General features: G+C 44.8%; 1 protein-coding gene across 2 annotated transcripts; it reads left to right on the top strand.

The window, feature by feature from the left end:
- The first annotated feature begins 5,011 nt into the window (after positions 1–5,011).
- On the top strand, positions 5,012–168,905 carry F12 (coagulation factor XII). Of its 2 annotated transcripts, none has more exons than XM_073566912.1 (14): positions 5,012–5,124; positions 55,542–55,578; positions 55,908–56,007; positions 97,696–97,766; positions 103,390–103,497; positions 110,692–110,823; positions 111,087–111,191; positions 111,266–111,440; positions 112,304–112,398; positions 122,898–123,195; positions 134,154–134,290; positions 147,452–147,592; positions 147,676–147,824; positions 168,581–168,905. In XM_073566912.1, the coding sequence occupies exons 1-14, from the start codon at positions 5,065–5,067 to the stop codon at positions 168,734–168,736; spliced, it is 1,764 nt and encodes a 587-aa protein (XP_073423013.1). In that variant the 5' UTR covers positions 5,012–5,064; the 3' UTR covers positions 168,737–168,905. The 2 variants fall into 2 exon arrangements, with proteins under 2 accessions (XP_073423013.1, XP_073423096.1); XM_073566995.1 differs by lacking the exon at positions 5,012–5,124 and adding an exon at positions 5,254–5,302.
- Positions 168,906–247,977: the final 79,072 nt, after the last annotated feature.

Genomic DNA, 247,977 nt, shown 5'->3' with positions numbered 1-247,977 from the left:
TGAGTTGCAGAGTCTTTCTCTGACTGGCGTGACCAGCCAACTTGGAGGAGTGACCCCACCGAAGGACACGAGTATGTTCAGAAGCTGACACAAAAGTTTTCCCTGGGGAAGCCGGGTAAGATCAGCAGAAGCGACAGGGACTAACCTTGAGGGTTCAATGATGTGCTGCGGTTCTTCTTGATCCGGAGGTAGAAAGGCTCTCGAAAGTGAGTCTGCTTTGACATTTTTGTCAGCTGGGCGAAAATGGAGAACAAAATTCTAGAGAGCAAAAAACACAGCCCAGTGGTCTTGATGAGGATTCAGCCTTTGCGCAGTTTGGAGGTAAGCAAGGTTTTTGTGATCGGTATATATATGACTACCTGATGAAGAGCTCCTTCTAGAAGATGCCTCCACTCCTGCAGAGCCAATTTAATAGCCAACAATTCCCAATCTCCAACGGAATAATTCCTCTCTGCGGAAGAAAAAACCTTGGAAAAAAACCCACAGGAGTTCACTCGCCCGGTGGACGATACCTGGGTAAGTACGGCTCCCGCACCTACTGAGGAGGCATCGACCTCAAGAAAAAATTTTTCATTGGAGTTAGAGCGATGAAGAACAGGTGCGACAGCGAAGGCCTTTTTGAGAGAAACAAAAGCCTCCTCAGCATCAGGAGGCCAATCCTTGGGATTTGTACCTTTCCTGGTCAGAGCTGAGATGGGCGCCACTCGGGTGGAAAAGTTAGGAATGAATTACCTGTAGTAGTTGGCGAAGCCCAGAAATCGCTGTATGGCCTTCAGCCAAGACGGACGAGGCCACTTGAGTACAGCCGATAACTTCTCTGGATCCATTTTCAATCCTGTGGAGGAAACAATGTAACCGAGGAAAGGTAAAGAGGATTGTTCAAAGAGGCACTTTTCAAACTTGGCATGCAGTTTGTTCTCCCTGAGCCTCTGTAAGACTAGGCGTACTTGCCTCTGGTGCGTGACCAAGTCAGAGGAAAAAATCAGAATGTCGTCCAGATAGACAACAACACAGGTGTAAAGCAGATCCCTGAAAATGTCATTGACAAACTCCTTGAAAACAGTGGGTGCATTGCTTAGACCAAACAGCATTACCAGGTACTCGTAGTGCCCATCACGGGTGTTGAAGGATGTTTTCCATTCGTCTCTATCCCTGATTCGGATGAAGTTGTAGGCACCTCTGAGATCCAACTTGGTGAAGATCTTTGCCCCTCGGAGACAGTCAAACAGTTCTGAAATTAGAGGCAAAGGGTACCTGTTTTTTACCGTGATCTGGTTCAGTCCCCAGTAGTCGATACAGGGCCGCAGTGATCCGTCCTTTTTCTTCACGAAGAAGCCTGCTCCTGTCGGTGATGATGATTTTCGGATAAACCCTCTGGCCAAATTCTTCTGGATGTAGTCCGACATAGGCTGGGAAAGAGGGTAAACTCTCCCACGGGGAGGAGATGTTCCAGGAAGATCTATTGGACAGTCATATGACCTGTGGGGGGAAGTTTTTCAGCCTCCTTTTCCCGAAGACATCCGAGAAGGACCAGTAAGCGGATGGCAATCCAGGCAGGGTAGCAGGTTGGACCGGGGGGTGAAACTGGTTCACTCTGGTTTAAGCAACGGTCCGAGCAGGAATCTCCCCAATGCACAATTTCGCCTGTTCTCCAATTAAGGACTGGTTCGTGTTTCTGGAACCAAGGCAAACCTAAAAGCAAGGGGTGAGACAAACCAGGGTACACATAAAAATGGATTCTTTCAGAATGCGTAAGACCTACCCGGAGTTCCACTGGCTCAGTCTGGAACTGGATGGGTTCGGTCAGTGGCTGGCCATTGACAGCGGTCACCCGCAAAGGACTGGGAAGAGCCTGAACTGGTAAGTGGTAACGATCCACAAGCGTCTGCTGGATAAAACTCCCGGCGGATCCGGAATCCAACAGATAGCGTCCAGAAAATTTTATTTCTCCGCAGGTCATGGAGACAGAGATCTGCAACGAAGGAGAGGAGCATTCTCTACCTAGGGTGGCCTCTCCTACCGAACCTAGGCACTGGAGTTTCCCGACTTCTTTGGACAGGAGCGGATCAGGTGTTTGGAACTACCACAATATGGACAGTCTCCGTCTTTGCGTCGCGCCTCCTGGCAGCGGCTGGCCAGACTTACTTGATCTACCTCCATAGCTTCAGGAGAAGAAGATGAGGTAGCCATCTTAGAAGAACTAGAGTCCAGGTGGTAGGACCTTGTGTCTCGCTTAATCTCCATGGAACGCTCCTGAAAATGCAGGTCAATCCGGGTCGCCAAAGAAATCAGATCATGCAAGATAATAGGCCTGTCCGGTCCTGCCAGCTCATCCTTAATTTTTCCAGATAGGCCGTCCCAGAAGGTATCCAGCAAGGCCTCATTGTTCCAGGATAACTCAGATGAGAGAGTGCGGAACTGAACAGCATACTGAGCCACCGTGAGGGATCCTTGGCGTAAGCGAAGCAGGGCAGAAACGGTCGACGTGACCCGGCCAGGTTCATTGAAGGTCCTGCGAAAAGTCTCTAGGAAAGATTGAAGATCATTAACCAGCGGGTCTCCTCTCTCCCTTAACTGTTTTAGTCAGGCAAGAGCCTCTCCTGCTAGATGTGATATAATGAAGCCCACTTTGGCACAGTCAGAAGCAAACATGTGCCCCAAGATTTCGAAGTGTTAAGTACACGGATTGAGAAAACCCCGACACTGAGTGGAATCACCATGGAAGCGGGGAGGAGCCGCCAGGTGAGGGCTCTTACTTGCCATGATAGCAGGTACCTGGGCGTTGCTAGGTGAATCAGGAGCAGCCAGGTTCAGCAGAGAATCCATGCGGGTGGACAGGTTACGTAGACAAGACGTGATCTTGTCCTGTTAATCTTTTAAGCGGGTCACCTCTTGGCACAGTTCCAGAGTTGGAGGCCTCTGGGGTCCAGCGGATTCCATGGCCGGAGCAATCTGTAAGGAATGGAAGCGGAGGCAGAGATGGTGAAGTTCACATTCGTTTTTTATTTTTAAAGTGGAACCTCAGGACCACGGTACGGGGGGCTCTGAAGGGGGTGTGACTAGTGAGCCCCGGGTACCCGTAGTAAAGCCCCTCAGACAGGACCAGAATGGAATACCCAGAGGACACAGGTGCTATCTCCAGTTAGACCCCAGACACGTGGCAGCTGTCCCAGCGGGACCAAAAGGGATAACAGAAGTTACAGCAGAGTCCGTAATAAGACGAGTCCTGGATCCGGGTAGTTGGTAAGTAGTTGGTTCCAGTGACCTTCACTCAGTCCTCGGACTCGGATGGCTGTTGGCGGAACGGGATGGCTTTCGCCCAGATGATTGCAGATATAACAGGAAGATCAGAATACTGATACTCTGTGGAGACAGATAGCATTAGAGAATGCACAGAGACTGCAGACGCAGTGTAGACAGGTTAGCAAGAGAATCGGATGTAGCAATGATTGATACTCGTTGCTCCGGCGCTCTCTCTATGGAGGAGCGGCCAGAAATAACAGCCAGTGTGCTGCCATTGGTTAATTGTTCTTTTTGAAAGGGGACACAGTCCCTTTAAGAAGGCAGGAGAGCCCGTGGGCGTGCCCTAATAGCTTTAGTTACAGATCTGCCGACAGGACGCCAGGAGGTGGAGGCAGGGGAGAGACCTGAATGCTGAGCAGCCGCATGAGACACAGAGGAGGCCGGCTGCTGCCTAAGGACAGCGTGCGAGGCACGAGGTGAGTGTTAGGAACGGCAGAACGCACTAAATAAAATTAATAATAAAGTGCGTTCGCCGCTCGGGGTCCACCGTGCAGTAGGTGATATAACCGCTGCTAAGTGGTGGCAGGAGCAATATGGCGGTAATGCGCACAGTGTTAAACTTCACCCAGTTGCACAGAGCAATCTCAGTTAATTCATAGAGATTACAAATAAACACAAATACAAAGACGGAGCCTGTTGAGGTCACAGTACTCAGTATAAATACACACACGGTATCCGGTCACAGGAGTAGCCCAAGACGGCAGCACTACATCCATCTAGACCTACCGTGTGTGGCGTCGCAGCTGCGGACGCTAAGGAGAGCTGCTACTGCAGCGCGGCGTGGACACTGCCGCTAAACGACAAAGCTATGACGCAAACGCAATGTCGGACGCCTACAACTGTGGATGTTGCAGCAGAGGAGCGTTGGCGCTGATTCTAACTCAGTTCCTAACCACATACGTAATATCAGAGGGAAGGGGTTTTATAATGAGTTATTCACCAGAGTCATACATCCGTCCTCATACACACAGCAGCAAGTAAGTCTATACTAGCGCATGGCGGAACAGCCATGCGCGCCTTTTATAGCAGCCGGGACCTTCTGCAAACCTCCAGATCTCTGAGATGGACCAATGAGATCTGGAGCAGTACCTGAGCACATGACTCCCGATCTCCAATGGGAGATCGTCCCATGAGCATGCTCAGTAGGAGGGCAGAAGGACTTAGCCTCAGGAGAGATTTGCTGCAAGGCAATCTCCTCTGCAATCTCCTCTGCAGTAGGTAAACAGCAGGAGACTGCAGAATGTGAGGGTCTGGATCCCTGCGGAGTAAACGCAGAAATCCGACGCCTAACAATGAGTTCCCAGAACGGGGGGCAGCGGCAGACCTGGACGCAGAACCAGGACGGGGACCAGGTGTAACAGTGGCAGACATGGGCACCGCACCAGAAAAGGGACCGGGTGTAACACGTTCATTCTTAGATCTCCTGTCAGAAGTATCTCACTTAGCCAAATCAGATCTGCTTTGCACTGAAGAGTGGCAACACCCCGAAACATGCCTGCAAATGGAGTTTCTGGTTTGACTTGTTATCCTAATTTATGTGGCAAGGCTTAGTAAAGGGTCAATATTGACTTTTATTATTGCTACATCCAATAGATGGCACCAGAGATAAAGTCCTCTTCCTTCTGAACAGGCTATTTGCATTAAAGGCAAGCAAACATGCTCTGCAGGGCAGAGATGAAAGGGCAATGCCCTTTTTTAGCAGAGCAATCTCCTAAACTGTTCTTTCTCTCTTTAAGTTTAGTAAGATTTTGGGTAGACAACATGAAGCTTTGCTCTCCGCTCTTCTTTCTGGTTTTTCTAGGAACTGTCCAGGCCAAACCAGTAAGTACCATCTATGGGTTGTGCCACCTGAATTGTGAACTTATTCCTGTGACGTTTGCCTGAAACATATATTCTGAAGGTGACTACAGAATGAAAAGTCACTTAGCTATTTCTGATTTTGTTTCCCAGCATGTGCTCACTGACATTTACAGGAGGACTGCTGAAAGGTCGGAAACATGTAAGCTATGCTGAAGCATGGAGGTCACATTTAGTGTAAATGTACGTCTTCTTTCCCTAGGTATAGGAACCTGGACAAGCAGGTTTGTTGAGTTCCTAGTCTACTAGAAATGTTAGACTTATAACCAACAGTGTGGATAGTGGCACAATTTTATCTCATGTTTCCTAGTATTTTACACAATGGCACCTATTTTTAGAGCAGATAGGTTTACATACATACGCCATGTTAGATTTGTTGGAAAAATATACATAAACATCAATGTATTGTTCAATGTCACAGTTGGCTTGATGTCAATATGAGGTTAACCAACCACTTAAATAAGAAACACAGTAGCAAAAGGGAAGATGTGTATGGATTTTGCACTGGAACACTTCTTTTTATTAAACCCTTATACAATGTGCAGCCGGAACTGTAGTACAGGTCGACAGACTGTTCTCCGGTATAGAGACTATTCCACTACATGCACTTTAGAAATTTGGAACATGTTTATGACGCAATAGACCACACATCATTCTGAAAACTGTTAACCACAAGGAACATATCCAAAAAATGGCAAACTTGAACCACTTGGGGATTCTCGTTATCAGCAAACAAGATTTTAGGGTGTATAAAAAGAGAGATAAAATCACTTGATCCCAATGTATTATTACCCCTCTATAAATTACTTGTAAGAACATATATAAGGCCACATTTTAAAAAGGATATTCAGAAGTTAGAGTCAGTTCAAAGGCGGGCAACCAGATTATTATAAGAGATGGAAGGACTGTCTTATGATGAGAGCTTGGAAAAGTTGACGACATCTCATTTAACTGAATAAATTCAATCATGACCTAAAGTGTTGGCACCCTTGAAATTGTTCCAGAAAATGAAGTATTTCTCCCAGAAAATTATTGCAATTACACATGTTTCGTTTTACGATATGATACACTTTATTAATTCTGAGGGAAATTGTAGTATCACAGCAGCACAACATAAACAAGAACATAAATTACTTAATTAATGAAAAACAAAACCGTAGTAGATAAAAAAAACAAAGCCATGGTAGAACATACACACGTTTATTTCCTTTGTGTGTATTGGAAAAACACAAAAGAAAACAGGAGAAAAAGGCAAATTGGACATCATTTCACACAAATGCCCCAAAATGGGCAGATGAAATTTTTATCACTTTTTCGAAATAGTGGGTAAACAACTTTGTTTCAAGCATGTGATTTAGAAACGAGGAGGTGGCACTCAGTATTCCTTTAAAAAAAGATTTCAAAGTTTTATTCAAACAACACCATAGAAACTTATTGCAAGAGTAAATGTGGTACAAATAATGGGCGGCTGATGGACGTTTTCCACCTCTCTGTGCTTCAAGGGGTCCTAGAATGAAGATAGGAGGGCACATCCCACTTTAACCCCTTTACCCCCAAGGGTGGTTTGCACTGTCATGACCGGGCCAATTTTTACAATTCTGACCACTGTCCCTTTATAAGGTAATAACTCTGAAACGCTTCCATGGATCCTGGTGATTCTGACATTGTTTTCTCGTGACATATTGTACTTCATGTTAGTGGTAAAATTTCATTCAAATAACTTGCGTTTATTTGTGAAAAAAATTTAAATTTGGCGAAAATGTTGAAAATTTTGCAATTTTCCAAATTTGAATTTTTATGCCCTTAAATCACAGAGATATAGCACACAAAAAACTTAATAAGTAACATTTCCCACATGTTTACTTTACATCAGCACAATTTTGGAACCAAAATATTTTTGTTGTTAGGAAGTTATAAGGGTTAAAAGTTAACCAGCGATTTCTCATTTTTGCAACACCATTTTATTTTTACGGACCACATCACATTTGAAGTCACTTTGAGGGGTCTATATGATAGAAAATCTCCCAAAATGACACCATTCTAAAAACTGCACCCCTCAATGTGCTCAAAACCACATTCAAGAAGTTAATTAACCCTTCAGGTGCTTCACAGGAATTTTTTGAATGTTTAAAAAAAAATGAACATTTAACTTTCTTTCACAAAAAGAATTACTTCAGATCCAATTTTATTTATTTTACCAAGGTTAAAAGGAGAAATTAGACTGCAAAACTTATTGTGCAATTTGTCCTGAGTACGCTGATACTTGATATGTGGGGGGAACCACTGTTTCGGCGCATGGCAGCGCTCAGAAGGGAAGGAGCGCCGTTTGACTTTTTCAATGCAAAATTGGCTGGAATTCAGATCGGACGCCATGTCACGTTTGGAGAGCCCCTGATGTACCTAAACAGCGGAAACCCCCCACAAGTGACCCCATTTTGGAAACTAGACCCCCCAAGGAACTTATCTAGATATGTGATGAGAACTTTGAACTCACAAGGGCTTCACAGAAGTTTATAACAAACAGCCGTACAATTAAAAAAAATCACATTTTTTCCACAAAAATGATCTTTTCACCCTCAATTTTTATTTTTCCAAGGGTAACAGACCCCCAAAAGTTATTGTGCAATTTGTCCTGAGTACGCTGATACCCCATATGTGGGGGTAAACCACTATTTGGGTGCATGGCAGAGCTCGTAAGGGAAGCAGCGCCATTTGACTTTTTTGGCTGGAATTGGGATTGGACGCCATGCCGCGTTTGGAAAGCCCCTGATGTGCCTAAACAGTGGAAACCCCCCACAAATGACACCATTTTGGAAACTAGACCCCCTAAGGAACTTATCTAGATGTGTGGTGAGCACTTTGAACCCCCCCAGTGCTTCATAGAAGCTTATAACGCCCAGGTATGAAAATAAAAAAATCATATTTTTTCCACAAACTTGATCGTTTAATCCCCAATTTTTTTATTTTCCCAAGGGTAACAGGATAAATTGGACCCCAAAGGTTGTTGTCCAATTTGTCCTGAGTACCCTGATACCCCATATGTAGGAGAAAACTACTGCATGGGCACACGTCGGGGCTCTGAAGGGATGTAATGACGTTTTGGAATGCAGACTTGGATGGAATGGTCTACTGGTGTCATGTTGCCTTTGGAGAGCCCCTGATGTACCTAAACAGTGGAAACCCCCTACAAGTGACCCCATTTTGGAAACTAGACCACCTAAGGAACTTATCTTGATGTGTGTTGAGCACTTTGAACCCCCCAGTACTTCACAGAAGTTTATAACGCCCGGGTGTGAAAATAAAAAAATCATATTTTTTCCACAAACATGATCTTTTAGTCCCCAATTTTTTTATTTTCCCAAGAGTAACAGGAGAAATTGGACCCCAAAAGTTGTTGTCCAATTTGTCCTGAGTCCGCTGATACCCCATATGTGGGAGAAAACTACTGTATGGGCACACGTCGGGGCTCAAAAGGGAAGTAGTGACGTTTTGGAATGCAGACTTTGATGGAATGGTTTGCGGGTGTTATGTCGCGTTTGGAGAGCCTTTGATGTGCCTAAACTGTTGAAACTCCCCACAAGTGACCCCATTTTGGAAACTAGACCCCCCCATGGAACTTACCTAGATGTGTGTTGAGCACTTTGAACCCCCCAGTGCTTCACAGAACTTTATAACGCCCAGGCGTGAAAAAAAAAATCATGTTTTTTCCACAAACATGATCTTTTGGTCCCCAATTTTTTTATTTTCCCAAGGGTAACAGGAGAAATTGGACCCCAACAGCTGTTGTACAATTTCTCCTGAGTCTGCTGATACCCCATATGTGGGAGAAAACTACTGTATGGGCACAAGTCGGGGCTCGGAAGGGAAGTAGTGACGTTTTGGAATGCAGACTTTGATGGAATGGTTTGCGGATGTCATGTCGCGTTTGGAGAGCCTCTGATGTGCCTAAACTGTTGAAACTGCCCACAAGTGACCCCATTTTGGAAACTAGACCCCCCCCACAGAACTTATGTAGATGTGTGGTGAGCACGTTGAACCCCCAAGTGCTTCACAGAAGTTTCTAACATCCGGGCGTGAAAATAAAAAAATCATATTTTTTTCCACAAAAATGATATTTTTGCCCCCAATTTTTATTTTCCTAAGGGTAACAGGAGAAATTGGACCCCAAAAGTTGTTTTGCAATTTGTCCTGAGTAGGCTGATAGCCTATATGTGGGGGTAAACCACTGTTTGAGCACATGGCAGAGGTTGGAAGGGAATGAGCACCATTTGACTTTTTCAACACAGAATTGGCTGGAATTGAGATCAGACTCCATGTTGCGTTTGGAGAGCACCTGATGTGCCCAAACAGTGGAAACCCCCCAATTCTAACTCCAACCCTAACTCCAACACACCCCTAACCCTAATCTCAGCCCTAGCTCTAGCCCTAAAGGGAAAATGGAAATAAATACATTTTTTTTTAAATGTTATTATTTTTCCCTAACTAAGGGGGTGATAATGGGGGGTTTAATTTACTATTTATGGCGGGTTTTTATTTTTGGTAGCTGTCGCACGCTAAAAGACGCTTTTTTTTTGTAAAAATAGTTTTTGCATCACCACATTTTGAAACCTATAATTTTTCCTTATTTTGACCCACAGAGTCATGTAAGGTCTTATTTGTTGCGGGATGAGTTGACGTTTTTATTGGTACCATTTTCGGGCGCGTGACATTTTTTGATCGCTTTTTATTCAGATTTTTGGGACGCAGAATGAACAAAAACCAGTATTTCAAGAATTTCTTTTGGGGGGTGCGTTTACACCGTTCCGCGTGCAGTAAAATTGATAAGGCGGTTTTATTCTTCGGGTCAGTACGGTTACAGCAATACCTCAATTATGTTGTTTTTTTCTGTTTTGTCGGTTTTATGCAATGAAAACAATTTTATATAAAAAATAATTATTTTGCATCGCTTTATTCTGCGAGCTATAACTTTTTATTTTTTGCTGATGATGCTGTATGATGGCTTGTTTTTTGCGGGACCAGATGACGTTTTCAGCGGTACCATGGATATTTATATGCATCTTTTTGATCGTGCGTTATTGCACTTTTTGTTTGGCGGTATGATAATAAATCATTATTTTTGCTTAGTTTTTTATTTTTATTTTATAGGGGTTCGCTAAAGGGGTTAACTAATGGTACAGTTTTATAGGGCGGGTCGTTACGGACGCGGCGATACCAAATATGTGTACTTTTATTGTTTTTTTTTTTATTTCCAAAAAATGAATTTATTAGGGAATATTTTTTTTCTCAACTTATTTAGCGATTTTTAAAAAATTATTTTTACACTTTTTTTTATTTTTTAACTTTATTACATTGTCCCAAGGGGGACATAGCTGTCATGTGACAGATCGCTGATCTGTCACATCACAGATCACTGTGACAGATGAGCGATCTGTCACAGGCATAGAATCAGACTTCCTCATGCCTGTCTTTGCAGGTATGGCGCCCCTGAGGCTCAGTCGCCACAGAGGTACTGCACCTCCTCCTGAGGTGTGATACCCCACCATCCAGGTAAGGTGGAGACTCCTGACCACACTCCAACACCTGCACACCACACCACAAAGTAGTGTAGCAAAGCACCTTCGGCTGCTCCCTGCTTGGAGTATAGCAAAGCACCCATTAGTGGCTCCCTGCTTGGAACACGAAACATGCTGGGAAGTGGGTGGAGTTGAGTTTACATTAAAAGAGCGGTAAGAGTTTAGGTTTTGGTTCAGTCAGTCAGTCAGTGAGGAGAGAGAGAAGAAGATCCCCAGAGAGAGGGATACATGGATGGAAGTGCTGCAGCAGAGCAACAGTGACCTGGGTCTGCTGGCACAGGAAAGGAAGAGAGAGAGAGCTACATAGACTGAAAGCCTGATTTTCCATAGAAAGAAAGGATTAGTACAGAACGTGAGGAGTAAAAGAGAACAGAGGACGTGGGTTAGAAGAGAACCCTTCCTAGAAGTTCTAAGCGCAAAGCCGGGGCCCGGTCCCCGAGGTTGAATGGATACTAATGGTCCTGCAGCAGATACCGGAGGAATAGAAGTTGTTACCACTTTATTCCCACACAAGACTTGGGGGCACAACAGCATCAGAGAAGTGAGCCGGGACTTAGTAGCAAGGAGTCCCCGAAGCAGGCTACAGCTGTCTGCCGTACAAGTAGAGTTCATAAGTACATCGGACAGGAGGAACTCCAGTGTAACTCAGTACTAGGAGTACTTCATTTAAAGGCACTATAAGAGGAGACGTTCAGAAAGGTACATGTTGGCGGAGTGTTGGAAAGGAGTATTCCATCTGGCTTGGAGGTTGACTGAGTCCCTGACCCGGAAAACACGGCACGGATGCGGGCCCCTGTTTGCACAACAGACTGTGAGTAAAGCTTTGGAACTACATGCCCTGGTGTTCTCCATTCTTTCCTGCGCCAATGAACCTGGCACCGCTACATCTCTGTGCCTACACTGCACCATCCCTGCAACGTTCATCTACACTGCACAGGTGGACCCGTAGAAGCGAGTAATCGCGAAACGTCCGTTGTCCGGCACCTCCCTCCCCTAGCATTCCTCTATGTCCTGCATGTCCACACATTTGATGGAAACTATGTGAAATAAAGACTCACAGTTTTTCAGTTACATCGGTGAGTGCTGCATAGCACTACACCATCAGCCCCAGAGGATCTGCATGCAGCGTCGGCTTAACATCTCCCTTGCCGAACACCACAGGTGGCGTCACGAATCACTTATAAACTTTATTCCCAACTCAACCCCTTTTACATGGATGCCCAGGGCCACGGACCGGGTCACCTCTGCTGTGACATTCCCCTCTGAAGGACCTGCCTGGTACCGAGTACCCCACAGCCCTGGGAGGGTGAACCATTTTTGGCGTCACGAACAGGATGACAAGACCCGATGCCATCGGGTTCTGTGTGCCTAAGACTCAAATCTTTTGAAAATGTGCAGAAGACCCAATTTAATAGACTGTAAAATGAACGCTAAAAATGGCCGTCCGCGCGGTGAAGAAGGGCGTGACAACATGGGTGGTCCTAAGAAAAGACAGCGAACTGTCCTGGGCCTCCCCTGCCTGAACTTCTATGCGACAGCAACATGGCCCACCCCCCCGAGGGGTTCGTATACTGGCCTGGTATGGAGGAGTTGGAAGAAGACGCCGCCCCCAGAAGGAGGAGCGGAAACCATTGGTGGGAAAAGAGCCCAGGCAGGAAGAACGCCAGAGCGCCATATTGGAAGGAGAAGGGAGGAGGCCTGCGGAGCGCGAGGAGGTTGAGCTGAATCTCCCCGGTGCCATGGCTGAAGGCTCCGATCCCGCTTCCAGAATGAACCGCTGGCAGCTAGAGGAAGAGATTACCCGGCTAACACACAGTCTGCAGCTGAGGCAGGAGGCATTATGGAGAATGAACTGGCAGTGCGCCCAGGAGGGGCCTACACCGGTGGTACCCTTGTCACCGGTACCTGCCGCTGCTGCGCAAGATCTACCCCAGGCAGCGCCTTTGGAACCGGAGGCCGCTGCCGTACCATCGGCAGCATGTATCACCACCTCCGTGCTGCCACCGCCGCTGGGCCCAGTTCGTTCGGAGGAGATACCGGAGGCCCTGAGAGCAGGAGAGAAAGCAACTGTGCTCCCGTCTGGACCTGACGTGGCTGCGCAGTTCCCACTGGAGGCCTCCGCGGACCGGGAGCCACCATCTGTTCCACCGCCATCACCGATACCTAACCAGACCACATCAACCACCCCCAGGAACCGTGCCTGCACCAGAGCCGAGACCACGCCACCAGGAGGCACCAGGTACGCCCCTGAAGTTGGGGAAGCCACTGGGTGCCCGCCGGCTACAGCGGCCGGACAGATGGTGCTGGTCTTGGTCTGGGACCGGGATGCTAGTCCCCGGGGGGAAACACCTGAACCCCTGACAGTGGTGCCGTGGTCCATGGAGGGCCGGGGTAGGTCCAGAGAAGAGGAAGAAGGGACAAGGGACTACTGTCAAGAAACCATCCTCCAGCTGGCAGCCGAGCAGCGGGAGAGAGAGCAACGGAGGTTGGCTGTGCTGGGCCCTGATCTGGACCGCAAGGAAAAAGCCCGTGCTGGTCACTATGGTCCCGGTACTCGGCAGGATGGGGCCAGGTTCTCAATGTGAACCATGAGCGGGGGTTCGGTTTCATCTCGGACCCCAATTGAATCTCCGACCTCTTTTTCAACCGGAGGGACATGGAGTCACACCTGAAGAAGGGGCATCCTGCTAGAGACCTGCAACCAGGGGATTACGTGACTTTCACCCAGCATGAGGGGCTAAGGGGATGGTACGCTCTAAACATACACCGTATCCCGGAGGATTTCATCGCGGCCTACAGGCAGGAGAAGCCTGCTGTTCATCCACCCACAGTAATTACAAAGACTGTGTTTGTGTCTACCCCACTGAGCCAAGCTACGTCTGTACCAATCCAGCATCCCTTGGTACAAGTCACTACCCCTGCTGTACTTCAGGCAGCATCTCCCCTGGAAGCAGCCCAAGCAACCAGCTTCCAGAACCCCAGGAGGGGATAACTAGCCATAATATTGATTTACACTAACTTTTGTTACCCAGGAGGGTATTTGCACCTTTGTGCCTGTTTTTCTATTTTGGTTATCATGTTTTTGTGTTTTTTCTTGTTTTTCCCCATTTGATCCAGTTGTTGCCTAGTTTGATTGGCAGCCTCCTTTAAACTTGAACTGTGGAAATCATGGACGCTGAGTGATCCAGAACTGCTAATGTACATAGTTTGCACCTCTTTAGGTGCTTTCTCTTGGTTTTACATAGGAACCTCCCCTTGGAACAAGGACTACCTCTTTATAGGGCCATTTCCAGACATGATGGCCGGTCCAGTGTCTACTCTTTGCACTTATTAATAATGCTTAGTATTTTTGAACAAGAAGCTAGAAAGTGATAGTGTGTAGTGAAAGTATTAATGACAGATTTTATAGGGTTTAATTGAGAAAGAGATACCGTGAATGTTTTACAATGTTTGAATAAAGATGTGAGAATTGAATAAAACTACGCAGATGACGAACCAAGCAATAGCGGTTGTCACTCTTAAGACAAAAGAAAAAGAAGAGAGTAGAAAATGTGAGAGATAGCAGAAAAGAAATGTGGTGCTAGAAAATGTGTTACTCAAGCTGATAGAGAATTTGCAACCCATAGCACTTTGAATTAGTTAGCATAACTTTAAGTATAGATAGACAGTTAAATTGCTTGTAGCGTCCAAGAAACAGTGCCTCCCACATTGGGAAGTTTAGTATAAGACATGTTCGTTATGTAATATAAAAATTTTGTATGTTCCTGCATTGTCAACTTTGTTTTCCTTGCAGCCCGCGGATGTGCTGTGTTTAACGGAGGGGTATGTGGCACCCCTGAGGCTCAGTTGCCACAGAGGTACTGCACCTCCTCCTCAGGTGTGATACCCCACCATCCAGGTAAGGTGGAGACTCCTGACCACACTCCAACACCTACACCCCACACCACAAAGTAGTGTAGCAAAGCACCTTCCGCGGCTCCCTGATTGGAGTATAGCAAAGCACCCATTAGTGGCTCCCTGCTTGGAATACGAAACGTGCTGGGAAGTGGGTGGAGTTGAGTTTACATTAAAAGAGCGGGAAGAGTTTAGGTTTTGGTTCAGTCAGTTAGTCAGTGAGGAGAGAGAGAAGAAGATCACCAGAGAGAGGGATAGATGGATGGAAGTGCTGCAGCAGAGCAGCAGTGACCAGGGTCTGCTGTCACAGGAAAGGAAGAGAGAGAGAGCGACATAGACTGAAAGCCTGATTTTCCATAGAAAGAAAGGATTAGTATGGAACGTGAGGAGTAAAAGAGAACAGAGGATGTGGGCTAGAAGAGAACCCTTCCTAGAAGTCCTAAGCGCAAGGCCGGGGCCCGGTCCCCGAGGTTGTATGGATACTATTGGTCCTGCAGCAGACACCGGAGGAATAGAAGTGAGCCGGGACTTAGTAGCAAGGAGTCCCCGAAGCAGGCTACAGCTGTCTGCCGTACAAGTAGAGTTCATAAGAACATCGGACAGGAGGAACTCCAGTGTAACTCAGTACTAGGAGTACTTCATTTAAAGGCACTATAAGAGGAGACGTTCAGAAAGGTACATGTTGGCGGAGTGTTGGAAAGGAGTATTCCATCTGGCTTGGAGGTTGACTGAGTCCCTGACCCAGAGGACACGGCACGGATGCGGGCCCCTGTTTGCACAACAGACTGAGTAAAGCTTTGGAACTACATGCCCTGGTGTCCTCCATTCATTCCTGTGCCAATGCACCTGGCACCGCTACATCCCTGTGCCTACACTGCACCATTCCTGCAACGTTCATCTACACTGCCCTGGGACTACAGCTTCACCTGTGGGGAGCTATAACATCTTAGCTGCACTACACCATCAGCCCCAGAGGATCTGCATGCAGTGTCGGCTTAACATCTCCCATGCCGAACATCACAGGTGGCGTCACGATTCACTTATAAACTTTATTCCCAACTCAACTCCTTTTACATGGGCGCCCAGAGACACGGACCGGGTCTCCGCTGCTGTGACATTCCCCTCTGAAGGATCGGCACCGAGTACCCCACAGCCCTGGGAAGGCGACCCACAGGCACTGAGGAAGCCAGCTCCCTGCAGGCTCCCGAAGGTCCCCGTCGCTATCTTGGATCCGGGAACCTGCAGGGAAGGAGCCCCCCGCAGCAGCGCTGCACATTGCGCTGCTGTGGGGGGCTCAGGGAAGCACGGAGGGAGCCCCCTCTGTTATGACTGAGTCACCGTAGGAGGCAAAGACAGAAATACTAGCTAAGTCCAGAAAACCAGAGAAGTTGGCAGCTATCGGATTGCAGGCCCCTGAACCTAACAACAGCAACTAGCAGTAGCCGTGGGGGGTTCCTACGGTGCCCTAGACCCCTCGATCACAGCCGGAGAACTACATAGCCTAAAGACAGAAAGGGAAATCTAAACTGCCCCAGAGCAGACCCCAAAGCAATAGGCAGCCCCCAACATATAATGATGGTGAAGAAAGATGAAAAAACACTCACACAGATAGAAAGATAGGCTGAGCAAATGATGGGGCCCAACCTAACTGAATAGGACAGGATAGAAAAGCTGCTGTCTGCAATCTGCCAAAACTCTCTCAAAACAAGAGCCAACAGACTGATAGGGAAAAAAGCCCTGAAGACGCTAGGCTTCAAAAAGACTATATCAGTACTCAGGTATTTTCTGAAGACAGAGCAAAAAGGAATTCAGTTCACCCAGCAGGGAAAGGCAGAAATCCAGAAAAACAAGGCAAAACAAAGCCAAAACACAAATGCAAAAAGCAGAGCAGAAAACTTAGCTTTTGAGGAGCAGGAATCAGACTGGTCTCCAAGAATCCCTCAGAGAAATCACCCGCAAGGCAGAAGGGCGTTGGCTGCCTTATATCCAGTCAGCAATTCCAGTCACCCTGTCATAGGGTTTATCACAGTGATCAAATTGTACCTGGAATGAATGGAATCTGTAGGTGCTGGCCAGCAGATATCGACGGGCACACTGCGCATGCGTCCTTCATTTTCTTTACAGGAAGGAGATGTCGGGAGCTCTGAGAGCGGTGGGAGGACGGGGGGGGGGGAACACCGGGAGGTATGGGGGACAGATCGGGGCACCCGGGGACCCTATTTCTCTCCCCTCTGAAGTTCGGTCAGATCAGAGGAGAGAGAAATTAAATGCAAAATCGCTGCTTTTTTTTTGCTGTTTTCACCGTTATACGGTTAATAACGGCGATTGCAACACCAGGGTCGGTAAATACTGACCCAAATTATATTCCCTGGGGTCTCGGCTACTCCCGGCAGCTGAGACCCCAGAGAAATTCCGACTTGGGGGGGCGCTATTTACTTTTTCCACAGTGTCGTTAATTAACAGCGCTGTGGTTTAAGTACCCTTAACTACCGCCGTTAAAAGGCGTATCGGCGGTCTTTAATGGGGTAATCCCCTTAATGCTGTGATCGAACCCACCAGAGCTGGGAAAGTTGCTAGATCATGCTCAGAGCATGATCAACAACTTACCCTGTCAGTGCAGCGCTGACAGTTTGCATAGCATAGGGATGCTGCTGTATCCCCATTCTATATAAGCAATCAGCCTGCAAAAAATGAAAGTCACATAGTGTGACAAAGTAAAAAAGTTTAAAATTGTTAAAAAGTTAAAAAAATTGTTAAAATATTGTATCCATGAATTAATATTTTTATGAAAAAACAAAACAAAACAGTAAACATACACGTTTTTGGCATTGCCTCGTCCGGAACAGCCTGACATATGAAACTGTTCCACTAGTTAATCCCCTTTAGTGAACACCATAAAAAATATATAAATAAAAACAAGGAAAAAAACAATGCTTTATCATCATATCGCCGAATAAAAATGGTATAAAATATGATCAAAAAGACAAGTGTAAATAAAAATGGTACCGCTGAAAATATCACCTTGTCTCACAAAAAACAAGTCATCATATAGCTCTATCAGTAGAAAAATAAAAAAGTTATAGTTTTCAGAATAAAGCAATGCAAAATTAATTACTTTTTCTAAAAAATATTTTTTATTGGGTAAAAGCGCTATATTAATGGTGTATTGCTGTAATTGTACTGAACCGAAGAATAAAGCTGCCTTATCATTGTTACCACAAGCGGAACGACATAACCCCCCCAGATATTCTGAATTGCTGTTTTTTGTTCGTTCTGCGTCCCAAAAATTGGAATAGAAAGCAATCAAACAATGTAATGTAGAAAACAGCAAAAGAGCAAAAAGGTTTACCCGTCCAGGCCTCCAGACAAATGCACTATCAGGGTGCAGTGGACCCATATAATTAAGATGGTAACACAGGTGCAAGAATACAGATGAAACAACCGCTCACAGCCTACCAATACATGGAGGGGGCGGTTGCCTGGTATGTTAATGCACAATAAAAAACTTGTATGCGGCGCTGTTCACACTATGGCCATGCACAGCATCCAGGCAAGCCTAGTAGTGACACCGTTCTATTAGCTCAGGCGGGCTGTCCAGCGCCATCAAAATGCATGCCATGTGAACAAACACCGCAGTTTGCAAGACCAAATGGACCCAACTGCCCCTGAATAAAAAATGAAAAAAACACATTAAAAAATGTGGAGTATTAGCTGCCGAGGAAGCGAGGTGCGAAACGCGCGTCGGGGTGTTCCTGTGTGACGTGGTAACAGTCTCTTAATATGGGTGAGGAAACTCCCGTGGTTCACTTATGTATATGACCGCCAATGTTAAAGCTGCTTGTAGGATTATATTGGGACTGTCCCTTTTTACATAATGAATCGCTACTTGCATTTTTACTGCTACTTATGTTTACTTAAACGCTTTAGAGATGATATTTATTGGCGATTACAATGTGGCCATTGTTATAGGTATGGGAGTTTCTAGCACCCAGGCATTTACCTATGTTTCCTTGTCATAGCTACGGTTGCATCACTGTCTTTTATATGTGTAATTTTTGCAATTACGTGTTTTGTCTTTTAAGAAATTTGTTTGTACTTAATAAATTAAAATCTTCTATATAGGTGACAAAACGTTGTATATTCTTTTCTTAAAACAATTCAAAGAATAAAGTTGTCTAATCACTTATGGCGTAAAAGTAATATAGCATCAATTCTTCTCCTGCTATTTTGTTCATTCTGCCTCCCAAAGATTGCAGTAAGGCTCGACACACATTTATCCTATGCTCTACACTGGGGTTTCCTTGTAAATCTTTGAAATACGAACTTCAGATGGAACCCCCGGCAGAAGACTCCCTATAATGAGGCAGATGGAGGTACTGTGGACACCATAGGACCTGTGATCCGGCGGAGTCTGTCTTTTTAGGACTGCATAAAAGTGCAGTCGGCCACAGTTTTGTCCACTTCTGAAAAGAAGGACTCCGCTGGACAGAGGCCAGAGTAACTCTGCTGCCTCGTTATAGTGAATGGATCCTTCTGGGGTTTCATCTGAGTTATGTCACTTGGAGATTTAGATGGAAATCCCAGAGTAAGTTCTCAATGTAGAGCGCCAGATAAATGTGATCCCCAAACTTTATGTAAAATGTTCCAAATTAAAGCTTCAAATCAATCCACAAAAAAGCAAGTCCCCACACAGGTATGTCATCTGTTAACGGAAATGTAGGGGGCTTCCACATTACTGGTATACAGTGGCTCTGGAAAAGGGAAATGGCTCCTCACCCACCAAAAGAAATTCAGCAAAATCTGTGCTCCCAAATCCAAATGCCCCCTCCCTTCTGATCCTCACAGTGTGCCTAAACCACATACAGCGTCCAGATGTTTGGAATTTCTGAAGAGATGAGAGCCTGCCCAGCTTACGAATGCATGTCTCCAGAAACATGACCTGGACATAACTAACTGGTGACTGCAACGAACTGGTCACTACAACGTACTATGGCAGTTTGCAATTTTCACTCAGCAACATTCATTGCTGCTTGTTTCTGGAAAACTCCCATGGAGTCAAAATCATCACTACAACTGTAGATACATTCCCAAAGGGGTATAATTTACAAAATGGAGTCACTTGAGGGGGAATTCTGCTCTCCTAGCATTTAGGGGCTCTGAATATGGAGTCCATAAACTATTCAAGGAAAATCTGCGCACCAGGAGGCAAATAATGCTTTGTCCCGCCCGAGTCTCTCCATATGGCTAAGCAGTACTGTATAGCCACATATAGGGTATTGCTACATTCAGGAGAAATTGTGGGACAAATTATGGTGCAATTTTTACCCACTTCTTGTGTGAAAATGTAAAATCTGTGGTTAAAACAAAATTTTGGTGGTAAAAATGTAGTTATTTTTTCTTCACTGCCCAATAGTATAACATTTTGTGACAAACTCATGGTGTCAATGTAAGGGGGTGAAGAGAAGAAGGAACTTAAAAGCGGTTACCTCTCCTGCTCTGTGTCTGGAACCATCTGGCCAGGCAGCAGCGTTTCCTGGGGGAAGGTTATTGGACCTGGACCGACCTTTCCATGTGACAGTGGGGGGGGCGTGACCTGTTAGAAGGGGCTGCGTGCAGTAAGCAAAGCAGAGTCACGGCAGGAAAGTACAGCGCGCAGGAGAAAGAGCTGTTAGACAGACAGGCAGTATGCTGTGAGCACCCTTTGTGTGAACGTGGAGCCGCCAGCCTCCATGACTGGAGGAGACTCACCTGATAAGGTCAGAGACAGTCGCTAGTATGTGCAGGCCCGGCATGCGCAGTGACAGACCTGAGCCCCTGAGAGAAGTAGCTGGACTGACCGAGGAGCGTGGCATCGTTCCTGCGGTGACACGTTCTGAGTGTGAGAGCAGGACCCCCTCTCACTGCCCAGCATCCTGTTGTTTTCCCCGGAGGCCATTTCTTCATTGTTGACAGAGACTTGAGAGTCTGCACATGCCGCTGTTGACAGTGCCAACGTTGGAGAATTAGACCCTTCAATCAAGCCTTCTACAGACTGATAAGTTTATTCCTGCCTTTGTTTATTTCCTTAAATACCATATTACCATTAACTTGTTGCAATTATCCCCCTTGTTGCCTCTCCCTGCATGGAGTGAGTATCCCTGTAAATAAACCTTTAACTCTTGGTCTGCCTCAAATCCGTGGCAACATCCTCCGTACTGTTACGCTGCAGATGACGGTGGTGAGACTGGACCCTCTGGGCCGTGACGCCGAGCCCTCCCCGAGCGAGCGCACCAAGTGGACCGACCCCTATACAGGGACCGTTAGGGAACAGACTCGGGAAGTTCATGCGCCACGGCAGCCAGGACCAGGGGTCGGCTCAGGAGAGTGAGCAGGTGATGAGGAGCAGAGGAAGATCCGGAGAGAAACCAGGGAGACCAGGGTCCAGAAGCTGAGGGAGAAGGACGGAAGAAGATGGTGGGAACCAGGTAGAGGCAAACTAAAAAGGGAAGGAGACACAGAGGTTACCAGGAGGCACAGGCAGGAGTCTCAGAGGGAACACAGGAGACACAGGCGGGAGACACAGGGATTATCAAGCAGAAGGGATACAAGATACAAGGGGTTAACCAGCGCGCAAGCTTGCAGGAAACTAGCAGAGAGTGCGGCCTAGACATAAGAGAGGTAACTCAATAGTCAGGCGCCTCCACTGAGGGAGGGCGGCCTGAAATACCTGGTGGTGAGCTCTGATAGGTCAGGAGGCTGGTCCGGGTCAGGTCACACCAGGCGGGTAGCTGACGGCAGAGGCGCGCGGCTTAACCCCCCGGCTCGTGCGCAGAGGCATAGTGCGCGCGGCCGAGGGAAGTGGAGGAGAGCGTCGGGACGCCGGCCGCCTAAAAGCAAGGAGAGCGGGGGCGCGCGTCCAGGACGCGTCAGAGGAGCAAGTCGGACCGGAAGCGGAGGTGGTGAGTATGGCAGCGGGAGCGGGAGCGGCGGAACGGGGAGCGGTGCTGACACGTACCTGCTGGTTATTACATCAATATGATCACTGCACCCCTAGATGAATTTATTGAGAAGTGTAGTTTGTAAAATGGGGTCACTTACGGGGTACTCTGCTGTTCTTGCAAATCAGAGGCTCTCCCAGTGGGTCATGGCACCTGCAAACCCAGTAAAATCTGCGCTATAGTATGGCTCTCCTTCCCTTCTGAGCTTTGCACTGTGCCTGAAAAATATTTCCAAATTATCACATGTAGGGTATTGGTACATTCAGGAAAAAATGGACCTGAATTTGTTGTAAACAAAAATCCTATTAGCCCTTAGAAAAATAAAAAACTTGAGGCTAAAGCAGCATTTTAGTGGTAAAAAATGTAATTTATTCTTTCTTCACCGCTAAATGGTATAAAATTCTGCGAGGCACATGTGGTGTCAATATGATCACTGCACCCCTAGATGAATTCATTGGGGAACGTAGTCTGCAAAATGAGTTCACATATGAGGGTTTCTGTTGCTCTGGCACTTCAGGGACTTTGCAAATGTGACATGGCACCCTCAAACCATTCCAGAATAATCTGAACTCTGTTTGGAGAGACCCTGATGTGCCTAAACAGTAGAAACCCGCCACAAATGACCCCATTTTGGAAAGTAGACCCTTGAAAATCTGAACTCCGATATGGCACCTCTTCCCTTATGAGCTTTGTCCTGTGCCTCAAAAGTAGTATTCCGTCATATATGGGGTATTAGCATACTTAGGAGAAATTGCACATAAGTTTATGGTGCAAGTTCTTACCCTTGTGAAAATAAAACAATTGGGGCTAAAATAACATTTTTATAAGGAAAACGTGATTTTTTTTTTTTTTTTATTTTATTTTCACACTCAACGTTATAAACTTCTGTGAAGCACCTGGAGATTCAAGGTGCTCACCACACATCTAAATATATTCCTTGAGGGGTCTAGTTTCCAAAATGGGGTCACTTGTGGGGGTTTCTATTGATTAGGAACATCAGGGGCTCTCCAAATGGGACATGGCGTCCGCTAATGAAAATTTTACATTCAAAAAGTCAAATGATGCTCCATCCCTTCCATGCCATGCCATGCACCTAAACAGTAGTTTTCTCTCTCATATCGACGTACTCAGGAGAAATTGCACTATAAATTGTATGGTGCAATTTCTCCTGTTACCGTTATTAAAATGCTAAATTTTGGCTAAAAATATATTTGTGAGGAAAATTTGATTTTTTTTCTATTTTCACAGCTCAACGTTATAAACTGCTGTGAAGCACCACACATCTAGATCAGTTCTCTGAGAGGTCTAGTTACCAAAATGGTGTCACTTGTGGGGGATTTTCACTGTTTAGGCATATCAGGGGCTCTCCAAATGTACCATGGCATCTGTTAATTGTTCCAGCAAATTTTGCATTCAAAAAGTCAAATGATGCTCCTTCCCTTCCGAGATCTGCCATGCGCCCAAACAGTGGTTTTCCCCCACATATGGGATATTTTGGCATGTGGATCACCCCCAGGGCAAGTGGGGTTCTTACTCGGTACCGGGACGGTGTCTTAAAGGGATGTGTCGCGGTGGCAGTGAACTGGTCCGTGGCCCTGGGTGTCCATGTAGAATAAGAGGATTGATGCTGAATAAAGTTTATGTGTAGATAAGTTTGTGATGCCACCTGTGGTATCTGGTCAGAAGGGGACCAGCGCTGCAGTGCAGATCCTCTGGGACAGATGGTGTGATGTAGCAGAGGTGTAATAGCTCTCCACAGGTAGAGCTGTAGTCCCAGGACAGTGGTAGTAGATGTTGTGGTAGATGGTGTAGTGTTAGGCACGGAGATGTAGCAGTGCTGAGTAGGTGACGCAGGAAGAAGGCAGAGACACAGCTGAATGCAGTTCCAAAACTTTACTCACGTTTCTGGCATACACAGGTGCCCGCTTCAGTGCAGTGTTCTTCAGGTGAGAGGCTTAGCCAACTCCCAGGCGGATGGAGCACACCCTTCCAGTACTCCCTTCCAAATGTGCCTTTTCTGAACGTCTCCTTACTAGCGCTAATCTGAAGTACTTGCAGTTATGAATTACACTCAAGTTCCTCTTCCTTGCTGTTACTTAGAACTCCACTCGCATGACAGGCAGCTGTAGCCTTCTTCAGGGCAACCTTACAATCATGTCCCAGCTCACACACGTTGCTACTGTGTCGCCAAGTCTTAGGTGGGAATAAAGTGGTCACAACTTCTATTCCTCTGGTTTCTGCTGTAGAACCATTAGCATTCACACAGCCTCGTATACCGGTGCCCGGCCTTTGGAGCATAAACTTAGGAAAGGGCTCTGCTCTAGCCCCAGCTCCCAGTTCTCCTCCACACGTTCCGTCCTTTCCTTTCTATCCTTCTGGAGAACTGATCTTTCTATTCCTTTTCTTGCCAGCAGCTCCACCTCACAGGAGGCTGCTGCACAAACATCCGCTCTCTGCTTCCCCCTCTGGGGAACTGATCCAAACTTCCTGTCAGTTTTCCCCCTCTCTAGTGCAAATTAAGCTCCACCCAACTCCCAGCACCCTTCATGAACCAAGCAGGAGTCATAGAGGGTGCCCTGCTGTTCTATGGTGCACAGAAGAAATTGCTAAACAAATTTTGGTGTCAATTTTTCCGGTTACCCTTGTGAAAATATAAAAAAATTGTCTCTAAAGTAATTTTTTTGTGAAAAAAAGTTAAATGTTCAATTTTTTTCCACATTACAGAAATTCCTGTGAAGCACCTGAATGTGGTTTTGAGCACCTTGAGACGTGCAGTTTTTACAATGGTGTCACTTTTTAGTATTTTCTATCATATAGACCCCTCAAAGTGACTTTAAAAGTAAGGTGGTCCTTAACCGCTTCCCGACCGCCAAGGGTAGATAAACGTCGGCACTTGCTGGGCTTTGTGCAGTGCCGACGTTTATGTCCTGTCGGCAGTTTTGTGCCCCCTGGGACCCCCACATACCTTTATAATGCAGGGATCCCGGCGCACAATGCTTGCTGCAACCCCCGACCTCATCGAGACCTGATTGGTTCAGGTCCTGATGACGTAGGCATCACAGCAGCCGATGAGAGAGCTCGCTGGGAAAGCTGCTTGTTTCCTGGTGATCTGACTCATTGTAACGTGACTTCTCCTCTGATCTAGCACTGACAGGAGATCAGAGGAGAAGCAGCATTACTGTGTCTGACTCATTGTAACGCGACTTATCCTATGATCTCGCACTGACAGGAGATCAGAGGAGAAGCAGCGTTACTGTGTGACAAGATCGCTGCCTGACACAGCGATCTTGTCACACAGTAATGCTGCTTCTCCTCTGATCTCCAGTCAGTGCGAGATCAGAGAAGTGGCGTTACAATGTGCCAGGCAGCGATCTTGTCACACAGTAATGCTGCTTCTCCTCTGATCTCCTGTCAGTTCGAGATCAGAGGAGAAGTGGCGTTACTATGAGTCAGATCGCATTGCAGCGATCTTGTCACAAAAAAAGTAAAGAAAAAAAAAGCAGGTACGCAGGTTAGGGCTAGGGTTAGGGTTAGGGCTAGAGTTAGGGCTAGGGCTAGGGTTAGGGCTAGAGTTAGGGCTAGGGTAAGGGCTAGTGTTAGGGTTGGGATTAGGGTTAGGGGTGTGTTCTGGTTAGGGTTGTGGTTAGGGTTAGGGGTGTGTTGGTGTTAGATTTATGGTTAGGGTTATGGTTAGGGTTGGGATTAGGGTTAGGGGTGTGTTGGGGTTAGGGTTGGAATTAGAATTGGGGGTTTCCACTGTTTAGGCACATCAAATGCATCAAAATCTGCATTCCAGAGCGTCACTACTTCCCTTCTGAGCCCCCACCGTGTGCCCAAACAGTAGTTTTCTACCACATATGGGGTACCAGCGGACTCAGGACAAATTGGACAACAACTTTTGGACATTTTTGTGGAAAAAAAATTATTTTTTTATTTTCATGGCTCTACGTTATAAACTTCTGTGAAGCACTTGGGGGTTCAAAGTGCTCACCACACATCTGGATAAGTTTCCTAAGGGGTCTAGTTTCCAAAATGGGGTCACTTGTGGGGGGGTTTCCACTGTTTAGGTACATCAGGGGCTCTCCAAATGCGACATTGCGTCCGATCTCAATTCCAGCCAATTCTGCATTGAAAAAGTCAAACGGCACTCCTTCCTTTCTGAGCTCTGCCGTGTGCCCAAACAGTGGTTTAGCCCCACATATGGAGTATCGGCATATTCTGGAGAAATTGCACAAAAAATTGTGGTTCATTGTCTCTTATTACTCTTGAAAAAAGTTAAATGTTTATTTTTTCCTTCCACATTCCATTCATTCATGTGAAGCACCTGAAGGGTTAATAAACTTCTTCAATATGGTTTTGAGTACATTGAGGGGTGCAGTTTTTATAATGGTGTTACTTTTGGGTATTTTCTGTCATATTGACCCCCCAAACTCACTTCAAATGTGAGGTAGTCCCTAAAAAAAAAGGTTTTGTAAATTTTGTTGTAAAAATGAGAAATCGCTGGTCAACTTTTAACCCTTATAACTTCCTAACAAAAAAAAAATTATGTTTACATAATTGTGCAGATATAAAGTAGACATGTGGGAAATGTTATTTACTAACTATTTTGTCAAGTGTGGCAACACTTTCAGCCATGACTGTACATGTATTATGAGGGTGTCACATTCCTTTGGATGACCTGGAGTTAGAAGATCACGTCAGGTAATGAATTGCAGTCCTCTTTAGAGATGGTGTGATTCATGTCCTATTTTAAATGGATTTCATTTCCTTCAGTGCTCTTTCCATGCTGGCTGAGACCATGCAGCCTGGTTGTCCTTGCTGGAGAAAGATTCGTCTTCCTGTGCTATTTCCTAAAGCTGATTATTTGGAGTGGTAGTCATAGTAGTAGTGATCTGTTGTTTGCTGTAGTACGTGATAGTTTATCTCCTTGTCCCTATTTCAGTTTAGTTAATTCCTCCCTGTGTCAATCCTACTCCGTATTTTTGCTGAGTGCTATTGAGAGTAGTTTTCTGTTATCCCTGTTATGTCTTTGCGTCTTTTTTACCTTACATTTCTGTCCCATGCCCCATGGAGTAGATGAGGGGACACTGGTTTTAACAGGAGCATAGTAAGGTTGGAGACCCAGGCCTCTCTACCTTCAAGAGTACCCCTGGGACAGGTATAGTTAGGGTCCCAGTTGCATGGACAGTTTGAGGCCCCTCTCTCTTAAGACCATCACAGTGTGACAACATGTGTGGTCAATACAAAGGACTGGCACATCATTTATTCAATCCAAAGACTATACAAAAGACCAGAATGAATTCACTACAAGTGGTATAAAGGCAATTCTGGCAGCTAAATAGGAAAGGGTTCTTTATAGTCAGAGCAGTCAGACTGTGGAATGCCCCACCACAAGAGGTAGTAATGGCAGGCAATTCAACAGCTTTTAAAAAAAAGCGCTGGAAGATTTTGACACTACATATAACATTGTGGGTTATAGATAATTTATTGACAAAGAATGTATAATTGGTGGTGAAAGGTTGAACATGATGGACCTAGGTCTTTCATTGAACTTATTTCACTATCAGCTCAGTAATTCCTTTATGTTCTATTTGGTAGTTGGGGGGGCTTGGTCTGATTTGTTTCACCAGATTGGTTAAGTGCAATCATTGTTTACATTAAAACAACGGTCAAGCAGACCAGTCATGCAATGTAGGTTTGTGTACAAGGGCAGAAGTTAATGGGAAATTGACATACGTTCTTTACAATTGCATAAACTGACTTTAGGTCAAAAGTGTTATCAGGTCAAAAGTGATTAGTTTTTTGCTCTTATTCTATTCCAGCTGCTCCCGTGAGTATGCTGTGCTTTTTTTCTTTTTAACCCCTTCATGACCCAGCCTATTTTGACCTTAATGACCTGGCCATTTTTTGCATTTCTGACCAGTGTCCCTTTATGAGGTAATAACTCAGGAACGCTTCAACGCATCCAAGCGATTCTGAGATTGTTTTTTAGTGACATATTGGGCTTCATGTTAGTGGTAAATTGAGGTCGATAATTTTTGCGTTTATTTGTGAAAAAAATGGAAATTTGGCGAAAATTTTGAAAATGTCACAATTTTCAAATTTTGAATTTTTATTCTGTTAAATCAGAGAGTTATGTGACACAAAATAGTTAATAAATAATATTTCCCACATGTCTACTTTACATTAGCACAATTGTGGAAACAAAATTTTTTTTTGTTAGGAAGTTATAAGGGTTAAAAGTTGACCAGCGATTTCTCATTTTTACAACAAAATTTACAAAACCATTTTTTTTTAGGGACCACCTCACATTTGAAGTCACTTTGAGGGGTCTATATGGCAGAAAATACCCAAAAGTGACACCATTCTAAAAACTGCACCCCACAAGCTACTCAAAACTACATTCAAGAAGATTATTAACCCTTCAGGTACTTCACAGGGACTAAAGCAACATGTAAGGAAAAAATGGACATTTTAATTTTTCCAACAAAAATTTTCTTTTAGCATCATTTTTTTCATTTTCACATGGGTAATAGGATAAAATGGATCCTAAAATTTGTTGGGCAATTTCTTCTGAGTAAACCGTTACCTCATATGTGGTCATAAACCACTGTTTAGGCACACGGCAGGGCTCAGAAGGGAAGGAGCGCCATTTGACTTTTTGAATGGAAAATAAGCTGGACTATTTATCGGTTGCCATGTCGCGTTTGGAAAGTCCCTGTGTGCCTAAACATTGGAGCTCCCCCACAAGTGACCCAATTTTGGAAACTAGACCCTCCAAGGAACTTATCTAGATGCATAATGAGCACTTTGAACCCCCAGGTGCTTCACAAATTGATCCGTAGAAAAAAAAAAAAAAATTTCACAAAAATGTTGTTTTAGCCTCAGGTTTTTCATTTTCACATGGGCAACAGGGTAAAATGGATCCTAAAATTTGTTCGGAAATTTCTCCTGAGTACAGCGATACCTCATATGTGGTCATAAACCACTGTTTGGGCGCACGGCAGGGCTCAGAAGGGAAGGAGCGCCATTTGACTTTTTTAATGGAAAATATGCTGGAATATTTAGCGTTGCCATGTCGCGTTTGGAGAGTCCCTGTGTGCCTAAACATTGGAGCTCCACCACAAGTGACCCCATTTTGGAAACTAGACCCTCCAGGGAACTTATCTAGATGCATAGTGAGTACTTTGAACCCCCAGGTGCTTCAAAAATTGATCCTTAAAAAAAAAAGTACTTTTTTTTCACAAAAATTTTATTTTAGACTCAGTTTTTTCATTTTCACATGGGCAACAAGGTAAAATGGATCATAAAATTTGTTGGGCAATTTCTCCTGAGTACACCGATACTTCATATGTGATCATAAACCACTGTTTGGACGCACGGCAGGGCCCAGAAGAGAAGGAGCGCCATTTGACTTTTTGAATGGAAAATTAGCTCCAATCGTTAGCGGACACCATGTTGCGTTTGGAAAGCCCCTGTGTGCCTAAACATTGGAGCTCCCCCACAAGTGACCCCATTTTGGAAACTAGACCCCCGAAGGAACTTATCTAGATGTGTGGTTAGCATTTTGAACCCCCGAGTGCTTCACAGAAGATTATAACGCAGAGCAGATAAAATAAAAAATATTTTTTTTCCTCAAAAATGATTTTTTAGCCCGCTAATTTTTATTTTCACAAGGCTAACAGGAGAAATTGGACCCCAAAAGTTGTTGTCCAGTTTGTCCTGAGTATGCTGGTACCCCATATATGGGGGTAAACCACTGCTTGGGCACACGGCAGGGCTCAGAAGGAAAGGAGCGCCATTTGACTTTTGAATGAAAAATTAGCTCCAATCGTTAGCGGACACCATGTCGTGTTTGGAGAGCCCCTGTGTGCCTAAACTTTGGAGCTCCCCCACAAATGCCCCCATTTTGGAAACCAAACCCCCCAAGGAACTTATCTAGATGCATAGTGAGCACTTTGAACCCTCAGGTGCTTCACAGAAGTTTATAACACAGAGCCGTGAAAATAAAAATATTATTTTTCCTCAAAAATGATTTTTTAGCCAGCTAATTTTTATTTTCACAATGGTAACAGGAGAAATTGGACTCCTAAAGTTGTTGTCCAGTTTCTCTTGAGTACGCTGGTACCCCATATGTGGGGGAGGACCACTGTTTGGGCACACGTGGGGGCTCGGAAGGGAAGTAGTGACGTTTTGAAATGTCGACTTGATGGAATGGTCTGTGGGAGTCATGTTACATTTTCAGAGCCCCTGATGCACCTAAACAGTGGAAACCCCCCACAAGTGACCCCATTTTGGAAACTAGACCACCCAAGGAACTAATCTAGGTGTGTGGTGAGCAATTTGAACCCCCAAGTGCTTCACAGAAGTTTATAACGCAGAGCCATGAAAATAAAAAATCATTTTTTTTCCACAAAAATAATTATTTTAGCCCCAATTTTTTATTTTCCCAAGGGTAACAGGAGAAATTAAACCCCAAAAGTTGTTGTGCAATTTTTCCTGAGTACGCTGATACCCCATATGTGCGGGTAAACCACTGTTTGGGCACGTCGGGGCTCGGAATGGAGGGAGCACTGTTTGACTTTTTAAACGCAAAATTGGCTGGAATAAATGGTGGTGCCATGTCACGTTTGGAGACCCCCTGATGTGCCTAAACAGTGGAAACCCCTCAATTCTAACTCCAACCCTAACCCCAACACACCCCTAACCCTAATCCCAACCCTAATCATAACCCTAACCACAACCCTAACCCCAACACACCCCTAACCCTATTCCCAACTCTAACCCTAACTACAAGCCTAACCCTAATCCCAACCCCAACCCACCCCTAACCCTAATCTTAAACCTAATTCCAACCCTAACCCTAATCACAACCCTAACCCCAACCCTAATTCCAACCCTAACCCTAATTCCAACTCTAACCCTAATTCCAACCCTAACCCTAATTCCAACCCTAACCCTAATTCCAGCCCTAACCCTAATTCCAGCCCTAACCCTAATTCCAACCGTAACCCTCATTCCAACCCTAACCCTAATGGAAAAATAAAAATATTTTCTTTATTTTATTATATGTCCCTTCCTATGGGGGTAATAAAGGGGGGTTTATTTACTTTCTTTTAATAAATGAATGAATCTGCAGCCGGCGCACTGCGCATGCACCCGCCATTTTCCAAGATGGCTGCGCCCATGACGCAGGACACCGGGATGGCCAGAGGGACAGGAGGTACCGGGGTCGGTGGGGGGGATCGGAAGGCTGGGGGGAGCAGAGGAAAGGGGGAGGGGACCTGATGATGACTGCGGCATCCGATCGCTGCCGTCAGTCGGTGGCGGCAGCCGATCGGCGCCATTGGTCGGTGGGTGAGGGGTCTGATTGCTGTCTCCAGCCATGGCCGATGCTATTGCAGCATCGGCCATGGACTGATTGTAATATTTCACCAAATTTAATTGGTGAAATATTACAATCGTACTGCGCATGCGCCCGCCATTTTCAAAGATGGTGGCACCCATGCAGGAGGGACGGCGGGACACCGGTAGCCGGAGCGGTACGTGACAGGTACCGGGGAGAGTGAGGGGGGATTGGACTGCGGGGGGATTGGAAGGAAGGGGAGGGGGGGCAGATCGTGACAGCAGCGGCCCATTGCTGCTGTCAGTCCGTGGCGGGGGCCGATCGCCCCCGCCAGCCAGTGTGGGGGGTTAAATTAGTGTCTCCAGCCATCTCCAATGCTACTGCAGCATCGGCCATGGCTGGATTGTAATATTTCATCAAATTTCATTGATGAAATATTATCGCTCTGATTGGCTGTTTCACTTTCAACAGCCAATAGAGCGATCGTAACCACGTGGGGCTAAGCCACCCCCCTGTGGTGAAGCATAAAGTGTCCTTTGTGTGCGGGTCGGGTGACCTTTCATTGACCCTGGTCACCCGACCCACAGGAGCGTTATTTATAGCATGATGTCTACGGGGGCGTTATGGGTCGTTTGGGCACGACTTTTCATGACGCCTACGTAGGCGTCATGGGTCCGGAAGGGGTTAAAGTCTACCAATCAGTTCCATAGATATGGGCTTTTTCATTAAGTGCTGATTTCTATAGTGTTAACTAAAGATGAGCAAGCGTGCTCAGCACTGCTCGATACTCAATCAATCATTGGGATGCTCAAGCACATTCTTTACTCAATTGAAAATCGCGGGTGCTTGAGCACCATGCTCGAATCCCCGTCCTGCATGTTTCACGGCTGTTAGACAGCCATTAAACATTAGGGGATTGCCCTTACAGTAATGCTGTACTGACATTACTGTGACTGGCAGAATTGCATCGTGTCATTGAGTCTCATAGAAGACCGGGTGATGGGATGCTATGCACACTCTCCTCCCACCCACCTCTCGGGGCCTGGGTAGATTTTTATAATCACTGACGTGGCATCGAGAGGTGGGCATGAGAAGCAGTGAATATTAATTTTGGATTTACATTTGCTTAACTGGTCAGCGTGCAGCTCTCACTTCTCCAATGCTTACAACACGAATACCGTAGAAGTGAGAGCAATAAGAGTTACATATTCTGAAAGGGCTGCCCATATGGAAAAAATCACCTGAAAGATTCCCTTTAATATATTAAATATATAAAGAAAAAAAGGCTTTGAATCGCCCCCACATTTTTAATAACCAGCTAAGGGATAGCAGACAGCTGTGAGCTGGTATATTTAGACTGGGAAGGGCCAGATAACCATGGACCTTCCCAGCCTGATAATATCAGCAGACAGCTGTCTATTTTGCCTTTGCTGTTATAAAAAATGGGCAGTACCCGAAATAAAATGACATGGGGTCCCCCCATTTTTGATAGCCAGTCAAGATAAAGCAGACATCTGGGGGCTGATATTATCAGGATGGAAGGTCCATGGTTATTTTTGTCCTTCACAGCCTAAAAATACCAGCATACAGCTGCACCAGAAGTGGTGCATTGCCGTGGTTCTTCCCAATTGCCCTGGTGTGGTGGCAATGTTTTTGGGGTTGATGTCAGCAGATGGTGATTACATCAAGCCTTGGTGCTAGTAAAGGAGATGTACCCCCATTAGTAACCTAGTAGCAAAAAGAAATAAATATTTTGTGTGTGTGTTTATTTCAAACAAAAAATCTCCCCGACTCTTTCCCTGGTTCACCAATTTATTAATGAAAAATAAAACAACTCCCATGCTGGTCCGCCATAGTCCATAGATTCCCATGAGGTCCCACGTCATCCAAAACCTATGGAGCCTCTTTCTGAGAATGAAGCTTAATAGGTTTAGCAGCAGCCACTGCTGGTTCTCAGGCTGCACTCCATAAATGTGATGAGCAGTGACCTCAGTAAGGTTATCGCAGTTCACAGCCACTAGCCCACAGAGAGGGCAGCATGAGAGTCAGAGTGATAAGCAGTGACGTAATGTTACATCACCGCTCATCATTCCAGCTCTTGCACTGTCCTCTTTGTGAACTGCAGTAACCTTACTTACATCACCACTCCTCACAGCCACCAGGTCTCACGGAGTGGAGCGTGAGACCCAGCTGAGACTGCTGTGACAATCTATGAAGCTTTAATCTTTGAATGAAGCTTCATAGATTTCGGACGACAGAGGTGGGGATCGTTGTGGGACCTCTATGAGGTCTACAGTGGACCAGTGGATCTTAATATATTGGTGAATAAGTAAAATTGTTGGGAAGTAATTTATAAAAATATTTGTGTCTGTATTTTTCTTTTTACTACAGGATTAGTAATAGGGGTGTCTGACCGACGCTGCTCCATTACTAATACTAGGGCTTAATGTTTGTGCCTGCTGACATCCACCCCAAAGTCATTTCCCCAATTGCCACCAGGGCAGTCGGGAAGAGCTAAGGCAAATTATCAGAATTGGCACATCTAATGTGATACGCTACTTCTGGGCAGCTGCACACTGTTATTTTTAGGCTGAGAAAGATCAAATAACCAGGGACCTTTCCAGCCTTTTAATATCCCCTCAAAACTGTCTGCTTTGCCTTTGTTGTTTATCAAAAATATGTCATTTTTTTAGGGTACCCCATTTTTGATAACCAGCAAAGGCAAAGCAGACAGATGGAGCTGATATTATGAGACTCGGAAGGTACATGGTTATCTGGCTTCTCTCAGCCTAAAAATCCCATCTCACCTTTGTCTGCTTTCCCTTAGCTGGTTATTAAAAATGGGGGACCCCATATTATTTTTATTCATTTATTCAAAATGTTAAAGAGAATTTATCAGGTGATCTTTTTGTACTAAGCTAATGATATCCTGAAATAGGTCTTGACCAGCCTTTTCAGGACATGTAACTATAATTGCTCTCCCTTCTCCGGTTTTCTTGCTGTCAGCACTGGAGAAGTGAAAGCCCTGTGCTGCTCATTTAAGCAGGTGTACCTCTCTGCACTGGGTCAGTGTTAGTAAAAATCTTCACAGGCTCTGAGAGGTGGACGTGGAGAGCAGTGAACATTCTTGTTGAATTTACATCTGCTTAAGTGGCCAGCGTGGCTGAGCGCTGTTTCCATCCATTTCAGAAATTTTCTGACCCTCCTAGCCCCCATGCTAGGATGTGCTGGAACAATGCTGGCATTTCCCCTTGACTTCCATTATACTTAAGACGGGCGAGTCCAAACATCTGACCTGCTCAATTCAAGTACTGAGCATTTTAGTGCTCGATCATCACTGATCTTAACCAAAGGAGTGTAGCTCATATGGTACTAATGAAAAATAGCCAAAAGACACCTCCCCAGAAAATCGTATGAGCACTGCCCCCTTAATAAGGACCACACTAAATAATTATATTATCTGGAACCGTATGGCTTATATGAAAAAAAAACAACGAAAAAACAAATAACTGAATACTTTAATAATAAAATAAGCACAAAATCTGGTCACCTTTGACCTGGTTACAAGTCTTCTTTAAAACATCAGATAAAATTTTGTTTCATAATATATCCGACATTGTCATTTGGAACGGTCGCTGAATGTATACCCCAGACATATACAATCGAATTCCTATATTGTCAGATATATGTGTCATTCACTCCAATTTTAAAAAAAATAAACGTAATATAGACTTATGTTTGGCTGTTGAAACACACACATATCAGTATATAACAAATACTTACATCAATATATCACATACAGTGGGGAAAAAAAGTATTTAGATAGCCACCAATTGTGCAAGTTCTTCCACTTAAAAAGATGAGAGGCTTGCATTTGAGATCATAGGTAGACCACAATTATGAGAGTCAAAATGAGAAAACAAATCCAGAAAATCACCTTGTCTGATTTGGCAAGATTTATTTTGCACATTATGGTGGAAAATAAGTATCTGGTTGCCTAAAAACATGCAAGAATTCTGGCTCTCACAGACCTGTAACTTCTTCTTTAAGAGGCTCCTCTGTCCTCCACACATTTCCTGAATGGCACCTGTTTGAACTTGTTATCAGTACAAAAGACACCTGCCACAACCTCAAACAGTCACACTCCAAATTCCACTATGATGAAGACCAAAGAGCTGTCGAAGGACACCAGAAACAAAATTGTAGCCCTGCACCAAGCTAAGATGACTGAATCTGCAGTAAGCAAGCAGCTTGGTGTGATGAAATCCACTGTGGGAGCAATAATAAGAAAATGGAAGACATACAAGACCACTGACAATCTCCCTCGATCTGGGGCTCCACGCAAGGTCTCACCCCATGGGGTCAAAATGATCACAAGAACGGTGAGCAAAAATCTCAGAGCCACACGAGGGGACCTAGTGAATGACTTGCTTAGAGCTAGGGCCACCGTAACAAAAGCTACAATCAGTAACACACTACACTGCCAGGGACTCAGATGCTGCAGTTCCAGACGTGTCCCCCTGCTTAAGCCAGTACATGTCCGGGCCAATCTGAAGTTTGCTAGAGAGCATTTGGATTATCCAAAAGAGTAATGGGAGAATGTTATATGGTCTGATGAAACCAAAGTAGAACTGCTTGGTAGAAACAAAACTCATTGTGTTTGGAGGAGACAGAATAATGAGTTGCATCCAAAGAACATCATTCCTATTGTGAGGCATGAGGGTGGCAACATCATGCTTTGGGGCTGTTTCTCCACAAAGGGACCAGGACCACTGATTCGTGTACATGAAAGAATGAATGGGGCTGTGTATCATGAGATTTAGAGTGCAAACCCCCTTCCATCAGCAAAGGCATTGAAGATGAAACGTTGATGGGTCTTTCAGCATGATAATGATCGAAAGCACACCACCATGGCAACAAAGGAGTGGCTTCGTAAGAAGCATATGAAGGTCCTGGAGTAGCCTAGCCAGTCTTCAGATCTCAACCCCATAGAAAACCTTTGGAGGGATTTGAAAGTTCGTGTTGCCCAGCGACAGGCCCAAAACATCACTTCTCTAGAGGAAAACTGCATGGACAAATGGGCCAACATACCACCAACAGTGTGTGCCAACCTTGTGAAGACTTACAGAATACGTTTGACCTCTGTCATTGCCAACAAAGGATATATAACAAAATATTGAGATGAACTTTTGTTAGTGACCAAATACTTATTTTCCACCATAATTTGCAAAATAAATCTTACCAAATCAGACAAGGTGATTTTCTGGATTTAATAATAATAATAATAATAAATTTTATTTTTATAGCACCGACATATTCCGCAGCACTTTACATTTGTACAGACAATAGACATTACAGCATAACAATAATCACATACAGTAGATTATAACAAATACCAAGAGGAAAGAGGGCCCTGCTCGCAAGCTTACAGTCTATGAATTTAACTCATAATGTTAGTGTGCGCTTGGAACACTCATAAAGAAGAGGGAAATCTAAATTAGGTGGTTATAGAAAGAAGAAAAAAAACCTCTTATAAGTGCTCTTTATGTAGCTGGATAATAGCGAGAAATTAGAAATAGACAATTGTAAGACCTTAGAAGAAGTGATTAAGGGGAAAAAAAAAATATATATATATAGATGCTGGTGGCAATCTTAGTTCCATGGGATCCCTGAGGAAGAAGACAGTTAGGCCGGGGTCACACTGGCGAGGAATACGGATGAGTGAGAGGCGTTTAAAGCACGCATTACACACGGACAAATGATTCTCTATGGGTTTGCTCCCAACAGCCGTATATTTCTCGGCCGTATTCTACGGTCCGTGCCAATCGCAGCATGCTGCGATTGTCAGCGTACTACGCCCGTAATACGCCAATGCAAGTCTATGGGTGCGCAAAAAATACGGATTACACATGGACCACACATGTGACTTGCGAGAAATACGCACTCGGTGTCTTTTAGCAAAGCCGGCAATTCAGTGCGCTATACAGTAAACTCACACTGACAGGTTTAATAAAGAAACGAAAGAATAGATATAGACACATAGAATATATATATATATATTAGATTATGGCCCGATGCTATCGCATCGTGAGGATGCGATAGCATCACAACTCTTGCCATGTTAACTCTCAACACACACACTCCTCAACACACACTCCTCTCACGTCCACTCACTCTTTCACTCCACATACGACCCCTTCTCTCACTCCGTCTCTCATACTCACGCCGTTATCGCCGCTGCTCCACGATCCCCGACATCTTCTTCCGCCGGCGCCATCCTGGATCCAGACGTTGTCTACGCCGGCGACATGTTCTTGCGGCGACGCCATTTTGGATCGGCGAAATCCCGCGATAGTCAAGATGGCGTCGCTGCAAGAACATGTCGCCGGCATGGACGACGTCGGGATCCAAAATGGCGTCGGCGAAATCGCGAGTTTTCGCCGACGCCATTTTGGATCCCGACGTCGTCCTTGCCGGCGACATGTTCTTGTGGCGACGCCATCTTGAGTATCGCGGGATTTCGCTGATCCAAAATGGCGTCGCCGCAAGAACATGTCGCCGGCGTGGACAACGTCTGGATCCAGGATGGCGCCGGCGGAAGAAGATGTCGGGGATCGTGGAGCAGCGGCGATGACGGCGTGAGTATGAGAGATGGAGTGAGAGAAAGGGTCGTATGTGGAGTGAAAGAGTGAGTGGAGATGGTGAAAGGTGAGAGGAGTGTGTGTGTTGAGGGTTAACATGGAAAGAGGTGTGCGGTGACGTCACCGGTTACAACTGGACGGAAGTTGTTACAACCGGAAGCTGCTTAGGGCATTTATTATTATAGATATATACACTCACTGGCCACTTTATTAGGTACACCTGTCCAACTGTGTGTTAAGACTTAATTTCTAATCAGCCAATCACATGGCGGCAACTCAGTGCATTTAGGCATGTAGACATGGTCAAGACAATCTCCTGCAGTTCAAACCGAGCATCAGTATGGGGAAGAAAGGTGATTTGAGTGCCTTTGAACGTGGCATGATTGTTGGTGCCAGAAGGGCTGGTCTGAGTAGTTCAGAAACTGCTGATCTACTGGGATTTTCACGCACAACCATCTCTAGGGTTTACAGAGAATGGTCCGAAAAAGAAAAAAAATCCAGTGAGCGGCAGTTCTGTGGCCGGAAATGCCTTGTTGATGCCAGAGGTCAGAGGAGAATGGGCAGACTGGTTCGAGCTGATAGAAAGGCAACAGTGACTCAAATTGCCACCCGTTACAACCAAGGTAGGCAGAAGAGCATCTCTGAACGCACAGTGCGTCGAACTTTGAGGCAGATGGGCTACAGCAGCAGAAGACCACACTGGGTACCACTCCTCTCAGCTAAGAACAGGAAACTGAGGCTACAATTTGCACAAGCTCATCGAAATTGGACAGTAGAAGATTGGAAAAACGTTGCCTGGTCTGATGAGTCTCGATTTCTGCTGCGACATTCGGATGGTAGGGTCAGAATTTGGCGTAAACAACATGAAAGCATGGATCCATCCTGCCTTGTATCAACGGTTCAGGCTGGTGGTGGTGGTGTCATGGTGTGGGGAATTTTTTCTTGGCACTCTTTGGGCCCCTTGGTACCAATTGAGCATCGTTGCAACGCCACAGCCTACCTGAGTATTGTTGCTGACCATGTCCATCCCTTTATGACCACAATGTACCCAACATCTGATGGCTACTTTCAGCAGGATAATGCGCCATGTCATAAAGCTCGAATCATCTCAGATTGGTTTCTTGAACATGACAATGAGTTCACTGTACTCAAATGGCCTCCTCAGTCACCAGATCTCAATCCAATAGAGCATCTTTGGGATGTGGTGGAACGGGAGATTCGCATCAGGGATGTGCAGCCGACAAATCTGCGCCAACTGTGTGATGCCATCATGTCAATATGGTCCAAAATCTCTGAGGAATGCTTCCAGCACCTTGTTGAATCTCTGCCACGAAGAATTGAGGCAGTTCTGAAGGCAAAAGGGGGTCCAACCCCTTACTAGCATGGTGTACCTAATAAAGTGGCCAGTGAGTGTATATATGCATTCTATGTGTCTATATCTATTCTTTGGTTTCTGTTAGAAACCCTTTCATAGGGCTCCATTATATGTCCATTTTGCAAGCCTGCGAGAAAATCTTGCCATACGGATGCCATACGGATTACATACGGATGCTGATATGCGCAAAATACGCGACCACACCTTGCTTACGGATGACATACGGAGCACTATTTAGGGGTCATTCATCCGTATTATGCCTGTAAACTACGGAGCGTATTTTGCGTCTGTTAGTGTGACCCCGGCCTTAGTCTTTGAAATATGTTGGAAAGTCCATTGGTCCCCGCTGCAACCACCAGCAAATGAAACTGAAGTGGTCATGTGCTGACTCACATCACGAAGGTCCTGTATACCTGGAGCAGCTCACAGACGACGGGAGAGCGAGAGGCCGCTCACGTCTGCTCCACAGCTGGAGGTACACTGACAGGAGGCTGCCACCGGCCGGGGCAGCCCCTGTAACTCGTCTATACCCCTGTGTACAAAACCCCCCCTCTTTTTCCAAGCGCTGGAGCAAAAAGTGCTATTTTAACCTGCACCTTGCGTCTACTCTGCACAGCTGTTCACAGGCTGCAATTTGACTTTGACTTTTTTTTTTTTAAGCTGCTATCAGGGAGAAGTACCCTGCAGTATATAACCTGCTCAGTGATTTCAGGTTTTTACCCTCACTCAGCCTTTTTAGTTTTTAATAATTGTTCAGGTTGGAACTAAGATTGCCACCAGCATCTATATATATATTTTTTCCCTTAAGCACTTCTTCTGAGGTCTTACAATTGTCTATTTCTAATTGCTATTTTCTCGCTATTATCCAGCTACATAAGGAGCACTTATAAGAGGTTTTTTTTTCTTTCTATAACCACCTAATTTAGATTTCCCTCTTCTTTATGAGTGTTCCAAGCGCACACTAACATTATGAGTTATTTTACCTTATTTCTTTGACACCCTTGTGACAGGTGTCTTAGTGTTTGCTGCTGGAATTACACTCATACACACGCGCCACTGACTCTCCATTTGATTTTCGGGATTTGTTTTCTCATTTTAAGACTCTCATAGTTGTGGTCTACCTTTGATGTCAATTGCAGGCCTCTCATCTTTTTAAGTGGGAGAACTTGCACAATTGATTGCTGACAAAATCCTTTTTTTCCCCACTGTACATACACACACACACACACACACAATCTGTAGATAACTTATCACACTCATTCATCTGCACACGTTCCATGCTTCCGCTGCGTAAAAGACCATTGGTCATGTAATATCACCAAAGGTCTTTTTGTTTGTCTAATCTGGACACTACACGCAAAATGCAGGGCTGGCATTATCTCTGCAATTAATGACTTTTAAAGGTTGGGGGCCAGAGATATAGCTAGGGGTTCAGGACAGGGGATGAGGTGGGTTGGGGAAATCACATTTGAATGGGCCCCTCCGCAGTGGAACCTAAGCAGATGACTTTTTCTTTTACTGAAAAAAAATCAATGTACAAAAATCAAGACAAATGTTGCCGCCATACATTGACCATATAATGGTAGATACCAGCTCTACTGAACAACCTAAAAGATTATATAGTTTGTTGACGTTATTTCTGACGGATTTGTTCAGTTTTCCCATCTTTTCAATTATGATGACTCCACTGCCCCCACAATTAGCGTGATGCCTCCACCTCACACAGTATGATGGTTCCACAGTAGTTTACCCCACACACACAATAATGATCCCACATTAGTCTTCTCACACACACATACAGTATGAGCACCCCACAGTAGTTCTTCCATGCACAGTACAATGGACTTGCAGTAGTTCCCCAAACACAGTCTTATAACCCTGCAGTAGCCCCTCACACACACATTATAATGGCTTCTGTTGAACCTCCAAACACAGTATGGTGGACAGTGTCGGACTAGGGTGCTAAGGGCCCACCAGTAACACTGACTTTGGGGGCCCACATGCATACAAATATTACATTACCCTCGTTCACAAATTTACCTATATCTCTATGTAATAAGAAACTGGGTAGTTTGATTAATGAATGATGAGATAGCCTTTTTCTATACAGAATCAATTGAATTATGCCAAGTAGAATCATAGAATCGTAGAGTTGGAAGGGACCTCCTGGGCCATCTGGTCCAACCCCCTGCTCAAAGCAGGATTCGCTAAATCATCCCAGTCAGATATCTGTCCAGCCTCTGTTTGAAGACTTCCATTGAAGGAGACCTCACCACTTCTCGTGGCAGCTTGTTCCACTCATTGATCACTCTAACTGTCAAAAAGTTTTTCTAATATCTAATCTGTGTCTCCTCCCATTCAGTTTCATCCCGTTGCTTCTAGTCTTTCCTTGTGCAAATGAGAATAAAGTTGATCCTTCTACAATGTCACAGCCCTTTAGATATTTGTAGACAGCTATTAAGTCTCCTCTCAGTCTTCTCTTTTGCAAACTAAACATTCCCAAATCCTGCAACCTTTCCTCATAAGACAGGGTTTGCAGACCGGTCACCATTCTGGTCGCTCTTTTCTGAACTTGGTCCAGTTTGTTGATGTCTTTTTTAAAATGTGGTGCCCAAAACTTCTCATACAGTGGGGTTGGGGGCTCAGATCTGCACAGGGGCCCATCGGGGGATTCCTCTGTTACCCTATGGGCCAGTCCGAGCCTGATGGTGGCCAACGCAGCACTCCCCACACACTATGATTGCCTTTACAGCAGACACCACACATCAGTACCCCTGCAGCATCCCACACACAGCATCGGCCAAACCGTATAATGGCCCTCGGTATTCCCCCCACACAAAAAGATGGTCCCACAGTAGGTCCTCACACACAGTATGATGACTCCATCAGTAGTCTTCCCACGTAGAATAATGGCATCAGAGTAGTCCCCCCACACGAGCTGAGGCTAAATAATAAAAATAAATAGACACACAGTAGTTCTTCCACACAGGATGAAGGCCACACAATAGTCTCCAACACTGTATCATGGCTTCACAGTAGTCTCCCCTTACAGTATGATAGTTCCCAAAGTAGTCCCCCTATACATTATAATGGCCCCCCACAGTAGTCCTTCTACACAGGATGATGGACCCACAATAGTCCCACCACTCAGGATTAAATCCCTCACAGTAGTCTTCCTATACAGTATAATGGCCACCACAGTAGTCCACACACACAATATAATAGACTCTACAGTACTCCACACACGTGATCATGGAACCAACAGTAGTCCCCACATAGAATGATTAGTCCACACACAGAATGATGGCCCCTCATTTACCACAAGTAGCACAAGAAAAACTAACACTATATACTCACCAAGCCCTGATCCCGGAGACCCCGCTGCACAGTCAGCATCCCAGCATGGGAGAGATGTGGTAATGTTATTGCGTCACCTCATCGAGGATCTGGCTTTATGTGCTTACTCCTGTCATTTATTGTGCTTTGTGAAAAATGATGTGATTGTAGGAATAACCTTTTAAGCTGAATTAATTATTACATAGTAATTAGATAACAAACAGGCAATCCCCACATATATTCAGGTTGTCTAGCATCCGCAAATCATGCAGCTGCGGCGACTCAAACTAAATCTCCGAGCACGCTCGAACTACTAGGAGGACACACATGCAAGCTCGGAATTCTTGAGTAACGAGCATACTCGCTCATCACTAGTCCTGAAATTTCTGTTTTAGCAAATGTTTGTATTCCCAATGAAATAACAACTCTAAAGAAAGTTTTCTGGTAACTATAAGTTGCTATTATTCCTCTATAATTAATTTTGGAAATATAAATCAAAATAAAGATATTGCACAATGTTTAAAAAAAATGGGTCACAGCTAGAGTTGAGCGACTTTGGTCGGATCGGATCATCCGCTCAATGCCGACTTTTATTTTCCATTGACTTGCATTGGGGTCGGGTTTCGGACGAAACTCCGACTTTTTTTGCCCTAATCGGACCAGTTTCATCTGAGACAAATTTTGTTTCATGAAACCCGATCCGACCAAAGTCACTCAACTCTAGTCACAGCCTGACATTATCCATGCATTATTGCTAAAGATAATGTAACACCCAGTTGATAATTTGTTTATGAATTTCCAGGCAGAATATCAGAGGTGCAACACAATGCAGACTTTTAAGAAAGAAATTCCAGCATTGTTGGTTAATAGGACATATAAGTACTTACTTAGGCTAGTTTCACACTTGCTTTTTTTTGCAGCGCGTTTTTCCCGCAAAAAAACGCATTGAAAAAACGTATACAAAAGCATACAACTGCTGCGTTTTTTTCAAGCATTTTTATGAGCATGCATGAAAAAAACGCAGCGTTTTTATGCGTTTGTATGCGTTTTTAGTGCGTTTTTACCGCGTTTGCGTTTTTTTCCAACATTAGGTGGCCCCTCACACTAACCCAAACCATGACTTTACTAACCCTAACCCTGACCGTAACCCTAACCCTAACCCTGACCCTAACCCTAACCCTAACCCTGACCCTAACCCTTAACCAAACCATACTTAACCCTAACCCAAACCCTAAACCCTAACTAACCCTAACCCTAACCCTAACCCTGACCCTAACCCTAACCCTAACCCTGACCCTAACCCTTAACCAAACCATACTTAACCCAAACCCTAAACCCTAACTAACCCTAACCCTAACCCTAACCCTGACCCTAACCCTAACCCTAACCCTAACCCTGACCCTAACCCTTAACCAAACCATACTTAACCCTAACCCAAACCCTAACTAACCTTAACCCTAACCCTAACCCTAACCCTGACCCTAACCCTTAACCAAACCATACTTAACCCTAACCCAAACCCTAAACCCTAACTAACCCTAACCCTAACCCTAACCCTGACCCTAACCCTAACCCTAACCCTAACCCTTAACCAAACCATACTTAACCCTAACCCTGACCCTAACCCTAACCCTGACCCTAACCCTAACCCTAACCCTGACCCTAACCCTTAACCAAACCATACTTAACCCTAACCCTGACCCTAACCCTAACCCTGACCCTAACCCTTAACCAAACCATACTTAACCCTAACCCTGACCCTAACCCTAACCCTGACCCTAACCCTTAACCAAACCATACTTAACCCTAACCCTGACCCTAACCCCAACCCTAACCCTGACCCTGACCCTAACCCTAACCCTAAACCCCCTTAACTAACCCTAACTCTAACCCAAACCCCTAAATTCCATGGTTAACAAAAAAAAACGCATGTGCAAAAAAACGCATACATGAGCATGCCAGTGCGCATGTATGCGCATCCATAGGCTATAATGGCCATTTTTAGCGCAAAACGTGCGCATACGTGCGCATGCGCTTTTTTGCAGGGCCAAAAAATGCAACATGCTGCGTCTGGAAAATACAAACGCACACCCCAAAAAAACGCAGCGCATGAAAATCGCATACATGCGCTTACCAGCGCGCAGGTATGCGCACCCATGTTAAATATAGGGGAAAAAACGCATGCGCACGTATGCATTTTTTTCCAGCGCTAAAAAACGCAAATGTGAAACCAGCCTTAAGCAGACATATTATGAGATATGACAAGTCCTTATTTCTACATATTTTCTAATTCATTTATTTAATTTAGAAATTTTTATATATTTTATGCTGATTGTAACATTTGTTTTAAAGCGGTAGTCTTATGTTATGAAGCTGGTATAGTTAGTTAGACTGCATTAAAATATCAACTTTGCCATTGACTTCCTCTTTTTATCCACTGTCATTCTCCTGCTATGAGAGCTTTTGTCTTACATTGTTCACAGCTTGTTTCCAAGGAGGCTAACAAGCAAAGCTGGGCCAAGTATCCTCAGTAGCTACATTCCAGGCTGAGGAGTTAACTTATGACGCTTTCCTCCAGCAGTTATCTTTCTCCAGATTTCAATACCACAGTTAGCTGTTCATCTCCATACTTTCCCCTTTCAGTTACTGACCTGCTATCAGTCCTGCAACATCACAAACCCCTGCGCTCACACCATTGGCAGTTTGTTTTCACTAGTGCTTGTTCGAAGGCACTGTTGTTTCTATGTGCAAACATAGTGATATCAGTGTAGATTTCAGAACAAGCACTAACAGACTGTTAATGTGTGACTCTAGCGCAAGCTCAACACTAGGTGGAAACTACTGAACCATAACTGTTACTCACTTAAGAGTGTCCACTCCCAGCATCAAGAAGACTGGAGAACTGTGTGCCGCTCAATACAACACAGCACAAATTGAGTATAACCTTTTAGTGACTTAATAATTAAAATCATTAATAATTATTAAAGGGAATTTGTCATCAGGTTAGAGACCCTAATTACAGTGATGTGTCACTTACTGGTCTGTTTGCTTACAAATAAGTGTTTTATTGTAAGGGGACCAGGGTGGTAGCCCTGACAACAGAATTTAGCATTCCCTCACCCTGGCACCTTACAGGTGAAATATAAAGTTCCTTCAGCTGCACATGCAGCATAACACAGTTTCTGCCACTCTGGCTTCAGGGCTGCAAGTTCCAAGAATTACTGCAGAGTCACAGTCCTTTGCAAACATTTAACCTTTACTGGAAAACACAGGCACATAACACTTTGGCAGCACATTCAAAACAAGATGAGCTCTCTTTCCTTTCTCTCCATCATCCTGTCTGATCTTTCTGCGTCACCAGGTCTATGGAATCCCCTTGTCTGGCTCCCATGGGACAAAGCACCGGGAACACTATTATAGCTGCTCCCGTCCTGGTCATAGACCCTGGATCCTTCCTGGAGATAGTTCCACTAAACTGGTGCCCAACCACTCTGTCCCAAGGCCTGAGGCCCCTCTCCTCCACAGCAGCTCTATCTTCACAGCCTGAAGCTGTCCCATAAACCGTATGCTCACTGCCCTTGGGCAGGATTCCCGGGCTTCTGATTTCAACCAGGAAGCAGCCTCACTAAGGTGCCTTCAGCTCTATATTGTCCCTCCCATTTTCTTAACCTCTGTGCTGCCTGTCTCTATTAACCCTCTTTGCCTGTTCCTTATGCTAATATACCTGTCATGCTACTGCAGTGCAGCGTAGCACAACCTCCACCAGGGGGTGCTGGTGAGGAAAGAGAGGCTGCACATACAGCGTAGCAACACTGAGCAGCAGCACAAGCGCCACCAGGTGGCGAAAGAGTGGTTAGACGAGCCGAGTCAGAAACAGCCAGGAGCAGAAGAACCAGAGGTTACAGCAGTACACGTGGTCAGAAACAAGCCAGAGGATTGGCAACGGTCGGAAGCGGATACGACCAAGACAAAAGATAGAAGCAGGTCCAAAAGCAAGCCAAGTCAAAACCAGGGAGTCAACAAACTTACAGGGAAACACTGAGTCAGAACAGACAGAGGGAATAAACAGACATGGGGCATGTCAGGGATCACAGCAGGGCAAATCAGGATATACCAGCGTTATATACATACGCCAATGGCAGAAGTATAGCTGACACCGCCTGCAGGATGCAGTGGAGCTAAATAGCAAACCTGAAACCAGACTGAGGCTGAGAATAGTTAACCCCTGATATGACCAGACCGGGAAAATTGAAAGACAGGACTCAAAACCCGGTCTGGAACATGACAGTACCCTCCCCTCAAGGGGGCCACCGAACCCCCAGGCTTCCCAGGATATTGTGTATGAAATGTCCGAACTAATCGATCAGCATGGACAGATCGCACCAGGACCCAAGATTGATCCTCAAGACCGTAATCCCTCCAATGGACCAAATACTGAAGTGAACTGCGGACCAACCCTCAACTGGTACTGAACTGGAACAAAAAGCTTATTATCAGGCAAAGGTGGAGGAGCAAGAGACTGAGCCTCCCGAATCTCATGCTCCAATTCAGAGGATACCCCAGCAAAAACCATCCCGTGCTGAAGAATGGAGGAAGGAGGTTCAAGAGGTGATTTTGGATCAAAACTGCGAGATAAGGCATCTGCCTTGACATTCTTGGAACCAGGCTGAAAAGTGATAGAAAAATAAAAACGAGAAAAAAAAAGAGACCACGTAGCCTATCTAGGAGTTAACCACTTGGCAGAGTCAATGTAAGACAAGTTCTTGTGATCTCTAACAACCGTGATCAGATGAACCGCCCCCTCCAAAAAATGCCTTTATTCTTCAAAAGCCAATTTTATGTCCAATAACTCCCAGTTACCAACATCACAGCTCCTCTCTGCAGAAGAAAACTTCCTGGAGAAAAAAGCACATGGTCTTAAATTGGTCCCTGAGACAACAACACCCCCACTCCCACCTCTGATGCATCCACCTCTACAATGAACGATTCTGATGGATCGGGCTGAACCAATGCAGGAGCAAACAAAAAACACTTCATTAATGTAGTAAAGGCTTCAACCGCCAAGGGTTACCAGACTTTGAGATCAGCCCCCTTGCGAGTGAGATCGGTGAGTGGCTTGACCAACTGAGAAAACCTCTTGAAGAATTTTCGATAATAATTGGTGAAACCCAGAAAATGCTGCAGACCCTTGAAGTCTCTGGGTTGCACCCAATTAACAATGGCCTGAACCTTTCCGGGATCCATCCAAAACCCATTGGCAGTAAGGATGATTCCCAGAAAGGAAAGTTCCTGGACACAAAACAAACATTTCTTGAGTTTAGCGAACAGAGAATTTCCCCGTAACCTATGAAGAACAGCATGTAAATGACCAATGTGCGATTCCTTATCAGGTGAGAACAAAAAGGATATCATCCAGAAATACAACCATAAATGCCCGATAAAATTAGAAAAAACATCATTCATTAAGTTCTGAAGCACCGTGGGAATGTTCGTGAGACCGAAGGGCATGACCAAATTTTCAAACAGACCCTCGAAAGTGAGAAATGCCATTTTCCACTCACCCCCTTCCCGAATAGGGATAAGATTATATGCTCCCCTGAGATCAAGTTTGGAAAGCCACTTAGCCCCTGGCAATTGGTTATAGAGATCAGGAATGAGTGGGAGAGGGTAGGTATTTCTTACTGTAATTTTATTTTGTTCCCAAAAATCGAGGCACGGGTGTAAACCACCATCTTTTTTCTTGACAAAAAAGAATCCAGTGGCCACAGGTGAGATAGAGGGACGGATGTGATCTTTGTGTACACTATCAGAGATATAGATTTTCATAGCAGTACGTTCCGGGCCAGGAAAATTGTACAAACGGGCTTTGGGCAATTTAGAATCTGGAATAAGATCAATGGTACAATCATAAGGACGATGTGGTGGCAAGACCTCAGCCTCTTTTTCGGAGAACACGTCCCCAAAGTCCTTCAGGTACTCCGGAATACCTGCTGGACTAATGGCAGGCACAAAAACAGCAGAAAGACAACCTTTGGAACAATTAGGACCCCATTTAACAATATCACAAGATCCCCAGTCTATAATAGGATTATGCCTCTGTAACCAGGAGAACCCCAACACCAGTCCCGTAGGAAAATTATTCATAACATAACATGAAATTTGTTCCTTGTGCAAGGAACCCACCTTGAGGAGGAACTCCTCAGAGACATATTTAATAACATTTTGAGTCAACGGTGTCTTATCAATGGCAATGATATGGATGGGAGTCTCAAGCCCAACTATCCCTAACTTTAACTTGGACACCAGCCTAGAGTCAATGAAGTTCACAGTCCACAAAAGCTGAAGTGGATGCAAAACCACATCCATAGCACTTATTATAATTATTATTACCTTTATGCATTATTTGCAGTTTATTTTTTTACATTTTAGTTCAGGATATTTGTGTTTTTTGCTTTCTGTTTTCTCTGGTTAATGGTCATGTGATAATATGCACTCTCATTGTGCATACACATTAACTTACTTTTCTCAGTTCAGATTTGTTTTTTATTCATTTCATTGGGCATTCAATGCATATATGGGTGTGACCGCCCTCTTTCTGAACTGGGAAAACCATCCTGTCTGGCCTAAGCTTTTATTAGTGGTTCAGCCGCTCGATCCTTGTTCACATTCACGTCACTTGGCAAGTGAAAAGGTTTTAAATACTAGAGTAGGGACTGTCCCACAAGGGTTGCCGTGACGTGGCGGGATGGCTTGTACATTATTTTAATCAAAATTATGTTTACTAAATACCCTTATTATTATTATTATTATTATTACCTTTATGCATTATTTGCAGTTTATTTTTTTACTTTTCAGTTCAGGATATTTGTGTTTTTTGCTTTCTGTCCCTAACTTTAACTTGGATACCAGCCTAGAGTCAATGAAGTTCACAGTCCACAAAAGCTGAAGTGGATGCAAAACCACATCCATAACACAGTTCCACCTCTAACAAAAGTTTTTGAAATTATGAAAATGGTACCTAAGAGTCTGGGTGACCTCCTCGACAATCACCCAGACTCGGCAGTTTGTTACTCGATGGACAAGAGAGGCAGTCCTTCTTCCAATGTCCTGGATCTCCACAATAAAAATATAATTTCCCTTCATGTTGTCGCTTCCTCTCTTTCTCCTTGAATCTGGTGTCACCAACCTCCATAGTCTCCGTGAATGGCAACACCTCAGACTTGGCAGGCAATACAGGAATCTCACGCTGGATAATTCCTCTTTCCTGTAACCTCGGGTCCATATGAATGGCCTTGGTCATGGCCTCTTCCAGGGAACTGGGTGGTGGATGGAGGGCCAGCGCATCCTTGAAATGATCAGAAAGTCCTCTCCTTAACTTGCATCTCAAAGCAAAGTCATCCCAAGACACTTCAGCAGACCACAGTCTAAACTCAGAACAATACCGTTCAGCAGTGAGTTTACTTAGGGAGAGACCCATAATCATGTTCTCTGCTACCCTGAACCTGTCTGGTTAGTCATAAATCAGTCCTAAAGCCTCAAAGAACCTTTCCACAGATGTACGTTCAGGGGCAGAGGCAGGTAAAGGAAAAGCCCAGGTTAGAGGCCCCTCCCAGAGTAATGAAATAATTATCCCCACCCCTTGACTCTCATCTCCAGAGGATCTGAGTCTAAGGGAAAAAAATAGCTTACAACTTTCTCTGAATGCAAGAAACCTCTCCTCTCCAATGCAAGAAACCTCTCCTCTCCAGAGAATATATCAGGGAGCCTGCCTGTAGGTTCAGGAGAAGTGTAAGGACACATCAGTGGGGTTTGATTGCCTAAGAACTGATTTAGTTATGGAACCCTGAAAGATTTAACAGTGAGTACGTACGTTCCCGCTGGAGTTGGTTGTGAGAGGATTCAAGAGGCCTATGTTCCACTGACAAATCCTGCATCATTTGGGACAGATTGGACACCTGATCCGCCAAGTTACAAAGCGGATCCATGATCAGAGCAAAAAAATGCAAAATTCCCTTTAAATGTATTGGTCAGCTATAATGTTATGCTACTGCAGTGCAGTGTAGCACAACCTCCACCAAGGGGTGCTGGTGAGGGAAGAGAGGCTGCACACACAGCGTAGCAACACTGAGCAGCAGCACAAGTGCCACCAGGTGGCGAAAGAGTGGTCAGACGAGCCGGGTCAGAAACAGCCCGGAGCAGAAGTACCAGAGGTCACAGCATCAGAAACAAGCCAGAGGATCGGCAACAGTTGGAAGCGGATACGACAAAGACCAAACAGAGAAGCAGGTCTGAAGTCAGAACAGACAGAGGGAAAAAACAGACACAGGGCAAGTGAGGGATCACAGCAGGACAAATTAGGATATACCAGAGTCATATACACAGGCCAAAGGCAGAACTATAGCTAACACCACCTGCAGGATGCAACGAAGCTAAATAGCAAATCTGAAACCAGACTGAGGCTGAGAAAAGTTAACCCCTGAAATGACCAGACCGGGAACATGAAAAGACAGGACTCAAAACCCCGTCTGGATCATGACAATACCGCCCTTTAATCTAACACACTATTGCTCTATGCTAATTTCTATCCTATCTTATCCTGTTATGAATGGGTCACCGAGGAGAAAAAGCAAAACAAACTAAGTCACAGAAAACCAGAGAGGTTGGTAACTATGCAGATTCCTGATCTTACCACACAACTAGCAGTAGCCGTGGAGCGTGCCTACGATGAACCTAGACGCCTCATCACGGCCGGAGAACTAGATAAGCCTAAAGCAAGAGAAGGGAAGACTAACTGCTCCAGAGCAGACCCCAAAGGAATAGACAGCCCCCACACATGTATTGACGGTGAAACAAGATGAAGGCACAAACACAGGCAGGAAAATAGGCTGAGCAAATGATGGAGCCCAAACTAACTAGACAGGAAAGGAAACGAAAGACACTGTCTGCAACCTGCAAAAAACCCTACAAAAATAATGTCCAACACTTCTGATAGCAAAATTAACCCTAAAGTCACAAGACTTCTCCCACTATATCAGCACTCTGAAATATTCTGAGACAGAGCAAAAAGAGACTGAACTAGTAAGGGACAAAAAGCCAATTGGCAAAATACTGATTAATAAGAGTGGAAATTCAGCACAGACCCTAGCCGGGGGCTGGCTGACCATACAAACAACTGAATAGACCAACAAAATCAAGTGTGAACATTAGCAAAAAAACTTAGCTTTAGATGACTGGAACAGAGCTGAAAACCAAGAGCTGGCAAGCCAGAAGGAATCACCAGCAACTGAATAGGGCGTCGGCTGTCTTAAATCCAATCTGAGAATCCTGAGATCCAATCGTCATCCTCATTCTCAGGTGGCAGATCTCCACCGATCAAATCAGCCTCACCACCTCCCGTCACCACCAGAGGGGGTCTGGAAGGGGAACTCACAACTGGTGAACCAGAGAATGAGCTCACAACATTATCCCTATTCCTGGACATATTGAATACATCACATCACAATACATAACACACATTAAATAACAGTATGGAACCACACATTGTACCAAGGACTGTGACAAGAACAAGGGAGCATTCTCTTCGTTTGGAGGAAAGACAATTTCTGCACCAGCATAGAAGAGGGTTCTTTACGGTAAGAGCAGTGAGGCTCTGGAATTCTCTTGCTGAGGAAGTGGTGATGGCCAGCTCACTGAATGAATTTAAGAAAGGAATGGATGCTTTTCTTTTGAGTAACAGTATAGAAGGGTACGAATAACATAATATTATAGGCAGATGGTTGACCCTGCTTAGGGGAAGGAATTTTTTCCCTATGGAGAAAATTGGCTTCTACTCTGTGGGTTTTTTGCCTTCCCCAGGATCAACAATGCAGAACAGCTGCACTAAAAATAGGCTGAACTAGATGGACATAAGGTCTTCCTTCAGCCTTCAAAACTATGTATATTACATTAATATTGCTAAAACTTCAGTGTGCCACACGTGACACATGTGTAAGTGTTCAAAGGAGGGGAGGCACTTGATGGACTGGGTCACCCAGTACATTATCAGCAGGAAATTATTGCTAGAGGACTAGTAAACCTACTGCCATGTAGTCCTTGTCACACACGAAACCCGCACACCTTCTCAGCGCCGTACTACTCACTGAGTTGGCTGCTCTGCTCCTCCCTGTGAAAGGCCATCTTGCTGAGCTGCTGCTTTCAGTACTCCCAGCACTGCTGCTTCCTTCTACTATATCCACCTGGCTATAAGGAGCCACGAATAGAGTCTGCAGACATGTAAACCTGCTGTATCTTGCAGAGTTTTGCTTTCCTGGCCTATCCCCTTCCAGCAAGGGTTATATTAGGCAGCTCCTCCCTCCACACCTTGCCTGAACTTAGGCTTCTAGTTTCAGTTGTCTCTAATGTTCCGCCAAGGTGTTTGTTTGTTCTTTTTCTCTAGTTTTGTCTGACTTTTCCCCTCCTGATCTCAGTTTCGCATTTATTTATCCTGTGCTGGCTGTCCCAACCTCAGACTGTCTGACCACCTCTCTTTCTGTGCTTAGTGTTTTGCATCTAACAATTAGGTCTACTGCTGCAGGTCCAGGTACTGCTTTGGTGGGGCACCTGGTGGCTACCCTAACAGCTCAAACCTTTTCTTACTATCAGGGACTCTAGTGAAAACCAAATAGCCACTTAGTTATGCCCCTCCAGAGTAAGTCCGGCCAGTGGCACAATGGATCCACACCCATCATCACCACAGTCCTCCATATTCATGAGCTCTCCTCTTTATAACCCTGCTCCCACCACTGATTGGCAACTCTGCCTATGCACAGTGTCGAGACACAGCATTGTATCTTAATCAGATGACTATTTTTAGCAATCCAGAAAGAATAGACTGTTATCTATATTTTGAGTTTTCAATTTATGTGTTTCTTTCTGGTTGGTCAACAAAAAAAGAATTTTGCTTGTGTAAGCCTATAATATTGACTTGTAAGTTGACATTTGATATAACATATTGTACCTTTATCTTTGATGATTAGTGATGTTTACCCATATGCTAATGATACATTGTCCATGCCAGCCAGTTTTTGGTATTACAAACATAGGAAAAAAATCTAACCTATGCAATTAGATTACATAATTAAACTGTAACAACTATAAGGGTACTACGGAATCTAATTGCGTGAGATAATATGAGACTGAGACCAAAGTAGATGCAAATAGGTATATTTAACAAGGGTAACACAACTAACAGAGTTCTTCCTGCAATGGTAACGAAAACAGCACAATATAGAATGATGCAGAATAACTGAAGAGCGGGACGCAAGCACTAATATGAACCAGTCCAACAGTAATATGACGCAGGTGTGCACAAGGCACTAAATGTAGGAGTCCAGCAGTAAGTATGAAAGTAAGCACACCGCATTTAATGAGGCAGTCCTGCAATGTTAAGAATGAGCCCACACACAACACTAAAGTGTAGAAGTCCAGCAATCATAAGGGTGGAAATGTACATGGCTTAAACGTAGAAGTCCAGCATGATACAAGAGCGGCATAAACAAGAGAAGGTCACTATATGTACCTTTAGGGCTGAAAGTCCCGCACAAGTCCAGCAACGTAGCCCAAACAAACACAGACCTAGAGGAAATGGAGATGTCAGGATTCCTTTCTAGCCACAGCAGTTCCAGGGGCGAATAGCTACACACTAGAAGTCCAGACCGTAGTTAAGCACAGAGAGCTTCAGGGAGAAGCACAGAGGACTATAGATGGCAGAACGTGGAAAGGCAGAGCACCGAGTAATGAGCAGCAGCAGCAGGGAGTCCACCAGCAGACAGGCAGGATCTCTGGAGCCAACAGCAACAAAATACTCAGGCACAGAGGAGCACATGACATGGACTTAAATAATCAGGACAGACAGGAAGTTCCATGACAGGGCGAGATATGAGACTCCATCTTGGATCAGGGCAAACAGGCACAAAGGAAAATCCGGAATCTTTATGCAAACAATGTGATTTAGTCATCACCATTCTTCCCCTTATCTGTAATGCTGGATTGAAGGACTTGTTAATTATAAAAAGAGGTTACATGCCTGTATATAGTTAGACAGAAAGAGAGACAGTGATTCAGCCAAGACATCCAGACATCCAGAGAGTCTCTACAGGACTGCAGCCAAGACATCATGGCTCCATCACGAGGGACACATTTATCATTCTACATGATGACGGATTAGGGGACCTCGGCCCTGGCTGTAAAAATACAGATCTGCTCCATTGACCATCGCTGAACCATGGATACATTTGGACAAAGCCAGGATTGGGACCTGCCTGTTGCCTGGCTCCATTGAGATGTTCGGATAAACCAGGTTGTGACCCTCAGGTCAACTGGCCTTGTATTTCAATGGACTGTCAACTTCTTAAGCCATTTGTTACCTCCTCTCTGTGCGCGTGCCACAGGTGGAATAATCGACCCTGGAAGATGAAGCCAGGTAGTGATCCTCCGGTCAACTGGCCTTGTACCTGAATGGACTGTCATCTTCCTACACTTGTTGCCTCCTCTGTGTGCATGCCACAGGTGGGTTAGTCGACCCTGGAAACTCTGAAGTAACAGCTGCCATTATCCCGGGGGGTCAATGGAAGGAAGGGTGAGACTCTGTTATGTGCACAATCTTGGGTATTGTGCTGGGACTGTTCTATGTGTTATCTGCCTGTTTTGTGTTTCAATAAAGTATTACCACACCGTTTTACCTTCACCCTGTGTTGCCTGAGTAAGCTTTATGCCCAAGTTAAAAGAAGAGCGGGCATTCGGTGTGATGATCCCTGGTCCATGCAGTTTCATCTAGCGTACCAGGGTGCCCGCCGACCCCCCTGTGTCTCCACACACAGTGTATACAGAAAGCTGTCAATCAGTGCTGGAGTGTGGTTATACAGAGCTCAGCATACAGAGAATAAGTAAATCTGCAGCAGATAAAACAGGTATCTTATCAAAACTACAGCAAGCAACATGGTGACACATTGCTGGAATCAGGGTCACTACCCCTTCATTATGCTGCTCTCAGATGAGGTACCACAAACCCGGTGACAGATTTTCTTTAAGGCAGAATAACAGACATTTCAGGAGTCCAACCTATAGAGATTAACTGACCCCTGTTAAATTGTGAAGTTGCTTGCAATATATTAAGCAATGGTTTTCTAATACTGAAACTCTAACCTTTTTTATTCCATCACTTAATTATGGTAAATAATATGAAAACAATTTTTGTTTCAGAAACACAAAGAAAAGCAAAAGCAAATATCTGGAATAGGTAACTTTTTTAAAAAAATCTTTAACCTGTTTAATCTTAATCCAATCTTTTAAAACAGTTTATCTTTAGGATAAACTATTAAAAGAGTATGTTCATACAGTATATCTTCTGAAGCACACAATGCCTCTGTCTTTTGACCTATCCTAAGGATACAGTAGGCATCAATGAAAAAGTAGTGGACAACTTATTTAATGCCTTGTGGTAAGGTTATACCATCAATTCTAAAAGTCTGGAAAATACCTTTAAATGATTATATTGCTTTTTATGATGATGTACTGTGTGTGTATTGTTGTCTTGTAACAATGACAACAATCTTATGTAACCTTTAGTTCTGACAGAGAGCGGTCAGCTGTGCCATTTCCCTTTTCACCATGCCCGCATGCTTCATCACACTTGTATCAAGGAAGGAAAGCATGGACCCAGGCCATGGTAGGGCAATGATCATATTTCAATGTGCTATATTGCCTTTTTGCCTTATTTTTTTTAAGATCCTTGCAAAAATATGTTTAGACTTTGCTATGTGGTGATTTATTGTCAGTAGGGTGAAAGCAAAAATCAGGGTTGGGGCAAGAGGTAGGCAGAAAAGTCAATCGCCTAGGGCCCTCTAAATGAGAACTCAATATATAAATCATGAATGCTCTGCTTTTACATGTTCAAGTGGGATGCTGTAGATGCCAATTGGTTCCCTTACAAGGCCGATCCTAGCTTTCCTGCTGCCTTAGGGCTCATACTTACTTGAGAGAAAAATGGACTGCACTTTGACCAATGTAATTCAATGGGTTACATCTCATCAGCGATTTCTTTTCTTAGCTGAAATCGGAGTGAGAAAAAAATCGCAGCATGCTGCGATTTGCTGTGTATCTCGGACGAGACGCGCCAATGCAAGTCAATAGATGCGAGAAAAAAAGCGCACCATGCGAGTGCTGTCCGATTTGTACGCACCGTTGTTCATACGGTCGCCACAGTGGCATTACCTTCCTCCTAGGGAGTGTGATGTCATGCTTGGAAGCAATGAAGGGTCTCTCTATCAGGTAAATCAGCACACAACACAGTTCCCACTCCAGGCCAGAAGAGGAAGCTCTGAACCAAACTGCTGAGGAGCTGCTCTCTGTGGCCAGGAACGGGAAGTTAGTCAGATCGTGTGGAGAAGGGGAAGAGTGTGGACGTGAAGAGAGGAGCTGGGAAGGATTGAGCTGAAGTCGAGCTCACTCCCAGCTGAAGCGCATAGACCGGACCCCGGCATCCGAGGTTGTATGGATACTGATGGTCCTGAAGCAGAAACAGGAGGAACAAGAGGCTGTAAATGCTCTGTTCCCATCTAAGACTCAGAGTCACAGCAGCAATGTGTGTGAGCCAGAGAGAGAGAAGGCTATGGCTGCCTGCCATACGAGTGGAGTTCTAAGCAAGAGCAAGCAAGAGGAACTTGAGTGTAATTCAGAACTACAAGTACTTTAGATTAGCACTAGAAAGGAGACTACACAACCCATCTGCATAGAGAGATTCCTAAGTTGCTTCCAGGCCGACCAATTCCTGTACCATCTGTAATCTGGATTCTGGATTGTACCTTCAGTAAAGGTAAAAGAAACTACACTCTGTTGTGATCTTTGAATTCTTCCTGCAACCCACTCAGCACTGCTACATCTCTGTGCCTAACACTACACCATCTACCTCAACACCTACTACTACTGCCCTGGGACTACAGCTCTGCCTGTGAAGAGCTGCTACATCTTTGCTGCGCCCCAGGATCTGCACCGCAGCATTGGCTTAACACCTTCATTGCCGAACACCACAGGTGGCATCACGAATCATCTACCTATAAACTTTATTCATCTACTATTTCACCCATTTTACTTTGGACGCCCAGGGCCATGGACCGGATCACCGCCACGTGACCCATCCCTCTGAGACACCGGCCTGGTACCGAGTATCCCACAGCCCTGGGTGTGATCCAATTATGGCATCATGAACAGGATTACAAAGCCCGGTGCCACCGTGTCCTGTGTGCCAGAAACTGTACTGTGTACGATAGACTGTGATTGTGCAATTGCTGCCACTACCCCGCCACTTGGCATGCGTGGGAAGCCGAAGGGGCATGCCATCGTGGGCGGAGCTTGTTATAGCGCGAAAAGTGAAGTGCTGCATGCGTAGAGATCAGCGGGCGGGAAGTGAGAAGCTGAGGCCTGCAGTTCCGGCGTGCTCCGATCATCCAGCCTGCGGAGCTGCAACCGGGTAAGCCAGCGGAACACGGAGCCTGGCCAACGTTAACTAGGGGGGAGAAGAGAATGTCTGAGGCAAGAGAAGATGCAGCTGTGGATGCCACCATACCCCCCACAACGCCGCAAGGTGCAGGGGCAAGCGCAGCTGCGGCTCCAATAGCGCCGCAGAATCCAGCGGCCAGCGCCGCCTCCAGAGCGCAGCAAGATCAAGCGACCGTCTCAGGAATCCCCATAATGCCGCTATCCATGCCATATATACCGGGAGTGGCTTGGCTACCGCAGTACTCAGGGGAGTCACATACCCTGAGCGATTTTAAAGGGAGACTGTGCAGTTTGTTTGAAGTGTAAATGTCAGTCGTCCAGCGCCCCCTAGGCGCCCAGCAATTACCTACCACCAGGAGGCAGCATCTTTCCCTCAGAGCCCTGTGGAGGCTGACGCACAGACTCTAGATAGTGATCCATCTGCAGAACTACGCCTTCAGGGCCAAGAGCTGACCAAAAAATGGCTGCACTTACCAAAACTGTGCAGTCCATGCAGATGTCCTCAAAGGAGAAGATCCAGCTGGCCTCCAGTCCAGAGGCTGACCCGTGGCTATGGAAGAAGAGGATCCCGCCACTTCGAGGGAGAGACAATGATCGCTATGACCAGAATGGACATCCCATCTGTCTTCACTGCCGCAAGGCAGGCCACATCGCAAGATTCTGTTATTTAAGCGAGCAACCCCTGGGGCAGAGGGCCAACCCCCAGGAGTAGGACCACAAGGCCCAAAGAACTGGCGAAACAAGTATGTTGGAGGGCGACCGGTCCTCCCAGTGGTGATTGACGGCATCCCCATGAACGCTTTGCTGCACACTGGCTCTCAGGTGACAACTATGCCATTTATTCTTTACAAAAGGTATTGGGCTGACTGTGAACTTACTCGCGGCCCAAGTGATGAACTGACAATAGTTGCCAGCAATGGTCAGTCTTTGCCGCAAGTGGGATGTAAGGAAATTACCATTAAGGTGGGGCGAGTAGAGTTAAAATCTCAAGGTCTGATAGTTGTAGACATTGATCGACGAGAATGTAACCCAATGATGACCTTAGGTACTAATGTGATTGAAAATTGTCTTTCCGAGGTTATTGTTTTGTTGCAACAGGTAGCTGAGATAGCTGGTTCCAGTGAGCAACGGGTCCTGCAAAAGGAGATCAAGGTCCTGATGCAAAGACAGCAGGTAGAACTATGTGGCGGAGAAATTGGCAGCGTCAGAGTGAGTGATTCATTCCCCATTGCAATACCCCCCAGAGGTGAAATGTTAATTTGGTGTCAGGCAGCCATAGGCCTCAGAGGAAAAGATTACCAAGCCTTGGTAGAGCCAGTGTACTCTGATAGCCGGCCCACTGTCCTGACAGCCAGAGGGGTAGTTGATGTCCCCAAAGGGAGAGTACCTGTACGCCTCTTGAATTGTGGGGAGGAGGAGGCCACAATACCTCGGTATGCCACAGTTGCTAAGCTGTTTACTGTCAGTTTCAACACCATACTGGCAGCAGAGTCCTTGGTCTCATCCGACCAGGTGGAAGACAATGGCTCTGCAAAACAGCTGGAGGAGTGGTGCCAGCAGCTGCATGTGGGCACTGACTACACCCCTTCACACCAAAAGAATGGGGTTTACCGAGTGGCTCAGGAGTATGAACGCGTATTCAGCAAACACCCTCTAGATTTGGGAAGGCAAAAGGGGTTCAACACCATATCCCCACTGGAGATCATCCACCCATTAACCCCTTAAGCCCCAATGGTGGTTTGCACGTTAATGACCAGGCCAATTTTTACAATTCTGACCACTGTCCCTTTATGAGGTAATAACTCTGAAACGCTTCCATGGATCCCGGTGATTCTGACACTGTTTTCTCGTGACATATTGTACTTCATGCTAGTGGTAAAATTTCATTCAAATAACTTGCGTTTATTTGTGAAAAAAGCGGAAACTTGGCGAAAATTTTGAAAATTTCGCAATTTTCCAACTTTGAATTTTTATGCCCTTAAATCACAGAGATACGGCACACAAAAAACTTGATAAGTAACATTTCCCACATGTTTACTTTACATCAGCACAATTTTGAAACCAAATTTTTTTTTTGTTAGGAAGTTATAAGGGTTAAAAATTGACCAGCGATTTCTCATTTTTGCAACACCATTTTATTTTTATGGACCACATCACATTTGAAGCCACTTTGAGGGGTCTATATGATAGAAAATACCCAAAAGTGACACCATTCTAAAAACTGCACCCCTTAAGGTGCTCAAAACCACATTCAAGAAGTTTATTAACCCTTTAGATGCGTCACAGGAATTTTTTGAATTTTTTTAAAAAAATGAACATTTAACTTTTTTTCACTAAAAAAATACTTCAGGTTCAATTTTTTTTATTTTACCAAGGGTAACAGGAGAAATTGGACTGCAAAAGTTATTGTGCAATTTGTCCTGAGTACGCTGATACCTGATATGTGGGGGGGAACCACTGTTTCGGCACATGGCAGACCTCAGCAGGAAAGGTGCGCCGTTTGACTTTTTCAATGCAAAATTGGCTGGAATTCAGATCGGACGCCATGTCGCGTTTGGAGATCCCATGATGTACCTAAACAGTGGAAACCCCCCCAAGTGACCCCATTTTGGAAACTAGACCCCCAAGGAACTTATCTAGATATGTGGTGAGAACTTTGAACCCACAAGGGCTTCACAGAAGTTTATAACGTACAGCGGTACAATTAAAAAATCATATTTTTTCCACAAAAATGATCTTTTCACCCCCAATTTTATTTTTCCAAGGGTAACAGGTCCCTAAAAGTTATTGTGCAATTTGTCCTGAGTACGCTGATACCCCATATGTGGGTGTAAATGACTATTTGGGCGCATTGGCAGAGCTCGGAAGGGAAGCAGCGCCATTTGACGTTTTTGGCTGGAATTGAGATAGGACACCATGTTGCGATTGGAAAACCCCTGATGTACCAAAAAAGTGGAAACCCCCACAGTGACACCATTTTCCCCCAAGGAACTAATCTAGATGTGTGGTGAGCAATTTGAACCCCCCAGTGCTTCACAGAAGTTTATAACGCCCGGGCGTGAAAATAAAAAAATCATATTTTTTCCACAAACAAGATCTTTTAGTCACCAGTTTTTTCATTTTCCCAAGGATACAAGGAGAAATTGGACCCCAAAAGTTGTTGTCCAATTTGTCCTGAGTACGCTGATACCTCATATGTGGGAGAAAACTCCTGTATGGGCACACGTCGGGGCTCGGAAGGGAAGTAGTGACGTTTTGGAATGCAGACTTTGATGGAATGGTCTGCGGGTGTCATGTTGCCTTTAGAAGGCCCCTAATGTACCTAAACAGTGGAAACCCCCCACAAATGACCCCATTTTGGAAACTAGACCCCCTAAGGAACTTATCTAGATGTGTGGTGAGCACTTTGAACCCCCAAGGGCTTCACAGAAGTTTATAATACCCAGGCATGAAAATAAAAAAATCGTATTTTTTCCACAAACATGATCAATTAGTCTCCAATTTTTTTATTTTCCCAAGGGTAACAGGAGAAATTGGACCCCAAAAGTTGTTGTCCAATTTGTCCTGAGTATGCTGATACCTCATATGTGGGAGAAAACTTATGTATGGGCACACGTCGGGTCTCGGAAGGGAAGTAGTGACGTTTTGGAATGCAGACTTTGATGGATTGGTCTGCGGGTGCCCTGATGTACCTAAACTATTGAAACTCCCCACATGTGACTCCATTTTGGAAACTAGACCCCCCCACGGAACTTATCTAGATGTGTGGTGAGCACTTTGAACCCCCAAGTGCTTCACAAAAGTTTATAACGCCTGGGCGTGAAAATAAAAAAATCATTTTTTTTCCACAAAAATGATATTTTTACCCCCAATTTTTTATTTTCCTAAGCGTAACAGGAGAAATTGGACCCCAAAAGTTGTTTTGCAATTTGTCCTGAGTATGCTGATACCCTATATGTGGGGGTAAAACACTGTTTGGGTGCATGGCAGAGCTTGGAAGGGAAGGAGCACCATTTGACTTTTTCAACGCAGAATTGGCTGGAATTGAGATCAGACGCAATGTTGCATTTGGAGAGCACCTGATGTGCCCAAACAGTGGAAACCCCCCAATTATAACTCCAACACTAACCCCAACACACCCCTTACCCTAATCTGAGCCCTAACCCTAGCCCTAACCCTAGCCCTAACTCTAGCCCTAGCCCTAACCCTAACCCTAACCCTAGCCCTAACCCTAACCCTAATGGGAAAATGGAAATAAATACTTTTTTTTAATTTTATTATTTTTCCCTAACTAAGGGGGTGATAACGGGGGGTTTGATTTACTATTTATGGCGGTTTTTATGTTTGGCGGCTGTCGCACGCTAAAAGACGCTTTTTATTGTAAAAATAGTTTTTGCATCACCACATATTGAGAGCTATAATTTTTCCGTATTTTGACCCACCGAGTCATGTGAGGTTTTATTCTTTGCAGGACGAGTTGACATTTTTATTGATACCATTTTCGGACACGTGACTTTTTTTATCGCTTTTTATTCAGATTTTTGAGACGCAGAATGAACAAAAACCAGCGTTTCATGAATTTCTTTTGGGGGGGTGCGTTTACACCGTTTTGCGTGCGGTAAAATTGATAAAGCGGTTTTATTCTTCGGGTCAGTACGGTTACAGCGATACCTCATTTAGGTCGTTTTTTATGTTTTGTCGGTTTTTTGCAATGAAAACAATTTTATATAAAAAAATAATTATTTTTGGATCGCTTTATTCTGCGAGCTATAACTTTTTTATTTTTTTGCAGATGATGCTGTATGGCAGCTCGTTTTTTGCGGGACAAGATTACGTTTTTAGCAGGACCATGGATAGTTACAGTATATGCGTCTTTTTGATCGCACGTTATTGCACTTTTTGTTCGGTGGTATGATAATAAATCATTATTTTTTGCTTCGTTTTTTATTTTTATTTTCTAAGGGGTTCGCTAAAGGGGTTAACTAATGGGACAGTTTTATAGGATGGGTCACTACGGACGCGGCGATACCAAATATGTGTACTTTTATTGTTTTGTTTTTTTTATTTTCAAAAAATGAATTTATTGGGGAATATTTTTTTTTTTTTACTAATTTATTTAGCGATTTTTTTTTAAAATTATTTTTACACTTTTTTTTTTTTTACTTTATTACATAGTCCCAGGTGGGACATCACTGTCCTGTGACAGATCGCTGATCTGTCACATCACAGATCACTGTGACAGATCAGCAATCTGTCACAGGCAGTTCTGCAGACTTCCTCATGCCTGCGCTTTGTAGGGAAGGAGTCCCCCGCAGCAGAGCTGCACATTGCGCTGCCGTGGGGGGCTCAGGGAAGCACGGAGGGAGCCCCCTCCCTGCCGATGCTTCCCTTTAACCCCCGGTACACCGCGATCGTGTTTGATCGCGGTGTACAAGAGGTTAATGTGTCGGGGCGGTCCGTGACCGCCCCTGACACATTGTTCCGGGTGTCAGCTGTGATAATCAGCTGACACCCGGCCACGATCAGCGGCGCTCACCACGTGGGCGCCGCTGATCGCATTAGACGTACTATCCCGTCCTTGGGAATTAAGTCCCAGGGCACATGGACGGGATAGTACGTCTAATGGCAGAAAGGGGTTAAAGAGAGGTACCGACCTATACCCCCAACATAATATCAATGTGCCAAAAGTATGTTGCGGGAAATGAAGGAAGCTGGGGTAATCAGAGATAGTTGTAGCCCCTGGGCAGCTCCAATAGTCTTTGTTTAAAAGAAAGATGGTACCATGAGAATGTGTGTTGATTACAGAAAAATTAACAGCATTACACATAAGGATGCCTACCCATTACCCAGAATTGAAGAGTCATTAGCTGCACTGAAAACTGCTATTTTTCCACCTTAGATCTCACTAGTGGGTATTGGCAGGTTCCTGTGGCAGAGGCAGACAAGGAGAAAACAGCGTTTACTACACCAATGGGTCTCTGTGAGTTTAACTACATGTTATTTGGGCTCAGTACAGCCCCGGGACATTTCAACGGCTAATGGAGTGCTGTCTTGGACACAAGAACTTTGAGACAGTTCTGTTATACCTTGATGATGTCATTGTGTTCTCCAAGACTTATGAAAATTATTTGGAGCACCTGGCTGAGGTGTTTGAAGCGCTGTCCAACTTTGGCCTGAAAGTGAAGCCATCCAAATGCCACCTCCTGAAGCCCAAGGTACAGAACCTCGGTCATGTAGTGAGCGCAGAAGGTGTAGCACCGGATCCTGACAAAGTCACTGTCATCCGGGACTGGCAGAAGCCCAGGAACCTCCATGAAGTACGTCGGTTCTTCGGGTTAGTAGGCTACTACCGAAGGTTCATCAAAGGCTTCACTGAGATAGCCACACCTATGCAAAATCTTCTAGTGGGCCAGCCCAAGAAAGCCAGAAAGAAGAGTCCAAAAATGGTGGGGGGAACAAGAGGCGCAATAGTGCCCTATCACTAGTGACACTTGAAGTATGAGCGGTATAATACAGTTCCACTCACCTATTCCAGTTGTGTAACCCACAACTGGCTTGAGAGCATATCACAGAATCAGCTGCTGCAGGACCTCCACCAACCACTCACACATGGAAAAACCTTCAGAAAGTTGTGGGAAGCAGGGTGTGTTGCAGTCTGCGCTGCCGAGATTCACATATCACCTGGGATGCAAGATGTTGTAGCAGTATACCCTTTATTTCCTCCTACGCGTTTCGGCGCCCTTCCTGGCACCTTCCTCAGGATATCCCTGAGGAAGGTGCCAGGAAGGGCGCCGAAACGCGTAGGAGGAAATAAAGGAGTACACTGCTACAACATCTTGCATCCCAGGTGATTTGTGAATCTCGGCAGCGCGGACTGCAACACACCCTGCTTCCCACAACTTTCTGAAGAAAGAAGAGTCCGACATTTGAATGGAATGAGGAACTGGAAAGGTCCTTCACTCGACTGAAAATGGCTCTCACAGGAGATGAAGTTCTGGCCTACCCAGATTATGACCGACCATTTGTTCTTTATACTGATGCCAGCAACGTGGGACTGGGAGCAGTACTGTTACAGGTACAGAATGGCAAAGAAACAGTGATCTCCTATGCCAGCAGTAAGCTTCGTCCCATTGAAAGGAACCCTGACAACTACAGTTCCTTCTAACTGGAATTCCTCGCCATAGTCTGGGCTGTGACTGGATGATTCAAACATTACCTAGCTGCAGCCAAGTTTACCATCTTCACAGACAACAACCCGCTGACTCACCAGGAAACTGCAAAACTAGGTGCACTGGAGCAGCGATGGATGGCCCGGCTGTCTAACTATAAATTTACTATCAAGTACCGAGCGGGGCACAAGAATGCCAATGCTGATGTGCTGTCCAGAATGCCCAATCTGCCATATGGAGGAGAAGACCCTGAGGCACTCGAAGAAATTGAGCTACCTTCCTTTCACCGGCCAATCGCGGCCCAATGAGCCCAAGGAGTGAGAAAGAAACGCCATATCGTGAAAGAGGCCACCCTCAAATCCATTGCCTCATCATGACTGGGCAGAAACGCAGGATAGCGACCCTGCGGTTTGCCTGGTAACGGAGCTACTGTCACAAGCTGACTCATGCCCAGGTCCAGATGCTCCTGAAGAAACCCAGCAGTTGTAGAAGGAAAGAGGCAAGCTGTTCATCTATGAGGGAAAGCTGTGTCGGAGGAATATCAAAGCCAGCACTCACGAGCTGGTCTGGCAGGTGGTAGTCCCAAAGAGGGAGGCATCAATGGTCATGGAAGTGTACGACAATGGAGCAGGACACTTTGGGTGGAAGAAGTTGGAGGCCTTGCTCCGGGAGAGATTCTACTGGGCTGGTATGAGGAAGGCCATAGAAAATTGGTGCCAGGAGTGTGGACAATGTAACCTACGCAGAAAGGACCGTAACATCCAGCGAACTCCCTTGCAGCCAATAATAACCAAACAGCCACTTGAGTTGGTCGCCCTAGACCATGTGAAGCTGGTCCCAAGCCATTTAGGCTATGTTTATGCTCTTACCATCGTTGACCACTATTCAAGATTCCTGGTAGTCGTGCCTGTCAAGGATCAAACAGCCAGGACAGCAGCCACAGCATTCCAACAGCACTTTTGTCGACCACACGGATATCCCGAGCGAGTGCTTACAGACCAAGGCCCAGCCTTTGAGGCAGAAGTGTTCCAGGAATTCTGTAACTTGTACGGTTGCAAGAAGATCAGGACAACACCGTATCATCTACAGACCAATGGCATGTGTGAAAAGATGAATCAAGTAGTAATCGATCTACTAAAGACCTTGCCTTTGGAAGAGAGGAATCTGTGGCCAGAGAAGTTGCCAGATCTGGTAGACCTCTACAATCACATTCCTGTGAATTCCACCAACTTCACTCCAGCCTACCTAATGAGAGCAAGGCCTGGCAAGTTGCCTATTGATTTGGATATGGGAGTCCTGACGCCTGAGGTAACATCACCAGGTGCTGACTGGGATACAGAGAGGCAGCAGCAATACCGAAGAGTGCAAGAGTGCGTAGAAAAGAGTCTGGCTCAAGCAAGACAAAAGCAAGAAAAGAACTACAATCAACATGCACCTGCAGTTCCCTTGTCACCAGGAGAACAGGCCCTAAAGAGGAAAAGGAGGATGCATAAATTGGATGACCAATGGGAAGCTGAACCCTACACCGTCCTACCATCAAATTTTGACAACACCAAAGCGTGCCTTATCAGTAAGGATGGAGAAGAAACCTCATCAGCAGTGTTGAGGGATCATCTGAAGCTGTGCCCTGACCAACTAGATGAAAGAATGGAAGAGTAAAATAACCTTCAGCCCATAGAGGAAGAAGAGAAAAAGGTCAGCACTGTACTCGGAGAATTCCCTGCAAACTGGACTAGAGCAAATCAGGCTATAGTGGTGCCAATTTTGACCTTTCCCCAACTGGTAGTGCCAGAAGAAGAAGTGAGTCAAGACCACCCTGAAAATCTACAAGTACAGGCAGCGGATGCCACACCAGCAGTGGAGCAAGAGAATCCTCGCCTTGCCAATGGTGAATTTGTCTTGCCCACAGTGAGTAGAAGTGGTCCTAGGAAATCAAGTATCCCTGTGCTTTGTAGAGTCACCAGTAGTGTAGCCAGTACAGCACGCACTACACCAGTAGTAGTTAACACAAGGCGTCCAGTAAGTTCCCCAACAACACCAGTGCTATGCAGGTCTACCTGTAGTACCCAAGGTATACCACCCATAAGGTTCCGTATATAAATAAGTTATGTAAATGGTAAATGTAAATATGAAATTTAAATATGCAACTTTTCAAGTATATGTGCCTACAGAGACTCTGTAAGAACTTCTGAACATCTTATTCTGTTTTTTGATGGACAATTGGGCCACAGGACTATGTGTGGCCAGGACTCAACTTGTATATAGTTACGAACTGCTCAGGAATGGACCATGGACAATGACGCATGGACTAATCGTCACTAGGACTATTTTTGATCTAGGGTTTTTTGTAATTTTACAATTTTGAAATCTTGCAACAGTTATAATTGTTCATTTGTTCATATGTTTACTAATGTTTCTTCAGTCCGGGAGTACTGAATTGCACTAGGGGGGAGTGTGGCGCCCTCAGGAGTACGGTCACCACAGTGGCATTACCTTCCTCCTAGGGAGTGTGATGTCATGCTTGGAAGCAATGAAGGGTCTCTCTATCTGGTAAATCCAGCACACAGCACAGTTCCCACCACAGGTCAGCAGATGGAGCTCTGAACCAAACTGCTGAGGAGCTGCTCTCTGTGGCCAGGAAAGGGAAGTTAGTCAGATCGTGTGGAAAAGGGGAAGAGTGTGGACGTGGAGAGAGGTGCTGGGAAGGATTGAGCTGAAGTCGAGCTCAATCCCAGCTGAAACGCATAGACGGGACCCCGGCGTCCGAGGGAGGTTATATGGATACTGATGGTCCTGCAGCAGAAACAGGAGGAGCAAGAGGCTGTAAATGCTCTGTTCCCATCTAAGACTCGGAGTCACAGCAGCAACGTGTGTGAGCCAGAGAGAGATAAAGCTACGGCTGCCTGCCATACGAGTGGAGTTCTAAGCAAGAGCAAGCAAGAGGAACTTGAGTGTAATTCAGAACTACAAGTACTTCAGATTAGCACTAGAAAGGAGACTACACAACCAATCTGCATAGAGAGATTCCTAAGTTGCTTCCAGGCTGACCAATTCCTGTACCATCTGTAATCTGGATCCTGGATTGTACCTTCAGTAAAGGTAAAAGAAACTACACTCTGTTGTGCTCTTTGAATTCTTCCTGCAACCCACTCAGCACTGCTACATCTCTGTGCCTAAGGCTACACCATCTATCTCAACACCTACTACTACTTCCCTGGGACTACAGCTCTGCCTGTGGAGAGCTACTACATATTTGCTGTGCCCCACCATCTGTCCCAGAGGATCTGCACCACAGTGTCGGCTTAACACCTTCATTGCCGAACACCACAGGTGGCATCACGAATCATCTACATATAAACTTTATTCATCTACTATTTCACCCATTTTACATTGGACATCCCAGGGCCACGGACCGGGTCACCGCCACCGTGACACATCCCTCTGAGACACTGGCCCGGTACCGAGTATCCCACAGCCCTGGGGGTTATCCAGGTGTCCTTTGATAATGCAGCAATTCATGTGCTGCATACAGTAAAATCACACTGACAGGTTAGAATAGTATAGATGTATACACATAGAATACAATAATATATAGATGTCAGTCACAAACACACATATACAGTATATTTATTTATATTACATAGATAGATCGATAAAAGAAAAGCCAGTAATTCAGCAGCCGCGGTAGTGTAAAATCACAGCAGGAGCTAACAGGATATAAGAGATGGATTACATACAGTAAATACAAATAGAATAGGTGGATATATAGATGTCAGTGACAAATACAATTATTACAGTGTGTGTGCAAATTACTGGACAGGTATTTAATTAATAAAAGATTATTTTTTGGAAAAAAATGGCGTGGGCTCCCGCGCAATTTTCATAACCAGCAGAGGGAAAGTCGATGACTGGGGGCAGATGATTATAGCCTGGGAAGGGGGTAATACCCATGGATCTTCTCAGGCTATTATCATCAACTTAAAGCTGTATACTTAGTCTTTTCTGGCTATTAAAATAGGGGAGACCCCAATAAAATGACATGGGGTCCCCCTATAATTAATAACCAGCAAAAGCTATGCAGACAGCTGCGAGATGATATTTATAGCCTAGGAAGGGGTCATGGATATTGGCCCCCTGGCTAAAAACATCAGCTCTCATCTCCCCCAGAAAAGGCGCATCTCTAAGATACGGCAATTCTAGCACTTAGCCTCGCTGATCCTACTTGCCCTGTAGCGGTGGCAAGTGGGGTAATACTTGGTGGGTATTATCCCCTTCCCAGGCTATAAATATCTGCCCCCAGTCATCGGCTTTCCCTCTGCTGGTTACAAAAATTGTGCGGGTGCCCACGCAATTTTTTTCAGCAAAATAATCTTTTAATAATTAAATGCATGTCCAGTAATGTGCGCACACACTCTGCTAATTGTATTTGTCACTGACATCTACATACTGGATCGGCCTAGTTTATTTGTATTTACTGTATGTAATCCATCTCTTCTATCCTGTCAGCTCCTGCTGTGATTTTACAGAACCCGGTAGATTACTTACTAGTAGAGTTGAGCGACTTTTGTTTTTTTAGGGTCGAGTTTCGTTTCGTGAAACCCGACTTTTCCAAAAGTCGGGTCGAGCAAGATCGTCCGATTATAGGGAAAAGTCGGGGTCGTCCCGAAACACGAAACCCAATGTAAGTCAATGGGGAATAAAAGTCGGCAGTGAGAGGAGGACAGGAAACACACCTACAGTGCCCATTTGAATGCCAAAAGCATCAATTCTTCTTACTTAAGCTTGTCAACCTTAATTAACTTCATAATACAAGTTACGCACTGAAAAATGGGGGTTATTTGGCTAAAGTTGTGGGGGGGGGGGGCTGGCTCCAGGTTTTCATGTGCCCTGGGCGAAAGAGCGCCCCTTTAACACATACTACAACTCATCATGCTCCGATACGGCAGAGAAATAGTGGTATAGTACAATGAAAAATACTTCACTTTTTACATCTCATGACGAGGCCCATCTATTTCTCCATACAGAATCATTGGTCCCATATAATGTTTGAAACAGTATATGATGAGATCCACATAATGCTACAGTATATGTTGGTCCCCATGGATGAAGCTCCACTGTCTTATGGGCCCAAATAATGCTCCAAACATAATGGGCCCCATTTCTAATGCTCTAGTGTATAATGGGCCCTGTAAATGCTGCTCCAGTGTCTGATGTCCACCTTTGGAATGTTCCAGTGTATGGTGGGCCCCATCTATCATTCTCCAGAGTATAGTGCTCCCCAAAAATTGCTGTCCCAACATTGAAAACAATCAAATAAGTCTCCTTGCTAGGGAATCCCTGTACTAGTCTGGACTCCTCGTCGTCCCCATCTTCCATCTCACTGCACAGTATTTCAACCTTGCAAGTGCTGTGATCCTGAGCAAGCAGGGGGGGCCCACTCGTTGGCGACGGCACTGGCACAGGGCCCCTGATAGTACGGTGGTGTGTCTGATGGCGGGTGGGCCGAACCTGCACTTTCATCTGCAGCTTCCTCTTTGTCACCGTGTAAGATGGAACTGTATATGGGAAGGGTAACCTGAGTTTCATCAGGGTCAGATTCAGGCCGTGTAGCGTGCGAGGGGAATGTAGTGGTCTAGGTCAATGTACCAGCAGATTCATCGAGCAGTGGCTGGGCATCAGTGCACTTGTGTCGCCCCCAGGAGTACGGTCGCCACAGTGGCATTACCTTCCTCCTAGGGAGTGTGATGTCATGCTTGGGAGCAACGAAGGATCTCTCTAGCAGGTTAACTGATTGGGCGGCGTTATTCCCACGAGTCATGACCCTCCAAACAGCGTTCATGAAGGCAAAGTGTTTGTTTTACGTGGGCAGTATGGTTGCAAAGCTGAACCTTAAAGGAATGTCCAGAAGGGCACCACCAGGAATGGAGCCTACGGTTAAATTCGACTCCACCTGGGAAACCTCAACCATGCCAGCTACAGAACAGATGCACACATTGCAAGCTTAATTCCGTTAACGAACGAGACTCCGTCATGCCCCGCGGTCCGAGTCCGGCTTACTAGAGGGACACGTGAGGCTCTGGCACATGAGATTGGCCAATAACTGGTGTGTCATGCCCTTACATGTCCGTTGCTGCATGTGCGCTACACTGAAAAGGCCAGTGTTTGTCGCTTACAGGTGCAGATAACCCGCTGAACAACGTTAGTGATGGGGATCACTGATTACAATTATTACCCGCGAACGATGATTTCCCAGTAAGTGCAGGTCAACCGCAGTTCCGGAATTAGGCCTAACCGTCATTCCTGAAAAAATTAAAAACTTACGTGTGCAAACCACAGGTGCTGTAGCTTGCTTAACAGCTCGCCAGCCGTTCTCACGCCCAGTATGGATTACACGTGATTGCACAAAGGTGAGAAAGGGTACCGTATCCCTAGATAACATGTATGGATAGCGTACACATTCAAAATATATGTCTATACATCAGGAGGCAGGCTCAGACGGTGTTAGGCCCAGTATGGATTGCACGTGATTGCACAAAGGTTAGAAAGGGTACCGTATCCCCAGATAACATGTATGGATTGCATAGTGTACACATTCAAAAGATATGTCTATTCATCAGGAGGCAGGCTCAGACGGTGTTAGGCCCAGTATGGATTGCACGTGATTGCACAAAGTTGAGAAAGGGTACCGTATCCCCAGATAACATGTATGGATAGCGTACACATTCAAAATATATGTCTCAGGAGGCAGGCTCAGACGGTGTTAGGCCCAGTATGGATTGCACGTGATTGCACAAAGGTGAGAAAGGGTACCGTATCCCCAGATAACATGTATGGATAGCGTACACATTCAAAATATATGTCTCAGGAGGCAGGCTCAGACGGTGTTAGGCCCAGTATGGATTGCACGTGATTGCGCAAAGGTGAGAAAGGGTACCGTATCCCCAGATAACATGTATGGATAGCGTACACATTCAAAATATATGTCTCAGGAGGCAGGCTCAGACGGTGTTAGGCCCAGTATGGATTGCACGTGATTGCACAAAGGTTAGAAAGGGTACCGTTTCCCCGGATAACATGTATGGATAGCGTACACATTCAAAATATATGTCTATACATCAGGAGGCAGGCTCAGACGGTGTTAGGCCCAGTATGGATTGCACGTGATTGCACAAAGGTTAGAAAGGGTACCGTATCCCCGGATAACATGTATGGATAGCGTACACATTCAAAATATATGTCTATACATCAGGAGGCAGGCTCAGACGGTGTCAGGCACAGTATGGATTTGACGGCCCAGATTACACAGCGGAGGAGCAGGGAGAGGTAAAGATTGCAAATGCTGGGGCCCTGCCCAAGCAAGGGGGGCCCACTCGTGGGCGTCGGTACTGGCACTGGGCCCCTCATAGTACAGCGGTGTGTCTGACGGCGGGTGTGCACCACCACCGTCAGAGACACTTGATTGCACTATGAGGGACCCTGTGCTAGTGCCCGCGCCCAAGAGTCGGCCTACCCACCTGTCCAGGGCAACGGCACTCGCACGGTGTCGTGCGCTAGGTGGTGACCCCGGCCATGGGGGGGGGGGGGCAGCACAGTTAGGGAGTTTTAGAAAGTGGCATATGTTGATGTTGGACATTCAGCTGATGCAAAAGGCGAAATAGGTGAAGTCCCAGGAAGAGGTGGACCAAAGCAGTTTTCTCCAGTCCCGGCTCGCTGCACGACTTTACTAATTCACCTCTCCCGCTCTCGGACCACAACCTTCTTTCCTTCTCTGTCAAGAATTGTCTCCTCACCCGGGACTCCCCCACTTACCACACTTATCGGAATACACGTACCATTAATACCCAACAGCTTAGGGACAATCTCCACACATCTTTAGCCCCCATCTCCACCCTCTCCTGTCCAGACATAGCATTGTCACACTTCAATAATACACTGAAGAATGCCCTAGGTGAAGCAGCACCTTCTATACGCAGAAAGACCCGACACAGACAACGGCAGCCCTGGCACACAATGCAAACACGCTTTCTTCAGCGCTGCTCGAGGTGTGCAGAGCGGCAGTGGAGAAAATCTCTCTTAGCAGAAGACTTCATCCACTATAAGTTCATGCTCAAAACCTATAACTCTGCCCTTCATCTGGCCAAACAATCCTACTTCACCACCCTCATCACCTCACTATCCAACAACCCAAGACGACTTTTTGAAACCTTAAACTCCCTCCTGAAACCTAAAGTACAGGCCCCCATCACCAACCTCAGCGGTGAGGATCTGGCCACTTATTTCCTAGAAAAAATCAACCACATCCATCAGGATATCTCAGCCCTATCTCCTCAGTGCCTGGATCCCCTTCCCTGCTGCACCTCAAGCTCACTAGACATCTTTGAGCCTGTTTCAGAAGAAGAAGTTTCCAAGCTCCTCGCTTCTGCTCGGCCTACAACCTGCAACAGTGACCCTATTCCTTCACAGCTCCTGCAGTCTCTCTCACCAGTGGTCACCACTCACCTGACTAAAATATTTAACCTTTCTCTTTCTTCAGGTATATTTCCCTCCTCATTTAAACATACCATCATAACCCCTTTACTTAAAAAGCCATCCCTGGACCAGAACTGCACTGCTAACTACAGACCTGTCTCTAACCTTCCCTTCATCTCTAAACTCCTGGAACGCCTGGTCCACTCCCGTCTAATCCGCTATCTCTCGGATAACTCTCTTCTAACCCCTTACAATCTGGTTTCCGCTCTTTACACTCTACTGAAACTGCCCTCACTAAAGTCTCTAATGATTTAATAACAGCTAAATTGAAAGGTCATTGCTCCCTGCTGATTCTCCTGGATCTCTCTGCCGCATTTGACACTGTGGATCACCAGCTCCTCCTCACTATGCTCCGCTCTATAGGCCTCAAGGACACAGCCCTCTCCTGGTTCTCCTCCTACCTCTCTGACCGCTCCTTCACTGTATCTTTTTCCGGCTCCTCTTCCTCTTCTCATCCCCTTACTATCGGGGTCCTGCAGGGCTCAGTCCTAGGCCCCCTCCTCTTCTCTTTATACACTGCCCCTATTGGACAAACAATCAGCAGATTTGGGTTCCAGTATCATCTCTATGCTGATGACACCCAATTATACACTTCTTCCCCTGACATCACCCCTACCCTAATTCAAAATACCAAGGATTGTCTGTCTGCTGTCTCTAGCATCATGTCCTCCCTCTATCTGAAACTAAATCTCTCTAAAACTGAACTTCTTGTGTTTCTCCCCTCTACTAACCTCACTCTACCTAACATCGAAATAACCCTGGAGGGTTCAACCATAACTCCCAAGCAGCATGCCCGCTGTCTTGGGGTCATATTCGACACTGAACTTTCCTTTACTCCGTACATCCGATCACTCAGTCGCTCTTGTCACCTGCATCTTAAAAACATCTCCAGAATCTGACCTTTTCTCACCTTTGAAACTGCTAAGACTCTTACTGTCGCTCTTATTCATTCTCGTCTGGACTACTGCAACTCTCTTCTGATCGGTCTTCCTCTTACCAAACTTTCTCCTCTCCAATCCATCTTGAATGCGGCAGCCAGGGTCATATTTCTGTCCAGCCGCTTCACCGATGCCTCCATCTTGTGCCAGTCATTACACTGGCTACCTATTCGCTACAGGGTCCAGTATAAACTCATCTCTCTCACCCACAAAGCTCTCCACTGTTCTGCACCGCCTTATATCTCCTCTCTCATCTCTGTCTATCGCCCTACACGTGCCCTCCGTTCTACAAATGACCTAAGACTGACATCCCCCGTAATCCGAACCTCGCACCTCCGTCTCCAAGACTTCTCTCGTGCTGCTCCAGTTCTCTGGAATGCACTTCCCCAGACGATCAGACTGATACCTAGCCCTGACCTATTGAAGCGCGCTTTGAAAACCCATCTCTTCAAACAAGCCTACCACATCAACTACTCAGCAAGCTAACTTTGCCCTGTTCCCTCCTTCCAAATATTATTCTGAATCTGCACCCTACTATTCATCTGTCTCCACACCCTTCATGCACATGATAACTGCACTTGATACTTGTCTATTGCACTTAAACACACGGGCTGATGACCGGATCATGCAGCTTTATATGAAAATCCCTATTATAATTGCCAGACCTGAATTAACAAGCATTTCTCACCTACTGCGTCCCCCCATTTCCTTGTAGATTGTAAGCTTGCGAGCAGGGACCTCACTCCTAATGTCACTGTTTGAATTGTCTTAACTTGTATTGAATTTATTGTCTGTACATGTCCCCGCTTAATTGTAAAGTGCTGCGGAATATGTTGGCGCTATATAAATAAAAATTATTATTATTATTATAAAGCAAGCCATTTTTCTGTCACCCTATGTGTCATCAGGGGAAGGTGGGACAAAATCCTTGGAAACCCATGCATGGTTCATTTTAATGAAGGTTAGATCATCCACATTTTGGGTTGACAGACGGGTCCTTTTTTCTGTCAGGATTGATCCAGCTGCACTGAAGACTCTTTCCGATAGCACACTTGCAGCTGGGCAATCGAGCTCCTGTAAGGCATATTTGGCCAATTCAGGCCAGGTGTCCAGTTTAGCGGCCCAATAGTCAAAGGGGAATGACCTGTGTGGGAGAACATCGATATGGGAGGAAAAGTAGTTTGTAACCATAGTTGACAACTGCTGTCTCCTGTCACTTTCCATCGATGCAGTATTACCAGTTGTGTGAGCGGTATTTGAAAAATCAGTCCACAACATTGTCATGAAACCCCTGTCTCCAACGCCACTTCTGCTGTGTGCACCACGAACACCTCTGCCAAGCTGCCCCTGGCCCGTACGGCTCGTGAGAGAACCATCACCGCTGCTGTGTGCTGGGAATGCCTCAAGCAACCGATTTACCAGAGTTGCTTGTTTATTAGCCAATATTAGGTCAAGGTTCTCCTGTGGCATGATGTTTTGTAATTTGCCTTTATAGCGTGGATCCAGGATGCTGGCCAACCAGTAGTCGTCATCGTTCATCATTTTGGCAATGCGGGGGTCCCTTTTTAGGATCCGCAAGGCATAATCTGACATGTGGGCCAATGTTCCCGGTGTCAATGATGCACTGCGAGTGCTGGTTGGAGGAGCACTTTCTGGCAAATCCACATCCCTCCAGTCACGCACAAACCCTGTACCAGACCTTGCCACGCCAACATTTTCACTTGCCCCACGAGATGCATCCTCCTCCCCTAAGTAATCATCCCCATCATCATCCTCCTCCTCCTCTTCTTCCTCCACCTCGTCCAGGAGAGGTCCCTGAGCAGACAATGGCTGAATGTCATCAAGGATTCCCTCCTCCTCTTCCTCCTCATCAACATTGGCTGCAGACGCCTGCTCCTTAAGGTGCGTCAAAGTTTGCATGAGCAGACGCATAAGTGGGATGCTCATGCTTAGGATGGCATCGTCTGCGCTTACCAGCCGTGTGCATTCCTCAAAACACTGAAGGACTTTACAGAGGTCTTTCAGCTTCGACCACTGCACACCTGTCAACTCCATGTCTGCTCTCAAAGCGCCTGGCCGTGTATCCTCCCACAAATACATTATGGCCTGCTCTGCTCGCACAGCCGCTCCACCATGTGCAGGATGGAGTTCCACCTTGTTGCAATGTCGATAATGAGGCGGTGGTTGGGAAGGTGGAGCAATCGCTGCAGCTTCTGCATACGAACGGAGTGTACAGGCGACCAGCGGATGTGCGCGCACAGTCTTTGCACCTTATGGAGCAGGGCTGTTAACTCCGGATAATTTTTGAGGAAGCACTGCACCACCAGGTTCAAGGTGTGAGCCAAGCAAGGTATGTGGCTGAGTTTTGAAAGGGCTATGGCTGCCACAAAATTACGGCCGTTATCACTAACTACCTTGCCTGCCTCAAGATGTACACTGCCCAGCCATGACTCAGTTTGTCGCTTCAAGTACTCGGCCAGTACCTCGGCGGTGTGTCTGTCGCCCAAACACATCATCTGCAACACAGCCTGCTGACGCTTTCCACTAGCTGCTCGATAGGGGGACACATCGTGTGCAACAGTGGCAGCTGCAGATGGAGTGCTCGTACGACTGCGCTCTGTGGACGAGCTTTCGCTTCTGGAGGAGGAGGAGGAGGAGGAGGGTCGAACGCCTACAGCCAACTGTTTCCTATACCGTGGGCTAGGCAGCACTGTCCCACCACCGCTGTCCCCTGTGGACCCTGCATCCACCACATTAACCCAGTGCGCAGTGATGGACACGTAACGGCCCTGGCCATGCCGACTGGACCATGCATCAGTTGTGAGGTGCACCTTTCCGCTCACTGACTGCTTGAGTGCATGGACAATGCGGTCTTTCACATGATGGTGGAGGGCTGGGATGGCTTTGCGAGAGAAGAAGTGGCGACTGGGTAGGTCATAGCGTGGTACTGCATAGGCCATGAGTTCGCGGAAAGCTGCGCTTTCCACCAACCGAAAGGGCATCATCTCAAACGAGATTAGGTTGGCAATGTGGGCGTTCAAACCCAGTGTACGCGGATGAGAGACTGAGTACTTTCTTGACCTACTCATAGTGTCTGGGAGGGTGAGCTGGACTTGAGAGCTGCATATGGTGGAAGTAGCGGTGGACAGGGCGGACTGAGAGAGGGTTGATGATGGTGATGGAGTTGTTGTTCTTTCTGATGGCCTAGAATCAGTCTTTCGTTGATATAACAGTGGGATTCCCTGACTGCTGTGGCATTGCACCGACACCTCAACATTTGCTGCTGTGCTAACCGGTGGGCTTACAGTGGGGGAAACAATGTAGCGTTGCTGACTACCTTCGTTGTGATCAGTTGCACATGTGGCACTTGAGGTTTGGTGTTGTGTCCACGCTTGCAAGTGCATGCTGGTTAAATGTCTAAGCATGCAACTGGTATTCAAATTTTTCAGATTTTTCCCTCGGCTAAAGGTCTTTGCGCACTTCTTACAGATAACCTTGGCCTGATCATGAGGATTTTGTTCAAAAAAGTGCCACACTGCACTCTTCCTACTTTGGCAGACATTTTGCGGCCTAGCACGCTGTGATCTTTTGACCCTCTGGACAAGCTGTCCAGCAACTCTTTTGATGTTTGGAACCTGTCTTTGGAGTGCTCCGGGCCTGCCAGATAACAGCTGTTGCGATGTCGATGTCTGCTGTGGATGCTCCTCATCTGAGCTATTGGAAGCAGCACCCTCTTCCCCCAATGGATGCCAATCTGGGTCAACAACTGGGTCATCCATCACCTCCTCTTCTATGTCATGTGCACCTTCCTCTGTGTCACCGTGTATGGTGGTATAGTGTGCGGGAAGGGGCACCTGAGTCTCATCAGGGTCAGAATCTGGCTCTGTACACTGCAAGGACAATGTAGTGCTCTGAGTGAATGTACCAGCAGAATCATCCATCAGCGGCTGTGCATCAGTGCACTCCATGTCAGATTCATCTTGGTCTGGGTAATTCACCATTTCACTTGATAATCCAGGCATGGTATGTGAAAACAGCTCCATGGAGTAATCAGTAGTATGGCCTGCGTCATCCTTCAATCTTGGTTGGGGTGATGGAAACAAGGAAAGGTGTGGTTCATGAACATGAGCCTCCAATGACGACTCAGTGCTTTTACTTTTTACAACTGAAGAAGAGGAGGCGATAGAGCTGGAGGCTGAGTCAGCAATGTAAGACAAAACTTTTTCCTGATGCTCTGGCTTTAAAAGCGGTTTACCAACTCCTAGAAAACGAAGCGTTCGAGGCCATATGTAGCCAGACGATGACGCAGGCTCAACACCTCCTGCATTCGGTCCTATTTTGCTCTTACCACTACCATCAGATCCACCACCAACACCATCATTACCAGCTGCCAACCCCCGCCCAATTCCACGGCCTCTTCCACCAGCCTTCCTCATTTTTGGTAGAAATGTAGACAAAATCCAACAAACTATATAGTAATGTAAAACAAGGTACAAGGTGTCTATAGGACAGGGGAGATTTTGAACTTCTGCACACACTTGTGGACACTGGACACTTTTGGATTGTGTGAGGCCCACTGAGTATCTGAGCGCTCTGTCACAGGCTCAATGGCAGAGCTGTGACCAAAGTGACTAGAGGATAAGGGAGATTTTTAATTTCTGCATACACTTGTGGACACTGGACACTTATGGATTGTGTGAGGCCCACTGAGTATCTGAGCGCTCTGTCACAGGCTCGATGGCAGAGCTGTGATCAAAGTCACTAGAGGATAAGGGAGATTTTTAATTTCTGCACACACTTGTGGACACTGGACACTTATGGATTGTGTGAGGCCCACTGAGTATCTGTGCGCTCTGTCACAGGCTCGATGGCAGAGCTGTGACCAAAGTGACTAGAGGATAAGGGAGATTTTTAATTTCTGCACACACTTGTGGACACTGGACACTTATGGATTGTGTGAGGCCCACTGAGTATCTGAGCGCTCTGTCACAGGCTCGATGGCAGAGCTGTGACCAAAGTGACTAGAGGATAAGGGAGATTTTTAATTTCTGCACACACTTGTGGACACTGGACACTTATGGATTGTGTGAGGCCCACTGAGTATCTGAGCGCTCTGTCACAGGCTCGATGGCAGAGCTGTGACCAAAGTGACTAGAGGATAAGGGAGATTTTTAATTTCTGCACACACTTGTGGACACTGGACACTTATGGATTGTGTGAGGCCCAATGAGTATCTGAGCGCCCTGTCACAGGCTCGATGGCAGAGCTGTGACCAAAATCACTAGAGGATAAGGGAGATTTTTAATTTCTGCACACACTTGTGGACACTGGACACTTATGGATTGTGTGAGGCCCACTGAGTATCTGAGCGCTCTGTCACAGGCTCGATGGCAGAGCTGTGACCAAAGTGACTAGAGGATAAGGGAGATTTTTAATTTCTGCACACACTTGTGGACACTGGACACTTATGGATTGTGTGAGGCCCACTGAGTATCTGAGCGCTCTGTCACAGGCTCGATGGCAGAGCTGTGACCAAAGTGACTAGAGGATAAGGGAGATTTTTAATTTCTGCACACACTTGTGGACACTGGACACTTATGGATTGTGTGAGGCCCACTGAGTATCTGAGCGCTCTGTCACAGGCTCGATGGCAGAGCTGTGACCAAAGTGACTAGAGGATAAGGGAGATTTTTAATTTCTGCACACACTTGTGGACACTGGACACTTATGGATTGTGTGAGGCCCACTGAGTATCTGAGCGCTCTGTCACAGGCTCGATGGCAGAGCTGTGACCAAAGTGACTAGAGGATAAGGGAGATTTTTAATTTCTGCACACACTTGTGGACACTGGACACTTATGGATTGTGTGAGGCCCACTGAGAAACTGAGCGCTCTGTCACAGGCTCGATGGCAGAGCTGTGACCAAAGTGACTAGAGGATAAGGGAGATTTTTAATTTCTGCACACACTTGTGGACACTGGACACTTATGGATTGTGTGAGGCCCACTGAGTATCTGAGCGCTCTGTCACAGGCTCGATGGCAGAGCTGTGACCAAAGTCACTAGAGGATAAGGGAGATTTTTAATTTCTGCACACACTTGTGGACACTGGACACTTATGGATTGTGTGAGGCCCACTGAGTATCTGAGCGCTCTGTAACAGGCTCGATGGCAGAGCTGTGACCAAAGTCACTAGAGGATAAGGGAGATTTTTAATTTCTGCACACACTTGTGGACACTGGACACTTATGGATTGTGTGAGGCCCACTGAGTATCTGAGCGCTCTGTCACAGGCTCGATGGCAGAGCTGTGACCAAAGTCACTAGAGGATAAGGGAGATTTTTAATTTCTGCACACACTTGTGGACACTGGACACTTATGGATTGTGTGAGGCCCACTGAGTATCTGAGCGCTCTGTCACAGGCTCGATGGCAGAGCTGTGACCAAAATCACTAGAGGATAAGGGAGATTTTTAATTTCTGCACACACTTGTGGACACTGGACACTTATGGATTGTGTGAGGCCCACTGAGTATCTGAGCGCTCTGTCACAGGCTCGATGGCAGAGCTGTGACCAAAGTGACTAGAGGATAAGGGAGATTTTTAATTTCTGCACACACTTGTGGACACTGGACACTTATGGATTGTGTGAGGCCCACTGAGTATCTGAGCGCTCTGTCACAGGCTCGATGGCAGAGCTGTGACCAAAGTGACTAGAGGATAAGGGAGATTTTTAATTTCTGCACACACTTGTGGACACTGGACACTTATGGATTGTGTGAGGCCCACTGAGTATCTGAGCGCTCTGTCACAGGCTCGATGGCAGAGCTGTGACCAAAGTGACTAGAGGATAAGGGAGATTTTTAATTTCTGCACACACTTGTGGACACTGGACACTTATGGATTGTGTGAGGCCCACTGAGTATCTGAGCGCTCTGTCACAGGCTCGATGGCAGAGCTGTGACCAAAATCACTAGAGGATAAGGGAGATTTTTAATTTCTGCACACACTTGTGGACACTGGACACTTATGGATTGTGTGAGGCCCACTGAGTATCTGAGCGCTCTGTCACAGGCTCGATGGCAGAGCTGTGACCAAAGTGACTAGAGGATAAGGGAGATTTTTAATTTCTGCACACACTTGTGGACACTGGACACTTATGGATTGTGTGAGGCCCACTGAGTATCTGAGCGCTCTGTCACAGGCTCGATAGCAGAGCTGTGACCAAAGTGACTAGAGGATAAGGGAGATTTTTAATTTCTGCACACACTTGTGGACACTGGACACTTATGGATTGTGTGAGGCCCACTGAGTATCTGAGCGCTATGTCACAGGCTCGATGGCAGAGCTGAGACCAAAGTCACTAGAGGATAAGGGAGATTTTTAATTTCTGCACACACTTGTGGACACTGGACACTTATGGATTGTGTGAGGCCCACTGAGTATCTGAGCGCTCTGTCACAGGCTCGATGGCAGAGCTGTGACCAAAGTGACTAGAGGATAAGGGAGATTTTTAATTTCTGCACACACTTGTGGACACTGGACACTTATGGATTGTGTGAGGCCCACTGAGTATCTGAGCGCTCTGTCACAGGCTCGATGGCAGAGCTGTGACCAAAGTGACTAGAGGATAAGGGAGATTTTTAATTTCTGCACACACTTGTGGACACTGGACACTTATGGATTGTGTGAGGCCCACTGAGTATCTGAGCACTCTGTCACAGGCTCGATGGCAGAGCTGTGACCAAAGTCACTAGAGGATAAGGGAGATTTTTAATTTCTGCACACACTTGTGGACACTGGACACTTATGGATTGTGTGAGGCCCACTGAGTATCTGAGCGCTCTGTCACAGGCTCGATGGCAGAGCTGTGACCAAAGTCACTAGAGGATAAGGGAGATTTTTAATTTCTGCACACACTTGTGGACACTGGACACTTATGGATTGTGTGAGGCCCACTGAGTATCTGAGCGCTCTGTCACAGGCTCGATGGCAGAGCTGTGACCAAAGTGACTAGAGGATAAGGGAGATTTTTAATTTCTGCACACACTTGTGGACACTGGACACTTATGGATTGTGTGAGGCCCACTGAGTATCTGAGCGCTCTGTCACAGGCTCGATGGCAGAGCTGTGACCAAAGTAACTAGAGGATAAGGGAGATTTTTAATTTCTGCACACAATTGTGGACACTGGACACTTATGGATTGTGTGAGGCCCACTGAGTATCTGAGCGCTCTGTCACAGGCTCGATGGCAGAGCTGTGACCAAAGTGACTAGAGGATAAGGGAGATTTTTAATTTCTGCACACACTTGTGGACACTGGACACTTATGGATTGTGTGAGGCCCACTGAGTATCTGAGCGCTCTGTCACAGGCTCGATGGCAGAGCTGTGACCAAAATCACTAGAGGATAAGGGAGATTTTTAATTTCTGCACACACTTGTGGACACTGGACACTTATGGATTGTGTGAGGCCCACTGAGTATCTGAGCGCTCTGTCACAGGCTCGATGGCAGAGCTGTGACCAAAGTCACTAGAGGATAAGGGAGATTTTTTAATTTCTGCACACACTTGTGGACACTGGACACTTATGGATTGTGTGAGGCCCACTGAGTATCTGAGCGCTCTGTCACAGGCTCGATGGCAGAGCTGTGACCAAAGTGACTAGAGGATAAGGGAGATTTTTAATTTCTGCACACACTTGTGGACACTGGACACTTATGGATTGTGTGAGGCCCACTGAGTATCTGAGCGCTCTGTCACAGGCTCGATGGCAGAGCTGTGACCAAAGTGACTAGAGGATAAGGGAGATTTTTAATTTCTGCACACACTTGTGGACACTGGACACTTATGGATTGTGTGAGGCCCACTGAGTATCTGAGCGCTCTGTCACAGGCTCGATGGCAGAGCTGTGACCAAAGTGACTAGAGGATAAGGGAGATTTTTAATTTCTGCACACACTTGTGGACACTGGACACTTATGGATTGTGTGAGGCCCACTGAATATCTGAGCGCTATGTCACAGGCAGAAATTGGCTAGTGTATCACAAACTACAAGGTGTATGTAGAATTGGGCAGAATTGGAATCTCCCTAGAGTGCAGGTCTGTAAGAACGGAACATGTCCTCGACTTATTCTCACAGAGTGACTCACTGATAGCTTCACTGTGGCTGTGATAACAGCCGTTACACGGTACTGTGTGAGGAGCGTACACCGCTGTATGGTGTGAAAAAATGCACGCTCAGTACCTCAGCAGGACAAAAAAAAAAAATTGTGATTGCTTTTAAAAAAGCAGTTTGCGGAGCAGTGGGTAAACAGCAACGCAGGAATGTCAGGAAGCCTTAGAAGGCAGCCCAACAACCAACACCACTGATACAACACTATATAGCCTCCCCTTGCACTGCACAGTGACTGGTGTGTTGTACAGGCAAAATCGCTAGCAGCAGAAGCAGTTTTTTTTTCTTCTTCTCAGCAGGACAAAAAAAAAAATTGTGATTGCTTTTAAAAAAGCAGTTTGCGGAGCAGTGGGTAAACAGCAATGCAGGAATGTCAGGAAGCCTTAGAAGGCAGCCCAACAACCAACACCACTGATACACCACTATATAGCCTCCCCTTGCACTGCACAGTGACTGGTGTGTTGTACAGGCAAAATCGCTAGCAGCAGAAGCAGTTTTTGGTGTCTTCTTCCCTGCCTAACGCTCTCCCTACAGAATCAGCAACCTCTCCCTATGCTAAGATCAGCAGAAGTAAGATGGCGGTCGGCGTGCATGCCCTTTTATAACCCCTGTGACGCCCACCAAAGCAAGCCAATCACTTGCATGCCCTTCTGAAAGATGGTGGTGACCCCTGCCTATGTCATCACGTTGCCCACAGTGTCCGTGGATCCTGATTGGCTGAAAAAGAGCGCAAAACAAACTTTTGAAACGCGACTTTGGCGCATAAGTCGCCGACCTCGTGGCCGACCTCATCCTAGGGTCGGGTTTCGTTTCATGAAACCCGACTTTGCCAAAAGTCGGGGACTTTTGAATTTTTTCGACCCGTTTCGCTCAATTCTACTTACTAGTATTTCTTCTATCTATCTCTCTATACAATATACAGTGGGGCAAAAAAGTATTTAGTCAGTCAGCAATAGTGCAAGTTCCACCACTTAAAAAGATGAGAGGCGTCTGTAATTTACATCATAGGTAGACCTCAACTATGGGAGACAAACTGAGAAAAAAAAATCCAGAAAATCACATTGTCTGATTTCTTTTCATTTTATTTGCATATTATGGTGGAAAATAAGTATTTGGTCAGAAACAAAATTTCATCTCAATACTTTGTGATATATCCTTTGTTGGCAATGACAGAGGTCAAACGTTTTCTGTAAGTCTTCACAAGGTTGCCACACACTGTTGTTGGTATGTTGGCCCATTCCTCCATGCAGATCTCCTCTAGAGCAGTGATGTTTTTGGCTTTTCGCTTGGCAACACGGACTTTCAACTCCCTCCAAAGGTTTTCTATAGGGTTGAAATCTGGAGACTGGCTAGGCCACTCCAGGACCTTGAAATGCTTCTTACGAAGCCACTCCTTCGTTGCCCTGGTGGTGTGCTTTGGATCATTGTCATGTTGAAAGACCCAGCCACGTTTCATCATCAATGCCCTTGCTGATGGAAGGAGGTTTGCACTCAAAATCTCACGATACATGGCCCCATTCATTCTTTCATGTACCCGGATCAGTCGTCCTGGCCCCTTTGCAGAGAAACAGCCCCAAAGCATGATGTTTCCACCACCATGCTCTACAGTAGGTATGGTGTTTGATGGATGCAACTCAGTATTCTTTTTCCTCCAAACACGACAAGTTGTGTTTCTACCAAACAGTTCCAGTTTGGTTTCATCAGACCATAGGACATTCTCCCAAAACTCCTCTGGATCATCCAAATGCTCTCTAGCAAACTTCAGACGGGCCCGGACATGTACAGGCTTAAGCAGTGGGACACGTCTGGCACTGCAGGATCTGAGTCCATGGTGGCGTAGTGTGTTACTTATGGTAGGCCTTGTTACATTGGTCCCAGCTCTCTGCAGTTCATTCACTAGGTCCCCCCGCGTGGTTCTGGGATTTTTGCTCACCGTTTTTGTGATCATTCTGACCCCACGGAGAGGGATTTTGCGTGGAGCACCAGATCGAGGGAGATTATCAGTGGTCTTGTATGTCTTCCATTTTCTAATTATTGCTCCCACAGTTGATTTCTTCACTCCAAGCTGGTTGGCTATTGCAGATTCAGTCTTCCCAGCCTGGTGCAGGGCTACAATTTTGTTTCAGGTGTCCTTTGACAGCTCTTTGGTCTTCACCATAGTGGAGTTTGGAGTCAGACTGTTTGAGGGTGTGCACAGGTGTCTTTTTATACTGATAACAAGTTTAAACAGGTGCCATTACTACAGGTAATAAGTGGAGGAAAGAGGAGACTCTTAAAGAAGAAGTTACAGGTCTGTGAGAGCCAGAAATCTTGATTGCTTGTTTCTGACCAAATACTTATTTTCCACCATAATATGCAAATAAAATGAAAAAAAAACAGACAATGTGATTTTCTGGATTTTTTTTTCTCAGTTTGTCTCCCATAGTTGAGGTCTCCCTATGATGTAAATTACAGACGCCTCTCATCTTTTTAAGTGGTGGAACTTGCACTATTGCTGACTGACTAAATACTTTTTTGCCCCACTGTTAATACCAATATATATATATATATATATATATATATATATATATATACATATATTCATATATATATACAGTATATATATATATATGTGTGTGTGTCACTGACATATACAGTATATATACATCTATTCTATGTGTGAATATCTATTCTATTCCAGCCTGTCATTCTGTGATTATATACTGTACGCGATAGATGATTTGACGGATTTTAATCTATCGCTCTATCTATCTAATGTATCTGTGTGTTTTGAAGAATATTTTGTTTTAAAAGTAAAAGCTCATGGTAAAATCGCATTGCATACGGATTGCATACACATGTTCCATTTAAAAATCGCACAGCACTCGATTGACACTTGTTCCTTTTTTCGCTCCTGATATCGGAACTTTTTTTTTTCACACATATGGGTATGAGCCCTTAGGCAAAAATTGAAATGGTGACCCTCCCCGCAGTGACAACACAAACCTGTAATGAAAAAAGAAATTCCGTCATGGTATTTGGATTTTGCTTTTACAGCATTGATTGTATTGTAAATATGACCTGTGGAAATAATTCTCCAGGTCAATGCCGTAATATCAATCTTTCATAGATTTAACCCTTTAACCCCAAAGCTTTTTTCGGTTTCGCATATTTGTTTTTTGCTCCCCTCCTTCCCAGAGCCATAACTTTTTTATTTTTCTGTCAATATGGCCATGTGAGGGCTTATTTTTTGCAGGATGAGTTGTACTTTTGAAAAACACCATTGGTTTTACCATGTCTTGTACTAGAAAGCGAGAAAAAAATTCCAAGTGCGGTGAAAAAAGTCCAATCCCACACTGTTTTTATGTTTGGCTTTTTTGCTAGGTTCACTAAATGGTAAAACTTACCTGCGATTATGATTCTCCAGTTCATTACAAGACACCAAACATGTCTAGGTTTTTTTTTATCTAAGCGATGAAAAAAAATTCCAAACTTTACTAAAAAAAAAAAAAATTGCGCCATTTCCGATACCCGTAGTGTCTCCATTTTTCGTGATCTGGGGTCAGATGAGGGCTTATTTTTTGCGCCCCAGGCTGACATTTTTAATGATACCTTTTTGGTGCAGATATGATCTTTTGATCGCCCGTTATTGCATTTTAATGCAATGTCGCGGCAACCAAAAAAGCGTAATTCTGCCGTTTTGACTTTTTTTTATCACTACGCCGTTCAACGTTCAGGTTAATCTTTCTTTTTATTGATAGATCGGGCGATTCTGAACATGGAGATACCAAATGTGTGCATGTTTGATTTGATTTTTTATTGTTTTATTTTGAATAAGGCAAAAGGGGGAGGTGATTTGAACTTTTACATTTTTTTATTTTTTTATATTTTTAAACACATTTGTTTTTACTTTTGGCATGGTTCTACAGTCTCAATGGGAGACTAGAAGCTGCCATAGCCCGATCTGCTCTGCTACATAGAGGCGATGGTCAGATCACCTCTATGTAGTAGAATTGCTGACTTGCTATGAGCGCCGACCACTTGATGGTGCTCACAGCAATCCGGAACTGACAACCATACAGGTCTCCAGTAGACCTCGGGTTGTCATGCTGACACACCGGTGACCCGCGATCATGTGACGCGGGTCACTGGTGTGCATATTTCTGACACGATTGCCGTAAGCACTATTTAAATGCCGCTGTCAGCGTTTGACTGCTGCATTTAACTAGTTAATAGCCATGGGTGGATCGCGACCACCTGCGGCTATTGCGGGCACTTGTCAGCTGTTTAAAACAGCTAAATGTCCCGGGAAAGATGTGGGCTCACTGCCAGAGCCAACATCAAAGGGAGGGAGTCCGACATTGGCGTAAATATACACCCGATGTCGGAAAGGGGTTTAAAAATGGTTTGTGGTGCAATTTTTTGAGATCCATCTAATTTTTATTTTTACATTCATGGAGCTGTGTAACGACTTGTTATTTTGTGTGCTGAGCTAATGTTTTTATTTATATGCATTTGGGGAATATGCAATGTTTTGATCACTTTCATTGTGTTTTCTGGTGTTTGATTTTTATTCTCTTTAAGGTGCGAGTTAATTAATTTGAATAATTTTCAGGCAAGAATTTTACAGATGTGGCAATTCCAAATATACGTTTTTAATTTCTTTATTTTTATTTAGGTAAAAGAGAGTAATTTAAATATTCACATTTTTATATATTTTGAAAAACTTTTTTCAATTTCTTATTTTATTTTTAGCTTCCTCGGGACATGAATCTGCGATTGTCTGATCGCTTCTACTATATACAGTACCACAATACACTCCCTGACAGAAGTTATGTCGCTTATCCATGTTATGTAAATAAAAGCTTATAACCTGACATTAAATTCATCCATTGGTTGTATAAATTATTCTTTTAAAAGCTGAAACCCTCCGAACTGTGGTTTAGATTAAGAAAATAAATTGGCCTCAATGCAGAAATATTGATCATTTAATGGACACAGAATGGTCAGATTTTGGCAAGACAAAAGTTTTGTCACCTGGTCATATAATTCACTCAATCCTAGTTTACATCCTCACCTGTGCTCAGTAAATGATCGGTTAATTAGTGGGTGTGTATAAAAAGAAATCCAGCACCCCAGACCTTCACTTGCGCTGCAACTTGAGCTCTGACATCATGCCAAAAATCCACCCTGCGACCAAAGCCTGGATTATCAAGAGGCTGAAGACCAGATCCACTGCAGAGGTGGCTGGCACCTTTGATGTGTCTCAGCATCAAGTAAAAAGAATTTAAAAAAGATTCGAAGAGATAGGAAATGTGTTTGACAAGCCCAGGTCCGGAAGACCCCGCAAGACAACTGCTCAGGAGGAACGTTTGTTGGTTAGAAAATCCAAAGCAAGCCCCTCTTCCACTGCAGCAGAGCTCCAACAGGCCTGGTCAACTCAAGTCCCTGTGTCAACTAGAACAGTTTGTAGGATTCTGTCTCGAAGTGACCTCCATGGTCGAATCAGTGACCAGAAGCCAGCACTAAACAAAAGGCAAATAAAAAACCATGTGGCATTTGCAAAGTCTCACAGCCTGCTAAACAGATGGACACTGGAAAAGTGGCAGAAGGTGGATTTCTCTGATGAATCTTCAGTAGAATTACACCACAGCCGCTGCAAATACTGCAGGAGACCTACTGGAGCCCGTATGGATCCAAAATACACCCAGAAAATAGTTAAATTTGGTGGTGGAAATACTATGGTCTGGGGTTACATTCATTATGGGGGTGTGCGAAACATTTGCAAGGTGGAAGGCATTATCAATAGCCTAAAATATCAAGAAGTATTAGCTACCTCTTATATTCCAAATCATAAAAGGAGACAAAACCAAAGAATCTAGATGAACTCTGGGAGGCATGTAAGACTGCATTCTTTGCTATTCCTGATGACTTTATTAATAAATTGTATAAATCATTGTTGAACCTCATGGATGCAGTCCTTCAAGCTCATGAAAGTCACACAAAATATTAATTATGACTCTAATAGCACCACAACTTCATTCACCAATGTTATGCAACATATATTTGTATTTTAAGTTAATCATTTGTTTGAATATCATATAACTTTCTGTGGCCGACCAAACTTTTGTCTTGCAAAAATCTGACCATTCTGTGTCCATTAAATGATAAATGTTTCTGTATTGATGGCAATTTATTTTCTTAACCTAAACCACATTTCGGAGGGTTTCAACTTTCAAAAGAGGTCTAAGGGGTAAGGTTTATCCTTGTGGAGAGTGACATACCAGCTCTGGGTTGTCAAGGTAAGGAGGCTTATTCGCTGTGCAATGCTCCTCTAGGAAAATAATATGCAAATTGCCTCTTCAGAGAAAGAGGACTTGAACTCTATAGCGCCACCTGTTGCTAGTAGTGATCCTACAAGTCACAATCAACCCTTTAAAGAGTCTTGTAATATGACTTAGGATAAAAGCCAAATCAGAATCTCAATTTGCAGACACGGTGTTTCGGGCTATTGGCCCTCATCAGTGCAAATTATGAGAACTGATTTGGCTAGGTGAGAGGCTCTGGACTGAGGTCTAAGGGGTAAGGTTTCTCCTTGTGGAGAGTGACATACCAGCTCTGGCTTGTCAAGGTAAGGAGGCTTATTCGCCGTGCAATGCTCCTCTGGGAAAATAATATGCAAATTGCCTCTTCAGAGAAAGAGGACTTGAAGAGGCAATTTGCTACTTTCAAAAGAATAATTTATACAACCAATGGATGAATTTAACGTCAGGTTATAAGCTTTTATTTACATAACATGGATAAGCGACATAACTTCTGTCAGGGAGTGTACTACAATATTGCAATACATAGGACAAAATATGGTCCACAGCCTATAGCTCAGCTTTCCAAAATACCAAAATTACAGCAATATGGGCTTTTAAATACAAATGTTTAATATTCTTAACATAAATACAGGAGTAGTAATCCTTATCTTGTCAGACAGCAGACTACTTCAGTAACAAAGTCATTTAGCACATCATCTGATAAGATTGCTTCATAAATACATTATCCGTATCATTAACCGTACAGCACCAGAAGCAACATCAGTACTGAAGCACAGCACCAGAACTGTCATCAGTACATAAATAAATAAACAGAACCACTACCAGTACATGAATATAGCATCAGAACCATCATCATTAAAAGTTTGCAATTCATAAATCTGGATAAAACATCATTGGCAATCACTGCCACTTATGAAACTTTCCAGAAGCATTGTAAAATTTAAAAAAATGTCAATGTTTTGCACAAAAAGAGGTAAAGCAATATTTGTGACTTTTTGATGCCAACAGTTCAAATGATCAGCATTCATGATAAGTACCCAATTTGCTAATGGCTAACAGCGAGTTTCTTGCCTCCCACTATGTACAGTTGTGCTCAAAAGTTTATATACCCTGGCAGAATTTTTGCTTTCTTGGCCTTTTTTCAGAGAATATGAATGATAACATCAAAACTTTTTCTCCACTCATGGTTAGTGGTTGGGTGAGCCATTCTCTTTTTAAATCATAATGACAACTCACAATATCCGAATGACCCTGATCAAAAGTTCACATACCACATTTCTTAATACCGTGTATTGCCCCCTCTAACATCAATGACAGCTTGAAGTCTTTTGTGGTAGTTGTGGATGAGGTTCTTTATTTTCTCAGATGTAAAGCTGCCCACTCTTCTTGACAAAAAGCCTCCAGTTCCTGTAAATTCCTGGGCTGTCTAGCATGAACTGCGTGCTTGAGATCTCCCTAGAATGGCTCAATGATATTGAGGTCAGGAGACTGAGATGGCCACTCCAGGACCTTAACTTTGTTCTCCTATAGCCAATGATAGGTCAACTTGACCTTGTGTTTCGGAACATTGTCATGTTGGAACGTCCAAGTACGTCCCATGCGCAGCATCCGGACTGATTATTGCAAATTTGCCTCCAGTATTTGTTGATAACATGCTGCATTTATCTTTCCTTCAACTTTGACCAAGCTTCCTGTGCCTTTGTAGCTCACATATCCCCAAAACATCAGCGATCCACCTCCGTGCTTTACTGTAGGAATGGTGTTCCTTTCATCATAGGCCTTGTTGACCTCTCTCCAAATATAACCTTTATAGTTTTGGCCAAAAAGTTCAATTTTGGTCTCATCACTCCAAATTATCTTGTTCCAGAAGTTTTGTGGCTTGTCTCTGTGCTGTTTTGTGTATTGTAGGCGAGATACTTTGTGGCATTTGCACAGTAATGGCTTTCTTTTGGCGACTCGACCATGCAGCCCAATTTTATTCAAGTGCCTTCTTATTGTCCATATTGTAACAGCGACACCACTAGTTTTCAGAGAATTGAATACAAGATATCATGCCTATAATTGATCATTTATCAGACTTAAGTCCAAAGGGGGGGCAACTCAGTATTAAAGCACACAACAGAGGTATAATTGAGTTAGAAAATGCCCAAAGGATAATTATTACATGGTCAAAATATGAAATCCACACAAAAAAGTATTTTGTGCAAAAAAGTATGAATATTTTATTAAACCATTAAATAGTTAAAAATATCAGTGAGTACAAAATATGAGTCAGTACATGGTGGAAGACAACATGGTCAGAACACCCGGTAAAAAACATACATGTATTGTCATGATCAGGTGAATATTGGCAAACAGGAGCAGGTTAAAGGAGAGAAAATATCCCCAAGTTCCATCTTAACATATACATATAGTCTCTTTTCTAATGGAAATCCCTATATGCACCATTACAAAACCCAATGGCAAATCAATTAACCCTATATACTAATCCTGAGCACTTGTTATTCAGCCGTCAGCATTATCATAGAAAGTTTTTCTTACCCATAGTGGTAATACCGGGAGTCCCACCAATGTCCCTATGCGTTTCGCACACAAAGGGTTTCCTCGGGGGGCCGTGTAGCTCATTGTAAGGCTGAGCGGTCTTTTATAGGGGTCCGGGTATCAATACAAATTCATAGAACGTGCGCGCGGCCATTATACACCCGCGCATGCGCAGTGGGTCTGGCAGTCCCGCCGCGTCACTTCCGGCCTTCCCGGAAGTCGGCGCACGTCAGAGCCCCCATGGTTGTCATGGGAACCCGACGCTACGCCGCGACCGTGTGGATGCCTTTCACAACGCTGCGGGCGCATCCACCGCGCAGGCGCAGAGTGATGCCTGTCATTATTATTCACATCTCTGGACATGTAACATAAATATAACCATAGATGTTCAAGGTATGGTCACAGGAGACGACAGGCAAGAACAGGCCATATTATACAATAGATTATATCTAGGCAGTAAAGAGTTTTTTACATATAAACATGTATATATGATACAGACATGCAGGATTTTGTGCAAAAACAAAAACCAATGAAATTTAAAGTGATGTCTTCTTTTTCCAATGTGATCGGTCCCAGGCTCCAGCACTTGATGGTACAAGCATAGGTTCAAACATCAAGGTATTAGATTCATATTTACTAAAAACTGATAAAAATAAAAGAGAAAGAATTAAAAACCACCCAAAAACCAAAAATAAAACAAAGAAACCGAGGGACCAATACTGATTATAGGAAGGGTGAAAACGTTAACTTTTCATTAAGGCCATGTGGGGTCATTGTATCAAGCAGAACGATCCATCGACATTCTAGCTGCGCAAGTTTCTTCTTTAAATCCTCACCTCTGATACCACTATGGATCTTATCTATTCCCCGTACTTTCAGACCAACTGGGTTTGAATTATGATATAATTTAAAATGCTTGGGGATGGTTTTAAGGATGGACGGATCAGTGATTTCTCTAGAAGCCAGAATGTCCCTGACGTGCTCTCGAGTCCTAACACGCAATTCCCGTGACGTCAGGCCCACATATACCAAATTGCAAGGGCATGTCGCATAATATACGACATACCGTGTATTGCAAGAGATATAGGTTAGGATACGATACTCCCTTTTTCCATCAGAGGATGAGAAGGACATAGCCCGTACGATATTACTACAGGCGCGGCATGAACCGCAGGGATAGCATCCTAAACGCTGACCCTGCGTACCGAGAAGTTTTGGAATGGGTGCCACATAGTGGCTTTTAACCAAAAGGTCCCGCAAATTTCTCCCCCTTCTTGCTGTCATGAGCGGATAGTCAGGCAGAATCTGACTCAAAATCGCATCTGTTTTGAGTACCGGCCAATGTTTCTGAAGAATCCGGCGCATCTCAGACCATTGATTGTTGAAAGTTGCGATATAACGCAATGGCTGGTCACCACAATTGTCACGTTTAGAACCACATAAAAGCTGGCTACGTGGAGTACCCCAGGCACGGCGATATCCTCTTTTTATGCATCTATTGCTATACCCACGCTCACGGAACCTGGAGCTTAGGTCCCGGGACTGGCCCTCAATGGCCCCATCCGTGGAGCAAACCCGTCTCATACGTAAAAACTGACCTATTGGTATGGCTCTTATGGTCGATGGGGTATGGGCCGAGGTGGCATGTAACAAAGAATTAACTGCAGTTTCCTTACGGAAAATGTCAGTTTGAATTTTTCCATCCCCATCGACCATAATCTTCACATCCAAAAAGTCAATAACTTTTGCATCGATCTTATAGGTCAGCTTAATATGGTATGGATTCTGGTTCAGCTCCCAGATGAAGCCCCGAAAGCCAGCTTCGGTACCCTGCCAAACCAAAAAAAAGTCATCAATGAACCTGTACCAGCACTGCGCCTGGGATGAGGCCGGCGCGCCGCCACCGAAAACCTCACGCTCCCAGTACCCCAAGAAGAGATTAGCGTAGGACAGCGCACAGGCTGCACCCATCGCAGTGCCTCGTTGCTGTAAATAAAACCTATCTTTAAAAGTAAAGAAATTGTGTGTCAAAATGAAGTCTAAAAGCTCCAGGATCAGTGAACGCAGGGCAGGATCATAATTACTCATGCCCAGGAAGTACTCCACTGCCAACAAACCATCCACATGGCGGATGCTCGTATAAAGTGATTCAACGTCAATAGTGGCTAGATGCATATCAGAGTCGATACATAATCCGTCAATTTTCCCCAGAACGTCCGTAGTGTCTCTGACAAAGGAGGGCAAGGACTCAACCATGGGCTGCAAGTAATGATCTATGAACTTGCACATGGGGTCACACAGCCCTCCAATGCCAGAGACAATTGGACGCCCTGGGGGTATCAACGGATCCTTATGCACCTTTGGTAGTAAATAGAAGGTTGGAATTACTGGATCCTTTACCATCAAACCATCAAACACTTTTTTAGGGATCGTGCCAGATGTTAAGGCACCATCCAGAATCTTAAATAGATCACCCCAGAATTTCTCCACGGGATTACTATGCAACTGGACATATGCCTCTCGATCTCTTAATTGGCGTAATGCCTCTTTTTCATACATCCCTACTGGCCAAAGTACCACGTTCCCCCCCTTACCTGCTGGCTTGATAACAATATCCACAAGACTGCTAAATTCCCTAAAGCCATCATTTTGTGCCCTGGTCAGATTACAACCATTCTTATTCCTTGAAAGTTTCTTAAAGTCCTCCAAAACTAATTTATTGAAGATCTCAATCTGTGGATAAATAGAGAAGGAGGGGAACGTGGTCGACCTAGGTAGGATGGATGCAGGAAAAGTACCTGAATTGAAGGGAGTTGCTCCTGTTTCGAGTTCCTCCAAAGCGACCAAGGCTTCCTGCTCTTGAATAGTGGACAGGTCCATGCACCCCTCGGGTTTATGATGTAGTTTACGCAGGACCACTTTTCTCAAGAAGAGTTGCAGGTCCTTCATCGCTGAGAAGAAATCGAAAGAATTAGTGGGAGCAAATGTCAAACCCATACTCAAAACCTCAACCTGAGCCTGGGTAAGGGTATGATTGGACAAATTGATTACCTCCAAAGTATTTTTGGGTTTCTTTTCCAGTGACTGAGGTGGGGTCAATTTACGCTTGTTTTGTATCTTGCCCTTTCTTACGATAGTTTTGGCATATCCCAATCTCTCGTTCAAAGGGAATGGGAAAGAAGGGCCCACACTCCCATCCTCGTCCATGGAAGATGCTGATGAAAATGAATTACGGTGGTTTTTAGATCGTTCTGCTTGATACAATGACCCCACATGGCCTTAATGAAAAGTTAACGTTTTCACCTTTCCTATAATCAGTATTGGTCCTTCGGTTTCTTTGTTTTATTTTTGGTTTTTGGGTGGTTTTTAATTCTTTCTCTTTTATTTTTATCAGTTTTTAGTAAATATGAATCTAATACCTTGATGTTTGAACCTATGCTTGTACCATCAAGTGCTGGAGCCTGGGACCGATCACATTGGAAAAAGAAGACATCACTTTAAATTTCATTGTTTTTTTGTTTTTGCACAAAATCCTGCATTTCTGTATCATATATACATGTTTATATGTAAAAAACTCTTTACTGCCTAGATATAATCTATTGTATAATATGGCCTGTTCTTGCCTGTCGTCTCCTGTGACCATACCTTGAACATCTATGGTTATATTTATGTTACATGTCCAGAGATGTGAATAATAATGACAGGCATCACTCTGCGCCTGCGCGGTGGAGGTGCCCGCCGCGTTGTGAAAGGCATCCACACGGTCGTGGCGTAGTGTCGGGTTCCCATGACAACCATGGGGGCTCTGACGTGCGCCGACTTCCGGGAAGGCCGGAAGTGACGCGGCGGGACTGCCAGACCCACTGCGCATGCGCGGGTGTATAATGGCCGCGCGCACGTTCTATGAATTTGTATTGATACCCGGACCCCTATAAAAGACCGCTCAGCCTTACAATGAGCTACACGGCCCCCAGAGGAAGCCCTTTGTGTGCAAAACGCGTAGGGGCATTGGTGGGACCCCCGGTATTACCACTATGGGTAAGAAAAACTTTCTATGATAATGCTGACGGCTGAATAACAAGTGCTCAGGATTAGTATATAGGGTTAATTGATTTGCCATTGAGTTTTGTAATGGTGCATATAGGGATTTCCATTAGAAAAGAGACTATATGTATATGTTAAGATGGAACTTGGGGATATTTTCTCTCCTTTAACCTGCTCCTGTTTGCCAATATTCACCTGATCATGACAATACATGTATGTTTTTTACCGGGTGTTCTGACCATGTTGTCTTCCACCATGTACTGACTCATATTTTGTACTCACTGATATTTTTAACTATTTAATGGTTTAATAAAATATTCATACTTTTTTGCACAAAATACTTTTTTGTGTGGATTTCATATTTTGACCATGTAATAATTATCCTTTGGGCATTTTCTAACTCAATTATACCTCTGTTGTGTAGTTTTCAGAGAGTCCAGTATTTCAGCTGATGTTATTTGTGGGTTTTTAATTGCATCCTGAACAATTAAACTGGCAATTGTGGACGAAATGTTTGTTGGTCTACCTGACTGTGGTTTAGTTTTTACAGAGCCCCTGATTTTCCATTTGTTAATCATAGTTTGAACGCTGCTGACTGGCATTATCAATTCCTTGGATATATTTTTGTATCCCTTGACTGTTTTATACAGTTCAACTACCTTTTCCCATAGATCCGTTGACAATTCTTTTGCTTACCCCATGACTCGCAATCGAGAAACGTCAGTGGCTGGATGAAAGATGCAAGAGTCTGTCTAGATCCCAGAAACTCACTCAGCTTTTATGCACACACACTGATTACAAGCAAACAGGTCACAGGTGAGGATGTTACCTTTAGTAGCCATTCAAACCCATTTGTGTCAACTTCTGTGCATGTTATCAGGCAAAAATCACCAGAGTGTGTAAACTTTTGATCAGGGTCGTTTGGATGTTTTGGGTTGTCATTATGATTTAAAAAGAGAAAACACAGTAGTTTGACAATAAACAGCTTCACCCAACCACTAACCATGAGTGGAGAAAAAGTTTTGGTGTTATCATTCATACTCTCTGAAAAAAGGCCAGCAAAGGAAAAATTCTGCCTGGGTATGTAAACTTTTGAGCACAAATGTATCTCTGCCATAACTACTAACTCTATGCTGCATTACATATTTTTGTTTTCTTAGGTGTTCCCTCACAAGAAATTACGATAAAGACAGGCTTTGGTCCTACTGTGTGGAGGGTCAGAAAGTGGCAGGTAATATTATTAGCTGATTGGTTTTCCATTCTGCTTTTTCTTCCAGATGAACTCTTATTTATGTAATTATTGCAACCCACAGTTTCCAAAGTTTCTCTCTTAAATATTATAACGTAATTATATTGCTCTGAAATGGCTCCTGCAAGGTTTATCAAGCCAAAAGGTTGCTTAATGAACGTAATTACTGTTTCGATGAACTTGATAAAAAAAACAAAAAACACTGAATGACCTAAAATATAAAAACTTTTTGTAAATCAAGGTATTAATGCAGACTTGCTGGCTACATTATCATCAGTGTGATAAAAAAACAAGAGAAATAATTGAATGGGCTTTCAGAAGTATAAAATAATGCATTGGTGCCTGAGAAGTTCTTTTCCTTATCCTTACAAGAGACAGTTGGTTTTTCCCCATGCTAAACTTTCATGGAAGGAACTTAAGAATAGAGGCAATGTAAACTATTTGAAATAATTTCGGTCATAGAACAAATAATAAATATATTATACCGTATCCAATAATTTCACTATAAAATGTAAAAAAAAAAATCTTACTTTCTCTATATTCTCTGCTGGCATGATAGGGCTAGGAGAGATATTCTGAGTGTTCCTTTGATTTTGTGCTTTATTTTTACCACATTTTTTCCAAATTGCTTTCTGGTATGTTGTTGGAAGAGTCATGCTCTTATGAAATGCTGTAGAGGTTCTAGGGTTTGGCACAGGGAGCTTTTATTATCTTTATAATCGAACTATTTCAGAACTGTCTGCAATATTACTCCCATCTCAAGTGAAAGGACAAATATTATTGTTTTTCAGAATGTGCACACATGTTGTAGCAACAATACATTTTTTTTTGCCACAATCAAGGTAAAACTGCAACGTTCAAGTCATGATTTTTGAACATTGTGACAAAAGATGTGGTTGTCACCATTGCAGCAAAACACCACACTACTCTTATTCCTTGCTCTGTTGCATTGGTCTTTTATTGTAGTCTATTATACAGTATGTGCAATATTTTTCCTCATAGCACTTGATACTTTTCATGACACTTCTGAGGCAAGTTACTACTCACGGACAAGCTGTGAGGCAGTAGTCAGAGGGTCAGATACCAAGAGAGCTCATTGCCACTGTCTTTCCCCTTGGTTTACAGAGTCAGGTGAAGGTCCGAGTTCAGAATTGCAGGAAGGTAGTGGATCAAGACAAAAGGGCTAGTCAAATGGATGGCCAAAGGTAAATCCAAGGTCAAGCAACAAAGATCAGATTATAGGAACTCAGAGCACAGAGCAAACACACACCAATTGAGCTAAGCTACAACTGGTAGTAATTGAAGACAGAAATACATCTAAAGAGCCAGGTAAACACTCCGAACAGGAGACACAAGGAGAAAACCCTGCATGCCCTGGCCCTGATTGAGCGGCTGAACTGAAACTCACAACATTGACAGCTTCAATTGGATGGCTGAGATGTCCATCACCATTCTTAAAGCTCATCACGCTCAAGCCCTAGACTGGAAGGCTGAACTGTCACTCACTGTGTCCAGACACACTGATAAGAGGAATCGTGACAGTAATTCATGATATTGGCAATCACTTTATTCAATACCAAATTGTCACCAATCTTACATTATTGCGTTGGCTCTTTAAGGATTGTCTCCATATTAAGTATTGGATTGATTTCTTTTTTATAGCTCCTTACATTTATTTAATGTGTTTGATCTGTTTACATATATTTATTGTTGAGGACCACATTATTGTATCACTGCAGTATTTTCTGATCCAGTGTTTTTTCTTATTGGTGATCCTCACTCTTTACACAATTCTTTTTCTCTCAAAAACTGTTTATGGCCCAGTATGTGGTGAGTAGATCCCATTTGGTGGTGGCCACCTTTTTTGCATTCTGACTGTAAAACACCAGACAGCATTGCAACGTGTGAATGCAACCTTAAACACACTAAGCTAGATATAAATTTTTCAAATTACTGTATGTGAGGGAGCAAAAGGATTCTGCTTAATTCCAAGCTTTAATTCTCAATATTCTCAATTAATGGATACAATTTGCTTTCATTGAATACAGATTTTCCTTTTACTTAAGTAGGAGACTGTTGCTGTTCATAAAGTTCTACATAGAGGGGAGGAGGAGAAGGGAGGAGATAGAGGCAGACCCAGACATTCTGCTGCAAGCTTTCCTTGATTGACAGGCACAGTCGTTCAGTCATTTAAAATGAAAAAAAGCATAGAATAGAAAAAAATAATATTAAAGTAGTAATACTCACCTTTCTGATCCCCAACTAGTCTTGTTTCAATACTTCCCCTTCCCCTGTTGGTCTCAGTTCTTCCTGTTCAGTCTTGACACATACATATGACTGCTGCAGCCAACCACTGGCTATAACTTTCACATCTTTGCCCCATTGAGGGGCCTGTGCCAAGTGACTGAAGTGTTTGTGTGGAGACAGATCAGGAAGAACAGAGACTGAAAGTGTAAGTATCAAAACATATAGGCAGGAAATAAAAATAATCTAAACATATTTGGTAACGCCACCAAATGGCACCAGTAAAAACTTATCATACCATAAAAATAAGTCCTTTGGTGTACAGTTAGGCTGGTTTCACACTAGCGTTTTTTTGCGCTGGATTTTAGCGCTAAAAAACGCATGCGTTTTTTTTCCTATATTTTGCATGGGATGCGCTTATGTGCGCATACAAATGCGTTTGTATGCGTTTTTCCGCGCATGCGTTTTTTTGCGGTATGCGATCGGGTGCACAAAATGCATCCTGTTGCATTTTTTGGGCGTCTGACTTGCCTCAAAAAACCGCATGCGCGCGCAATGCGTTTTTTTACAGCAAGACACCCATTATAAGTCTATGGGTGTGCATATGTGCGCATTGGCATGCTTATGTATGCTTTTTTTGCGCATGCGTTTTTTTTTACCATTAGTTAGACAATGGAATTTAGGGGTTTGGGTTAGAGTTAGGGTTAGTTAAGGGGGTTTAGGGTTAGGGTTAGGGTTAGCTAGGGTTTAGGGTTAGGGTTTGGGTTAGGGTTAGTAGGGTTTGGTTAAGGGTTAGGGTTAGTATGGTTTGGTTAAGGGTTAGGGTTAGTATGGTTTGGTTAAGGGTTAGGGTCAGGGTTAGGGTTAGGGTCAGGGTTAGGGTCAGGGTTAGGATCAGGGTTAGGGTTAGGATCAGGGCATGGTTTGGTTAAGGGTTAGGGTCAGGGTTAGGGTCAGGGTTAGGGTTAGGGTTAGTAAAGTCATGGTTTGGGTTAGTGTGAGGGGCCACCTAATGTTGGAAAAAACCACAAACGTGGTAAAAACGCACTAAAAACGCATTCAAATGCATAAAAACGCTGCGTTTTTTTCATGCATGCTCATAAAAATGCTTGAAAAAAACGCAGCATTTGTATGCGTTTGTATGCGTTTTTGGCGGGAAAAACGCGCTGCAAAAAAAAGCAAGTGTGAAAGTAGCCTTACATTGGTGAAAAAATAAAAATGTATGCTTCATGTTTTAATTGCGTAAAAAAATCTTAAAAACTTAAACAAAAAACCCCTACAGTGTACGTTTGCTATCGCTGTATTAATACCGACTTGATGAATAATATTTACCTGGTAGTTAACAGTCTAAGTAAAAAACAATTGTGGATTTGTCTTTTTTTTAAATGTTTTTATTCCTTCCCAAAAAAAGTTAATAAAAGTTAAATATAAATTACGGTATACGTGCTCCATAACTGTGTTGATAAAATACTTGTCCTGAAAAAATCCCTTCTGAATCTACAACATATAAAAAATAATAAATATCTGATTCTTGGAATTAAAAAAAATTGTATGGTCATTAATAGGGTTCTCTGGGAATTACAAAAAAATAAGAACCAAAACCAAAAGAAATATCAATTATGATAAATTATGATCATCCTCACACTGCAGTCCACTATATCTATGTGATCTGATACTGGAGATATCAGATAAGCTGAGGTAAGACGAGGCTGCTCATAGTGCTGTCCACCATGTCTATGTGATCTGATACTGGAGACATCAGATATGCTGAGGTAAGACGAGGCTGCTCATAGTGCTGTCCACCATGTCTATGTGATCTGATACTGGAGATATCAGATATGCTGAGGTAAGACGAGGCTGCTCATAGTGCTGTCCACCATGTCTATGTGATCTGATACTGGAGATATCAGATATGCTGAGGTAAGACGAGGCTGCTCATAGTGCTGTCCACCATGTCTATGTGATCTGATACTGGAGATATCAGAGATGCTGAGGTAAGACGAGGCTGCTCATAGTGCTGTCCACCATGTCTATGTAATCTGATACTGGAGATATCAGAGATGCTGAGGTAAGACGAGGCTGCTCATAGTGCTGTCCACCATGTCTATGTAATCTGATACTGGAGATATCAGAGATGCTGAGGTAAGATGAGGCTGCTCATAGTGCTGTCCACCATGTCTATGTAATCTAATACTGGAGATATCAGAGATGCTGAGGTAAGATGAGGCTGCTCATAGTGCTGTCCACCATGTCTATGTAATCTGATACTGGAGATATCAGAGATGCTGAGGTAAGATGAGGCTGCGCATAGTGCTGTCCACCATGTCTATGTGATCTGATACTGGAGTCAGTAATGAGCGGTCATAGAGGAGCGCTTAGGAAGCAACCTTGGGGCAGATTAGAATGTCAGGTCTCCACCGCAGCTCCAGCCGAAAACCTCCGATGGAGGATAGGAGCAATGAGAAAATGGAAAACGGTCTTAGGAGTGCAGGAAAGGGTCTCAGACAAGAGATGAGGTTAAACCACAACGCGTTTCGACGGAGTATCCGTCTTTATCAGGTGGATTTATACCAGGAGTACTGAGGTAAGAGGAGGCTGCTGACACTGCTGTCCTGTTTTTCTTTCTGATTTAATGCTGAAGATAAATAGAATGCTTATGAGAGAAGACAATGCTCATATTGCTGTGCACTGTCTTCGGATCCAAGACTGGGGATCATGCTGGAGATCATGCTAGGGTGTTGAGGAAAGAAGAGGCTGCTTATAGTTCTGTCTACCATGTTTATATGATCTAATATTGGAGATACAAATGGTACTGAGATAAAAAGAAGCAACTCACATTGCTATCTACCATATTTATCTGATCTAATACTGGATATACTAAGAGAGCCGAGGTAAGAAAAGGCTGCTCACACTGTTGTCAGTCGTGTCCTTGTGATCTAATGATGAAGATACCAGTGGTGCTGAGGTAAGAAGAGATTTTGTGCAGTACGGTCTACCATATTTCTTTGATCTAATATTGGAGTTAACAGGGTTGCTGAGGTTAAGAGAGGATGGTCCCACTTGTACCCATCTTATTTTTCAGATTAGCAAAACAAGTTATTTCCAGGTCACAGGAGTGGAGCTTCTAAGTACACATGCCCACAGGCTCCTGTTGTAGACAGCAAGTTATCTTTTATATCTGTGGCTATGCATGAGATTTAGAGTGCTGTAAAGAAAAATGGAGTTCCTACCGCTATAAAGATGTATTAATAAATTATCTGCTTTGATGATAAAATGGAGAATAGTTACTTTCAGTCTTTTAGCGAAGTCATGAATCATTTAAGAACCTGTTGCTGTTCTTTCATAAATGTTCTTTTTACAGATAATTGTCAGAATAACCCGTGTGAGCCGCGAGGTGTGTGTGAAAATACTTTAAGGTCTTACAACTGTATATGCAACGAGCCATACACAGGCAAGGATTGCAAGAAAGGTAAGGTGAACATCTTCCATAAAATTGGAGATGTTAAAATGAAACCGTACCATCAACATTGCAGGAAAGTTCTAATTCTAAGAGAAGTCACTAAAGACACCATAGGAAGATATTGGCAGTGCTAAGGGTGTGTTCACATAGCATCCTTTGCTGCCATTTTTTTTTCTTTTTTTAAAAAAGCACTGACAAAATGCAAAAAGAATGGATCTATTCATTTGTATGTAAAAATGACTTGCTGTTCATATATTTGAGATTTTCAATTTTTTTTTTTAAATGCTTAGGCTTTCAAAATGTAAATTACTTCTTTTAGATGCCAAGCACGTAAAATAATTAATTTACATCTTTCAAGCAATATCTGTTAGGAAGATACTCAACAGTTTATAATAAAAGTCACAAGGAAGGCTAAAAAACGTCCAATAGATGCCTGGTGTTATTTTGAGTAGTCAGCGTTTTTGTTAAAACCTTAAACACCAGTATTTTCATTAATGAAATAAAAAAAAATTCTAGAAAGTGAACTTTAAAAGGCACCCAAAAATGCAGGAAAAAACCCAGATAAAAATAAAGCCAGCAGAAAGGAATTTAGAAAAAGCATTCAGAAACAGACCAAAAAAAAACACACTAAAAAGATGTTTCAGATTTACATAACTTCAGTAAAAAGCATTTTCTGCTTTAATCCCTTTACCCCCAAGGGTGGTTTGCATGTTAATGACCAGGCCAATTTTTACAATTCTGACCACTGTACCTTTATGAGGTAATAACTCTGAAACGCTTCCATGGATCCCGGCGATTCTGACATTGTTTTCTCGTCACATATTGTACTTCATGTTAGTGGTATAATTCCATTGCTATAACCTGCGTTTATTTGTGAAAAAAACAGAAATTTGGCAAAAATTTTGAAAATTTTGCAGTTTTCCAACTTTGAATTTTCATGCCCTTAAATCACAGAGATATGGCACACAAAAAACTTAATAAGTAACATTTCACATATGTTTACTTTACATCAGCACAATTTTGGAACCGGTGTATCCTATTATGCTGTGGATCATTACCATATATGAACTTTTATAACCTAGATGTTTTCTGGACCACTTGTTAGTGGTCTCGGTGTAGTTGCGCGATAAACTACTCTTGGTTTTTTGTTTTCATTAATTTGGCGGATTACACACACAGAATCCGAAGTTTATCTGCAGCTTCTCACTATATAGTTTCATAGTTACTATTTTTTCTGCACATAGGGCGCTGGTGATATTTTGTTTAGTTTGTGTGCTTAAAAAAAATGAACATTTAAATTTTTTTCACAAAAAAAATTACTTCCAGTCCAATTTTTTTTATTTTACCAAGGGTAACAGGAGAAATTGGACCACAGAAATTATTGTGCAATTTGTCCTGAGTACGCTGATACCCCATATGTGGGGGTAAACCACTGTTTGGGCGCATGGCAGAGCTAGGAAGGGAAGGAGCACCGTTTGACTTTTTCAACACAAAATTGGCTGTAATTTATATTGAACGCCATGTCGCGTTTGGAGAGACCCTGATGTGCCTAAACAGTGGAAGCCCCAATAAGTGACCCCATTTTGGAAACTAGACCCCCCAAGGAACTTATCTTGATGTGTGGTGAGCACTTTGAACCCCCAAGTGCTTCACAGAAGTTTATAATGTACAGTCATAAAAATAAAAAAATCATTTTTTTTCCACAAAAATTATCTTTTTGCCCCCAAATGTTTATTTTCCCAAGGGTAACAGGAGACATTGGACCCCAAAAGTTGATGTGCAATTTGCCCTGAGTAGGCTGATACTCCATATGTGGGGGTTAACCACTGGGCGCATGGCAGAGCTTGAAAGGGAAGGAGCACCGTTTGACTTTTTCAACGCAGAATTGGCTGGAATTGAGATCAGATGCCATGTTGCGTTTGGAGAGCCTCTGATGTGCCTAAACAGTGGAAACCCCCCAATTCTAACTCCAACCCTAACCCCAACACACCCCTAACCCTAATCTCAGCCCTTACCCTAACCCTAGCCCTAACCCTAGCCCTAACCCTAGCCCTATCCCTAGCCCTAAACCTAATGGGAAAATGGAAATAAATACATATTTTTTAATTTTATTATTTTTCCCTAACTAAGGGGGTGATAAAGGGGGGTTTGATTTACTATTTATAGCATTTTTTTATGTTTGGCAGCTGTCACACGCTAAAAGACGCTTTTTATTGTGAAAAATAGTTTTTGCATCACCACATTTTGAGAGCTATAATTTTTCCATATTTTGACCCACAGAGTCATGTGAGGTCTTATTTTTTGCGGGATGAATTGACGTTTTTATTGGTACCATTTTCGGGCACATAACATTTTTTTATCGCTTTTATTCCGATATCTGGGACGCAGAATGAACGAAAGCCAGCATTTCATGAATTTCTTTTGGGGGGGAGGGGGAGTTTACATCGTTTCACGTGTGGTAAACTTGATAAAGCGGTTTTATTCTTTGGGTAAGTACGGTTACAGCGATACCTCATTCATGTCTTTTTTAATGTTTTGACGCTTTTAAACAATAAAAACAATTTTATATAAAAAATAACTATTTTTGCATCGCTTTATTCTGCGATCTATAACTTTTTTATTTTTTTGCTGATGATGCTGTATGGCAGCTCGTTATTTGAGGGACAAGATGACGTTTTCAGCGGTACCATGTTTATTTATATCCGTCTTTTTGATCGCATGTTATTGCACTTTTTGTTCGGCGTTATGATGAAAAAGCATTGTTTTTTGCCTTGGGTTTTTTTTTAAAGGGGTTCACTAAAGGGGTTAACTAGTAGGACCGTTTTATAGGGTGAGTTGTTACTCGGTGATACTAAATATGTGTATTTTTATTTTTTTTATTTACCAAAGAAAGAATTTATTAGGGAATATTTTTTTAAAATTTATTTAGGATTTTTAAAAAAATTATTTTTACACATGATTTTTTTTTAACTTTATTATATTGTCCCAGTGTGGGATATCACTGTATAGTGTCAGATCGCTGATCTGACACCTTGCAGTGCACTGTGTCAGATCAGCTATCTGACAGGTACTGCAGGAGGCTTTCTCAGCACCTGATCTCAGCAGGCACTGAGAAAGCCACCTCCCTGCAGGACCCTGAAGGCCCCTGCAGCCATATTGGATCCAGGGGCCTAAAGGAAGGCCCCCTCCCTGCGTGATATTTCCCTATGCCCCTGGTCCGTGACTGCTCCTTGCACATAGTGCCGAGTGTCAGCTGTGATAATCAGCTGACACCCAGCCCCGATGAGCTGCGCTCCCCCCGAGAGCGCAGCTGATCACTATAACGTACTATACCATCCATGGACCTTAAGGTCCAGGGCACATGGACGGGATAGTACATCATATGTCAGGAAGGGGATAAAAATGACGCTGTGTGCACCTACCTTATGGCTCATATGGCCATATTTTCAGTCTGAGTGCTGTTGTAGGGGGTATGATATATTACGGTTATACCTTTGCCTTTATCTTTCTTCCCGGTGCTGTATATTATCAGTGTATGTATATTTGTTAATGCTATGGTACTGCTACACTGTTATGTGTATTAAAGTGTCTTGATAAATGTATATATGTTTAATGTTGTAATGCTGCTATGTATAGTGTATAGGGTAAGCGCAGTTATTGGATTAGCCACTAGATGGGGACATTATAGAGTACAGAGCATTCAGCTAGTGAATAGTATAGGAAAGAGTTAACTATAGGAGGTGCTGCTGTGTGGTAAGTTAGAAACATTTCCTTAGGTAGTCAGAAGGCCAGGTGCCCGAATAGTCCACATGGGCTCTAGGCCCAGGACACCACAGCAGTCACGCAGGGTTTTGAAGAAGAAAAGTATACCTATTGGGATTCTATAGGACAGAAGTACGGTGTCAAGCAGCAGGATTGCAGCAGTTCATAGCTGGAAAAAGGAAGCGATCCAGAAAAGTACAGGGCGCGGATTGTTCAACATGTGGCAGATTATTGCATGGGCCGATGCTCTCAGGACTGGGGCCATTCGGAGTCTATAGGACAGAAGCGTGGTGTCAAGCATCAGGATTGCAGCAGTTCATAGCTGGAGAAAGGAAGCGGTCTGGAAAAGTATAGGGCGCAGATTATTCAACATGTGGCAGAGTATTGCATGGGCCGATGTGCTCAGGACCGGGGCAAAATGGACCAGAGAATCCCCAAGCATAGTGAGTCTGAACAGGGAGAACGCTGTGGTACCACCGAAGGCGCTATTATCCCATAATGTACTGGAGGACATGGAACTAAGTGCAGGGAAACAACAGAATGAGAACTGCATGGAACTTGCTGTTGATGTTGTAACTGACAAGAATGTGCTGCCAAGTTATTCAAGTAAAGTTTCACTTGCTGCATTTGAACCAGACTGTGTCTCAATTCTTGTGAAAACAATTGCAGAAAGGCTTCAGCACCACAGTGGTATCCCTGATGACGCAGTGAGAGAAGACACAGGTATGCTGGTGAAAGAATGCTGTTTTCATGTGAGAGGAGGCCAGGGCACAGATATACCGGAGTGCTCAGCCATGACTACGGCCCCGGACCTCCCTTACGCTGTGGAAAAAATGGACCACTCGGAAATTGAGATGACCATTTTTTTTCATATGGATCACATGCCCACATGAAAACATTGTGGCACGTACTAGTGTATTTCATATTTTGAATAACACTCACCTATTTAAGTCTCTAGATGAACCAAAAAACAGTGAGATCCTATAGGGATCATCTGCATAGCATCCAATTTTTACAGATATATTTCAATTCAATTCTGTTATCCCAGTGCAGTCCAATGCATGCCGAGTAAAGCCATGGAGAAGATGAAGAAATTACTTTCTCCTCATGCGAGAGGATCGGAGCACAGTAGCATGATACTCGGCTCATGCTCACAGAGCTGAAGCTGAGGGTCATAAGCATATCGCATCCGATGCTCTCACATTGGATGCCAAACACTGATTCCAGCCTATGTTTTTCACGGATAAACCTTGTACCGATTATGCTATAGTGGGTACGGAAAGTATTCAGACCCCTTTAAATTTTTCACTCTTTGTTTCATTGCCGCCATTTGGTAAATTCAAAAAAGTTCATTTTTTTTATCATTAATGTACACTCTCCACCCCATCTTGACTGAAAGAAACAGAAATGTAGAAATTTTAGCAAATGTATTAAAAAGGAAAAACTGAAATATTTCATGGTCATAAGTATTCAGACCCTTTGCTCATACACTCATATTTAAGTCACATGCTGTTCATTTTCTTGTGATCCTCCTTGAGACGGTTCTACGCCTTCATTGGAGTCCAGCTGTGTTTAATTAAACTGATAGGACTTGATTTGTAAAGGCACACACCTGTCTATATAAGACCTCACAGCTCACAGTACATGTCAGACCAAATGAGAATCACGGGGTCAAAGGAACTGGCCAAGGAGCTCAGAGACAAAACTGTGGCAAGGCACAGATCTGGCCAAGGTTACAAAAGAATTTCTGCAGTAGTTAAGATTCCTAAGAACACAGTGGCCTCCATAATCCTTAAATGGAAGAAGTTTGGGACCACCAGAAGTCTTCCTAGACCTGGCCGTCCAGCCAAACTGAGCAATCGTGGGAGAAGAGCCTTGGTGAGAGAGGTAAAGAAGAATCCCAAAATCACTGTGGCTGAGCTCCACAGATGTAGTATGGAGATGGGAGAAAGTTCCACAAAGTCAACTATCATTGCAGCCCTCCACCACCTGACATCAACCCCACAAATATTACCCCACTTGCCACCAGTACAGGGCAAGTGGGTAGAGCTGGGCAAAGCACCAGAAAAGGTGCATCTAATAGATGTGCCTTTTCTGGGCAGCTGAGGGCTGCTATTTTTAGGCTGGGGGGTCAATATCCCTGGCCCATTACCAGCCTGAGAATACCAGCCCCCAGCTGTGAGCTTTCGCAAGGCTGGTTGTCAAAAATAAGGGGCACCCCATGCCTTTTTTTAAATTATTTAAATAATTTTAAAAAAAGGATGGGGATCCCTCTATTCTTGATAACCAGCCTTGCTGAAGCTTTCAGCTGAGGGTTGCAGTCCCCAGCTGTGAGTTTTGTCTGACTGGTTATCAAAAATAGAGGCGAACCAACGCCATTTTTTTTTAAATTACCGTATTTATTTACAGGGCAGGAGCGGCAGATGAACACTCCCATCCGCCGCTCCCACTGTCACTGTTATTAGCAGCAGCAGGGGTAGGTTGATTGGAGTAATAGTCCCATCAGCCGCCGCCTGCTGTCTCTTTTATTACTTAAATGTAACTCTCATCATTCTCCCCTGCTCGTGCCGATCGCCGGCAGAGCAGGGGAGAATGATGAGAGCCATGTTCAGCATCTGGCGTATAGTCAGCCCTGGAAGTTCTAAAGTCACAGCTGCTCTTATCCTGGTGGGTCAGCGGAAGGGTGATACTCTGTAATTTGCACCATCTTGGGTATTTTGTGGGGACTATTCTAAATGCTATTGTTTATTGGAGATTCAATAAGGTATTGCGACACTGTTTTACCCTCACCCTGTGTTGTGTGAGTAGTATTATGCCCAAGGTAAAAGGAGAGCTGGCGTTCAGTGGGATAATCCCTGGTCCATGTGGTTTCGGCTAGCAGACTAGAGCACCCTCTGACCCCTGTGTCTCCACAGGGGACCACCGAATTTTCTGGTTAGGCCGCAGTTACATTACTGTGCATTATGTTCATGTTATGTGGTACTTTCAAGCTACTTTTTCAGGCAGATTCCAGGCAGAATCCGCCTAGTAAAGGCGCTATGTGCCTATAGCCTTGAAAAAAAGGTTTTGAATGTATTTTTTGTATTTGGAACATTTTTTTTCTGTTTCTATTGATTCTGTAAGTAAATTTGGAACATTTTTCCAATGTGGAACTCCCTAAGAATTTTCATTTTACTTTTTTTTCCAAGTGGGAAAAAAACACCACCATGTGCACCCTTGGCAACTTTTACCATTAAAATCAGTAGGAATTTTATTTAAAAAGTATTTAAAGGATGTTTTTTGTGTGAATTTTGATGTAGAATCCACTCTCAAATCCATGTAAGAAAAATAACTTTAGTGAAAACATACCCTAAAGAGAAATGGCTTGAAAAGCATGTCTGAGTCTAGCTAAATATGGTCTGGTGACATGAGGAAATTAAACCTGTTTTCTCTATCTCCTAGACAAGTGTTTTGATGAAAAGCTGCAAAAATATTTTGAACCCAAGGAGAAGTGGCTAAGGTATACACCCCCCATTTTGGAAGAATGCAACTGCCACGAAAAAGGAAAAATGTGCAAAAAAATTACAGGGAAAAGTGAGTTGGAAACACACACAGAAATTGACAAATAAACTAATGTACGGATTTAGGAGGTTGGATACGTAGATGTGTCTACATGAATATAAAAAAATTATAGACATACAAAATATGAAATCTTTAGAAAAAGAACACATTGTTGGGTATCAGGGGTTGTAGGTGACACTGGATAGCCACCCATTTATAACTGTATACTCAGAAATGTATGCATTTATTTCTCGCTTAAGTACTGAAGGCTTTTTCCCGATACTCTGGATTTACAGATTGTGATCACAACCCATGCCTTCATGGTGGGCAATGCATAAAGCAGAGAGAAACCAAGGTCTGTGGTTGTGTGCCTGGATTTTCGGGAGAGCATTGTGAAATAAGTAAGTCTTAATATGACGAATGCAGTTACGTTTTTGCCAGTAACTTTTCTTGAAAATGTTTATTTTCTTTTAAGATCAGAAAGAGTCTTGCTACCAAGGCAATGGCACCAGCTATAGGGGTACAGCAAAGGTCACCGTAGCTGGAACAGCCTGTTTAAACTGGGAATCTGATGTCATACAACACGAAGTTTCTTGGTTCAGTGGAAAGCATGCACAGAGACATGGCATAGGACCTCACCCCTACTGCAGGTAATACTAGAATCCTACTGCATAATCATTAGAAATGATAGCCCTTATTCATTGTTTACCACAAACAGCACCAATAACTTGTTCTGGCTGTTTCTGGTATTGCAGCTCAATTAATTTACTTCCAAAAGACTTGAGGTGCTATGAGGCTGGGGTACCAGAGAAAGACACAACTGAATTTGTATGACTATAGAATGGCTGACCATTGGCTTCTCATCAAACAACCAGCTTCCCAGGGGCCTACCGTCCATAGTGGTAGCTAACAGGGAAACTATGGGGCCCATGAGTCAGGGGTGCTTGGCACCACTGGGCATTGGGCCTCCTCACCCTATCAATTTCAGCGGTATCCACATACTCAAGGCGCGGATAAAGCTGAACAGTATGGTGGATCAGGGAGCTGAAGACCCACACCACTGATTGGCAGCTTTCTTTGTATACTTTACAGAAGCAGAAAGCTCTGAAAATCAATGGAGAGGACTATATGGCAGTAGGTTTCCTAGTCCTCTAGAGATAACTTCTTTCAGATAGAACAGCGATTTTATCAAAACTACAGCAAGCAGGCCAGGCCAGTAGGTAACTCATCACTGGAATCGGGGATCCCTTTAAAACCCCCTTTATAAATTTTTACCGCTATATTTTTTGGTAGCAAGTATACATAAGTCTAGTGCTGAGCACTTTAGTTTAGGTATGAATGACTCATTAAAGAGCTCCTGGTCAGCATAGTCTTCCAATTAAAAGGATGCCCAACTTGACATAGCAATGACCTATTTAGCCTGGTACTCCATATTGTAGTAGTAACCAAGATTGCACATGTGCAGACTACAACATAGACACTTGTAATAGATTCATGTTTTCTCATTCCTCAGGAACCCAGATAAAGATATACAACCCTGGTGTTTCACAATGAAGAATGAGAGGCTGACCTGGGAGCACTGTCTTATCCCCCCCTGTCAGTTACCAGGTACATGAGATGAATGGTGAAAAGGTGGTCATACAACTTAGACATCTGTCTGCCTAATGTCTCTTCCTACCGACCCTCCTATCCCTGTATACATATAGGCTCGGCTTGAAAAACATCTCTAAAGGCTGCACCAAAGACTACCCCTTGTGTCCGAAAACAGACCTAAAAAAAGATTATCGTCTATATCAAAGAGCACTTTAACTAGATTTACTCAATCACCAAAATACAATAGTGCGGAAATCCTATAAAATCCCTGTATTTTATTTAAAAAAAAGCTAAACGACAAAAAAATATTCATAACAGATGAACACTAAACCAGTTCTGAAGACTAAACGTCATTGAAAATAAGCCTCCCAAATATAGTCTCCTTTCTTTCCAATGTGTAAAGCTATTGCCTCAGGCTGGAGTCACACTAGCGAATAAAAAGACAGTCCGATGTTGATTTAGAAAAGTAGGAGGAGTGTCATCTGAGTACAAGGCATACATTCGTACATTCATATGACATATGCATGACATGCAGATGCAATCCGTATGCAATGCGTTTTTAACGTCATGTAATTTAAAGCTAGTTTTCAAACTAATAAAACAATATTATATACAGGTATAGATAGATCGTTAGATTGTTAGATGGATAAATAGATACCAATGGCATGTAAAAGTTTGGGAGTCCTTCATTGTCCCTGTTAATGTAAAAGGCCTAAAGATCACACATTTCAGTGGTTTGGTAGGCAAAAAAAGTCTATATATTGTCATTTTTAACATTTTAAGGATTTCAAAAAGGAAAATGGGCTGGTGCAAAGTTTGGGCACTCTTGGAGAATTGTGTGTGCAGATAACTTTGATCAAGGTTTCAGAACTTAATTAGCTTGTTAGGGTTATGACTTGTTCACTATCATCGTTAGGAAAGAACAGGTGATGCAGATTTCCCAGCTTTATGAAAACCCAGCCTCCTCTAACCTTATGCCAATAAACAGCAGCCATGAGTACTTCTAACCAGCTGCATAGCACTCTGAAAATGAAAATAGTGAAGGCCCACAAAAAAGAAGGCTGCAAGAAGAAAGCAAAGCGTTTTCAAGTTGCCCTTTCCTCAGTTCGAAATGTAATTGAGAAATGGCAGTTAACAGGAACAGTGGATGTCAAGAGAAGGTCTAGAAAACCAAACAAAATTTCAGTAAGAGCTGCTCACAGGATTGCTAGAGAGGCAAATCAGAATTCCCGCTTGACTGCAAAAGACCTTCAGAAAGATTTAGCAGACAATGGAGTTGTGGAACGTTGTTCTACTGTTCAAAAACATTCTGCACAAACATAGCCTTCATGGAAGAGTCATCAGAAGGAAGCATGAGGATGGATCAACCATGTTTTGGAGTACTGTTGCAGCCAATGGCACTGGGAACATTTCTTGGGTAGATAGAAGAATGGATTCAATGAAATGTCAACAAATTCTTGATGCAAACATGACACCATCTGTAAAAAAGCTGAAGTTGAAAAGAGGATGACTTCTCCAAATGAATAATGATCCTAAACACATGTCAAAATCCACAAAGGTGCAAGCTGAAGGTTTTACAATGACCTTCACAGTCCTCTGATTTGAACTTCATTGAAAATTTGTGGCTAGACCTCATAATAGCAATGCAGTTCACGCAAGATAACACAGGAATCTCACAGAACTGGAAGAATTTTTCAAGGAAGAATGGCTGAAAATCCCTCAAATAAGAATTGAAAGACTCTTGGCTGGATCACAATAACAGTAATTTTGACCAGGGGTGCCCTGAGAAAGATAGATAGCCATCGGATATTTTATAAGCTCTGTGGAGCTTATCCTGTTGCTTTTTAGGAATAAATGTAAACAAAATTTTGTGGCGTCCCCCCTATTTTTAAAAACCAGATAAGTGAAAGCTGAAAATTGTGAGCTATTTTTATTTGTCTGAGAAGGGATCAACAATCATGGAGCTTCCCAGCCTATGAATATCAGCCCCCAGCTGTATGCTTAGACTTTACTGGTTATTAAAAATGGTAAACCATAAAAAAAGATGGATAATGGATATTGGCCCCTTTCCAGCCTAATAAGACCAGCCTTCAGCCGCCCCTTAAATGGCACATACATTAGATGTGCCAGTTTTGGCCCTTAGCCTCGGCTGTTTCCGATTGCCCTGGTGGTTTGGCAGTCGGGGTAATACTTTTGGGATTGATGTCAGCTGTGTAATGTCCGCTGACATCAAGCTCAGGAGTTACTAATGGAGAGGTGTCTGTCAGACATTCCCATTACTAACTCCGTGGTCAAAAGAAAGAAATAGACACACACACAAAAACCCTTTATTTGTAAAAAGCACTCCCAAACAAATTCCCATTTTATCCATTTATTACACAAAAAAATCCACAATGATCCTCCGATGTCCATATGGAGGTCCCACGATGATCCCCATATTCATCTTCCACTGTAAGGAGCCCCGTTCAGAGATGCTACTGCTTGTAACATGAAAACTTACTGCCTGTTCTCACGCTGCACGGTAAGTTCTCATGCTACGAGCAGTGACAACAGTAAGGTTACCGCCGTTCAGAGTCTATGAACGGCGATAACCTTACTAACTTCACCACTCATCACAGCAGCTGGATTCTCGTGCTGCGCAGCATGAGAACGGGCAGTGGTTGCAGCTACAGTCTATGTAGCGTCATTTTCTCAACTGGGCTCTATAGACTGGATGAAGAAGATTGGGATCATCGTGGAACCTCCATTTGGATTACGTTGTGCCCTGTGGATTATTTTTTATGGTAATAAATGGGTAAAAGAGGGAATTTGTTGGGGAGTGTTTTTTACAAATTAAGAACTTTTGTTTGTGTATTTCTTTTTTTGTACTATGAAGTTAGTAATGGGGGTGTCTGTCAGACGCCTCTCTATTACTAACCCCTGGGGATCAGACATTACACAGCTGACATCAGCCCCAAAACTATTACCCAGATTTCCAATGCACCAGGGAAATTGGGAACAGCTGATGCTAAGCTCCAGAATTTGCGCATCTAATTGATGCACCATTTCTAAGGTGGATGAGGGCTTTTTTTTAGGGTCCATCCTTTTTAATAACCAGTGAAGGCTTAACAGCAGACAGCTGGGGGATGAAATTAATAGGCTGGGAAGCTCCATGGTTATTGTTCCCTTCCCAGACTAATAAGGCCAGCTCACAGTTGTCAGCTTTCCCTTAGATGGTTATTAAAAATAAGAGGTCCCCCTGCTCACGTCCAGGCCCATTTTAAGTTCACCAATAACCATCTGGATGATCCAGAAGAGGCATCGGAGAATGTCATGTGGTCACATGAGAAAACACAGCAAAAAAGGCAGAGATGGTTACCTGCCCAGGCCTTCAAACAAATACACTATCAGGATGCAGTGGACAGGCAGGTAAGCATCTCTGCCTTTTTTGCTGTGTTTTTGAATTTTTGGAGGATTTTTAAGTCCTCTTTGTGTGCTATTGCTGTTTAGTGTTAGGACTCGTAAGTGTGGGTGTTAGGGACGGCGGAACGCACTAAATAATAAATAATAATAAGTGCGTTCGCCACCCTGGTTCCACCGTGCAGAAGGTGTTACACTGCTGCTAGGTAATGGCAGACGCCCAATATGGCGGTATAACGCACGCGGATTGAACGTCACCCGGAGTGCTCTGGGCAGCCTCTGTTTCTTCACGGAGGCGCCGAGGTGTTAAATACAAAGGCCGAGCCCGTTGACGTTACTGGACTCAGTGGAATGCATGCACGGTATATGGTCACAGGACTTGGGCCCAAGACACGGGGTCCGCATCCGTCTAGACCTACCGTGCGTCCGGCGTCGCAACCGCGGATGCCAGAAAGTACTGCTGACTGCAGCGCGGCGACAGACACTGCCGCTATACAACAATGCCCGGAAGCTGGCACACTGTCGGACGCTAGCACTGTGGAAGATGTGCACTGTGGCCTGTAGCTTGCCACTGACTGGCGCTGACTCTATCACTAGTTCCCTATACACACTTGTAAAATTAGAGGGAAGGGGATCTTAATGAGTCATTTGCAAGTCCATACATCCATCATCATTCACACAGTTAGCAACTAGAGTCTATACTAGCGCATGGCCGAGCGGCCATGCAAACCTTTTATAACCGGGACCTTCCGGAAGCTTCCAGATCCCTGAGCTGGACCAATCAGATCTGGAGAAGGACCTGTGCATGTGACTCCCAATCTCCAATGGGAGATCGTCTCGTGAGCATGCTCACTGGAGCGACGGAAGGACTTAGCCTCTGGAGCGGTTTGCTGCTGAGCAGCCTGCATTGCTATTGCTGGCCCCGAGGTGGCAGCAACGACCAGACCTACAGAGGTGGTCTGAGCAGAGCGTTGGGAACAATGGGGTTGCTGAGCATGCTCCTCTGCGGTCGATGGAGAATGGGAGACCGCTGAATGTGAGGCTCTGGATCCCTGCTGTGCAGTTGCAGGAACCCGCCGCCTAACAGTGGGGTGGAGCTTATGTATTTTGGCCAAAATATCAACTAATACCTCACATTTTTTTAAATTTTTTTGTACTTTTTAGGGTGCAGTTTGGCCCATTTGGTCTTGTAAACTGTGGTGTCTGTTCACATGGGATGCATTTTGATAGCGCTGGGCAGCCCGCCTGATCTAATAGAAGGGCGTAACTAATAGGCTGTTAACCTGGGTGCATTGCCATAGTGTGAACAGCGCCACCTACAAGTCTTCATTGTGCATTAATATATCAAGCAACTGCCCCCTCCATGGATTGGTAGGCTGTGAGCGGTTGTCTCATCGGTATTCTTGCACCTGTGTTGCCGCCATCTTAACTATATGGGTCCACTGCATCCTGCATTTGTTTGGAGGCCTTGGCAGGTAAGCATCTCTGCCTTTTTTGCTGTGTTTTTGAATTTTTGGAGGATTTTTAAGTCCTCTTTTTGTGCTATTGCTGTCATGTGGTCAGATGAGACCAAAATAGAACTTTTTGGGATCAACTCCACTCGCCGTTCTTGGAGGAAGAAGAAGGATAAGTACAACCCCCAAGAACACCGTGACAACTGTGAAGCATGGTGAGGAAACATGGTGGGGAAACATCATACTTTGGGGGTGCTTTTCTGGAAAGGGGACAGAATGACTACACCATATTAGGGCAGTTTCAAACGTCCAGATAATTCCGGTACCGGAAAAACCGGTACCGGAGCTATACGTGTCCGTGTGTCCGTGTGCATACGGAGGCCATCCATGTGACATCCGTGTGCTATCCGTATGTCCGTGTGTACCATCCGTGTGCTGTCCATGTGCTGTCCATGTGCTGTCCGTGTATTTGAAAAATTAGTTTCAATGTTAACCCTTTGACTTTTAAAAAACGCACACGGACAGCATCCGTGCGCGGTACGTGTTTACACGGACCCATTGACTTGTATGGGTCCGTGTGATTCGTGCTGTTGCACAAAAACGGACATGTCGGCGTGTTTTGCACACGGACACACTGTCCGTGAAAACACGCTGACATCTGCATAGACACATTCATTTGAATGTGCCTACGTGTGTCAGTGTCTCCGGTACGTGAGAAAACTGTCACTACACATACCGGAGACACTGACGTGTGAAACTGCCCTTAGAGGGAGGTTAGATATGGTTATGTATAGTGAGATTTTGGCCAACAACCTCCTTCCCTTAGTAAGAGTATTGAAGATGGGTAATGGCCGGGTCTTCTGGCATGGCAATGACACAAAGCACGCAGCCAGAGCAACTATGGAATGGCTCCGAAAGAAGCATTTCAAAGTCCTGGAGTGGCCTAGCCAGTCTCCAGGTCTGAACCCAATAGAAAATCTTTGGAGGGAGCTGAAACTCAATGTTCCCAGCAACGGCTCCGAAACCTAAAAGATCTGGAGAACCACAGAAATACATCTGACCTCTTGAACTACAAACAAAGATTTCTGTACCAAATATTAAGTTCTCTTTTACTATGTTATCAAATAATAATTTGACACAATAAAATGTAAATTATGTAAAAATCATACAATGTGATTTTCTTAATTTTTTTTTTAGATTCTGTCTCCATTCTTTGTAGGTGGGAAAACTTGCAAAATCGCCAGTGTTTCAAGTACTTATGTTCCCCACTGTAGCTTCCAACCGTCCCAGTGTCAGAGGGACGATCTTGATTTGTGAGAGCTGTCCCGGAAGGTCAGGACTATGTCCTGACTTTTCCTCACGCTGCTGTCGGCTATGTCTCTTGCAGTGAAGGCTTTACTTGCTTGTGCTACTTGCTCCTGTGTTGTTCCTCCTCCTCTCCTGACTCTGGGGGACTGGGCAGGAGTCCCCCTACTCTATTTATACTTAGACTATGTTGACAGGCAGCATTTTTTTTTGCAGCCAAAACTTGATCTCTTGGCAGTAAAAGCGCCGCATTCAAAACGCCCGGTTTTCAGAGCCTTCACAACTATTGTGATGCGTTTTTGGGGGTCGGATTACATGGGTGCTTTTTCTACAGTATGTTTAATAAAGTTAGTTTAGTTAGTTTTTTTTTTTACCAAAAACGCTGCAAAAATACCATAAAAATGTTATGTTTTTTGCAACTTTTTTTTACACTTTCTTGTGGGTGAAAAAACACTGCAAAAATGCTGAAAAAATTGACATGCTGCAGATTTAAAAAATGCCCCAGTTCTCAAATTCAGTCACGAATAAAAATAAAATCTATGAGCCACAGGCTATACTACAATAAATTGGTGACTGATAAATGGTGTAATGGTTTTTTTCTCCATTAGACCCATTAATATTTAAGAGCAATGTAAAGCTGAAACTATGTTCAGATGTAGTGAAAAAGCTCAGTTTTTTCTGTTGCTTTTTATCTACACATTTTATCCAGGTATTTGCACCAAACTATGCAATATTGATCTTCTCTGATTATTGCTTTTTTGTGCTTTTCCTTCATTTTATGCATTTTTGGTGCAGATATGAAGTAGTATTTTTAATGCTTTATTTATAGAAAAGTGTTGATTTTGCACTTAAAGATGCAACTGCGTTTTTTGACATTTGTTTTTTTAGATCCGTTTTTCAGGCTCCCTATTTGAATGAATGAAAAAAGACAACCACTTTGTTTGGACAGTTAGGCCATGTTCACACGTAGCGTAAATGCTGCATTTTTTCTTCTGCGTTTTTGAGTGGAAAATCTTCTGAATTTAAATGTTGAAGAAAAGTAGATGTGATTTCATGAAAATTCAGCTAAAGACGTTGATGAGTTGAGTCATTTTGGTGCTTTTTTCTATATTCTTCTATGAGAAAAATAATGCATAATGGTCTTATGCCTCAAAAAAAGCCCTACCTCTATGAGGATAAAGAAATAAAACAAAGTTTTGGCTCTTAGAGAGGAAAGAAAAAAGTGAAAATGTAAAAACGGAAAATTATCTGGTCATGAAGCAGGTTCATCAGTTATAAATGATAAACCTAGGAATCAATTATTAATTCCGTTGTAAAAAGTATCGTCAGCATGATTGTTCAGATTAAGAGCATACATTGCTGCATAGGTCACTTTTTTATGCGCTCTGCAGCAGATGTAAGCAGGTTACATGGATGCAATGAGGTAAACCAGTGTTCAACAACTCCAGTCCTCAAGAGCCATCAACAGGTGAAGTTTTCAGGATTTCCTTAGTATTGCTCTTGTGATGAAATTATTGCCTGTGCACGTACTGCAGCTACTACATTGTTGTTGGTTTTTGAGGACTGAAGTTGGGGAACACAGGTGTAGCCAATGAGGAGTCAATGGTGATTGATCCAATAATGAAATGAGAGATGCTTTTAATCCATTTGTCCCACAAAGTGTCCCGCTCTGCTACATCTAGATGGCAGGCTGCATGGTGCGACCATGCAGCCTGTCATCCAGCAGAGAAACTGAGCACCATGTGCTCAGTGTCTGTGTGAACTGCTTTTCCTTGTTTGAGGGCACCGCAAGCGTGAGAAAGTTCTCCTGCTCGCAGTGCCGTCTGACAGGTCCTGCAACTTCATGGCCAATGAACTCACTTCTATGTATCTATGTAATATAAGTACATATATATACTGTATGTGTGTGTCATTGACATCTATATATATATGTGTATTCTGTGTGTATATATCTATTATATGCTAACCTGTCAGTGTGATTTTACTGTAGCCGCATATGAATTGTCAGCTTTTCAAATGTGATAGATGTGTAAAAATTGGACAGCACTCACATGATCATAGTGCTGTGTGATTTTTTTTCTCACGCGCATTGACTGATTGATCACGATTACAATTGTAGCATGCTGCGACTTTTTTCCTGTCCGATTGTGATCCGATCTGAAAAAAAAAACATAAATGAACACACAATCATAGAATAACATTGGTCCAAATTCAATCCGATTTTTTATCGGATTTCATTCGTCTGATTTCATCGCAAGTGGATAGAGTCCTAAGGATTGAGTACGAGATTGGGAAGTAGCACAAGAAAAGACAGTAAAACAGGTTATATTACAATACAGAATTTAGCAACACAGATATCCAGAATTTAATTACAATATTATTCCCAATATTATCCCAATATAACTCACATGTTATAATCCTTATCTCTTAGTAGCAATAACAGTCAAAGTTATTTTAAATCAGTATCACATTACTTGTCAATGTCGCTAGCTATATGAGCAAAATAAAATGGTACGCAGACCCTAACAAGATCACGACACTACCCGCTTGGCTGCAAGTTCTATTCAGGGGAGATTTGTCGATTTCTCTCACTCAACCCATTGCACACTTTTGCTACTTGAAGCGCGGTTCCAGCCAGTACCGTATGTCTGCACAGGAACGCAAAGGCCCACCGGAACGGTCCTCAGCTACAGACGGATCGTTTCTCAGGCTGGCATGGTCCTCTACTGGCTTTCTCCTACTTTCGCAGGGTACTGTCTTCTACTGCCGTGGATGCTTGTTTTCTACTGGTGCGGGACTTGTGCTTAGCACGGTCTTCTACTGGCCTGGTTCCCGGTCTTTGTCTCAGCTCAGGTCATGGATCTTCCTCTTAGCTCCGTTCATTGATCTTCCTTTCAGCTCAGGTCATGGATCATCCTCTTGGCTCAGACCTTCCCTGGGATATATAAAAAACAAATCTGAACTGAGAAAAGTAAGTTAATGTGTATGCACAATGTAAGTGCATATTAACACATGACCATTAACCAGAGAAAACAAAACACAAAAAACACAAATATCCTGAACTAAAAAGTAAAAAAATACTGCAAATAATGCATAAAGGTAATAATAATAATAAGGGTATTTAGTAAACATAATTTTGATCCCTTCACTGGGATATGACTGATCTTGGACCCCAATGGTGTCTGTATTCCCATTTTACAACCACATGACTTGCCTGGTACAGACTCTTTTTATATTTAGTAACTGCGACAGAACTTTCAATTGACCAGGCATTCTCTTTCAAACTCTTTCCTCCAAGAACACACTTTCTGTCCTTCAGTTCCTGCTTGCTCAGTTCAACCAGCAGATGATGGCATTTACTTGTAAGTGCTGTGGGATGTCGACTGGATGCATCTTCTCTTCACCAACCCCTTACACAGTGATGGAGATTGCAATCACATTTCTATTGCTCTATTTTACATACCACTATTTATTTGCAGGTTGTTTGAAAAAGTGTGCTACTTTAACATACACAGTACAAAATAGCTACATAGCAATGCAAAAGAGCAAGGTCCAATTAATATTGTGTTATTATTTATTTATGGTACTGCTAAAGATGTCTTCCAATGAACTGTAATGAGACCCAATGAAGACCGAATTGTAAGGGTAAGTGTACAAGCACCGCGTAAAAAGAACATGATGCACAGCAATGCTGTTTATATATTCTGTAATATGTCATGTCTTTCACTGCTTTATGGTTCAGAAACCTTGAAGCGGTTTAAAGAAGTGACCTACTCAGTGTTCAGGTGGCTTCTGATAAAGATACTGATGCTTTAAACTATAGTGCATAAAAGGCTGTGGCGGAGCTCCATGGCAAGAAAGACCCATTGGCGAAACCACTTCCGGAAAAAAACTGTTGTAATTTTCCAGTAACAGCTTCATTAGGGAAAACCTAAAAATGACTATCTAAAAGATGTTTTAAGTGCATAGACTGTTAAATGCACAGGTAAACTCGAAAAAGGAATGTTACACCTGAGTGTTCTAAAAGCAATGGTGTCATGTTGGCATTGCTGTAAAACTGGCAAAAGATGTGTGTTCATGAAAGAAGGCACCTTTTGTGAACACACAACATGCAAAAAGAGCCTAAAAGAACATATTGGTCTCCATCAATGTATCATGTTAAAAGAACTCCAAATGACAATCATACTCTAGCCTAAATATAGCCTAAATTACAATTATATAAAATTAAAATTAAAATAAAATTATATAAAAACGAAATCTCCAACATCTTACAAGGTTCACCTGAATGGCTCTAAACAGCACTTTCAACAATGACAAGTTTCTACAAGAAATGATGACATTTTTATGTCTTTGCAGCGAGTACTTCATCTTCACCAAGCATTCAACCCAAACCTACAACACAGTTTGTGCCATCTGCCCCTGATCCGCCAGTCACTACAGCAGTACCTAAGGATTCCACCCAAGGCATACCTGCGGACTGTGGGAAGACATTTCGGAAAAGCCCATCGATAACACCACGTATTGTAGGGGGATGGGTTGCACTGCCAGCATCTCATCCTTATATGGCTGCTATCTACATTGGAGAAATCTTTTGTGGAGGGACACTCATCTCCTCTTGTTGGGTTTTAACTGCAGCTCATTGTTTGGATCGTAGGTAAGATTAACATTTAAATTAAGTCATTTAACACAAAAAGTTGTGCTTTCATTTCATTCTCACGTTAAATATTGCATTTTGTTAGTATTTTGGATTGTTTAACAATTTAAGGGTCAAAATGATATACAGTGGGTATGGAAAGTATTCAGACCTCTTTACAATTTTCACTCTTTCTTTCATTGCAGCCATTTGGTAAATTCAAAAAAGTTCATTTTTTTCTCATTATGTACACTCTGCCCCCCATCTTGATGGAAAAAAACAGAAATGTAAAATTTTTGCAAATTTATTAAAAAAGAAAAACCAAAATATCACATGGTCATAAGTATTCAGACCCTTTGCTCAGACACTCATATTTAAGTCACATGCTGTCCATTTACTTGTGATCCTCCTTGAGATGGTTCTACTCCTTCATTGGAGTCCAGCTGTGCTTAAATAAACTGATAAGACTTGATTTGTAAAGGCACACAACTGTCGAGCTCACAGTGCATGTCAGACCAAATGAGAATCATGAGGTCAAAGGAACTGGCCAAGGAGCTCAGAGACAGAATTGTGGCAAGGCACAGATCCGGCCAAGATTACAAAATAAGTTCTGCAGTGCTCAAGGTACCTAAGAGGATAGTGGCCTTCATAATCCTTAAATGGAAGAAGTTTGGGACCACCAGAAGTCTTCCTAGACCTGGCCATCCAGCCAAACTGAGCAATCGTGAGAGAAGAGCCTTGGTGAGAGAGGTAAATAAGAACCCCAAGATCACTGTGGCTGAGCTCTACAGATGCAATAGGCAGATGGGAGAAAGTTCCACAAAGTTAACTATCACTGCAGCCCTCCACCAGTCAGGCCTTTATGGCAGAGTGGCTTGACGGAAGCCTCTCCACAGTGCAAGACATATGAAAGCCCTCATAGAGTTTGCTAGAAAACACATGAAGGACTCCCAAACTATGAGAAATAAGATTCTCTGCTCTGATGAGACGAAGATAGACCTTTTTGGTGATAATTTTAAATGGTATGTGTGGAGAAAACAAGGCACTGCTCATCACCTGCCCAATACAGTCCCAACAGTGAAACATGGTGGTGTCAGCATCATGCTATGGGGATGTTTTTTAGCTGCAGGGACAGGACGGCTAGTTGCCATTGAAGGAAACATGAATGCTGCTAAGTACAGAGATATCCTGGATGAAAATCTCTTCCAAAGTGCTGTGGACCTGAGACTTGCCTGAAGGTTCACCTTCCAACAAGACAATGAGCCTAAGCACACAGCTAAAATAACAAATGAGTGGCTTTGGAACAACTCTGTGACCATTCTTGATTGGCCCAGCCAGGACCCTGACCTAAACCCAATTGAACATTTCTGGAGAGACTTAAAAATGGCTGTCCACCAACGTTCACCATCCAACCTGACGGAACTAGAGAGGATCTGCAAGAAAGAATGGCAGAGGATGCCCAAATCCAGGTGTGAAAAACTTGTTGCATCATTCCCAAGAAGACTCATGGCTGTACTAGCTCAAAACGGTGCTTCTACTCAATACTGAGCAAAGGGTCTGAATACTTATGACCATGTGATATTTCAGTTTTTTTTAAATAAATTTGCAAAAAATTCAACATTTCTGTTTTTTTAGGTCAAGATGGGGTGCAGAGTGTACATTAATGAGAAAAAAATGAACTTTTTTGAATTTACCAAATGGCTGCAATGAAACAAAGAGTGAAAAATGTAAAGTGGTCTGAATACTTTCCGTACCCACTGTAGATATATAAATTATGCTATGGGTTTTTAATTTAAATTTTGATTTTAGGAAAACCCCTTTATCAGCTATCAAGATACAGTAAGTCATAAGCTTCTGATTGTAGGGAGTCTGAGTGTTAGGACCATCAGCAATCACAAGAGAATGGAACGTAGGTTGTGCATGCCCTCTGTACTCTTGGGACTGCAGTAGTTCAAGCAGTAGGCCTCATCACAAAATGACGATAGGTCATACAGTGTTCTTCTGGGCAGCCCCTTTATGGCCAAATAGTTTTTGGTACATATTTTTCACAAAAGTCTGTATCTCCCAAAACTGACATTAAACCATTTATGCATTCATGTATGGGAATGAGACCCTATAATAATTAATCACACTTATTAGTAGTGAAGAGATTTGTACTCACTCAGCTGCAGTTTAGGTAGACACATGGGATTGCAGGTCCTATTTATTTCTTAACTAAGCAGACGATAAAAAAAAAAGCACTAGACACCTTAGCTGGCATGAAATGGCCGAGTGACTTTAATAGGGTTACTTTTTTAAAATAAATGAATAAATATAAAATTAATTAACACTAAAATAACCAAAGTTATCAAAGTCCATGTAAGAACCAATGAACTCAGGACCATTTTAGAATTAAAACTTTCCCCACATGGACACATTGGTCACGGGGTGGCCACCACCCCCTCAGCCATTTCTCGAGTGCAGACTGCAAACTCATATTGAAAATATCTAAACCAATGTCATCTAAATGCACACCATCCCGGCGATAAAGCCCCGGTAAGAAACCCTCCAAATCGATGTTTTGATGTGAAAAACCACACATCTAGGGCATAAAGCGCTCCAAAAACTTATTAAACCGTTTACGAATGCCCTCCAAAAATTGTAAATTATGTGAAGACTATAACAAGCGTGGGATGATCTCGGAAAAAAATTATCACAATTTCAGAAAACATAGTATGCGCCAATAACAAATTTTGGCGGACCTGAAAAAGCAACTCACGCGTGCGTATTTTTCCAAGATCATTACCAGCCAGATGCAGAATAATTTAGCTGGGTTGAGGAAATCGGTGAGACAAAGCAACCAACATGTCATAAAGGGAAGCCCACCTCATGCCCATACCAACAAATATGCAAGACATCATGCTCGAAACCAAGATTTTCAGAATTAGGTCGTCCTAGGACCCTCTTCTTTTCCCAATATATATATGAATGGCCTACAATCCATATAGTCTTCTTGCCTGTGAAGGAAAAAACGTAAAAAAATTAAACAATACTGTTAGGCCGAATGTACAATCTAACTCTTCCTGACGCCCATCTCTGTTGCTGCGCCAATACGAAGAGAGTGGAAGGAGAACTGAAAATTCTTCAACCCCAATTTAGACATACAACTTCGCAATACTGAAGAGAATTGAAACCGAGTCAGAGGAAAACCATTTTCATGAATAAACAGAGGGCCGTCAACCTTTGGGCGAACCGATAACCAATTACTCAAAGTCGAGTGCTTGCAGAGTGCAGAACCTGGAATCGCCTGGAGGTGAACTGACACCCACCTTACCCACTTGCTCCATCTTAGATTTACGAACCCGAACGACTACTCTATTTACCATAGGATCCACATCCGGTATGTTCAAACCAGAGTATCGAGCGTTACTGAAGCAGATCAATTCGCCAACGCGGAAGGCTCCAAAAAACGCAAGAGAAAAACAAGACTTAAACATCAAAACTTCAACTTGATTAAAACACACCAAATGTAACACATCCCATAAGCAAGTCATTAAATCAATGGTGATAGCTCTCCTCCTATCCAATCGGGAGTGCTGCTTCCTCAACCCTTTGAGGAATTACTTAACAGGGAACCGTGAAGAAGCCCCTTTTAACTTAAGAAAAAACGATATGCCCTATACCATTTTGTAAATGCTGGAATGGCCGTAACCCTTAGCCACCCATCCTTCCAAGAATCGTAAAACCACCGAAACCCTGGCAAACAGCGGAGGTATCTGTTCCAATGTACAAAAGTGCAACCATTCACGGCATTCGGCTGAGTAAACAGCCCATGTTACAGGAGCCACAGAACTACAAATGTAGTCACCAGCTAACTCGGGTATAAGCACCAAATATTTGCTGGGCAAGGTATCCCTTCCCGTTCATTGCCCGAAGAGGCTCTGCCGGACTCCTTCGAATCCTGAGAAGAGAAAAAATCTTTTACCAAAACAGGTAGCTCATCCCGCAAGGAGGCCTTCAGCCAAATGTTATAGATTAAACATAACGGAACTAAATGTCTTAGTAACTCCGCCACATCCGAACTCTTAGATGACATCATATTAATGGCTCCGACAAAACCAGGGCTACTTGACAGCAACGTGATCCGCTTATTAGACAAGTCAGACCCCCATAAAGTCATCGCCACTATGACTACAAAAATTCAGTTTAAAACCAATGTGTTATGATTGAGTCACCGAGGAGGAAAAAACAAAAATGCAAGCTCAGCCCAGAAAATCAGAGAGGTTGGAAACTAGCGGATTGCAGACCCCTAATCCTATCACACAACTAGCAGTAGCCGTGGAGTGTTCCTATGGTGATCCTAGACACCTCGTCACAGCCAGAGATCTAAATAAGCCTAAAGAGAGAAAAGGGAAAAACTGACTGCCCCAGAGCAGACCCCAAAGCAATAGGCAGCCCCCAACATATAATGACGGTGAAGCAAAATGAAAACACTAACACAGATATAAAGATAGGATGAGCAAACGATGGGGCCCAAGCTAACTAAAAAGGACAGGACAGAAAAGCTGCTGTCTGCAATCCGAGAAAACCCTGCTAAAAATATTACCAACACAACTGATAAGCAAAAAGGACCCTGAAGTCACTAGACTTCAAACCCTATATCAGCACTCAGAATATTCTGAAAGCAGAGCAAAAGAGAACACTGATCAAGGAATAAGAATCCAGCACACCCCCAGCCAGGGATGGCTGAACTCCAAAACAAGGTAAACAAAACCAAAACTAATAAGTTCAATAGCAGAGCAAAAACTGATCTTTGGGAAGCAGGAATCAGACTGGTCACCAAGAATCCAGCAGAGAAATCACCAGCCACTCAGAAGGGGGTCGGCTGCCTTATATTCAGTCTGAAGTTCCTGTTACCCAGTCACAATCCACCTGATCAGGTGTTTGGTTTCATCCAAATCAGCCTCACTACCTTCCTTCACCAGAAGAGGGAGATCCTCGGACACAAAAGGTGAATGAACAGATGAGCTCACAACACAATGTCTTACTGGTATAGTGGAGGAATGAACCGGGAACCGCTCAGTGACCCAATACTGATGAAAACGAATGTGAAAACTCACGTCCGACACAAAGCCCAAGAACAAACCCACACCGGTTGAAAAAACAAATGGGTCTTGTAAGCAGCAGACGCCATTAAACTGACTCAAAAAACGAAGACAAATCGACAAATCCGCACGTATCGCCGCAGTCACACATATATGCGCGAACGTGGATGAAACACCTTTCATACTGTCATATAACCGCCTACAAAACACCAAACCAATCGGCATAATACGCAGAGCAAAATTGAGGCTGCCTAAAAGTGATTGCAACACTTTTAGGGTGACCTTTGCGGCTGTAAGCACTCACTGGGTGCCAACAATAAGTTTCTCCTCTTTCTCAGTGGAAAGACGAAACTTCATACGCTCAGAATCAATGACTATGCACAAAAATTCAATAACATGACAAGGGCCCACCGATCTCTCAGCAGCCAAGGGACCGCCAAAAGTATCGGCAATATCCCGAAAACCCGACACTAAGCAATGGCAATCAAAAGATTCCGCAAAAACAAAAAACAAAAAAATCATCCAAGTAATATAACATACTACTGGATGCTATGGACTGCTCAGTTACCAACTGTAAGAACGTGGCAAACGCCTCACAATAGTAACAGGATAAGGAAAAGCCCATCGGTAGGCACTTATCGAAGAAAAACATACCTTGGAATTGAAAACCCAGTAAGTCGAAACCGGACGGGGAAACCGGAAAAATCCGAAAGGCAGATTTCACGTCTGCCTTGGCCATCAAGGAATTTTGACCATGTGTACGTAACAGGTTGACGTCGATGTCAAAAGAAGTGTATGAAACCGACGTGTGCAGCAAAGATACTTCATCATTCAACAAACGCCCAGGCGGGTACGATAAATGATGAATAATCTGGAAGGCTCCAGCCTTTTTCTTCGGTACCACACCCAATGGGGAAACTCTAAAATCCGAAAACTGGGGACAACAAAAAGGGCCCTCAATGCAACCTAGAGAAAACTCTTTCTGAATGTAGTCCAAAACAACAGAATCGTGACTGCGGTCCGACACCAAGTTGTCAAATGAACCACCTGGTCCTTGGAAACTCAGCACGAAAAAACCATTTGAAAATCCATTAATGAGCAGGCGCGCCTTCTCCCGATCTGGGTAACTGTCAAGCGAAGGACACATAGCGTCCAACCTCTCCGGCGTTTGTCCCTTTTGAAACAACCTCCGGGAACCGGGGAGTTGTGCATTGGCAGTCTGTTTCTTGAAACACTTAGACGCTGGGTGCATTCTACCACAATAGGAACATTTGTGGTGAAAACGACAAGTGTTTGGCCATTTATACCCAGCGTCATTAAACGAGAAGCACACACCTTTTTTGAAGGGCTGCTGTGATGCAGGCCTCTGGGTCATGTGATGATGGGGCAGCATCAAGTTGATCCACAGCCCCATGTCCTTAACACCCCAACTTACAGTGGAGTGAAGAGCAAGTTTTTGCCTGAACGCTTCATCATAGGCCAACCAAGCATTAACCAAAATTGCGGTACGCTTCCAATATTATATCCTAGTGTTGAAACAAACCAGAACAAAAGGTCATTTTTTTTCTCACTCAACACGGAAGCATAAATAGAGAATGCCTGTATCCAATTGTGGAAAGACTTAAAAGTCTTTCACTTGTCCCAATCTGAATCCATCTTATCTTTCTTATCGGACGCAGGTTTATAATTTGGGAGCAAGGTAAATATATCCATATATTTGTGGCACCCCTGAGACTTCAGTCGCCACTGAGGTACTGCACCTTCTCCTAAGGTGTGGTACCCCACCATCCAGGTAGGGTGGGAACTCTCTTCCACATTCCAACACCTGCACCCCACACACAGGATAGTTCAGCAGGGAACCCATCCATGCTTTATGCTGGAAAGGTCATAGGGTGCCTTTTGTGGTCCCTGGCTTCGTAACACGAGAGGTGCTGGGGAGGCGGGTGGAGTTAGATATAAAAGAGAGGGAAGGTGTAGGATTTCATGTCAGTCAGTCAGTGAGTCAGTCTGACAGGAAGCCACTCAGTGAGGAGTGGGGATCCCTGGAAGAAGGGATGGAGGAAGGAGTGCTGCAGCTGCCCAAGTGAACTGGCCAGCTGGCACGGGAAGGAAGAGAAGGAGAAAGAGACGTAGACTGGAGACTACAGATTCCATAAAAGAGATAGAACAGATCGGAACGAAGGAGAATAGAAGGACGGTGGGAAGCAGATTGAGAAAGAGAGAGAACCCTTCCAGTCCAGAGCGCAAAGGCCGGGGCCCAGTCCCCGAGGTTGATTGGATCTTTATGTCCGGCAACAGACACCAGAGGAGTAGTGAGCCACTAACGCCTTACTCCCATCATAGACTTGGGACACAACAGCAATTGAATAGAGAGCCGTGACACAGAGAGGACTCCCCGAAGCAGGCTACAGCTGTCTGTCATACAAGTAGAAACTAGGAACACCTAGAGAGAGGCATTCAGGGTAACTAAGTACTGGAGTGCTTCGCACCTAAAGGCGCATTGGAGGAGTCGTTCAGTAAGGTACATATTGGCGGAGTGTGGAGGGGAGAATCCTATCCTGCCTGGAGGTTGGCTGGGGCCCTGACCTGAAGAACACAGTGCGGAGGCAGGCAGTTGTGTGAACTGCAAACAGTGAGTAAAGCTTTGGAACCGCATACTCTGGGGTCCTCCAGTTATTCCAGCTCTGCTACACCTGGGTACCTACACCTACACCAACTGCGCCTCCCCGCCATTACTTCATCTACACTGCCCTGGGACTACAGCTCCGCCTGTGGGGAGCTTTACCATCTGAGCTGCGCATACCATCAGTCCCAGAGGATCTGCCCGCATCATCGGCCTAACATCATACTTGCCGAGCACCACAGGTGGCGTCACGAACTATCCATATAAACTATATTACAAACATCACCGCCATTGATGTTGGGCGCCCAGGGCCACGGACCGGGTCACCGCTGCTGTGACACATTCCCCTGACACCGGCCCGATACTGAGTACCCCGCTGCCCTGGGTGTGAGGGCGACCCATATTCTTGCTGCCAAATCTTCTCTTTAACAGAATCTGACAAGTGAAAACCTAATGGTGACATCTTACAAATCATCGCTTCTTTCAGCAAAGATTCAGCTATGCCATGTGACTCTGGTGTATTAGGAGGATGCAGCTGATGCATCGGGTATATACCCGATGTAGCCAAAGCCTGGCTAACTACTTTCTGTATAAACTCATCTACCCCCCTTCATCCAATACAGCAGATCCCCGACACTCGTAGGAAAACAGCTCACCAACTCCTGCAGGAGGGGACAAGACACGATCTCGTGCTCTCATACAGTCCTGGGGGAACGATGTCTCAGGGATTCCCTATTTTCATCGCTGAAGGAGGCATCATGATTAGCCCAAGCCTGGGCCACTGCAGCGCTGACTGCTGGTGCAGTCAGCCTGTGATGTCGATCCTGATGTCGGGGTTCATCAGCTGGCTCCCTGTGGCGTGAGGAAGTAGCGAGCGAAGCAGCCGTCGGTGACACAGGCCGGTCTCTGTAGGCCTCACCTCTGGAACACTTGCTGCTGCTGAGGTCAGGTGCTGTGTTGGGTCCGGAACCCGACGAGAAACCACAGATGGTAGGTCCTGTGACCAACGATAAACCCGCAAGAGTACGGGCCTCCTCTCGTCCTGGTCCACCGTGACAGGACATCTTCCTCCATGCTGTGCTGAAGCCACAGGTCTCCTGACAGGGGATGGATCCAGTGAATAGATGTCCTCGGAGCGCCTCTTCCTCTTCTCCCTGCTCCTGGATGGCCCGTCTAGCGGCAAGGGGTCCTCGGTCACAGCTTCCACCACAGTGGGCTCCATGGGCACAGAGACAGTAGTAGGAACGGAAAGCACAGGGGAACCCATGGCTTCTAAATAGGAATGAAGCCAATCCATGCCATCCTCAGCTGACACACGTCTCTGGACTTCAGCCATGTGCGTGTCCATGGTGACAGAGATACTGAGGCGAAAACCTGAGGGAGGGGTATAAATAGCTCACCTTCCCGCACTTTTTTCACCAAAAAGAGTGACATCTGACAGACGACCAGGTCAGCCTATCAGGGCGATCGCCCATCTCCGTTACTTGACAACAGGGACTGTTAACCCTTTACCATTTTGCTCATGAGGATCCTCATGAGAACTTAAGGTATCTATAAAAACAAAAACTGGAAAACAGCATAATAGTACTAACCCTTGTTTAACATCCTTTAAACTTTAAGTGCTAGAAACCCATGTAGCCCCCGCTCTAATTGCTGTGGGGGCTGTCCAGGAAGCGGTTTTGTTAAAATATCCAGTCAGGTTTATTAAAACTCCATAAACCTGCTTAAGCATAAGCAAACAAAAGAAGAGTCTTTTCATGCAGAAAGTGAAAACACAAAGTAAAATGTCCATGCAATACAGCGGGTCCGCCCGCTCAGGAAAGTGTCCGATTCTTTAGGCCTTAGCACAGACCAACACATAGGAGATCCACACATCTCCAGTCACAGACACTGAATGAGACACTTGGTATCCATTTTATCTGCCAAACCACGCCCCTGGGGTGGGGATATGTTAGCAATCCCACCCATCTCTTTTGACTGCTCATAAAGGCCGACCCTGGAATGGCCTACTAACTCTCTCAGCACTATATGTGCTGGAGCATGCTTTTCCGAGTTCACATCATCAAATCTACCAACCTCAATGATACATATCTACCCTCAAGGACCTGTCTGGCGGCCATCCTCCAGTAGCTTAGAATTTACTTATTTCATATTACATAAAAAAAAAATGTGTTATTGGATATGTAAAGTATGGGTCCTTGTTGCACTTTTGGCATACCCAAAGGCTCAGTACATTGTTCTACCCCTCAGTTAAAATCCTTAACACCACCCCTTAAGGTTGCTTTAGAGTTTTGCCTGACTTGATTCCTCAGCCTGTCATACACTGACACTGCATAAGAAAAACAATCACACAGTGTCAGCGCGTGCAGGCACATTCTTATCCCGCTCTCCTGTCTGCAGCAAACCTTTGCTGCACACAAGATTACATAGTAGTGGGTTACTGATCCAGACAGTAGACAGGGATGAGAACGTGCACACACCGACACTGTGTGCCCGCACTCACTTGGTTCCTGCAGTGTCAGTATGTGCATGCTCTCATCCCTCTCTCTCTTGTTAGCAATTGTTGCCCACTTTTGTTTGATCCTGTGTGCAGTGTATGGACACGGGAATTTTTAAAGTCAGTATGGCTTGTGGCTGCATTGCTAAATGCAACACAGTGTACTGCTTTGATGTTAGTGGCCTGTTCAAATGGATGGGTCACACCGTGGCTGGAAACCTCTACAGCCTTGTGCCTCTGCAGTCTTCCACAGCTGCTTTCCTGAAAGATAAAGTGATTGTGCAGGAAAACAGTAAGAAGACTTCAGCAGGATAGGGTTGCTGCAGTTTGTAAATGCAGCCTGAGGGCTCATTCCCACTTGCGATGAAATCGGACGAACGCAATCCGATAAATCGTATTGAATTTGGACCAATGTTATTCTATGATTGTGTGTTCATCTGCGTTTTTTTTTCCAGATCAGATCACGATCAGACTGGAAAACAGTTGCAGGATGCTGCGATTGTAATCGGAATTCGGATTGCATCCTGCAATAGAAGTCAATGGGTGCGAGAAAAAAAATTACACAGCACTCGGACCATGCGAGTGCTGTCCGATTTTTACACACCGATCGCACAATATATTTGCCACCGGGTCCAATTTTTGGAAATCCTTGTCGTGATAGGAAAGGCTTTCTTGTCACAGCTCCTTCCTTTAGGTTTATTTGTATAAGCTGACTTAGATACTCACAGTACCAAAATGTTGATATTGATGTAGCAATTGCTCCCATTTTTTACAGACCCAGTGTGAACAAGATCAGTGTGGTCCTAGGACAGAATGTGTTCAACACGTCAGATTATCGGACTGCCACGTTCACAGTGCAGAAATACATTATCCATAAAGGCTTTTCTGATGAGACATATCACAATGATATAGGTATGATGTGAGGAGCCAGGTAGCTGCAGGAATATTATGACACAAGTGATGCAGCTCTTACATTAGGCCAGGGACAATCCGGCACATTGGCAGTTTCTTGTGGTCCAATGTGTGTGGAGACTATATGGCTGTGTGCTTGATTTTATGCATCCGTTTGTTTTGCGTATGGCTGAAACACCTGAATCCAGTAATAACAAGTGTCCAGACATTTAGGCTGGCATTGCATGGCGACTTTAGCCATTTGTCAAACAGCCACAGTTCGGTAAGTATCGCAATATGAGTGAATTGGGTCACATTTTGACTCTGAGGGTACTGCGGCTGTGACAAGCCAGTCGCATGAAGGCCAACCCCATGAGTCAAAGTTGCCATGTAGCCCCTTTCTTAGCAGTATTATAAGCCTGAGTTCACATGATTGTATTTCATGGATCGTATATGGACCATCTAAGGGCCCCATCACACATAGCGACTCACCAGCGATCCCGACAACTTTATCAACTTGTCGGGATCGCTGGTGTGTCCCTACATGATCGATGGTGAGCTGTCAAACAGGCAGCTTCACCAGCGATCAGCACCAGCGACGTCGAGCGGGCGCGTCACTGTGTACGTTAGTTACCAGCGCGCTGGTGCAGGGAGCTGGTAACTAAGGTACACATCGGGTTTCTAAGCAGCGCGCGTCACTTAGAAACCCGATGTGTACCTTGGTTACCAGCTCCCTGCATCAGCGCGCTGGTAACTAAGGTACACATCGGGTTGCTAAGCACAGCGCGCTGCTTAGAAACCTTGCATTTACCTTAGTCACCAGCGCGCTGATCGCTGGTCTCCCGCATGTCACTCGATGCGTGCTGGCCATCGGGAGACCAGCGATCAAAAAATGTCCTGGCCATTTCTGGACGATCAGCGATACCCGGCAGGGGGGGCCAGTTGCTGGTCAGTGTCACACACAGCGATCTCGCTGGTGAGATCGCTGTTGCGTCACAAAACTTGTGACTCAGCAGCGATCTTGCTAGCGAGATCGCTATGTGTGACGGCTGGGGGCTTTAGTCTCATAGACTTTGAGGCTGTGAATTCGGGTCGGGAGATATGTGGACAGTCCGGGCATTGCTGTCCATATACAGACCATGAACCCAGCCAAAGGTCTTATTCACACATCTGTGTTGTCATCCTTGTGCTGTGAGTGTTTTCCACCCTCAGTATACTGACACATTATAATATATGCATATAAAATGGGTGCATTAACAAAAACCAAATGAAAATAAAATCCAGCATACATAAGAAAAATGGTCAATTTCTGTGGCTGTAAAAAGACATGGATAAGTTCTAAGATTCAAAGTTCATATGGGTTTTCTTCTTGTGCGCAGACCGATAAAAGCAGACCGATATCATCAATGTGCTGGATCCATTTTTCATCAGTTTTTGGTGCATATTTTCCTCTGGGAATTCATGTGATGAATGAGTGGTTCACTTCTTTTAAAGGGTATCTGTCACCAGGTTTTTTCTACATCATCTGAGAGCAGCATAATGTAGAGAAAGAGACCCTGATTTCTGCGATGTATCACTTTGTGCCACCGTTGTGATACAATCAGAGTTCTTAGATGAATCAGCACTCAGAGAGCTAACCCTGCACACACCAGGCTCTCTGTGTACATTGTCTATTGACAGTGAGCTGCTTATCAGAGGAAGGGGCGTGTTCAGATGACTTGGCACAAGGTCACTAGTCTGGGCAATGATGTCCCAGTGAAAAAACCTTCATTGTGTAAACAGCAGTCAGTGAAATAAACGACACATCGTTGAAATCTGTGTTTTAACCCCTACCTCATGCTTTCCTCAGATTATATAGCAAAATCCTGCTGACTGACTCCCTTTAATCACTTCAGGGTTTCCGAACCTTGAATGACATAAGAGGGAACATGTGCACATCCCTCTTTTTCCTAAAGTGTCATCTCTGGCTTCTACTGCATGATTTTTTCCGCCATTTTTTAAATTTCATTTTTAAGATAGTAGCCTGAAGAATGGTCTAGTCAGGTCACCTCAAAAGCTATAAATCAACTTAAAGAAGTTACAAATAATGGAACATATACCGTATTCCTTTTTTGGGGCTTTTTTAGAGTTTTTTTTCAGGCAGATTCCAGGTGGCATCCGCCTAAAAAAGACGTTCTATGCACATACCCATGGCGGACGGTAAATTCTTTTTTTATTTTTCTAATGACAGGTTACCTTTCAGACTGCGCACACAGCATCTTTTATACCCAGGCAAAGTCACGCTGTTTTTAAAGCAGAAGATGCTTCAGGAAACTGTGGCTTTTTTCCTGAATCATCCTTTGTAACGGTTTTCCAATAATTTCTAAAACTTTTCTTTTTAAGTTTTTTAATCACAAGTGTTTTCTCTTCGTTTTACTCTCATTTTCCAGCGAGTTTTTTACTCCATAGAATAATGAGGAAACAGCTTGTGTTTTTTAACCCTTTCGCGCCAGAACCTGTTTTTGCCTACGTGACCTGGCCAATTTTTTCAATTCTGACCAGTGTCACTTTATGAGGTCATAACTCTAGAACGCTTCAATGGATCCTGCTGATTCTGACACGTTTTCTCGTGACATATTGTACTTCATGATAGTGGTACAATTTCTTAGATTTGACTTGTGCTTATTTGTTAAAAAAATCGAAATTTGGCGAAAATTTTTCAATTTTTCAATTTTCATCTTTTAATTTTTATGCCCTTAAATCAGAGAGTCATATCACACAAAATAGTTAATAAATAACATTTCCCACATGTCTACTTTACATATGCACAATTTTGGAAACATAATTTTTTTTGTTAGGAAGTTATAAGGGTTAAAAGTTGACCAGCGCTTTCTCATTTTCCAAACAAAATTTACAAAACCATTTTTTTAGGGACCACCTCACATTTGAAGTGAGTTTGGGGGGTCAATATGACAGAAAATACCCAAAAGTGACACCACTATAAAAACTGCACCCCTCAATGAACTCAAAATCACATTCAAGAAGTTTATTAACCCTTCAGGTGCTTCACATGAATGAATGGAATGTGTAAGGAAAAAATAAACATTTAACTTTTTTTCACAAACATTTTAATTCAGAACCTTTTTTTTATTTTTACAAGTGTAAAAAGAGAAAATGAACTGCAAAATTTTTTGTGCAATTTCTCCCGAATACGCCGATACCCCATATGTGGGGCTAAACCACTATTTGGGCACACGGTAGAGATCAGAAGGGAAGGAGCGCCGTTTGACTTTTTCAATGCAGAATTGGCTGGAATTGAGATCAGACGCCATGTCGCATTTGGAGAGCCCCTGATGTACCTAAACAGTGGAAACCCCCCCACAAATTACAACGTTTTTGAAACTAGACCCCTTAAGGAACTTATCTAGATGTGTTGAGCACTTTGAACCCCCAAGTGCTTCACAGAAGTTTATAATGTAGAGGCATGAAAATAAAAAATGATTTTCTTTCCACAAAAATGATCTTTTAGCCCCCAAGTTTTTATTTTCACAAGGGTAACAGGAGAAATTGGACCCTAAAAGTTGTTGTCCAATTTGTCCTGAGTACTCTGGTACCCCATATGTGGGAGAAAACTACTGTTTGGGCACACGGTAGGGCTCGGAAGGGAAGTAGTGATGATCTGGAATGCAGACTTTGATGGAATGGTCTGCGGGTGTCATGTTGCGTTTGCAGAGCCCCTAATTTGCCTAAACAGTGGAAACCCCCAATTCTAATTCCAACCCTAACCCCAACACACCCCTTACCCTAATCCCAACCCGAGCCATAAACCTAACCACAAACCAACCCCAACACACCCCTAACCCTAATCCCAACCCTAACCCTAGCCCTAACCCTCACTCTAGCCCTAACCCTAGCCCTAACCCTAACTCTAGCCCTAACCCTAACCCTAACTCTAGCCCTAACCCTAGCCCTAACCCTAGCCCTAACCTGCATACCTGCTTTTTTTTTTCTTTACTTTTTTTTTGTGACAAGATCGCTGCCCTGCGATCTGACTCATAGTAACGCCACTTCTCTGATCTCGCACTGACAGGATGTTAAAAATACTTATTCTTGTATATTTATTTATTCAGGAGTTGTTACCAGATGTGATTCTCTAAAGGAAATTTCACAAAGTTTCTTATAAAAAAATGTAGTGGTTTATTTGGATTCTTTCACCAAAAAAAGATCATTATAGTGAAATATTAAAATAGGTAAAATAGTTATAAAGAGATTGTCCATTTGTTCATCGCAAAGCTTGTTCCATTTCTTTCCATGGATGGTAAATGACATCTGTATCTGTTAGAAGCATCGTAGAAGCCACATGGGTTAACTTGCATATCATCTGTCCATTCAACGTAGTGGCCGAAGAGAGAGAGAGCGCCCTCCTCCTTCCTGCAGGCCATGAATTATATACGTCCTACAGAGCACGTGTTCTCTCTATATGGGGTTGACATTCACCATGAGCTAAATACAGAAATAACCTGTCAGCTAAACCTTCCACAAAAGCAATGTGCTCAGTACAGAACTGAAAATAATAAGAAATATAAATTAATAATATTTAACACAGGAGATCAGAGGAGAAGCAGCGTTACTGTGTGACAAGATCGCTGCCTGGCACATAGTAACGCCACTTCTCCTCTGATCTGGCACTGACAGGAGATCAGAGGAGAAGTTGCGTTACAATGAGTCAGATCACCTGGAAGCAAGCAGCTTTCCCAGCGAGCTCTCTCATTGGCTGCTGTGATGCTAACGTCATCAGGACCTGAACCAATCAGGTCTCGATGAGGTCGGGGGTCACAGCAAGCATTGTGTGCCGGGATTCCTGCATTATAAGGTATGTGGGGGTCCCGGGGGGGCACAAAACCACTGACAGTAGATAAACGTCGGCGCTGCACAAAGCCCAGCTAACGCCGACGTATATCTACCGTTGGCGGTAGGAAAGCGGTTAAAGCAAAGACGCTGACAAAACGCTTTTAGCTGTCCCACTGACAGATGCCAGAAACATGGACAGGTCACTTCTTTTTAACCATTTAGCATTTTTAGAAACCTGAAGCAATTAAATGTTGTTTAAAAGTCTGAACATATGAACAGCAAGCCATATTTCTATAGAAATGCATATTTTCTTTTCAGTGTTTTCTAATTGGCATCTCAGGTAGCTTTTATGGTGGAATTCAACTGAAAAGATGTTGTATGTACACACCCTAAAACATAAGTTTACTGTATGTACATGCGCAGAGTTTTTTGAGGCAGTCAAAAAGCTTCTATTTTTCAAGCAGAAACTGCTTTTGCTAACTGTCCTGTTTTGGCGAGCTTTTGGAGATTTTCTTTTCCTGAAGAACTTTTGAAGTGCTTTAAGAGTATTGTTTGCAGGCTTTTGGTTGCCTAGTTTCGAAAGATTTCCTTCAAGATTCACATCAAAGACGTGACATGTGCTTTCTTTTTTCTACCAGGCGTGTCATGAACACCACTCCCTCAGGACACATGCTTCGAACAGGGCTGGCATTAGTGGCAGGCAGACTAGGCAGCTGCCTAGGGACCCCGCTCCCTCAGAGGCCCCCAGCAAGTGGAGTGTAATGACCAGAGGTCCAAATAAAATCCAGTGGGTCACAAACCGAGACTGAGGCAGAAATCCCAAAAGAGTCTTTACTCAAACAGCAGATAAAGTAGAACTTAGCATATGGAAGAAACAGATTGAATGCCCTTATACAGTACACTCACTCAGCTGGTGCTGAAATCACTATGCCAATTCAAAGTTCCCTTAAGAGTGTATTACACTGGGATTTGAAATAAATTTACCTATCAGAAAGGTCAATTCAGGTACTCAGAGAACAGGTGTAAATCGAATGTAGTGATATCAAGGAACCCCCTGGAATGGCACACTGAGTATAACATACACAAATCTACAATAACAATACATATAAATATAATACAAAGGTCCTTAAGTGCTTCAACTAGGGATACCCGGGTATCTATGACTATGGTACCTTTAACCTGAGGTGAGTCTCCTCTCAGGCATATAGATTGCCTCGGCTGCAGCCAGTCCCAAAATCTTCAGCGTCAATCAGTTGCAGCAACACAAGGTTCCTCGTCTTGTTGGCTGGTGCCGAGTCCAAACGCCAGGGACTTATAGTTCTGTAGCCTCAAGATGCCGGTCCTCCTGTAGTCCTCACAAATTCTCCTAGAAGCAATACGCCTGTTTCTGAATAAAATGTCTGTCCAACATTGCTTCTCAGCTCATCACAACAGGGACTCCACAGAGCTCCACAGTCACACAGCTCTCAGGAATGCTCAGCCTTTGTTCCACAGCAAGGCCTCAGGCTCCCAAAATGAAGGGGTTCCAGTAAACAGTCTCTTACAGCGTTTAATCTCTTTGTTTCTCACAAGCTGCTCCACACACACAGTCTCTTTCAGGGCAGTCTCTCTTTTCTGCTGGAAGCTTCCTTTACAGCTCTAGACAGCCAATACTAGGCCCCACTCCCAGCACACTCAGTTTCCCAGGCACTTGCAGCACCTGCTCTTAGCTGTAGCAGGGAAACACCACAGGGTCCCAGTGCTCTCCTGGTGTAATCACAGTTCACCCTCTTAGATGGAGTGCCACTAATATCAGCACACCACATGGCCGCTATGGGGCCCGTAATTCGGGGAGGGGTGCCCGGGGCCAGCGCTGATCCCCCCCCTTGCCACATTCAACTGTATCGGCATCATAGATGATACAGTTGACAGCAATTCCCCTCTGTCCCATCATTCCCCTCTGACGCAGCAGGTGCATGATGACGTCACTTCATCGCACTCCTACTGTGGGTCGGGCAGCAGTGCGGCTGCTGAGGCAGGAGCCGAGTCTTGAGCTGTGTGGGAAAGGAGAAGGAGAGGTGAGGATTGTGTGTGTGTGTTTTTTAAATATATCAGTGACTGAGTACTGAACTGTGGGGCTGGATTATATTACATGGGGGTCTACATTATATTCTATAGGGGGCTGCATTATACCCTATGAGGGGGCTACATTATATTTTATGGGGGGGTGCCTGCATTATACAATATGAGTGGGCTACTTTATATTCTATGGGGGGGCTGCATTATGCTATATGAGGGGTCTGCTTTAAGCTATATGAGCTTGAGCTTGACTTGAGTTGGTACACATGCAGAACATAAACTCTTGTTCACATTGGCCACAAAACATATACAACCTACAGGAGAAAAATGAGCAAAACCACTGCTGTAACTAAGTAAATAAAAAGCAAAAAGTGCATTTAAATAACAGAGTTTTTAGTAATACTTTTTTTTATCAAAAATAGCATAAGTCATTCCACCACGACAAGGTAACTCTGATCGGGACAGTCCTATACTAATATTAAAAACCTTACCTTGTGTTAATGTTGACCTCAGTGTGTGAATAAGGGAATAAGGGCAGACAAAAAAACTGGGCCCAACCAGTGGAACACCAGTCTGGGGAAGCCTTATATACAATTTCCAGCTCAGGAGAGGGAGTTCACACCCCGGCTTGCACAGAATGCAATAATACAAAGAAAAAACACAAAAATTGAGATTGACTTGAGTAGGTACACATGCAGAACAAAAACGTATGTTCACATTGACCACAAAACATATAAAACCTACAAGAGAAAAATGAGCACAAACCCTGTTAGTGGCCGGGTTCCTGTCGCTGCACAGCAGGAATCCCGAGTCTTGCCTTTGGCACTCTCCCATTCCTCTCCAGCCGCAGAGGAGGCTGCTCAGCAGACTCGTCAATCCTGGCGCTCTGCTCAGACTAGCACTGTGGGTTTGGTTGCTGCTGCCACCTCTGGTCCAGCTATAGCAATGCATGCTGGTTAGCAGTGAGCTCCTCCAGGGACTAAGTCCTCCTTTCGGTCCACTGAGTATGCCCGTGGGACGATCTCTCATTGGAGATCGGAGGTCACATGCTCAGGTCCTTCTCCAGCTCAGACTGGACCATCAGGAAGGTCCCGGAAGGACACTGCTATGAAAGGTTCCGATGGCCGCTCTGCCATGCGCTAGTATATACTCTAACTGTATTTTGTGTGAGTGATGATGAATGCATGAAACTGGTGACTGACTCATTAAGTCTCCCCTCCCTTGGATGCGCATGCTATAGGGCTACAGAGTTAGAGTCAGCGCCTACTAGTGGATTGGTCTGCGCCACTGTGCTTCCACATCTCAGCACCTCACTCAGCGCCATATGGTGCCGTCCTGCTCTGGGCACCTTTAGTATCACATTTAGCGGCTGCATCCACCAGTGCGACGCCGTGCGCAAGTCTAGTGCTTTCCTCCCTTGTCTGTGTGATTAGTGGAGTCCGCCAGAGCGGCGCAGTTTGCACATAGTGCGCTTTATTTATTAATTTAGGTTCTTCCTGGCACCACAGTTGCAGTGCCGAGCACTAGTGTGACTAGCAGGACTCTAACCCAGTGTCTCAGGGGTAGAGTTCTGTGTCCATACAACAGTGCTTACATTGCCTAGTTCTGTGAGCATAAACAAGCTGCGGCATTTGTGTTTGGCGGTCGGGCAGCTCTTTGAGGTAACAGAGTCCGCCTTTGTACACACTAGGTGGAGTTAACCTCGAGTGTTCCTCTATTGTACCACAATATAACGTCCGCCATTAGCGAGCAGCAGTTACCATCTCTGCACGGTGGACCCCGGGCTGTGAGCGCACCTTATACCTTCTTTATTATTTGGTGCTTTCTGCCAGCCCGTAACAAACCGTGCTGTAACTAAGTAAATAAAAAGCAAAAAGTGCATTTAAAGTCGAGCTCAATTTTTGTGTTTTTTCTGTGTATTATTCTGTGCAAGCCGGGGTATGGTACACCTCTCCTGAGCTGGAAATTTTATATAAGGCCTCCCCTGACTGCTGTCTACTGGTTGGGCCCAGTCCTTTTGTCTGCCCTTATTCACACACTGAGGTCAACATTGACACATGGTAAGGTTTTTATCATTAGACATTGTAGGACTGTCCCGATCAGAATTACCTTGTCATGGTGGGATAGCTTTTCTGCTATTTTTGATCAAAAAAAGTATTACTAAAAACTTTTTATTTACTTAGTTACAGCAGAGTTTTTGCTCATTTTTTCTTGCAGGTTTTAAAATATGTAATAATAAAAGGACACACATACTAGCAAAACAGTATAAAATAAACAGGAAAAAATAAAGATACTTCTTACGGATTGGATCCGTGAAAGCTTCTGTTGGCGGCAAACGCAATGGGAAATGTGGACAGATATGCAATACTCATTGGTTCTCCTGGGGTCTGACGTGGATATTCCATAGACGGCATGTTATAAAAGGTCTCACCAGACTGAGATAAGAGGGGGATGGCTGATTAGATTCAATTCTAATCCAGTTTTTACCATATTTTCTGCTGTGTGTCATATTTTTAGGCTCTCCAATCAGAGATATATCCATGGATTCTATAAAACTAGAATTATAATTAAAAAAATTTAAAATATTGTTTTACCTTGTCCTGACTGTGCAGAACAGTTACACAAGCTGTTTAACACTTATGTGGCAGCGGAGGCATACAGGAACATATCAGCTAACCCACATGGTTATAGCCTATGTGCCAGCGGAGGCATACAGGAATATATCAGCTAACCCACATGGTTACCACTTATGTGCTAGTGGAGGCATACAGGAACACATCAGCTGGCGCACATGGTTATCACCTATCTGCCAGTGTAGGCATAGGGGAACACATCAGCAAGCTTACATGGTTATCACCTATCTGCCAGTGTAGGCATAGGGGAACACATCAGCAAGCTTACATGGTTATCACCTATCTGCCAGTGTAGGCATAGGGGAACACATTAGCTGGCCCACATGGTTACCACCTATCTGCCAGTGTAGGCATAGGGGAACACATCAGCAAGCTTACAGTACATGGTAATCACCTATCTGCCAGTGGAGGCATACAGGAACACATCAGCTGGACCACATGGTTACCACCTATGTGCCAGTGGTGGCATACAGGAACCCATCAGCTGGCCCACATGGTTACCACCTATGTGCTAGTGGAGGCATACATGAACACATCAGCTGGCGCACATGGTTATCACCTATCTGCCAGTGTAGGCATAGGGGAACACATCAGCAAGCTTACATGGTTATAACCTATCTGCTAGTGGAGGCATACAGGAACACGTCTGCTTGACCACATGTTATCACCTATGTGCCAGTGGAGTCATACAGGAACACATCAGCTGGCCCACATGGTTATCACCTATGTGCCAGTGGAGGCATACAGGAACACATCAGCTGGCCCACATGGTTATCACCTATGTGCCAGTGGAGTCATACAGGACCACGTCAGCTGGACCACATGGTTATCACCTATGTGCCAGTGCAGGCATACGGGAACACATCAGCTGGCCTATATGGTTATCACCTATGTGCCAGTGGAGGCATACAGGAACATATCAGTTGGCCCACATGGTTAACACCTATGTGCCAGTGGAGGCATACAGGAAAACATCAGCTGGCCCACATGGTTATCACTTATGTGCCAGTAGAGACATACAGGAACACATCAGCTGTCCCATATGGTTACCACCTATGTGCCAGTGAAGGCATACAGGAACACATCAGCTGGCGCACATGGTTATCACTTATGTGCCAGTAGAGACATACAGGAACACATCAGCTGTCCCATATGGTTACCACCTATGTGCCAGTGAAGGCATACAGGAACACATCAGCTGGCCCACATGGTTATCACTTATGTGCCAGTAGAGACATACAGGAACACATCAGCTGTCCCATATGGTTACCACCTATGTGCCAGTGAAGGCATACAGGAACACATCAGCTGGTGCACATGGTTATCACCTTTGTGCCAGTAGAGGCATAGGGGAACACATCAGCAAGCTTACATGGTTATCACCTATCTGCCAGTGGAGGCATGCAGGAACACGTCAGCTGGACCAAATGATTATACCTATGTGCGAGTTGAGGCATACTGGAACACATCAGCTGTCCTATATGGTTATCACCTATGTGCGAGTTGAGGCATGCGGGAACACATCAGCTGGCCTATATGGTTATCACCCATGTGCCAGTGGAGGCATACAGGAACACATCAGTTGGCCTACATGGTTATCACCTATGTGCCAGTGGAGGCATACGGGAACACATCAGCTGGCCCACATGGTTACCACCTATGTGGCAGTGGAGGCATACAGTAACACATCAACTGGCCCACATGGTTACCACCTATGTGCCAGTGGAGGCATACAGGAACACATCAGCTGGACCACATGGTTACCACCCATGTGCCAGTGCAGGCATACGGGAACACATCAACTGGCCCACATGGTTATTACTTATGTGCCAGTGGAGGCATACGGGAACACATCAACTGGACCATATGGTTACCACCCATGTGCCAGTGCAGGCATACGGGAACACATCAGCTGGACCACATGGTTATTACCTATGTGCCAGTGGAGGCATTTGGGAGCACATCAGCTGGACCGCATGGTTATTACCTATGTGCCAGTGGAGGCATATGGGAACACATCAGCTTGCCCACATGGTTATTACCTATGTGCCAGTGGAGGCATACAGGAACACATCAGCTGGACCACTTGGTTATTACCTATGTGCCAGTGGAGGCATACGGGAACACATCAGCTGGCCCACATGGTTACCACCTATGTGGCAGTGGAGGCATACAGTAACACATCAACTGGCCCACATGGTTACCACCTATGTGCCAGTGGAGGCATACAGGAACACATCAGCTGGACCACATGGTTACCACCCATGTGCCAGTGCAGGCATACGGGAACACATCAACTGGCCCACATGGTTATTACTTATGTGCCAGTGGAGGCATACGGGAACACATCAACTGGACCATATGGTTACCACCCATGTGCCAGTGCAGGCATACGGGAACACATCAGCTGGACCACATGGTTATTACCTATGTGCCAGTGGAGGCATTTGGGAGCACATCAGCTGGACCGCATGGTTATTACCTATGTGCCAGTGGAGGCATATGGGAACACATCAGCTTGCCCACATGGTTATTACCTATGTGCCAGTGGAGGCATACAGGAACACATCAGCTGGACCACTTGGTTATTACCTATGTGCCAGTGGAGGCATACGGGAACACATCAGCTGGCCCACATGGTTACCACCTATGTGGCAGTGGAGGCATACAGTAACACATCAACTGGCCCACATGGTTACCACCTATGTGCCAGTGGAGGCATACAGGAACACATCAGCTGGACCACATGGTTACCACCCATGTGCCAGTGCAGGCATACAGGAACACATCAACTGGCCCACATGGTTATTACTTATGTGCCAGTGGAGGCATACGGGAACACATCAACTGGACCATATGGTTACCACCCATGTGCCAGTGCAGGCATACGGGAACACATCAGCTGGACCACATGGTTATTACCTATGTGCCAGTGGAGGCATTTGGGAGCACATCAGCTGGACCGCATGGTTATTACCTATGTGCCAGTGGAGGCATATGGGAACACATCAGCTTGCCCACATGGTTATTACCTATGTGCCAGTGGAGGCATACAGGAACACATCAGCTGGACCACTTGGTTATTACCTATGTGCCAGTGGAGGAATACGGGAACACATCAAGTGGCCCAAATGGTTATCTAATATTGACAGCTACCCGTTAATTACTTTGTATACACACTCCTTGTCTGCTCTTCATCAGACAACCTGCCTCAGTTACCTGCAGGCAGTGATCTAATTCCCCCAGCCTTTAATCTGTATAACCCATAACCCCATAACAAGACATTTTTGAAATCTTCGACAGGAAAGAAAATCCTCAAAAAACTTCCTCAACAGCAAAGTGGATTTCCCACAGAAATGAATTGGAAGAGTTTTTCAAGAGTTTATGAAGAGGATTTTGGAGAGGATCCGCTCGAAACAAAAATCCTCAAACAATTCTGTGCACACATAGCCTACATTGCTCCTTTGTAGACATTAGCATCTCTTGTGTGACTGCCTAGCAATGGCACTATTGACAGTGGCTATCCACAGAATTTTTCAGTGTTCATGATTATAATTATTGATAAGGTGGAGACCCTCTAAGCTAGATGATGATATGGATTGTATGAAGATTTGAAGTCTGATCAGTTGCATTGACCATAATATCTATATATATTTTACAGCTCTAGTCAAATTGCAGGATGCAGAAGGGACCTGTGCTCAGTTCTCACAATTTGTGCAACCTGCATGTTTACCCCAAGCCAACAGAAGTGCCACAAATGATCAACACTGCGAAGTGATCGGTTGGGGCCATCAATACGAGAGTAAGAACATCACTCCATAAACAATTGATGCTTTCCAGAAACATGCCTGTGTTTATGCTCATCATATTCTTTTGTATCTGCAGGAGCAGATCATTATGCATTATTTCTGCAGGAAGCACGTGTGCCAATCATCCCTAATTCAGAGTGTCAGTCTCCAAATGTCCATGGTAATCAGATTTTTCCAGGAATGATGTGTGCTGGTTTCTTAGAAGGGGGTGTTGATGCATGCCAAGTGAGTAATGATACTGTGTTATAATAATTCTTTCCATTATTGAACTGATAATAAAGAGTAAAGGAATATTTCACAAATGGAAGATAAAGTTACATTACGATTTTATAATATTGCATCTAAAAAATGCATTTTGCAAATGGAAAGTAACCTGGTGTGCTTGTCAACGGCATCAAATGGCCCACCAATTGGTTTATTTAGATTTTTTATGACTTACACATTATGGGCAGCTTGCTGGTTGCAATACAGCCATACTGCCTTACATGATGTGCGATGTAGCAGCAGCATTGTGACGTCTTTGGCCACTTAATGTGTATTGCAGTTAGAGTCACTGTGTGCCTCCAAGGATTATTCAACTTTATGACACGATTTTATAGCTTCTTCTATATATAAAACTGAATGCATGTATGTGTGTATCACCAACCAATCACAAAGCATCTTTCATTACACCAGAGCTGGTTAAAAGAAACTGAGCTGTGATTGGTTGCTATGAGCAACAGTTATCCTTGCAACCATTCACTAAGCATCTCTCATTTCACCAGAGCTGGTTAAAAGAAACTGAGCTGTGATTGGTTGCTATGAGCAACAGTTATCCTTGCAACCATTCACTAAGCATCTCTCATTTCACCAGAGCTGGTTAAAAGAAGCTGAGCTGTGATTGGTTGCCATGAGCAAGTTTTCCCACTTGACAACACCTCAGCAGACACTGACATGATGGGAGAAATCTAGCATCCCCGGGAACATAAGCTCCCAGCCATTGTCTGCCCCCAGAAAGGAGCACAGAGCACATGACAGAAATGAATCACCCCCTCCCATGCCCATATCCCCATCACATTAGAGGTAGTAGTCCGGTGGCTCTGGCTGATGGGATGATGTGGGATATTAGGGGGAGTAGTCAGGTGGCTCTGGCTGACGGGATGATGTGGGATATTAGGGGTAGTAGTCCGACGGCTGTGACGGGATGATGTGGGATATTAGGGGTAGTAGTCCGGCGGCTGTGACGGGATGATGTGGGATATTAGTGGTAGTTGTCTGGTAGCTCTGACTGACAGGATGATGTGGGATATTAGTGGTAGTAGTCCGGTGGCTCTGGCTGATGGGTTGATGTGGGATATTAGGGGTAGTAGTCCGTTGGCTTTGACGAGATGATGTGGGATATTAGGGGTAGTAGTCCGGTGGCTCTGGCTGACGGGACGATGTGGGATATTAGGGGTAGTTGTCCAGTGGCTCTGGCTGACGGGATGATGTGGGATATTAGGGGTAGTAGTCTGGTGGCTCTGGCTGACGGGACGATGTGGGATATTAGGGGTAGTTGTCCAGTGGCTCTGGCTGACGGGACGATGTGGGATATTAGCGGTAGTTGTCCAGTGGCTCTGGCTGACGGGATGATGTGGGATATTAGTAGTCCGGTGGCTCTGGTTGATGGGATGATGTGGGATATTAGGGGTATTAGTCCGGTTGCTCTGGCTGACAGGATGATGTGGGATATTATAGTGAATGTGGCTATGTGGAGTGGGCGGGGCTATACACTCAGCTTTATATATATATACAGTCATATGTAAAAGTTTGGGCACCCCTATTAATGTTAACCTTTTTTCTTTATAACAATTTTGATTTTTGCAACAGCTATTTCAGTTTCATATATCTAATAACTGATGGACTCAGTTATATTTCTGGATTCAAATGAGGTTTATTGTACTAACAGAAAATGTGCAATCTGCATTTTAATAAAATTTGACCGGTGCAAAAGTATGGGCACCTCAACATAAAAGTGACATTAATATTTTGTAGATCCTCCTTTTGCAAAAATAACAGCCTCTAGTCGCTTCCTGTAGCTATTAATGAGTTCCTGGATGAAGGTATTTGTGACCATTCCTGTTTACAAAACAATTCCAGTTCAGTTAAGTTTGATGGTCGCCGAGCATGGACAGCCCGCTTCAAATCATCCCTCAGATGTTCAATGATATTCAGGTCTGGGGACTGGGATGGCCATTCCAGAACATTGTAATTGTTCCTCTGCATGAATGCTTGAGTAGATTTGGAGCGGTGTTTTGGATCATTGTCTTGCTGAAATATCCATCCCCTGCGTAACTTCAACTTCGTCACTGATTCTTGCACATTATTGTCAAGAATCTGCTGATAATGAGTTGAATCCATGCGACCCTCAACTTTAACAAGATTCCCGGTGCCGGCATTGGCCACACAGCCCCAAAGCATGATGGAACCTCCACCAAATTTTACTGTGGGTAGCAAGTGTTTTTCTTGGAATGCTGTGTTTTTTAGCCTCCATGCATAACGCCTTTTTGTATGACCAAACAACTCAATCTTTGTTTCATCAGTCCACAGGACCTTCTTCCAAAATGTAACTGGCTTGTCCAAATGTGCTTTTGCATACCTCAGGCGACTCTGTTTGTGGCGTGCTTGCAGAAGCGGCTTCTTTCGCATCACTCTCCCATACAGCTTCTCCTTGTGCGAAGTGCGCTGTATTGTTGACCGATGCACAGTGACACCATCTGCAGCAAGATGATGCTGCAGGTCTTTGGAGGTGGTCTGTGGATTGTCCTTGACTGTTCTTCTCACCATTCTTCTCTGCCTTTCTGATATTTTTCTTGGCCTGCCACTTCTGGACTTAAAAAGAACTGTACCTGTGTTCTTCCATTTCCTTACTATGTTCCTCACAGTGGAAACTGACAGGTTAAATCTCTGAGACAACTTTTTGTATCCTTCCCCTGAAAAGCTATGTTGAATAATCTTTGTTTTCAGATCATTTGAGAGTTGTTTTGAGGAGCCCATGATGCCACTCTTCATAGGAGAATCAAATAGGAGAACTACTTGCAAGTGGCCACCTTAAATACCTTTTCTCATGATTTGATACACCTGGCTACGAAGTTCAAAGCTCATTGAAGTTACAAAACCAATTTAGTGCTTCAGGAAGTCAGTACAAAGTAGTTAGGAGTGTTCAAATCAAGAAAATGATAAGGGTGCCCATACTTTTGCACCGGTCAAATTTTGTTTAAATGCAGATTGCACATTTTCTGTTAGTACAATAAACCTCATTTGAATCCAGAAATATAACTGAGTCCATCAGTTATTAGATATATGAAACTGAAATAGCTGTTGCAAAAACCAAAATTGTTATAAAGAAAAAAGGTTAACATTAATAGGGGTGCCCAAACTTTTACATATGACTGTATATATACGGTCTATATATATAATCATTATAATTTGTTATAACTAACCGTAGTTAGCTACTATGCCAGGGCAGCGCCGGGCTCTTCAGCTAGTACCTAACATAATGAACAGAACAAGTACTCAAATCTATGGTGGTATGATTTTAGTTCTGCTTGACACTATTTTGTGGACATTACATAATTGGTGTTATTTCATCAATGTTCTAAAAAATATTTTTCTGGCCATCAGTGAAGCAACAAGAGTAACTTATGAGCCAAACACAGCAAAATCATTTTCCAAGTAATACTTCTAAATAATAGTCATACAGATGCCAAATAACAAATACTTTCACTATACTGTTACTGAGCAAAACCCACTATACCAATATTAGCAATAATATCACCATACAATGGCAAAATAATGCCACCACACCATGACCATATATTACCACCACAAAGTGTCTACATATATAAGGTATCCACTATCCTGTTACTGCACAAAACGCACTATACCAACACCAATATACCAATAATATCATAAGGGACAAATAATACTGCCATACCACGATTATATATTATAAGCACATACAGTGGTGACTGAATAATACCACCATACTGATCAATAAAAGGGAACCTGTCAGTCACAAAAATGCCTGCCAATAAAGTTGCAATCTGCAAGTAAATGGTGTTGAAATCCTGCTTGGCTTACTGGAGGAGCTACTACAGGGAGCAAATGAAGTTTTATTCTCCCTGCAGCAGCTCATTTCCAGTCATCGTGGCACTGTAAGAAACTGTTACAGTCATGTTTCTCTATACAGTCAACGAACTGTGATCACTCCCCTTGCACATTGATTGGCAGCCTGCTCTACTGAGTGTCTGTGCAGAGCTGGCTATCAGTCAGTGTGCTGGGTAGCAATTCCAGCCATGTGCACTGTGTAGAGAGAGCATAAGTTCTCATACTTTGCACTGACAAGGGGCAACATCCCGAAATACTGTCTGCAAATTGAGATTCTGGCTTGGCTTTTATCTTAAGTCGTATGGCAAGGCTGGTTACAGGGTTGATATTGATTTCAGGAGGGCTCCTTTCAATAGGTGGCACTAGAGATTTGGTCTACTTTCTTTCTGAAGTAACAATGAGCATTCCATGGCTTATAAGCCTCCTCACACTGGCATGGCATGCATGTCACTTTCTACAAATAGAAATATTATCCTTTAGAACCCAGACTGAAGCCTCTCATATAACTAAATTAGTTCTCATACTTTGCACTGATGAGGGGCAACACCCTGAAACCCTGTCTACAAATTGTGAATCCGGTTTGACTTTTATCCTAAGTCATATGGCAAGGCTCCTTAATAGGTTCATATTGACTTTTAGGCTTGCTACTAGAGTTGAGCGACTTTGGTCGGATCGGGTTTCATGAAACAAAATTTGTTTCAGATGAAACTCGTCCGACTAGGGCAAAAAAAGTCGGAGTTTCGTCCGAAACCCGACCCAAATGCAAGTCAATGGGGAATAAAAGTCGACATTGAGTGGATGAATGTAATCCGCTCAATGCCGAATTTTATTCCCCATTGACTTGCATTGGGGTCGGGTTTCGGACGAAACTCCGACTTTTTTTGCCCTAGTCGGACGAGTTTCATCTGAAACAAATTTTGTTTCATGAAACCCGATCCGACCAAAGTCGCTCAACTCTACTTGCTACATCTAACAGGTGGAATTAAGGCCCCGTCACACTAAGCGACTTACCAGCGATCCCGACACCGATATCAAGGTGTCAGGATCGCTGGTAAGTCGCTATGTGATCGCTGGTGAGCTGTCACAAGACAGCTTCACCATCGATCAGCACAGCGATGCCGAGCGCCCGGCATCGCTTGCCATCGCTTTAAAAAATAGAATCAAAATAAAAAATATAGTTATTCTCACCTTCCGACGTCCCACGCAGCCATCCCGCCTCTCTCCACGCTCCGGTCCCAGTGATCCTTTGCACAAATGACCGTGAGACTTTGTTATCCCTCGAGACCGTGACATCTCGCGGTCATTCATGCAAAGGATCACTGGGACCGGAGCGTGGAGAGAGGCAGGATGGCTGAACGCGACGTCGGAGGGTGAGAATAACTATATTTTTTATTTTTTTTATTATTTTTTACACCTGATCGCTGGTCTCCCGCATGTCACACACAGCGATGCGTGCTGGCCAGCGGGAGACCAGCAACCAAAGAAATGTCCAGAGGTTTCTTCCAGCGATCAGCGATACCGGCAGGGGGGCGCTCGCTGATCGCTGTCACACACAGCGATGTCGCTGGTGAGATCGCTGTTACGTCACAAAAGTTGTGACTCAGCAGCGATCTCGCTACCAAGATCGCTTAGTGAGACGGGGCCTTTAGACTTCTCTGAAGAGGCAATTAGCATATTTAAAGTCTTACAGAGGGATGCAGCACTGTTGAAATTGCTAACATAATGGGACATGATATTAGAACCATCAAAAGGTTTGCTGCAAATAGTCCATCAACATGGTTGCAAAAGACATGTTAATGGACATTAACTGTCAAAGATTTGAGAAGAATCAAACATGAAGTGACCAAAAACCCATTATTCTCCAGTGCTGTCATATTCCAGAACTGCAACCTCCTTGTGCAAAATGGCCACATGTCTCCTCTCAAATCTTCATGTGTTTCAATTAAGCTGTCACGCTCAGGTTGGGAGACTCGTGGCTAGTCTAAACAATGTGACCCACAGACATCTGCATGAGCCCCTAGATAGCCAAAATTTAGACCAGACAGTCTTAAGATGCAGTAAATTAATCAAAGTAGACCATTCTGTTTGATACAACTAGCACATCTTTAGACTGTCTAGTATACAGATCAATTTACACAGCGCAAAGATATCTGAGGAATCTACAATAGGGGACTTTGATGTAATCAATTTCTCATCATTGAATTTGACTACGGATCAACGTGAGTTATTGTCATTTGGACTTTCTTTGCTCCTAGTTGTAACTTTAATCTTTTTTCAACGATTTGTGATGTTAATAGATTTATTAGGAACTAGATTATGGCCCGATGCTATCGCATCGGGAATATGCGATAGCATCACACCTCTTGCCATGTTAACCCTCAACACACACTCTTCTCACCTTTCACCATCTCCACTCACTCTTTCACTCCACATACGACCCCTTCTCTCATTCCGTCTCTCATACTCACGCCGCCATCGCCGCTGCTCCACGATCCCAGACATCTTCTTCCGCCGGCGCCATCCTGGATCCAGACGTTGTCCACGCCGGCGACATGTTCTTGCGGCGACGCCATCTTGAGTATCGTGAAATCCCGCGATACTCAAGATGGCGTCGCCGGAAGAACATGTCGCCAGCGTGGACGACGTCGGGATCCAAAATGGCGTCGGCGAAATCTCGCGAGTTTTCGCCGACACCATTTTGGATCCCGACGTCGTCCTCGCCGGCGACATGTTCTTGCGGCGACGCCATCTTGAGTATCGCGGGATTTCGCTGATCCAAAATAGCGTCGCCGCAGGAACATGTCGCCCGCGTGGATGCCGTCGGGATCCAAAATGGCGTCGGCGAAATCTCGCAAGATTTCGCCGACGCCATTTTGGATCCCGACGTCCTCCACGCCGGCGACATGTTCTTGCGGCGACGCCATCTTGACTATCGCGGGATTTCGCCGATCCAAAATGGCGTCGCCGCAAGAACATGTCGCCGGCGTGGAGGACGTCTGGATCCAGGATGGCGCCGGCGGAAGAAGATGTCGGGGATCGTGGATCAGCGGCGATGACGGCGTGAGTATGAGAGACGGAGTGAGAGAAAGGGTCGTATGTGGAGTGAAAGAGTGAGTGGATGTGAGTGGAGATGGTGAAAGGTGAGAGGAGTGTGTGTGTTGAGGAGGAGTGGTGTGTTGAGGGTTAACATGGAAAGAGGTGTGCGGTGACGTCACCGGTTACAACTGGACGGAAGTTGTTACAACCGGAAGCTGCTTAGGGCATTTATTATTATAGATGTTACTCTGAAATTGCATTTTGAAGAAAGCTCTGATAATTCCGTAGAAAATAGTAACGCTTTGAATAATGCTTATAGTAACTATTCCTTTTTGGAACATATGTCAATTATTAATCTGCAGGCTCTACAAAATGAAAGTATGCCAAATGTTGATGCCTCTGTTTCTCCAGTGAAAACTATGAATGTTCCTAATCCAAATTACTATCCGGTCAAAGCAAGGAGACCAGTAATGGATAGATTTCAGAGTGCTGTTGAGAATGATTTGAGATTATTATCTGAAAAAACGCATGGTGTAAATTTAGTCAACAGCAGCCTGAAACCATCCTTGAGAAAGGCATCGCGAGAATTAAAAGAGAATGAGAATATCATAATTAAAAATTCTGATAAGGGTGGATCAATTGTCCTCATGAATAGGGATGATTACATTAACTGGGTTGAAAATATGTTGGATGATCCTATGATCTATAAACGTATGTCTGAGAATCCTTCCTCTAATATCAAAGAGCGAATTTTTCAAATTATTGATGAAGGATTCAGCATGGGTTTTATTACCATGGAAGAAAAGGATCATTTAAAGGTTTCTAAGCCAGTCACACCAACGCTTTAAGCGTTACCAAAAACACTTTTCCTCCGCCCATGAGACCAATCATGTCAGGGATAAGATCTGTGAGTGAGAGATTAGGAGAGTGGTTAGATCTGCTTCTACAACCTTTGGCCCAGAGAGTCCCTGGTTTCATCAGAGATAGTACAGAGGTGTTGAGCATAATGGATGGTCTAATTTGGGACACTACATTTTCATGGATGACTACTGACGTTATTTCCATTAATACATCGATCCCACACAAAGTAGCAATTTATGCGTTACAGTTTCATCTGCAAAAATACAGCAATTTTTCTTGTGACTTCCAAAATTATATTTTGGATGTCACTTTTTTGTTAATTTCAAACAACTACTTTATATTTAATGATAATTACTATATGCAAGTAAATGGCGTATCTATGGGAGCTAAATACTCCCCCTCATTGACAAATCTTGTCATGAGTTGGTGGGAGGAGATGCGTATTTTTCGCTTTATAAGATGCACTTTTGTTCCCCCAAATTTTTGGGGAAAGTAGGGGGTGCGTCTTATAATCCGAATATACGGGGGAGGGGGTGTATATATATATATGTACTGCAGGGTCCAGGGGAGGTGGGGGCAGCTTTGGAGCGGTGCTGTGAGCTGGTAAAAGCTGCCGAAGGGAGCCTTTGATCTCCTGCTCCCGCTCATATAATATGCACTGCCGCTGTCCATCACCATGGTGCTGAAACCGCACCACGGTGACTGGCTGGGGGAGCGGTGCATATTATAGCTGCCTGCGCCCTCCTTTGATCGCACATGATCCCCTGTGTTAGATATCGCCCCCATGCTGCTGCCCATAGTAAAATAAAAAACTCTTTCCTTACCTCCTCCAGCGCTGATCTCCCGGTGTCTCTGCTGCTGCTGTCATCAGCACTCTGCTGTGCTGATCACATGACCGGCTCTGAGAACCAGGAAGTGGAGGAGGAGCTCAACCACACTGAGGGAGACATGAGGAGGGACAGCGCTGAGAAGGTAAGGAAAGAGTTTATTTTAATAAAAGCAGCAGCATGGAGGCGATATCTAACACAGGGTGATGTGTGCCAGCCACAGGGGGGCCAGTGTGCCAGCCACAGGGGGGCCAGTGTGCCAGCCACAGGGGGGCCAGTGTGCCAGCCACAGGGTGATGTGTGCCAGCCACAGGGGGCCAGTGTGCCAGCCACAGGGGGGCCAGTGTGCCAGCCACAGGGGGGCCAGTGTGCCAGCCACAGGGTGATGTGTGCCAGCCACAGGGGGCCAGTGTGCCAGCCACAGGGTGATGTGTGCCAGCCACAGGGGCCAGTGTGCCAGCCACAGGGTGATGTGTGCCAGCCACAGGGGGGCCAGTGTGCCAGCCACAGGGGGGCCAGTGTGCCAGCCACAGGGTGATGTGTGCCAGCCACAGGGGGGCCAGTGTGCCAGCCACAGGGTGATGTGTGCCAGCCACTGGGGGCCGTGTGCCAGCCACAGGGTGATGTGTGCCAGCCACAGGGGGGCCAGTGTGCCAGCCACAGGGGGCCAGTGTGCCAGCCACAGGGTGATGTGTGCCAGCCACAGGGGGGCCAGTGTGCCAGCCACAGGGGGGCCAGTGTGCCAGCCACAGGGGGCCAGTGTGCCAGCCACAGGGTGATGTGTGCCAGCCACAGGGGGGCCAGTGTGCCAGCCACAGGGTGATGTGTGCCAGCCACTGGGGGCCGTGTGCCAGCCACAGGGTGATGTGTGCCAGCCACAGGGTGATGTGTGCCAGCCACAGGGGGGTCAGTGTGCCAGCCACAGGGGGGCCAGTGTGCCAGCCACAGGGTGATGTGTGCCAGCCACAGGGGGGCCAGTGTGCCAGCCACAGGGTGATGTGTGCCAGCCACTGGGGGCCGTGTGCCAGCCACAGGGTGATGTGTGCCAGCCACAGGGGGGCCAGTGTGCCAGCCACAGGGGGGCCAGTGTGCCAGCCACAGGGTGATGTGTGCCAGCCACAGGGGGCCAGTGTGCCAGCCACAGGGTGATGTGTGCCAGCCACAGGGGCCAGTGTGCCAGCCACAGGGTGATGTGTGCCAGCCACAGGGGGCCCGTGTGCCAGCACAAGGGGGCTATATTCAATATAAGGTGGCCATATCCAGATTAAGGGGGCTAATTTTAGGGTGGGGGGGCTATGAGGGACATATACCCTATATGATTTGTTAGACGGACACTGGCATTATAAGACGGACCCCATTTATTAAAAAATTCTCTATTCCTTCACCACATTTGGGGGTGCGTCTTATAATCAGGTGCGTCTTATAAAGCGAAAAATACGGTATATTTATAATCTTGATAATCCCTATATTGATTGCATACATTTTTATGGGAGATACATCGACGATATTGTCATCATTTGGAAGTCCGATACATCAACAGTACAGGATTTTAATATGTATCTAAACTGCAAACCCTTGAATCTAAAATTTCTCACACGACATGAAAAATGCAATATTGATTTTTTAGACCTAAATTTGACTGGTATACCTAATGAGCCTGTTATTACACGTACATATCGAAAGGATACAGCTGAGAATACGATCCTTCATGCAAAAAGTCATCACCCCAGGCATACAATTAATAGTATCCCTGTGGGCGAAATGGCACGTGCTAAAAGAAATTGTAGCTGCCCATCAGATTATAAAAAAGAAGTTTTTAGTATTAGACAATGTTTGGGCAGAAGAGGTTACAGTCAGTGGAATTTAGACAGAGCTGAAAAGATTGTATCTAAGAAATCTCGTTTTAAAGAATCATATAATGTATCTAAAAATTCTGCCAATCCTGTAACAATGGTGTTGCAATTTAGTAACCAGTTCTCAAATATTAAAGACCAGACATTGAGAAAATAATAAGGAGAGGGGATTCATAATAGTCTCCAGAAAGGCACCATCCCTGAAAAATAGTTTATCCCCGAGCTTTCTTCGTACTTCGCAGGAGCACTGAGGCAATTGGTTAAAAATGAAAGTTTTTTTAAGTGTGCCGCCAGTCAGTGCAAAATATGCACCTATACTAAGAAATGTAATAAATTCAGAGACTTTGATGATAGCAATTTATTTGAAATCAAGGATTTCATAAATTGCAATTCTAAGAACGTAGTCTATATCATGGAATATACTTTGTGCCGACTAAAATATGTAGGCAGTACAAAACGTACCCTACAAACAAGAATAAGGGAACTGTCATGATCCAGCGTGGATCTGACAGATTAAATGGAAAAGTGAACTTTTTTCCCTTTGGCTAGGTGCCAAAGTGGGTTAATTGCCCCCGGTGGCCATTAGAATTATTACACGTGGTGTTTCATTCTAAGTTGCCCAGTGGTGGTGAGTGGTATCACACCTTAGTTTTAGGGTTAATGTGCATGCAATTACAAATCAGGTCTTAGGCTCTATAAAAGGGAGCCAGGTTGGTTCAATCACTGTTGGTGATATTGTGTGTTCATTTGGCAAGTAAGCCTGGGGGAGGAAGGAGCTGGAGGAAGGAGCTGAACATGAGTCCTGCGCAGGAAAGCCAGAGGGGACGAGTGTCAGCTAGGTGGTCTGCAAGAAGGGCTGGCATGGCGTGGTGGAGTCACAGTTTATGGTGTTGGCAGGAAGTGCTTGCATGGCTTGGTGGAGTGACGACTATGGAGAGAGTTGCACTCAGCATGCGGGATTTGGTTGCTGAGAGCTGGACTCAAGCATGCTGGATGTTTTGGCAGAAGCTGAACTCATCTTTGGGACTCTGTTACTGGACAGCTGCAATTGGTGGTGGACTCTGCTCCAAGGCTGCACTATGGTGAAGGATCCAGTTATGGTGATGGATCTGGGTGGAGGAGAAGATGCACGCAGGTGGTGGGCTCTGTTGCTAGGAGCGTATGCAACAGAGCAAAGCTAAGTGGTGTTTTCCCTGTTTTGTCATCTTTCCTCATGTGTGTTTTAGTGCAGTGGTGGGATTAGTTTCCGCACCGACCAATTCCCTAGTGAGGGTTTAGGTCAGGACGAGCTAGGGTTTTTAGGTTCCTGTTGCGCGCCCGGTGTGGAACCGGCATAGGGAACGTTAGGAGTGCAGGGACACTGGCTCAGGGGAGCTCAGGAGGTCTCCACTTCCCTAATCCCTATCGCAGGGCCCAGCATTGTTAATGTTTCCCAAGTTTCCCTTATTGTTTAAATTCGCCTTACTGGAGGCGGGGTTTCCAGGTTTACGTGTAATACCTAAATTCGCCTGTTGGAGGCGGCGTATCCAGCTGCACGTCTTATTATTTAAATTCGCCCCACTGGAGGCGGTGTATCCAGGGTCACGTGTGTCAAATGGGTTCACCTTGCGGTACTCGCTGCGTCCAGACACACGTGACTGTGACATTGTCACCAACCTTACATTTTTTTTTCTGTTGAGATTTGGCCATGTGGAGACCACTGAGTAATTGCTGCCGGGCCTCACTGAGGTGAGTGGGGAGCGGCAAGGTGTTTAGAGCCGCTGCAGCAGCAGTTGTCAGGGTCTGGGGCCTCTGCTCAGGCAACCTGGAAATCAAAATGGCGGCTTTGGCAAATTGCAGGTCTGGTAAAAGCCCCCTAGAGTCGCTGCTGGGGAGCGGGACTTGTTCATACAGGCGGACGTAACCAGACAGGTGGGTGGAGTTGGTGATCCCCATGGTGCTGTCTGGGGTTCCCCGAGGTGAAGGGGTTCGTCCCTGTAGTGAGCAGACTGGTGTATAGTCTGAGGGGGCTCACGCCAAATCTTCAGTACCACCGAAGAAGCCGCCCCCTCCTGGTCGTTTGGAGGAAGGCGACCAGCGAGTGTATATTTCCTCCATATCCCGGTCCCTTCACCTCCAGGTGTGAGCAGCAGGGTGTGCTGCGGGGGAGTAGGGACAAATCTCACCCCTCGCCATTAACCAACCCTGGGAGGCGCAGACCTCATGGTGAAAGGGTTGGAGGGTGGTGTCCCTTGGTGAATAGCAGGGGGGAGTGTGGACACAGGGGGATGCCTCTGTTGTCGAGTCCAGAATGAGTTCACCAAATATATGACTAACGAATGTGTGCAATAAACGTTCAGGTCCGGACCTGTGTGTGAACGAGCATGTATGGGTGGCCACCAAACAACATCTTGTGGAAGTGTGTTGTGGAGTCTGATCAGCTCATAGCAAACATACACATACATAAACTCGTTCCCCAGGTCATAGAATCATAGAATTGTAGAGTTGGAAGGGACCTCCTGGGCCATCTGGTCCAACCCCCTGCTCAAAGCAGGATTCGCTAAATCATCCCAGTCAGATGTCTGTCCAGTCTCTGTTTGAAGACTTCCATTGAAGGAGAACTCACCACTTCTCGTGGCAGCTTGTTCCACTCATTGGTCACTCTAACTGTCAAAAAGTTTTTTCCAATATCTAATCTGTGTTAGAAAAACGTTTTTGACAGTTAGAGTGATCAATGAGTGGAACAAGCTGCCACGAGGTCGGCGCTGTGGAGATGAGTGGTGCCTCCAAAACGAACATTATTGCCAATACCAGCGGTGCGTTTGTCATTAACCTGAAGTGTCAGGTAGTGGTGGGTGAACTCAGGATCTGGGCGTCCCCGCTGTAGGTGTTTCCCTAATATGGAGTGGTCTTGAGGGTCCAGAGGCCCCTCATTAAGGAGGGGGTACTGTCATGATCCAGCGTGGATCTGACAGATTAAATGGAAAAGTGAACTTTTTTCCTTTGGCTATGTGCCAAAGTGGGTTGATTTCCCCCGGTGGCCATTAGAATTATTACACGTGGTGTTTAGTGTTGAGCATTCCGATACCGCAAGTATCGGGTATCGGCCGATACTTGCTGTATCGGAATTCCGATACCGACTTCCGATATTTTTTCAATATCGGAATTCGGCATCGGAATCGGAAGTTCAGTTGATTGACGGCCTGACGTCATCATGATGCGCGGTGTGTGCGCATCATGATGCGCCGTCATTTCGGGCCTTCCGGGGGTCTCTGCCGGCCTGCCGGGGGGCTGTGCCGGCCTGCCGGGGGGCTGTGTGGACTGCCCGGGGTCTCTGCCGGCCTGCCGGGGGGCTGTGCCGGCCTGCCGGTGGTCTGTGCACCCTGTGGGGGTCTGTACCGGCCTGCCGGGGGGCTGTGCCGGCCTGCCGGGGGGCTGTGCTGATGTCCGGGGGTCTGTGCAAGCATCGTCCGATGGGACTACAAGTCCCATCGGGCGATGCCTGCTACCATGACAGTGATTGACACATTAGCCAATGATGGGACAGTAGTAGTCCCATCATCCGGCTAATGTGTTAAATGTTAAAAAAAAAAAAAAAAAATACTACATACAGTACATACTACATGCATGCTACATACATACTACATGCTACATACATACTACATATATACTACATACATACTACATTCATGCTACATACATACTACATGCATGCTACATACATACTACATGCTACATACATACTACATGCATGCTACATACATGCTACATACATACTACATATATACTACATACATACTACATACATGCTACATACATACTGCATGCTACATACATACTACATACATGCTACATACATACTACATATATACTACATGCATGCTACATACATACTACATGCTACATACATACTACATATATACTACATACATACTACATACATGCTACATACATACTGCATGCTACATACATACTACATGCTACATACATACCACATACATACTACATACATACTACATGCTACATACATACTACATATATACTACATGCATGCTACATACATACTACATGCTACATACATACCACATACATACTACATACATGCTACATATATACTACATGCATGCTACATACATACTACATATATACTACATGCATGCTACATGCATACTACATGCTACATGCATGCTACATACATACTACATACATACTACATGCTACATACATACCACATATATACTACATACATACAATACATTCATACAATACATACATAGACATACAGTACATATAACATAGAGTAACATACTTACCAATACTTGTCACATTGTTCCCCGAAGCCATTGTCTTTCCGGAATAAATATTAACATAACAAACCACAAAAATACTCACCCACGATCCGAAGCAGTCCACGAGTGTGTCCCACGACGATCTTGGGTAGAGAACTGCAGCATCAGATGATGCTGCCGTTCTCTACGGGCTGCAGGAATCCAATGACGGAAGGTAGGTATCCTTCCGCACTGTATTCCTCCGCCACTTAAAAAAAAAAAAGTCCCTAGTCTCACTTTATGCCATTGCTGCGTGGGAATTTCCCACACAGCAATGGCATAAAGTGAGACTAGGGACTTTTTTTTTTTTTAAGTGGCGGAGGAATACAGTGCGGAAGGATACCTACCTTCCGTCATTGGATTCCTGCAGCCCGTAGAGAACGGCAGCATCATCTGATGCTGCCGTTCTCTACCCAAGATCGTCGTGGGACACACTCGTGGACTGCTTCGGATCGTGGGTGAGTATTTTTGTGGTTTGTTATGTTAATATTTATTCCGGAAAGACAATGGCTTCGGGGAACAATGTGACAAGTATTGGTAAGTATGTTACTCTATGTTATATGTACTGTATATCTATGTATGTATTGTATGAATGTATTGTATGTATGTAGTATATATGTAGTATGTATGTAGCATGTAGTATGTATGTAGTATGTATGTAGCATGTAGTATGTATGTAGCATGCATGTAGTATATATGTAGTATGTATGTAGCATGTAGTATGTATGTAGCATGCATGTAGTATATATGTAGTATGTATGTGGCATGTAGTATGTAGCATGCATGTAGTATATATGTAGTATGTAGCATGTAGTATGTATGTAGCATGCATGTAGTATATATGTGTTATGTATGTAGCATGTAGCATGCATGTAGTATGTATGTAGTATATATGTGGTATGTATGTAGCATGCAGTATGTATGTAGCATGCATGTAGTATATATGTAGTATGTATGTTGCATGTAGTATGAATGTAGCATGTATGTAGTATGTAGTATGAATGTAGCATGTATGTAGTATGCATGTTGTATGTATGTAGCATGTAATTTTTTTTTTTTTTTTTTTTTTACATTTAACACATTAGCCGGATGATGGGACTACTACTGTCCCATCATTGGCTAATGTGTCAATCACTGTCATGGTAGCAGGCATCGCCCGATGGGACTTGTAGTCCCATCGGACGATGCCTGCACAGACCCCCGGAGCCTGCACAGACCACCGGCAGGCCGGCACAGCCCCCCGGCAGGCCGGCACAGCCCCCCGGAGCCTGCACAGCCCCCCGGCAGGCCGGCACAGCCCCCCGGCAGGCCGGCACAGCCCCCCGGAGCCTGCACAGACCACCGGCAGGCCGGCACAGACCACCGGAGCCTGCACAGACCCCCTGGCAGGCCGGCACAGCCCCCCGAAAGGCCCGTACAGACCCCAGAGAGGCTGTACAAGGGCAGGAAAGGGTTTTTCTTATTCCGATACCGGAAGTCCCATAGACTTGAATGGGACTTCCGGTATCGGAATCGGCGATACCGATACTTTTTTTAAAGATCGGCCGATACCATCCGATACGATACTTTGAAGTATCGGACGGTATCGCTCAACTCTAGTGGTGTTTCATTCTAAGTTGCCCGGTGGTGGTGAGTGGTATCGCACCTTAGTTTTAGGGTTATTGTGCACGCAATTACAAATCAGGTGTTAGGCTCTATAAAAGGGAGCCAGGTGGGTTCAATCACTGTTGGTGATATTGATTGTGTGTTCATTTGGCAAGTAAGCCTGGGGGAGGAAGGAGCTGGAGGAAGGAGCTGAACATGAGTCCTGCGCAGCCCTGCCAGAGGGGACAAGTGTCAGCTAGGTGGTCTGCAAGAAGGGCTGGCATAGCTGGTGGAGTCACAGTTTATGGTGTTGGCAGGAAGTGCTTGCATGGCTTGGTGGAGTGACGACTATGGAGAGAGTTGCACTCAGCATGCGGGACTTGGTTGCTGAGAGCTGGTCTCAAGCATGCTGGACGTTTTGGCAGAAGCTAAACTCATCTTTGGGACTCTGTTACTGGACAGCTGCAATTGGTGGTGGACTCTGCTCCAAGGCTGCACTATGGTGAAGGATCCAGTTATGGTGATGGTTCTGGGTGGAGGAGAAGATGCACGCAGGTGGTGGGCTCTGTTGCTAGGAGCGTACGCAACAGAGCAAAGCTAAGTGGTGTTTCCCCTGTTTTGTCATCCTTCCTCATGTGTGTTTTAGTGCAGTGGTGGGATTAGTTTCCGCACCGACCAATTCCCTAGTGAGGGTTTAGGTCAGGACGAGCTAGGGTTTTTAGGTTCCTGTTGCGCGCCCGGTGTGGAACCGGCATAGGGAACGTTAGGAGTGCAGGGCACTGGCTCAGGGGAGCTCAGGAGGTCTCCACTTCCCTATTCCCTATCGCAGGGCCCACCATTGGTAATGTTTCCCAGGTTTCCCTTATTGTTTAAATTCGCCTTACTGGAGGCGGGGTTTCCAGATTTACGTGTAATACCTAAATTCGCCTGTTGGAGGCGGCGTATCCAGAATCACGTGTGTCATATGGGTTCGCCTTGCGGTACTCGCTGCGTCCAGACACACGTGACCGTGACAGGAACATATCCTTGATATAGAAAGCGCTAATATGAATAAAATATATCTCAGCTGTCTAAACATTTTGTTGAGGTCCATAATAGGAGATTAGACTCATTAAAGGTATATGGAGTTGAAAAAATTCACAATCGAATTAGAGGTGATGATGTAGAATCTGTGCTCAGGAACAGGGAGGCTTGGTGGATGTTCAAACTGAATACTAGTATACCACGGGGTTTAAATAAGAGAAAAGACATCATGCTTTTCTATTAAATTAGCTTCCTCGCCCCTCTCCTCCTAGAAACATTTTGAAGAGTCGCATGCACTTATTTTCTTTTTGTTTGCATGCACCTATCGTGTATAAAGATGGATACAGTAGAAATATCTTGTATGATTGCAATTTCAAAATTGTATTCATTTTTCAAACTGTATATGTCTCTTTGCACAAAGAAAATGGAAATATTTCCCCCTCTTTCCTACCTTTTTTTTTTTTCCAGCTATAATAGCCCTTAGACAATGAACATTATAGAAACATGCGGAAAAGCTGCAGCTTTTTATCGCTGCGTTTATTGAACTTTACTCAAACTATATTTCTTTTGTTTGCACAATTAACTACGTTTTTTCTAGTTAAAATTAGTTTATATATAACAAAATATTGCAGTAATGTCTTGAATGGCTGAAGCTTTTGATTGCTGCATTTTTTTCATCTTTCCCAAATAACTTCTTTCTTCTTTGTTCTGTGCAAATTTCTGCGCTTGATGATTGAAGTATGTTTTCTTTCTCCAGGTAAATAGCTTTATGCAATGAATAATAATGAAATTTAAGAATCAAGAAATAAAAAGAAAATAAAATCAAAACGATAATATCGCAATTGTAAATATCTTTAATGACATCAAATGACTTAATTGCACATCTTGTCATATGTATTTTTAATATTCTGTAAAGGAAATTTTCTTTTATTCTATTTGTTTTTTTTTCTTTTACTTGTCAAACTAATTATTTTACCGGTGTGTAGACCGGATAGAGTATATAAGATTTACTTGTAACAAAGCCGCGTATCATGATTAAGAGTGCCTAGTCACTTGAAACGCGTAGAACGCAAGTCTTGTTGTTTTATGCTGGCTTTTAAGTTCACTTGTATGGATTAAGTGAATAAAGGATTTGCATTTTCACTATATCGTGGAGCTGGACATTCATCTTTATTACTTTGGATCAGGCGCTTGGACACAGCGGTCCCGTGCTCCGATGCTAGAATGCTATTTCTGGTGAGCTGGATTTATATGTTGGATCAATTTACACTACATGATCCTAGGAATGCTCTTTTCACGATAAAAGTCCAGTCTAAACTGAGTGCCGATCACCCGTCGAATGAGAAAAACACTTGTTCGTAGGGTGAAATTCTGTTTTAGGCTGTTCAAATGAGCATGGTTCAACATAGCACATTGTTCTGTGTAAACAGGACTTGTACTGCTGAGAACAGTGGCAACCTATTTGCACTGAACAATCTATTACAGTACACATCTGTAGCTGGGTCAGCCTGTATGAACAGGCTATTAAATGACCGCCAACAAGTTGTGGCCAGCAATTGCAATATAAAAACACCATAAGGCCGGTTTCACACGTCAATGGCTCCGGTATGTGTAGTGTCAGTTTTCTCTCGTACCGGAGACACTGTCACACGTAGACCCATTCAAATTAATGAGTCTAGGCAGATGTCAGCGTGTTTTCATGGACTGTGTGTCCGTGTGCAAAACACGGAGACATGTCCGTTTTAACACGGCCCGCAACACATGCTGCACGTGAGCACGGACGGCCGCTGTGGAAGAAGCGGCTACTGTAAGTGCTGTTCCCCTGCTTGTGGTGCTGAACGTGGCTGTCATTCTTCCCTGCTCTGTGGGCAACAGCGCGAGCAGGGAAGAATGAATGAAAAAAAAATGACGACCCCACGTCGGTTTGTTTTCATTCATTCTTCCCTGTTCGCACTGTTGCCGTCAGAGCAGGGAAGAATGAAAGCCACGTTTAGCACCACAAGCAGGGGAACAGCGCTTACTGTAGTGTGACTTCCCCTGCGGCCATCCGTGTGGTGCTGATGTGGCACACGGTTGCCACACATGTGCCACACGGATGTGCCACGTGTACACACGGACACGGATATCTCCGGTACCGTGTTTTCCAGTACCGGAAATATCTGGATGTGTGAAACCGCCCTAAATTTGTACCATCTATTAGGCTAAATACACACTGTGTATGTGGTCCTACAGTATACTGCAAGAGCTTTTCCCAATGTATATGATAATGTTTCCATAGGACCCAAGTCAATAGACTTAGGCTAAAAGCATGTTCTTTCGGCTTCTGGCAAATTTGCATCCGCACACCGTTTGCTTCACTCTACAGGAAAGCGTGGCAGACTGCACTTTCCAATACAGAGGTTTACTGCAAAGAAATGTATATCATGCAGTATACATTTTTTTACATTGTATTCCTAAGGAGAATGGATGTTTAGGCCATAATTTGCTAATGCTAAACCTTTCTTTTGGACAAGCAGACAACTGAACATATGTAAACTGGATTTTTGCAGTGCTTCTGTGGTGGCTATTCTTGTCTTAAAGGATTGTCTCATGAACAAAGTTCATTTTATTCAATAGATCTTGGAATAATAATAATTTCCTCAATTGGATGTGTTTAAAAAATGTTCCTGGGCTGAGATAATTTATAAATGTGCTCCTGCTGTGTACTGTGTAATGGCCGTGTCTCACCATACAGGGACATGGTCTGATCATATCACATCTCCCGGGCAGAAGTAGGGGGAGCAGAAAAAAGGATACAAACAGGACAGCACAGGATAATAGCTAATTCTTTCTGTGAGGTAAAACATTTTTAAAAACAGGCAGAGAAATGTTTTACCTCACAAAAAGGATAATTTGTGATCACATGCTGTGCCATCTGTATCCTCTATTTGCTTCCTGCCCAGGGACTGTGGCGTGATCAGACCATGTTCCTGCACTGTCAGACACAGCCATTACACAGTACACAGCAGGAGCACATTTTTAAGATTATCTCAGCATAGGAACATTTATTTTTCAACACATCCAGTTGTAGAAACTATTATTATTCCAACATGTGTTGATTAAAATCAACTTTAAAATTTGACTTTGTTTGTTGGAAAACCCTTTTAACAAATGCGTGCTATAACATTTTTTTATCATCCATTGACTTTTCACTGTTTCCATATGGTTATTAAGTTCCACAGTGGCCTCCAGACCAGTCAGTCTATTAAACTCAATATGCCTCTTTCTAAAGGAACAGTTATTCTTGCTATGATTTAAATGTCCTCTCCAATATGGTATATTTCATGATTATCACTAATAGGAAACCTTTTTTTTACCTACAGGGTGACTCAGGAGGACCTCTGATATGTGAAGTAGATGATAAAGTAAATGTATTTGGCATTGTAAGCTGGGGAGTGGGCTGTGCGGCAGAGAATAAACCTGGTGTGTATACAGAAGTGTCCAAATATATCAATTGGATCTTTTCCAACATTGTCTGAGGAACATCTTATGTACAGAAATCAAGGGAGATTGTAAAATCCTACTCCACAATCCTAAATAGTTCCTTTTTAATCTGTTAATTCAGAACATCTAAAAATAGAAATCTTATTATAACTGGTTTACTCTGTAAGATATGTTATGTAATAAACAAGGCGTGTCATGAAAAAATTGTGTTCTGTGGTAATAACTCATTGATAGAACTACAGCTACAACATTATATTCCAACAACAAGGAAACACATATTTCTCACATGTATTACAGCATTTGCAACTTGAGCTACCTTGACATCTGCATACCATAAAAATATCAGTGAATTCAGAGCAGTTGGATGATTTTGAAGAATATGGTAAGTAGAGGATTGGAATGGGTGTTGTAGCAATGCCAGGTAGGCTAGGATTAAATCCTAGCTCTGTAGTCTCGGATTCGGTGCACCTGGCTAACTCTGCATGTAAAGATGCTAGATGTTCACCTCTGCCAGTCTGCTGGGAGAGCTGAGCAAACTAGATGTGTCTTGGAACTGAAGAGAGAGACCAACTAGAATCTGTCTGAGAAGAGTCTGCACAGGCCGTATGCATCAAACCGTAAGTATCGGTAGTTGATATGGACAATAGCAGCTTTGTTTAACTGAACTGGGGCTAGCTAAGCAATGCATGAAGTAGTCGGGGTCTGTACTGCTTAGTTAGTGCCTGGACAAGGCTAGGGATACAGTATATGAGCCTGTACTGTTCTCCACCTGTATTACAGGGTATGCACCTGTACTGCTCTCTACTTGTACTACCGTATGTACTCGAGTATAAGCCGACCCGAGTTTAAGCCGAGGCCCCTAATTATGCCACAAAAAAACTGGGAAAACGTATTGACTCGAGTATAAACCTAGGGTGGGAAATGCAGCAGCTACTGGTAAATTTCAAAAATAAAAAAAATACCAATAAAAGTAAAATTAATTGAGACATCAGTAGGTTAAATGTTTTTGAATATCCATATTGAATCAGGAGCCCCATATAATGCTCCATACAGTTTATGATGGGCCCCATAAGATGCTCCATACAAAATACACCCCATATAATGCTCCATAAAGTTCATGATGGGCCCCATAAGATGCTCCATACAAAAATATGCCCCATATAATGTTGCACAAAGGTTAATTATGGCCCCATAAGATGCTCCATATTAAAATATGCCCCATATATTGCTGCATAAAAGGTTAATGATGGCCCCATAAGATGATCCATAGAATAATATGCCCCATATAATGCTCCATAAAGGTTGATGGCCCCATGAGATGCTCCATAAAACAATATGCCCCATATAATGCTGCACAAAGGTTAATGATGGCCCCATAAGATGCTCCATACAAAAATATGCCCCATATAATGCTGCACAAAGATTAACATTGGCCCCATAAGATGCTCCATATTAAAATATGCCCCATATATTACTGCATAAAAGGTTAATGATGGCCCCATAAGATGATCCATAGAATAATATGCCCCATATAATGCTCCATAAAGGTTGATGGCCCCATGAGATGCTCCATAAAACAATATGCCCCATATAATGCTCCATAAAGGTTGATGGTCCCATAAGATGCTTCATAGAATAATATGCCCCATATAATGCTCCATAAAGGTTGATGGCCCCATAAGATGCTCCATATAATAATATGCCTCATATAATGCTCCATAAATTTTGATGGCCCCATAAGATGCTCCATAGAATAATATGCCCCATATAATGCTCCATAAAGGTTGATGGCCCCATAAGATACTCCATAGAATAATATGCCCCATATAATGCTCCATAAAGTTTGATGGCCCCATAAGATGCTCCATAGAATAATATGCCGCATGTAATGCTCCATAAAATTTGATGGCTTCATAAGATGCTCTATGGAATAATATGCCCCATGTAATGCTCCATAAAAGTTGATGGCCCCATAAGATACTCCATAGAATAATATGCCCCATATAATGCTCCATAAAGTTTGATGGCCCCATAAGATGCTCCATAGAATAATATGCCACATGTAATGCTCCATAAAATTTGATGGCTTCATAAGATGCTCTATAGAATAATATGCCCCATGTAATGCTCCATAAAGGTTGATGGCCCCATAAGATGCTCCATAGAATAATATGACCCATATGCTGCTGCTACGATTAAAAAAAATGACATTCACCTCTTGTCACTGGGGGCCAGATGCCGGTGTCCCGAGCAGGCAGGGACACCAGCGCGCTATGGGGGCCAGGTGCTGGTGTCGCCGTTGGCTCAGGCCTCCGGCGGCTCAGGCCCCCGGCACTTGCGATATTCTTCCCATATACAAAAAATATATTTTTATTTTTATTGGTCACATAAATAAATCACATATATTAAACATACTCATAGTACACAAGTGTATTCAAAAGCTCATGTGTGATGGCACACAAAACACTATGATCGCAGCATGGGTAAAAAACTACACAATCCTCCATAAGAATTAGCACAAAGAGCAGCAATATGTGTCTACACCAAAAGAGGGGGTTAAGAAAAGTGCCAAGTGCATATAAAGTGCAGGCATAGTAGCAAAATAGTCTCCACGACTCTTAAATAATTAATCTCAAAAATTCATAAGGTAAGATAACCATAGGGAGTCATAGAGAAGGAAGTGCATGTACTGTAGGTGCCCAACATGCAGGCTCTCCTTGCATGTGCTGTGACTGTGACATGGTGGCGACACACGCAGCTGCGGCGCCGCACAGCAACCACAACACCAGCAGCAGTAGCAGCGAGAGGCGCTAACATGGCAGCTGGAACTTCTCGCAGAGGAACAACACTTGGTCCAAAAATGGTTGCAACCTGAATCTTCTTACCTAGCACAGATGGAGGAGAGGGTCGTTATGGACAGGTTAATACACTCCCTACCAAGGCTGCTGCAATCCTGGGTTTCACAGGGAGATCTCTGTAATGCTGATGACCTAGTGAGCCTGGTGGAGAGGTACAGGCGGTCGAGCATTCCGTGGGGAAGCAAGGGGTTGTAGCATCCCCATACTGGGGTTCCCAAAGCGGAGCTAACACCCAATAGAGGGGAGCTAGAGCCACACCTGGGGGGGTGGCCAAGTGCATCGGAGTTAGTGTCCAATGTCCCTTCCCATAGTATAATTTGTTGGAGGTGTCATACCCCTGTCCACATAGCTGCCCGTTATCCCATGACCACTGAGCCAATGGACTGCAGCACAGGATGGCACTTCTCGTATTTTGCATACCTTGCCTGCAGTGCTGTCCCTCAAACAGGAGATTGGCCGCAAGCATGTCCCATAACAGTAAACGGGCAAGTGACTGGTTTGCTGGACTCAGGAAGTTTGGTAACCCTAGTGAGGGCTACCAATCCCCATAGGCTGATTCCTGGAAAGAGGGTGGGTGTCTGCTGTATCCATGGCGACGTTAAGGACTATCCTGTGGCCCAAGTGGTTATAAACATGAAGTGTGTCACTGAATCTCATGAGGTCGGCGTGGTAAAGGACCTATTGCACTCTATTATAATAGGGCGGGACATTGTGTTATTTTGCGACTTGTGGGGAAATGGGGGGACGTCTGGTTGTCCAGACAACAGCCAGGTTGCTCCCAGAGAATAGATTTCCATTTTGTGTGCTTGTTGCTTGTTGGATATGAGGATGAGGCAGCATCCACTGAGTTCAATGTCCCTGAGCTGGAGGTGTCTGGGGGAAACGTTGAAACCGACCAACTCAGGGACCTAACTCTTAAAGGGGCATTTGAAAATGTTACTGTATTAAAAAGTGTGCCTCAGGAGCCGGGAGATGACAGTCTGTTCCCTCATTTTGAGGTAATAGGGGATCTGCTTTATAAAATAACCATGAGGTGAGGTGATAGAGCAGTTATTGGTGCCAGGGTTCTTTAGATGTAGGGTATTAGACATGGCTCATTCCCATACGTTGGGTGGTCACCTGGGGGCAGATAAGACCCAGGAGTGCATTCTGCAGAGATTCTACTGGCTGGGATGTTACAGAGAAATCTTCAACTACTGGCGTTCCTGCCCCATGTGCCAGCTGACCTCCCCAGTCGCCCTCTTCCGCAGTTTCATTGCCCATCATCGAGGTGCCATTCTAGCAAATAGCGATGGACCTGGTGGGACCACTGGTAAAGTCCGCTAGTGGACATCAATACATATTGGTGAACCTAGATAATGCTACACGGTACCCAGAGGTGGCAACCTTAAGAAATGCCTCTGCCAAGTGAATGTCTAAGGAGCTGGTACATATCTTCTCCCAAATTGGGCTGCCAAAGGAGATACTGATGAACCAAGGGACCCCCTTCATGTTGAGGGTCATGAGGCAGTTGTGCAAGATCCTACAAATTTCCCAGCTCAGAACTTCAGTGTACCTGTGATGACTCCTGGAGTGGACCCTCAGGATCATGGCACCAACCTTCCCAGGGCGAGCTGGCCTAGTGAGGATCACCCCCTATACAGGGAGTGTCAGGGGCAAGCCCCAGGGAGTATTGTACCACGACTGCTGGCACCAGGTGGCCGGCTCACAGGAGACATGAGTGAGAGTGTCTAGGAACTGGGGGTGTGCAGAGTGCCAGAGTGCAAAGCGTGGGCACAGGGACATGCAGAGTAAACAGGATGAGTGTACGGGAGCACAGGGAGTACAGGACAATACTAGGAGTGTACACAGGAGTGCGCTGGATGCGAGATAATGCAAGGCGAGTACACGAGAGCACGTATGGCGTGTACAGGCAAGCACGCCTGGGTGAGAGCAACGCAGGGTACGTGCAAAGGTGCACGTCACAGAACAGAGTCAGACAGAGTGTGCGCGGAGAGCACGCCGGAGTGAAGAGTTAGACAGAACATAGAGCAGAGAGTATGCACGGAGCATGTGCTGGGAAGTACGGCTAGGCATAGTATAGGAACAGCGCACAAGGCAGAGTCCAGGAACAGAGCAAAAGGCAGAGGACCTGAATACAGCGCACAGCCAGACAAGGACTAACAAGACCAAGCCAGGAAGCACAACAATAATCAGGCACCTTCCATAGGAAGAGGTAGCCTGATATAGCACATGAGTACAAGAACTTCCGGGTCAAGTCCTCCAGTATCCTAGAGAGGACAAGATCGAAAACAGAGATGGTCAGAGCGCGCGTGCATACTGGAACATAGCGCAACCATGGAGCTAGGACCCAACGTGACCCTCGGAGCGGCCATGGCACTGGAAGTGGTGACGACGGGCCCAGGGTCCCTCCCTCAGTTGGGAGCATTGTGACAGGCGGCGTGACAGTACCATCGCTAGACTAATGGGCTGGTGGAGAGGTTTAACAAGGCCTTGAAGGCTATGCTGAAGAAAGCAGTGGCGAAAGACAGCCGAGACTGGAACTGTCTGCTTCCTTACCTTTTGTTCTCCATCCGGGAAGTTCCCCAAGCTTCCACTGACTTGTCCTCATTTGAACTGCTCTATGGATGACATCCTCGAAGGCTCCTGGATGTGGCGAAGGAATCGTGGGAGGCTGAAACCACCCCCTATAGAAACATGGTAGAACATGTCACCCAGATGCCAGAGAGGATTGCCAACGTGATGCCCATTGTGAAGGAGCACCTCCTCAAGGTTCAGGAACCCTAGTCCAGGGTATATAACAGGTCAGCCAGAATAAGAGACTTCAACCCAGGGGATCGAGTACTTGTGTTGGTGCCCACTGTGGAGACCAAATTCCTGGCCAAGTGGCAGGGTCCCTATAAGGTAGTTGAGAAAGTTGGTGAGGTCAACTACAAAGTCCACCAACCAGGGAAGCAGAAGCCACGTGAACCTGATCAAACCGTGGCAGGACAGAGAACCCGAGGAAGCCCCTTGTCTGGTGGCCAAGTCTAATGTCGGTACGAAGGATGTTAAGGTGGCAGACACCTTATCTCGCTCGCAGAAGCAGTAGTGCCGAGAGTTGCTACAGTGTAACAGTGACCTTTTCTCAGAACTTCCAGGTTGTACAAAGGACATAGAGCATGATGTCCTGACGGAGCTTCATGTCGGGGTCAACTTGAATCCATACAGGATTCCCAAAGCATGCAAGGTGATCTCAAAGGAGGTGAAGTGGATGCTGAGCCTGCGAATCATCAAGGAATCCAAGAGTGGCTGGTCCAGTCCAATACTCCTAGTGCCGAAACCAGATAGGGAATGGCAATTCTGCAAAGACTATTGGAAGCTGAATAAGATTTCTAAGGCCGATGCCTAACCGATGACCCGGGTTGATAAATTAATTGAGAGGCTAGGTCCGGCTTGGTACATTACTACCCTTGACCTCACAAAAGGGAATTTGCAAATTCCCATGTCCCAAGGCACCAAAGAGATGACTGCATTCTCAACATCAGATGGATGCTTCCTATACACAAGGATGCTGTTTGGGTTACAAGACCAGATCCTAGCTCCCCACAAGAGGTATGCAGCGGCCTATTTTGAGGAAATTGTGATCTTCAGTTAATATTGGGGAAGCCATCTGAGCAATGTTCAAGCAATATTGATGCTCTACGGAAGGTGGAGTTTTCTATAAACCTGAAGAAGTGTGCCTTGGGAATGGAGGAAGCAAGATACTTGGGCTATATTGTAGGCAGTGGCAAAATAAAGCTCCAGATAAATAAAGTTGAGCCAACAACCTCTCTCAAAGAAGCAGGTCAGGGCGTTCCTGGGCATTGTGGGCTATTACCGCCGGTTCATCCCGAACTTCATCATGGTAGCCGCTTCTCTGACGGATCTCCTTAAAGGGACGAAGTCGGATATGGCTAAGTGGTCTCCAGAAGCTGAGATGGCATTCCAGGAACTGAAGCTGGCCCTGTGCAAACAGCTAGTGCTGGTAGCATCCAATTTCTCCAAGGAGTTTGTGGTACAAACGCATGTGTTGGATGTCGGGCTGGGTACTGTCTTATCTCAAGAGGTGAACGGGGAACAGCACCCCATAATGTATCTCAGCCGAAAGTTGTCATCCGGAGATTAAAATTATGCCATAGTGGAGAAGGAATGTTTAGCCATGAAGTGGGCATTAGACACTCTAAGATATTACCTCTTGGGCAGGATGTTTAGACTGGTTTCAGACCATGCACCACTGAAGTGGATGAGGGAGAAAAAAGGGAACAATGCCTGAGTGACTAGGTGGTTCCTAGCACTTCAGGATTTTAACTTCCATATGGAACATAGGCCAGTGAAACTGCATGGCAATGCTGATGCTCTGTCAAGAGTTCACTGTTTGTTGGCAGAAGATGCCAAGCCCCCACCTTTGGGCAGAGTGGGAGGGTATGTAAGATGGCCACCGGACGAGTCCTTGAGGGAAGATATGTGTCATCTCCGGCTGTTAACTGCAGTGATGTGAGCTCAGAAGCAGGCTCCAGCATGTATAGTGCTGAGTGTTATTTGGCCATTCCAGGGCCGGATTTTACGAGCGGCCATAACAGATGAGTGGGAATGACTGCTCACATACCCAACCCCAGGGGCGTAGTTTGGCAGATAAAATGGAGGCCGAATCCCTCATTCAAGGTCTGTGGCTGGAGGTGTGGAGACCTCCAGTGTGTGTTGTCAAAGACACTGAACTGAGTGGGCGGACCCGCAGGGTGATATGGACTATTTACTTGTAGTTTGTGTTCACCTTCAGTGTGTGTTGCTAAAGGCACTGACCTGATTGGCGGACCCGCAATACCATATGGACTATTTTTTCCTGTTTGTTTTCACTTTGTGCTGGAAAAGGCTGTTCTTTTGTTTTTACATCCAGAGCAGTTCATGCAGTTGTAATAAACTTGCGTGGACATTTCAACAATACCGCTTCCTGTGCCTACCTCAACAGCAGCCGAGTGAGTACAGGTCTCTAATATATATATATATGTATATAATACACATATACATACACACATATATATATATATATATATATATATATATATATATGTATATATATATATATGTATATATATATATACTGTATATATATTATATATATATATATATATATATACAGCAGGTTATATAAGCGGTAGCCTGTGGTTTTTATGTATACCACTGCCTTCTATTCAAGTGATTGGGACTATTTCTAGTCTAGGAGCTTGAAACTATACAGTATATGGGTGTACAAATTAGGAAAGCTTTTATTTTTATTTCAAAATCACTTACCAGATAAATCCACTAGGTGGGGCCAAAACACAACCATTCATAATGTTAATATAGCGAGATTCATGATTTGCAATTTATGTAAGTGTCTTTTCTTTATCTTGCAATATTTGCTGATATTTTTTGAGTCAAATATTTCAAAATGGCGCAAGCATTTCATGAATAGGTAACAAAATTTAAAGGGCCCACATTAATTTGCGCCGTTTTTGTAGTTTTGTGCCTTTTTTTGTTTGCACCAAATTCATATTTCAATTTGCGTCTTTTTTCAAGTTTATTTTATGTGTTTACCTATTTTCTATATTTTCAAATTTGTTACAAATGTGAATCCAGTCTAACTCCTCCTGGATTGAGTACATGTACACCAGCACTTTCTGACATTTTGAGAAAAATGCAATTTTTGCTAATAAAAAATCACAAAACTGGTTAATCACAGCAAAAAAGACCATTTTTGACTTTCCGCAAAATTTATGACCCATGTGTGATAACTTGATGAATTTAAGTAAAGGAATGCCATAAGATGCAAAGTATAAAGCTGCAAATGATGAATCAGGCCCATAAAAACTTTTTATTTTTGCCCTTAAATGGTTTTTATGACTTCTTGGCACCAAAATTTGAAAATCCCCTAAGAAAGTCATTGTCCTAATATGCGCCAAATTGAAGGCTTATTGAGCTGGCTAATGACATCAGGTGCAGCCACGGGGTGTTCTCATAGTGTCCTGCAGCTATCACATCACAAGCCCAGCCAATCAGGGTGGGCTGTTTCACCCAGTATAAAATATGGGGCTGGCCAAGCAATGTCTTTTAGACTTTTCCAGCATATTGGTATGGGAGGTTAGAATTTTAGTTTTCACAAAGTTTGCTACTTCAGTGTTTTTATGTCTTTTAGTTGGATGTTTCTGCAGTTACTGCAGTACAATTAGAAGCATTTCATACATTTTACGCTTTTATTGACAAATGCATCAAGTTTATGAGCAGACACAATGTTTAGTCTTCACTGGGAGCAAGTGGTCATGTGTCAACAAGTATGCAATTTAGCATTCCGACTAGACATCCGTTTTCGCTCAATACACTTGCATTGAGAGAGGCTATGCAGGTCTAGTCAGCACATGACTGCATGTCCTCACAGCAAGCTGCAATAGAAATGGCTGGGAAGAGACTTCAAGCTTAGTGCACACACTTTCTGTGAGCTGGTACAAATCAGTCTAGTCCTGTGTAGTCCAGGGAAGGAACAGAAAGGAATCTCCACTGCTTCTTGAATCCATTCAAGTCCACGCTAAGGGGAAATCATCCTCCACATCAGCGGTATCCAACCTTTCTGACCTTGAGAGCCATATTCAGCTCTAAGAGGGGGTCACGTGCAACATCCTGCTCCTGTCCCCCTCAAAGTAGTGTCAACCAAAGCCCCCATTACAGGTAATGATAACCAAAGCTTTTCTACAGAAATCACTCCAAAGCAGTACACCGAGATCCTGGGGTTGTTCTCACAATAGCCCCATTCAGTATTCTCCCATCAAGGACTCCCAACACACTGTCACAGCCAGCTTTGAGCACCTCCTCTAACAGGTAGTACCATCCTCCAGCGTACCATACCTAAAACATCTCTAAACCCCAAGAGAGTATATATGCATCCAGATCTGCTCTTCTGTGCAGGGCTACTCACAAAATTCACCATTTTGAGATGTGCTCTTCATACCTGTTTACTAGACTTGGACCTAATGCACCAAGCTGGCAGACAGTCGCGAGCCACAATTCCTGGGACCGCGAGCAACATGTGGCTTCCGAGCTACAGGTTGGGGACCCCTGCTCCACATAATCAACTCCACAAAGGAATGAAGCCTTAAACAGTCAGGAAAGATACGGCTGAACAAGTGCTCTCTTGTATACTGGTTTTAGCCAGAACCAGTTCCATTGTGTCTGCCATGCCACAAAATTTGTCCGACTTGCCCCCTGCATTAGGAAATGATGGGGGCCATTCCATGGGTACTTCCATATCACTAGTGTGTTGCGATTGGGAGCCAATCCCTGACTGTCTCTTCCTCAATGTAGCATTACCTGGACAGTGCACAACACTGTTCTACAGCCACATTGGTTCAGGGATAAAAGCAGTTGAACTTAACTAATTTTTTGGTGCCGAAAATGAATATGTTGCTTAAACTTGCTGATTGGTTCTAATTTTCAAGATCCATGAGGTTGTAATTACTTTCATGCAGGCTTATAGAAAAATTGCGTCTTTATTATTTCATCATCATTATTGCCTTGTTAGTTGCTAGTTTGATCATCTATTTAGTCTATTGACATTCAGAATTCTATCATCCTACGGTGACCAATCACAAAGCGCCAACGATGCTCCAATGACCTAATCCTGATTACAGTGGCATCACCTGCTTTTATAAATGCTCTCTGTGTAAGGTATACAGTTTTAGGATTTCTTAACTTAGTTTCTTAGCATATTAAAATGTTTCTATATGTTTTTTCTGATATGTCTTGCATCAACAAAGTGGATAGTTTTTGCTACTTAGGCAGAGAAGTTGCTTTTCCATCACAAAGGCGAAACTTAACAACCATGATAAGGAAAGCCGACAACCTGTATTTTGGCTGCAGAATAGGAGATCAGGACAACAGTTGGGGTCCACACGTATGCTGCAATAGATGTGCATCACATCTTACCCAGTGGTTACACAGGAAGAGGCAATCTATGTCTTTTGCAGTCCCAATGATCTCTAGAGAGTCAACTGATCATACTACCATTTGATATTTCTACATGGTGCCCCCATTAGAAAACAAGTTTCTAAGAAGAAGTCGACTTTACAGTATCCAAACATTACAGTATCCAAACATTCCATCAGCAATACGCCCAGAACCACATAAGAAGAACTGTTGGTTCCAAAAGCACCAGAAACATTTTCAGTTGAGTCAAGTGAAGAAGAAGAGGGGACTTGGTGTCATGAAGCATCTTCCTCTCATGACCCAGACTTTCTGTCAGCAACCTCAACTGAACCACACCTTATAACACAAAATGAACTGAAATATCTCGTTAGAGATTTGGATCTGCCCTAAAGTGAGGCTGAGCTCATAGGTTCCAGGCTACAGCAGTGGAATTTCCTCGTGGACGATGTTCGGATTACTTTTTCATGAGGGGGGATCTTGTGGCATGCGACAACATCAACAGTTTAATGGAAGCTTTGAAGATAAGTCATAATCCAGAGAAATGGAGATTCTTCATGGATTCATCTAAAGCCAGCCTAAAAGCCGTTTTGCTGCATACAGGCAATGCACTACATTCAATTTAAGTTGGTTATGCAGTCAAAAAGAAAAAACCTATGACAACATGAAACAGCTGATGAGGTGCCTGAACTTTGACCAACATTTCTGGCCGCTTAGTGGTGACTTAAAGTTGGTTGCCCTCTTACTTGGTCTCCAGGATGGATACACAAAGCACTGCTCCTTTCTGTGAGAGTGGGATAGTCCTACAAGAGAATATCACTGTAAAAAAAAAAAGAGACTGACCTCTCTGGCATTCACTTCAGCCAGGAAAGATAAAAATGTCCTACATCCAGCACTTGTTGACTTTTGTTACCACCATTGCATATCAAGTTGGGCCTAATGAAGAACTTCGTATAGACAGCAATGGATAAAAATGCAAACTCATTTATGTATCTCATTGATACATTTCCAAGTTTGAGTGAAGCAAAGATAAAGGAAGAAGTCATTATTGAACCTCAGATTCATAAGTTTTTTCAGGATAAGGATACTCTTCATTTGTTGCAGGGCAAGGGAAAGGCTATATGGGCAGCATTCACATTAGTAGTAACTAGAGTTGAGCGATACCGTCCGATACTTCAAAGTATCGGATCGGAATGGATCGGCCGATCTTTAAAAAAAGTATCGGTATCGCCGATTCCGATACCGGAAGTCCCATTCAAGTCTATGGGACTTCCGGTATCGGAATAAGAAAAACCCTGTTTTTGCCTTGTACAGCCTCTCTGGGGTCTGTACGGGCCTTTCGGGGGGCTGTGCCGGCCTGCCAGGGGGTCTGTGCAGGCTCCGGTGGTCTGTGCCGGCCTGCCGGGGGGCTGTGCCGGCCTGCCGGTGGTCTGTGCAGGCTCCGGTGGGCTGTGCCGGCCTGCCGGGGGGCTGTGCCGGCCTGCCGGTGGTCTGTGCAGGCTCCGGGGGGCTGTGCCGGCCTGCCGGTGGTCTGTGCAGGCTTCGGGGGTCTGTGCAGGCATCGTCCGATGGGACTACAAGTCCCATCAGGCGATGCCTGCTACCATGACAGTGATTGACACATTAGCCAATGATGGGACAGTAGTAGTCCCATCATCCGGCTAATGTGTTAAATGTTAAAAAAAAAAAAAAAAAAAAACTACATACATACTACATGCATGCTACATACATACTACATGCTACATACATACTACATGATACATACATACTACATGCTACATACATACTACATATATACTACATGCATGCTACATACATACTACATGCTACATACATACTACATGCTACATACATACTACATATATACTACATACATACTACATACATGCTACATACATGCTACATACATACTGCATGCTACATACATACTACATACATACTGCATGCTACATACATACTACATACATACTACATACATACTACATGCATGCTACATGCATGCTACATCCATACTGCATGCTACATACATACTACATACATACTACATACATACTACATGCTATATGCATGCTACATACATGCTACATGCATGCTACATACATACTACATGCTACATACATACCACATACATACTACATACATACTACATACATACTATATGCATGCTACATACATACTACATACATACTACATACATACTACATACATACTACATGCATGCTACATGCATGCTACATACATACTACATGCTACATACATACCACATACATACTACATACATACTACATGCTACATACATACTACATATATACTACATGCATGCTACATACATACTGCATGCTACATGCATGCTACATACATACTACATACATACTACATGCTACATACATACCACATATATACTACATACATACTACATACAATGCATTCATACAATACATACATAGACATACAGTACATATAACATAGAGTAACATACTTACCAATACTTGTCACATTGTTCCCCGAAGCCATTGTCTTTTCCGGAATAAATATTAACATAACAAACCACAAAAATACTCACCCACGATCCGAAGCAGTCCACGAGTGTGTCCCACGACGATCTTGGGTAGAGAACTGCAGCATCAGATGATGCTGCCGTTCTCTACGGGCTGCAGGAATCCAATGACGGAAGGTAGGTATCCTTCCGCACTGTATTCCTCCGCCACTTAAAAAAAAAAAAGTCCCTAGTCTCACTTTATGCCATTGCTGTGTGGGAAATTCCCACGCAGCAATGGCATAAAGTGAGACTAGGGACTTTTTTTTTTTTTAAGTGGCGGAGGAATACAGTGCGGAAGGATACCTACCTTCCGTCATTGGATTCCTGCAGCCCGTAGAGAACGGCAGCATCATCTGATGCTGCAGTTCTCTACCCAAGATCGTCGTGGGACACACTCGTGGACTGCTTCGGATCGTGGGTGAGTATTTTTGTGGTTTGTTATGTTAATATTTATTCCGGAAAAGACAATGGCTTCGGGGAACAATGTGACAAGTATTGGTAAGTATGTTACTCTATGTTATATGTACTGTATGTCTATGTATGTATTGTATGAATGTATTGTATGTATGTAGTATATATGTGGTATGTATGTAGCATGTAGTATGTATGTAGTATGTATGTAGCATGCATGTAGCATGCAGTATGTATGTAGCATGCATGTAGTATATATGTAGTATGTATGTAGCATGCATGTAGTATGTATGTAGCATGTAGCATGTATGTAGTATGTATGTAGTATGTATGTGGTATGTATGTAGCATGTAGTATGTATGTAGCATGCATGTAGCATGCATGTAGTATGTATGTAGCATGCATGTAGTATGTATGTAGCATGCATGTAGTATGTATGTAGTATGTATGTAGTATGTATGTAGCATGCATGTAGTATGTATGTAGTATGTATGTAGTATGTATGTAGCATGTAGCATGTATGTAGTATGTATGTGGTATGTATGTAGCATGTAGTATGTATGTAGCATGCATGTAGTATATATGTAGTATGTATGTAGCATGTAGTATGTATGTAGTATGTATGTAGTATGTATGTGGTATGTATGTAGCATGTAGTATGTATGTAGCATGCATGTAGCATGCATGTAGTATGTATGTAGCATGCATGTAGTATATATGTAGTATGTATGTAGCATGTAGTATGTATGTAGTATGTATGTGGTATGTATGTAGCATGTAGTATGTATGTAGCATGCATGTAGCATGCATGTAGTATGTATGTAGCATGCATGTAGTATGTATGTATGTAGTATGTATGTAGCATGCATGTAGTATGTATGTAGTATGTATGTAGTATGTATGTAGTATGTATGTAGCATGCAGTATGTATGTAGCATGTATGTAGCATGTATGTAGTATGTATGTAGTATATATGTAGTATGTATGTAGCATGTAGTATGTATGTAGCATGCATGTAGTATATATGTAGTATGTATGTAGCATGTAGTATGTATGTAGCATGCATGTAGTATATATGTAGTATGTATGTAGCATGTAGTATGTATGTAGCATGCATGTAGTATATATGTAGTATGTATGTAGCATGTAGTATGTATGTAGCATGCATGTAGTATATATGTAGTATGTATGTAGCATGTAGTATGTATGTAGCATGCATGTAGTATATATGTAGTATGTATGTAGCATGTAGTATGTATGTAGCATGCATGTAGTATATATGTAGTATGTATGTAGCATGTAGTATGTATGTAGCATGCATGTAGTATATATGTAGTATGTATGTAGCATGTAGTATGTATGTAGTATGTATGTAGTATTTTTTTTTTTTTTTTTTTAACATTTAACACATTAGCCGGATGATGGGACTACTACTGTCCCATCATTGGCTAATGTGTCAATCACTGTCATGGTAGCAGGCATCGCCAGATGGGACTTGTAGTCCCATCGGACGATGCTTGCACAGACCCCCGGACATCAGCACAGCCCCCCGGCAGGCCGGCACAGCCCCCCCGGCAGGCCGGTACAGACCCCCACAGGGTGCACAGACCACCGGCAGGCCGGCACAGCCCCCTGGCAGGCCGGTACAGACCCCCACAGGGTGCACAGACCACCGGCAGGCCGGCACAGCCCCCCGGCAGGCCGGTACCGACCCCGGGCAGTCCACACAGCCCCCCGGCAGGCCGGCAGAGACCCCCGGAAGGCCCGAAATGACGGCGCATCATGATGCGCACACACCGCGCATCATGATGACGTCAGGCCGTCAATCAACTTTGAACTTCCGATTCCGATGCCGAATTCCGATATTGAAAAAATATCGGAAGTCGTATCGGAATTCCGATACAGCAAGTATCGGCCGATACCCGATACTTGCGGTATCGGAATGCTCAACACTAGTAGTAACTAATTTTTTGGGAAACTCAAGAGCAGATAACTACAAAGAGTTGGTGGAAAATCTCAAAACATATAAGGATCTTGGTTACAACATGTCCTTAACCCCTTAGTGACAAAGACAATTTTGTACTTAATGACCAAACCAATTTTTACAATTCTGACCAGTCACTTTATAAAGTTATAGTTCTGGAACACTTCAACGGATCCCACTGATTCTGAGATTGTTTTTTCATGACATATTGTACTTCATGTTAGTGGTAAAATTTCTTCGATATAACTTGTGTTTATTTATGAAAAAAACAGAAATTTTCAGGCATTTAAATCAGAGAGGGGTGTCACACAAAATAAATAACATTTCCCACATGTCAACTTTACATCAGCACAATTTTGGAAACATAATTTTTTTGTTAGGATGTTATAAGTGTTAAAAGTTGACCAGCGATTTCTCATTTTTCCAACAAAATTTACAAAACCAATTTTTTAGGGACCACCTCACATTTGAAGTGAGTTTGGGGGTTCAATATAACAGAAAATACCCAAAAGTGAAACCATTCTAAAAACTGCACCCCTCAAGGTGTGCAAAACCACATTCAAGAAGTTTATAAACCCTTCAGGTGCTTCACGAGAACTAAAGCAATGTGGAAGGAAAAAAATGAACATTTGACTTTTTTCACAAAATTACTTTGGAACCAATTTTTTTTATTTTCACAAGGGTATCAAGAAAAAATGGACAACAAACTTTGTTGTGCAATTTCTCCTGAGTGCGACAATACCCCGTATGTGGGGGAAAGCCACTGTTTGGGCGCATCGGATGGCTCAGAAGGGAGGGAGCTCCGTTTGACTTTTTGAATGCAAAATTGGCTGGAATCAATGGTAGCGCCATGTTGCATTTGGAGACCCCCTGATGTAACTAAACAATAGAACCCCCCAATTCTAACTCCAGTTCTAACCCCAACTCACCCCTAACCCTAATCCCAACCTTAACCATAACCCTAACCCCAACACACCCCTAACCCTACTCCCAACCCTAACCATAACCCTAGCCACAAACCTACCCTAACACACCCCAACCCTAATACCAACCCTAGCCGTAATCTCAACCATAACCACAACCCCAACCCTAGCCCAACCCTAACTTTAGCCCAACCCTAACTTTAGCCCAACCCTTTTAGCCCAACTATAACCCTAATGGAAAGATGGAAATAAATACATTTTTTTATATTATTGTTTTTCCCTAACTAGGGGGTTATAAAGGGGTTTGATTTACTTTTTTTTTTTATTCTGATCACTGTGATAGGGTCTATAACAGTGATCAAAATGAACCAATAGGAAAAATGTCCTATTGATGCCGGGTGCCGGTCGGCAGATCTTGGTGGGTGCGCTGCGCATGTGCGCGCCATTTTCTCCTGGAAGATGTCGGCAGCCCGGGGAACTTTATGGGGGGTTGTAGGGACAATGGAGGTACCAGGGGGATCGGGGGACCCCATTTCTCTGTCCTCTGATGTGCGATCACATCAGAGGAGAGCGAAATTAAACGGGAAATCGGACTTTTTTTTGCAGTCGCCATTAATCCGTTAATAACGGTGATTGCAACACTGGGGACAGGAAAAACTGACCCAAATTATGCTCTCTGGGGTCTCGGCTACCCCCGGAAGCTGAGACCCTGGAGCAATTCCAATTCTGGGGGGCGCGGTATATACTTAATTCTCAGCGCCGTTAAAAGGTGTATCTGCAGTTGTTAAGGGGTTAAAGATTTATTTTTTACATCTGAATGCATCTAGACTTTTTACCTACCAAACTGTGGAGTAATAAGCGAGGAGCACGATGAAAGATTTCACCAAGATATTGCAGATATAGGGAAAAGATATCAAGGAAAATGAAATCTATCAATGCTTGCAGATTACTGTTGGACAATTATAAGAGATGATCCGATGCAGAAGTACAAGAGACAAGCAAGAAAATTGTCACTGATTAAGGACCAAATTTTGTAGTGCAAAATCTGTAACGGTTTAAAATTCGCAATAGTGTTTACACATGTTTTAGTTATTTGAATTGTTGCTAAGTTTCCTCTAAATAAATATTAGATGACATAACATGATATTCTGCATCTTTATATTTGCAAAAATTATAATGTTTCAAAGCACTGAAACTTTTATACATTAATTATATGTAGCAGTAAAAGGAAAACTCTTTGAAATCATAGAAACAAGAGCCAATTAAAAATTTTCATTAAACAGGAATACCAGTTCCAAAATGTTAATGTACCCATAAAGTCAGGGCCAGTTTTAGGCAAAGAGGGGCCCTAGGCAAAGTTTAAAATGGGGCACCAAATGCTAACATATTGCACATCACACAGAAGCATTTTGGTTGTAGTTACATGCGCTGAGTTCAGGACGCTAAATAAGTGAGATCGACAATACTGAAGTCGTTCAACACTTGTTTCCTGGCCTCTTTCCACCATCTGAGAAAGAATGATGAGGACAGAACAATCACTAATGGATCACTAACAGATCACCATACAGTATCATGTTATCAGCAGCACATCTACAGTTTACACCCCATAGTCCTCCATATAATATAATGTCCCCCCTTAGTCCTCCATATAGTATAATACACTCCTCATAGTCCCCCATATATTAAAATACACTGCTCAGTTCTTCATATAGTATAATACACTCCCCATAGTCTTCCATATAGTATAATGCACCGCCATAGTCATCCATGTAGTACAATTCACTTCCCATAGTATAATGCACCCCATAGTTCTTCATATAATGTATTCCTCATAGTCCTCGATACAGTATAATGCAGCCCACATATAGTATAATGCAGCCACCCCATAGAGCATAATGCTGCCACCCCACAGAGTATAATGCAGCCCCACCATACAATATAATGTAACCCCCCATAGAATATAATGCAGCCCCCCTCTTATAGTATAATGCAGCCCCGCCATATAATATAATGTAACCCCCCATAGAATATAATGCAGCCCCCCTCATAGTATAATGCAGCCTCTCCATAAAATATATGGCATCCCCCTCATAGAGTATATTGCAGCCCCCATAGAATATAATGCAGCCCCTTAAATAGCATAATGTAGCCCCTCCAAGGAATACAATGTAGACCTCCTCATATAGTATAATGCAGCCCCCACAGAATATAATGTAGCCCCCTCATAGAGTACAATGCAATCACTACCCATAGAATATAATAAATATAATGCAGCCCCTCATAGGATATAATGTAGCCCCAAATAGAATACAATACAGCCCACCTCCCCATAGAATATAATGTAGCCCCACATAATATATAACACAACCTCCCCCATAGAATATAATGTAAAATGTACCCCCCCATGGTATATAACACAGCCGCATAGTGTATAGCCCAGCACCACATAGTATATAGCCCAGCACCACATGGTATATAGCACAGCCACACATGGTATATAGCCCAGCACCACATGGTATATAGCATAGCGACACATGGTATATAGCCCAGCACCACATGGTATACAGCACAGCACCATGGTATACAGCACAGCACCACGTGGTATATAGCCCAGCCACACATGGTATATAGCCCAGCCACACATGGTATATAGCCCAGCCTCACATGGTAGATAGCTCAGGCCACACAAGGTATATAGCTCAGGCCACACATGGTATACAGCCCAGCCCCACATGGTATATAGCCCAGCACCACATAGTATATAGCCCAGGCCACACATGGTATATAGCCCAGCACCACATAGTATATAGCCCATCACCACATAGTATACAGGCCAGGCCACACATGGTATATAGCCCAGCACCACATAGTATATTGTTATGATTGGGTCACCGAGGAGGAAAGCAAGCTAAGCCACAGAAAACCAGAGAGGTTGGTAACTAAGCGGATTGCTGCCCCCAGATCCTATCCACACAACTAGCAGTAGCCGTGGAGCATACCTACGATGATCCTAGATGCCTCGACACAGCCGGAGAACTAAATAAGCCTAAAGCAAGAAAGGGGAAATCTAAGCTGCCCCAAAGGAATAGATAGCCCCCAAACATATATTGTCGGTGAGACAAAATGAAAACACAAACGCAGGTAGGAAAATAGATTGAGCAAACGATGGGGCCCACACTAACTAGACAGGACAGGAAAGGAAAGACTCTGTCTGCAATCACGCAAAAAACCCTGCAAAAAATGCCCAACACGTCTGATAGAAAAATGCTGAAGTCACTAGACTTCGCCCACTATATCAGCACTCTGGTATATTTTGAAAGCAGAGCAAAAAGAGGCCAATCTAATAAGGGACAAAAAACAAACTGGCACAAACAGTAACATAAGGATGGAAATTCAGCACAGCGCCAGCTGGAGCTGGCTGACCGCACAAAACTGAAATAGACAAAACCAGATCAAATGTGAACAATAGCAAAAGAACACTTAGCTGAGCATGCAGGGACTGAGCTGGAAACTAAGACCTCAGGAGGCAGGAAAAAATCACCAGCAGGGATAGAGGGAGTCGGATGTCTTAAATCCAGTCAGAAACTCCAGCTCTCCAGTCATCCTCCTCATTATCAGGTGGCAGGCCTCTGTTAATTAGATCAGCTCCATTACCTCCAGTAACCACCAGAGGGAGCCCGGAAAGAGAACTCGCAACCCCTCTGTCAATATAACCAGCTCCACTACCTTTACTAGTAACCAGAGGTAGGCCAGAACGTCAATTCACAACAGTATATAGCCCAGACCACACATGGTATATAACCCAGCACCACATAGTATATAGTCCATCACCACATAGTATATAGGCCAGGCCACACACGGTATATAGCCTAGCACCACATAGTATATAGCCCATCACCACATAGCATATAGGCCAGGCCACACATGGTATATAGCCCAGCACCATATAGTATATAGCCCATCACCACATAGTATATAGGCCAGGCCACACATGGTATATAGCCCAGCACCACATAGTATATAGCCCATCACCACATAGTATATAGCCCATCACCACATAGTATATAGACCAGGCCACACATGGTATATAGCCCAGCATCACATAGTATATAGGTATATAGCCCATCATCACATAGTATATAGGCCAGGGCACACATGGTATATAGCCCAGCACCACATAGTATATAGCCCAGGCCACAAGCATATACCTCCCCCCCCCGAGAATGGCCCCACAGTCCAGCACACACAACGATATATTAAAAAAAAATCCTCACCTTCTCCATGCTGCTCCCGGCTTCTGTCTCCTCCACTGCCTGGCACAACAGTGAGAGCACGATGACGTCATTGCGCACCCGCTGTGTGTCAGAGGCAGAGCAGGGAATGATGGGAGAGGGAGTGTCAGCTGACACTCTTTCCTCCATCATTGCCTCCTTCAATGCGGCGGCGGGGGGAGTTGGCGCTGGGGGCAGGCAGGTCCCCCTGCCTCACAGGGGCCACATAGCGGCGGCATGATGTGTCGCTAGTTGGCGACCCTTGAGGGAGCGGGGGCCCTGGGCAGCTGCCTTGTCTGCCTGCCCCTAATGCCGGCCCTGCATAAAGTTAACGACTCTTAACACTGTGCAAACCAAAGAGAAACAGAATCAAAATATACTAAAAAATATAAAGATTTTATTAATGTTCAAAAAAATTACAGAAAAATACATAAATAATACATTTATATGGGTACATTAAGGTTTCATGCATAGGTGAATTAATAGGCCAGAGGATTGGTCAGGAAAAAAGTGACAAAATGTGAGCAGCAAGATTGATTTATCCAATATAAAAATTCGTACTAGACATCTATATGAGCTGATACTCTCAATTTCAGTTACTGCTCTGTGCATAATGATAATAGGAAAACAATCCAATAGAGGAGCAGTGATACGATGTCTATCATGAAATATCAGAGAACAGTGGCGTAACAACAAAGTTATGGGCCCCAGTGTGAATTTTCAAATGGGACCCCCCCGCATGCCAAAATAATTTCCACCCAAATTCACATTTTCCCTATTCATTTCACACACTATAGCTTTGTTGCAATATTGTATAGTCTGACCTCAGCGGCATAACTAAAGTATGATGGGCTCCGATGCAAAATTTAGACTGGGCCCCCTGCCATCCTGAATAAATTATATATATGCACCCTCCATCCTGGTATATATGTGCCTTATCCTAACTCCATTCTGGTATATACTGTATATTGCCCATTCTGTTATATGTTTCTTATCTGATGCCCCATCCTGGTATATATTTGTCCCCCATTCTGCCGCTGTTCTGTTATGTATAAAAGAAAATAAACCATTATACTCACCAGGGGCTTACATAGAAGTCATGTGGATCCATATAAGAAGTATAATGCACCCCCTTAGTCCTCCAAATAATATAATGCACCCCCATAGTCCTCTATATAATATACTGCACAGTTCATAGTCATCCATGTAGTATAATGAAATGCACCTCCATAGTCATCCATAAAGTATAATGCACAGCCCATAGTTCTTGATAAAGTATAATGCACCCCATCGTACTTCATAGTAGTAAAATGCACATCATTATGCACCCCATAGTCATATATAGCATATTGCAGCAGCCCCATAGGAGTATAAAATGCAGCAGCCCCATAGGAGTATAAAATGCAGCAGTCCCATAGGAGTATAAAATGCAGCAGCCCCATAGGAGTATAAAATGCAGCAGCCCCATAGTAGTATAAAATGCAGCAGCCCCATAGCAGTATAAAATGCAGCAGCCCCATAGCAGTATGAAATGCAGCAGCCCCATAGTAGTATAAAATGCAGCAGCCCTATAGTAGTATAAAATGCAGCAGTCACATAGGAGTATAAAATGCAGCAGCCCCATAGTAGTATAAAATGCAGCAGCCCCATAGTAGTATAAAATGCAGCAGCCCCATAGCAGTATAAAATGCAGCAGCCCGATAGCAGTATGAAATGCAGCAGCCCCATAGAAATATGAAAATGCAGCAGCCCCATAGTAGTATAAAATGCAGCAGCCCCATAGTAGTACAAAATGCAGCAGCCCAATAGCAGTATACTGCATCCCCTTTCCCCCCCCATAGTAGTATAATGCACCCCCCATATCAGTATAATGTGCCCCATACTGCAGCTTTAGAAAAAAAAAGTTTTTTCTTACCAGGCTGAACTCCAGCGATGTCCTCACCCACGATTCGGCTGAGGTGCTTCAGCTGCTGGCCTGTGATTGGCCGGCGGCTGTTAACTGTTGCCGTGCGGGAGGAATCCTGCTGCTGCGAGCCCGTTGAGCAGAACAGAGGTGGCCTGTTGCGGGCCCCCTCTGCTTATTGGGCCACATACCAGTAAGGGCAGTAAGGCCCTGATGGCGGCCCTGGCCGGCAGCATGTATTGTGGAGCGCACATACAGATGAAGCATTTGCTGGTGTCGGCGTGTCTCTGACCTGCCGGGCCCCTGACCTGCCGGGCCCAGTCGCAGTGGCGACTGTTGAGACCGTGGTAGTTACACCCATGTCAGTGAATATGTGCTGCAAGCAATACATGTGATAGAAAGGGGTACAATGATCAATAACAAGAGTAATTATCCATGATGTTTGTAAGTCCTGCCATAATGTTTGTAAATCCGGCCAAGACTATGGCCCCGTTTCGCAATGCACGTGTACATGTAAATGATTCATATATGTTTGGGGCATACTGCAAGGAAATGGTGGAAAACCTTATATGTGAATAATTTTTATGTCCTATGTATTTGATTACATTGTGGACATCGCATAATCAACATAATTGACATGCGGTGTACCTATATATTTCAAAGAGATAAAAATGCACTAATATCATTAAGCACCTTGGATTATCCTACAGAGAATACACTAAATACGACACACAGTTGGAAAAAATTAGGGTACATGAAAATAAGTCATATATATTTTTATGGCATACCGCACGGAAACATTGAAGAGCTTTACATATGAGTAGTTCTAATGTACATGTATATATGTACTGTGTATACTGGGACAAAAATGTTCATTCTCTTAATTTTCTGTGAATGGTCTCAGCTGCCTCAAATGTCCACCAGATGGTCCTGCTACCACAAGTACATTGAAATTACATGCAGCCAAAAGGATTCCAATTTCATAAAAAGTAAATTTAAAAAGAAAACATAGTAGTAACATAATAAACGGACTAAAATGTGAATTAAAATAACCTGATGGGTTATAGGTGAAACAGAGATGGAAAATGTCTTGAAAAGAGGTACAGAATCCCATTGTTGTATTGGGGTTCTAATAAGAAAGAGGAGAGTCCCAGTGTTTCCCTTAGGCCATTAGGTGTCATTGTGCGCGGGATGGTAATCCACCTGCATTCTTTTTGGGCAAGGAGGCATTTGATATCACCTCCCCTAATGCCACACTGGACTTGTTCAATGCCTCTGAAAGAGAAGGACATAGGGTTACATTTGTGTTATAACTTGAAGTGACGGGGTAACGTTTTTAACTGCGTGAAATCCATCTCTATTTCTGCAGCCACAATGTCACGGACATGTTTTCGACCGCCTCAACATCATTCCGATGTATATTTTTGGACAGCTGCATTTAGCATAGTAAATAACCTGGGTTGTATTGCAGGTTATATACTGTCTGATAAAAAAAATTATTTCGTCCATCAGCTGAGTCGAAAACAGAGGTGTGATATATGTTTTTGTAGGAGATGCTGTTTCCACATGGGAAGCAGCCAGAGGTAGGTCCACTAGATCCAAAGGGTTTTTTTTTAATAAAAAGGACAGAGTGCCTATTTACCAATACGTCCCCTAAGTTTCTACTCTTTCTCAAGTTCATAAGGGGATAATCAGTTAGGTGCCTAGAAAGCATAGGGTCTGTTTTGAGAATGCTCCAATGTTTTTGAAGGCAACTTCTCATGGTAGCCCACTACCCATTGTAGGTAGAGATGAAACAAACTGTCATCTGTACTGTTCTTTTTTGTTTGGGGATGTAATAGTATATCACGAATATGATGTTTCGCTCTAGAGTAGATTGTTTTTATGCACCTACTACTGTATCCCCTTGCTTTGAATCTGTTGTTGAGATCAATTGATTGGAACTCAAATTTAGACTCAGAGGTATAGATCCGCCTCATCCTGAGGTATTGACCAATTGGGATGCCCTTGATGGTGCTATTTGGATGGCTAGAAGTGGCATGCAGCAATGAGATAATTGAGGTGAACTTCCGAAACACATCTACACGCAACTGTCGATGTTCGTAAGTTTGAATTTTGATGTCCAGGAAGTTCACCGCAGTTTTGCTAATTGAATAAGTGAGCATGATGTTAAATCTGTTATAGTTCAGTTGCTGCATGAATTGTTGCAATTGATGTTCCGAACCCTGCCAAATGATGAACAAGTCATCAATATAGCGTAACCAGCACTACACATGATCTGTGGTCTGGGTGCCATCCCCGCGAAAAATCTCCCTCTCCCAATAGTATGGAGCACAGGCCACGCCCATGGCAGTGCCTCGCTGCTGCAAGTAAAAGATATCTCTTAATATGAAAAAAGTTGCCCTTCCCCAGGAAGAATCCGACCGCCTCCAAGCCATCCTCATGGGACCTGTGAGTCGGGGGAGCCCAGTATCAACGCCAGCCCCAGTCTCTTCAGCATCTTCTGACTCTCTGTTACTTCTCAGGGCAGAGGGTGCGATGAAATCACTACAGCACGCCATCTGCCGGTCAGTGCAGAGAGTCAGAAGACACTGAGGCGACCACAGCAAATGGGAAACAAGGAGTGGTGAGTATTTGATTTTGTATGTATGCAGCAATATATGGTGCCCATTAAACTGTATGGAGCATTATATGGGGTCATTGTACTGTATGGAGCATTGTATGGAGTGATTATATACTGTATGGAGCACTATATGGGACCATTATATTCTATATGGAGCAATATATGGGGCAATTATACTGTATGGTTCCATATACATTATGGGGCCATTATACTGTATGGAGAATGATATGGAACCATTATTCTTTATGGAGCATTATATGGAGCCATTATATACTGTATAGAGCAATATATGGGACTCTTTATACTGTATGGAGCAATACATGGGGCACATGATACTGTATGGAGCATTATATGGGGCAATTATATACTGTATGGAGCATGATATGGGGCCATTATATACTGCTATTAATACTGTATGGAGGACTATGTGGTGCCCATAATACTGTATGGAGGACTATACTGTTCAGTCCAAAATGAAAAATCTGCAGTCATTCTGTATGACTGCAGACTTTTGAATCCCCCTAGGCACACACTGTGTGCTGCAATGATTCATTGTTTTCTGAGCTATTGTAGAATTTACAGTAGATATCACTCATGTAATATAAGAAGTAAGTGAAATCTATGGCATTTTACTATATCTACTGTATATTTCTTAACTGTGATTGCATCATGATTCATGTAATGTGTTAAAGGGGCCCACTGAGACTCTTTTGCCTGGGAATCATGAGAACCTGGAGCCGGCCCTGGTTTAGAGGCCCAGCGGCCCACTTCAGTTACCATGACATACCGTGACATTAAAATCCACTGTTAGTTAAACTACTCCCTCGTGGCTCACTGCATTTGATATGCATTTACTGGGCACTTTCAATTCTGGATGAAAAACACTAAACTTTAGAGAAACAGACTATGGGAAGTTTGCCACAAAACAATTTCAGACTAACAAGTTTTTTTTTTATAAAAGTAACACAATCATTTAAAAAAATTAACATTTTGACAATTTCGGTTCACCCAATGTTAATAAAAGCCACCTATTCTTTTGACTCTACCATTTGTGCATGAAATGTTCCAAAAATGATGGCAATAAAAGTTTACATGGTCACATCATACATAGCATTATGCAAGTTCACAAATAATGCAACTCCCTGTCCAAGAGTCTAGTGAATGCTTGCAAGCAAGAAAGAGTACAGGATATCCACACTCACATGCTATCTTGTTTTTATATATGTCAGTGACAATCAGTGGGTAGGCACTTGTATTGGACCCGTCAATTGCCAGTGAGTAAACTGACTCCGAAATCAAAGAGCACAAATGTGGCGCCCCCAGGAGTTTGGACGCCACAGTGGCATTACCTTACTCCTAGGGAGTGTGATGTCATGCTTGGAAGCAATGAAAGGATCTCTCTATCAGGTAAATACAGGACACACCACATTTCCCACTCCAGGCCAGCAGAGGGAGCTCTGAACCAAACTGGGGGAGCAGCTGCTCTCTGGGGCCAGGAAAGGGAAGTTAGTGGAGTTCATGTGGAGAAGGTGAAGTGTGTGGATGCAAGGGAGAGGAGCTGGAGGATTGAGCAGAATTCAGGCTCACTTCTAGCTGTGGTGCATGGTCCGGAGTCCGGTATCCGTGGTTGTATGGATGCTGATGGTCCTGCAGTAGAAACCGGAGAAACGAGAAGCTGTTAATGCTCTGTTCCCAACTAAGACTCGGAGGCACAACAGCAATTTGTGTGAGCCAGAAAAAGGAGGCTACGGCTGTCTGCCATACGAGGGGAGTTCTAAAGCGAGCAAGCAAGGGGAACTTCAGTGTAACTCAGTACTGCATGTACCTCAGATAAGCGCTAGAAAGGAGACTACACAACCCATCTGCATAGAGAGATTCCTAAGTTGCTCCTAGGCTTTTCAACTCCTGTACCATCTGTAATCTGGATCCTGGACTGCACTTGCAAAGCAAAGTAAAGGTAAAGGAAAGTGCACCCTGTTGTGTCATTGTCTTCTTCCTGCAACCCCTTCAGCACTGCTACATCTCTGTGCCTAACACTGCACACTCTTCCTCAACACCTATTACTACTGCCCTGGGACTACAGCTCTCCCTGTGGGGAGCTCTTACATCTTGCTGCCTTATACCATCTGTCCCATAGGATCTGCCTGAAGTGTCGGCATAACCCCTTCATTGCCGAGCACCACAGGTGGCGTCACGTATCATCCATCTATAAACTTTATTCAGCCACGTTTCACCCCTTTTGCATGGACGCCCAGGGCCACGGACCGGGTCACCGCCACCGTGACACATCCCTCTGAGACACCGGCCCGGTACCGAGTAACCCCACTGCCCTGGCGGGTGATCCACAAGTTTTCGGACTCATAGGCCAACATAACAACCGCACAACAGTCCTTAGGTGCATCCCATGTCCTTCTCCTGCACAAAGGTCTTGGTCAGAACTGCAGACCAACGACCCTTAAGCCCACACATTCACAGCTGCCTGACAGTCCATGGTCATAATCCAGTTCCTTCATGGGTGCACATGACCCTGTTCTCTCCAGTTTGGAGACCCTGACACAGCGTGTCTAAGTTGGCCAATACATCAACAGCTCCAGTAGTTCTGGAGCACAGTCCATACAGTCCTGACCCAGCTTGATCATTGGGCCATTCATTTCTTTTCCTCCCCTCCCCCTTTTATGGACAAAAGTCCCTTTAGGGGATTTTATTAATTGTTTTACTAACCTGGAAAATATGGCAATGTCAGAAAACAGAAGTCTGGAATATGGTCTTAGTGTATAGTGTGAGCGTGATAGTTCACAGTATGTCGGATCAGCCATAGTGAATACAGCTCCTCATTAGAAATTCACACATTTTATATACGTTTATGTAATAGCCTAGTCTGGAAAAATGATGGTGTCAAGAAACAAGAGACTGAAATGAAGTCTTAATGTTTAGTGTGAACATACCTGTAGGATAGTTCGCAATATAACAGATGCAGCTCCACAATACAAGCTCGCTACTTTAATTGACATTTTTGTAGTATGTAAGGAGGCTAATGGCTGTGTAATCAATGGAAGGTATGTGTCACTGGGATGGCTACCCACATACCTCACATGTGGGTGTGGTTACAGCCTACATAATGGAGGCTGTTGTTTGGCACATGGTCTGTGGCTGGAGGTGTGGAGACCTCCATGGTCTGTGTCTTGGGAGGGAGAAGCCCTCCTGTGTGTGTGGCTCCTGACTGAGCCTGCGTGCTGGACATTGCCAAGCCTGTATGCCCACAGGCCTGAGGGATCAGAACCCGACTAAGGACATTTTCTGTTGTTTTGCCTGTTCTGAATGCCGTGTACCTTTTGTTGTTGCTTAGGGGTTTATGGGGCAAATAAACCCACACAGACTTTTTTAAGAAACGCGCCTCCTGTCTTCCTCCTGCCGCACCTGAGTGAGTACAATCTCTACAAGTAGCATAATCTTGAAAATATAGAAATGTCAGAAAACAGGAGAATGGAATAAGGTCTCAACATGTACTGTGAACATGTCTGTTAAATAATTCAAGGTATACCTAATCATTCATAATGAACGCAGTTCCACCTTACAAGCTTGCACGTTTGATTAACAATGATATAATGGTTTAGTTCAAAAAGTATGGCAATATCAGAAAACAGCAGCATGGGATAAAAGATGGTGGTCTTAATATACATATTTTAATTATATCCCATGACCAAGAGAGACGCAGTATGCCAGAAGCGCGTCAGGTCATGAGGTTTCTTTCTCTCTTAAATATGTATTACCTAAGTCTACAATAAAGGATTGGAATTTATTAAAACGGCTGTACTGAGAATTACCTTCCTTTCAAAAAGTCCCTTTAGTTTGTATAGTTCATAGTGACAGAAAGGTGTTATGAGCTCACTTTCTCCTTCACCTTTGATGTCCGATGAACTCCCTTTGCTGGTGAAAGGAGGTAGTGAAATTGATTTGGATGGGAAAAACCTGTCATCTGAACAGGTGGAGTGTGAGTGGACATCCGGAATCTCTGAGTGGATATAAGGCCGCCGACGCCCTGCTGGGTTGCTGGTGATCCTCTCTGCTCTGAGCTCTGACCTCCAGTTTAGTCCTGTCTACTAAAGCTGAGTTTTTGCTCTGCTGTTGTTCCATGAGATTTTGTCTGGTTTGCAGAATATACCTGAGTACTGATATAGTGATTTTGAAGTCTAGTGACTTCAGGGCCTTTTCTATCAGACGTGTTGGACATTATTTTTGGCAGGGTTTTTGCATGATTGCAGACAGTTGCTTTTCTTTCCTGTCCTATCTAGTTAGTGAGGGCCCCATCGTTTGCTCAGCCTGTCTTTCTGTCTGTGTTTGTGTTTTCATCTGTTTTCATCGTCAATACATGTTGGGGGCTGTCAATTGCTTTGGGGTCTGCTCTGGGGCAGTTTAGATTTCCCCTTTCTTTCTTTAGGTTTATTTAGTTCTCCGGCTGTCAACGAGGTGTCTAGGACCACCGTAGGAACACCCCACGGCTACTGTTAGTTGTTGTGAATAGGATCAGGGGTCTGCAATCCGCTAGCTACCAACCTCTCCGGTTTTCTGGGCTTAGCTTGTATTTTTGTTTTTTCCTCCTCTGGTGACTCATTCATAACAGAATCACCAGCCATACCACAGATTCTAGGGTACTCAATAGCAGGAAAGAATTGTAAAAAAAAAAAAAAAAAAAGTGTCAGAATTTTTTTTTATGTATACTTTTTCCTCTTTTTCTCTGGGGCCATAGGAGGAATTTTCTTAATGGAGATCGTGTGGAGCAGCTGTCTGCTGAAGTGCAGGGAATTTCCGCCTATCTTGCTCATTCACATGCTGCTGAACCAAGGATTCCTACTCCTGATGTGTTTTTTGGGGATCAGTCTAAATTTTTGAATTTTAAGAATAATTGTAAATTATTTCTTGCCTTGAAGCCTAACTCATTGGGGAGCTCTGCGCAGCAGGTTAAAATTGTAATCTCTTTGCTGCGCGGTGATCCCCAGGATTGGGCGTTTTCTTTGACACCTGATGATCCTATTCTAACTAATGTGGATGCATTTTTTCAAGCCTTGGGGTTGTTGTATGATGAACCTAATGCTATTGATCAAGCTGAGAAAGCCCTGTTGGCATTGAGCCAGGGTCAGGATTCTGCAGAGTTATACTGTCAAAAATTCCGAAAGTGGGCGGTCCTTACTACCTGGAATGATGGTGCCTTGGCAGCTCTCTTTCTGAAGGGTTTGTCAGAAACCGTAAAAGATACTATGGTGGGATTTCCTGTTCCCTCTGGTCTTGACGATTCTATGTCATTAGCCATTCAGGTTGAATGGCGTTTACGTGGACGTAAAAGTACACGAGAAATGTTGCCACCTGTTGAACAAATGTCTGTATCTATGCAATGTGATAGAGTTTTGTCTAGGGCGCAACGTCAGGAGTTCAGAAGGCGTAATAAGCTGTGTTTTTTCTGTGGAGATGCCTCTCATATGATTTCTATCTGCCCTAAACGAGAGAAACATTTTGCACACACATTTGCTGTGGGTGGTGTTCAACCTAAGTTTCTTCTGGCAATTACTCTGATCTGCTCCCTGTCCACATTTTCCGCTAAGGTTTTTGTGGATTCGGGAGCGGCTCTGAACCTGATGGACTTGGATTTTGCTAAACGTTGTGGGTTTCCTATGACACCTCTGCGGACGCCTATCCCTTTGAGGGTTATTGATGCTAATCCTTTGGCGAAGAATAAACCTCAGTTTTGGACCCAGGTGGTAATGCGGGTCACCCTAGACCATCAAGAAATTTGCAGATTTTTGGTGTTGCATAATTTGCATGATACCATTTTCTGGAATTTCCCTGGTTGTAAATCCATAATCCAGTTTTGGATTGGAAATCTGTGTCTGTGATGAGTTGGGGTTGTCGGTGTGCTCTTGGTGACGCTCCTGTTTTCTCCACCTCTCCCCAGACGCATGATGTTCCTGACTATTAGACTGATTTTTATGATGTATTTAGTGAGAATAAGTCTGCGTCTTTGCCTCCTCATAGGAGTTATGACTGTGCAATTGAGCTGAGCCCTGGGTGTAAATTTCCCAAGGGTCGACTTTTCAATTTATCTGTACCCGAGCATGAGGCTATGCGATCTTATATTAAGGAGTCGTTGGAGAAGGGTCATATTAGACCATCCTCTTCACCCTTGGGTGCTGGGTTTTTTTTTGTGACCAAGAAAGATGGTTCATTAAGGCCTTGTATTGACTATCGTTCCCTCAACAAAATTACTGTTAAATATCAGTATCTGTTACCCCTGATTTCTGATCTATTCTCCAGAGTTAAAGGTGCTTGCTGGTTTACCAAGCTTGACCTCAGGGGGCGTATAATCTTATTCGCATTAGGCATGGGGATAAATGGAAGACAGCGTTTAAAATACTCCGGAGGGACATTTTGAGTACCTGGTGATGCCTTTTGGGCTCACTAACGCCCCTTCTGCCTTCCAGTGCTTCATGAATGATATTTTCCGGGACTTTGTGGATAAGTTTCTGATCATCTATTTGGATGATATTTTGATCTTTTCCAGGGATTGGGACTCTCATGTGGAACATGTTCGGAGTGTGTTCCGGATTTTGAGGGAGAATTCCCTGTATGTTAAGGGATCGAAATGCCTTTTTGGTGTACAGAGAATTTCATTTTTGGGATTTATTTTGTCTCCGTCAACTATTGAAATGGACCCGGCCAAGGTACAGGCCATTTATGTTTGGGTTCAGCACACTTGTTTGAAGGCCCTCCAGAAGTTTTTGGGTTTTGCTATTTTTTATCGTAAATTTATAGCTAATTTTTCTGTTATTGCCAAACCATTGACTGATTTAACTAAGAAGGGCGCTGATTTGCTGAATTGGTCTCCAGAGGCTGTTTCTTCTTTTCAGGAGCTGAAGCGGAGGTTCACTTCTTCTCCGGTTTTGCGACAACCTGATGTCTCTCTCCTGTTTCAGGTAGAGGTGGACGCTTCTGAGATTGGTGCAGGAGCTGTTTTGTCCCAAAAAGATCCTGTAACATCTAAAATGAACCCCTGTGCCTTCTTTTCCCGAAAGTTCTCTCCTTCGGAACGCAACTATGATGTGGGAAATCGAGAACTGTTGGCCATGAAGTGGGCATTTGAGGAGTGGAGACATTGGTTGGAGGGAGTTAGACATCAAGTTGTGGTCCTCACTGACCACAAGAATTTGATCTACCTTGAGTCGGCTAAATGCTTGAATCCGAGACAGGCCAGGTGGGCCTTGTTTTTCACATGTTTTGATTTTGTGGTCTCCTTTCTTCCGGGCACTAAGAACGTTAAGGCTGATGCCCTCTCTAGGAGTTTTTTGGCCGATTCTCCTATTGTGACCAAGCCTGCTACCATCTTAGGTGAGGGGGTGGTTCTTTCTGCCATCTCGCCTGATTTGAGATGTGCTCTGGAGAAGTTTCAGGAGGATAAGCCTGAGCGTTGTCCCAGTGGTAGGTTATATGTTCCTGACCAGTGGAGGAAGAGTGATGTCTGAAGTTCATTGCTCCGCATTGGCTGGTCATCCAGGTATTTTTGGTACCAGAGATTTGGTGAGTCAGTCTTTTTGGTGGCCTGCCTTATCTCGTGATGTCAGGAATTTTGTGCAGTCCTGTGGGACTTGTTCCTGGTCTAAACCCTGTTCTTGCTCTAGTGGGTTGGTAATGCCCTTGCCGGTGCCTAAGAGGCCATGGACCCATATTTCAATGGATTTTATTTCTGATATGCCTGTCTCTCAGAGAATGACTGTTATTTGGGTGATTTGTGATAGATTCTCTAAGATGGTCCATCTTGTACCACTCCCTAAGTTGCCATCTTCCTCAGAGTTGGTGCCCTTGTTTTTGCAACAGGTGGTTCGCTTGCATGAGATTCCTGAGAACATTGTGTCTGACAGAGGAGTTCAGTTTGTTTCTAGATTTTGGAGGACTTTTTGTTCCAAGCTGGGAATTCAGTTGTCCTTCTCCTCTGCGTTTTACCCTCAGACCAATGGGCAGACAGAGAGAACAAACCAGACTTTGGAGTCTTATTTGAGATGTTTTATTTCTGCTGATCAGGATGATTGGGTTTCATTTTTGCCCTTGGCCGAATTTGCTTTAAATAATAGAGCTAGTTCTGCCACTTTGATGTCACCTTTTTTTGTAACTTTGGGTTTCATCCTCGATTCTCTTCAGGGCAGGTGGTGTCTTCTGCCTACCCAGGTGTTGACACTGTGGTGGAGAGAATGCACCAGATCTGGGACCAAGTGGTGGATAAGTTGTCTCTATCCCTGGAAAAGGCCCAGCGGTTTTCCTACCGGCATAGGACCATTGGTCCCCGGTTTAAGGTGGGTGATATGGTTTGGTTGTCATCAAAGAATATCTCTATGAAGGTGGCTTCTCCAAAGTTTAAACATAGATTTATTGGACCTTACAAGATTTTGGAGATTCTTAATCCGGTCTCTTTTCGATTGGCTCTTCCTGTTACATTCAAGATCCATAACGTGTTTCATAAGTCTCTGTTAAAGAGGTTTGTTGAGCCAGTAGTTCCTGTGGTGGCACCTCCTGACCCTGTATTGGTTGAAGGTAATGTGGAATATGAGGTTGAGAAGATACTGGATTCTTGTCTGGCTAGACGGAGACTCAAGTATTTGGTTAATAAGTAAATATCTCATGAAAAACATCACCATAACTATGTATACCCACAAAGTATTACTCAATTAAATCAGTAATGCTGATGAAAAATGACTAATTGTGGGACTAATCGCAAATCAAAATACTAACAGCTGAAAAAAACGATCAAAAGTCCAAATACTATGAAAGTAGAAAATGTTTAATGAATCATGGAGGGAGGAGGTAGGATCGCCCATAACGCATATGTTGACAAAACAGACGCTTAATGGATTCAACAGCACAACAATATCCTACATAGGTACAAACCATATTATTTACATGTATAAATCAGTGCTTAAATAATGATGGTGAAACTATGCCACCATCATATGAGTCAAATACTTGACAGACCCCCATATCGAGGGCTGTACAAGGTAATGATACCCATCATAAAAACCAATAATGTGCACAAAGACCCCCCATTGTCTGAATGAATTCCATATAGTATGAAGATTTACCTAAAGTGGTGGTGGGAAAGGGGGCCGAACCCAGGAGCGTCACCCCTCCTTGTATTTGCATGATTCATTAAACATTTTCTACTTTCATAGTATTTGGACTTTTGATCGTTTTTTTCAGCTGTTAGTATTTGGTTAAGTGGAAGGGTTATGGCCAGGAGGATAATTCTTGGGTCTCTGCATCCGATATTCATGCCGAAAGATTGGTTCGTGCTTTTCATCGGGCCCATCCTGATCGCCCTGGTGGCGTGGATGAGGGTTCGGTGACCCCTCCTCAAGAGGGAGGTACTGTTATGAGCTCACTTTCTCCTTCACCTTTGATGTCCGATGAACTCCCTTTGCTGGTGAAAGGAGGTAGTGAAATTGATTTGGATGGGAAAAACTTGTCATCTGAACAGGTGGAGTGTGATTGGACATCCGGAATCTCTGAGTGGATATAAGGCCGCCGACGCCCTGCTGGGTTGCTGGTGATCCTCTCTGCTCTGAGCTCTGGCCTCCAGTTTAGTCCTGTCTACTAAAGCTGAGTTTTTGCTCTGCTGTTGTTCCATGAGATTTTGTCTGGTTTGCTTAGTGTTTGTGTTCAGCCAGCCCTGGTTGGGACTGGCTGAACTCCATTTTAGTCTCTGATCAGTTGATCTTTTTGCTCTGTTTTCAGAATATACCTGAGTGCTTATAGAGTGATTTTGAAGTCTAGTGACTTCAGGGCCTTTTTTATCAGACGTGTTGGACATGATTTTTGGCAGGGTTTTTGCGTAATTGCAGACAGTTGCTTTTCTTTCCTGTCCTATCTAGTTAGTGAGGGCACCATCGTTTGCTCAGCCTGTCTTTCTGTCTGTGTTTGTGTTTTCATCTGTTTTCACCATCAATACATGTTGGGGGCTGTCTATTGCTTTGGGGTCTGCTCTGGGGCAGTTTAGATTTCCCCTTTCTTTCTTTAGGTTTATTTAGTTCTCCAGCTGTCAACGAGGTGTCTAGGACTACCGTAGGAACACCCCACGGCTACTGTTAGTTGTTGTGAATAGGATCAGGGGTCTGCAATCCGCTAGCTACCAACCTCTCCGGTTTTCTGGGCTTAGCTTGTATTTTTGTTTTTTCCTCCTCCGGTGACTCATTCATAACAGAAAGGGTTTCTGGCCCTTTAAGAATCAGCACTCCAGCAGGGGGTTACATATCCGTGCGTAAAACAAATGCAGGGGAACAAAACCTTCAGCCGTCCTGGCCAGCACCAGGAGTTCCTGAAACATTTAGGGCCCACACCTTCTTCTGCAATTCAGCTTGTCCGGGCCACCGCGGAGTGTCACATTATAGAAACACTCCATGTCGATGTGCTTGTCTCAGCTTCCTTGCACCAACAATGGCGGCGGACTGCACTCCACAATGTGTATTTTTCTCAGGGGTTATGTCTTGCTCTCCTGCCCATCCTCCATTGACATGCAATAACAGGCGTGGTTTATTTTTCTTCCTCCGCGCCCATTGGGGCGGTCAATGCTCACCATAGGCCAACCTCTCCTGACCTCCGGGGCTGGATGGCTTTTTGTGATATTTCACTTCTTTTACGCCCACAATGGGCAAATCCGTCTTGCCATTTCCCGCCACTTGCCAATGTGACACCCCAGAGTCCGCTTGCCACAGTGGCATTACCTCCCTCTAATGTGTAAAGTCATGCCAGGCAGCATAGATTAAATCACAATTTCCTGCTGTAGGTCAGAAAAGGGAGATGCCTTATAAATTCTGGCCAGCAGAGGGGGTTGGTGAGTCAACTAGAAATCAGCTGAGGGGTTGTCATGGAAACGAAACAGCTGTGAGCTGTGAGGAAAAATGACAGTTACAATGTGAGGAGGTGAGGTAAAGAGATCTTTCTGGAAGATCCTGTCAGAGGAAGACAGGGAGCTGATCTGAGAGGAGTTGAAGACAGGGAGCTGATCTGAGAGGAAAGGAAGACAGGGAGCAGATCAGAGAGGAGCTCAATAGGCAGAGCTGATCTGTGAAGAGTGAAAGGACAAGAGCAGAGACTAAGAGACTCTAGGGAAGCTAAAATATTGCATATAGCAGACCCCTGAGTGAAGCGCTAATAAAGAGAAAAGGGACATCAGAGTCCTAGGCTGACAGGAGCTCTAAGTCCTGATAGTCGAATCTGAAAGTACAGGGGATTGTAAATTCCTGTGCACATTAATCACCTGAGGGCACAGCAGCAGATAAGGAGCCTGGGGCTGACGGTGAAAAGGAGGGTACCCATGGAATAGGCTCACGCTGACAGCCGTACAGGCTAGTGAAACCATCACGCAATTGGTGCGTGCTTTTCATCGTGCTCATCCTGATCGGCCTGGTGGCTTGGATGAGGGTTCGGTGACCCCTCCTCAAGGGGGAGGTACTGTTGTGAGCTCATCTGTTCATTCAGCTTTTGTGTCTGAGGATCTCCCTCTTCTGGTGAAGGAAGGTAGTGAGGATGAGTTGGATGAAAGAAACCAAACACCTGATCAGGTGGATCGTGACTGGGTAACGGGAACTACAGACTTGATATAAGGCAGCCGACGCCCTTCTGAGTCGCTGGTGATTTCTCTGCTGGATTATTGGAGACCAGTCTGATTCCTGCTTCCCAAAGATAAGTTTTTGCTCTGCTATTGAACTTATTAGTTTTGGTTTTGTTTACCTTGTTTTTTGAGTTCAGCCATCCCCGGCCAGGGGTGTGCTGGATTCTTTTTCCTTGATCAGTGTTCTCTTTTGCTCTGCTTCCAGAATATTCTGAGTGCTGATATAGGGTTTGAAGTCTAGTGACTTCAGGGTCCTTTTTGCTTATCAGTTGTGTTGGTCGTATTTTTTGGCAGGGTTTTCTCGGATTGCAGACAGCAGCTTTTCTGTCCTGTCCTTTTTAGTTAGCTTGGGCCCCATCGTTTGCTCAACCTATCTTTCTATCTGTGTTAGTGTTTTCATCTTGCTTCACCATCATTATATGTTGGGGGCTGCCTATTGCTTTGGGGTCTGCTCTGGGGCAGTCAGTTTTTCTCTTTTCTCTCTTTAGGCTTGTGTAGATGTCCGGCTGTGAAAAGGTGTCTAGGATCACCGTAGGAACACTCCACGGCTACTGCTAGTTGTGTGATAGGATCAGGGGTCTGCAATCCGCTAGTTTCCAACCTCTCTGATTTTCTGGGCTGAGCTTGTGTTTTGTTTTTTTTCCTCCTCGGTGACTCAATCATAACAGGAGACCCACACACAAAGCGCAGAAAGGAAAGTCCTAAATCCCCACCTGGCAAGTGGATCCCCTGAATGCTTCCAGGCGAGCCGGACTCATTCCATCACCTGTATGTGGTACTCCGGACTGCAACCTATTACCAGTAAAAGGTAAAGAAACTGCACCTCTCTGTGTCTTTCTCTCATTTATCTGCACCCCAACGTTTACAGCCACTTTTACTATTTATTTAGCATCTTTGCCCTGGGACTACAGCCCTATCTGTGGAGGGCTACAACATCATAGCTGCGCCCAACATCCATCCCAGAGGAACAACACCGCAGCGCTGGTCACCTCTGACTAGAATACCACAGGTGGCGTCATGTATTTCACCATCTAATAACTTTATTTTCATTTTTACCACATAAATACCACACAACTTTCCCCTATTTTATTACTGGATGTCTCTGGGCCACGGACCGGGTCACCATCCGCCGTGACACCGTCCCCCATGGAAGTCGACGGGCTCGGTACCGAGTACCCCCAGGCCCCGCGGGGCGCTCCACCACCATCTTGCAGTCAGTGTTCAGCACCATCTTTGTTTTCACTGGATCCTTCCCCTGATCTGTCACATTATATTGATGCATGGATCGATCTTGCCAAGTACGCCAAATGTAAAGTGCTGCAGAGTAGTAGTCATGAACAAGCTACTGTCCGATTTCATTCTGGCGCTTTATACACAAGGGGTGTCCCAGTTCCAGTGTGCTCCTCAGGAGCTACTGCATGCAATTCATGGGACACCAAGTTTTTTATAACATGCTAGCATTTCCTGGTCAGTAAAAGTTCATCTGGTGGAGACATGAGGGATAGGGCACAGAAATTCAAGTTTCCTTCCTCCTAAGCCCCATTCCTCTCCAGCTATGTCACGTGTTCATTCTAGACTACCCTCATGCCCGCTGACTCCATCGGCCTCAGGGATTCCTTGTCCACTTCAGCAGTGCACACGGGAACGGCTATCCCCACGCGATTCCACGTCCACTGACCTCGAGATGTCAGAATACCAGGGTTGCTCCTTGGTACCTGGCCCGAGCCCTAGGCTCCAGACGTCACAGGAATGTTCATCATGGATTTCAGTTTAGTCTCCCACTGCCTCGAACAATTGACACATTCTTTTCCTAGCAGCCCACTGCACCGGAACTTGGACTTGACACTACTCCTAACACCCTCTGAACTTACTCTAACGGGAAGTGCCTAGTGCCCACCCACTGGGCTAGTTCTATGACTAACTAATTCCCAGCTCATAAGCTATTGCTAAACCACTTACTGTATAAGTCATAACTATGCTATCTTAAGCTTATCCTATACTATATTCTACTTGCATTATGCATTATCGCTTCACATGCTGTACGTTGCCATAATACATGACATAAGGCGCACATCACTTTTAAACATGAAACCTCACAACAGTATTCACATGACACATTTGTTGTCTTCAGGGGCAGGAACAGGGTAAGACAGTCGACATATCTACATCAGAACCAGACAATCACTAGATAATGAATCGGATTCCAAGACCAAAGTCACAATTAATCTATCATTTTCTGAATAATGTGCTTTGAACGTCCTGATGTACACAAGACTGGCACACGCGAGCTATAAGTGTGTTATGTTAAAAGTTTTATTCTAGCAATGAGACAAGGTGACTAGGGGTGGTCGGACCCATGGATGTTCAGGTCTGTAGGGTTCGGACAAATTTTATAAATAGAAGAAAAAATGCACTGAAAAAAAATCTCTATTTGAAAAATATGTCAGCTGTGTAATTCATTTACAAGGTTAGTAATGGGGGTGTCTGATAGACTCTGTCCCATTCCTAACCTCTGGATTTGATGTCAGCGGACATTACACAACTGACATCAACCCCAAAATATTACCCCTCTTGCCAATGCACCAGGGCAAGTGGGAAGAACCAGGCAAAGGGTAAGAAGTACCCACACAGGAAAAACTTGTTGATTGGCTTTGCTGCAGTCTGTTGACAAGCTTTGTTTGGGCTGACGAACTTGAACAGTAAGGCCGGAGTCACACTAGCGATTAAATCGGACGAATGCAATGCGATAAAAAATCGCATTGCATTCGTCCCAATGTTATTCTATGGGGCAGCTCCCATCATGCGTTTTTTTATCGGATCCGATCGTCGGACCGAGACAATCGCAGCATGCTGCGATTGTCACCGATTTTCGGATCGGATTCGCCAATGCAAGTCAATGGATGCGATTAAAAATCGCATTGAAAACGCACCTCACGTGTGACTTGCGATTAAATCGCACGACTTCTCCTTGTCAAAAGGAAAAAAGCAGGAGGAACGGCCAGGAAGCTTTGGGATGCAAATTTCTCTTGCAGCATAAAAAAAAACCAGGAAGAACGCCTCCACGGAGTCCTCCATCATGTCCACACCAGTCAATGTGGAAATGCTTATAGTTCTGGTCCAGGAGAGGCCAGAACTATGGGACCAGAGAGATCCCCACTATGCTGACCGCAGACGCAGGGAGGCAGCGTGGACAAGAATCTGTGGCCAGATGTTCCCTGGATATGCGGCAAGACCTCGTGAGGAGCGTGACCAAATTAGTAAGTGTGAGAATGTGTACACATAATCAAATCGCCAAATCTAATCTGCACAATGTAAGGTCCAATAAGTGTGGTCATTGCTCAGATATCAGTAATTAATTACTTGGCTTTTTTGTTTTGGCCCATATTTACAACATCTACATTCCAACTCCCTGACTGGTTGCAGCATGAAGATTTTGCCTTAAAAAAATTTAAATTAGTTAGCTAATTGTTCTGCCACCAAGTGCAGTGATCTTCTGTTTTTTATGGCCCGTATCTTAGCCACTATATAACTAGTGTTTTTGTAATAAAAACATCATAGATAGAGTTGAGCGATACCAGCCGATACTTGAAAATATCGGATCGGAATGGATCGGCCGATCTTAAAAAAAAGTATCGGTATCGCCGATTCCGATACCGGGAACCAATGCAAGTCAATGGGGCCAAAATATCGGAATTAAAAAAAAACCTTTCTTTCCTTGTAGGTTAATTCTACATGAAGAAAAACAACTAAGAATAATGTAGAATGTATTGTGGGAGGTGGAGGAGACATTAAAGCCATAGAGGTTTAGCCCAATCAAATGGAATAGCAGGAATTAAACTTTTTTTTTTAAAGATGTTAGGAGTTACAAAGATATTGACTATGTTAGCCTCATTTATATTTTGCCAGACATGTATGTCTTCTTCTTCTACTTCCTTTTTTTACATTCTTCTTCTTCTTCTTCTACTTCCTTTTTTTACATTCTTCTTCTTCTTCTTCTACTTCCTTTTTTTACATTCTTCTTCTTATTCCTTTTTTTACATTCTTCTTCTTCTTCTTCTACTTCCTTTTTTTACATTCTTCTTCTTCTTCTTCTTCTTCTTCTTCTTCTTCTTCCTTTTCTTACATTCTTCATATTCTTCTTATTCAACAATTATTATTCTACATATTCAGCTTCTTCATCTTCTTCCTATTCTTCTTCATCATATTCTTGTTTGTGTCAGGCATTCCTGTAGTTGTTATCTAGAAAAGTTAGAAGTTTACACCTTCCGTTCTGCCTGTCACAAAAGATTTACAACAGGATTTGTCCGCGTTCAGTTTGGCCTGCAGAAGCAGGCCTTTTCCAGGGGCACCACGAGGAGGAACGGACTCACCCCCATACACTGCTTAGTCTTCTTCTGCTTATAAATAAGATAATATCATTTGCTCAGAGTATTAGTCTTATGCTTAATGTTCTTCTGCTTTGTTTTTTTTATGCTTCTTTGTCTTCTCTCTCTTGTTGTTCTGCATCTTGGTGGTTGTCTTCCTGTTCTTTGTCCTCTTGAACCAGCTGACGGTACTGGCACCCGGAGGGGCAGCAGAAGGAACAAGAGCCAATGGCACTACCGAGGACCAGCTGACGGTGCTGGAACCCGGTTACTAAGCAGGAGGTACCTGTGCTACAAAGCACTACCAAGGACCAGCAGACGTTGCCGGAACTCGGATACCGAGATGGAGGCACCTAGGCCAAAGGCTCTGACGAGAACCAGCTGACGGTGCTGGAACCCGGAGGGGTAGCATAAGCTGCAAGAGCAAATGGAAATAGCGAGGACCAGCTGACAGTGCTGGCACCCGGAGGGGCAGCAGAAGGAATAAGAGCCAATGGCACAACCGAGGACCAGCTGACGGTGCTGGAACCCGGTTACTAAGCAGGAGGTACCTGTGCTACAAAGCACTACCAAGGACCAGCAGACGTTGCTGGAACTCGGATACCGAGATGGAGGCACCTAGGCCAAAGGCTCTGATGAGAACCAGCTGACGGTGCTGGAACCCGGAGGGGTATCAGAAGTTACCCCTGAAAAGCAAAGTTGGCATGCCGCAAGCTGGCCGCAGTTACCGAATCACACAGTCCTACAGGGGGTGCTTGTCCTACTGGCACTATGGAACAAACCTTTCTTACCAGAACCCGCAGTCCACATAGGAAGCACCTAAACTGCTGGCACCCTAGCCTCGGCTAACCCAACCGCAACACGACATGGCAACTTGGGGTGGCAAACTGACATTGACACTTCCCGGAAACAGCAGGCAGGGCTGGAACCAAGCTGGGCAGGAGGGAGTACCCGTGCCAAAGTCAGTTATGAGCAGCAACTGGCGATGTTGGAGCCCAGGACAAGCACTTAGCAGGCTGAGGCCTGATGTGCTGTCAATTGGGAGGCAGCAGGACAGATTGCCATCAAAACAGCAGGGGAACAGCTGACGTTACTGAACCCCACAAACACAGGAGCTAGTGTTTTACTCTGTGAAGACGGCACTTCCGAGCAACAACTGGCTGTGTTGAAGCCCAGGGACAAGCACGGAGCAGGCTTAGGCTGCATTGAAGAAATTTTAAGATCGGTTGTAGACTACTAATTTGAACCAAGCTCCACTTAGGCCTGTGGATTCACTGATTTTCGTATTTCCCCTGTCCTCCAACCCCGCCAGTTACAGCTCCGAAGTGGCGTCTGCACAATCCACACTTGTTCCTGTGTTACAGGTGTTCAGTCCGGTCAGTTAATCCCCTGATGTGTGTCCGGCAATGTCGCCTGCTCTGTCCACATTCCGATAATGGGAATGTGGACAGAGCAGGCGACATTGCCGGACACACATCAGGGGATTAACTGATCGGACTGAACACCTGTAACACAGGAACAAGTGTGGATTGTGCAGACGCCACTTCGGAGCTGTAACTGGCAGGGTTGGAGGACAGGGGAAATACGAGAGACAGTGGAGCCACAGGCCTAATTGGAGCACGGTTAAAAATCAGTAGTGGTACGACTGTGTAGGCAGCAGGAGACTTTGCCATCCACACAGCAGGGGATCAGCTGACATTACTGAACCCCACTGAGACACGGGAGCAAGTATCTCTTTCCGTGTGGACGGCACTTCCGAACTACAACTGGCTGTGTTGAAGCCCAGGAAATAGGAGGGTGTAGGCAGAGGCCTACTGTATTTTGAATGAGTTTACAGCAGGAGAGACTGCCATCCACACAGCAGGGGATCAGCTGACGTTACTGAACCCCACTGAGACACGGGAGCAAGTATCTCTTTCCGTGTGGACGGCACTTCCGAACTACAACTGGCTGTGTTGAAGCCCAGGAAATAGGAGGGTGTAGGCAGAGGCCTACTGAATTTTGAATGAGGTGACAGCAGGAGAGACTGCCATCCACACAGCAGGGGATCAGCTGACGTTACTGAACCCCACTGAGACACGGGAGCAAGTGTCTCTTTCCGTGTGGACGGCACTTCCGAACTACAACTGGCTGTGTTGAAGCCCAGGAAATAGGAGGGTGTAGGCAGAGGCCTACTGTATTTTGAATGAGTTTACAGCAGGAGAGACTGCCATCCACACAGCAGGGGATCAGCTGACGTTACTGAACCCCACTGAGACACGGGAGCAAGTATCTCTTTCCGTGTGGACGGCACTTCCGAACTACAACTGGCTGTGTTGAAGCCCAGGAAATAGGAGGGTGTAGGCAGAGGCCTACTGAATTTTGAATGAGGTGACAGCAGGAGAGACTGCCATCCACACAGCAGGGGATCAGCTGACGTTACTGAACCCCACTGAGACACGGGAGCAAGTGTCTCTTTCCGTGTGGACGGCACTTCCGAACTACAACTGGCTGTGTTGAAGCCCAGGAAATAGGAGGGTGTAGGCAGAGGCCTACTGTATTTTGAATGAGTTTACAGCAGGAGAGACTGCCATCCACACAGCAGGGGATCAGCTGACGTTACTGAACCCCACTGAGACACGGGAGCAAGTATCTCTTTCCGTGTGGACGGCACTTCCGAACTACAACTGGCTGTGTTGAAGCCCAGGAAATAGGAGGGTGTAGGCAGAGGCCTACTGAATTTTGAATGAGGTGACAGCAGGAGAGACTGCCATCCACACAGCAGGGGATCAGCTGACGTTACTGAACCCCACTGAGACACGGGAGCAAGTGTCTCTTTCCGTGTGGACGGCACTTCCGAACTACAACTGGCTGTGTTGAAGCCCAGGAAATAGGAGGGTGTAGGCAGAGGCCTACTGTATTTTGAATGAGTTTACAGCAGGAGAGACTGCCATCCACACAGCAGGGGATCAGCTGACGTTACTGAACCCCACTGAGACACGGGAGCAAGTATCTCTTTCCGTGTGGACGGCACTTCCGAACTACAACTGGCTGTGTTGAAGCCCAGGAAATAGGAGGGTGTAGGCAGAGGCCTACTGAATTTTGAATGAGGTGACAGCAGGAGAGACTGCCATCCACACAGCAGGGGATCAGCTGACGTTACTGAACCCCACTGAGACACGGGAGCAAGTGTCTCTTTCCGTGTGGACGGCACTTCCGAACTACAACTGGCTGTGTTGAAGCCCAGGAAATAGGAGGGTGTAGGCAGAGGCCTACTGTATTTTGAATGAGTTTACAGCAGGAGAGACTGCCATCCACACAGCAGGGGATCAGCTGACGTTACTGAACCCCACTGAGACACGGGAGCAAGTATCTCTTTCCGTGTGGACGGCACTTCCGAACTACAACTGGCTGTGTTGAAGCCCAGGAAATAGGAGGGTGTAGGCAGAGGCCTACTGAATTTTGAATGAGGTGACAGCAGGAGAGACTGCCATCCACACAGCAGGGGATCAGCTGACGTTACTGAACCCCACTGAGACACGGGAGCAAGTATCTCTTTCCGTGTGGACGGCACTTCCGAACTACAACTGGCTGTGTTGAAGCCCAGGAAATAGGAGGGTGTAGGCAGAGGCCTACTGTATTTTGAATGAGTTTACAGCAGGAGAGACTGCCATCCACACAGCAGGGGATCAGCTGACGTTACTGAACCCCACTGAGACACGGGAGCAAGTGTCTCTTTCCGTGTGGACGGCACTTCCGAACTACAACTGGCTGTGTTGAAGCCCAGGAAATAGGAGGGTGTAGGCAGAGGCCTACTGTATTTTGAATGAGTTTACAGCAGGAGAGACTGCCATCCACACAGCAGGGGATCAGCTGACGTTACTGAACCCCACTGAGACACGGGAGCAAGTATCTCTTTCCGTGTGGACGGCACTTCCGAACTACAACTGGCTGTGTTGAAGCCCAGGAAATAGGAGGGTGTAGGCAGAGGCCTACTGAATTTTGAATGAGGTGACAGCAGGAGAGACTGCCATCCACACAGCAGGGGATCAGCTGACGTTACTGAACCCCACTGAGACACGGGAGCAAGTATCTCTTTCCGTGTGGACGGCACTTCCGAACTACAACTGGCTGTGTTGAAGCCCAGGAAATAGGAGGGTGTAGGCAGAGGCCTACTGAATTTTGAATGAGGTGACAGCAGGAGAGACTGCCATCCACACAGCAGGGGATCAGCTGACGTTACTGAACCCCACTGAGACACGGGAGCAAGTATCTCTTTCCGTGTGGACGGCACTTCCGAACTACAACTGGCTGTGTTGAAGCCCAGGAAATAGGAGGGTGTAGGCAGAGGCCTACTGTATTTTGAATGAGTTTACAGCAGGAGAGACTGCCATCCACACAGCAGGGGATCAGCTGACGTTACTGAACCCCACTGAGACACGGGAGCAAGTGTCTCTTTCCGTGTGGACGGCACTTCCGAACTACAACTGGCTGTGTTGAAGCCCAGGAAATAGGAGGGTGTAGGCAGAGGCCTACTGTATTTTGAATGAGTTTACAGCAGGAGAGACTGCCATCCACACAGCAGGGGATCAGCTGACGTTACTGAACCCCACTGAGACACGGGAGCAAGTGTCTCTTTCCGTGTGGACGGCACTTCCGAACTACAACTGGCTGTGTTGAAGCCCAGGAAATAGGAGGGTGTAGGCAGAGGCCTACTGTATTTTGAATGAGTTTACAGCAGGAGAGACTGCCATCCACACAGCAGGGGATCAGCTGACGTTACTGAACCCCACTGAGACACGGGAGCAAGTGTCTCTTTCCGTGTGGACGGCACTTCCGAACTACAACTGGCTGTGTTGAAGCCCAGGAAATAGGAGGGTGTAGGCAGAGGCCTACTGTATTTTGAATGAGTTTACAGCAGGAGAGACTGCCATCCACACAGCAGGGGATCAGCTGACGTTACTGAACCCCACTGAGACACGGGAGCAAGTATCTCTTTCCGTGTGGACGGCACTTCCGAACTACAACTGGCTGTGTTGAAGCCCAGGAAATAGGAGGGTGTAGGCAGAGGCCTACTGTCTTTGTAATGCGGAGACAGCAGGAGAGACTGCCATCTCCACAGCAGGGGAACAGCTGGCAGTGCTGAACCCCACTAACACTTGAACGAATGTGTTTGGCTCTGTGGAGACGACACTTCTGAACACCAACTGACGCTGTTGGAGCCCAGGATTAGGCGAGGAGCAGGCTGGGGCCTACTGGATTTTGGCAGGTGAAGGCAGCAGGAGACTTGCCATCTCCACAGCAGGGGAACAGCTGGCAGTGCTGAACCCCACTAACACTTGAACGAATGTGTTTGGTTCTGTGGAGACGACACTTCTGAACACCAACTGACGCTGTTGGAGCCCAGGATTAGGCGAGGAGCAGGCTGGGGCCTACTGGATTTTGGCAGGTGAATGCAGCAGGAGACTTGCCATCTCCACAGCAGGGGAACAGCTGGCAGTGCTGAACCCCACTAACACTTGAACGAACGTGTTTGGCTCTGTGGAGACGACACTTCTGAACACCAACTGACGCTGTTGGAGCCCAGGATTAGGCGAGGAGCAGGCTGGGGCCTACTGGATTTTGGCAGGTGAAGGCAGCAGGAGACTTGCCATCTCCACAGCAGGGGAACAGCTGGCAGTGCTGAACCCCACTAACACTTGAACGAATGTGTTTGGCTCTGTGGAGACGACACTTCTGAACACCAACTGACGCTGTTGGAGCCCAGGATTAGGCGAGGAGCAGGCTGGGGCCTACTGGATTTTGGCAGGTGAAGGCAGCAGGAGACTTGCCATCTCCACAGCAGGGGAACAGCTGGCAGTGCTGAACCCCACTAACACTTGAACGAATGTGTTTGGTTCTGTGGAGACGACACTTCTGAACACCAACTGACGCTGTTGGAGCCCAGGATTAGGCGAGGAGCAGGCTGGGGCCTACTGGATTTTGGCAGGTGAAGGCAGCAGGAGACTTGCCATCTCCACAGCAGGGGAACAGCTGGCAGTGCTGAACCCCACTAACACTTGAACGAATGTGTTTGGCTCTGTGGAGACGACACTTCTGAACACCAACTGACGCTGTTGGAGCCCAAGATTAGGCGAGGAGCAGGCTGGGGCCTACTGGATTTTGGCAGGTGAAGGCAGCAGGAGACTTGCCATCTCCACAGCAGGGGAACAGCTGGCAGTGCTGAACCCCACTAACACTTGAACGAATGTGTTTGGTTCTGTGGAGACGACACTTCTGAACACCAACTGACGCTGTTGGAGCCCAGGATTAGGCGAGGAGCAGGCTGGGGCCTACTGGATTTTGGCAGGTGAAGGCAGCAGGAGACTTGCCATCTCCACAGCAGGGGAACAGCTGGCAGTGCTGAACCCCACTAACACTTGAACGAATGTGTTTGGCTCTGTGGAGACGACACTTCTGAACACCAACTGACGCTGTTGGAGCCCAGGATTAGGCGAGGAGCAGGCTGGGGCCTACTGGATTTTGGCAGGTGAAGGCAGCAGGAGACTTGCCATCTCCACAGCAGGGGAACAGCTGGCAGTGCTGAACCCCACTAACACTTGAACGAATGTGTTTGGTTCTGTGGAGACGACACTTCTGAACACCAACTGACGCTGTTGGAGCCCAGGATTAGGCGAGGAGCAGGCTGGGGCCTACTGGATTTTGGCAGGTGAAGGCAGCAGGAGACTTGCCATCTCCACAGCAGGGGAACAGCTGGCAGTGCTGAACCCCACTAACACTTGAACGAATGTGTTTGGCTCTGTGGAGACGACACTTCTGAACACCAACTGACGCTGTTGGAGCCCAGGATTAGGCGAGGAGCAGGCTGGGGCCTACTGGATTTTGGCAGGTGAATGCAGCAGGAGACTTGCCATCTCCACAGCAGGGGAACAGCTGGCAGTGCTGAACCCCACTAACACTTGAACGAATGTGTTTGGCTCTGTGGAGACGACACTTCTGAACACCAACTGACGCTGTTGGAGCCCAGGATTAGGCGAGGAGCAGGCTGGGGCCTACTGGATTTGGGCAGGTGAAGGCAGCAGGAGACTTGCCATCTCCACAGCAGGGGAACAGCTGGCAGTGCTGAACCCCACTAACACTTGAACGAATGTGTTTGGCTCTGTGGAGACGACACTTCTGAACACCAACTGACGCTGTTGGTGCCCAGGATTACGCATGCCGCATGCAGAGGCCAATGGGCAGCGGTTTTTATGGAGGTTGTGGACTACTACTGATTCTAACCATGCTCCACTTAGGCCTCTGGCTCCACTGTCTCTACTATTTACCCTGGCCTCCAACCCCGCCAGCTACATCTCTGAAGTGGCGTCAGCACAATCTACACTTGTTCCTGTGTTACTGGTGCTCAGTCCCATCAGTTGATCCCCTGATGTTTGTCCAGCAAGTTCGCCAGCTCTGTCCTCATTCCCACTACTGGTTATGGGAATGTGGACAGAGCAGGAGACCTTGCCGGACACACATCAGGGGATAAACTGATGGGACTGAGCCACAGGAACACAGGAACAAGTGTAGATTGTGCTGACGCCACTTCAGAGATGTAGATGGCGGGGTTGGAGGTCAGGGGAAATAGTAGAGACAGTGGAGCCAGAGACCTAAGTTGGGCACGGTTAAAAATCAGTAGTGGTTTGAATGTTGATGGAGCTGGTGACTCTGCCGTCCACACAGCAGGGGATCAGCTGGCATTACTGAACCCCAGTAACACAGGAGCTAGTGTGTTTCTCTGTGCAGACGACACATCTGAGCGACAACTGGCTGTGTTGAAGCACAGGGATTATAGTTCAGGTGGTAGAAAAATGAACACACCAGCAGACCTGGATACAGTTGCCAACCACTAATTTAGTCTGTAAGAGGAATGGCAAAGTCTTTGGAGATCCAGGCCTTGTTCATTTTCAGAAAAGTCAGCCGGTCAACATTATCGGAAGATAGTCGCGTGCGACGGTCTGTTAGTACACCACCTGCGGCACTAAAGACACGTTCCGATAATACACTGGCAGCAGGGCAAGCCAGCACCTCCAATGCATACTGGCTAAGCTCTGGCCATGTATCCAGCTTAGAGACCCAAAACTTGAAGGGGGAAGAGCCATCTGGGAGTACAGCGACAGGGCAAGACATGTAGTCTGACACCATCTGACGGAAGCGTTGCCTCCTGCTGACTCGAGGCGTCGCTGATGGTGTAGACAATTGTGGTGGACACACAAAACTTTGCCACATTTGGGCCATAGTGGTCTTGCCTTGTGCTGCGGCACTGCCTCTGCTCCCTCTTTGTGCAGAGTTTCCTCCACTGCCTCGACGCACAGAGCTGCTTTGTAAAGCACTTGCAACAATGCTGTCGGGTGGAATGGAAAACATTATGGACTGCACCAGTGACTCTTCGTACTCCCGCATTTTACGCTCCCGGTTCAACGTTGGTATGAGCCTTTGTACGCTGTCCCGGTAGCGAGGATCTAGGAGGGTGTACACCCAATAATCAGCCGAGACGAGAATGTGGGCGATGCGGCGGTCGTTTCTCAGGCACTGCAGCATGAAATCAACCATGTGCTGCAGACTCCCAACTGCCAAAGAACCGCTGTCCCCTGTTTGAGGCGTGACCTCGACCTGCTCTGCATCACCCCACCCTCGCTGTACATACTGAGTAGAGGTTTGTGTACCTCCCTCCTCTGGAGAGATGTCTTCCTCCTCCATCGACTCCTCCTCATCCTCCTCACAAAGTGTCCCCTGCCTAGGCCTTTGTGAGGAAACACGTAGCGCAGACTGTCCAGAAGCAGATGGCATTTGGGACTCCTCATCCTCCACCTCTTCTGAAACCTCATCCCTTAGTGCTTGCAGTGTTTGTTGAAGCAGGCAGATAAGGGGGACAGTCATGCTGACTAGTGCATCATCTGCACTCGCCATCCGCGTGGATTCATCGAAGGCACGCAAAACGAGGCAGATGTCCTTCATAGAGGCCCACTCAATGGTGCTGAAGTGTGAACGGCGCACAGTGCGACTTGTTTGCGCCTGATGCAGCTGGTACTCCATGACTGCTGCCTGCTGCTCACACAACCGCTCCAACATATGTAACGTTGAATTCCACCGGGTGGGTAGGTCACATATGATGCGATGTTCTGGAAGGCCAAATCGTCGCTGCAGAGCAGCGAGGCGCGATCTTGCCGTGCTGGAACGTCGCAAGTGAGCGCACTCTATGCGGACCTTGTGCAACAGTGCATCAAGATCCGGATAGTCCCTCAGAAAGCTCTGCACGACCAAGTTAAGAACATGTGCCAGACATGGGATGTGTGTGAGGTTGCCTAGGCCAAGAGCTGCCACCAGATTTCGGCCATTGTCACACACTACCAAGCCCGGCTGGAGATTCGCTGGCCCAAACCACACATCGCTCTCCAGCTTGATAGCATTCCAGAGCTCCTGCGCTGTGTGGCTTCGATTCCCCAAAGAAATTAATTTGAGTACAGCCTGTTGACGTTTGGCCACGGCTGTGCTCATATCGGTCGTAACAGGCTCCTGCTCTGCTGTTTCTGAGGAACTTGAGTAGGAGGAGGAGTCTATGTGTACAGACTGGAGTCCTGCAATCCGTGGCGTTGGAAGAACACGTACAGCGCCACTCTCCAGATCCGTACCCGGCTCCACAACATTGACCCAGTGGGCAGTGAGGGAAAGGTATCGTCCCTGTCCATGGTTACTGGTCCACGCATCGGTGGTCAGGTGGACCTTGCTACTAACGGCGTTTAGTAGCGCATGTTTTATTTTGCCCTCAACATGTTTCTGCAGGGCAGGGACGGCTCGCCTGCTGAAATAAAAGCGGCTGGGCACGTTGTATTGGGGGACTGCCAATGCCATTAAGTCCCGGAAGGTGTCAGTGTCCACCAGCCTGAATGACAGCATTTCAACTGCCAGAAGTTTGGCAATGCCAGCATTCAGAGACTGTGCTCGGGGATGGTTTGCCGAGTAAGGGCGCCTTTTATCCCATGCCTGTGCTACCGATGGCTGTGATGGATGGGAACGTGCTGTTATGGGTGGAATCTGACAGGGTCTCCGGACAACAGTGGCAGAGGTTCTTCCTTGGCGATCCTGTGAGGAAGCCGAACCAGCAGTGTGTGAGCTGGAGGAAGAGGGCCCAACACGAACTGAAGAGGTGGTAGGTGGTGCTGTACGTTGGCCTACGTCTTGAGGGTGTCTATGCAACTCCAACTCGTGCTTGGTGCGCACATGTTTCCACATATTTGTGGTATTGAGGTTGCTGACATTTCTCCCTCTTTTGACTCTCTGATGACACAGCTTGCATTTGACAAAGCAAATGTCATCTGCAACTGTGTCAAAAAAGGACCACGCACTGCAACTCTTGTGAGCGCCCGGTTTGCCTTTGGAAGGAGGAATGCTCCTAACGGGTGCCGAAGTGGAGGGTACAGGCAACCAAGTCTTCCCCCTCCCTCTGCCTCCTGTTTTGGCCGGTAGGGGAATCTCTTCCTCCGAGCTGCTCCCACCACCTTCCTGTTGCTCACGCCATGATGGGTCAAGGACCTCATCATCTTCCCTCCCCTCTTCAAACAGCTGCTTCTCCGGGGTTGTCTCGCCAGCACCGTACGCACCAGAAAGTGGCAACTGAGTCTCGTCATCATCTGATGCGTACTGAGGTGTGCTGACCATAGGCACTGGCCCACTCGCCTCTTCAGATTCAGAGGGACAAAGAAGTTGCGCATCACTGCATACTCCCTCTTCTTCACATTCAGGAATGCTGCTTGGCTGGCCCCCTCTTTCCAAGCCAACAGATTCCGAGAACAGAAGTAGAGATTGTGATGGCTCCTGTCCATGTCTCTCTGACTGCCTGGGCACTTTGGCAGGTGGTGAAGAGACAGATGGTTGCTCTTCGGTGCTCTGACCCTGAGAGGATGCGGAAGTAATTGAAGTCGATGCGTTAGCTGCCATCCATCCGACAACGGCTTCAATTTGTTCCTCCCGCAGCAGTGGGGTACGTTGAGGTCCTACAAAGCTGCGCATAAAGGACTGTTGCCTGCTAAAACTGGGGGATGCTGATCCACTGGTGCCCGCAGCAGGCCCAGAATCCCCACGTCCTCTACCTGTAGAATCCCCACGTCCTCTCCCTGCAGAATCCCCACGTCCTCTCCCTGCTGAAACTCCACGCCCACGCCCACGCCCCCGCGCCTTACTCCCTGCCTTCTTCATCTTGCAAGACTGCTTAAGATAGGCAAAAAAGGACAAAGGGGGGCCTTAGTGTGCTTATTCCTGAACAGCTGGTTACAGGTACAAGAAACACTAATTTTATGAAGTGTGTGTGTGTGGACTAGACTTTAATAGGAGCTGATGTGGCCTACACAAGTTCAAAATGTAGTGTTTGGTGAACTTTTTATGTGGTTTCTTTGTTTGAAACAAACTCAAAGTATGAGAACAAAGAATTGAAACTGATAGTATCACCAACTTTTTGGAGCTATTACAATGCAGGCAGGTAACCTACAATGCAAAAGATGAGGCTCCAAAAAAATTGGGTAATACTAATCTGGCTGCGCCGGCAGGGCACAAGCCAGAAAAAAAGGCTCCTCTATCTACTCCTATATAGTGTTTGCAACCAACCAATGTTGATGGATACGGATGGATGCACACTAATAGGAGAAGAAAAAATGAGCTGCACTCAGAGACAAATATGTGTGAGGCAGTGACGCACGTTGAGCGTCCTACAACCAGACGTAGCTGCAGGACCCTCTACTCAGCGTGAGCTGCACTCACACACAGTCAGAGACCTCTCAGACAGCCGTCAACAGTGCAGCTAAGTGGGCACTGGCACTGACAGGCTGCAGAAAGGCTCCGCTGTGTACTCCTATATAGTGTTTGCAACCACCGTAGATGGAGACGGATGGATGCACACTAATAGAAGAAAAAATGAGCTGCACTCAAATAAAAATATGTGTGAGGCAGTGACGCACGCTGAGCGTCCTACAGCCAGACGTAGCTGCAGGACACACTACTCAGCATGAGCTGCACTCACACACAGTCAGAGACCTCTCAGACAGCCGTGAACAGTGCAGCAAAGTGGACACTAGCACTGAAAGGCTGCAGAAAGGCTCCGCTGTCTACTACTAGTGTTTGCAACCAACGTATATGGATACGGATGGAAGCACACTAGATTGAAATTATTTAAAAAATGCAGCTCAAAAAATAAAAGATGTATGAGGCAGCAGTGATCACACTGGGTGGCCTACAGCCTGACGTGGCTGCAGGACCCACTCCACAGCGTGAGCTGCACTCACACAGCCCTTGCAGACAGCTGTGAAAACAGCGCTGCTAGGGAAAAGCAAGCTACAGTGGTGGTTTATGTAGCCTGGATAAAGCACAATATTGTTTTTAGAATCGCTATTTCTAACTGTCCCTCACAGTCTTCTACAGCAGCCTGTCCCTAACTGAATTCACAGCAGAGTGACCAGAAATGGCGGCTGCGGTGGCTTTTATAGTGCATCATGACATCATTTCGGCAGCCAATCACAGCCATGCCAATAGTTAACATGCCTACATGCCTAACAGGATGTGCCCACACTTCGGAGGATTCCCATTGGCTTAATCAAAGCAAGCAGGCTCATAGCATGATGGGAACTTCCTATTCCGATTCCGATCCCGGAATCCGATATGAAAAAAGTATCGGAATTAAGTATCGGAATTCCGATACCGCTGATATCGGCCGATACCCGATACTTGCGGTATCGGAATGCTCAACACTAATCATAGATGTTCGCATTAATACCACAGGATTTTTTAAATTTTTTTTTCAATTATGTTGTTTCGAAGGTCCTTTGTAGTAGGCCTCAACCTTTTTTTTTATTTTGGATTGGTGTGGAGTCAACAGGAATACTCGTATAAATCATATCTTTTGTAAAATGTGTGCCTAAGCATAGGTTAACCCTTGATACCATAGCCATATGTGTGTTGAAACTAAATCCTGTATTTTTGTTAACATTGTATTGAATGATGTGACAAGGCGTTGGCACAGCTGCAGGGACACATATAGGAGGGAGAGACAGCTGAGGTCCCGTAGTGGAGCGGCCGGAACCACCAAGAGGAAATACCTCTATTGCGACCGCCTACATTTCCTGGCTCCTGTGATGGAGCTGAAACCGTAAGTACATGGTTTAATGTAGTACTTTGTATATTCTGTAAGCACAATTTACTTTATGTTATTTTTACCATTGCAGCACCGAGTCAAACCTCACAGAGAGGGAGACGGGTTCCGACTCTGAGGTGCCGAATGATCCTGAGTCGGATGTTGCTGCAGGCTCCGGCCCATCTGCAGGACTTCCCAGAGCAACACCACCACCACCACCAACATCACCACCACCACCACCAGAATCAGTTTGCCAGCCAGCACAGCCTGATGACCGGGGCAACAGTAGCAGCCCCACCATGCCACTGGAGACCTCACCACAGCCTTCTGCCCTACCACGACGAGGCATGCGCAGGAGAGACGGAGCAGCTTTGGGAACAAGGATGCAGGTTGACCGAGGTGTATAGGACTACTTGTCCACATCTGCTCATGATGATGGGGAGGAGGCTTATGGGCACAGTCTCGCACAGTATTTGAGGGCAATTCCCCGTGGGTACAGGCTGCGTACGAGAGGGGCTCTCCAAATTGTTTTGGATGCCAGCACACCACCCAATAATCCCCGCAGTGTCTTTCAGTTTCTTGAAAGGTGGCAGCTGTCAGATGAGAATCAGATTGATAGGCTGGTTGGACTTGATGTGACAAGTCAACCATCCTTGGAACCTGTTCCTTCTCCTCCTCCTCCACGGGTGCCAACACCTCCGCCTCAGCCTGCACACATCCCCAATGTGGCTCCACAGGTCCAATATATGGGCCAGGGCGCACATGCCCAATATGGCCACTTTAACTTACCCAATGTTGGTGGTTGGCCCCAACATGGGTATGTTATACATGGACATATTGGGGGATAAGGGCAATTTGGGCAGCCCTACCAGGACTACCCACAACAATATCAAAATTTCCCCTACCAAAACCAACAAAATGATCCTGGCAGGATGCAACAGATGCCACAGCCAGCTGCCAGTGCACAGGGGGACAGAGATGTGGGCCAGCAACCAAGGCCAAATGTACAAACAGGCCCCCCACCTTCACCACCCCCAACCTACCATGACTTGTAGGTTTTCCTTTTTACCTTGTTGGTAAGTTTTGTGTAAGTTTTGTGTATTCTACATGATGTTTAATTTTTTGATTGTAATGTTTAATACTAATATGCTGACAACATTAGGCCATAGGCCAGTACTGTGGTTATTTGGTACGGCAATAAGCCAAAAAAAAAAACAAGTAATAAACTTGGTTATATTCACTATGTGTGTCTGTTCATGTACGTACATGTTCTGTAATGTGTTAGATAGATATAGTAACAAGTATTGGTTAAAAAATATTAACAAAAAGGGGAAGCAAACAATCTTTATGATAACACAACACTACCAAACCACTACATAGATAAGGCATCATGTTGCCATGGAGTTGCACCCTGAGGTGTTATGAAATAATTTGTAAACACATCACGTACTTTGAGTCCGGAAATTGGACAACGGGGTGGGTTTACATGTGTCCTAGGCCTAGACACATTAACAGAGTCCACTTGAGCATCATCATATGAGGGGCAGTCATGAATTCTTGTGAAGTTATGTAGGACAACACAGGCTTTAATAACTTCATTGACATTAGCTTCACTCAGCTGAATTGCGGACTGTAGGACCCTCCATTTGGCCGTAAGAATGCCAAAGGCACACTCCACCAGTCGCCGAGCACGTGATAGGCGATAGTTAAATATTCTCCGCCGGTGGTCAAGGGTTCGTCGTGAATATGGCCTCATGACATGTCTGCTCAATTGAAACGCCTCATCTGCTACAATAACAAGGCACCGGTTCCAGATTTGAGTTGGGAGGTTGACATGGTGGTGGTAGGTCAAGCTCGTTGTTACGCAGCCGCCGACCCATAATGGAAGAAGTGAGGACTCTGGAGTCTCCAGTTCTTCCATAGGCCCCAATATCTACAATTATAAACCTGTAGTGAGTGTCAACCAAAGCCAACAATACTACTGAAAAATTATAATTATAGAATTGGGACCCTGAGTTGGGCGGCTTACGCACACGGATTTGCTTCCCATCCAGGGCTCCAATACATTGTGGAAACTGGCACGTGTCCTCAAATCCACGGGAGATACGCAACCAGGCATTTTGGGCTCCGGCATTACCACATGATGGAGTCTGGTCCAGATTTCGGAGCATGTAGACCGTACAATGCCAGAGATTGTTGATTTCCCAATTAAAAATTCTAAATGCAGACCAGCATATGAAAGGCCAGTTGAAAGGAAACTAAAAAAAAAGGAAAAAAAACAACATTGAGTACACAGGCCAACAAACAACAGATACAGTTTCAAAAACATTTAAAGTCGAGGAAGTCTAAAGTAGGCATGATGAACATTACATTACATGCCATGGCTTGGTTACGTAAGCCACAAGCATACAAATTTTTTTGGTAAATGATTTCGACATCATTTAAGAGAATAGGGCAATACGAAATCAGATTCAAGGTGTGTTAAATAAATATGCATCATCAACATATTGGCTTGAGACATACCATAAGGTGAGGAGTAGACGCTCCTCTGCAGAAATAGTTTTGCGCATCCTCGTGTCCTGAAACGTGATCCCAGGGCGCACAATCTCCATCAAAATATCAAAGGTAGCAAGGCTCATCCGACAATACTGATAGAACTTCTCCGGATGGCTACGCAGAGATGTGTAGAGACGGTGGAAATGGCCTTTAGATATCCTTCGGAGCAAAAGGGGATGGATCCACATTCGCCTACGCCTCCTTGGATCCACAATCACAGGGTATTGCTCCCCAAAATGTCGGGATAAAACCCAATAGAAAAGAACAAGCTCAGTGGTGTTAAAAGTGAGCCTGTCTGTCATGTTTAGCACAAAGCAGAGCTAACCAAATCCAAGCAGTGACTGTATTTCAAAGGTAGCAGCCTCACACCTGTAGGAGAGGCCATAAATATAGGGGGGATGATTTGTTAATTGAGTTTCAGGCCTAAAAACCGTTATTTGTCAATTTTGGAATGGTCAGATAAAAAATCGGCAGACGGATGTGAAACGGATCCTTACATGCGATTAGAATCGCATCAATGAACAAAAATCGCATCAAAAATGGATCACAGGTTATGATACCTTTGTGCGATTTCGTACCGTTAAAATGGGACCGATTTTTAATTTGTTGTGTGTGACTCCAGCCTAACACTAATTTCCATGAGAAGTCCGTGTTCAGAGTCCGTGCACAGACACTAGGTTTCTGGCTCAGACCCTGATCTTTACCGCTCGAGTTCGCCCATCACTAGCTGTGACTAAATTGCTGATAATACCACAGTATGTGCCTTGCCATCCTGCATGAAATTATCTCACAGTCCCAAAGTAGCGTTGATCCTGTTTCCTCCCACATTTCCTGTTTTGTTTTTTTCATCCATGGACAGAAGTGGTTTGGGTCTCACTCTCTGGCTGTTAGCACTCACTTAACTAATATTTTAAATCAGTTGCCCACTAACAGGATATTAATAGCCTATCCTTTGCATAGGTCGTCAATATCATAAGTCATCAGACAAACTCATTAATGAGCTGGTGTTTCCACAGTAAGCAGAGCCGGAATAGCACAGCTTTGTACCATGCGTAGTGGCCATTCTTGGGTACCACAGCCAGATGCTATTCACTTCAATGAGAGCTAAGCTGTAGAACCTGAGAATAGCCAATCAAATAAAATACAGATGATTTCATCATTCATGCCGGCAATAAAATCCTTAGTCCCACAGCAGGTTGTCCTGTGTGAATAAGAGACGTTCCGCTGACAATGATGATATATTCTCTGTGCACAGAACGATCACATTAATGATTGTCCTGTGTGTATAGAGTTCACGTCACCTATAAAAACATGTCATTAAGTGACTGCCAATCACCTTTTTTATATTACTGATCATCAGTTGTTTAACAGGTGCTGTTGGCTCATTTCATTGAGCCCCATTTAGTGGAAACCTTTTTAATGTCTAGTTTTTTTTCTGATAGGTTTTGCTCCTCTTTTAAACGTCCTGTTTTAACCCCATTGATGACAAAACAATCTCTTCACCTGTCCACCTGTCACTAACCTCCTTTTCATCTTTAGATAATTAGTCTATGCTTTCCTTATCCAAAGTAACTGTACACAATACCATAGGCAAACCATAACAATGGCAGCCAATGTGCACAGAACAATCTCATTACAGTCTGACTGTGTAAACAGGCTATTAAACAACTGCCTATCAGCAAAGTAGTGCCACTGATTTACTGGAGTAAAAGAATCTTTAGGCATTCTTTACATCCACATTGCTCCTTTAAGATCTCGGAATATTTTTAATACTTTACATAAATATATACAGTGGGACAAAAAAGTATTTAGTCAGTCAGCAATAGTGCAAGTTCCACCACTTAAAAAGATGAGAGGCGTCTGTAATTTACATCATAGGTAGACCTCAACTATGGGAGACAAACTGAGAAAAAAAAATCCAGAAAATCACATTGTCTGTTTTTTTTTCATTTTATTTGCATATTATGGTGGAAAATAAGTATTTGGTCAGAAACAAAATTTCATCTCAATACTTTGTGATATATCCTTTGTTGGCAATGACAGAGGTCAAACGTTTTCTGTAAGTCTTCACAAGGTTGCCACACACTGTTGTTGGTATGCTGGCCCATTCCTCCATGCAGATCTCCTCTAGAGCAGTGATGTTTTTGGCTTTTCGCTTGGCAACACGGACTTTCAACTCCCTCCAAAGGTTTTCTATAGGGTTGAGATCTGGAGACTGGCTAGGCCACTCCAGGACCTTGAAATGCTTCTTACGAAGCCACTCCTTCGTTGCCCTGGCGGTGTGCTTTGGATCATTGTCATGTTGAAAGACCCAGCCACGTCTCATCTTCAATGCCCTTGCTGATGGAAGGAGGTTTGCATTCAAAATCTCACGATACATGGCCCCATTCATTTTTTCATGTACCCGGATCAGTCATCCTGGCCCCTTTGCAGAGAAACAGCCCCAAAGCATGATGTTTCCACCACCATGCTTTACAGTAGGTATGGTGTTTGATGGATGCAACTCAGTATTCTTTTTCCTCCAAACACGACAAGTTGTGTTTCTACCAAACAGTTCCAGTTTGGTTTCATCAGACCATAGGACATTCTCCCAAAACTCCTCTGGATCATCCAAATGCTCTCTAGCAAACTTCAGACGGGCCCAGACATGTACAGGCTTAAGCAGTGGGACACGTCTGGCATTGCAGGATCTGAGTCCATGGTGGCGTAGTGTGTTACTTATGGTAGGCCTTTTTACATTGGTCCCAGCTCTCTGCAGTTCATTCACTAGGTCCCCCCGCGTGGTTCTGGGATTTTTGCTCACCGTTCTTGTGATCATTCTGACCCCATGCGGTGGGATTTTGCGTGGAGCACCAGATCGAGGGAGATTATCAGTGGTCTTGTATGTCTTCCATTTTCTAATTATTGCTCCCACAGTTGATTTCTTCACTTCAAGCTGGTTGGCTATTGCAGATTCAGTCTTCCCAGCCTGGTGCAGGGCTACAATTTTGTTTCTGGTGTCCTTTGACAGCTCTTTGGTCTTCACCATAGTGGAGTTTGGAGTCAGACTGTTTGAGGGTGTGCACAGGTGTCTTTTTATACTGATAACAAGTTTAAACAGGTGCCATTACTACAGGTAATGAGTGGAGGAAAGAGGAGACTCTTAAAGAAGAAGTTACAGGTCTGTGAGAGCCAGAAATCTTGATTGCTTGTTTCTGACCAAATACTTATTTTCCACCATAATATGCAAATAAAATAAAAAAAAAGCAGACAATGTGATTTTCTGGATTTTTTTTTCTCAGTTTGTCTCCCATAGTTGAGGTCTACCTATGATGTAAATTACAGACGCCTCTCATCTTTTTAAGTGGTGGAACTTGCACTATTGCTGACTGACTAAATACTTTTTTGCCCCACTGTATATATATATATATATATATATATATTTTTTTTTTTGAGCTTGCTAGGGGTAGTAAGTTTTTTTCTGAAAAATATGTTAATATTCAATTTTAAGTCCTAAGAAATTCCTGTTTTACATAGATATTGTGCTGTTCACAGTTTTATGCTAATTAAGGAGCCACGACTCCACCCTTGCATGTTTTTCAACATTGGATTCACACATAGCTTGTTTCTAATGTGAATATTAACAATACTTCATGACATGCTTTGCTGGTTGATATTTTATATCATTAAGGCTGATTTCACATTTGCGTATCTGAGCGCAGCGTTTGATCCGCATAGATCCACGTGTCATGCGTACATATATTTAACATGGTGTACACAGGGACATGTGTTGGCATGCCTTTGCATACGCATGCGTTGTTTCGCGGTGTGCGGCGGGGCACGGCGAACGCGACATTTTGCATTTTTTGAGGCGTCAAAAATCCATCAAATATGCGCAGGCATGCACATGCGGCTAAGTGTGGCAAAAAAACGCATTACTGTCTATGGCAATGCATTGATCTGCAAGGACATGTGTACGCATGCGTTCGATACGCATGCGGGTCGCCCTCCCAGGGCTGTGGGGTACTCGGTACCAGGCCGGTATCAGTGGGATGTGTCACGGTGGCGGTGACCCGGACCGTGGCCCTGGGCTCCCAAGTAATTGGAAGATGTGAATGGTGGAATGTAGTTAAATGAATAGTTCGTGACGCCACCTGTGGTGTTCGGCAAGGGAGGTGTTAAGCCAACGCTGCATGCAGATCCTCCAGGACAGATGGTGTGGTGCAGCAATGATGGTATAGCCCTCCACAGGCAGGGCTGTTGTCCCACGGCAGTGTAGATGTGGAGACACTTAGGTGGTGTAGTGTCCGGCGCAGGGGATGTAGCAGTGCCAGGCGGACGGATGCAGGAAGGAATGGAGGACACCAGGGCATGTAGTTCCAAAGCTTTACTCACAGTCTGTAGTGCTCGCTTCCGTGCCGTGTCCTCCAGGCCAGGGACTCAGTCAACCTCCAGGCAAGATGGAATGCTCCCTTCCACACTCTGCCAACTTATGTGCCTTTCCTGAACGTCTCCTCTATAGCGCCTATAAGTGTGAAGATCTCCTAGTACCGTGTTACACTGGAGTTCCTCCTGACAGATGTTCCCAAGAACTCTACTTGCATGGCAGACAGCTGTAGCCTGCTTCGGGGTCTCTCTACTCCTACGTCCCGGCTCTCTATCCGTGTTGCTGTTGTGCCCTCAAGTCTTAGATGGGAGTAGTGCATTTACAGCCCACTACTCCATCGGTGTCTGCTGCAGAACCATTAGTGTTCATACAACCTCGGGGACCGGGCCCCGGCCTTGCGCTTAGAACTTCTAGGCAGGGCTCTTCCTCTAACCCACGTCCTCTGTGTTCCCTTTTACTCCTACTTTCCGTACTTGTCTTTTCCCTTCTATGGAAGCTCAGGCTTCAGGTCAATGTCCTTCTCCTTCTTTCCTTTCCCGTGCCATCTGGCTCAGATCACTGAGACAGCTGCAGCACTCCTTCCTCCATCCCTCTTCCAGGGATCTCCACTCCTTTCCAAGTGGCTTCCTTCCTCACTGACCTCCTGTCAGACTGACCTGTCATCCTAAACCATCCCGCTCATATATATATATATTCTGAACTCCACCCACCTCCCAGCACGTCTAGTGTTCCAAGCAGGGAACCACCAAAGGTGCTCTGCTTCTCTCTAAGCAAGGAGCCGCAATGTGGTTGTGCTGAACTACTCTATTGTGTGGGGTGCGAGTGTTGGAGCGTGGTCAGGAGCCCCCAACTTACCTGGATGTGGGGCACCACACCTTAGGAGAAGGTGCAGTACCTCTGTGGTGACTGAGCCTCAGGGGCGCCACACATGCATACTTCATAATGAGCAGGTCCAGGAAATGGTTTCATCCACCCCCAAAATAAAGCTGTATAACAGGAAGTGTTGACACGGCAAGGCCATTACTCTCCAGACTCTGGATCCGAGCACAGTACACTGGATGTAAGTATAGAAGCTTTGAAAATGTCTGTCTCTCTTAATTTTTTTTTCTGTTCCTTTTAGACTGGTTGTCTCCTGGTGCTGCCATCTCTCCTGGTGCTACCGTCTCTCCTGGAGCTGGTGTCTGTCCTGGTGCTGGTGGGTCACCCTCCCAGGAAATGTCACAGCAGCGGTGACCCGGTCCTTGGCCCTGGGCGCCCATGTAAAAGGGGATAAGTGATGGAATAAAGTTTATGACTGAATGATTCGTGACGCCACCTGTGGTGTTCGGCAATGAAGATGTTAAGCCGTTGCTGCAGACAGATCCTCTGGGACAGATGGTGTGGTGCAGCAATGATGTTGTGAACCTCCACAGGTAGGGCAGTAGTCCCAGGGCAGTGTAGATGAAGAGATAGGGGAGAGACGTAGATGGTGCAGTGTCAGGCACAGAGATGTAACAGTGCTGAGGGTGTTGGAGGAAGAAGGCAAGGAAACAACAGGGTGCAGTTTCTTTACCTTTACTTTGCTTGGCAAATGCAGTCCAGGGTCCATATTACAGATGGCACAGGAGCTGGCCAGCCTGGAAGCAACTTAGGAATCTCTCTATGCAGATGGGTTGTGTAGTCTCCTTCCTAGAGCTTACTTGCAGTACTGTATTACACCGAAGTTCCACTTGCTTGTTCTCATTTAGAACTCCCTCGTATGGCAGACAGCTGTAGCCTTCCTCTTCTGGCTCACACGTCGCTGTTGTGCCTCCGACTCTTATATGGGAACACAGCATTTACAGCTTCCTATTCCTGCGGTTTCTGTTGCAGGACCATCAGTGACCATACGGCCTTGGAGACCGGGCTCCAGATCATGCGCTATAGCTGGGAATGAGCCTGAACTCTCTGCTCAGTCTCCCAGCTCTTCTCCTCCACGTCCACACACGTTGCCCTCCTCACATGAACTCCTTCTAATTTTCCCTCCTGGCCCCCAGAGAGTAGCTCCTCCCCCAGTTTTGATTCAGAGCTCCCTCTGCTGGCCTGGAATGAAAACTGTGTTGTGTGTTGTGGTTAACTGCTAGAGAGATCCTTTATTGCTTCCAAGCATGACATCACACTCCCTAGGAGGAAGGCAGTGCCACTGTGGCGACCATACTCCTGGGGGCGCCACATTCCCCCCTAGTGCAATTCAGTTCTCCAGGACTGAAGAGAAAACAGGTAAAAACATTTTAACAGATGAACAATTGTAACTGTTACAAGATTTAAGAAAAAAATGAAAAATTACAAAAACCAAAGCTCAAAAATAGTCCAGATGATGATTAGTCCAAGCGTCAATGTCCATGGTCCAATTCCTGAGCAAATTGGTAAACTATTTACAAGTAGAGTTTTGACCACACCTAGTCCTGTGGTCCAAGTGTCCATTGAAACAAAATAAAATATCCAAAAATTCTTACAGAGTCTCTGTAGGCACAAAACTTGAAACGTTGCATATTTACAAATTAACATTTACAAAACTTATCTATATGCGGAACCTTAGGGGTGGTATACCTTGGGTACTACGGACAGACCTACGTAGCACTGGTATGGGTAAACTGGGTAGTAGCCGTCTGCAAACTCTTAGACTCACTGTGGGCATGACAGATTCACCACTGGCAGGGCGAAGATTCTCTGACTCCACTGCTGGTGTGGCATCCGCTGCCTGAACTTCCTGATTTTCAGAGTTCTCTTGAGTCTCTGCTACTTCAGTTGCAGTAGGCTGGGGAAAGATTAGGACAGGAACTACGATGGCTTGATCCATTCTTGTCCAGTTTGCAGGAAATTCTCCGAGTACAGTGCTGACCTTTTCTTCTTCTTCTAGGGGTTGAAGGTTGTTTTGTTCTCCAATCCTTTCCTTTAGCTGGTCAGGGCACAGTTTCAGATGATCCCTCGATACTGCTGATGATGTTTCTCCTCCATCCTTACTGATAAGGCACACTTTGGTGTTGTCAAAGCTTGATGGTAAGACGGTGTAGGCTTCAGCTTCCCATTGGTCATCCAATTTATACATCCTTCTTTTCCTCTTTAGGACTTGTTCTCCTGGTGACAAGGGAACTGCAGGTGCATGTTGATTGTATTTCTTCTCCTGTTTTTGTCTCGCCTGAGCTAGACTCTTTTCTACACACTCTTGTACTCTTCGATATTGCTGCTGCTCTGTATCCCAGTCAGCATCTGGGGATGTCACTTCAGGTGTAAGGACTCCCATATCCAAATCAATAGGCAACTTGCCAGGCCTCGCTCTCATTAGTATCCAAAAAAGAGGAAGAATGAAGCGCACCACAAAGGAGATAAATACAAATGAATTTTATTGATGCCCGTATAGCATAAAAACAGGTGAAGAAACATACAGGTGTGAACACCACCCAATGGTAATACATAAAACCACATCAAGGGGTCATATGGCAAACAATTGTGCATATATATGATGAAGCATATCATCAATAGTATAACATAAACGCATGTGCGTTAGACGATGTACTCCAAAAGCAGGCAAAAAATATAAAGTGCTATGTGCATGCCTGAAGATAATATACGTAATACATCCTGGTTTAAGTAACAAGAGGTAATAGCTAGAAGGCATATATAGAGCGTCTGTCTAAAAATCCAATGTCATAAATGAGTATAGAGTATCATGAGACTCAAAGTTACCTCTAATGGGTTAAATACCAGAATACAACATATGTATAATAATGGGAATAGACAGACACAATATATAGATGTAAAATACTGGCGCATAATATAATTTGAACCAACTATTGCATCAATGCCCACTATATACCTAAATGTATGCATAAATGTGAGTACCAAAATATTAATGTATATGGCCCAAAGTGCTGGCGCATAAGAAATCACAGCATACAATAATTGCACAATGCCCACTAAAATTAACAGACCCTCATCTCACAAACTAAATCACAGCAAATGCTGAATGCATACCTGGGGGTGAAAAGACAAACCCCGATGCGCGTTTCGCTTCAGCTTCCTCGCTCTCATTAGGTAGGCTGGAGTGCAGTTGGTGGAATTCACAGGAATGTGATTGTAGAGGTCAACCAGATCTGGCAACTTCTCTGGCCACAGATTCCTCTCTTCCAAAGGCAAGGTCTTCAGTAGGTCGATCACCACCTGATTCATCTTTTCACACATGCCATTGGTCTGTGGATGGTACGGTGTTGTCCTGATCTTCTTGCAACTGTACAAATTAAAGAATTCCTGGAACACTTCTGCCTCAAAGGCTGGACCTTGATCTGTAAGCACTCGCTCGGGATATCCGTGTGGTCTACAAAAGTGCTGTTGGAATGCTCTGGCTGCTGTTCTGGCTGTTTGATCCTTGACAGGCACGACTACCAGGAATCTCGAGTAGTGGTCAACGATGGTAAGAGCATAAACGTAGCCTGAACAGCTTGGGACCAGCTTCACATGGTCCAGGACCACCAACTCGAGTGGCTGTTAGGTTATTATTGGCTGCAAAAGAGCTCGCTGCCTGTTACAGTCCTTTCTGCACTGGTTGCTTTGTCCACACTCCCGGCACCAATTTTCAATGGCCTTCCTCATTCCAGCCCAGTAGAATCTCTCCCGGAGCAAGGCTTCCAACTTCTTCCATCTGAAGTGTCCAGCTCCATTGTGATAGGCTTCTAAGACCATTGATGCCTCCCTCTTTGGGACTACCACTTGCCAGACCAACTCATGAGAGCAGGTGTTATGATTGAGTCACCGTAGGAGGCAAAAACAGAAATACTAGCTAAGTCCAGAAAACCAGAGAAGTTGGCAGCTATCGGATTGCAGACCCCTGAACCTATCAGCAACAACTAGCAGTAGCCGTGGGGGGTTCCTACGGTGCCCTAGACCCCTCGATCACAGCCGGAGAACTAAATAGCCTAAAGACAGAAAGGGAAATCTAAACTGCCCCAGAGCAGACCCCAAAGCAAAAGGCAGCCCCCAACATATAATGACGGTGAAGCAAGATGAAAAAACACTCACACAGATAGAAAGATAGGCTGAGCAAATGATGGGGCCCAAGCTAACTAAATAGGACAGGATAGAAAAGCTGCTGTCTGCAATCCGCCAAAACCCTATCAAAACAAGAGCCAACAGACTGATAGGGAAAAAAGCCCTGAAGACGCTGGGCTTCAAAAAGACTATATCAGTACTCAGGTATTTTCTGAAGACAGAGCAAAAAGGAATTCAGCTCACCCCAGCAGGGAATGGCAGAAATCCAGAAAAACAAGGCAAAACAAAACCAAAACACAAATGCAAAAAGCAGAGCAGAAAACTTAGCTTTTGAGAAGCAGGAATCAGACTGGTCTCCTAGAATCCCTCTGAGAAATCACCAGCAAGGCAGAAGGGCGTCGGCTGCCTTATATCCAGTCAGCAATTCCAGTCACTCAGTCATCATCAACCTGCTCAGGTGCTTGGTAATCAGCCTCACTACCTTCCTTCACCAGAAGAGGGAGTTCATCAGACCTCAATGGTGAAGGGGAAAATGAACTCACAACAAGCGGGCATTGATACTCCTCCACTTGCCCTGAAGAAAATCGAGGATGAAACCCAAAGTTACAGAAAAAGGGCGACATCAAAGTGGCAGAACTAGCTCTATTGTTTAGAGCGAATTCGGCCAAGGGCAAAAATGAGACCCAGTCATCCTGATCAGCAGATATAAAACATCTCAAATAGGACTCCAAAGTCTGGTTTGTTCTCTCAGTCTGCCCATTGGTCTGAGGATGAAATGCAGAGGAGAAAGATAACTGAGTTCCTAGTTTGGAACAAAAAGCTCTCCAAAATCTGGAAACAAACTGGAATCCTCTGTTCGACACAATGTTCTCAGGAATCCCATGCAACCGAACCTCCTGTTGTAAAAACAAGGGCACCAGCTCAGAAGAAGATCGCAACTTTGGGAGTGGTACAAGATGGATCATCTTCGAAAATCTATCACAAATCACCCAGATAAAAGTCATTCTCTGAGAGACAGGAAGATCGGAAATAAAATCCATTGAGATATGGGTCCATGGCCTCTTGGGCACCGGCAGGGGCATCAACAACCCACTAGAACGAGAACACGGTTTGGACCGAGAACAAGTCCCACAGGACTGCACAAAATTTCTGACATCACAAGACAAGGCAGGCCACCAAAAAGACCGACTCACCAAATCTCTGGTACCAAAAATACCTGGATGACCAGCCAACGCGGAGCAATGAATTTCAGACATTACTCTCTCCCTCCACTGGTCAGGGACATACAACTTTCCCATTGGGCAACGTTCAGGTTTGTCCTCCTGAAATTCCTCCAGGGCACGTCTCAAATCGGGTGAGATGGCGGAAAGAACTACCCCCTCATTTAGAATGGTAGTAGGCTCGGTCACAATAAGAGAATCCGCAAAGAAACTCCTAGAAAGGGCGTCCGCCTTAACATTCTTAGTGCCCGGAAGAAAAGAGACCACAAAATTAAAATGCGTGAAAAACAAGGCCCACCTAGCCTGTCTAGGATTCAAACGTTTGGCTGATTAAAGATAAATCAAATTCTTGTGGTCGGTGAGGACCACAACTTGATGTCTAGCTCCCTCCAACCAATGTCTCCACTGTTGTGAGTACATTCTCTGGTTCACCAGTTGTGAGTTCTCCTTCCAGACTCCCTCTGGTGGTAACAGGAGGTAGAGAGGCTGATTTGATTGGTGGAGATCTGCCACCTGAGAATGAGGATGACGATTGGATCTCAGGAGTCCCAGATTGGATTTAAGACAGCCGACGCCCTATTCAGTTGCTGGTGATTCCTTCTGGCTTGTCAGCTCTTGGTTTTCAGCTCTGTTCCAGTCATCTAAAGCTAAGTTTTTCTGCTAATGTTCACACTTGATTTTGTTGGTCTATTCAGTTTTTTGGTGTGGTCAGCCAGCCCCTGCTAGGGGCTATGCTGAATTTCCACTCTTATTTATCAGTATTTTGCCAATTGGCTTTTTGTCCCTTACTAGTTCGGTCTCTTTTTGCTCTGTCTCAGAATATTTCAGAGTGCTGATATAGTGGGAGAAGTCTAGTGACTTCAGGGTTAATTTTGCTATCAGAAGTGTTGGACATGATTTTTGTAGGGTTTTTTGCAGGTTGCAGACAGTGTCTCTCCTTTCCTTTCCTGTCTAGTTAGCATGGGCCCCATCATTTGCTCAGCCTATTTTCCTGCCTGTGTTTGTGCCTTCATCTTGTTTCACCGTGAATACATGTGTGGGGGCTATCTATTCCTTTGGGGTCTGCTCTGTGGCAGTTAGTTTTCCCTTTTCTTGCTTTAAGCTTATTTAGCCCTCCGGCTGTGATGAGGCATCTAGGAACATCGTAGACACGCTCCACGGCTACTGCCAGTTGTGTGGTAAGTTCAGGGATCTGCAATCTGCATAGTTACCAACCTCTCTGATTTTCTGTGACTTAGCTTGTTTTTCCTTTTTCTCCTCGGTGACCCATTCATAACAGAATCACCAGCAATACCGCAGATTCTAGGGTACTCAAAAGCAGGAAAAAGTTGTTAAAAAACAAAAAAAGTGTCAGAATTTTTTTTATTTTTTTATGTTTTTTCCTCTTTTTTCTCTGGGGCCATAGGAGGATTTTTTTTTTCTTTTTCCTAATGGAGATTAAGCAATTGTCTGATCGTGTGGAGCAGCTGGCTGCTGAAGTGCAGGGAGTTTCCACCTACCTCATTCAGTCACATGCTGCTGAACATAAGATCCCTACTCCTGATGTGTTTTCTGGGGATCGGTCTAAATTTCTGAATTTTAAGAATAATTGTAAATTATTTCTTGCCTTGACGCCTAACTCATAGGGGAGCTCTGTGCAGCAGGTTAAAATTGTCATCTCCTTGCTGCGCGGCAATCCCCAGGATTGGGCTTTTTTTCTGACACCTGAAAATCCTATTCTGACAAATGTGGATGCATTTTTTCAAGCCTTGGGGTTGTTGTATGATGAACCTAATGCTGTTGATCAAGCTGAGAGAACCCTGTTGGCATTAAACCAGGGTCAGGATTCTGCAGAGTTATACTGTCAAAAATTCCGAAATTGGGCGTTCCTTACTACATGGAATGATAGTGCATTGGCAGCTCTCTTTCGGAAGGGTTTATCAAAGACCGTAAAAGATGTTATGGTGGGATTTCCTGTTCCCTCTGGTCTGGATGATTCTATGTCATTAGCCATTCAAGTTGATCGGCGTTTACGTGAACGTAAAACTACATGGAAGGCGCTGCCACCTTTTGAACAAACGTCTGAACCTATGCAATGTGATGGGGTTTTGTCTAGGGCGCAACGTCAGGAGTATAGAAGGCGTAATAAGCTGTGTTTTTTTTGTGGCGACGCCTCTCATATGATTTCTGTCTGCCCAAAACGAGAGAAACGTTTTGCACACACATTTGCTGTGGGCAGTATACAACCTAAGTTTCTTTTGGCAATTACTCTGATCTGCTCCTTATCCACGTTTTCCACAAAGGCTTTTGTGGATTCAGGAGCAGCGTTGAATCTGATGGATTTGGACTTTGCTAAACGTTGTGGTTTTTCCATGACGCCGCTGCGGACGCCTATTCCTTTGAGGGGTATTGATGCTACTCCTTTGGCGGAGAATAAACCTCAGTTTTGGACCCAGGTGACAATGCGAGTTGCCCCAGACCACCAAGAAAATTGTACATTTTTGGTGCAGCATAATTTGCATGATACTATTGTTCAGGGTTTTCCTTTGTTGCAAACTCATAATCCAGTTTTGGATTGGAAATCTGAGTCTGTGGTGAGTTGGGGTTGTCAGTGTGTTCTTAGGGACGCTCCTGTTTTCTCCACCTCTCCTCAGTCTCATGATATTCCTGATTATCTAGCCGATTTTTCTGATGTATTTAGTGAGAGCAAGTCTGCGTCTTTGCTTCCTCATAGGAGTTATGACTGTGCAATTGAGTTGATGCCTGGGTGTAAATTTCCCAAGGGTCGGCTTTTCAACTTATCAGTACCCGAACATGATGCTATGCGATCCTATATTAAGAAGTCATTGGAGAAGGGTCATATTAGACCATCCTTGTCACCTTTAGGTGCTGGGTTTTTTTTTGTGGCCAAGAAAGATGGTTCATTAAGACCGTGTATTGATTATTGTTCCCTTAACAAGATGACGGTTAAATATCAGTACCCGTTACCTCTGATGTCTGATTTATTCTCCAGAATTAAGAGTGCCTGCTGGTTTACTAAGCTTGACCTCAGGGGGGCGTATAATCTTATTCGCATCAAGCACGGGGATGAATGGAAGACGGCGTTTAATACTCCGGAGGGACATTTTGAGTACCTGGTGATGCCATTTGGGCTCTCTAATGCCCCTTCTGTCTTCCAGTCCTTTGTGAATGATATTTTCCGTGACTTTCTGGATAAGTTTTTGATCATCTATCTGGATGATATTTTGATCTTTTCTAGTGATTGGGATTCTCATGTGGAACACGTCCGGACTGTGTTCTGGATTTTGAGGGAGAATTCCCTGTTTGTGTCAGAGACACCGCACTGCACTTGCTCATAGAGCCAGTGCGTGTGTCCTGAGAACAGAAGCAGTGCTAAAAGATACCTGTGGAGAAGGGCAGCAGAGGTGACCATGCGTGCTTCAGGCTAATAGTGTCAGGGTCCAGTCAGTGCTGGAAAGTAAAGAGGCACAGGACCTGCGGACAATGAAACTGAATAGTCTGCATGGGACCTATGGTCATGTGACTGCAAGGGGGCGGGGCTTAGCGTCCTGTATTCAGATAGGACAGGACACCATACAACAACTCAGAGTCAGGCAAAACAGAGGTCACAGCAGTACGGGCAAACGAGGTACAGGAGGGACAAACAGATGGGTAGTCAGACAGAGCCAAAGGTCATACACAAGAGGGTGACGCGGTACCAAGGGGACGAGCAGAGAGAAGTCAGGTCACAAGCAGAGAGTCATACACGAGAGGTAGCGCAGTACAAGAGGGTCAGGCAGAACTCGTAACAGGGACAGAACCAGATCACAACCGAACAAGCAAGCAAGATATCAAGCACAAGGCACACGTATACAAGAGGTCACTTAACTCAGCCGAGGGCAGGAGTATAACTGACACCGGACCCAGGTCCAGTGAGCACTAAATAGCCTCCTGCTGCCAGAGAGAGGCAGCACAATTAACCCATAGTCTAACCAGGACGGGTCAAAGCGAAATCCCGTCCTGGATCATGACAGTACCCTCCTCTCAATGGGGGGCCACCGGACCCCCAGGTCTCTCAGGGTACTTGGCGTGAAAGGCTCGGATCAACCGATCCGCATGAACTGATCGAGCAGGAACCCACGAGCGTTCCTCAGGACCGTAGCCCTTCCAATGTATCAGATACTGAAGGGCGCGACGGACCAACCTGGAGTCGACAATTCGTTCCACCTCGTACTCAGCCTGCCCATCTACCAGAACCGGTGTCGGGGAAGATGATGATCCTTCCCCACTGGACCTCACAGGTTTCAAAAGGGCCTTATGGAAAACATTAGTGATCCTTAGAGATGGCGGAAGACTCAACCGAAAAGCCACCGGGTTAACTGCTTCGGTAATTACATAGGGACCTATAAACTTGGGTCCAAGCTTCGCAGAGGGGACCTTGAGCCTTATATTTTTGGTGGATAACCATACCTTATCTCCGACCTGAAACACTGGACCCACGGATCGTTTTTTGTCCGCAAAAAATTTAAATTTGTCCTGGGCCTTCGTAATGTTATTCTGGACCTCCCGCCATACCTCCCCCAACCGCTGGATCGTCTCGTCCGCCCCAGGACACCCAGAATTCAAGCGGGAAAATTCTCCAAAATGAGGATGAAACCCATAATTGCAAAAAAAAGGAGATGTACCCGTAGACTGGTTAGTGCGGTTGTTAAATGCAAACTCAGCCAATGGTAACACAGAACACCAATCATCCTGTCAGGCTGAGGTCAAACAACGCAGAATTTGCTCCAGAGACTGATTGGTCCGCTCAGTCTGCCCATTAGTCTCTGGATGGTAGGCGGATGAAAAGGACAGACCAATACCCAACCTCCTACAAAAAGCTCTCCAAAATCTGGACACAAATTGCACTCCCCTATCAGACACCACATTCAGGGGTACCCCATGCAACCGCACCACATGCTCCACAAACAATCTGGACAATGTTTCCGCATTAGGTAGAGCTGCCAAAGGTACAAAATGTGCCTGCTTACTAAACCTGTCCACTACGACCCAGACCACGGTATTACCCTTGTAAGGGGGAAGGTTGGTGATGAAATCCATGGACAGATGAGTCCATGGTCTCTCAGGAATTGGCAGTGGTACCAATTCCCCGGCCGGCCGGTTATGGGGAGTTTTCGCACGGGCACAAACCTCACACGCAGACACATACTCCCCAACATCAGAGGCTAAAGAAGACCACCAGAATATTCTAGCAATGGCCTTCCGGGTCGCTGAGATCCCTGGATGTCCACCCAGAACTGAGTCATGGAACTCCTGGAGGACCTTGAGACGAAACTGAGCTGGCACAAAAAGTTTATCCAACGGCTTAGCTAGAGGTGCAAGAGCCTGGGCTTCTCGAATCTCCCGTTCCAACACATTAGAAACCTCTGCCACCACCACCCCAGGCTGAAGAATGGAGGATGGAGGTTCCGGGGGGGACACCGGATCAAGACTGCGTGACAACGCATCCGCTCTGATATTCTTGGATCCTGGTCGAAAAGTGATCGAGAAGTTGAATCGGGAAAAAAAAAGTGACCATCTAGCCTGTCTGGGAGTCAACCTTTTAGCTGACTCAATGTAAGCTAGGTTTTTGTGGTCCGTGATTACCGTTATAGGATGAACAGCCCCCTCCAAAAAATGCCTCCATTCTGCAAAAGCCAATTTAAGGCCAGAAGTTCCCGATTCCCCACATCATAGTTTCTCTCCGCAGGGGAGAACTTCTTTGAGAAAAAGGCGCAAGGTCTTAAATTGGTCAAAGTGGCGGGTCCCTGGGACAATACCGCCCCCACCCCCACCTCTGAGGCGTCTACCTCAACAATAAATGGTTCAGAGGGGTCCGGTTGGATAAGAACCGGGGCCGACATGAAACATTTTTTCAAAAACTGAAATGCCGCTACCGCTGCGGTTGACCAATTCTTGATATCGGCCCCCTTTTGAGTCATGTCTGTGAGGGGTTTAACCACCTGTGAGAACCCCCTTATAAATTTCCGATAATAATTAGCGAACCCTAGGAAACGTTGCAGACCCTTCAAATCACACGGTTGAACCCACTCGAGAATGGCCTGCACCTTGTTAGGATCCATGCGATACCCTTCAGCAGACACGATGAACCCCAGAAAGGACAGTTCCTGAACAAAAAATAAACATTTTTCAAGTTTAGCAAACAGACAGTTCTCCCTGAGCCTTTGGAGAACTGCCCGAGCATGACCAATGTGAGTCTGTTTATCAGGCGAGTAGATTAAAATGTCATCCAAATACACCACCATAAAACGTCCAATCAAATCGGAGAACACATGATTTATGAAATTTTGGAAGACCGCTGGAGTGTTGGTCAGGCCGAAGGGCATGACCAAATTTTCAAACAACCCTTCAGTAGTGAGAAAAGTGGTCTTCCATTCATCTCCGTCCCGGACTCGGATAAGGTTATACGCTCCCCGTAGATCTAATTTCGAAAACCACTTAGCTCCGGACAACTGATTGTATAAATCAGGAATAAGTGGAAGGGGATAAGTATTCCTCACAGTTATTTTATTTAACTCACGAAAATTGAGGCATGGGCGCAAACCACCGTCTTTTTTTTTTACAAAAAAGAACCCTGCCGCCACAGGAGAAACAGAAGGAAGAATATGTCCCTTACGGAGGCTCTCGGAAATATATTCCTTCATCGCAGCCCGTTCCGGACCTGAGAGGTTATACAGGCGGGCTTTGGGCAATTTAGCACCTGGAACCAGGTCAATGGCACAATCAAATGGGCGGTGTGGTGGTAAAACCTCAGCCTCTTTTTCGGAGAAAACGTCAGTATAATCTATCAGGCACTCCGGAATGCCTTCTAGACCCACGGACGACACAGACACAGAAACAAGACATTTCTCAGAGCAATAGGGACCCCATTTAACAATATCCCGAGATTCCCAATTAATCACAGGATTATGCAGCTGTAACCAGGGGAACCCCAACACCAGTCCCGCAGGCAGGTTGTTCATTACAAAACATGAAATACGTTCCTGGTGTAAGGAACTCACTTTAAGGAGAAACTCTTCAGTACAAAACACAATGTCATTCTTAACCAGTGGTGTTTTGTCAATAGCAACAAGGTGAATCGGAGTTTCCAACCTAACTGTCCCTAACTTACACCTGGCCACCAAGTCAGAGTCAATAAAGTTCAATGATGAACCACAATCCACGAAGGCAGAAGTGGATGTGGAGACACCCCCACAACAAAGTTCCACTTGAAATGACATTTTAGAAAATGCAGAAACGGGTACCTGAGAGCCTGGGTGACCTCCACGATAATCACCCGGGCTCAGTCGCTTGTTGGTTAGTGGCCGGGAGGGGCAATCCTTTTTCCAATGTCCAGACTCGCCACTGTGAACACAGCATTTTCTCACGTGCCGTTGTCTTCTTTCTTCCTCCTTAAGGTTGATGGTTCCCATCTCCGTGATTTTCAATGAAGAACTGGCTCCCCTTCCTTGGGAGAATAATGATGTCTCGGTTTGTGTCACTCCCCTTGCCCGTAACCTGCGATCCATTCGGACGGCCTGTGTCATAGCTTCCTCCAGGGCATCAGGTGGGGGGTGGAGAGCCAAGGCGTCTTTCAGATGCTCAGACAAGCCTCTACGGAACAACCCCCGGAGAGCAGCGTCGTTCCAGCAGACCTCAGCAGCCCAGCGTCTGAACTCTGAGCAAAACCACTCGGCTGAGTGTTTCCCCTGGCAAACATTCATCAGCCTGTCCTCAGCCATACGCACCCGATCAGGCTCATCATAAATATGCCCCAGGGCCTCAAAAAATGCATCCACAGTCATACGCTCAGGGGCCGTGGTAGGAAGGGAGAAAGCCCAAGCTTGGGGGGCTCCCCTTAACAGAGACATAATGACCCCCACTCTCTGACTTTCATCCCCAGAAGAGTGTGGTCTTAAGGAAAAAAAAAAGCTTACAGCCCTCCTTGAAAACTCTGAAGTCATTTTTATCTCCAGAAAAGGTATCTGGTAACTTCACTGGAGACTCAGGGGAAATTAATGTAACATCCCGAGCCCCCCATGAAAGAACCCCCTGCACAGTGTCAGCGATCAGCTGCTGAGACTGAGCCAGGACTCTTTGTTCTCCAAAGAGTTTCTGAGACATCTGCGTCAGATGCTTAACCTGCTCAGAAAGAGTGTGCACAGGATCCATCACACACACAGGTGAATGGGAGCAGAGAAAAAAAAATGGTATGGGTCAGTTATAATGTCAGAGACACCGCACTGCACTTGCTCATAGAGCCAGTGCGTGTGTCCTGAGAACAGAAGCAGTGCTTAAAGATACCTGTGGAGAAGGGCAGCAGAGGTGAGCATGCGTGCTTCAGGCTAATAGTGTCAGGGTCCAGTCAGTGCTGGAAAGTAAAGAGGCACAGGACCTGCGGACAATGAAACTGAATAGTCTGCACGGGACCTATGGTCATGTGAATGCAAGGGGGCGGGGCTTAGCGTCCTGTATTCAGATAGGACAGGACACCATACAACAACTCAGAGTCAGGCAAAACAGAGGTCACAGCAGTACGGGCAAACGAGGTACAGGAGGGACAAACAGATGGGTAGTCAGACAGAGCCAAAGGTCATACACAAGAGGGTGACGCGGTACCAAGGGGACGAGCAGAGAGAAGTCGGGTCACAAGCAGAGAGTCATACACGAGAGGTAGCGCAGTACAAGAGGGTCAGGCAGAACTCGTAACAGGGACAGAACCAGATCACAACCGAACAAGCAAGCAAGATATCAAGCACAAGGCACACGTATACAAGAGGTCACTTAACTCAGCCGAGGGCAGGAGTATAACTGACACCGGACCCAGGTCCAGTGAGCACTAAATAGCCTCCTGAGGCCAGAGAGAGGCAGCAAATTAACCCATAGTCTAACCAGGACGGGTCAAAGCGAAATCCCGTCCTGGATCATGACAGTTTGTTAAGGGATCGAAATGCCTCTTTGGTGTACAGAGGATTTCATTTTTGGGATTTATCTTATCTCCATCGACTATTGAAATGGACCCGGCCAAGGTTCAGGCCATTTATGATTGGGTTCAGCCTTCTTCTTTGAAGGCCCTCCAGAAGTTTTTGGGTTTTGCTAATTTCTATCGTAAATGTATAGGTAATTTTTCTGGTATTGTCAAACCCCTGACTGATCTGACCAAGAAGGGTGCTGATGTGCTGAATTGGTCTCCTGAGGCTATCTCAGCATTTCAGGAGCTTAAGCAGAGATTTACTTCAGCTCCAGTTTTGCGGCAACCTGATGTCTCACTTCCATTTCAGGTGGAGGTAGATGCTTCTGAGATTGGTGCAGGAGCTGTTTTGTCCCAAAAAGACCCTGTGACTTCTAAGATGAATCCCTGTGCCTTCTTTTCTCGAAAGTTCTCCCCATCTGAGCGCAACTATGACGTGGGGAATCGGGAATTGTTGGCCATGAAGTGGGCATTTGAGGAGTGGAGACATTGGTTGGAGGGAGCTAGACATCAAGTTGTGGTCTTCACCGATCACAAGAATTTGATTTATCTGGAGACGGCCAAACGCGTGAATCCTAGACAGGCTAGATGGGCCTTGTTTTTCACGCGTTTTTATTTTGTGGTCTCTTTTCTTCCGGGCACTAAGAATGCTAAGGCAGACGCCCTTTCTAGGAGTTTCTTTGCCGATTCTCTTAGTGTGATCGAGCCTACCACGATCCTAGGTGAGGGGGTAGTTCTTTCTGCCATTTCGCCCGATTTGAGATGCGCCCTGGAGAAATTTCAGGAGGATAAACCTGAGCATTGACCTATGGGAAAATTGTATGCTCCTGACCAGTGGATAAAGAGAGTGATGTCTGAACTTCATTGCTCCGCATTGGCTGGTCATCCAGGTATTTTTGGTACCAGAGATTTGGTGAGTCGGTCCTTTTGGTGGCCTGCCTTATCTCGCGACGTCAGGAATTTTGTACAGTCCTGTGGGACTTGTTCTCGGTCTAAACCCTGTTTTCGTTCTAGTGGGTTGCTGATGCCCTTGCCGGAGCCCAAGAGGCCATGGACCCATATCGCAATGGATTTTATTTCTGATCTTCCTGTCTCTCAAAGAATGACTGTTATCTGGGTGATTTGTGATAGATTTTCGAAGATGGTCCATCTTGTACCACTCCCAAAGTTGCCATCTTCCGCTGACTTGGTGCCCTTGTTTTTACAACAGGTGGTTCGGTTACATGGGATTCCTGAGAATATTGTGTCCGACAGAGGAGTCCAGTTTGTTTCCAGATTCTGGAAAGCCTTTTGCTCCAATCTGGGAATTCAGTTATCCTTCTCCTCCGCGTTTCATCCCCAGACCAATGGACAGACTGAGAGAACAAACCAGACTTTGGAGTCTTATTTGAGATGTTTTATATCTGCTGATCAGGATGACTGGGTCTCATTTTTGCCCTTGGCCGAATTCGCACTGAACAATAGAGCTAGTTCTGCCACTTTGATGTCACCCGTTTTCTGTAATTTTGGGTTTCATCCTCGATTCTCTTCATGGCAAGTGGAATCTTTGTCCTGCCCAGGTGTGGACACTGTGGTTAAGAGAATGCAGCAGATATGGGACCAAGTGGTGGATAAGTTGTCACACTCTCAGGAAAAGGCCCAGCGATTTTCCAACCGGCATAGGACCATTGGTCCCCGGTGTAAAGTGGGTGATATGGTTTGGTTGTCGCCTAAGAATATTCCTATGAAGGTCGCATCTCCTAAATTTAAACCAAGATTTATTGGTCCTTATAATATTTTGGAAATTCTTAATCCTGTTTCGTTTCGATTGGCTCTTCCAGTTACGTTCAAGATCCATAACGTATTTCACAAATCTCTGTTGAAGAGGTTTGTTGAGCCAGTGGTTCCTATGGCAGCACCTCCTGACCCTGTGTTGGTTGAAGGCAATGTGTAATATGAGGTAGAGAAAATATTGGATTCTCGTTTGGTTAGACGGAGACTCCAGTATTTGGTCAAATGGAAGGGTTATGGTCAGGAGGATAATTCTTGGGTCTCTGCCTCCGATATTCATGCCAATAGATTGGTTTGTGCATTTCACCGGGCCCATCCTGATCGGCCTGGTGGTGTGGATGAGGGTTCGGTGACCCCTCCTCAAGGGGGGGTACTGTTGCGAGTTCATTCTCTGGTTCACCAGTTGTGAGTTCTCCTTCCATTCTCCCTCTGGTGGTAACAGGCGGTAGAGAGGCTGATTGGATTGGTGGAGATCTGCTACCTGAGAATGAGGATGACGATTGGATCTCAGGAGTCTCAGATTGGATTTAAGACAGCCGACGCCCTATTCAGTTGCTGGTGATTCCTTCTGGCTTGTCAGCTCTTGGTTTTCCGCTCTCTTCCAGTCATCTAAAGCTAAGTTTTTCTACTAATGTTCACACTTGATTTTGTTGGTCTATTCAGTTTTTTGGTGTGGTCAGCCAGCCCCTGCTAGGGGCTATGCTGAATTTCCACTCTTATTTATCAGTATTTTGCCAAT

This window comes from Dendrobates tinctorius, unplaced genomic scaffold (assembly GCF_039654945.1).
Source record: "Dendrobates tinctorius isolate UK_male_01 unplaced genomic scaffold, ASM3965494v1 ptg000001l, whole genome shotgun sequence".
NCBI classification, from domain to species: domain Eukaryota; kingdom Metazoa; phylum Chordata; class Amphibia; order Anura; family Dendrobatidae; genus Dendrobates; species Dendrobates tinctorius.
The sequence above is the reverse complement of the archived record's forward strand: the minus strand, read 5'-3'. Positions and strand labels throughout refer to the sequence as shown.

Bases quoted from the DNA above. Each gene is read 5' to 3' on its own strand.
- F12 (XM_073566912.1), top strand. From the start codon at position 5,065: ATGAAGCTTTGCTCTCCGCTCTTCTTTCTGGTTTTTCTAGGAACTGTC. The intron at 110,824-111,086 runs GTGAGTTGGAAA...CTGGATTTACAG, and splicing joins CAAAAAAATTACAGGGAAAA to ATTGTGATCACAACCCATGC. The intron at 111,192-111,265 runs GTAAGTCTTAAT...TTTTCTTTTAAG, and splicing joins GGGAGAGCATTGTGAAATAA to ATCAGAAAGAGTCTTGCTAC.